Below are 253,891 nucleotides of genomic sequence, written 5' to 3' on the forward strand. Positions count from 1 at the left end.
AATAATAATAATAATAATAATAATAATAATAATAATAATAATAATAATAATAATAATAATAATAATAATAATAATAATAATAATAATAATAATAATAATAATAATAATAATAATAATAATAATAATATAGACTATTCTATAACATCTACTTTTATATTATAATCTATCTAATTAGATTATTATAATTAGCTTCTTCTTTTAGCTTATAGCCTTATTAACTAATCTTTTCTTTTTTAAAGAGCTAAAATAAAGTGAAAATAAGGCTGTAAATAAGACTGGCTAAGCTTAATAGGCTTTAATTAATAGTGATTATAATAGTAGTAATAATCTTAATTTTAGTTAATTTATAGATCTATATACTAGTAGGCCTGATTTATAAAAATATTAAAAACCTACGGTTTAGCACTTAAGAGGATATAAGTAGGTTGACTAATTATCTATATCTCTATCTATAGGTTCTTATCTACATTCTTATTAGTAGGTAACTTATCTATTAGATCCCTATTATTAAAATCTCTACTAAAAAAACATTTTCTAGAAGTATTATTTAGTATCAGCCTAATTAAGCTCTTAAGCCTCTAGTAGGCCTCTAAAAAATCTAATCTACTACTAGCCCTATTAATATAATTAGTTAAAATAAATAATAATAATAATAATACTACTATTACTATAACTATTATTATTACTATGGTGAATTTAATACTAAAAAACTATTATTAACTACCTCTATCTATTAAATTTTATCTTTATTTTACTGTTATAGATAATCTATTAGTCTATTAATTTATTAATAGCTTAATTAAGCTTTTTAGAAGTTATTTAACTCTTTCTAAGAGTAATCTAGCTAGTAGTCCTTCTATTAATTCTATTATAATTAATTCTAATAATTCTAATAATTCTAATAATTCTAATCTTCTTAATACTTCTAATTCTAATTCTAATAGTGATTCTAATAATAGTAATAATAATAAGAATAAAGATATAAATAAGTATCTCTTCTAGGCTCTTTCTACTAATAAATATATATCTTATAATACTACTTTTCTTACTCTTAATTATTAGGATTATCTTATTAGTTATAGCTATATTAAATAGTAGTCTAGTAAAAAGCTATATAATAGAGAGTGAATTAACTATCTTTTTAAGTATAATTAAGAGTATATTTATAATTTAGAGATTAATATTAAAGAAGTCTTAAGCTCTAAACTTAGCTATTAATTTAAGATACTAATAGTTAATTATAAGGCCTATTAAAAGCTAGATCTTCTTTATATTAATTATAACTATAAGCTAATAAGTATTAAAGCCTATTTAATCTATTATAAATAGACTCTAGTAGTAGATAGTACTATTTATTATTCTCTAATAACTTTAGATTATCTCTAGATTATTCTTAATATATTAAAGGCTACTTATCTAAATATATTATTTATACTTAAGAATTTAAATAATAACTATTATTATTATTAATAATACTTAAATAGGCTCTATTTTAATATATAGGTATTAATTTAATTTTTATAAGATTATTCTACCTATTATAATATATAGTTAGATAATTAGTAGTAACTCTAATTAATATTTTAAACCTATATCTAGTATATAAATATATAGAAGATCTATTAGAAAATTATTATTATTAATAATATATATAATATAGATATAACCTTTCTCTCTTAAAGAGTTTATAATTATAATATAAATCTATAGTATTAAATTAATTAATTAATTAGAACCTTATATATAAGTTATTTAAATAACTTTTATTAACTCTATTTAATTTATAATTCTATTAAAATAACTATTAATATAATAAAATCACTATATAGTATAATACTAATCTTATTTCTTCTTTCTTCTCTAAAGATACTTAACTATCTTTTTTAGATATTCTAGCTATAATTAATATTTCTTAATATTAAAGAGTTAGTTAAGATTTAGATTATTAGATTTTATATCTATAAGAATAATTATACTTTTAAATAACTTTATAATATTAATAATCTTTAGTAAATTATATTTAAATCTTAAAAGACTATAGTTATTAGTATAATTAATTATTTTAATAGTCTTATATAATTTATCTAGATTAAGCTTAAAGAAGATAAACTTCTTAACTTTATTAAAGAATTATTTATTCTTCTTATTAAATATTATAGAAATAAGAAAGAATAATATCTTTTTAGTCTTAAATATATATATTAATATTATATAAGTATATATAGATATAGATTAGATTATTTAATAGAGAATATACTTAAGAGTCTTAATATAAATAAGTATAAGAGATAGACTTAAAAGAGTAGTAAGAGAATAGACTATTTTATATATATTTAAAACAATCTCTTAATAATAGTCTTAAAGTATATTATAACTTATAGAATAGATTACTTATTATTAAGAGACTATTTATTATAATAATTTAATTATATCTATTATTAAATAGCTTATATATTTAGACTTATAAACTTATATATATAAATATTTAAATAAGTTAACTTATTAGCTAGCTATAGGTGAAATTATAGTTAAGAGATTAAAAAGTCTAGAACTAATTCTAGACCTTAATTATAGTTAAGAGATTTAAAAGTCTAGAACTAATTCTAGATCTTAAACCTATATTAAAGATAATTAGTAGTTATTAGACTTAAGAGTCTTTATAATTAGAGGACTATACTTAATTAATCTATAATAATAATTATATTCTTATTATTAGATATTATTATAATATCTTTAAAATATAGATATTATATTTATTATATCTCTTTTAATTATATTATATTAATAATATAACTTAGCTTATATTTAATAAGTATATTAAAAATAAATAAAATAGATAGATAGATATAAGATCTTTTAATAATATTATAGGTATTAAAATCTAATAATATCTATCTATCTATCTATCTATTTTATTTTCTTTTAGTATACCTATTAGATATAAGCTAAGTTATACTATCAATATAATATAGTTAAAAGAGATATAATAAATACTATACCTATATTCTAGAGATACTATAATAATATCTAATAATAAGAACATAATTATTATTATAGATTAATTAAGTATAGTCCTCTAATTATAAAGGCTCTTAAGCCTAATAACTATTAACTGTCTCTAATATAGATCTAAAACCTAGAATTAGTTCTAGACTTTTAAACCTCTTAACTATAGTTAAGGCCTAGAATTAATCCTAGACTTTTTAATCTCTTAATTATAGTTTAGCCTATAGCTAGCTAATAAGTTAACTTATCTAGATATCTATATATATAAGTTTATAAGCCTAGATATATAAGCTATTTAATAATAATAGATATAATTAAATTATTATAATAAATAGTCTCTTAGTAATAAGTAATTTATTCTATAAGCTATAATAATATACTTTAAGACTACTACTAAGAGGTTGTCTTAAATATATATAAAATAGTCTATCCTTCTACTACTCTCTTAAGTCTATCTCTTATACTTATTTATATTAAGACTCTTAAGTACATTCTCTATTAAACAACCCTATATAATATCAATATATATATCTAAGACTAAAGAGATATTATTCTTTCTTATTTCTATAGTATCTAATAAGAGGAATAGACAACTCTTTAATAAAGTTAAGAAGTTTATCTTTTCTAAGTCTAATCTAGATAAACTATATAGAGCTACTAGAGGAATTAATAATATTAATAACTATAGCCTTCTAGGCTTTAGATATAGCCTACTAGAGACTATTAATATTATAGAGCTATTTAAAAGCCTAGTTATCCTTAAAGAGATATAATCTAATAACCTAAATCTTAATCACCTCTTTAGCATTAAGAAATACTAACTATAGCTAGAATATCTAAGGAAGATAGTTAAGCATCTTTAGAGAAGGAAGAAGGAATAGGACTAGTAGTAGTTTTATTATATTAATAGTTGTCCTAATAGAGTTATAAATTAAATAGAGTTAATAGAAGCCACTTAAATAACTTATATATAAGGTTCTAATTAATTAATTAATCTAATATTATAGAATTATATTATAGTTATAAACCCTCTAAGAGAGAAAATCTAATAATATATTTATAAGAGATTTCTAATTACTAATATCTTTAGTCTATTAAGTATAGGCTATAAGTATAGTTATAAAGCTATTAAATATCTTACTACTACTTTATATATTAAATAATACTATAGAAGATCTACCTATATATACTAAATATCCTTCTTTCTTTATTATAATAACTCTTATATAAAATTTACTAGAAAATATATTCTATCTATCTATAATTAATTAAATACTATTATCTTAATATTAAGATTAATAGGATACTTATATAGATATTATTAATTATTATATAATAAATCTATTTCTTAATTAAAAAGAAAAAGCTCTTTTAACTTTTTTAAATTTTATTATATTTTTAAGCTTTTTAAACCAGAAATATATTACTAGTAATTTTTAATAATTTAAATTAACTACTGTCTTCTATTGACCTGATGCAATACCTTTTCTTAACTTAGACATTCTCCCACACTAAAAATTGACTGGGCGACAATAGTGGGGCATTTTGGCTGATCCTATCCTGACTAGGCAGTTGCTAGCAAGGGTACAGACGGCTAGCCAACAGGGGTGCGGATGATTAGTCGACCTGGAGCTCATTGAGGCATGTATTTCGCCCTATCTGTGGAGTTTGCGCCGGAGGTTTTGGTCCTCGCCTTGGATATGCCAAGCGCCCCACGTTATAAACAGCACAACTCATGCTTACTTGTACAAGTATATTCCCAGTTCCAAGCCTCATGGACAACGTGCAGAAGGAGAGGAAGCTAGACCACTGACAGATTGTCCCGACGATGACGGGAATTGCTGTTTGTTGTGCAGGCATGAGCATACAGACACAGATATCCTCGTCAGGAGCTGGCACTGTCTTGTTTGCTGGCACCCATGTACTCGACAGTTGCGAATAGGGTACAGGGTGCATGTTGTCGAAGAGCGTCCACTACCTTTGATGTTACAAACACTGAAAGAAGCCACCAAATTATATCGTCGAACAACCGAGTCACTGCAGTAACTACCAAGGCCGTGAGAGGTCACAGAGGTCGCAGGGATGGTCAGGGTTGTGGATTAGTCCGAATTAGTTAGTCCTTGGCCTGACTAAGACTAACTCAGACCTACTTTGAGTTAGTCTTGAGTTAGTCCTTAAAACTAAGGACTAAGACTAGACTAAGACTAAAGGACTAAGACTAATTTAACTAAAGACTAGAACTAAAATAACCCTAACCCTAAAATAAAAAAGACACTTAAAATATTTTAAAAAATTCTATAAAAATTAATAATACTTTTAAAAATATTTTTAAAAAATCTATATAATTTAAAGTAAATTAAAAAGATAGTTAAATAAGTAATTAAATAAGTAGTTAAATAAGTAGTTAAATAAATAGTTAAATAAATAGTTAAATAAGTAATTAAATAAGTAGTTAAATAAGAGGTTAAATAAGAGGTTAAATAAGAGGTTAAATAAGAGGTTAAATAAAAGATTAAATAAGAAGCTAAATAAGAATTATTTTTTAAAAAAAAAGAAATTTAAAAAAAAATTTAAATTTAGACTAGCTAGAAATCAAACCTAGACACTTAAACAAACATAAACGCTATAGGCCATTACTAAATACTAGCTCTTAACTGCTATACTAAGATGCTAAGCTTTAATATTACTAATACTAAAGCTCTAAACTCTTATAAAGCTTATACTAAATTTTTAGTTAAATTTACTTTTAAAATACCCTTTAAAATACCCTTTAAAATATCCTTTAAAATACCCTTTAAAATACTCTTTAAAATATTCTTTAAAATACCCTTTAAAATATCCTTTAAAATACCCTTTAAAATAGCTTATAAATATTCTTTAAAATACCCTTTAAAATATCCTTTAAAATACTCTTTAAAATACTCTTTAAAATATTCTTTAAAATACCTTTTAAAATATCTTTTAAAATATTCTTTAAAATATTCTTTAAAATACTCTTTAAAATACCCTTTAAAATAGCTTTTAAAATACCTTTTAAAATAGCTTTTAAAATACTCTTTAAAATATTCTTTAAAATATTCTTTAAAATACCCTTTAAAATAGCTTTTAAAATACCCTTTAAAATACTCTTTAAAATATTCTTTAAAATACCCTTTAAAATATTCTTTAAAATACTTTTTAAAACACTCTTTAATAACTATTAAAGTAGCTATTAAAAATACTTTTTAAATATTTAAAAGAATTCTTTTAAAATTTAAAAGTATAAGATATAAAATAATTAAGAATAAATAAAATCATTTTAAAAAGAAAATATATTTAACTAATTAACTACTCTAATTCTAATTCCTCTTCTTCTAATTCTAATTCTATATCTTCTTCTAACTCTTTTAACCCTTTAAACTGCCAATTTTTAACTAATAATAACATTCTAACTGTTCTAAGATTAAGTCTAGAAATAGACTTAGTTATAATATTATTACTAGTTAAAAATATACTTTTAACTACAGCTGAAGTAGCTGGAATTACTAGATATCTTCTAGCTATAATACTTAAAATAGGAAACTTATAAGTATTATTCTTGTAATAATTTAAAGGATTAATCTAATAATTTATTAGTTAATAATAATTATAAAATAAAAGAGTTAAATAACTTACCTCTCTATTTTCAACCTCTTCTGATAAATATAGAACAAACTCCTCTCTTTTAAACTTATTAGATATAAATAATTCTAAATCAGAATTATTATTATCTAAATTAATACTATTAATAGAGTTATTAATAGTATTAGAGTTATAATTATTTAAAGAGTTAAAAACTCCTTCTTTTTCTTCTTTAACTCTATAAAATATTAATATATAATCTTAAATAAAAGAAGTTAAATAACTTACTTAAAATATTCTTCTTTAAGAAGATTTAAAGTATCTTATTCTATATTTAAATAGAATCTTAATAACCCACTTTCTTTAAAATGTCTTAATTTAAATCTAGGATCTAAAATAAGACCTAATAAGAAAGGCTTATAGTTATTAATATTAGAAGAAGTTAATCTTCTTTTAAAGTATTTTTCTAACTTTAAAATACTATATTTAATAGCATTTATAAAGTTAGGAAAAAGCTCTTCCTATAAAATAGTTAATATTTAAAACTCTTTAAAATATAAAGACTAACTTACTAATAAAGGGTTTTTTTCAATCTCTTTATTAAAGGTCTCTATTAACTCTTCTAACTTATTAAACATTTAATAAATATATAATAAGGCTGTAGATAAGGTAATATAGAGTTGACCTTATAATTTAATAAAGGGTTTAATAAATACTTTAAATATTTATTTTAAATAAGAGATAATTAACCACTCTTTAGGGTTAAAAAATATTCTTTTAAACTTCTTATTAGTAGTATTATTATTAATATAAGTTAAAGGCTCTTTTAACTCTAAAATGGTTTTCAATATATTAAATATTAAATTCCATCTAATAGAGTTATCTATAAGTTATTAGTTAAAGTCTTTAATAATTTAAAAGTTAACTAACCTAAAGGTATAATCTTAATACTAAAGCTTAAAGAGATTTTCTTATCTCTTTTAGCTTTATCTATACCATCTTTTAATAGAGATTAAATCTTATTAGTATATTTAGTTAAAATAACTATTCATCTTATTTAATTTATAAGACCTATAAATAGTTAGATTTTAAATTTAAATTTAAAAAGAATTAAATTAAATAACTTAAAAGACTTACTAATATTTATAGATGTTTTAGAGGTCTCTTTATTCTCTTTCTTAATAAGAGGTAAATCAATATTAGAATATTGACTTATAAATTCCTCTATTTTAGCTATATAGATATATTCTGATAATATATCTTAAGCTATTAGGTTAATAATATAAGCAATATATCTAATATCATTATTAAACTTCTTATTTAAAAGAGAAAAATAATTCTCTTTAAAGAAGTTAATAAAGATATTATTATTAGATGTATTATCTCTTGTAATACTATTAACTAATTAGTTAATATCTTTTAAATAAAGAAATTTAATAAATACCTAAAAATATTATTTAATGTTAAAGCTAGATAGCTTTAAAGAATTAAAGATAACTTCTAATAGATATAACTACTAATATGGCTATCAGTTAATTCATTAAAGCCTAAATTTAATTAGAATTTAGTTAGAATTATTAAAATATAACTTAAAAGAAATAAGAGTTAAATATACCTATTAATCGATAGTTTAACTTAAAATCCTTACTTATATAGGTAGTTATAATACTTAAATAAGCTATTTGAGAATTTAAAGTCTAAATATTAAAAACTAAGGAAAACCTTCTAAAGCTTTTAATATTTTTATTAAAATCATTATTTATAGTTACTAAGTAACTATAAAAGATTGATTCTAAAAGAGGTTTAATTTTCTATCTAGTAATAGAAGGAGATAATCTAATAATAAATTAGTTAAAAAGTTATAAATTAAATAGTCTTTAAACTTACTTATTATAATAAGATAATAAGTTATTAAAAGACTTAGAATTTAATATATTAAAAGATAGATTATTTTTAATAAGAAAGGCTAATATTTTCTTATAAGCCTCTTCTTTATTAAAAGAATTATTAGTTAAAGTATTAACTCTTTATCTTTTTCTTTGATTAAAGAAGTCAATAGAAGTTAACTCTATAGACTCTAAAGAAAGATTAATATTAGATTTAAATAAATAGTTAAATAAATAATTAAATAAATAGTTAAATAACTTACTCTTTTTTAAAGTTATTTCTAAAGCCTTATTATAAGCAATAGCTAGATGTTTATTCTTATAATATTAAATATAATTAGAACTTTAAAGGCCTTAAATAAAGTTGACTTTTTTAAAAGAACAACTATAAGATTTATTAGTTAATTATATTTAAAGATTTTATTTAAATAAAATAAATATAAGAATAACTTATCTAGTATATTATACTAATATTCTTCTCTTTCCTTCTTAAATAGGTAATAGAGTCTTTTTAAATAAAGAGTTTTTAAAAATATAACTTCTTTCTTCTTCTAAAGAAGGTAGATTATAATTAGAGTTATTATAATTAACTTTAAAAGTAGTTAAAGTAGTTAAAAGTTAAGAATTAAGTTGATTTAAAGAAGACTCTAATAAAGAAGACTCTTCTAAACCCTCTTCTTTAACTTTTAATTTAGAAGTATTATTAAAAGGATTTAGAAATTCTATATTTAAAAGAGTTAAAGAGGTTAAAAATAAGAATTATAAGAGTTATAAGATTATATAATATTAAATTATATAATAGTTATAGATTAAAAAAGATAAAGAGGTAAAGAGAAGACCTTTAACTCTTTATATAGATCTTTTAAGTCTATTAAATTCTTTAAATCCTTTAAATCTGTTAAATCCTTTAACTTCTTTAAAGGATTTAAGATTTTTAAGTCCTTTAAGTCTGTTAAATCTATTAAATCTATTAAATCTATTAAATCTATTAAATCTATTAAATATTTTAAAATATTAAAATAAGTTTAATAAGATTTATTAGCTTAAATTTTAAGCTATAATATTATTAAATAATAGAAATAACCTTTAAAAAATTAAATATAATTAAAGTAACTTTTAAATACTTAATATAATATAATTATAAATATTTTAATAAAGATTAAAATAATAGAAAATAACTTAAAATAAGTTTAAATATCTTTTATATATTTTAAAATAACCTTAAAACTTATTAAAATAATCTTAAATATCTTTAAGTACCTATAATACCTCTAAATATATTAATATATCTTTCCCTCTTAAAGGGTTTATAACTATAGTATAAATCTATAGTATCAGATTAATTAATTAATTAGAACCTTATATACAAGTTATTTAAGTAGCTTCTATCAACTCTATTTAATTTACAACCCCACTAAAACAACTATTAATATAGTAAAACCACCATACAGCATAGCACTAGTCCTATTCCTCCTTTCTTTCCTAAAGATACTTAACTATCTTTCTTAGATATTCTAGCTATAGCTAATATTTCTTAATATTAAAGAGTTAATTAAGATTTAGATTATTAGATTCTATATCTATAAGAATAGTCATACTCTTAAGTAGCTTTATAATATTAATAGTCTTTAATAGACTATATCTAAATCTTAAAAGGCTATAGTTATTAATATAATTAATTATCTTAATAGCCTTATATAGTTTATTTAGATTAAACTTAAAGAAGATAAACTTCTTAACTTTATTAAAGAGTTATCTATTCTTCTTATTAGATATTATAGGAATAAGAAAGAATAGTATCTCTTTAGTAGTCTTAGATATATATATTAATATTATATAAGTATATATAGATATAGATTAGATTATTTAATAAAGAATATACTTAAGAGTCTTAATATAAATAAGTATAAGAGATAGACTTAAGAGAGTAGAAGAACAGACTATTTTATATATATTTAAGATAACCTCTTAGTAATAGTCTTAAAGTATATTATTATTATATTAAGGCTTATAGGATAGATTACTTATTACTAAGAGACTATTTATTATAATAATTTAGTTATATCTATTATTAAATAGCTTATACATCTAGGCTTATAAACTTATATATATAGATATCTAGATAAGTTAACTTATTAGCTAGCTATAGGCTAAACTATAATTAAGAGGTTAAAAAGTCTAGAACTAATTCTAGGCCTTAACTATAGTTAAGAGATTTAAAAGTCTAGAATTAATTCTAGGCCTTAGACCTATATTAGAGATAGTTAGTAGCTATTAGATTTAAGAGCCTTTATAATTAGAGGATTATACTTAATCAATCTATAATAATAATTATATTCTTATTATTAGATATTGTTATAGTGTCTCTAGAATATAGGTATTATATTTATTATATCTCTTTTAACTATATTGTATTAATAGTATAACTTAGCTTATATCTAATAGGTATACTAAAAATAAATAAAATAGATAGATAGATTAATATATCTTTAAAACCTATTAAAGTATCTTTAAATATATCTCTTAAGTCTCTTAAAAAAAAACCCTTAATTCTACCTCTTAAATACCTTAAAAAATACCTTTAAAATACTTTAAAAAATTTAAAATTAAAATTAAAATTTAAATAATTATTTAAGAATTTTTTAAAATTAAGATTTAGTTAATTAGTCCTTTAAGTTAGTCCTTTAGTCCTTTGAGTTAGTCCTAGTTAGTCCGATAGTTGACTAAGACTAACTAAAGTGGGTCCAAGTTAGTCCTAAGGGTTGACTCGGACTAAAGGACTAGGACTAAAAAGACTAAGGACTAAGACTAGCGGACTAAAACCACAACCCTGGGGATGGTGGTGTCCAGGTTCTTCTCCGCTACAATAATTACACATGTACGGCTAGGTATGTATGGATGGCTTGGGGTGAGCATTTTCTATCCCCTCGATGAATGAGACGAGTGCTCGTATTGTCTTTTGATAGAGAATGGTACAGCCCCTGGCGGGAAATGATGATGGAGACTGTATGCAAGCACTTTAACGAAGACAGATGCCAAGCCAGGGCAAGCAAGGCTGTCTTGGGGGGAGTGGGGGCGGTGCTTGGGGGGAGGACCTAGGATTCTGACGGCAAGTCGAGGGATCTGAAACACGTTTGCGGCTCCTTGCCTGGCATGGATCTCTGCAACGGGGCCTGGGGGAGAGCAAGAGAGACTCTGGCGGTCGATGCTGGACGAGCCATTCCACGAGATTCCGGGATTGATGGCGGGCATTGATGGCGATAGTCGACATCAAGTTGTGCCGGTTTTTCCCAGCTCGAGCTGTCTTGGCTGATGGCCTGGCTAAAAAGAGGCAATGCGGGCCTTGACTGTTGGAATGCATTTGTTCTATTCTAGGAGGTATGCTGGTACTTTACTAGCCGACATGATGGAATGAATTCTCGAAGCTGACAAGATGGAGAGAGAGGCAGGCCATTGGGAAGCACCGCCGGTGCGCCGATTCGCGTCCCATCTGCGCACCGGCGGCCGGTGGGATCGCCATTCAATTCGTGTTGGGTCGTGTGCGCTGCAGGCCTGTTTTGCTGGTCGGGTCGCATGTGGTTGCGCAGCCAACCGTCCTGGTCCGTCCATCATCCCATCCATTGATGGGCCTTGATCCATCCCCCGAGAGGCGCCTTTGCCGATCCGCCTCCACCGGACTCAGCCCGCCTCAAGCTGTCTGTCTGTTGCTGGAGCGGCACTCCCTAAGGTACTTGTAGGTGGGTTTCTAGCATTTGATTCACGATTCGACGGCCCACCAAGAAGATATTCGCCGTCGAGGTGAACGAGACACCACGCACCATGGCCCGCCGGGGCACATTCCTATCCCCACGCAATCCGTGATCCTACATGCCAGCAGCAGCAAATTCCCTTGATGGGACAGAAATATGATGGGACAGAAATACCTACCCACAAGTAGTCCCGTCCTGTAGCGGCAGCCTAGGCGGTAGCGCTCCCGCACGAGCGCCGGCTCTCTACGAGAATACCTTAGGTAGACGGACGGGGAGGTACCGAGATACTTGTACACAGCCCCAGAGAGAACGAGACTGAGCAGCACTACTTGCATTGTAGTGCTGGAGTGAAACGGGTGACTAAAGTAGGAAGAAACAGTACTTGTAAAATAACAAGAAGAAGAATACGAGCTGGAGCTGGTAAAGTATGTACTTATGTAGGCATCTGATGTGTTTGGGTACAAGTAACTAACTACCGGAGTCGAGTACGGGACTGAATCAGCTAAAAATCCGGATACGAGCCACATTGATGGGGGAGACCATGCCTGAAATGAGCAAAACGACATGCTTCGGATCTCTGGCTTGCGCGTCCTCTCGTCGAAGGGATGGGATGGATGGGATGGATGGAAGAGCGGCGGCTGAGACAAGGAAAAATCAATGGTGCATCATCAGTCCGTAGTCATCAGTCACTTCAGCCAGTCCGGTCAGCCCACCGGCGGCATCATCGCACAAAGCACAAAGACAAGAGGACAGACAGAGCAAGCAGGACGGTGCGACAGCCGTGCTTCCATTTCATCGCTGCATCGGTCCCTTGTGGATTGGATTGACTTTCCGGCCTCACTGCTGGAGCACAGCCATTAGATGGCGACCAAGGCCAGACAGGTTGACAGGCAAGTGATGGTCAGGATTACCTACCTACTCCGTAGGTAGTTGACAGACTGCTAACAGAAGTACTTGGCTATCCATCAAGCCCATCGGATTTAGGTAGTGGGATAGCCCTTCTGAGTTCCAGGGCAAGGATGTGACAAGGATACTGATTGTTAAGATTGAGGTAGCTCCTGATGAACTTCCGTCAACTATTCTTGACAGGGATTGTGCACAAAAAGTACCTACAGAGTAGGTAGGTATGCAGCAAATACGACGGACTCCCCAGTAACCAAAATGTTGGTTAGCAATAACTACAAGTACCTCTTAACTACCTAAGTAGGTACCTACGGAACTGCGTGGTAGGTTAGGGTTAGGTACCTACCTTAATAGGTGCCTGTACAAGTACCTTTTGGAGGCTGTTCCCCTTTTAGGGCCACCGTCTAGCGTCTGCCTGCAGGCCACACAGCCCCCGCCCCAGCAACCGCGAAGCCCCACCACCCACCCCCGAAAAGGAAACAGGGTGTACCTCCCTGGACACTGGACCACTGGACAGAGAGAGACACGCAGCCCTGAGGACTGCTGCCGCCATTGTAAACTTGGAATCCTCCGTGCTCGTGCCTTGCTTTGCTCCCTCCTCTTCCCTGCCTGATTGAGATTACCACTCATCATCTCTCTCGCTTGCGAAACAAAAGAAGCCATCGACTGCCGGGGGGCGAGCGAGCATCTTTGGACTCTTTTTGATGACCAAAGACGAAAGACGACGACAGCGACGACGACCACGACGACCAATAACGAACGAGTTCCCCAGAGGACCACAGCATCATCGCAACAACAACCGGGCATAGGACATAGGTAGAATAGCCTGTCCCATTTGCTCTACCACGGGCCGTTCATCTCCTCCAGCCGCTCTCCTCCAAGAAAAGTCGGCCTTGGCAGACCAACTTCCCGTTCCTGCTTGCCTGCTTGCCTGCTTGCCTGCTTCATTTCCTTGTGCACCGCTCAAGTATTGCCCGACGCTGGACAAAACACCACCCATCCTCATCGCCATCCCCTGGCCCATCTAGCCTGAACTGCTCTCTTGCCCATCCGTCCGCGCCCGCGCCGCCACGGCAGGGCAGGCTCCACCCGAAGCCAGCTCTCGGAACTCTGCTGAGGCGGAAGCAGGTTTTCCCCTCCCTCCCCTCTCCCCTTGCCCGCTCCCCATCGCCTCCTACGCATACTCGAGCCCGACTTTCCCGGTTTCACGACACAATGCCTCGCTACTCCCTCGATTCGGAGCGCGCCGAGCAGGAGCCCCTCGACGGATACGGCTACAACCACAACCACAATCACAACCACAACCACGATCACGACCAGAGACAGTACTCGCGCTCCCGCTCGCGAGGTCACCAGCAGCCTTACTACGACCAGGACCAACAATACCAGCAGCAGCAACCGCCCTACCAAGACTATCAGTCTCCCCGCCAGCACTCGCAGCAATCCTCTCCCACCAGAAGCGCACACGGCCCGACCGCACATCCCGACTCGTCCTACAGGCGCCTACAGAGGGAAGCAGCTCACCCAGCGCCGCCGCCGTACATGGACACTGCCGCCGCCGCTGGTGCTGGTGTTGGTGCTACCACCGCCAGTTACAGCAACATCAACAACATTAATAACAACAGCTACAACCCTTCACGGCAACAACCCGACCTCGTCTCGCCTCTCTCCCCCCCGCAACCGCCCGCACATCGTGACAATCTCGACGGCGGCTACTGGGGCCAGCAGGACAGAGAGTACGCGCCTCCACCAGCTGCCCGCCCACCACCCCCGAGCAACATCACTCCCGGCGCCGACAATTTCGGCAGCGCCGCCGCCGGTGGCATGGCCGGTATCGCCTATTCCGTCGCCGACCGAAACCCGAGGGAGAGCGGGCTCGAGGCGACCAGAGGCATGGCGCCTGCGCCGGACCTAGGCTATCCCCAGCAATCCTACCAAGGCCAGAGCCAGAGGCAGAACCAGCCCTACCGGGGAGGCGATCCGTACGTCCAGCAACCTCAGGGCCTCCAGCCCTCCAATTCGTACGGCAACAGCAGCTACGCCGGCGACAGGGATTCTCACTCTAGTCTGCAGGGCCTTGGCGCAGCTGCCAACTCGCCAGGCTACGCATCGCCGGCCATGCGCACGCCCTCTAGGAGTCCGCACCGCTACGCCAGCGATGTCTACACCGACGATCCCTACCAGGGCTACACCAGAGGAGCCAACCCCAATCTCGGCGTCGTCAATCCTAATGATATCGAGGACGACGGCGACGACGGTCTCGTCTACGGGCGCTCCGGCCAGCGAGGGCCGCGGACCTCGATGCTCAGTCTAGGGGGCACCAGCAACCGAAGCGGGCGAAGCGGCAATACGGCCACGGCAGCCGCAGTCGGCTCGAGCGCCGCTGTGGGTGGAGTCATGGGCGCCGTCGGTGGTATCATGGCTCGCAACGCGCGCGGTAACAACAGCCCCCAGTACGACGCCGTTCACAAGGACGACCTGGCGGGATACTACGGAGGGGGGGCGGGAGGAGGCGGCGGCCGCGGTGGCAGTACGTATGACCTCGGCAACACTGGCGGCCGAGGGGGGCCGGAGAAGCCGTCGGCCTGGATGGCGAGCCAGAAGGGCAACGGCAAGAAGTGGAAGATAGCCATCATCGTCATCGTGGCGCTTCTCATCATCGCCGGTATCGTCCTCGGCGTGCTCTTTGGTGCCGTCTTCAAGGGCAGGAGTGACGGGTCGGGAAGCAGTGGCGAGTCGGCGGCGGACGACACGTCCAAGAATGGAGACCTCAACATCAACAGCCCCGAGATCAAGAAGCTCCTCAACAACAAGGACCTGCACAAGGTCTTCCCCGGCATCGACTACACACCCCTCAACACGCAGTACCCGGACTGCATCCACAACCCGCCCTCGCAGAACAACATCACGCGCGACGTGGCGGTGCTGTCCCAGCTGTCCAACACGATCCGGCTCTACGGCACCGACTGCAACCAGACGCAGATGGTGCTGCACGCCATCAGCCAGCTCAAGATGGGCGACACGATCAAGGTCTGGCTGGGCGTGTGGCAGGACAACAACTCGACCACCAACGAGCGGCAGCTGGACCAGATGTGGGACATCTTGGAGCAGTACGGCGACAAGCCCTTCAAGGGCGTCATCGTGGCCAACGAGATCCTCTTCCGGAAGCAGATGACGACGACGGAGCTCGGCACCCTGCTGAGCAAGGTGCGCACAAAGCTCGGCGACATGAAGCTGTCGCTGCCCGTGGCGACGTCGGACCTGGGCGACAAGTGGGACGCGTCGCTGGCGCAGGTCTCGGACTACATCATGGCCAACATCCACCCCTTCTTCGGCGGCATCAACGCCAGCAAGGCGGCCATGTGGACGTCGTGGTTCTGGCAGGACCACACGAGCAGCTTCTTCAAGTCGGACAAGTCGAAAAACATCATCTCCGAGACGGGCTGGCCGTCGCAGGGCGGCACCGACTGCGGCCAGCAGGGCGTCACGAGCTGTCCCAACGGCGCCGTGGCCGGCATCGACCAGCTGAACCAGTTCATGGCCGACTGGGTGTGCGACGCGCTCAAGAACGGCACCGAGTACTTTTGGTTCGAGGCCTTTGACGAGCCCTGGAAGGTGAGGTTCAACACTGCCAACCAGAACTGGGAGGACCACTGGGGCCTGATGGATGTCGACCGGAGCCTGAAGGCCGGCGTCAAGATCCCAGACTGTGGCGGCCAGACGATTGGACCCGCCTGACCGATCGCCACGCCTACCTATAGGAAGCAAAAGGAGATCGGGGGGCACATAGTGGTGGATTGTAAAGTATGGCATCTTTTATTTTCTTTCTTATTGTCCTCAAGGATACAGGAGTTGGTCAAAAGGGTTTTGATTACTTACAGCCAGGGATTCCCAAGATAATGTGCCAGCGTGCGACGCGCTCGTGAGTCTTTTCCAGCGTTCACTCCTGGGAAAAAGGGGAGACGAGGGCCCAACATCGTTTATTGTCTATATCATTGTTTGGCATGAGGGATGCAGAAGGGAAAGGGGGGCTATATATAACGTACTTATGCAGTATATAGAAGGACCCGAAATGGAGAAAGAACAGTGACATCACCCATTTTGTTCAATCGAGGCCAAGCTTTTGAGTTGCATATAGGTAGCCCGGGAGAGAGCCGTAGATGAGAGTGAGAATGACTACTCCGGCACCCCCAGATGGCTACTCCGGCACCCCCATTAGCGCCTTGGCAAACAACATTTCTCAAAACTCAAAACAAACCAAGGCACATCTCTCAATAAAATTAATACCATTAGAAAGCTCAGCTTTCAAGCTTTAAGATGATCTATTTTTTATTAAGATACCTTAGGGTTAGTAGTTAGGAGGTTAGGGTTAGTGGTTAGTATTAGGGTTATAGGTCGGTTTGGGTTATCTGGGATGTAGATCTGAATTGATAAGGCCCTAGTTTAGTGACTTTTGAAATGGTGGAGATTTTGGTGGTAAAAAAGGTATTTTTCTCAGGGGTGCCGGAGTAGCCATCTGGGGGTGCCGGAGTAGTCATTCTCGATGAGAGTGGTCCATGGATCCCATCTGGTTTGCAGGGAGATTTGAGGCCTCGAACGCTCCGGGGCTTCCAAAGCCCAGCCCAGCGGCCCCATCTCCGCCGTTCCTGCGTTCCTGCGCTAGGGCAGCTGGAGTCACGATCCCCACTAAAGCTAGGCATCCGTGGGGGCTTCCCGTGGTGGGTTTGGCGGGTTTTGTAGGGCCCTGTCTCACTAACACGACATCCATGCATCAGCAATACGTATCGATGACATCAGGAAAGAACGCCGACGTCCAGTCCAGCTGCACTTCCGCTCAAGGATCAAGGGAAGAAACCTACAGCGCGGCTTTGATCACTTTTATTTTACCTACCTACATAGGTAGGTGTGTCACTTTGCGCTGAGCAGAGCCAGTTGATCTACAAGCATCTAAAAAACCATGGCCGACGCCGCACAGCAACGTCACGAGACCGACGAGGCCTCCCCGGCCTCCGAGGCGGCCCCAGGAACCAAGCACAAGACCGAAGCAGGCCAGTTGCCGCACACGGCCAAGCGTGCTAAGAAGGGAGATGATGATGATGATGGCAAGGAGCAAGAGACGATCGAGGAGGCGCTGGGGGTCGGCAAGCGCGGGAACAACAGTGCAGCAGATGAGAAGAATGGACGAGAGGAGGGCGGGCAAGATCAAGGGGGCAATGACACACGAGAGGCCGCGGAAGAGGACAGCACCGTCCCCTCAAGGAACGGCACCGCGGAGCAGGGTGGCAGCCGAGAAGGCGGCAGTCCCTCATCCAATATCCTCGAAAAGGGCATCATCTACTTCTTCTTTCGTGGGCGCGTCGGAATAGACGACCCCAAGGCCGTCGACGACATCGCCCGCAGCTACCTCGTCCTGCGGCCCCTCGCGCAGGACGCCAAGCTCGGCTCCGGCCCCATTGGCGACGCGGGCAACAGCCGCCTCTGCGCCCTGCCGAAGAAGGTTCTCCCCCGGAGCGGCAAGGACCGCTTCATGGCATTTGTGGAGAAGACGCACGCGTCGTTCAAGGAGCTCCGAGACGACTTCCTAAGCGCGAGCGACTACGAGACCAAGACGGCGGGCACCAGACACACGCCGGCGGCGACGCCCGTGGGCGAGGGGGTGTATGCCATCACCAGCACGGGGAGGACGAGCCACCTGGTGTATCTGCTGACTCTGCCCGCGGAGCTGGGCGAGGTGCAGAAGAAAATGGGCATCGGGCAGAGGGCGAGCTTCATCATAAGTACCAAGAATCCCGATTATCCCGGTCCTGCATATGCGCGGTTGCCGGAAGCTCCCCATTACCCCGAAGAGTAAGTTTGCTGCTTGGCTCCTTGGCTGTTTTGTGGTGAAGCATGTGGACTGACTGTCGGGGGGAAACAGGCTGAAGGAGACATTCCGCAGCCTTCGCTGGCCGCCCACCGAGCCTCGCCATCTTGATTATGTCAATGCCCAGTTCTTGCTGGTAGGCGAGTCTTCCGGCCTTGACAAGGCAAGCGAGGTGGCCGAGGGAGAGGAGGAGGAGCCCCTCGAAGAGATGGAGAAGCTGGAAGAAGAGGACGAGAAGAGGATGAAGGGTCTCGGCAAGGACGAGTCCGAGGCCATCTTTGCCGATCTGCAGGTTCGGGCTAGGGACTATCCCAAGCTGCAGACCACCTTCTAGATGACCCCCTGTAATGTGGGTTCGCTCTGGCAATAGCCTGCTTGCAGAGCTAGACGTCACGCACGTCTTGCAAAGTTAGTTCTCGTATCACCTATTCTAGTGGCCTCGAGGTTCTATAGTCAAGATACTTCTTATAGGTCGGCCACTTCAAGATAGAGATCTGGCCGATTTCAGAGGGCCAAGGTTCGCAATGTCGACTATGCGGTCGAATCACTTCAGCTTGCTGTAGTGATGAGGATCCTCGCTGGATATGCTCCCAAAATTCAGAGAGCCGCCACTGACGACATCTCCAATAGCACCAACAGCACAGGTCTTGGCACCTTCTTTCATGTTGTTCGGACAAGAGCAGTAGTCCTGCTAGCCTATGACCATCAACCGCGGTGCCTTTCATGTACATGTGTGTATTTCACTGAATAATACCCAACTGGGACGAACAACTGATGACGCCCTGCTCACCCGGCATGGGCTGACTAATCATTGATGCTGCAAGAGCTGAATACGGCTACATGTAGTCATGCATCTCTGCTTGTGAGATGATGCGGCATGCCCAATCACACTGCTGATGTGGCTGTGCAGCTGAGAGCAAAGCAGGTGAGTGCCGGCAGGAAACCTCCCCGCTCTTACTTCTCCAACTCAGCTTTCCGTCTGTACCATCGGCCCAAGCTGGATGATATATTGCCATACTCTCCAAGTTCCTTCGATCTCTGTTTTTATTTCCCAACAGAAACTCAAAGCTAGGAGACAACGCTCTTTCAATTGCCATGAGGCTATTGAATACCAGCACGCTGAAATTGCAAGACTTCCCAGGGGAAGTTCCCGCCTACGCCATCCTGTCCCATACCTGGAACGGGGATGAAGTCACGTTTGAAGACCTGAGGGCTTGTGGCAAAGCCGGCGCCGCTGTCTGGCTGTCTTCGCAGCCACTCGACGTGCGGCAGAGATGGAAAAAGGTCGTTTGCAGCTCGCGCGTGGCGCGCAACGAGGGCTTCGAGTGGATCTGGGTCGACTCTGTTTGCATCGATAAGAGCAGCAGCGCAGAGTTGTCTGAAGCCATCAACTCCATGTTCACGTGGTATGAGCACTCCAAGGTTTGCTTCGCCTTTCTGGCCGATGTTATGGACGCCGAGGAACTCGAGAAGAGCGCATGGTTCACGCGCGGCTTCACCCTGCAAGAACTCCTCGCTCCTAGAGAAATGGTGTTTTACGCCATGGACTGGCATCCCATAGGCTCGCGGACTGATCTGTCGAGCCGCATTAGGTCTGCCACAAACATCAGTGATGCTGTGTTGTGGCGCAGCCCCGGCCTCGATGCGCGGACCTCGCTGGATCGGATATCTGTGAGCACCCGAATGTCCTGGGCGGCAGGGCGGAAAACCACTCGCCCAGAAGACCGCTCATACTGCCTTCTGGGACTGTTCGGGATCCAGATGCCCCTGCTCTATGGCGAGGGCTCTGAAAGAGCGTTCCTGAGGCTTCAGGAAGAGATCTTGAAGCTTTCGGAGGATGACACCATCTTCGCGTGGAGGATGACCGCGGATGAAGCCAACAAGAAGCCGTATTGGGGGCTCCTGGCGACAGACCCGGACCACTTTGCCAGACGTGATGGCATGGAGTTCCGGGTGCCACGAGTAACCACCCGTACTCGGCGGGCGACTGTTCTTGTCCACCAGGGTGTCCAGAAGGACATGTCTCTGATCCCCATGAAGGCTGATCCGTCAGGCACCATCTACTTTGCCTTGATCCACGCAGTCGATAGCCAGAGCGATGACAACAGACTGACTACGATCATTCTGCAGAGGGTGTCGGATATGAGGCGCCACTATGTCCGCATCTGTCCCCAAGCTCTAGTCTTCTTCGCCCACGGCCGGACGACTAAGGCGTTGGAGATGCCTCCAGGCCTCTTTACTGACGGTGTCCAGGTCTCGGAGCAATCGTCCGAGTGGCAAGGTGCAATCCAGCACTATGTCTTTGCAAGACAGGTTAACAAGGACTCCACACTCACCAGCGGTTTCTATTTCTACTCTCCACACCGCATCGTGTGCGACAAGGCCGAGCTACCCAATCTGGTTGTACTTTGCTCACCCACACAATACTCTATGGGAGGCGAAGTATCTGAGGGGTTCCATGTGCGACATGAATCTTCGACTGACCAGCCCTGGTTTTCATTCACACTCAGTCTGGGTGCGCACACGCCGGACTGGCAGAGGAAGTACGAAGCCAAGAATGTACAGACCCGGGTCTTCCTAGGATGTCTCAGCCTTCGCATCGAGTGGGGGCTTGGCAGAGAACTCCGCTCGGCGAATGTGTGTCTCGCTGTCGGTCTCGAGCCGCTCCCGGACAACCCCTTTGGAACGCCTGCTGGCTTTGTCAGGCCGTGGTACGCTTTTATTCCAAGATTTGTAGACCACTGGTCCTCAGATATCGAGACCATAGATCGTTATCTTCTCACCGAAGCCGGAGACTACCTGGTGGTGTCTTTTCCGAAAATCGAGCTGGCAGATAGGCGCTTTTACAATATTTGCTTCGAGGTGCGATCAGTGGAAAGTACATGAGAAGTCGCACCACCAAAATTACCAGGTTCACAAATGTCGCGCATCGCCCGGTCCTTGGGCTGCGATCTGATCCAATACTCTTAAGAGCTAAGAGCTTGGCTTGCACACCCAGGTGGTACACAATGGCGTGTGAATCCTCGCCAACTTCACGGAGTCGAACCTCGTACGTTTGGAGATTCAAGTGAGATACATCTCAAGTGGCACCAAGAGAGAAGAAGAAGCCTCTATAACTGGATCGTGAACACCAAGACGCCAACCACCACCATTTTCGGATATAAGACCACCGCCAGAAACTTTTCATCAAGAAAAGTCTGCCGAATGGCGCATTTGACTCTACTAACGCCTCGCTATCTCTAGTAAACTATCATTACATATCGGGCTCCCCTCCTCTTGACCATTCTCTGACAAGAGTACCGCTTTACGGGGCGGCACGAGGAGCCGCGGCCCTGGCGTTATTTGCAGCCACTGCAAGTGCCAAAACGTTCTCCTGGCCGAGCTTGTTTTGCGGGAAGCGCGCGTTGAAGCCGATGACGGAGCGGGCGGCATCAAAGGTCTGCAGAGAGATGGTCTGCTTCTGAGTCGAGACGAACCACCGGACACCCTCAGAGCAGGGAGGAGTCGTCAGCGAACCGGAGTAACTAGAAGAAAAGCCAGACTCAAGTGTTAGTAGATGGACTCAGCGTCGCCAAGGTCTGGTGCGTGAACACGTACGTTTGCAGCTGTCCAGCCTTCAAGCTGTCGGCCAGGCCGGCCATGGACAAGGGCCCGATCTTGGTCTTGCTCCCCGGGGTGGTGATCTTTCCGACCGAGGCCATGACAGTATCGATCAGGCTCGAGCCGCCCGTCGTGGCACCGACGGTGGCGCCCTGGCCGACGTTGATGACGTTGCCGACATTGCCGACGGAGCCACCGGTGGTCGCGCCGCCGCTCACACCCATGGCGGCCAGGATGGCGTCGATGATGGACTGCGTGCTGGAGCTGGGCGTGCCGCCGCTGATCACCTGGACCTGGCGCTTGCTCTCGGGCGACTCGACGTCACGGGCGTGTCGGCGACTCTTGGACTTGGGTTTGGCCTCGGCAGCGGCGGGGGCGGCGGGAGCGGGGGCGGCGGCAGCACCGGCGCCATTGGCGGTGTCGAGGTAGACACCGAGGACCGCAATCTGCTTGGCATCGGACTCGAAAACCATGTGCATTTCCACTGCTCCAACAATCAGCACGCCGAACCTAGGCTCAAGGCAATCAGGGCGTAGATCACGACCGGGTCCAGGGGAACCTACTAGCAAAGCTGCGGCCCTGGTCAAGATGCTCGCTGGGCAGGTGGAAATGGAACTGCTTCAGGTTGAAGGTCGTGCCGTTGGCAACCATGCTGCCGCCTGGCGGAGCGATGACCTCGACGGTGGTGCCCAGGTTCTCAAACTCGGTCTCCGCAATGTCCGGTAGGTTGAGCTGCACGTCGGCAGCCTGGATGAGCGAGAACTGGCCCTGGGTCATGTCGATGGGGCTCTGGGTCCGGCCGGTGGCGCAAGCAGCGTTGGCGGCCGGGTCGAGAGACAGCCAGTTCAAGGGACTCTATGGGGGCGGGTACGCCATCCCGTGTCAGCCCTAAGGATTCTCTCGAGTTTCTGTGACTAAGATCTTCCCGAGGGAGAAATAATGGGGAAGGACAGGGAAGACGGAGACATGGCCAAGCAAGCAAGAAGCCAAGCAGGCCAAACATGAACTTACGATCGTGCCGGTATACCCAAAAGTATTTACTTTAACTGCCCCATCTTCGGCGCGGGCGTGGAGATGCGTGCCGTAGGCGCAGGACGCTCGCGCGGTGGAGGCACAGAGCAGCAGCAGTGCCGTGAGGGATTGGGGAGAAGGCATTGTCACGTCGGGACCAGCAACAAGTGCGAGAATACGCCGGAAGAAAGGCTAGAGAAAGACGAAGGGAAGAAAGAAAAGCAAAGAATACAACGAAGGAAACGCACCGGGCGTAGTGAAGAGAATGGGAATGAGAAAGGGCTGGAGGGAGAGAAAGGAATGGCAAATGAAGCAGAGAAAGAGAAATGAAGCTCGACAACCGAGACTTCCTCAAGCGGATGCAAGCCCAGGTGGCCAGCAATAGGTTCTTATCCAGCTTACGACGACGATCACCTAGCCTACGATCTCACGCAGCCTCCAATAAGCAAACGGGGACGTTGCCACCGAGGAACAGGCAGAGCCCCGGAGTCCTGTTCCTCTTCGTGGAAACAAGCCTTGCATGCATGCCGCGACGCTCCCAGGAGACTGGCAAGGGGCATTGCCGCCAAGTGACGAGGCGGTTTGAGACCAAAGATAGCTCACAGAGGCCGACCGCCAAGAAGAGAAAGCCCGTCACGGTGGTCCAGCGTGGACCCTTACGGGGGAGGGAGAGTGGAAGGCGGCTCGACCCGGGACGGTCGGGGTGGTGATGAGAGGGGGCCAAGAGAGGCTCAGAGAGAGATAACTAGACAGGGAAAGAGAGAGACAGACGGACAGGGTGCGTGTGCATGTGAGGAAGCCCAGACGCGCCAAGAGGAATGCGTTTTGCTCGGCCTACTTTCAAGCTTCGGTGCCTTTCTTGGGCCTGGGTTCACGGCTTGGCCTGCCTCGGGAAGTTGTAGCGAGGGCTTGGCTGAAGGGCAACAGGGGCTGGGCAGGAGAAGATTCCCCACAGACGATGGCCACGAGCGAAATGAGATACGTCTTCACCCAGACAGACTTGTTACCGACTCCTGGGTGATGACAAAGGTCGGAAAAAGGAGGGAGAGAAGGGAGGGAGAGATAGGCATGTCTGCTGCCCTTTGAACTGCTCTCGAGATAGAGCACAGATTTAAATTAACATGCTCTCTCAGCACACTGCCTATTATCCACTTCCACTAGAGAGTGCTTTGTACGCTCGACCTACGGAGTACTGTCGATGGATGTGGGCGGCACTATTGTACAAGTATGTAGGCAATTGCTGAAACAAAGCCTGCCAGCAGGGACTTGGTGGTAACTCCGTACAAACTGTGGATTCTTTTGGTCTACCCAACGTCCGAATTCGTCTCGAGTGCCCAAAAGTGAGCTGATGATTTGCGCCAAGACGTCTAGACTGAGACCCCTGGCGACGTCAAAATCACACGCTTTGGCTACCCCGGCTGCCCCGGGCCTTCTGAGCTGCCAGATACGCCTGGGGAAGCGCCATTGGACAAGAGAGGACCTCTGTAGGCCTAGCCGGCGTGCCAAGCGAGGCTCCGTTTGACGATCCCTTTCTCTCGAGTCGCCGCGCATCATACAGGTTTGCTGTAGATCTTGGCGGTTTGACCTCACCTGGGTTGCGACAAGACTATTTTTAGGGCTGCTACGTCTTGGCCTCCACGGACAATTTCCCATGGCAATGTTTGTCCGTTGGGAGGATCCCGGAGAATGGCGTTTGTCAAAAACAATTGTCAAGATAAAAGGACGGCAGCGGGAGCTTGGGGGCTGATGAAGGGCCTGAGCGGCAGTTGGTCGCGTTTCGAAACGGGCCTCCCCCGACATTGCATGGATCCGGCAGGCGAGCCACTTGACCAGGAGCTGACTGATCAAGGACACAAAGCAGGCAAGCAGACCAGCCTCGGGGGACAGGCGGCGTTCTGCTGGCTGACGATATTAGTGTGCGACATCGTGACACGCATGCGGATGCCCCGACATGATGCAACATTGCTTGCTGCACTATGAAGAAACAACCGAGCCCAGAATGTTTCAGTGGCCGACGGCAAACCAGACGGGCGCACACTGCCGAGCAGGCGCCCACTCGATAACTACTCGAGCCCTGAATGACCCATGCCATTCCAGAGTTCCATCACATGCACTTCCAAGCGAGTACAAGCGTCTCCCGCCGCCCGAGACATCGGCCGGCCGGCGCGGGCCTTTCGGTGCTTGGCCAGAGTGAGGGAAAGGGGACAAGCATGGCGGGGAATGGCGCGCGGCGTGCAAAAGAGGCTTCACGTCAAACTGCAAAGAGCGCATGTCTGTCTGGCTCACTTTGTGGGCGCCACGCAGAGGGCTGGAGTCGAGAGCACGCCGCGCGAATGTCGGCAATGCCTGCTGGGCAGCGAGCGCTCACTGTCTAGGTGCAGACAGAAAGGAAAACATCAATGCTAGTCCCAAGTGCTGCTCTTGTGTCAAAACCGTGGCCCGTTCTTCCAGCCAGTCAGGGCTTCGTTCGACGGAGTGCATCATCAAATAGAGGCACGATCACTGGCTGTACTGTCACCAGGGTGCTCTGTGAGAGACTCTGCCCAGTCTCCACCCACGTGGTGATCGTCACCGCTTGCGAGTGAGAAAGAGTGTGTGCTTCGTGGTCGTGGTCACTGGTGGTGCAGGGCACGCGCCCGGGCTTGGCCTTTTGACTGGTCCGGGCAGTCCCCGAAGACAGCACGCCGGCCAGTGCCAGTCCAGTTCAAGTGCTGATGATCCACCCAGAGATGGACCCGACCGCCCTGGAGTGAGTGGCGCCCGCGTCAGCATTAGTCACGACTCAACGACCAGACGGGACAAGACCCTCCAGGGCTGCACAAGCTTTACCAAGCCCGTCCCGACAACGACAACGGCGCCCTCCCAACGGCGCCGATCCGGCCTTGCAAGACTGCTGCAGGTATAACTACTTGTAGTCATCCGTGTGTATCTAATCGGCCGGTTCTGACTGGCTCTCGCGTCTTGCAGACCTTGACCCAGACAGGCAAAGCCGCTCGAGAAATTGGCACTCGCATCTCAGCCCGCCTCTCGTCCCGCACTGTCCGCCCGCCCCTTCTCTTGGCACGGCAGCCATTGAGAGGGCGTCGTGACAGACATGTGGTGCCGCCGTGGCACTCGTCACTCAAGGCTTGGCTGTGGACGATCTCGTGCCTGTCGATAGTTGCCCCTTTTAGACTCGGGAGCTTGAAGCTATTGCACACCCTGAGCAAGGATGCCCTTCGTTGACTGCTTCTGGAAGCTCATGACGGGATTCCACACCTGCAAATCGCGCTCAACACTGTGTGCCCTGGCTCTTATCAGTAGGTAGCGTACACTCTTTGCACCGGGTTTTTCTCCGCCAGCAAGCACGCACACACGGCCAGGCATGCCGCCCTTCTCGGCCATTGCGCCTACACGTGGGCTCTCAATGCCACTCCCACACTCCCACCACCCCGCTCCCAGCTCGGTGGGAAGCCCTCGCTCGCGGTCCAGCATCCCGGCTCCCTGTCCGATGGGTCGTCGAGCGGGGTAAGGAACTCTCTACTAGTACAGTAGTACCAAGATGCGATGAGCAGGGCCTGGGGAGGTCGGCGTGCAGGCTGGACTTTAGATCTGGGAATCAGCTGCTTGTACATAAGGTGGCTCGCCGATCCCGTCGGCGTGCGACATTGGGGCTCTTCTCTTTCTTTGCCCAGCTCACCCAAGCCACCCGCTCGACAGTCGCTGCCTTGCCCGCGTCGACAGAACCATGGTCCACCTCAAGCTGACCGGCGTCGTCGCCCTCTCCGGCCTGGCCGCCGCTGCCGCTCCCGCCTGGAAGGAGGGCATCAAGAACGTCGTCGTCCTCGTCCAGGAGAACCGATCCTTTGACACCATCGCCGGTGGCCTCAACTATACCAAGGACATTGACGGCCTGCTGCACACCAACTACTGCAATGCCATGTGGGTGGCCCTTGGGCTTTGCTACCTTGGCCGATTCGACACTGACTAGTTACTTCCGTCTACCAATACAGGAACGTCTCGGACCCCAATTCGGTTGCTGATGTCTGCGCCGGGCCTCTCGCCGCCGACGTTGCCGCCGATGATCCCAACCACTCTATCAGCGGCGTCAACATGCAGCGTATGTGCTTGGGCCTGCCTTGTTCTTGCATTTCAGGTCGCCGTGCAGACCAAGAAGACTGACTGACCTCGGCCTCAGTGTTCAGCACCTTCCACCCCGACGAGGCCGCCGTCAGCCATAACCCGGCCTGGAAGTTCCAGAACATGCGAGGGTGAGTCTCGATAGCTCTGTTTAGCTCTAGATATTGCGGCACAGCCGCTGACCTCTTGGACCTTGGGCGCCAATCAGTTTCGTTACCGAGCAGTCAATCAGCTACAAGACACAGGATAAGAGCCGTGTGGCTGAGGCCATCAACTACTATCCTCCGGAGCACATCCCTGTCTTGGCCAGCTTGGCCAAGAACTTTCTTCTTTTCGACCGCTGGTTCTGTAAGTTCCTTTTTTCCCACTCTTTCTTGTCTATATTGAAATCCTATGGTGAAACCCGCTGTATGGACAGAAGCTGACAAAGACGAAAGGCGCTGTTCCCGGGCCTACCAACCCCAACCGTGCCTACATCACGTCTGGCACCAGCGCTGGTCACGGCAGGAACGATGCCGCCTTCACTGTCTACAACCTGACCCAGAAATCAGTCTTTGAGCAGCTCTCTGAGAAGGGTATTTCCTGGACCAACTATCAGAACTCCACCACCGGTCCTGGGTAAGCAGCAGTAGACCCAAGCCCTTGTTGTAACAAAAATCCACCCGTACGTACCACGTGCTGACTCTGCTCTTGCAGCAAGGGCTTCAACCCCGACGCCGCTTTCTACAAGTGGACCAAGGACAGCGGTGCTGCCGACACCAACATCAAGCCCTTGGCTCAGTTTTACCAGGACGCCGCCGCCGGTGCTCTTCCCTCCTTCACCTACATCAACCCCGAGTGCTGCAACTACCAGTCCATGCACCCCCCTTCCCCCATCTCCATGGGCGAGGACTTCATCAAGGGCATCTACGAGGCCCTCCGCAACTCTCCGCAGTGGAACTCGACTCTGTTCATCCTGACCTTTGACGAGCACGGAGGTTTCGGCGACCACGTCCCTCCTCCAGGTACGTAGTATTATCACCCCCCGCACAGTTGCGAAGTTGGAGCGTGCCTGCTGATGAGGAATCCACACCAGTCGGCGTCCCTGCCGGTGACGACCTCACCTACATCGAGAAGGCCAAGGACGGTGGCAACATCAGCTTTGATTTCACCCGTCTCGGGCCCCGTGTCCCAACCTTCCTCATCAGCCCGTGGGTTGCCAAGGGTCAGGTCGAGCACGCAGGCCGCAACTTTGGCGGCGAGTATACACACACCTCCATCCTGGCCACCCTCTCTGAGCTCTGGGGCATCGAGAAGCTCACCCCGCGCACCCAGTGGTCCGCCACCTTTGAGCATCTCTTCCTCAACAAGCCGCGCCGCGAGTGCAGCTCTCCCAGGAAGCTGCCCAATCCTGTGCCCTGGTAAATCTGCGACGGTGATTGCACAGTTGGGGGACAGGGGGGCCATGTAGGGAAAGAAGGGTACCGGAGAAGACTATGTGCCGAGCATGATAGAATAGAATCACAATACACCTGCACTCAGTGCGTGGCTTGGCACCCCGTTCAAGACAACACTGAGCGATCCTGCCGTCTATCTCTGACACAATCTTGCCTATGGTGAGTGGAGGTCTAGAGGCCCAAAATGCCCGGGCCTGGCGCCTTTGATATGTCCGTCATGTTAGTCCCCACAACTTTGAACTCATTGTCAACTGGCCTTGACCACCAGGCGTACGCGCCATTGACTAGGATCTGGTAAAGCGTGGTGTCCGACGACAAAACTTGTGTCTTGGTCTCCATCAGTGGCAGAGATGGGTGCATGTGTGCAACGAGACCCGGAGGGAACAGCGCCAAATGTTGTGTTGACAAAAGACGATATATAATACCCGCCAAGCCAGGTGACAACTCTTCCACTCTCAAAGATCCACTGGCGAGGCTCGCGTCTTCTTCTGTAGGCGCGAAGCAGACCCCCATCTTGCCCCCATCTGAGGCCGTGATGACGAGCCAGTTGCTACGCTCGAGGTTCTGGAGATTGGCGTCGGGTTCGCCTCGAGGCGTAACCGTAAGCCACCCGTCATCCCCGAAATCCTTGATAGTGGCTTCAGGATCAGCACGAATAGCTTCTAGGCATGCCGCAGGCAGTTGCATCTGGAACTTCTGAGCTTGGCTGACGCCGGGTTTTGCGTGCGAGAAGTCGTAAGCTGGAAATGTAGCTCTCGTGTCGCTGCAGAAGAATCTGCTAGGCCAAGAGGAACCTGCAAGTTTCGACCTGCGCGAAGACTGCAAGTCGAAGGAGCACAAGCCCAGCGCAAGACTTCACGAATGACCTGCACACCATGGTCCCGATTGCCGTGAACATGAACCGCGAGAGAGTTATCAACATCGACAAATGTGCCGTCTTCCTGTCTCCTTGCCCTAGAGCCCGTCCACTGTGCCCAGCCGAGATCTAGATCACTGAGGATCCTGTTGAGAGGAGCGGTCACACGTGCTGGTACCTCTTTTCCCAGCGGCCGGGACCCTTCCTGAACTGGCACACGCAAATCCAGAGTATGCTGGGGTCGTAGGGTATAGTGTGGCGCCGAGGGGCGCTCAGAGGGGAGCACTCCATCCTGAGTCAAGTCGCCATTCGCTGATCTGAGAACTGTTTGCTGAGCTCGATCGAGCATGGATCCCAATTGGTGATGGGGGAATGAATTGCAACTCTTTTCACTCTCTCCGTACTCGCTATGCTCCTCGTGTCCCTCGTCATCTTCGCAATCAAGGTCATCCGAGGGTTCAGAAGGCTGGGAGCGGAGAGTGTACAGCGCTCGCTGTGACGAGTTTTCGCACCCGTCAGTGATTTCCTCCTGATCAAGAAACCAAACTCCTTGAGTTCCATTCTGACGCCAGATGAAGCCAGCGTCTCGAGCATCGCTTCTCTCGATTAGCCTCTGAACTTCTCGATCTGAAAAGATGCCGAGACTCCGCCAGGCAGCATCGAGGAGGGCGGATGCAAATGGAGCGTCATCGTCATCACCACCACGCCTACCGCATATTGGGGCGAAGCGGTGCAGTAGGAGTAGCGGCAGGCCTGGATGAGGCAGGTCAGGATTGAGGCGAGCAACGGCGCGGCAGACGAGGTCGAGCTCGTCCCAGCGGAGGACATGTGGGTGCCAGTGCGCTCCATCATCCCAGCCTAGCTGCTGAGAATGGACGCCATTCTTGAGCTGTAATTCAAAGAAGCCTAGGTCGTTAGAGAACTCGAGGGACAGAAAGGAGCCCTCGCTTCCCAGGCTGATAGGTAAGTCGATGCAGACTGTGTCCTCTAATTCCGAATACGCGTCATCTTCAGCTTCGGTGATCCAAAAGAAGTCGGTCCAAAACCGCCTAGTTCCGAGTAGTTCTCTGAGCTCACGGGGAAGCTGCATGGCGGCGATCTTCGGCACGGCTCCGATCTAGGGTCCTTGCGAGATGGCTGTCTGCTGTTGCCAGAATATACTTTTTATGAAACGAGGGAATTTCGCTTTGGGCAACATCATGGGGTGTGGTGGCCTTCAATAGCGCAGAAGGGAGCCTATCAAACTTGAATGCCAAGCCGTGCGGCTGAAGAACCTCCACATGAGCGCCAACTCGGGGTTGACTGCTCGATTCGTGATCTAAGGTGAGTACATATGTGAGTGCCCATACGATAATGTGTGGGAATACAAGGCGGTAACACGGGCGATCTAGGCAGGCGCATTAAAGAGCTGTCATAGATCGCGAAAACGACAGACATGAGACTCGCTAGTCTCCGGAGAGCACCGAATTGGTGTTCTGCCAGACGCACACGGTTTCCTCAAGCTGCCGCCGTACCAATCCGCTGCCATGCTACGAATTGAGTGAACCTCAGGGGCGGGACTACCGCATCCTCGTGGCTAAATTGACCAGCCGACAAACTACCAACGAAACTCCCGAACTTTCCCTCCCGGATCAATCATCCCGTGGCGAACCCTCACGTGGCTGGCAAGACTATCATACCTTTGAGCCTCTACTCTCGTTGGCGAGTTGAGTGGGATTGCCCCTGTGAACTTTGACTGGCTTCCTACACCATAACCCGGCGCTATCTCTGTTGGAAACACAGTGTTTTATCTTAGAACGCCACACTTTTCAAAGGGGGCACTGAGAGCGTCACTGAGACACTACCCTCGCTCTGGCTAGGTCAACATCACATAATCCGGCGCCGTGGCCTCCACCAACAAGACAACTTCTGACGGTTTACCACGCCAGCGTTGACCTGACGGTGAATGCTCTAGACCAAAGACGATCTCTACGTTGGATGGCGTTGAGTGGCGATGCCATCTACGTGAGAAATTGAGTTGGCGAGATTCACAGATTGCCGAGTGACAGGGAATGGGAACTGGCAGTCAAGGTGCGCCGAAACAATCTAGAACATTGTGTCCTTATTACTTAAATTACAGACGTCATCATGTCCCACCTGGATACGGCGAGCTCAAAGGGACGATATGCAGCAGCTATCACCTCCCGATATACAGCTACTTGACCAGCAGGATACCCTACGCCTAGGCATATTTTGATGTCAGAATACTGGGCATCAGAAAATCCAATTCGCCGTAGCTCGAACATCTACTGCCATCCACGAGGCAACTTACTGTCGGGTAGCATCTTTCTCAAAATAGGTCATCTCACTTTTGAGATTGGAGGAGCCAGTCGGATGGTGTGCTTTCTTGCATCCCGGCAACCTTTGTAGAGTCTACATGGAAGCGCAAGGGTATCAACAAGGTAGGATCCGCATGGTCCGCTGACCGAGCAGACACTTCGTCGCCAAGCATTTTAACTTTGCGTTCGCCCATGTCCGTGGCCGGTAATTTAGCCCAATCTGTCGGCAGATCACGCTCGGTGTTGATTTGCAAAGAATTCTCGTCGTTGGAATCGGGCCTTCGGCAATTCGCCCGTCACCAGAGATTGGCATCCCAACTATGACTTGATAGGCATGGGCGAACATGAATATTCCGGGCCTGGGCGTAGTCCTTCTTCTTGGCCAGTCAACTGGCCAATAGCGGCCCGCGGGGATATTGTTGTGATATCTATTTTGCCATCTGTATATCTGGGGATATTGCGCTGCTGCGGGGCGACCTTAAACGCCGGTCTTTATTGGATCTCATTTGCCATCGGGTAAACGAGCTCCTGGAAAAGCAAGGCAAAATAACACGGCAGTGTGCTTTGCAGCCCAAGCCAAGAGGGACAGAGTTTTCAGGATATAACCTGGGCAGAGGACTGATCACCTCTTCAACTCTCTCAGTAAGTGACTATTCCCTACCAGAACCAGGACCAGGTAACCATTTGTTGATCTCGTCCCATCGATCCAAGATGAAGTGGCTTTCCCTCGCTCTCGTCCTTCCCGGGCTCTCTGAGGCCGCACTTCGATTCGGATGCTCGACTGTGAGTATTCAGCGCCTTGATCCCCTGGTCGAGCCAGGACGCGCACCGTCGTCGCACCTGCACCAGATTGTCGGCGGCGATGCCTTCAACGTCACGATGACGGGGGACATCTCCGAGAAGGCGACCTGCACCACTTGCACCTTCAGCGAGGACTTCAGCAACTACTGGACTGCCGTCATGTTCTTCAAGCACGAGAATGGCTCCTACAAACGCGTTCCGATCATGCAGAACACTGCTCTGCCCGCGTAAGAGAATCTCAAACCCCGAATCTCAAAAAGCGCAAAAGCGTCAGGCCCCGCTAACCCAACAACTAGCCCTATCAACGGTGGCATGACTGTGTACTACACACAGCAGGATTTTAACTCCAACGGCAACCAGAAGATTACCGCTTTCAAGCCGGTAAGCGGCCTCGCCTCCCTAACTTGCATGTGACCTTGGTCGAAGTATGTAAAGACGGCTGACGAGACCAGGGTTTCCGCATGACTGTTGGCAGCCCCACGACCGACAACCTGAATGCTGCCAAGGGTCACGTCGGTCTTCGCTTCGTCTGTCTCCAGAACAAGGGTACTCGCTTCCCTGAGCTTCCCGACTTCCCTAAACAGCCCTGCAGGGGTGGCATTATGACCGTCCACCATTTCCCCGCGTGAGTGTGATAAAGCTCCCATGCCGCTGCCTCTCTTGATACTTACACCAACTCAGATGCTGGGACGGCAAGAACTTGGACAGCCCCGACCACCAATCGCACATGTACGCCACGACCAAGGAGGCATTCCAACCCGCCGGTGAGTTATTCCAGAACCAGGAACCCACGTCAAAGCGATCTTTGCTGACTCACATATGATCATAGGTCCGTGCCCTGCGTCCCACCCTGTCCGCATGCCTCAGCTCGCGTATGAGACCCTCTGGGATACTGCCCAGTTTGCCAACATGTGGCCCAAGGACGGTTCCAACCCATTCGTCCTCAGCTACGGCGATAAGAATGGTTATGGAACCCACGCCGACTACGTCTTTGGATGGAAGGGCGACTCCCTTCAGAAGGCCATGGACTCGAACTGCATGTTCCAAGCATGCGAGAACGGAAGGCCTCTAAAGTCCCAGGGTGTCGCTGCAATGAACAAGTGTGCCGCTAGGCAGCAAGTCCACGAAGACATTGATGGATGTAAGTCAGCTCGCAGCGCATTCTACCAAAAGACCACGGTGACTAACCGATCTCGGTAGGGCTCACCGAGCTTCCTGGCATGTCATCCATGCCAATGAAGCAGAAGAAGGAGGTCAAGTTCCAGGCCTAGTGGTTCGTTCGTTATATACCAGACTTGCGAGTTCGTAAACCTACAGTCCCTTCAAGTAAACCAGTTCTCATTCGACCAACTATCTAAATTCCAATAGTCTTTTTGTTGATTACTGAATAAAGGATTGGAGAAGTACCCCGACTAGAAGTGGAATCTTAATATTGGTCAAACCGTTTAGCAGCTAGTGATGGTTTGATTTTGAATATTTCTTGCCCAAGTACAAACGTCAAACCGCGGCGTATTGCCTGCTCCTCATATGGTTCGTTTTACGACATAGCCCTTGAATTATTTGACGGTATTGGCGTTGACAGCCCTCTGGGAAGAAAACCGACACCGTAGCATCAGTAGTCTGAACTGTCCTTTACGTCTCACTACATGCGTGCTGCGTAGGTGTCTGGTTCGAGTTACCCACCGAATGCATGAGATTTGTAGTGATCTGGCATAGATGACCAATAAGTCATATAGGCTTGCGGCGGGGAGATAGCCAGCGGGGTGCTTAACCAACACTCTGCCAAATGTCCAGTTCCTTTATTATCTCGCCCTAAAATTTACAAGTGTGGTATACAGTGGCGGAGTTTTCATTGGCTATTTTCAGCTTGTTTCCATATTCTGCCATTATGTGACTGGGCATTCACCACTCTATCCTATCATCGCAGACCAGACGGACGTCACACTGCGTCTCTCCTTTCCAGACTCTACCGCCATTGTTCTTGGCAGCGACTGCTCCACGCAGGTGCTGAATCATACTCATCGGACCGCTGGCAAAGACGACAGTAGGCCCAGATTCAACAGAAGACACGAATCGATCAACCTCCTCTCGTAGGTCTGGACGACGGCTTTGGGGCGTTTGCGTAGTGACAGGATGAGAGATGGAGAGACGGGGCTCGTCAGCTCCATCCGAGGATGGAGCTGATGCATTCGATGAAGCCGAAATGTCCACAGGGGTCGACTTAACATCTGTACTTGCTCTGCTATTGAACTTTCCGCTCACCATCTTCTCGACCACAGGCTCCCGAGTGACAAAAACGTGAAGTTTGACGCCGCGCTGTTGGCCCAGAGTATCTCGCAATTTACCAAGCTCCGCCCCGATCCAGCCAATATCCGACTCTCTGCGCACGGCCCAGATCAGTTCGATCTTCGTGTTGCTCCGTGGAGCTTGTTTCGCGAGTCGCAGAAGTACGGGCAGCACGAACGTAATGCCTGTTCCTCCAGCGACGCAGAGAACATTGTCTGTGGGGGATAGATCCTCACTGATGCCCTGCCCATACGCTCCGCTGAGGATAACAGGAGTGGTAACAGGGGCTGGCTGTTGCTCAACCGAAGTGCCGCCGCCGAGAGCCTTTGCCAGGACAAGATCGGCAATCTTTCGTGTTTCTCCAGTCTTTGCTCTGAAGATGTATGAGTGCGAGACGGTACCGTGGGTGACTGTGGGATCATTCAAAGGCGTGAATGGATGTGACTGCCATATACTGCTCTCGGCAAAGCAAAGGTAGTAGTGTTGACCGATCCTCCATGGCCTTTGATACTGGGAGAAGTCAAGTCGAATGACATCGCCGCTCTCCTTATCTTCATAGATCGTCACGGCGGCGTCTGCAGCCGCGAATCCCATGCGTCGCTTCTTCGGCAAGTACTGATAATGCAGCATCGCGGTACGAACCAGGCGGACGGTCCTATCAATGAACCACAGGGCTAGACCTGGGATGAGGTAACACTGCAGCGCCTGCCAATGGCCAATGACAGCTCCTATGTACACCATGGCCAGCACGTAGTGAGCTTTGCGGAAGAACTCGTAGCCGAGCGTGCGAATAGCCCAGGGAAGCGTGAGTAGCCACAGCAGGAGGAGCAGCCCTAGCCCGACCCATCCCCAGATGATGTAAAGTTGAGAGACAAACTCGTTCCATACCTTTGGCTGCGGCTGATATAGGCGTGCCTCAACGATAGTCCAGCCGATCGTGTGCAGAACAGATTGGGTCAGGATGATGTAGCCCGTCCAACGGTGAAGGAAAAGAAACGACTGATAGGGGACGCCGGTGATGAGCGACAAGATCGACTCTCGGCTAGAGAGAAGAATCGATAGAGGCGTGAGGGCATAAGCGAGGACTCCAACGCGATCGGCCCACGGCCCAAGGCTAGTCCGAGTGTTATGGACGTTGGGCAAGTTTTTGACCGGGGTGATCCACGTCTTGTACACGATGCCGACGAAAGTCCACACCGTTAGATAGGCCACCAATGTTGCCAGGATGACGACCTGTAGACGGGTTGTGTGCCCAAAGAGAGAGACAAGGCATTCTGGTAGGAGATATCGTCGGGTCCAGGCCGCTATTGAGCTCCTTAATCTGACTAGGCTGGGCTGTCGGGAAGCACCGTGAGACTCCTCCACGCAAAGGTCATATTTGACCGCAGAGGAAGCCGGTGAAGGGGGGAAGAGCCTAGTGAGACCCCAAAGAAGCAAGATGGCGGCGATTGTCAGCCAGAATATGCCGGTGTAGATGAGACCGAGGTCGTGGGAGTGGTACACTACATCGAGGTACTCGCAGGATCCACGATCGTTCGTACACGGCACTACACGGCTCGGGTACCCCCAGTGCAATTCAAAAGAGGAGGCCGTGCTGGGGTCCTGAATGTGTCGAACTTCCATTTTTCTTTCGGCCACACGACGGCTTGGCTATTCAGCTGAGGCAGTCTGATTGGGCGCGCCACGGTGTCCTCCAAGTAAGTGATGAGTTCTTGTTGCGGCGTCAGGGAGCACAACACACAAGCACAAATGCAAAGAACGAGCCTCTCTGATGCTAAACGGGGAGGCCTGTTTTAAATAAATAAAAAGACCATTGCAAAGCCCAATCATGTTGACTGTCGCATCATGGCAAGCTAAGTCGACTGGCCCCGATAGAGCTCCATAACTGTGCAACAGAAACAACAAGGAGCAGTCTTGGCGCGGCTCCTGAGTGCAAGGCGTTTGGGTCATGGAAGGAATGAACAAGAGACATGTTGAGAACCGGGCTTGTTTGGGCGTGTCTTGCTGCTCGGGTTTAGGTGCGGCAACGCTTCTGCCAAGCTGGGTAAATTGGGTATCGTGCCAAATGCGCACAATTGAGCACGTTTTTCTGGGTAGTGGAGCAGGATTAGCACGGCTTTTCTGCATGGCGACGGGGCCATCTATTGACATGGATCGTTTCGAGGAGAGGACCGGCCGGACAGGCTCCGCCCCCAGTTGTATTGTCTGTTCCTAGATTGTCCGGACTCGAGATATCGGCGTCCCCTTACTCGGGCGCAAGCTGCCGCGTGCCGAGATATGGGCGTTGACCCAAGACCTCATCCTCGGAGAACCAGGCTCCATGTAAGCCATAAGGTACTCTCTGGGGCAAATGTATCCTAGCGACGGTCTCCTTCATGGTCCTGGCGTCAATGATCCACAGCTCACTCGTCGCACTCTCCGGGCATTGTCCGTCGCCGTCTAGCTGGCTCTCATCAAAGGCGTACGTCAAGAGCCAGCCATCATCTTCCAACTGTGCATCCTTCCGCGGCACAAAGCGTGGCTCCTGTGCATACCAACCCTCTGGCATCCGAAATAACTTTATCGGGTCATCCGGGTCACAACTGTCGCTAACTTCTTGGACAGTTCGTGCATCGACGCATCCTTTGACCTGTTGTGGAGGATGTGCAGTCCCCCGCGCTATGAGAGTGCGCACATCGATCTTGGCAAGGTAATCAATCTTGGCAGCCTTCCCTAAGGCCACAGTGTATGACCCAGAGCCTGTGGTGCAGCCATAGATATATCTGGCGTCCTCCATAGAGTGACTGGTCGACATGGTCGGAAACTCAAATGAGATTGCAGAAAGAGCCCATTGGTGTTGAATACAATGCTCCCGCTCGGGACCGGCAAGCCGGAACTGGTAGTAATACAGCCGGCACTGCTCCTCCTCGGCATACTCTGGTGGGATGGCCTCGAGTGCAGGTGTGGCGAGATTTCCCGCACTGAAGACCAGTGACGCCGAGGTAAGCCGACATACCAGCAGATCCACGCATGCCTGTGAGATATCCAGTTCAGGACTGAGCTCCGAAGTCCAGCAGTTCGCCGTGTGAAAGATGACACACGGCGAGGTTTCAAACCATTGCACCTCCTGGGGCCTGTACCGAGGGAAAACCCCGAACCTCGAAACGCCAGCCGCATCATATGAAAGGACCGGAAGGCCCCGAAGCAGGTTTCTTGGATCCAACGAGAGAGGTATATCGATGATAACTGTATGTTCTCGTGACACACCAAAGTCATGCATCATCTTGGGCTTCGTCACCCCCGGCACGGGCAAGTGGAGTTTTGGTGGTGGAACTGAGTGTTCCTTTTGCCTCTCGGGCGGCATGATAGAGTAGAAGACGAATGGCTTGATGAATACAGCATGGAAGGCGATCATCTCTTTCGTCACCGGATCTACTCGAGGATGCGCCGTAGTCCACTCGAGCATTGATGAAAGTGGACCGCTGCCGCCAAAGCTGTCTCCCATGACGCCGTGTGAGCCGTCCTTGATGAGTTCGTTCTGGGCGATCTTCCCGTTGAACCAGCCTATGGTTTTGAGGTCTGGGAGGGAGAGTCGCAAAGGCGGGCCGCTCTCACAAGTCGCAAGCGCTCTCCCATCGTGGTAGACGAGCCCCGTGTTGGCCACGCTGATCTTCTTGATCGGGTATGTTCTGGGTGTCATGTGCGACAACAAGACCAACAAAATGGTTCGTAAAAGGTGGTATATGATGGCCATGATTGAGGATAACGGGTTGACAAGCGTGGCGATGCTTGGCAGCAACGGCCTGCCTGAAACCCATAGGCCACTTGCCTTGGAGTAGCAATAGGCATCTGTGACCAAGTATTGGTTGACAAATTCGGGGATGAGGATATCTTCTTGCGACGCACTTCTCCCAACCCCTCGAGGCGTTGGCTTCTTCCTGCGGCGAAAGAGAACGCCAGATACCATGCCATCGCCGTCAAACCAATGAAAGTCTCGCGTCTTGTCGCTGTTGGCAACTGGGTTGCCACCATTTCGGACATACTGGCCCCCGGCCAAATCCACTGGTACCCGTCCCGTGAAAGTGCAAGGTCTCAGAGAGACAGTCTTTTCGATCGGAGCAAAATTGCCAGACAAATACCTGACCACCAACATCAGCAACTACACTTGTGAGATGAAGTTACTCATATAACCTACGGGTGTATTTGTTTGACGCCCGTGCCTTGCTTGGCGGAAGCCTCAGACATTGCTGATCCTGTAGATACTCCTTATGCGCGGTTGGAGCCACGTATCGCATGCAACAATGTGGTTATTATTATACACACGAGCGCTATGTCGGGTGTACACTCGGCTACTCCTCTGGTTTGGTTTCATGGCTTGGCCTTGGAAGCCGAGATGCTTTGCTGTTCACTTTGTGCCTCGTACTCGGCAGCAATACAGGTAGTATTGTAATTAATCGCTCGGGCTTAGCAAAAGCTTGGTACTCGGCTACTGCATGATACCGTTGTACTGGCGCGCTCGCTGATCATCAAAGGCAGTTAGTTCACCAAGCACATCCAGGTTAGGAAAAGGTACAACATAGTTTAGTGATGAGGGTGGTGAAACCTTACTAAGATTCACAATAGCATATCCGATGCGCAGTGCTCGATTTGAATAACCTGTCCATGTGACCCTGTCCGGGCCTGTCGGAGGCATCGCGATCATATGTCCATAGCCCTTTGCAAGCATATACCAAGACACCTTCGCCACAGCATGCTTCAGATCGGAACGAGCAAGCTTCTTGACTTCAACGACAAGACAGCTGGCCGCACTAACTGGGGGCGGGAAGTTCCACAGAGCCTTGCAAGTTCCACTGGAACGCTAAGAACGGTGATGATCTCACCACTCAACGCTAGCATTCAACTGCCGCAGATGTATTCTTCACATCGCTATCAATACGGAAGTGCCGGCAACGAAATCTATATGCAACGTAGAGAGTTGTCTTCAAAATCTATGTCATCATCATCCGGCGGGTAGTTAGACTTCACCAGGCTCTTCGTCGTGGTGTCGCGGTACTTTTGAGGACGGCCTGTTGGTACCTTGTCTCAGAAGTTGAATAGGCGACCTTGAAGGTGAAGGGCAGGTACACAGCAATCCCGAGATCTCACACATTGAAGCCCACTATGGCATTTGAATTGCCAATTCTCCCTTGGATGCTATGACTCAGCCCTTGTACATGCAGTCGCTGGACTGTCTGTCTCAGTCGACATGCGGATCTCTACACAGAAGATAGACGTCATTGTAAGTGACTATCATCGTCACATATGTACAAGAAGTACAGATGGGCGAAGTACAGCTTTTTGAAAGGCACAGTATAACAATCAGTCTTCAAAAACCTTGGCATCCCTCACCACAACATCGCCTTGATCCCAATCCTTACATCTGGCAGTCCTTTAATATCAGAACCTGTTGAATACCAATCTATCAGTCCCTTGCCCCACACTCCTCTCAAGATGGCCTACGGCAACCAAGCTCTAAACATCAACCATGTGGTTGGGCCTCAGGCAGACCTCGCCATCACCACCCACGGATCAGACTGGTATTGGGCAGTTTGCGCCGTCATGTCGGTCACGACCCTGATCTTTATGGGAATGAGCTTCATGAGGCCCCGTGCCGACCGTTTGTTTCACTATATTACTGCTGGAATCACCCTTGTCGCTGCTATTGCCTACTTTTCCATGGGCGCTGGCCTTGGCCAAGTCCCGATCCAGGCAGAGTTTGTCCGTGGTGGCAGTAAACAGGTGGCCGCTGCCGGGACTCGCGAGATTTTCTATGCGCGATACATAGACTGGGTCATTACGACACCCCTTCTGCTACTTGATTTGATGCTCACGGCGGCCATGCCGACCCCGACTATCTTGGTGACCTTACTCGCCGACGAGGTCATGATAGTGTGTGGTCTTATTGGTGCCTTGACTCAAACCAGTTACAAATGGGGATACTGGACGTTTGGCACTGTCGCCCTCTTCTTCGTGGCCTACCAAATTGTCATCGTCGGCTTGAGGCACGCAAACGTCCTCGGCGGTGCACCGAAGCGGACGTTTCTCATGTGTGGAGTGTGGACACTCTTCCTCTGGTTCCTGTATCCGATTGCCTGGGGTCTTTCGGAGGGTGGCAATGTTATCCATCCTGATTCCGAGGCAGTCTTCTACGGTGTTCTTGATCTGATGGCCAAACCGGTTTTCGGATTCATGCTCATCATTGGGCATATGAAGATCAGCGCTGCGGATCTGGGGCTGAGTATCCGCGAGACCAGCCCTCGTCGGGCTGCTGTCGAAAAACAAGGGGGATCTCTGGACAATCGCAATGGGCATAATGAAGCAGGCGCAGGTGTCGGCGCGGCTGCAGGTGGCACTACAAATGGACACAGCCCTGCGACAGGAAACGTCGCACAGCCTACCGTTAGTGTTTAAGTGACATTCCACAAACATTGGAATCGATCTACGCAAATATCATATTCAACTTTTCGAGCAAGATTTATCACTTAGTGTCTTCTTGAAAGAAGGGTTTGTCAGATATGGAACTCGTGCATCCTTTCTATTGATTCTGATCAAGACTCCGAATAGCCGGTATCGACCCCCGGGCTATAGCCTTTTCTATGTCCTCTTTTCTTTTTATTCTTCTTTCTGGCAAATCACTCCAGTCTTAACTTTGGTATATTTATTCTGTTCATGGATAGATGGATATTTTTGAACTATAACCTGCTCTTCGACCTCGACTGGCAAAATTGAACTCATAGTGTCAAGATGCAGGGAGGAAAAACAAGTAGATAACCAGCAAGAAAATCAAATACACAAGCATTATCCTATAGTATTGGCAACATACTGAACCTCCGGCACAATCATGACAAGGGCACCTCAGACTCCGCATAATCATCCATCGCCTCGTCCCTTTCACTCACCCGGGCCCTGTTAATGCTCCCCACAAGCATGGCACACACATTGCCATCGCAAGGTTGTGTATCAACAACATCCCTTTACGTTGTCAGTCGCTACTAGGTGCGTGTGGGTAGTTGAGGGGGGCCTTACATGCTATTTGACCGTGCGAAATCAACCAGGTGTCGGGTGAATCTAATACCAGACTCATCGTTGCCAAACATAATGAACTGGATCATGAGATCTGTTCGACGAGCTTTAAATCCTTCCAAGGTCTTTATAAGCTCATTGATATGGTGCTCAACTCCCGCAGCACCTTTTTCATCGTGCCCCCAGCAGCCATCCGTAAACACTATGACGCTGACTGGATTTCGCGTCGGTGCTTTCGGACCGAAGATCTTGATGGGTGCTTTGGACCCGGTCCGATCAGGCAGTCGGGCCTTGACAAAATTGTCTACTAGCCAGTAGAAGGTGTTCTCCATGGAGTGGCCGAATTGGTCAAAAGGGCAGTCGTTCAACACATCCACCAACGGCTCAGTGTTCGCAAAGCTGTGGATCTTTGTTTTGATGGTTGATGCCAATGCGAGGGACATCTTTTTTGGATCCCCCTTCTTGGCAATGTATCCCAGATTCCTGACTGTATCAATAACCGCTTCCTTGTATGGCCTCATTGTCGAGGAATCGTCGACCAAGAAAAGGTGCTCGCGGTCAGAAAGATTCCCTCGGAGATATGCCACCATTCTATCTGTCAGAAACTCGGGTCGCTCGCTGCTCTTGGAGCTCCTTCGCCATTCGCGTGCTTCGTCCATGGTCAAATTCAGCTCTGCACTGTTCGACGCAAGACTAGCATTCGAGGTGGAACGTTTACGAGAGGGAATTGACAGTCTATCTGGGCGTTCGACTCTAAGAGAAACAGGTGGTTCTTCGTTGTCATCCGGAATGGGATTGACACCGAGGTCCGACATCGATTTTGCCATCTCCGTGCTCACACTTCGACTGGGTTGTCGTCGATTGATTATGGGGGAGGATGTACTCGAAGGCTCCGCATCTGGTGACACAGGGGGTGTAAGAGTCTCACCGGAAAGTCTTCGAGACGATGCTTCTGAATCGGTTTGTAAGGTCGCCCGTGAGATCCGGCTTTGAACTATACCCTTTGCGGTGACCACACTTTTCCGGACCTTCTGAGCTTTATCAGAAGCAGCCAGATCTTTGAAGACCTTGATGGTGTTCTTCTTGAGCTCAGTCGCCGAGCTAGCTCGAGAGTGGAGTGAGGAGGTTCGCTCCGGCCCTGTAGTAGCCTGCGGCTCGTCGGACTCGACAATGATTGGAGGACCCATCTCCTGTACAAATGTATCGTAGATTGCTGACGCACTGTATCGATCGTTTGCAAGATCCCTCAGCATAAAGTCGTCCACTAGCTTTAGAACCTTTGGCGTGAAGATGTCTCCCACTTGCTCTGCGGCTTCTCGAACGCGACGGTGAAATTCTTCCACTGTTTTGAGGCGCTTGACGGTGTCGTGGAAACAATTTTGTGGGCCACAGTCTCGGATCCCAGAAAGAAGCGCCATTTCTTGCTGACGAGCAACATCATACTCGACATAGCCCTCATGCCCGAGGGTTAGCCATACAGCAGCTTCACTGATGACACAACCGAGTGACCATATGTCCGCCAATGAGGTGATGTTGTTAGGAAGTCCTTTTCGCCATAGAGAAATCTTATTGCCCTCGGGAGATACTATTCACCAGTCAGGATGATGTAATACTGCCAAGAGGGTTAGAAGAGAGCCCACCATAAGTCGGATTGCCTCCATGATCAATCCCGTGTCTGCTTGGGTCTTCAGCACTTGTTGATACGAAATCACTTCGGTCAAAATCCGCAACCATCGGGATGAAGTCATATGGAGAACCGGTGTCCCCTTGACTCAAAAGAATGTTGTCTGGTTTGACATCTTCATGAATACTATAGTGTTGATCAGTTGGCCGTCTCGGGAAATGGACCAGCCGGACAACTTACCCACGGAAGACAAGACTATGATCTCTGTTCAACATGAGATGATGTAGCACAGTAAACCCCTTGAATATTTGGAACAAGCTTCTCCAAAATTGCTCTTTGCCATCGAGACCATCTGGAGGAGGGCCCTTCAGCACCTCTGTCAGAGTTCCTTTGTCGGCAAATTGTAGGATTAGATGCCGGCGGTCGTTCTGTTGGAATGAACCATAGTAACCTATAACATTCTTGCTTTTTGCTTGTTGGAGTGTCCTCAGTGCAAGGGCCTCGTCACGGGATGTTGTGAGAGTTGTGTCGTAAGTCTTGATCACATAAATCTGATTCTCATCTTTGCTCTGCATCGATGAAGAAGGCTGGGGTTAGCCAGGTTCTGTATCTGTCACATGAATCTAGTTTCTGAAAGATGTACCTCGGTCATCTTATCGCACGACCTGAGCACCGTAACCTTGTACACCTCGGATGAGAGGTGATTACTCAGCTGTTCCACATGCTGGAAAGGTAGGATATGATCTTCCTGGAGACATAGATCGTTGAGCCTCGTTCGATCTAGGACAAGCGGGAAGAACATCCATTGATACTGGAGCAAGTCCTTGACCAAGTCTCGACACCGCGGTGGCGACAGAAAGCTTGGCGCCGTCGAGTATGGTAGGTGATCATCGGTTACATCGTTCTGGCTGAATAGGTCTAAGAACTGAGCCTTGTCAACGTAGACAAGCAGGGAGAAGAGACGTATGGAGTGTGACTTGATGGTATCTATCCCGGTGTGTAGCGCTGGGCGATATGAATGGCAAACCTCTCGGATCCGGCCATTGTTCCAGTATCCCTTCAGCTCATGAAGAGGCAGAAAGTGAGCAGTCTCCCGACGATCCAGAGACCCGAACTTGTCTTGGTCGGGGAGCGACACCTCTTCCTCACCTGATTGCCTGAGCCTGCCCGTAATCCCCGTGTAGTGTTGGAGTTTAGAGGAGACAAACTTCGTAAATTCTTCACCGACCCTCGCGTCCCTATTGGCAGCAATCTTATCAGCAAAGAAGTCCACGACTTTTGCCATACTGGGGACTAGGGAGATAGGGCGGAGTGGCTCATAGGGACAGACACGCCGCTGTGGTGCCAGACGAACAACTCTAGAGAAGCATTATGTTTGTTATCAGAGAATGGGTTTGAAATATACTGTTGAAGCAGAAGCCGCGAAGTTAGAAAAATTGGAAGAAGGAAGAGGGCGAGCCTCAGTGCTGGCTTGGGATGTGAAGGGACAAGGGTGACTGCTGGAATGCCTGATGATGACAAGGCTGCAAGCCTGGGCACATCCGTTTATTAGACGAACCCTCCATTCCCCTTGAACGAGAAGGGGAGGGACACACCAAGGCAGACTCACTATGTGTGATGATCCTGGTTGCTGGCGCATTGAGCTACCCTATGAAAATGCCGTGTCAGGCTGAAATATGCTGCTGTTCGGGCTGCTAGGCATAACCGGCTTGCATAATGGAGGGTGGGTGTTACCACACCTCTACAAAAGCTGAAAATTACTGCAGTCAGCCTAAGTAGCAGGGCGCATCACAATCCTGGTGCCTCTATTGGTGTAAATCAGATAGCGCAGTTGGCGTGCTGACTCTGCATTTAATTGGTCATAGGACTTCATGAAACCAATGATCTCTGGCATTATGGCTTCGGGGAAAACAGGAATATCACAAGTATTCTACATGTACAAGGGTGATGTTACGAGCTGTACTGTAATACTCATTTGTATCGTACAATTTCATTGCAGTGAGATGCACTCAATAGTTTGTATTTTAAAATGTAATATTCTCCCTTTCGAAATCGTAATCTGCCCTAGGTCTTTCACGTTATATCTATTGTACGCATTCTACTTTGAGCCAACTGGTCCTTTCTTCTTCTTGCTTCTGGTGTAGAAGAACCACCAGCATAAGCTGGTAAGAAGCATGACAGGAAAGCAAAGTAGTAAAAAGAGCTTCAGAGCAGGCCAGTTCACTGTCCAATCACCCAGGTTTCCAGAGCGTGGATGGGGATCAAAGATGATCACCTGGCTACTGAAAAGTGTCTGGAAGAGGCCCAGATTAGCTAAAGCGAGACTATGCAAGGAGGAGTCGAGAGCTCACAGAGATGAAAGTCCCAGGGAGAAAGATCATGGTGAGGAACGTGATGATATGCATGCTGGTTGTTTCCTCCTTTGTCTTCTGGGCCACACTCTGTGCCGACCGGGCAAAGAACTCGCCCAGTTTCATGTTCTGGTATTCGATAGAGGTTTTGATCTGTAAATTACATCATAAGGAGAATGTTCGTAACCAATATGTATTCCTGACTATGGTACGTACCAGCTCCTCTCTCCTCTCAACTTTATGCGAGAGGTCCTTCACACGGGACAGGTTGCTTTTCAAATCATTTGAAATGATTTCTAGTTGCTGTATAAATTGCGTGATGTGGATCTGCACTGAATCGAAATGTGGAGTCTCTGACAGTCTCACATATCTCTTGCTCAACTCTGTGATAATTGCGGCATTTTGTTCAATCACGAGTATCAGGTTTTGTAGAGCCTCTGTCAGCTCGTGTGTACGCTGAAGACTGACAAACTTGAACGGATCCTCGAGCTCTGTGTCATCGTCTCCCGGGAAAGTGTTGGGTGTCGCCACCACCTCAGTCAGCTCTGCTGGCTCTGCATTCGGCCGGGACTGTGTGGCTCGACGAAACAGCCGGCCGGAGAGACTGCTCATGCCACGCTGTATGGGCTTGATGATCGACATGGTGCTTTCTCTGCGGAGTGGCTTGGGCATGTACCGCAAGGGGCGGGGAACGACGGGTTCTTTGTGTTCCATGCGCCTTGCAGACTCTTCTGCGATTTCGTCGACTGGAAAATAGATGAGATCAACATTTTCGGCTTCCTTTGATAGATAGTCGTAGTGTTCTTCCCATGACTCTGTACAAGATTCGATTATCTGGAGATGGGTCATGAGAGTGGACAGAAACACATCTTCCTGTTTGGTTTTAGTACGGTTGCCGTTGATGGCATTGTGTGGCTCAGATTTCCCAGCGACGCGTTTTCGAATCGAGCCATTCCCTTTGATGATTATCCACACAGCGTTCTGTTGATGCACATCGTATGAATGGTAAACAGTCGTGCGTCTTAGAGACCATGTTATGGCTTGCTCCTCCGAGTCCTGTGCATCACTGCTGCGTCCCAGCAAACTGCGTTCAACCTTCTTCTCAAAGGCAAGAAAATCAAATGAATGTTGTACCCGAGTGCCGCGGCTGGAGACATGACTTGGCAGGAACAGGTCGTCCAACCGGAAGTGATTTGCAATAGATGGCTTGCGCATCCCGCCGAGTTTGAAGCAGAGATCCAGGAACCCGGGCATCACTTCAAAACACGACAGTACCGAGAGGAACTGCTCACGAGTACAACACAGAGCACCGCGCGAAGAGGCAGTTTGGAGGAAGCTGGTAACCAATGAGTGAATGGCAAGGTAGTAGCTTGGGGGCCAGGAGATTGTCGTACATAAACTTGCTTTCTTTGCTACCCATGGGAGAGCTCAATGCGTCTTTCAGCTCTATTAAGTCTGGCAATCTGCGAGCTGATGATAAGACAGTGAGTGAAGGTGTTTGGTTGTAGAGTGACATGATAGGTACGGGCATGTGTTCTTCGCGATATGCTCACCTTCTTGGTCCTGGGACATGTTCCATAGCCACACCATCTGATGCTCCCGGTTCTTCCCAAAAAGGTAGTCCTTATCTGTCGATAACCGATTCGAGTATGCGTGGAGGGCATGATCGGACTTGAGGGTGGCCTTGGTATTCGTGGGATAGGTATCTGCATATTTTGTCCACTGCTCTAACGAGTAATCCTGGATGTTATGTGATGCCATTGCGATTGATATTGACTGAGGGCACGAAGAGTTCGAGTCACTAGGTCACGCAGGAAGATAGATGTAAGATGCAGCGGTATCAAAGGCTCTCCGGCACCTTTAAGTCACCGGTAATCAGGATCAGATCTCGAGAGTTGCTGGATTGGGCATTCACTCGACAAATGTGCAATGCCGTGCCGAGGATCAATTGGGTCCAGGATCTATCGACGTGTCTGCGTACTGTGGGCGATAGATAGCATGGACATGCCAGGAGGCTGAGGCTCTCTCCACCGATAGCCTGGCATAAGCTCTGCCGTCGGCTAGAAGTGCCGGTTGTTGGGCTTTTGGAGGAGAAGAGAAAATGCCTCGCGCCTCGCCGGCACCTCGGAGAAGCGGTGAGACCATGGCTGTCCGCAGCAGGCCCGTCAAAAGTGTGCAATTGGGTGGCAACAGCCCAGTTTGAAATGAGTGGAGGCGCAGCCCCCAGACCACCACCATGTAATAAATGTTCGACCTACATTTCATGGCACGCAGGGTCTAGGTCTGTAGGAAACCAACCAGTAATTTGCAAAAGCAAGCAGTACTTAATGAGCTTCGTTAATCCATTCTTTGAGAAAAAGCGACAATCTGTCCATGCTTTGGTATTGTTGCAAAATTGAAAAGCGCCTACGAAAATGCCAGCATCGAAACCCAGCCTGAGACGCTTCGAAAATGCATATCTCCTGACATGTGGCACGTACATAACACGACCGCGTGTGCATCTCACACATCAATCGCGAAGATGCAAATATTCGGTGGATATCAAAAAGCGCCCCCCGACGCCCAGGCCATACAAGGAACCCACGCTGAGCTGCTCTGCCAACGCCTGATTGCATAGTATCCCTCTTGAAATCTTGCCCTCTCTTGGGGTCGACATGCAGTTACCGAAACCCGGAGGTCAAAAGTTATCATCATACGTCTCATATCTGAAATGCAGATCGATGTGCCTTTTCTCAGCCTATAGCGGCACGCCGATGTGCGGGGTTAGTAGTCAGGTGCAAAGACGTGGGAGGGATGCGAGACGAGAGGATAGGAGAGGAGACGGGAACGAGCAACTGACGGTGAGGCAAACAGGAAGCCCCAGGCCGGCATCAACAAGATTAATCTCGAAGCACATGAGAATGGAGGCTCAGTAGGACCGTAGAGAACCGCAATGGCTCACCTCTCGCAATCTCCGGGGCACTTTGATCCAATAGTTGCTCGAGCGCTTCTGGTCGGCTCGGTAAACCAGAGTCAGTCGGCCAGGTCATTGACTGATGAGCAACCCCAAGGGTCTCTTCAAAATCAGGGATCTTGGGCAGGTAATGGACGGACCTCGATCTCAATCTTGTGTTTCGGAAATAGCGATCGAATGTACTTGGCAAACTCGCTGTAAATGATGTTGTAGTCCTCGACATGATCATATGTCATGGGCATTTTGGAGGAAAAGAGAACGCCTGGCCCGCCAGACTGGGAAAAAGGCCCACCTGGCCAGGCACGCGCCGCTGTCGATTTACCAAGACGTTTGAGGAGGTAGGTGTCCAGGCCGACTGTACGACTGCCGATCGATCCCCTCTGATCTCGACCTTGAACGTCGAACTCGAGGGACACGTTCGCCGCTCACACTAACATTTCACAAGTGGCGAAGTTGAATCAGAGCGAAAGGGATTGCTTGAGTGTAGTGGCACACAGTCTGGCTAGTTTCTAGGTTCATGGGTTTGCGAGATGGTGTGCCCTTCTCGACCCGGCGACATCCCATCGGTGGAAGATCAGCGACGGCCTCATGAGGGGTGGGGGGGGATCCCAGAGTCCGGAATCAGAAATGGAACTCCTTCAAGAGCCGCATTCGAAGATCCCTTCTCCAAACCAGAGCTCGGGGTGGAAGTCTTTGGCCAGTGTGTCATTAATCTATCATCGACTCGGCAGCTCCCTCCCGTTGGCTTTTCAATCAATCACAAGGGGGATGGAGCAGAGGGTGGGGTGGTGCTGACTGCAGCAAGTGTTGATGCACGACAATGAAAGGTTAGCGAATCAGCAGACCCCAGTCGCCAGACATCCCGCTATCCTTTATTGCCATGACCACTCTGCGAGAGAAAGTGGCTGAAGCCAAGTGCACATTCGATTGGTCAAGGAGATGAGCATCGAACAGGTTGCAACCACTACGCCAGGCTCAACCACGAGGTTGCATGATCAATACCGGAACCGAGGAAAGCGCAGCTAAACGATGCTACGTGTTGGATAACTTTGGGAAAGCTTAGCCACCCATCGTTCTTGTATCGAGGTTCACGACCGCAATTGCAGGCTCGCCATTTCCAGAGGCCACATCATCTGGCCTCGCCACTGGTCAGGGATGATGGAGTTAATGGCACCGATCTCTCTCTGTGGTATGGTATGGCTGCCCCTACTGTCATTTTCCAGCCACCAGACTCCCTTGACCTGGGCCGCCATGGCAAAGTAGTGCGCCAGGATGACCAGGGCCCGCGGCCGCTTTTCTGCGACAAAGTCGATAAACTTGGGCGGCATCACCATAGGAAACCCGTGAAGCCGGCGACAGATAACATAGGTGGGTTCTCCGTGGTCGATGGCGCTCTGGATGGAGCCAACATAGCTGAGCGTCCGTTCATATGCGTCGCGGGTCTCATCGTCCCAATGATCTCCTGACGGCAGCTGCTGGGTCAGGATGCCGACAAAGTTGGCGCGGAAGCTCGCGTCAAAGTAGGATTCATCTGTACCGAGTTTTGGAAAAGACATTGATATGGTTATGAGGTCTGACTTTTCCGGATTGCCAGACTTCATGATCTTCTGGACGCTCATCCAGATGACTGTGGCAGCTCCTCTGCCCATTTGCAGCCAGGCCACAGGCGGTGCATACGGCTCTAGCTCGCGCTCCTGCAGCATTGCAAACGCGGTTACGAGAACAATCACGGCTGCGTAGCATACAGCATCGGCGGACTGCGGCGTCATTGTCTCGACCATCTTCCTCTGATCCCGGAACGAGGCTACCATGTACCGCTGACGCGCGGCAAAGAGGTGAGAATTGTCCGGCTCGCTGCGGAGAAGGTGTGTTGCCGAGCTGGCCATGACCGCGTTGAGCAGATTATCGTACTCGAGAGCCAATTGAGGGATGCGCCTGGTCCACAGATCTTTCCACTCCGGCCCCGGCGGGACTGGAAAAGGCTGAGAAAGATTGAATAGGTAATTCTGCATGAGCCTATGCTCTAGGAGACGCCTTTCCTTGGACTCTGGGATGTCCTCATCTTTGTCCATAGTAGTATCAGATTGAGGATACCATCGGCTAAGGGACTCGGGGGTTCCAGGAGGGCGCAGCCTGAACCATCCGAAGTCATGGTGGGAAACATCTGCTTGAGGTTGGTCAATCGAGACCGTAGGAGACGCATGCGAGGATTGCGTGCGAGGGGACTTGTCAACAGAGGTGGACGAGGTCGGCCCCCGGGAGGCCATGTCGGCCCAGATGCACTCCAGCCCTAGCCGTTGGCAGTTTGCACAGAGAGGACGCGTCTCATCACACTTATCCAGGACCACCGGGTCAGTCCCACCACCAATTCGAATACAATACGGGACACATGTGGAAGGGCAGACATGCACGTACCTTGACACGGCGGCTCTTACACTTTTGACAGCCATTACGGGACTTTTTGTGGCCCAGCTTGGCGGCTTTGTGGGCAGGTAATCTGCCAGCCATGGTCGCGCTGGTTGGTTCGAGACGGGTTGAGTAGTTATGTCACCCTGCACCTCTGCGCTGAGCCGGGCAGTCAGCAGTCGCTGTATGTAGATATGGAGTACTGAAGGGTCGTTTGAGCGGTAAGCTGCAATATACTGGGATCAGGGACTTCACGGTTGTGGAAAGACTCCTAGGCCAGCCGCTGTCAGAGAATGCTCGTCGCGACATTTTGGATGCGACGTAGTCTACCGAAATAAGAGTTAGGTGACATAGAGAGGTCACAGCTCGGGACGAAGGGACTTGGTAAGTACAACGCTAACACGTTCACCTCTCGCTACCGGCCACAGATGCTAGTTGAGTACGTTGGCCGATCTTGGATGGGTGGGGCTGCCTCCGCACCGATATATCCGGAGCGCCCGGCACTGACTGTGACCTCGACTGTGACAGCCACGGGTCATCTGAAACCTCAGCCAGCCACGTCTCGATCCCGTGTCCGGCTTGTGGCGGAGGCTTGCTGTGTCGGAAGGCAGCAGGACTAGACCGTGCTGTCTACTAAGGAGTCACGTTTGACGACCATCATGGCATTATCAACTGTTGCCATGTTGGGAGCTCTTGGCAGCTTTGTCAGCCATCTCACAGAATCCCCTCTCCGCGCAGGAGTCTCCCTCGTCTTGTTGTGCCTGTCCGTATATCTCTTTCATGTCAACCGCTTGTTGAGCGGGACCCCCGAAGAGGTACGGAGGTTGTCCCCACACCGATGGACACGGAATCAGATCCGAGCTGCGTACAGGACGCTGGAGCAGCGCCCTATCACAACGGAGTCTTTTGTAGGACAGGTGCCTCCAAAATTGGAACGGCGTTACATCGTCACAGGAGGCTCTGGTAGGTCTATCGCATGCCATGAAACTCTATGGGGATCCAATCCAACTTAAGTAACCTCCACCAGGTCTGGTCGGTGGCTATATCGTGCTGCAGCTCCTTGCTCGTGGCCAAGATCCCTCGGCGATTCGCATTGTCGACTTCCAAGCACCACATAGGCGTGACATGCTCTCTGGGCCTGCGTCTAGAGTCGGCTTTGTCAAAGCAGATATTACTTCAGAAGAAGCCGTGGAAAGTGCCTTCTCCAAGACTTGGCCAACGGGGATCAAGCAGCTGCCCGTCACCGTGTTTCACACCGCCGCTGTGATTGTACCATCTGATCGCTCACGGCTTGTCTACGGATTCTGCGAAGCAGTCAACGTGGGCGGGACCATCAATGTATTGGAGGCAGCGAAGAGAGTCGGGGCAGACGTCCTGATAATGACCTCCTCAGCCTCCATTTCCATCCGACCGGTCGAACCATGGGTGCGGCCGTGGCAGTGGAAGGAGTGGCCAAAGCACTACTGGCAGCTGCTGGACGAGGCAGACTTCTTCGAGCTACCAAGAGAGCACGAGGGCTACTTCGCTAATTATCCAGCCTCCAAAGCCCGGGCTGAGAGGATAGTCTGTGCGGCGAACGGAAGAGCCATGCGAACTGGCTGCATTCGCCCAGCAAACGGTGTCTATGGACACCCGACCGATAACACTGTTGGCGGCCCGCTTAACATGCAAACTTACCCAGCGTTAGCAGCCTCCCCTTCCCCGTGCATCCGAGGTTGCCTACTTTGAAACGCTGACACTATACCAGGTGGAGTGGCCACATCGTACAGTCTTTTGTGCATGGTGCAAACTGTGCCATTGCTCATCTTCAGATGGAAGCTGTCCTGGCCAAACCGGATTCAGCGTCTGCTCCCCAGGCGGGCCGGCCTTTCACAATCACGGATCCCAATCCGCCCATCGCATACGCGGATCTTTGGTTGCTTGTCGAAACTCTCAGTGTCACTCCTTTCCGGACAATACCACTCCTGCCAGTTCCCATGCTCCTCCTCTCGCACGTCATTGAGGTTTATTCTCTCCTTCCGATTCGATTTCCATGTCTGAGATGGTTCATGCCTCCGATACCGGGCAATGCAAAACACCTCAAGCCGGCCCTTTTCTCAATCACTACCCACCTCTTTGCAAACAACCAGGCTGCAAGGAAGCCAGTCCAAGAAGGTGGCTTGGGCTACACAGGAGTGCTTGGAACCTTGGATGGAATGAGTCAAGAGCTGCTCGAATGGAACCACGAGCATCTAGAAACTTCCCCATTGACCAAGACAAAGTACACGAGTAGCGTTTCTCTCGCAGAGGAGATTGAGAGAATTCGCTCGGCCGCGGCCAAGATTCGCCTTCCAAGCTCGAGTGGCTGATGAGTGTGTCATGTCTTTGGAGCCCTGCTGTTGTCCATTAGGTTAAGTTGTGAATATAGGGATTGGCTACAGCCGATTCTGCCTGATGTCCGGAATTATAAGTTCTGTTAGCCTGTGCTGCCACAATGAAAAGGCAGGCTCTTCATGCTCAGATTGAGTAGGAAAGGGTCAGGGTGATGCTGCTGGGTCACTACTCTCCTACTGTGATTGATTCATATTCACGAACATTGATCTCATTCACACGTACTATCCTGAGCCAAATTGAGCCACGTAAAGTCACAGCTATACAAATGTTCCATCTAATTTCAGATCCGCGTCATTCATGCTGCGGCACACATTGCCACCTCGTAACTTTTGCATCTGCCCGTATGTTGCTACGATGAGATGATGTAGTCAAACTCCTTTGGGGCTACACTAAACGCGCGCACATTCGCTCATGGGCCTTTCATGCTCTGACGATAGCGCTGATCTTCTCGGCAGCTCTGTCAAGACACTTCTGAAACTGGTCCATTTTCCCAGATGAGCCTACAACTGAGAAGGAGAGCCTAGAAAGAAATTAGCATCGTTCTTCAGTGGCTGAATACCAGGGTGTCTCACTCCTCATCTTTGATGCAGTAGCTGATCCAGAGCGAGTCTGCTGGCATCAGAGCGATAGCGGAGTCTGCAACCTCATCACCATTGATGGTCTGCAGAATGAGACCTGGGAAAGCTTTGAAGACAGTTTCGTTGGCGAACAATGATGGCCTCTCCTGGTTGGCTAGCACCATACCGTTCAGGACATCAAAGAATCGCAGATATCCTTTGCCCTCGCTTGCGTGCTGTACATTCTGTTCCCACTCCTTAGCGGCTCGCATCAACATGCTCATCTTGTCAGGCATGAGAATATTGTCATCGCAAGCCGCTTCGCAGAATCGCAGAACATTCTCGGTGACGACCTGAATTAGGTCCGGTCGGCCGCGATGGAAGCGTGCCGTAGACACAGGCTCCCAGCTACCCGGGTTGTATCCAAAATACAGGCGACTTGCAAGCTGAATGGTCAGATCGGCAGCAGCCTTAGCTGGCACCCTAGATCCTTGTAGAAGTTTTGTCCCAAGGCCCCGGGTCGTGTGATAGAGGTAGCTCTTGGCTGAGGTTGCGGAGGAGTATCGTGACCTGAGCTTCAGGATGTGGGCCTCAATCTCCTCATCCGTTTCCAGGGAGTACTCCTCGAGAGGGATTCCGGCTCGAGCATGGCCGTTGGGGCCATCGATCTGCTTCTCAGCCTCACTGTCCTCTGGTACATGAGAATATATGGCTTGGTGGATTCTATCATTCAACCGCTTGATCGTCACGCCGTCCAGCGCCGTATGTTCAAAGATTTGAGCCGAGCGACCATTGCCCGAAATGACAAATTGGGTGCTTTTGTCGTGCCAACGATTGAATCCATCCCCTATGTAGCCTTGCCTTACGCGCTCTTCACGGGTTTCTGGACTTCCATCGTCGAGGCAAACAACAAAGGCGGCCTCTTCTATGGCTTGGAAGTAGTCTGCGTTTCCGGGACGAAGAGATATCAGTCTTTCACGGATCTATGCCTTGTCAGTCTCCTATCCAAGTCCAGAAGATGTTTTAATGACAGGCCGACTTACAAATCCCCAGGAATCCCGATCGTCGGTGGTTAGTATGCCTGTCCAGCAAGCATCATCCTGAACTTCGGCTAGGATCCATTCAAAAGTGGCCTTGAGTGTACGATAAGAGACGTCATTGTCACGGCCGCGGAGGTCGACCTTGAACAAGTGCCCTCTCCTTAGCACAGCGCAGTAATAGCTAGTTGCATAACGTTGCAACTCATCGCAGCCCACACGAGGCTCACGGACTGTGTTGAACAGCCACTTCCATGAGTAGGTACAGAGTGGCCGCAAACCCAGCCACTCGGGCTCGAGTGTGCCCGCCTCCAAGTCATGCATGTACTGCAATGCGGTTAAAGAGACTATGGCAGCCCTCTCCGATTGGCTATGCGGGATCTCACTGTCGTGATGGGTGTTGAGGAAATTGCCCCATGGCGCAATGGGATGACGGCGCGAAAGGTACAAACCTCGAAGATGCAAGTCGGCAATCCAGCTGTCGACTGTAGGATCCTGGGTCAGTGTTACAAGTTTGTCGTAGAGTTGACGCCCTGAGCTGTCTTTATCACCAAACTCCACGACCGCCGCTTGCAGGCGTGACAGCTCTTCACGTGTGCTGGCGAAGAGGGAGAAGTTCTTGAGAAGCTCCTGAAGCACATCGTTAAGATCAGGTAGAGGGTACTTGGGGAGCTCTAGAGAAGCCTTGCAGCATTCAAAGCCATGAGATGGGACTTCAATGCCCGGTATCGGCGGCAGGTTCTGCTCATCGCGGCCCGTTTCTCCCCTGCAGTTCCGCGCCTCGTCGCTGACCAATTTCGACCTGGAGCCTACACTGGCAGCCAAGGCAAAGATGCTGGCGGACTGAGCAATTTCAGACGTTTGAAGAGTTATTTGGAAGGTGCGAACCATCCAGTTCTTGAGCTCGATGGACACAAGAGAGTCCAACCCAATGTTTGCGAGCGACTGCGTGGCTGGGACCTCATCAATTGGCCGATCAAGGAACACGGCGCATTTGGCCTTGATAGCTTCGGCAATGACATCCTCGGCCTCCTTTAGAGTCTTTGCATCCCGTATTGCTTGCTCTACATCAAATTTGTCGGTGGAGTTGCTGACACCTCCCGATTGCTTGGGATATGGAAGCAGGCTGAACAAGGGATTCGTCAGAAGAACAACATCATCGGCATTGACAATAGACTGTCTGGTGAAACCGAGAATCGACTGTTCGCAACCATCATCACGCGCCTGCTGGCTCATGGCGTACTCAATGCTGGTGAAGAACTCGTCGAAAGACATCAGGGCGACACTGTTGCGCATTAGCCAGGCCTTGTTGTTCTGCATAGTATTGACAACCGAGTCGGACCCTTCGATGCCGCTGACATTAATTGAGATGTACTTCGTGTGCGGGTGATCAGCCTGGACGTGTGCGTATGTGTCTTGGAATGCGTTGCCTGTGGCGTAGTTGGCTTGACTCCCATTGCCGATGACGGTGGTCACTGATGAGAGCATGACGAAGAAGCTGAGATCTGGAGAAGAGAATGCCCGGTCAAGGTTGATTGTGCCGTAGACCTTAGGCCCAAGCGGCGTGGTGAAGTCTTCGTATGTCATATGGGTGAAGGGGCGATCCTATGAAACTTGTGTTAGACATACTAATGGATCTCACCTCACGTACAATGCGGTTTCCCTCACCTTGAGTACCATGCCGCCGTGGATAATGCCTCTGACTGGAGGCAGACTCTTGCAATAGTCCGCAGCGTGGGCGATATCCTCTTCTTTCGTGATGTCGCACTTGACAACATGGAGCATGCCACCGCCCTGGTGAACCGCTTCCTCGAGTTTCTGTCGCGCTTCATGATCAAGGGTACGGCGCGACAGCAAGACGACATGACCAGCTCCCTTCGCACTCAGGAAGACACCCAACCGTCTACCCAAGTCACCCAAGCCCCCCGCAACGATGTATGTGCCGCCTTTGAACAGTCGGAGAGCTGGAGCCTTGGGAGTTGTGGCTTTGACTAGACCGTTGTCATCTGCCTCAAGAACAACCTTCCCAAGATGTTTTCTGGTCGCAATCATTCGGAAGCCTTCCTCAATATTTCCGATAGGCAGAACGTTGATTGGAGTGAGGGCGTACAAAGCTCCCTGTTCGAAGAGGTCGATAACAGCGCCCAGGATTCCATGCAACTTTTCAGGGCATTCTTCTCCAAGCAAGACGAGATCGACGGCGACAAATGAGATGCTTCGGTCAAAGGCACTCATATTCAGGTGGTTGCTCTTGTATATGTCGGTCTTACCGATCTCAATGAATGTGCCGAGTTTGGCGATACACTGAACTCCCTCAGCGAGCATGTCTCCTGAGAGTGAGTTCAACACCACATCGACTCCACGACCACGGGTGAGACGCAGCACCCCGGATTTGAAAGACACTCCTCGGGTCGAAAAGATGTGAGTCTCAGGGATGCCGTATCTCTCCATAACGAGCTTCCGCTTGGTGGCACTTCCTACGGTCGCGAATATCTGTGCACCAATATGCTGACAGAGCTGTATCGCGGCCTGACCCACACCGCCTGATGCGGCATGAATGAGGATAGACTGTCCCTTTTGCAAGTGAGCAACTTCAAAGATGCAGTAGTATGCAGTGGCGTAAATGGCAGGGATTGTTGCGCCGACAACGAACGGCATCCAGTTGGGAAGCCGGCGCGCGTGATTGCCATTGATGCGTGGGGAGCTTGCAAAGGGGTTGGAGCCAAAGCCAGCAACACTGTCACCAATCTGGTACTGAGACTTCATCTCCTCGCCAACTTCAGTAACAATCCCGGCGACCTCACCCACCATGTCGACACCAGTGCGCATCTGGCCCAGCGCAACAAACACATCCTTGAAGTTCACGCCGTGGGCGCGAGAGGTGATTTGGATCTCTCGTGGCTGTATGGGACTTGCAAGGCTATGGTCATCGACAAAGCGCAGACTACTAAGCAAGCCCGGTGTTTCTACCTCGAGCTTCAGTGGCCGTGACTCGTTATGATATGATACCTCCTCCAAGCTGGTAGCACTTCCGGCAACGCGGTCAACCCAGTTCAGGAATTTGATATCCGTCTCGACGCGAGGGATGAGGACTTGACCTTGACTGTACGTGTACTCATTCTCGCAGGACTCATCTGATCCAGATTCCATCGCGAATGACGTGTTTGCGATTTGGACGACATGACGCACGAGGTCCGGGATGATGCCTGGAGTTGTCACCACGTCTGCGACACTTAGGGTGACAAATCTGCACGTCCCGGAATTCTCACGACGCAGGACTCTGGCAGTTCCTTGAATCATGGCTTTGAAAGATGCCGCTGTCTTACTGTCAGACTCCTGGATGGAGATCCAGAGAATGTGCACACCAGCAGTGAAGAGGGCCTTCAGGTCATGGAACACGTCGGTACTCTTGGTCAGCAACAATGAATGTTCTGCTGTATCGAGGACAATATGTATGGTGTTCTCGTCGATAATTGAGCCACCGAGGTTGTTAATCAGGCACGAATGGCCGCTCGTGGTCAACGCTGTGGACAGATCTGCCACAAGCTCTTCAGTGACTGACGATCTCCAAGCATTAATCAGGCGGAAGCTGAGGGGGGGCCTCATCGTATCTTTGTGCTCAGGTGCAATCGCGTGGGAGACCATCATAGATGATCGAGCGCTGGCGGTTCGTGTGTCCTGGGAGATGATATCGAGACCACTAAAGGATGTGCGGCGGAGCAGATCATCCCACTGACCAGGCGACAGAAGAGGACAGTCGGAACGTCCATCCTCAAAGGACCACCATCCGGGGAGGGTCCCAAAGATGAGGTTTGAAGTAGCCATCAGTCGAGTCAACTCGATCAGTAGTAATTTACCGCCGGGCTTAAGAAGCTTTCTTGTATTCTTCATGGTCAAGTTCATGTTCTTAGTGGCATGGAGGACATTGACAGCCACAATAATATCGTAGCTGGCCTCTTCGAAGCCCTGCTCGACCGGATCGCGCTCGACATCGAGCACCCGAAAGTTGATGTAGTCAAGCCACTGCTTGAATGTGTCCTTTGCCTGCTCGAAGAAACCGGCAGAGATATCTGTGTAGTCATATCGATCGAGTCTGACACCATCGCAATGCGTTAGAGACCGGAGCAGAGGCAAGGTCGCGCCTCCAGTGCCGGCCCCAATTTCCAAGAATCTCATGTGCGGGTGTTTGAAAGCGAGCATGCTGAGGTACGCGACCATCTGCGCGTAGTTTGCGTGCACCAAACCGTTCGCGTATAGCTTGTAGAGCAAGTTCTCCTCGAGCATGAGCGAGAGAGCGTCGGTCTTTCCTGTGAGAATATCCGGCATGTTCAGGCCAATCCGCGAAAGCATCTGTCCCTCATACCCAGAGTCCTCAGCTGCATTAATGCTTTGGTCTTCTTCTTCTGCCGTCAGATTGCTCGTGTATCTCTGTGATTCGTTCGAGATGCAGTACTTCTCCATCCAAGCAAAGAGCTTTGTGAGATGCGGCAATGCAAGCTTTGATGCGTCGACTCGGCGGCACGCTCGGTTGAGCAAGATTGACGATGCTTTCTCGATGCAGTGTACGAAGACATCTGTTTCCTCATCATTCTTCCCGGCAGTGACAATTCCATTCCTCTCAAGCTCTGAGGGGTCTATGCCAGCTAGGATTTCCTGGAATCTCGGGTTTGTGAGGTGATCAACATCGACGTCCCAAGTCAATTTGTATGCCATCTTGACACTGTACGGTTTTCTCGAGTCCTCCTGCCGTGCCTGGCCATATGCACGCAGAACGGACGTGGCGCTCAACACAGGCAGCAGTTTTCCATCTGAACCCTGCTGAAAGACGCAAACATCAGAGCTGGACGAGCGTACATCCTGTGCATCGATTGATGCCGCCACAAGCAGTTCGCTGCCTGGCGAAAGGCTGACACTAGCTGAGATGGATAGGTCTCCACTTTCACCGAGGACTACAGGAGCTGTAGAGCAGTGCCGCTTAAAAAGTGTCGGCCCTAGTTGGAGGACTGCATCAAGAGTCGTAGGATGTATGAGGTGTGGTTGCATGTGATGGCCTGGCATCTTCTCCGAATAGTCGGGAACCACAAGGTTTGTGACTGCTTTGTTCCCACCAATAGAGACAGAGTCCAGCAGCGCAAAGTTAGGGCCGTAGTGATTCCCGGTAGCTTCCAGATCTCGATAGAAGGCTTCCGAGTCAAGCTGCTCTGTCGCCTCCCTCTGAGTTTGACAGAGTCTCTCCAGCTTCTCGGATAAGGCAAACTCTTCCTCTCGTCCGCCCTCAACTTCATCATCCTTCGCGGCCTTCATATCAACGCCAATCTGGCCGGTGCAATTTTCATGCCATATGCCATCTTGGCCACAAGACAAGATACGAAAAGATTCCCACGCGTTGCCATCTAAGACTTGAGACGGAGTCATGACCAATTGAAGCTCAATAGACGAGTCTTCTTCGTCGAGAGCAAAGGAGATTGGCTTGGTAAATGCGACGCTTCTGAGTCTGAAGTCCTTGATGGTTCCAGGTGTGCTCCTCATCTGCACCAACTGTCTCATGGCTTCAATCACCATACAGATATAGCCAGTACCGGGGAATACGATACATCCATCAACCACATGATCTGTGATCCATGGCACGACATCGATGTTTAGCCAATGTCTCCAACGTGGCTCGTGAATGCTACTCAAGGGGTCGAAAAGCCCACACAGATCGTGGTACGGAAACTGTCGGAAGCGATGGGCTTTGCTCACACGAGATTCGTGCCAGAAACTCGACTCATCCCAAGGATATGGTTTCAGATCCGTGACCACCTTGGGCTCGTATGTAGGATCGCCCATCCGCACCACCTTGTCGAGGTCAATTGGATATCCACGCTCGGCTAGGCGGGCAAATAGCGATAGCGTTGTGATTGCTGCATTTGTTTTCCGAAGTAGAACGGACAGATAGGAATGTCTGAATCCCTTCCCGGCAATCTCTTGCGACAGGGTTTGCTTCACTGGACCAGCTAGTGCAGAATGCGGCCCAATTTCGACAAATGTGTATGCGGATTCGTTACCTCCGGAGCTTTTGGTCATATGCTCGCGCACCATATCGAGGCCTTTGGAGAACTGAACCTGGGAAATAAGATTCTGTGTCCAGTACTCCGGGCCAAATTTGTCAACCTTGCGCTGACCGGTGACTGTGGAGAAGAATTCCACCTCTTCGCCGCCTTCGAAAAAGTTGGGCTTAATGTTTGCTAGTGACTCCAGGTAGTGACCAGCAATCTTCTTCATATGATGTGAATGATAAGCCGTATCCACGATAAGCTTTCTGGCGAAGATGCCGTCCGCGTCTAGCTTGGACTTGAGCTCGTCAATCGCAGCTTCGTCGCCAGAAATGGTCGTGCTCTTGGGACTGTTGACGCAAGCGACGGTTACTAACCCTGATGTCATGTCTGTCATATACGATGACACCTCGACTTCGCCAAGGCCGACGGCGAGCATTGATCCAGAAGTGGCATTGCTCCTCTTGGCAAGGGCGGAACACGTGCCTCGTTTATATGCGCTGGGTATCGCGTCAATAACGGGAATGCGCGACGACAGGCTGTCAAGTGACAAACTCACATCGTCAAAGCAGCCTCATGGCTGAGCGCTCCGGCGGCATAGGCGGCTGCAATCTCTCCAGAGCTATGACCGATCACGGCCTTTGGTGCCACTCCAACGCTTCGGAGTAGATCCACGAGAGCAATCTGCAGAGCTGTAGTAGCCGGTTGAGCAATCTCAGCTGTTCCAAGCTTGGAAGAATCTTCGTCGTTGCATATCTCATCAATCAAGCTCCAGGGACAACCAAGTCCGACAAGCAGCCGATCGGACTTGAGCATAGAATGATGAAAGCATTCGGAATATTCCAGCAGCTCGTAACCCATGGAAGCCCACTGAGCACCTTGTCCCGTGAACACAAAACACAAGGGAGTCAAGGTAGCTGCTCTGACGGGCTTAGTATCCAGTTGCCTGAGCTTCTCCTCTAGGTCCTGCTCATCACAGGCAACAATAGCTTGTCTCCAGGGAAGAAGTGAGCGCCGACAGGCCAAGGTGTAAGAGAGATCCATGAGGTCCGATGCAGAAGATTGACGGGAAGAAGCCCTCTCTTGCAAATTCTTCGTCATTTCAACAAGCGAATGCTCTGAAGCCGCACTTAGCATGTAGAGATGCGGCCTGTGGTGATTTCCATTTACGCCGTTAGTATGGCTCATTGATCCGTCAGTCACCCCGTTGGGTGGTAGGCTCATGGCTTTGGCTTCAGCCTTTGCCGACATTACCGCAGTGCAAAGGTTGCCATGGCTAAGGTCGGTATCAGCGTGACGGCAAGGCTCACCGTTGCTCACCACACCATTCTGCTGTGCTCTAACAATAGCCGGAAAGGCTTCGAGGATAACCTGCGCAAAGGGCATTAGTAAAATAATCACTATGCTTCGCTAGAAGCAATAGCTCTTTTAAATATGATGCGGACCGCTATGGCGGATCCAATGAACCTTTAAGACCTACATGAACATTTGTTCCGCCATAGCCAAAGCTATTTACCGATACTCGTCGCGGTTTACCGTCCATGAAAAGAGGCGTCAGCTTCTGGGCGATCTAACCATGTGAGTTAGTCGCATATCTCAAAGGGATGTTGTCTGTGGATTACCTTGATATTTCGCTGCGCAAGCCGCAATGAGGGTTTGGGCTCTTCTAGGTCTAGATGGGGCGGAATACGTCCTCTCTTCAAGATCATGAGGGATTTGATAAGTCCTGCAATGCCACTTGAGGCTTCGAGATGACCGATATTGGCCTTGATAGACCCAATGAACAGATCCCGAGAGCGCTTCCCTGATTGACAGAATACTTCATCGATAGAGTTTACCTCTTCCTTGTCGCCTGATGATGGTCAGTGCTGTTACTGAATATGAGCTGAAGCGGAAAGAAAAGGAAATTGAAAAGCCGTCATACCGACTTGAGTTCCCTAGCATGCGTAGTTAGCAACTCGTCTCTAGCTATTTGGCGCGGTCTGAAGAGGCTTACCGTGCCATGGGCCTCAACATACTCCGTCTCGGCTGGGTCCAGTCCTGCAGCAGCGTAGACAGACTTCATGAGGCTGGCTTGCGATCTACCACTTGGGACAGAAATGCCTGCCGTTTTGCCATCTTGGTTGGCGCCGGAGTTGACGATGACACCGTGGATGGGATCATTGTCTGCAATAGCATGTTCAAGGGGCTTGAGAATAACTGTTGCGACCCCCTCTCCTCGTGCATAGCCACTGCCGCGCGAGTCGAACACGTAACAACGTCCATCAGGGTTAACCATACTTGTGCCGTGTATCAGTAAGTCCCACCTGGTACACTGCCTGCCGTCAAACTGAACGCGGGAACACTTACCCGACTGCACTCATGTTGATAGATTGGTCCGGGTGGAGGAGGAGCTGTGCACCACCCACGACAGCCATTGTCGATTCTCCAAGACGCAGACTCTGACAGGCTTGATGCAAAGCCACAAGACTGCCTGACTGTTACTTTGGGTTAGTAAGAGCATCTCTCCTCGCGATGATATATTGAACGTACGCAGCCGGTATCGAGCGTGAACGATACACCCTTGAGGTCAAAAGCATACGAGATTCGATTAGAAAGAATGGCGTCGCCCGTCCCGGTAAGATGCGATTTGCTCATCTGGGGAATGTCCTTGTAGCCCATGCGATCGTAGTCGCGCGCGAAGATAGAAACGAAAACGGATGTGTTGCTTCCTCGAACCTTGTGTAACGGTATTCCCGCATTCTCGAAGGCCTCATAAGTTGTGGCAAGGATCATTCGCTGTTGAGGATCCATGGCGTGTGCCTCAAGTGGCGGGATGTGGAAGAAGCGGGCGTCGAATTTGGAAACGTCTTCGTCGAGAAAGTATCCACTACGAGAGACCAGAGCTTCTTTGGCTTCCTGACGCGGACTGTAGAAGGCATCCCGATTCCATCGGTCTGCAGGAACTTCCATCCAGCCGCTTCTACCATCCGCCAGCATCTCTTCAAGCTGATCTGGGCTGCGGATACCCCCCGGGAGCCGGCATCCGATCCCTATGACAGCGATAGGAGCCGGGGAAGTGACAACTGACGTAGCCATGATGATAAAGGAAAATGAAAACAACGGTACTGATTACCCAGAGAGGAGATGCGAGGATAAAAGAAAAGGATACTAATTGAGGCAAGATAGTTGGAATAAATAGGTGGGAAAATTTTGAACGCTATAGAGAGACTTGGCTTAAGCCTTCGATTTGTTCAAGTACAGTTCTTAGGGACATGGATATGTTTCACAAGACATGATGATGAAAAGAGGCTGACTTTTATATACGGAGAACCTTCACTTGCTCGATCCGTCCACACTCCAAATTACCATCGCAACAAAAGCCACCTGCCCTCTGGTTCTTTAGCAGTGACATGGCAAGTTCACTTACGTAAATACAACGTGTTTGCCACTGGAGGTAGATTTGGCCCCCGAAAGAGGAAGAGATAGTGAAGCTCAGGGCTGACGATGTAGGTTGACCATCCTCTACCATATCATTGGTCCCTTTAGCAGAGGGCCCTCTATAACGGTTACGAGCTTCTGAATTTTACCCCCTGCGAATGATATTGGGGGTAAGCACCCTTGAGGAGTTGCGTGGTGGTTACTCCGGCACACCTTCATCAACGTAGCCAAGACATTTCCGCCATTCTCTCCAGATTCTGCCAATTAGGTATCTTACTGCTCCTGCATCCACTATTAGAGAATGTTTCCTCAGCACACTTCTTCTCCCGGCCTCTCATTGGCATTGCTATTACTGATCTGTGCGAGGCTGGTGTCGTACATGCAGTGTCTCAGTCAATATCTGCGGATGACACTCAGATTAAGTTGTTATCTGCAGGATTGATGGTGTGCTGGCGGCGTCTACGAAAGTGACAATACGACGCCATCTGGGGTAATCGTGTCGGTTTCTCGATGCTATCAGTGCCAATGTGATGATCAGTACCAATTTCATCGACGGCTTGACATGACACCTTGTCTTGATGGGACCCTGAACCTTGGCAGTAATCTGGCCTATCTTGAACCCGAGGCATATCACTACCGACCTTGGAGGTAGTAATCGGGTAGGACCACCCGAGGTCCAAGCTTGTATTCATGTCGGGTTGTACAATACCCAGTCTTGACCCAACACTACCCGGAGACGGACCATTGCGGCCTTTCGGCCGAAGCTGTCGCACATATCGAAGCCTAGGTACCCAGATGTTCTTCGGCTGGGTTTGGTGGTTGCTAATCGTGGCCTTAGTCGGCAACCAACTGCGCCTCAAGCCAGTTCTTGAGATAGACGCAATTATTGCTCAAATGAGGAGCCAGAATGTGCTCTTGAGTCACACACGAAAGAGCTATTGAATTCCTGCAGCCGTTTGCATTGGCATTGTGGCAGCCTAAGTGGATTACTCCTATTGAAAGCAGAAGGTAGTCAGAATGCAAGCCTTGTAAAATCTTTCATTGGCCATCATTGGCCATTATTGCCACCGACTGAGACAGAGGCTGCTTAGCCAGTGCATATCCTTATCCCTCATGACCTGGATAAGCCAGGTTCAGCCAGGATATTCTGGCTTATTTCCTACTAAGAGATATCCGTAGAAGCCTCACACTGACTCGGGTACTCTCTCACCAGCATGGGTTACATCATTTCCTGCCAATATCCTGCTTGTAATAGTGGTAAGGGTGTGCCGGCTTTTCAAAATCCATGGGAAGAGGTACTATCCAGTCATGTCTCTACACACACATGTTTATTCACTCTATTCGAGCGCAGTGTGGTTGCTTCCCAAAGAAATGATGTAGTGGTGTGCTGTTCCACTCTATGACCAGAGTGGCCACCAACTTTCTATTACGTTTCCCGATTGCGCACCTGCGAGTGAGGTTGACGTCTTCTGCATAGAAAACCGTAATCTCTTCTGAGTCGATCCCAGCCCATGGATACAGTCCATACCCATATCCCTCTTGCACGGTATCCCACACCACTAGGCTTGCAGGCAACTATGCAAGTACAATATCGGCATAAGAGAAGAGTCTATGAGATCCGTTCTAATGGTCAACGTTTATAAAAGCCGTCTCTATTGCCTCCCCCCAGCTGCGAAATCTGTTCACTCGACCAGAGGCTTGCGGAGCTGGGTCTTCTGAGAACATGTGTTGCTGACTAGGTCTACGGCATACTAGACAAATGTACAAGTACGAGGCGAGGTGGTGGGATCAGTGTAGGCGCAGTGCAATCAGGCTCGGCAGTCGTACTGGCACAGGTCAAATGTACCTACTTCACAGGATGGCGGCACAGGTGGTGTCCATCTGGTCTGAGCGCTAGCAGGCCGCGGGCCGCAACCTGCAGGTGTCATGCATGCAAGAAGAGACGCCTCAATCACAAAATAAAACAAAGAAACCCCCACATTACTCATGCACAGGGTCTGGAGCCAGAGCTGAGGTGCAACCAGGGTAGCCCGGCCTTGTGCAAGCCCTCCATTCGCTGGATATGATGATCAGCCAAGCTAGGAATCGCTGGGGCAGTCCGAATTAGGTAGGTAGCGTGGCTTGCGCTGACATACAGAAAACTGGTCAAGTACAGAACGTAACAGCACAGTAGAGGTAGAGCGGTCACACAGCAGTCCAATGGATGCTCCAGGGCTGGGTTGGAGCGCTCCCGATGCAGGGCCAGTCTCTCCATCAGTTGCGCCCGACTTACGTAGGCGATCGCCGAGGCGTCGTTCATAACATAGCATAGCACTGTGATCAGCACCCTTGGCTAGCTTTCGCACTGCAATAGATCTTCCTGATTCGCGACATAGAGCCGGGGTTCATACCAAGTTGTCTATCTACTACGTAAGAGGCTTACCATGCTGTTCTAATTTCTCTTCTTGACCTCTGCAGACCCGCCTATTCAGCAGCAACAGCCCACATCCAAAAGCCCAAAGGCAAGAAGTTGTTAAATAATACCTCTCATCCCGCGATATGTATGCAAGGCACAGAGGATAGCTTTCGGGACGCGAAAGTGTGTTTCTTCTACAGCAATACTTTTTTCGGTCGACCAAGAATTATTAAGATGTTTTGTGACAGATCCGGCCTTGGGGGATGACATCTCGTTTTCCTGCTCGATGAGAAGAGTTCACGTCAGAAAACTGGGGATTCTGATTCGTAATTGGGGAGCCCACAGGTTGTGTGCATTCCCTGTGCGCAACACATCTTTCAGCTTTGCTCCAACCTGTCCTGGATGAACGGGAGAGTCTCCTTTTGGTAAGATCAACCTTGAGGCCCACCTTTTCACAACCTACTGTTAATGGAAACTTGGTCTTGGTGGAATTAAGCCTGGATTGTCATTGTCTATTTCTTCTAGAAAAGGTCAGAGTCCGGTACCGAAAGTCGAGCAGGCTGACTGGCACAGCCAGGCTGCTGTGATGGAGGCCCTAACGTTAACGTGAACACGGCGATCTTCAAGGAATCGAGCCTCAAGCTCCGAATGTGCGCCTTTTTGGCCTCAGTTTCGTGCTCCGTGGAAGACAGGGTTGCAGAACAGAAGCAAGTGTCGGTTCGCCAAGGGAGACAAAAGCAACCACCACTGGGGTCTCGAAGTCTGTGGAAGCAACACAGAAATTGGCCGATCCAGTACAAGTATGCTCGACTTTGGGGGTTGATAAGCGACCCTGTCATGCTTTGAAACGAATCCATCGGCGGTATGAAATCTCTTGCCGTGGCCAATTGATTCACAGGCCCTAGGTCAACCTTGACCCCCACGTCTACGTATTGACCAGAGCATTTTTTCTGCGGCCGATTGGGGACAGGGCAAGCCACCAAGTGGTTGCTGTCGGCCAGTTGTCGCATCTGGTTATTCCTGCAGCAAAGGCATGTCCTTCTAGCCCTGGCCGTATGCATGGGACAATGCAAGTTTGCGTTGTTTGCAGATTGCAGGACTTGGCGCTGAGGATCCTCGAGTTCCACGAGAACACCACCACCACCAAGCCTCGGTTTGTTGCTTACAATGGCAGATTAGCTGTTGGCTACAATGAGCACAGAGGATAACAGCGAGCCAACCTGCCCGCTGCACTGTAAGCATCCTGCAGGGGGGCGCTTGCAAGTTTTACCCCGGGCTCAAGCACCGACAACTCGAGAACAATGGCGATGGGCATCCTATCATGCCAAGAACGCACTTCTCATCGGTTCGCATGCCGACTACTTGGTTCTAGACCTTACAGATAACGATGACCTGACTTGCAATATTAACCACCAACCCTTCATCTGTTGTCAGTACTGGGGAGCATGGCTGAGCGGCGATGAGGGGGGTGAAAGGATGTGTTTGAAAATCCATGTAGAGTGTGGTCATTTAGTTGGGCACCGGTGTGGTTTGGGGTGGGGGACTTGGGTCAACAATCAGGTCAGAGGCGATTAGACCATACTGCCGAGAGAAGACCGTTTGGAGAAATTGAAGTTGACTTGTTGATATCATGGGATCTGAGATGTACTCTTCCTTCAGGGCAGAGTAGGTAGGGAAAAATCTGGAGCTTTGCCAGTCTAGGTATCTCGTCTTAGAATCCTTGATAACACCTATCGACATCTCGCGGCGTCGAGGCATGGCGCTTAACTCGATTCGTCTCGAGATCCGGTTTGGCTGGCAAGGGTAGGTATTGGCGGCTCTCCACTCAAAGATCAATCTTGCTTGGCGGTGAAGCGCGCGCGGGGTATCATGTGAAAATTCCCTCATCCCCGAAGATCCTTGTTGTGTGCGTGGTGTGACCTCGATCGTGCAACACCACCAGCCAAGTTCGACGTATCGATTTTGATCTCCAGGGTTCCGTTTCAGGCCTTTGGCAACCACTAAGGCGATCTGACACAGGTTCTGTAGCACTGCCATAGTAGCAATGTCCGATAAAGCACCGCCTAGTGCACCCACGACGGCGCCAGCGCCGGCGCCAACGGAAACACCAGCGCCGGCGCCGGCACCAGCCGAACTTGTTTCAGCTGGTGCGTCCGCGCCGTCAGCCACTTCTGGCATTCTAGAGCCTGAGCCGGCAAATGAAGGGGTAAGTCCATAGCTCCAAGAGAGCTTGAGGTTAGACTCGCTCTGGATCAAGACACAATTGACTGACAGGTTCACCACCTGCACCGCGACTAGCATGACGTTGACCAAGATAGTGCTTTCGGTGACAAACAGGAGTCTACCGCCTCACTGAGCGAGTCGATTCTAGAGTATCGTACCATACAGGGGAGAACATTTCATAGCAACAAGACGAACGCATCGTACTGGTGAGCAAGCAAGTCCTCATGGTGTCCCGGCCTTCCACACGCTGACTCTTGTGCCGGCATAAAAAGGGGGCCGAATGATGAGAGACAGAATGATTCCATGGACATCAAGTAGGTTTCGGTCAACGGCACACCGGGATGATCCTATTCTATGAATCATTTACTTATATCTTTTGTAATAAGCAATCACTTGTTGTCTTTGGCATTGGACGGGAGACTGTTTCTGGCTCCGATCAGCGACACGGTCCAGGTATGTGCACCATGTCAAGACTTGCCTTGTACTCACACAAGAAACCGCTAAAGCCCTCATAGAAAGTACTTGATGTCGGTACGGGCACGGGGATTTGGGCCATGTCAGTTACCTGGAACGAGATCCCCTCACCGCCCTCACACCCTCGGAACCACTGACTCTGACCAAGAGCGACTTGGATGTAGTGATTTCGCTGATGAGTATCCTAATGCCGAGGTAATCGGCACCGACATTTCACCCATCCAGCCGTCCTGGATTCCACCAAATCTGCGCTTTGAGATCGACGATGCCACACTGGTGAGTGATATCTGTGCTGGCCTATATGCCAGCCACCAGAGATCGGAGCGCTAATGAACACCTTTGTCTCTGACAGCCTTGGACTTTTGGCTCCAATGTCTTCGACTATATTCATATGCGCTACCTGTTTGGCTCCATTTCTGATTGGCAGGCTTTGTTCGATCAGGCATATGCTGCGTGCAAGCCTGACGGCTGGGTTGAGAGTTTTGAGATGTCTTCCGTTGCCCGGTCGGATGACGACAGTGTCAAGGAAGGCTCGGCTCTGGAGACCTGGAGCGAGGCATTCGTCCAAGGTGGTAAGAAGTTTGGCAGGAGCTTCACCATCGTTGATGAAGACGTCCAGCAGAAGTGCATGGAGAAATCTGGTTTCACCGATATCGCTGTCAAAGACATCAAGGTACGTTTTGTGGCCTGCTAGATGGGACCTCGGCCCTAACTACTGACTCGTGTTAGTGCCCTATTGGTCCCTGGGCGAGAGAAAAGAAGTACAAGGAGATGGGGATGTACAGCCGCGCAGCACTGGAGGCTGACATTGAAGGTGCGCACCTCTGATGATCGGTAGGCACCGTAACCGAGCTAATATCGCCATCAATAGGCTACGTCTTGATGATGTTCAGCACCGTGTTTGGATGGGAGAAGGAGCAGATTCAGGCATACATTGCGCTCTTGCGCCGGCAGATTCGCGACCCCAATGTTCATTGCTATTATCGGATGCGTATAGTGTGTGGACGGAAGCCGGCGGCTTGAAACTACTGGAGTCGCAAAGTTTGACAATTCATCAGTCGAACATGGTGTACCCTCCTAGCTTAGTACTCAAGTAGTAAAATAGTCATTTCCTTGGAAAGCCATGCTTCAAACCCTACCGGAAAGCAGAGAGGATACCTCTATCTACGATCCCAAAGCTGCTCCCGGGCCTCCTGGGCATGGGACCCTGAGAATGGTTGGGTCCAGATCAATCTATCCCACTCAACTTGGTAGTGCCCACAACCTATCAAGACCGGGTATGATGGGTACCACGGAGCTGGCAGACAAGGCTATCAAGATGCCCATGGCAAAGCTCACCAGAACCAAGGCAAGGGTTTCGAGCGCTGATCCCCGGACCCGGGACCGAGAGTATTGGTTTCGAGGAGTTCTGGGCCCGACCATTTTCTTCATGGGCTGAATCTTTTCTCGGCGACCAACCTCGACGCCTCTCTTCATGGCTTCGAGTCCATCCATGCTAAATTGACTTTTCAGAGCCCAGTATCTATCCATCCAAGGGTTAACGGAGTTCTGGGGAGAAGGACAGGGCCCGCCTACTCACCTATCCATGCTTTCCTTTTCGTTACCTTGCTTATATTTACGTTCCTTGGCCTTGAAGTAGTCGTTGAGGACTTCCCTTTGCGACTTGAACTCGTAGACTGGGACGGAGAAACCGCAGGAGGATCCGGCCTGGTGAACGTCGACAATGATGATTGACCTCGTTCCAGGAATTGTCTCTATGTTGAAATTGGAAACAAAATCATTGAACTCGGGCGACTCGCTTTCCAGCACGCGACCTGTTGATAGTCCTTGTCAATACGAGATGGTCTGGACAGACTTTTGAGCAGGCCGCAGAGGGACCTCCGGTGATTACCTTTCCCCCAAAGTCGAACTATCTTTGGCGGACCTTCAAAAGCACAGAGCATGATGGTGATTCTCCCGTTACCTCTCTCGTAGAGATGCGCCAGGGTCTCGCAGCCACTGCCCGTCAGTTCCATGTACCAGAAGGTCTTTTCATCGATAAGGCCAAAGTATTCGCCTCCCTTAGGAGACACGTTGACGTGGCCAGAGCCTGACAGCGGGGCCGTTGCGACCCAGAACATCTTCTGTTCCAGTATCCATGACTGCACCGACTGCGGGATTGTCTCGTAGAAGGCTCCCATGGCGTTAGTTGCCCGGTGTTCTGGAAGGCGACTGATGAAGTATTGCAGGGTTGTGACACAGGACCTCCTCCGCACTCGCCCCGCGCGGACTCAGCGATAACGGAGGCAGGGTGCTATGAGCAATCCGGGACCTGGAGGTGTGGGCCAGGCGTGCACACACACCATTGGCTTACAATAGAGCCAGGTGGGCCGATATTTGGCCCTCTTACCAAGGATCCGTCTCGTGCATTTACCAGGAAGATGAATGATAGTACCTGTTAAACATGTTGAAACTAAGGCCCTCTCCTCCACATGGCCAGTATTGCTGAAGAATGCATTCCTAGGTAGGCACAAAACTAAAAGCTCCCAATGTTGTTCTATTCCTGTCCGAGTTATCGACTTTCATTGCAATGCATTTGAGTAGAAGCTGAACTAACTCAATCATGAAGTAGCGACCTCAAAATGCATCGAAAATCCTGGATAGATACACGTAACTTACAGCGTCATACTATGTTCAACAACGCGACGACCTTCTCATAGACGGTGAAAACAATACCACCACTAAATACGAGCCGACCGAGCCTCATGGTGGACCCAGACCAGAAGCCTTTGATACCGCTGTCGATAATAATCATTCGGAATGCTTCAGAGATACTTGCACCGCGTGCGCTCTGTGACCGAGTTTTGACAGTGTCAAAAGGCTGGGTCGCGTAGACCGTGATGATGCCGGCCATTGCGCCGATCCCAAAGGTCACAACACTGCTTTTTGGAAGACCTCTACTCGCACAATACTCTTTGAGCACATTATACGAGCCCATACGCACCGCCGAGGTCGCCGACTGCTTCATTGTCGTTGACAACAGCCCGCGGTAGAGCTCCGAAACACCAGCCTCGCGGAAGATGCTGGCCGTGGCGTGCAGGCCTCCGCGATATCTCCTAGCGGCGGAATTTGCATCGTCGATCCTTACTCGGGTCGTTAGTTGGATATCACTGGACAACTAGCTGAGCTCTTATGTATCTCACAAAGCGGTCTTGATTCTTTCTGTTGGGGTCACCGCCACAACCGACTCGACACAACCCGCAGTCATACCAGCCAGAATCCCGCGAGCAGGAGTCAGGCGGCCTTTGTCATCAGCCATTGCGTTCCTTATCGAGTCAAATGACAAGAATCGAACACCAGCTTTGAACGTGGTGCCCTGGTGTATGAGTTTGTCAGTCAGAAAGGTGCTGCTCGTGAGTCTATCTGGTCTTGCCCGGCAACTCACGAGGATCAAAGTCGAGCATCCAGTATAGACCGAGCGGATGCCGTCATTTCTCAATGCTTGTGAGATAACGGTGAGCGGGTTTGCCCGGCCTGTGCTCCTAGCTTCACGACCAAGCTGGACTCGCGTTTTGGCGTACTCAAACGGGTACTTTTCAAGAATCAGCCCTTACTATCTTCAACATCACGTTGCATTCAGGGGAGTAGACTTACTGTCACAGTCGCCTCGACGCCTCCAGCAATACCCCCTGCTAGCAGCGAGATCCCCGGCGGTATGGGAGCCTTTTTTGTAAGTGGAGAGGAATTTGAAGCCGCGGTGTGCAAGGCGACCTCAGGGCCATCGCTGGTGATTTCGGCGGTTGACATGATCTCAATCGATTATCCGCGGTGATGCTTTGAATCTGCAAGGCCCACAATCACCATTTGCAAAGGCCCAGACCAGTGCGAAGCGGTTACAACCGACCGGCCACAAGGATGTCATATGGCTTCGTCAACGCGTTGAGTCTGCATTGGACGGAGCCAGGCTCGGCCGATGCCTGGACCGGCACTTCTTGGATCCGCAAATGTGCCGCGGGTGTGCTGTCGGAGTTTTTGCCGGCAAAGCCAGCCCACGGAAATCTCCACTATCCCTTATTGGGGTGACGCGGATCCTGCCCGGCGCTCGCTTCCGCGGGAGGATGCCCAACATCGAAACACTGGGGCAGGCTCCACAAGGGATCTTTTGACTTTGCCTACGGATGAATTGGCGAGGGGGTGGTTCGCTTTGACGAGATCAACCTATCCGTGGCCACGTATTGAGTGTCGCGAGACTGCAAATGGACGATTCTATCCGTTCGAAAAGGCCCAGGAAACGGGCCGTGGAGGCTTGCACTTTTTGCCGGCGACGAAAGGTATGTCGGGCCCTGAGCGCGTTATGCACGTGCATTGGACTGTTGGGCTCTCTCCCGCGGGAGGGAAATCCGTTGACGAAACCGGGCCAGATCAAGTGCAACAATGAGCAACCAGCGTGCGCAAACTGCAGGACCTATGGCAAAGACTGCGTCTATGAGCCCATAAACGAGCCGTCGCAATCGCCCACGAAACCCCAGCGCAGTCGGCCCAGCCACCGCTGCAGAGATGAACCCCGAAGACGCTTGTCTCCCAAGCCGCCCGCAGATCAGAGCACAGGTCCGGATATCTGCAGTCTTACCGGCAATGAGGAAGACCAAAGCGGCCTAGCAAGCGCCGTGGCAATTCCGGACGGGAATCAACAAGAAGGCAGTCTACCACGCGATGCTGGAAGCCTCACTACCACTCCAGTCTCGCGTCTTGTACTCTCCGCCAACGGCCTTCCAAGTTACCATGGCCGCACCAGTGCCCTTTTTGAGGAGAATCCCCAAGAGAGGCAGCACGGTGATCCGCGGCCTCGCATGTCAGACGAGTGGATCGAAAAGGGGCTCGTAGCTGAAGCCGCAAAACAGCGTAAGCCAATATTTATCGCGAAGGCGCAACAAGGCCGCAGGCTGAAATCACTGCTTTAGGTCAACTTGAAGAGCTCAACTTTCGTTCAGGAAAGCTAGACTTTGATTCCGTTGATCCAGACCTGGGCATGCATCTCCTCTCTCTCCATTGGAATAGGCAACACCATTCATTCCTCATCACATATCGACCAGCATTCATGCGGGACATGGCCTGTGGAGGGCCCTACTTCAGCAAGCTCCTACTTAATGCTATCTACTTTGGGTCTGCAAAATTCAGTCCGCGATTGGAGGTCAGGAAAGACCCGAATGATCCTCGAACCGCTGGTTGGAAGTTTCGCGAGCGAGTGCGCGAACTGCTCGGCGGGTCACTAGACCGCAGTGATATCACAACCATACAAGCGCTGTTAGTTATGACCAACTCGCTCTTCGCACTCGGAGATGAGCGCAATGCTGCCTGGCTCTACTCAGGTCTGGCATTTCGGATGATCATCGACCTGGGAATGCATATTGATGTGGCCAGCGCTGCTGGGGTACGAAGATTCTCTGACGAGGACATCGAGATCCGGAGGCGGGTCTTCTGGGGGGCTTTTGTTGTTGACAAGATCCAAAGCCTCTACCAAGGTCGGCCTGCGAGTCTTCGCGAGTCAGATGCGCTCGTCCCGATGGACTTCTTTGACACTTACGAGGAGTTTGAGTACTGGGCGCCGTTTGCGCACCCAGACCAGCCCAAACGCTACTCCGGGTCTCCGGCTTATAGTGTCTCAACCTTCAAGCATTTATGCAAGCTTTCTGTGGCGATGGCTGACATCCTGAGCAATATCTATACAGAGCGCAGTTTCAATGGGAGTCCATCAGAGCTCTCATCCATGCTACAGAGCCTACACTCAAAGCTCTTGGGCTGGAAGAAGGCGTTGCCGCAGCACCTTTTGGTCGATGCTAGTACTGAAGAGAGGCTTTGCCCTCCACCTCATATTCTCAGTTTACAGTAGGTCTAGATCCACTCTGCGGCTTGACTAGGCTGATGAGTGAATTGCAGCGCGATGTTTCACGTACTCATCATACTGCTTCATCGCCCATTCGTTGCGGATGGGCACTTGTTCAATATAGCCCGATCGGTAGCGGTCAACTCGTTTATTGAGTGTGCGTCGGCTGCATCGGACATTGTCTCGCTTCTTCGCACTTACGATGGCGCATTCTCGGTTCGACGAGCCCCATATCTCATCTCTTATGCTACATATGTCGCCGCAACCATTCATGCTCGCATTGCGTCGAAACGCGAAAACGCGTCAGAGGCGCATCGGAGCCTTGAGACATGCCTTGCTGTTTTTCGCGAGAACCAGGAAACAAATTGGGCCGTCCGGAAAGCAAATCTTGTCATTCGAAATCTGATGAAACGCCTCGGTGTTTCAATAGCAGGACCTGACGAGGAGCTCAACATTCATGTCGAAAAGACTTCTGCCAATGCTGTTCCGAGTGCAGACTCTACAACCCCCTTCGCATCTAGGGCCGGCCAGGGAACAGCAACAAGCCGGGAAGACCTGCCCTCTGAATCGCCGAGCAACGACTGGCTACACATTGACGAGATCATCCAAAGCTTTGTTCGAGCCGCTGGGGAGCAATATGGACAATCAAATCCAACCAGTCAGCGTCAGGGACTCCCTACGTTGCAGCAAAATGATTCTTTGGTCCAAGGCCCAGGTGAATCCGGTCTTCTAAGAGCGCAGCCCTTGCAGTATGGCTCCGAGCTGATGCCCCAAGATTATTACGCCTCTCAAATGCCAACCTGGCAGGATCCGGACACGGCCATGACGGTGGAACCAGCCTCGGTGGACGATTTGCTTTTTGGATTCAATGGACTGGAGAGTTTTCAACCTCTCAACTGGCAATCGATGTAATGCGTAGGTTGTCGAGAGGGAGCCAGAGATTTGCACTCCATGTTGTCTCAGCCAAATCAGAAGCCGACAGTCAGCTGCGCCGAAGATCTCCAGCACCATTTCCACCTGAAGCATCGCAGAAATGATCAAACAGGTGGGTTATTCTCCTATCATGCGTCGCAAGATCCAAGGGAGATGTTCGAACACCAGTGACAACTCGGTCCTTCGCATACCGTTTGCCATACCACCAGGAGAGACTCACCGCCCCGTAGCCATTTTATCAGAATACAACTAAGTCATCTTCAATAAGAATCTGGCTTTGTCTTTCGGGTTCCTGACGATTGGGGTTTGCTTCAAAAACGCCATGTTGAGGGCAGACGTTATCACCAGCGAGCGCCTGTTTCTGGACATGTGGGCTCCTACAACGGAAATGCAAACTTCTTTCTAAGCCCTGGATTTAATATCATGATGAGTGGAGTTTGGTTCGTATAACGGTCCTCTGTATGACTGCTTCGGTGCTCCAACCACACGACTGGCCCCCAGGTCAATCGGGACCTGTTGCAGTCGATGCACCAAACCATCTGCATGCTCGAAGCAAGAGACCATTGCCGCACACCATACGGGATACTGCACAATACGACCACAGTTGAGGTTCCTAGCTACATCCTGCCAAGCTTCCAAACAGCAATACTGATGTTAACCATCACTTTTCAGACCGTCGCAGTCATGTAGCCATTCCTCTTCGACGGGCTCTCCTTGCGCTGGCCTCCTCAGTCGAGAACACGTTGTGAAAATAGCGTTGGTGTTCTTAGCAAGTGTCCAATCGGAAGTGTAAATTCTCTTCTTTTATATAATGTGTACGGATTTGGCGGTTTTAACAGGGCCCTTTAAATTGAAAAGCCCCATTAGTAGTTAAGAGCATAAGAGCTGTTGATTCCGCGGGAAGCGAGGCTGGCTATCCGTCCACGGCTTCCCGCGGGAGCGAGTTCGGTTCATAAACTGCGCAGGAAGGGAGTTTCATCGGTTCCACTGTCAGTCATTCCGGACAATCTTGACAACTCGGCCACATTCCGACACGGACCACAACTAAATTCGGTACCAGAGGGATGACGGTGGTGCCGTGGGTACTATCCAAGATAGGTCCTATATCGAGCATTCCCGTCGATCTAGTCGCAGGCCACGGCATCACGCCACATCCTTCGGACGAATCCCTGAGATGGTCTGCAGCAAGGATAATTCGATGTTGTAGAAGGGAGGGATACTTTAATCTATCTAGGAACAATATACAAAAGACGCATTGAGAGAAATGCTACACTTTCTGCTCTCTGCACTATCCATGCTTCAGTCGCAGAAAACATCCGATTGAATGCCCTACGGTACTCAACATGGCCAAGCAAAAACTACCAGCGGTCTGGATGCGTGCAGGCACTTCCAAAGGCCTTTTTATACAGCGGGAGCACTTACCGAAAGATCTTTCACAATGGGCCCAGCCTCTTATTGCTGCCATGGGAGCCGATCCTCGGCAGCTCAATGGTGTTGGGGGTGCCACCTCTACAACATCCAAAGTCGCAGTAGTTGGTATCTCAGAAAGAGACGGCATCGATGTGGACTACACTTTTGTTCAAGTATCTGTCGGTGGAGGCAAGGTAGACGTCACTGGAAACTGTGGGAACATGGCGTCAGGTGTTGGCCCGTTCGCACTTCAGCAAGGACTTGTCAAGCGGCCCCGCAAAGGCGAAAAGACGGTAAGCTTTTTTAGCCTGTCTATGTCGTATCGATAGCCAAGCTCACTGTCGAGTTTAGGTCGATATTCGGGTTTTCAACACAAACACAAATAGAGTCATCGTCGAAACCCTACAAGTTGACGAGAGTGGCGATTTCCGAGAGGACGGCGACTACGCCATGCCAGGGCTGCAGGGGATCACAGGCAGCGAAGTCAAGGTCGCATTCGTAGATCCTGCTGGCAGCATGACCGATCAACTGCTCCCGACAGGCAACGGGTGGGACACTCTGGCGGTGAGAGGCCTTGTCGGCGACAGTACGGCACAGTCGATGGTGAAAGCTACCATGCTAGACGTGGCGAACCCGTTCATCCTGGTCGACGCATCATCTCTACCTTCGGAGATGCAGGAACCGGCTCGTGACGACATTTCGTTCCTAGCAGCAGTCGAGTCTATCCGCTGTGAGGGCGCCGTGCGCATGGGTCTCGCAAACTCGCTCAGTGCTGCGGCCCTGGTTCGCGGGACCCCTAAGATCGCCTTTATATGGGGGAATGGGGAGGCCAAGCATGCAGACTCCAGTACCGATATCACAGTTCGTTCATTCAGCATGGGCAAACCTCACCCCTCGCTGCAGCTCACGGGTGCTGTCTGTATCAGCGCTGGCGTCTGCCTTCCCGGCACGATTCCCTACAGCTTGGCTAGACATGGCTATGTCCTTGGCAAACAAGAACTGCCTCCGACGCCATCTCGGACCCCTAGTCCAGTGTGGGCAGGCGAAGCTGGGTCGACGGCATCAGATTTCCGAATTGACTCCGCTCATACAACTTATACAGTCAAAATCAAGCATCCCGCCGGTATGTTGAATGTAGAGGTTCTGACAAGGACGCAAACTGAAGCTAGCGGACCAAGGGTGGAAATAGAGAGGTGTACTATATCTAGAACAGCAAGACGCTTGTTTGCAGGAGATGTGTACTTCTAGGCATTGAGTACTTTCAATTTTGTCAGTTTGTTCAGAAGCACATACAGAAAAAGACTCAGGAGTGTGTGTGCCTTGAATGTAACTTCAAGGTTGACACTCCTGCGAAGTTGTCCAACTTGGCGTCTGCATGAACACCAGCTTCATTCATCTATACCAAGAATTTACTTGGTAAGAGACCACTGTCTGTCAAAGGTATTGACATATCTGCCTGACATTGGCCTCGCTAGTGATTTTAAGTTCAAAATACTATTAAAGTCGTGCTTATTTTGGCATAGATCTCTGAAATTAAGGGGAAACACAAGGCCTTTCTACATGGTCCACTCCAGACGTCTCTCTGTCCATAGTTTCTCCCTTGCTCTCATTGTACAAGTGGTCCACTGGTTGGCCACCGAACAATTCATCCATGTCCTCCAGGCTGATATTCCGAGTTTCTGGGACAAAGAAATAGACCCAAGGAATAGCGACCGTCATGAATGCGGCGAAGAGAAAGTATGTGCCAAAGGTAATGTTCGTGATCATGTAGGGAACACTGCGTGCGATAACGAAGTTCATGATCCAGTGAATGGCCACGCAAAACGAAACACAAGCCGACCTTATACGCGTTGGGAAGATCTCTGCCGCGTAGATCCAAGGGATGCCCGCCCATGAGAAGCACCAGCCAACTGCGTAAATGTATATATGTACTACAGCAGCGTAGCCGCCGGGTGTGATGCTTGTAGCTCCCTTGGTGGGCGGATTTGCAACTTTGGCGTAGGCTCCAATGAACCACATTGCGTAGCCCTGAGGTTGTCACGGTCAGAATTTGAAAGGTTCATAGTACATTGGTGGCAGAAAGACATACCATGATCGCACTTCCCGCCATTAGAGTCCTTGTCCGACCAAAGCGATCGACCACAATTAACATCGAGACTAAGATAGCAACGAATCGAACCAGACCGTACACGCCGGTCGCAAATAATGCCGTGTTGCCACCAGTGAGACCGATACTGCGAAATATAGCTGGGGAATAGTAGTTAATAGCATTAGAGCCCGCCTTTGAGTGAATGCCGATGTTAGTAAGTTTGATCAACGTGAGAGCACAGGGGTTTGGTTCCTAACCATTTGCATGAATATGAACATTAAAGAACCGATACCCAATCGTTTCCTATTACCTGGCCCGAACATCTCTTTAAGAATGGATTTGACCCCGTTCCCTTCCGTGAGGGCCTCTTCATGCTCAAGTTGCTGGAAGATACTGTGAACCTCTTCCACCAGATATGGATGATCGGCCGCGATGTTTCGAACCCGCTGAAGAACCTCGACACACGCCTCGCGGCCCTTCTTTCTTGCAAGCCATCTTGAACTCGGTTAGTGGAACCATGAGAACTCTGCACTTTGTGGCATTTGATGTGCGAGTAAATACCTTGGTGACTCTGGAATCAGGAAGATGCCAATCATCAACAGGCCTCCAGGAACCAATTGGACTGCAAAGCTAATCATCCACTGGGCCGAGTTCGATGGTAGATTTCTGTCAAGCCCATAGTTGATCCAGAACCCAATCATGGTCCCCATGGACACTCCAACCTCATAAATTCCCACGAGACGACCGCGAATGTTTGGCGGGGATGCCTCTGCAACATATAGGGGAACAAGCATGCTAGCAGCGCCAACGCCAATGCCGCCAATGCCGCGTCCAACAAGCATGAGAGCCTCGGACCCATGAGCAGCGGTTTGGATGGCAGAGCCGACATTGTAGAAGAGGGCTGTCAAAAAAAGGCTGAGAAGACGACCAAACTTATCACTGAACGGGCCAGCCGCCAGAGAGCCGACAATACATCCAGCTTGAAGGAGAGATACGACATTGGAGGAGAAGGCTGACTTTCTCGAAGGGCTGGCGCGGAGAAGCCCAAAGTCTCTTTGCGTGGCGAAGGGTCAGCTTCTGTCCAACCAGGGAAGACAGGCCACTACATACTCTTTGAATGATTCAAGCTCGATAGCTGTCCCAATAAAGCCGAGGTCATACCCAAACATAACTGCGCCCATGCTGCTGACCAATGCCAGAGCATAGACCCGCCAGTTGTAGACAGCACGAGGGGCCTCAACCCCGAGCTCAATGTTTAGACGTGAGGATCGCATTATAACAGCAGGTTTCTGGAGACAGGACAAGACCCTGCTGCTCTGAAGTTTGCGCTTGAGTGGCTTCTTACAACGAGGTAAGTTTGGAAGCCATGGACATCCCAGGAACCGACTTTTGCGCGTCTTTATCTCATTTACAGAAATGGATTCCTGACCATGGATTGCGGGGAGTCATCTCCAAAGGTTGCGGGGATTTAAGATGATGTGTGGGGAGGAGACTAGCTCAAGACTAACTCTCGAGCTTTTGGGAAGACTTCTCCGTCACTCATTGCCGCGGGTAGCTTGCCCTTCCGCGGGAACTAGATCACACAAGCAAACACAGGCTGGGGGGTTCTCTGCCCGACCAAGGGAGGGTCAGATTAGTTGACGGACTGCTAACAGAAGGACTTGTCTACCCATCAAGCCCATCGGATTTAGGTAGTGGGATAGCCCTTCCGACTTCCAGGGCAAGGATGTGACAAGGATACTGATTGTTAAGATCGAGGTAGCTCCTGATGAACTTCCGTCAACTATTAGACGCCCACTTGCCGACCAATGGCGGATCCGGGTGCTGACTGAGTACGGCAAGTTGCTGAGTACGCACCATGGGACACGTTTAGTAATGATATCTGGCACCATCCCGAGATATGCGTGATTGCCTCTGAGGGTCTTGCGACGGACAACTTGTGATGGTCAGGGTTTTTCTGCTTCTCAAACTTCCCACTAGCGCTTTCTCAACGCGGATACTTCTTTTTGATTGTGGTCGTGGACTGAAAAACAGATATCAAGTTGTGCCTAATGGGGAGGTCTAGATATCAAAAATCATCGTTTCTGCGCAGCACAAGGAGTATGCGTTAAGCGATCGCCCAAATACACTGGTGAAATGAACAAGATTTCATGCAAAGCCATACAATGTCCCCCGTATTCGTCAACTCGGCTATAATCTCTCCCAGAGCCTTCGCTCTCTCTGAACCCAGAGTTCCCTAACAGACTAATTACCTGCATCGTTCTTATCGTCAGTCCAGCACACATTGTAAAAATCACAGCTATTTACTGTCCTGGTAGAGGTGCTCTTTTCTCCAGCGCTGCAAGACTTAGTACGCTGACGATCGTTGACAGATACATGTATGGGACGATGGAGACTGGATGATAAGCTCGCGTGTGTTGCAAGTGTCCCGAGGAGGTAAGGATGACCCTAGCTCCTCACAGGACACCTCCTCATTCGAACACTTGAACCAACCTTCTAAGGCTTGGTACTCACTCCTATCCACAGGTGATGCGGGCTATCCCGCGAGCTGTTCCGGACAAGTTTGGAGAGTGTCACTACTTCAGTAGCTGCAAAAGGCTTGTATGTAATGTGGGGTCTGAGTCCCGAACTTTCCAGCCTGAGCCTCAGAATTCAAGCTCGTGATACTCCTATTGTCGTCTGTCATGTACGACACAACAAAACCGCCATGCCTCCTGCCGGGATAGGACCTCCACAGGGCTCTTAAGAGAAACCTCAGAAGGTTGTAGAAGCTTGATCCTCGTCCTCATGGCTTGTTATTGGTACTCTCCAAGCCTTGGCTCTGGCGTCCCTTTTGTATCTTGTTCGCTATAGCCTCGATTGGGCATACGACCAAACACGCTCAACTTCGCTAGTCCACATCCTTGATGTTTGCTCTTGGCTCCTTGGGTTCGTCAATATGGAAACTCCTAGGGGACTTTGTACGCTACAGCCGAGCTCCCCAGCTGGGCAGATTGCACTTGTCCAGTAATATCAATACGGCGATCCTGGTCGGCTTCTAAGAAAGACCATGTACTATGTCTAAATAGTGACATTGCATACAGCTGAGCTCGTGCTGAACACTCGGACTTTGGGACAAGTTGTTTCATTGACCCGGTAGCCAACCTTAGTGGGCGAGATCTTGGACTGTATCACACCGAATCTCGTTAATAGTACAGTCTGCCTACAGGGATGCTCGCCAGATTTCTGTACGCCATGATTAGATTTGACTTGTGATGGCGGTGCAACGGGCCGCCTTCCGGCGAAGATCCCCGCATCATAACTCGTTGATTGACCAACAGCAACCGCCTTGCTCCCAGCGATGACATTTCCCCACGTACCGTTCGATGTACGATGATGATATACCCGACGGGTGAATACCGTCATTTGACATCCCTGCCGATGCGACTGTCAACCACCATCGGCACTCGGAGTGATCGACCCCGCAGCAGCTAACCAAAGTACCAACCTGCATCACGTACATTTTCCACGAGTAGAATTGGCCGCAGCCCCTGGCATCACCAATTTCCAATGTTCTATGCACAGAAGAACTCTGAACCTAACGGAAACGCCCGCCACAATTCCGTTGGAGCTGCAGATTGTCTTCGGGCCTATTTGGTGTGCTCACGTCGGCATTCCCAGGAACCTGGTAACTCGACTCGACTTGAAATTGCATCTCCTGCGGAGAAGCACTTCGCATGATGGGGCACCCTCATGGGGAACCAGACCCCAACCGGGGAAGCCGGGTAGCAGTGCCCTGGAGAGCTCTATTCAAATAGCCGTCATGTCTTTCACACGACTGCTCCGAGATCACAATGCCGTTCTAGAGCTTCCCTTGCTAGCAGCAAAACTCGACCTAATCATGAGGAGCGTGCACAGGACAGTCGCGTCTCTGGCGTTGGCAAGCGTCGCCATCGCGGCTGGAGCAGACTGCGTCCCCATGTACAAGAACCCTGATGCCACAGTCGACGAAAGGATCGCGGACCTGATGCGGCGCATGACCATCGAAGACAAGACTGCGCAGTTGATCCAGGGCGACATCGCGAACTGGATCAACACCACCGACGGCACCTTCAATGCGACAGGCCTCAAGTGGAACATGAAGTACCGGGCGAGCATGTTCTACGTCGGCTATCCGACAAACTGGAGCACCATCAGCAACGGCGTCAAGATCGCGCAGGACTACCTTGTGCACAACACCACGCTCGGCATCCCGGCGCTCGTGCAGAGCGAGGGCATTCACGGCTTCCTGATCCCCAACGCGACCATCTTCAATTCCCCTATCGCACAGGCGTGCTCCTGGAACCCCGGCCTCATCGAGAAGATGGGCAGGGCGATTGCGCAAGAAGCCCTCGCCCTGGGCGTGAACAACCTCTTCGCGCCGCTGGGGGACCTGGCGCGAGAGCTGCGCTTCGGGCGAGTCGAGGAGACGTACGGGGAGGATGGATACCTGAGCGGCGAGATGGGCTACTCTTACGTCAAGGGCTTACAATCCGGCAACGTTGCTGCCATGGTCAAGCATTTTGCTGCATTCGCGACCCCCGAGCAGGGCATCAACACCGCTCCCGTGCACGGAGGCGAACGAGAACTGCTTACCACGTACCTCCCGCCTTACAAGCGGTCCATCATCGATGCTGGCGCGTACACCATCATGTCCGCGTACCACTGCTACGATGGCGTGCCTGCAGTAGCAGACTACCACACGCTGACGGAGATCCTGAGAGACAGTTGGGGCTACAAGTACTTCGTCATGTCAGACGCCGGTGGTACTGACCGTCTCTGCAAGTCATTCGGCATGTGCGAGGCTGACCCAATCGATTCTGAAGCGGTCACGTCCATGGCCCTCCCGGCCGGCAATGATGTTGAGATGGGCGGTGGATCGTACAACTTTCAGAAGATCCCCGACATGATCCAAGCTGGCAAGCTGGATCAGAAGACCGTCGACCAAGCTGTATCTCGGGTTCTGCGGGTCAAGTTTGAGATGGGCCTCTTTGAGAAGCCGTACCGAGGGGTGCCGGATGACGAAGCATCCAAGTACATCAACACCAAGGAGACTCAAGAACTTGCTCGCCAGCTAGATGCCGAGTCCATCGTGCTCCTCGAGAACCATCAGGATGTTCTACCCTTGAAGAAGTCGGCCAAAATCGCTGTCATCGGCCCCATGGCTCATGGATATATGAACGCAAGCACACCCGTCCACATGTGATACATAGATAGATACCTGTACTGACAGCCTCAATCAGTACGGTGACTACGTCCCGTTCCGCTCGCAATACCGCGGTGTGACACCGCTTGATGGTATTCGCGCAGCCGTGGATAAACAAGGCAGCGTCGCCTATGCCCAGGGTTGCGAACGCTGGTCCAATGACGAGTCTGGATTTCCCGAAGCCATCGCCGCTGCCGAGGGAGCTGATGTTGCCGTCGTAGTCGTCGGCACCTGGTCGCGTGACCAGGGCGAGCTGTGGAAGAATATGAATGCGACGACGGGCGAGCACATCGATGTGGCATCGCTAAATCTAGTCGGGGCCATGCCCTGGCTCGTGTCGGCCATCATCAACACGGGCAAGCCGACGGTCGTTGTGTTCAGCAGCGGCAAGCCCATCACCGAGTCGTGGATCAGCACCAACGCCAGCGCTCTGGTGCAGCAGTTCTATCCATCCGAGCAGGGCGGCAATGCACTTGCAGACGTGCTCTTTGGCGATCACAACCCGAGCGGGAAGCTGAGCGTCAGCTTCCCATACGATGTCGGCACCTTGCCTATTTACTACGACTACCTTAATTCGGCTCGCGCCTGGCCTAACCCTGGCCATGCTTACCCGAATGGCACTCTGGTCTTTGGCACCACCTATGTTCTCAACACACCATTGCCGCTTTATGAAGTAAGTAGATGCTTTCGGCAATGTATTTGGTTGAAAGAAGTGCTAAGCATTGCTCAGTTTGGATACGGCAAGTCCTACAGCACCTTTTCCTACTCCAAAGTGACCCTCTCCAAGAGCACTGCTTCGACCTCGGACACGGTAACGGTGTCCGTCGACGTGACAAATAACTCAACCCGGGACGGCACCGAAGTCATCCAGCTGTACGTCAAGGACATGGTCAGCAGCGTTGTCGTGCCCAACAAGCAGCTCAAGGGCTTCGCCAAGACCCCCATCAGGGCTGGCGCCACCGAGACGGTTAAGCTGGATCTCAAGGTCGCAAATCTCGGCTTGTGGGATATCAAGTACAACTACGTGGTTGAGCCTGGGAACTTCACCATCTTTGTGGGCAGCTCGAGTGCCGACTTGAGAGCCAATGCTACATTGACGGTTGCCTGATTATCAGAGAATTCTAATTGAATCAGAGTGGACCATAGTACTTCAGAACCATAATTCCATAATAGCGGGCAACAGTAACCTTTGGCGGAGCTCCAGTGTGAAGAGATTGGATCAACTGTTTGACATTGGTGCAATAATTACCGCCTGATTGCTTAGCACTAGACATTTCTATGGGCGAGTGACAGCCACTTCTAAATAAAACACTGGGGATAGCCTCAAGTACCTGTCCTTCGTACGCATAGGTGTGCCTGCAGTACCTCCAACTTCAGCATCACCAACGCCCAGATTTCATCATCCCTCCCCTTTGGAGCTCTCCTGTGACGGATCTTGTCTGCCGGACCGAGTCCTCCGCTATCTTCCAGATCCGAGCCATCTGCGTCAGTGCTCCGATGTTCAGACCGAGCTGCTGTCGTGTACGGTCTATATCGAACGGAATTCCCGATAGAATCTTCCCTACATGCACGATCGACGAGAGAGTGACTATACAGCTGAACAGCGGGCTGTGCGTCTGTAACGGCACCGGATAAGTGACCATCGTGCTGATCTCGTTTGCGGAATGAAGAGCGTGCTGCGTGTGGGCATTGTGTATCCCGTCGGCATGCACCTCGATCTGTGCCGCGCAAGACGTAATGCTATGCGCCGGCGTGAACGTGATTTGCGAGTGGGGCAGGTGTAGCAGGATAGAAGTCATGTGCACTATCATGAACGCCTGGAACATCATCTCGTCCGGGCTCCCGTCTTGTTGCAGGCAGTCTCGCTTATGGGGAGGTAGGTGAAGCTGCCAGTTGGTGAGGAGAGACTGGACCTGGTTTGTGTTTGTGTTCTTGGTCTCGCGGAGTCGTACCAGATTTCCGAGGATTCGGATGGCAGATATCCGGTACGCATAGGACGACAGGGGCTGGCTTTCGTCGGCAAATTCAGGCGCCATCAAGTTGTCTATACTTGTCGGCGGTGGAATCCACTGCAAGAAGATACTGTCAGGACATAACTCAGGTCTCGTGATGGTCAGAAAGAGGTGCTTGCTTACCCCAGCGAGATACTCGAACTCCTCACACGGGAGGTCGACGTTGCATGGTACGTCGAAGAGCGGAAAGCTGGTGCACCGATGCACACCGGCGATCAGGCCATCAATTACATATAGATCCCACCATGTCCTTCTCCAACTTTCCTCCAGTACCGGCGTGCTCTCCCCATGCGAGACCGCATATGCCCTTGTGTTCATTCCAATCTCCAAAGCGATTGCCTGGGCGTCGCTGAGTACCTTCCTTGCCTCTTCCTGTCGTCCGCTCCCGCCCAAGCCGAGAACCAGGAGCATCATTGCTTGTACCGTGAAGCCGTCTTTTGTCTTGGTAGTATCGTATATCATTCCGTGCGCCTTATCGAACAAGTTGAGCTGGGCAGAGAGAGACTTCAAGTACAGGGATCCCACCCAGCGAACTGCTGTGAGAAGAGGCTCCATATCGTGCGTCCTGGCCCTTGCGGCCAAATCGGGTTTCGGCAAGAGGAAAGGATGGGAGAGGTGAAAGTTGGAGTAGAAGGAGTCGAGGCAAACATCTCCCGACGCATGCCAATCCAGTCGAAGTATTTCGCCCGAATCGGCGCGTGTCTCGCTGCTGCGCGTACTGGCCTGCTCCAAAGTCAGTGGTAAGTTAAGTCCGGCCATGCGCAATTGTACTTACGGGGCTCAGCAAGATATCCGTAATCATGAAATCGTCCTCGGGAGGAGTGATCATCTCTGTGCATTGCTTCATCGGGTCGCACTGGCAGTCCGTCCGTTTCGATGTCCGAAACGTGCGACGGCGCCTAGTCAAGTAGACGCAGTCGGAAGGGTTGTGCTTGCAGCGTGAACAGGGGTTCTGCCCGTCGCACTTGACATGTTTCCTTCTCTACATTGAGTCCCAGTCAGAACACAAACCAGAGTCGAGTTCGAAGGTAGGTAAACGGCATTAACAAGAGGATGGTTGCGGGGGGTGCACTTACACATGGCCAACACGTTCGGAGAGTCGTTTGAGTAGTCTCGCAGTCGGCTACCGCAGACTCGGGAGTTGGAAGTTGGGTAGCCGGACTAGACATCAGGCTGCTAGGATTCACGAAATATTCTGGCAGCATTCTGAGAGTTGAATTAGCCCATTCAAGGGAAAATTGTAGTTGCGATTCAAAGTATTGCAGGGTCTCAATTTCCCAGCAAGAGGATTTCGCTCCACCAGGCGTCGAGATGACCAAGACGCCCTACATATCAAGGTGGACTCGGCGACCTCCTGGGCACGACTCAGGTCAGCTGGCGGGCTGCCACTGGTCTAATGTGTGCACAAAACCGGCAGTGACTAATCCGAGGGATGCACTAGCTTATTCCACGAACGGAACGCCGAACTCCACCATAAATACCATCAAGGTGGCCGCGGCTGCGTGTTGCCCGACCTCACCGAGGAAGCCAAGCTCATCGTTACGTATGTTTTCAGCGCGTCAACACCATGGGCCGCCTTCTGACAGTAGATCCAAGTTCTAGTCTGCCACAAGAGTTCTAGATCAGTGGAGTCCGGGGCATCTGGAAACCACCCCAGGATTCGGAAATGTCCTGATGTGTTTTGGAAAGTGTTCAGATACCACCATTGTTCAGGCGACGAATGAGAGCAGCATGGCATGATCATTATGAACGGCGACTATTGTTCATTTTCTGGTTGGATTTGGTCTAGCACTGACCTGACTCTGTGAGGTGAGACCGGACACCGTCTCGGGGCCATTGCCATCCTACTGTTGGAAAATCGCAGACCGGTTCCCTCTCTCCTCTCTGGGGAAAGGCATGAAGACGATGACATAACACAGCCCTACGGAAATTGGACAAGACGTGGGATTACCACGCTGTCGGGATCTACGACGTCTGCACCCCGACGAGATCTGACGAAGATTCGCCCTGCTCCACACTGGCTGTAACTTGATGGCCGGCAGCCGGCTCCAATCACAAGTCAGTCTGCTCGGCGACCAGGGGTGAATTGCGGGTCCTTCAATCCCCGATGCCCCGGGCCTTAAACTACTCCCATTCTTAGTAATCCCGACATCCGGCATTGCCGCCACCGTCACTGAGTAGTGTGTCCGCGGCTGATTAGCTAGGGGAACTTGACTTGAATTCAAGGCTCGGGGTCGGAAATTCAATGTTGCTGTGCGTGGCTCGTGGTTAGGCCTAGCGCTCGCTCCGGGACTTGGATCTTTCTTCTCGGCGACTTGAGCCACAGAGATAAGTGCGGCCATATGACACAGGTCCGGTCCCCAAATCTCCGCGATCTAAGCTTTCGGGCTCTCTTCATTCTTGGTAATCCAAACATGGCTAGAATTTGTAAACAAAAGATCTCTGGATCTTTTAAAAGGAGGCTTCTTGTTCCAATGCTATTTTTGACCTCTCCCAAACAAATGAGCTCAATTGCATCATCACATAGTTCAACAATAACATTGATCCAAACATTTGCCTAGCCCACTTACTATTTTCTGAAACCATCCAATTCTAAGCTCGCTCGCGTCCGGGTTTAAACACAATGGACAGCAGTACAGACAACGACATCGAAATGGCCCCAGTGCCAACGGCGCATCTCGCCAACGACATCGTCACAGACTTCGCCTGGAGACAGATGCAAGTCACCGTCAAGGATCGACAGTCTGGAAAACCAAAGAACATCTTGTCTGATGTCGCCGGGCTGGTGGAAGCCGGAGACATGCTGGCCATCATGGGGCCCAGCGGCTCTGGCAAGACGACTTTGCTCAACGCTCTGGCACATCGCGTTGCCGCGGCTGGAGCCCACACTACTGGACAGATCTTGACCAATGGCCAAAAGTCCAACATGACCATGATCCGAGATCTCTCTGCTTACGTTGAGCAAGACGATGCCTTGATTGGCAGCATCACTGTCAAGGAAACCATGATGTTCGCCGCACGACTTTCTCTGCCTAGGTGAGCACCTCCCTTCGCCAGCAAATCATGATAACTTTGGTCTGACAATAACTAGTAATGTGACGAGGAAAGAGGCCATGAGGCGCGTTGACGACTTGATTTCAAGCTTTGGTCTACAAGAGCAAGCACATACTGTCGTGGGTACGCCTATCAAGAAGGGACTCAGTGGTGGCCAGAAGAAGCGTCTCGGAGTTGCCAGCCGGCTTGTCACAAACCCCAAGATTCTGTTCTTGGATGAGCCTACCAGCGGTCTAGACTCTGCACTCAGTGCGGAGGTCATCAGATATATCAAGGATATTGCAAAGAGGAACAAGGTATGTTGCACAACTCCTACAACTCAAGACCGACCAAAGCTAACTCGGCATTTTGTAGCTTGTTGTCATCTCTTCCATCCACCAGCCCTCTACGACAACCTACCAGCTCTTCGACAAGCTCGCCCTCCTCTCGATGGGTGAAACCTGCTACTTTGGCCCTGTCAACGATGCGCCAGATTACTTCCACCGCATTGGCTACCACATGCCAGCCGCTACCAACCCTGCCGAGTTCTTCCTCGACCTCATCAACATCGACCTGGACAAGAACGGCGAGGTCAGAGAGCGCACCAGGGACGTCATCGAACAATGGAAGAAGTCGCCCGAGCGGGCCGCCCTCGACGCGGAAATAGAGAAGGCCGTGACGACGCCATCCAAGACGGACTTGAGCAAGCTCAAGCTGCCCAAGCCGAGCCCCTGGATGGTCCCCGTCACCCTGCTCCACCGCTCCTGGATCAAGGCTTACCGCGACGTTGTGGCCTACGAGATCCGTATCGTCATGTACCTCGGCCTCGCCATCCTCATGGGCACCGTGTTCCTCCGACTCAAGTCGTCACAAGAGTACATCCAGCCCTTCATCAACGCCATCTTCTTCGGCGGCGCCTTCATGTCCTTTATGGCCGTCGCCTACGTTCCGGCCTTCCTCGAGGACCTGCAGACCTTCCATATGGAGCGGGCCAACGGCCTTGTCGGGCCTCTAGCGTTCAACGTCTCAAACTTCCTCATCGGCCTCCCGTTCCTCTTCCTGATCACCGTCATCTTCTCCGTCGTCGAGTACTGGCTCACCGGGTTCCGCGCCAACGGGTCCGCCTTCATGATGTACCTCCTCTGGCTGTTCCTGGACCTATTGGCCGCCGAGTCTCTCGTTGTGCTGGTGACAAGCATCTTCCCCATCTTTGTCGTTGCGTTGGCCATCACTGCCTTCGCCAATGGCCTTTGGATGGTCGTCGACGGGTTCCTTGTCCCCATGAACATCCTCAACGCGTTCTGGAAGTACGTCTTCCACTACATCGACTACCAGGCCTACGTCTTCCAGGGCATGATGGTCAACGAGCTTAAGGACCGCGACTACACGTGCCCGCAGACCCCTGGTGGTGGGTACCAGTGCATGTATGCCGGCCCTCTGAACTCAGAGGGCAAGATGCGGGGCGTCGATATCCTCAAGCAGTTCAATATCGAAACTGGTCTCGAGGGCACTTGGGTTGGCATCATGATCGGAATCATCTTTGGATACAGACTTCTCGCATACCTTGCATTGCGGTTGAAGAAGTAGTCTAGCATTTTCCTTTGTATTTGTTGACTTTAATATTTCGTGTTAGATATAGAGTGATAGACTGTAATATTTAATTTTTTCTAGTCATGCAACCAATGGATCCGCATTTGATCTGACCATCTTACGAGTTCACGAACGTGACTGCTGGGCTGAGTCTGCCTTATCTCTTACTGGGCGGTGGCTTTTCTCTGCTATGTGGACAAGCCTCATGCACATTTTCATGCTGCCTCGGGCGTGGATACTCTGTGAGTGTACTTACCACTGTTTCCCACATAGAGTGTTGGTCAGAAGGAAGAGCGGAGAAAAAGTGAGATTCAGTCTAGCCTTTTCATGCTCGCTACAAGGGTACTGGCTGGCTGCATCCTCTGCCCTGCACCCCGGACAATGACCAGGCTCTGGTGCTTCTGTTGGGCATGATTTGGGGGCTAAAACCGCAGCATGGCTGCAGGGTTCCGCAAACTTCGCCCCGATTAGCGTTGTTTGAAGTGCACTTTGTCTGCCCAACATCCATTTCCAGTTTTCAAATTGGCATTTCTATTTAAATATGCATTGGGGAAAGGCTGCCAATGTTCCCTTGAAGAACCTTCCAGAGTCATTTCCTTGGGGAATTTGATCGCAGCTATGCCTGGTTCTCGTGCGGCCACGAAAGGCACGCAGCAGCGCCCCCCTTTTTCTTCGCCTGATCCGCAACTCAGTAAGCACACGGGCCTTTCTCGAGATAGACTAGGCAAACGCACGTTTCGTTTCTTGTCGTTGGGACAAGGGTACTGCAGGTATCTGCCCCCAAACGCACCCACGACTTAGCCCCCAATGCTCGAACCGTGCTCCAATGCAACCATAAGCACCAACACCCATGTTATCGTCCTCGAAGGAGCTTCAGGAGCTCCAGGAGCTGAAGCACAAGGGCATTCCTGATCCTAGGGGCTGCCTGCATAAGAGCACAATAAGCTGCCCAGCGTCGTTTCGAAAACACCCAGGTCTCTGCAGAGCCAGGCAAATTATAAGAAGGATGGGTCGTCATTGAACCTCGAGGACAAGACGAGAGAATCCCAAAGCACTAGCAATATAGATCAGTCTTCCCACCATTCGGCAACATGGTGTGCTTTCGCGGCAAGACGGTTCTAGCCTGGGCACTGGCCATCAGCAGTGCTTGTGCCGGTCCGCTTCAGCCGGTGGTGGTTCGCACACGCCCTGCGCCTGACAGTATGGATGCGGATACCCTGAGGGTAGTCAGTCGAGCACTTGCTTCGGCCAGATTACATGAAAGAGCCACGCCGCTCAACACGAGCATCAGCCTCGATAAGAGCTGGGAGGGGGCCACGCTCTTCAGCTTGTGCGTCTTGGTCATTCTCTGCGTCCTCTCGCAAGGCTCATGCAGCTTACATATCCCGCAGTGAAGCTTCAAAGGCTAGCAACACCAAGAATAGTAATTCATCCACCTCAACCAAGGTGGAGATTGTCTGTTCGACATGCTACGTCAAAGGCAAGGCGACGACAAGGTTCACCGTCGAGCCGGGCTTCAACGCTAGCAACGACTTCAATAACTTCACCAGGGAGGTTAAGGGAGAGGTTGCCAACCTCACCTCCAATGTGATAGACTACGTCCAGAACTCCACCGGCACTATTCTCAGCAACCTGGCCGACGGCTTCGATCCGGACGACTTTGACCTACCACCCATCGACCTGGACTTTGACGTCAAGCTCCCGACCATGCCCGAGGCCTCGCTGAGTTTCACATTTGACGGCATGGAGATCTTCATGAAGCTCGACACCGTGCTGTCGGGTAGCGCGACCTACACCCTGCGCCTCTTCACGTCCAACACCCCGGTTGGGTTCGGCGTCGGCTCTGACCTCACGCTCGGCATCATATTTACCGTCGACCTCATCCTCAGCGTCGACGCGGCCATCGACATCAGCACCGGAGTCCACATCAAGCTCGAAGACGGCGTCGGCATCAACATCCCCATGTTCTCCAAGAACGTGTCCAAGATTGCCTTGTTTGTCGCCCTTTCATCCTAGAGCAACATCCCATTCCTTGTCTGTTCGCCATACTGACGCTCGTTCACTGTAGTCCCGGAGGACGGTTTGAGTTCCTTCCCGTCACCGTCGAGTCGGCGGGCGCCGTGATGCAGGCCGTACTGCGCCTCGGCGTGCACGCGGGCCTCGACGTGTCGGAACCCAAGCTCGGCATCGGTGCGGGTGTCGAGGTCAGTGTCTGGGCTAACGTCGTTGAGTTCACCACCAACGTCACAGCCGTCAACGAAGAGAAGGGATGCGACCTGCGCGTCGTCGAGGCGTACCAGTTCGCCATCGGCGCGGCAGCCGGCGCCACCGCCGCCCTTGGCGCCCGCACCTGGGGCCCCACGCCGCAAACGCAGGTCCCCATCTTCTACACGACACTGGCGGCCGCGTGCCTCACGGCCGGGCACCGCCGCTCGTCGTCGGCGCTGCCGCCGACGACAGCTACCGTCAAGGGCCGGGCGGATCTCACGACGACAACCATCAGCACGAAGGTCACGCACACCGGCGTGGCGTGCATCTCGATCGGACTCATCAACTGCCCGGCGTCGCTGCAGTCGACGACAAAGTTCACGGAGACGGTCACGCTGGTCACGTCTGTGCCGTCGGGCTCGCAGGCGACGTTCCCTCTTACGACGCTGGCCTCAGTGCCGACTACCGTGCCGTTCGGGAAGGAGGCCATCAAGCTCATTTCTTCGACGGGCAGCCCCGTCTCATTTGTGCCGCCTCCGTCACCGACAGCGTCTGGCAAGTCCAGCACGAATGATAAGCCCAGCGATGGTGGCTCCAAAGACGAACCCAACCTCTTCAAAGGTGAGACGGGAGGTGTTAGCAACAAAGTTATCATTGGTGTTAGCGTGGGTGTCGGCTTGCCCGTCCTGATGGCTATTGGAGTTGGATTATAGTAAGTTATAATGCTGTCTCCATATTGTAATTTGCGGTGTCAGTACCTAACAAGACTCTTAGTATTTACGTTCGCAAGCGGAGCGGATACTCTCCTGCATCTCAGGATACTGGTCCTCAGGCCAACGACCAACTGCTCGGTTTGGAGAGGGATATGGCCGAGCAAAGCAAGAAGGCTCCTCAGGTGTCGGTTTCAGAAAGATCTTCATGATGCTATGATTTATGACTTGTGTGTTCTGCTCAATTTTCATATCCGATTGTTATCAAGCCTTTGTTGTAAGGAAGAAATGCCGTAACTTTCCGTGCCAAGTACCACACACAGCCACAACATAGAATAGGCTCTAGCACAAAGTGACCTATCTCTCAACAAAAAGGCCTCTGACCCACCATATCACTCAAGAGTGATCCAATGAATGACACAGCTCCGAAACGCGACTTGTTTGTCTTGCCCCCCGCGTCAGAAGGGCTGTTGTTGTATTCGTTATGCAGCCACTCGCGCACCATCTCAAGGATCTTTGGCGTAGATCCCATGTTCTTCTGGATGGTCTTATATGTGTCTAGAGTGGTGTAAGAACCTCCTCCCCACTCATTCTCCTCGTTCACCGTCTCAATGGTGATTCCGTAGCTGTTCTTGGAGTTCCAATCCCTGAGTCGCCTGAGGCGCGGTGTAGCTAGGTCCTGGATGCGGCAGGCCAGGACCCCCTGCATGGCCTGGATGGCTTTATCCATGATCTTGTCCATGGGGCTGCCATCATCCCATACTGATACCGTTACAGGGTTCCCCTTTTCGTCTTTGATGACGTTGCCCTCGCTGTCCTTGTTTTCGATGTTCTTTGAGACGCGACGCTGCTTTCGGGCCGGGGTGAGAATCTGGCCGCTGATGTAGTCAAAGGGTATGGCGACGCCGTGGTTCTCACCCATTTTGTACCTGCCAGGCAACAGCCTGGATTGAGGTGGGTTGGTAAGAGCTACAAAGGCATTGGAGAACAAGGAATAAAGTCATAGGACTACTAACCTTCCAAGCTCCATGCCTCCACGGTATCCCTTGTCTTTGAGCTCGCCCGCGACCTTCTTCACGTCCATGTTTCCAATGTCTGATAGACCTTTAGGTCCTGAAGTCGAGCCCGAGTACCTTCCGCCTTTCCCGTTGGTGTCTAACTCGTGGACCATCTCGTCCAAAGTCATTTCTCGCCCAATGACGCCGCCATTCTTAGGAAACATCTGTCTGTTTCCATTCTCGCCCACACTCTGCCACTCTGCTAGGTAGACACAATAAACCCATATTCCTTGATATGATCCCGTCATGTCATGTGCCAGGACGACGCCTGCCATAAAGGCGAATAGAGCAAAAAGAGTCTTCATGATGCCAATTCAGCAATTGCAAAGGTAGTTCAGAGGGTGAGCTTAATCGCTCCAATGAGTTGCTGGTTGTAAATGGAAGCGTAAGGGGACGATTAAAAGTTCCAGCTATGATCACAGCTTCGTGCCACGCTACTGAGGCAGAGTCATCAGGAGTGTGGCCAATGAAAATGTCAATCCTTTGGCATCACCATGATGACAAGGCTTGTGCGCCACCAGACCGCCTGACTGGTCACTCCGTAATCACATGTCCTGATTTGGGTGGTGTTGAATACTGCCCGGCGATAAACTGAGCCTGATGCAGGCATGTGACCCGAGATTGGATAGATGCCAAGCCTTACATGTTGCATTCTAACATCACTGTTTGTCCAGGTGGGCCTTATGCGAGGTGAAGAACCAGACCTTGTTAAGTAATTTGCGATCGCTCGACAATTGGTAACCTTGATTAACGTATCTTAGAACAATGCTGCTGACAGTTGTTACCGTTGGGCATGGTCTAGGTGCTCCGCGGCCACAGTTGATTGGGCTGCTCACAATTCTACCGTAACCTGCCGAGATGTGGCCGCTTATGCCATCCTTAAATGACAGGTTCTACGGATGAAGTTAGCTTTCGTCTCGATAGACCTTGTGAAATGTGATTTGATATCATTCTAAAGGAGATAAACCTAAATTGAAAGAGAAGATAGAGCGGGTCACCGCCATTGCCTGATGATGTGCCTGCCGTCACAAAGGAGATAACAACTTTGCCACAAGGGGAATGAAGCAGCCCAGATTTGGCTGAATTCCCGTGTTACAAGGCTCTAGCCCAAGCAAGACCCCTGCAGTCTCTTTCTCGTCCATGACTCACAAACTTGACGAGGGTAACTAGAATACCTTGAGGATGTGCCATTGATCACCTCGATCCCATCGTCTCGAATTGAAGGTGTGGTTCATGTCATCAACAACGTTGCAGCGCATGGGTTAGATTCATTTTCTAAAGAATGCGCCCCTCGTGACTTTTCTCCAATGCTGCCTACAGTAAACTGAATAGCATCACACGCTTGGACGTCTCACCGGAACGTGGGCCGGGTATCCAAGGCCATGGCTACAGTCCCATGATCCGGGTCCAGAATTCTCTCTGGGTGACAGGAATGGGACCACCGAATATGTGTAGATTCGTGTGCAGATCGTGCGCTCTTGGGATTCTCGGGGTTTAAATATCAACATTGAAGGTCGCCCATCAGTGTCAGATTTCTGCGAATATGCACCTGCTAGTAACTACTATCGCGCATTCGCTAAATCGGTAGTCGTTCTTTCGAATCATACCTGAGGCAGCGTTCCCATTCGTCGTACCAATGAAAGTTGTGACGAACGCCGCCATCGCCCTTGTGGCCTTCGGTGGAAGCATCGCCGTTCATGGCCAAGAATTTGACCCGTCTCGCAATCTCTGCCCTCTGCCCTGTAGTGTCTCGGGGCGCAATCCAGCCAACTGGACTTACTATCACAAGGCCAATGAGCTGAAGTTGTGTAATCAGTCTTCACTTTTTGATATTGCCAGCTTCAACACTCCTATCGACCAACCGGGCACCGATGTTACCATTCGCGCCTGCGCTCTTCAAAGCTGGGATCCAGTCAATGCTCTCCCTACTACCAAGCACCACAGGGCCTCAGGTCTTCGTTCACGCGAGTCTTTTACCAGCGAGGCAGGTCCAACCTTCAGTAATGCCACCATCTCTTCCTCCGACTCCACGTCTCTCACCAACTCCACGGGGACTTGTTCCCACGGCACTCCTAGCGAAGTTACTGCCGAGCTGCAACAAGTATCTTGGACAAGCAATGCAAACTCTAGTGTTGCTGTTGGACCAGTGATCGCCGCGGCTGAAGCGCTAGTCTCGTATCTGAACGACGAGGCGAACTGTCAGCCTACTATCGTGCTGTCACAGTCTGGATCCGCTGTCGTGGGGCTATATGTTGGCAGCCAGCTGAACAAAAAGAGTGCGGCGAGCCTGGCCAAACGGTTTATTGATAACACTCAGTCACTCCAGATACTCGATCGTGCCGCTTCAGAGGTATGCGGTACCAACACGAGCAGTACGCAAGTTTTTGGAGTCTTCGCCTCGGCCAGAGGTGAGCTTGGAGAGGCGCATCGAGTCCTTCGCGAGTGGCACAGCGGACATTGCCTCTCTGGCTTTGACGAACAGAAGGCTGTGTCGCATGAGTCACTAAGTGTTCACAGCGCCATTCTCGATGCTGCGGACTCTTCTTCATCTGGGGTAAAGCGCTTGGCCAAGTCGCTCTTCAAGCGAGCCACGTGCAAGTATATCCAGGCCGCCGACGGAGACGGCTGCTGGGCGGCGGCCGACAAGTGCAAGATCTCCCAGGATGACCTCAAAAAGTACAACCCGCTCAAAAACGGGGCCGACCTCTGCGACAACAACATCCTCAGGGGCATGTACCTCTGCTGCGGGCCCGGCGACCCGCCCGACTTCTCGCCACAGCCCAACCCGGACGGCACCTGCGTGGGCTACTCGGTCAAAAGGGGGGAAGGGTGCGGCGTCATCGCCAACGCGCACAGCATGACGATCGAGCAGATCGAGGAGCGCAACAAGAAGTCGTGGGGCTTCGCAGGCTGCGGCCAGCTCCAGGAGAACCAGATGATCTGCCTGAGCACTGGCGACCCGCAGTTCCCGAACCCGGTATCGACCTACGTCTGCGGCCCGCAGAAGATGGGCACAACGAAGCCCGCCGATGGCACCGACTGGGGTTCCCTCAATCCGTGCCCCTTGAACGCCTGCTGCAACAAGTGGGGTAGCTGCGGCATCACGCCCGAGTTCTGCACGGAGGGCAAGGCAGACACGGGCGCCCCAGGGACGTCGCCGCCGGGTACAAACGGCTGCATCTCCAACTGCGGCACCGAGATCAAGATCGGAGACTCACCCTCAGACCTTACTCTCGTTGGGTACTTTGAGTCCTGGAACTTCAACCGCCCGTGCATGCACATGGATGTGTCTCGCATGACGGACACGCGCCCCAACACCGGCTCGCCGTACACGCATATCCACTGGGCTTTCGCCAACATCACGTCGGACCTCAAGATCGACGTTTCAGGCGCCCAAGACCAGTTCGACGGGTTAAAGAAACTGAATGGCATCAAAAAGATTGTGTCCTTTGGCGGCTGGGACTTCTCGACCAGCCCTAGCACTTATATGATCCTTCGGCAAGCTACTGCACCAGTGAATCGACAGGCATTTGCGCAGAGGGTTGCAGACTTTGTAAAAGACAATGAGCTAGACGGGGTTGATTTTGGTATGACATCGTCACTCTGTTAGATACGTTTGACGTATCAGATTGATACTGATACGAGGACAGACTGGGAATACCCTGGAGAGCCCGATATTCGCGGCATCCCTCCAGGAGCTGCCGACGAAGGACAAAACTATCTAAGATTTCTGACAACTCTTCGTGGGATCCTCCCCAAAGAGAAGAGTCTCTCCATCGCCGCTCCAGCATCGTATTGGTACCTGAAACAGTTTCCGATCAAGCAGATCGCCCAGGTCGTCGACTACATCATCTACATGACTTATGATCTGCACGGCCAGTGGGACTACGACAACAAAAATGTTAAGTGAGTTTACGCGACGATGAGAATCATCTTCCGTATCACTATCAATAAGACTCGGCACTGACAAGGAACTGCAGCGAGGGGTGCTTTAACTGTGCTCGGCACCACGTGAACACCACTGAAATAGACTACTCTCTGGCCATGATCACCAAGGCAGGCGTAAACACCAACAAGATTGTAGTTGGTATGGCTCTGTACGGACGAAGCTTTCAGTTGGCGCAAAAGGGCTGCAAAGGCTCCGAGTGCAAGTTTACTGGGCCAGAGTCAGGTGCACTAAAGGGACGCTGCACTGACACGTAAGGAACAGTACAAATCTCCCAGCCTTGTCTTGAATTATGCTAATCCCAGAATCTCAGGGCGGGATACATCTCCAACTACGAGATAGAGGAGATCCGCTCGCAGTCCGAGAACCCCGACATCGGCACGTTTTGGAACGTCGCCGAGACCAAGGACTTTGGCGACACCATCTACTACAACGACGATCAATACATCTCATGGATGAGCCCCAAGTCGTATTTTGCCCTGGCCGCAAACATGATCTTCAAGAACATGGCCGGCCTGTCTGACTGGGCGACCGACCTCGACGGTGACTGGGGCGACGACGGCAAGGGCGACCTTGTCCAAACCGGAGACGGCTTCGACGACATGAACATGGTGTGCGACTACAGCAAGAAGTACACCACCCTTGATGAGGTCAAGAACGACTCCTCAGGCAAGAGGGCCGAGTGCATCGTGTGGATGACGATGCAGGCCCTGACGGACATGCTCGAGAAGGCGGTCGCTGACTACAATGACGCGAACAATGGGTATGACGAGAAGTTTGCTGCGTATACGCGCTACGTCAAGAGCATGATTCCCATCGCTGTCGACCACTTCATGTTGAGCAGCTCGGGGACTGCGGGCAAAGGATTCGATTGTAAGTCTAAGATCCCTCTGTTATGATTTCGCTCGCCCGTATCGAAGAGCCGAGGAGAATGCATCTTTGCTGACCATTTGCCTCTCCGCGGGTAGACTTCGACTGCGAATTTACCGAGGTGTTCCACGACCCGGTGATGAAGCCGTGCAGGGAGTTCACGTCGCTGGAAGAGCTCACCACCAGCAGCTACGACCTGACCTTCATCCTCAAGGACAAGGACGGCTTCCACAAGGCCCTCGCCGAGGACAGCGGCCTCCCGAGCGACTGGATCGACATGCACGGGTCCCGCGAGGACATCGAGGGGTGCGCCGTCCCCAACGGCGGCATATGCCCGCCGCAGGCCGGCATCCGCAAGTGGCACGACTACCCGGACGCGGTCAAGGACATCGAGATCACCAACCCTAAAGACGCGATATCCAAGGCGATAGGCGGTATAGACGAGTTCCGCGCCAAGACCGCCGCGGGAGCTCTGCAGCTGCTCATGGTCGAGTGGGAAGGCAAGGGCAACTACGACGACGTGATCGAGTCGGTGGCTACATCCATCTCGATGCTCCAAGACACGGTCGAGTACATGAAGCAGGCCAAGAAGCTGGGCGAGGAGGAGGAGAAGATTGAGAAGAAGAAGAAGCTGGATCTGATCCTCAATATCGTCAGCGCGGTCCTGCTCGTCGTCCCCTTTGCGGGCGAGGTCGGCCTCTCGCTGCTCGGTGCGACCAAGTACGCCTCCATGATCGCCAAGCTGAGCTGGCTGGGGCAATTCTCCGGCATCGGGTTCAGCGTTTACGAATTCAAACAGGACCAGACGAACATCAGCGCCCTATTCGGCTTCCTCATAGGGCCTATTGGCGGTGGGGTGGGTGCTATCGCAAACAAGCTAGACATAGGTCTGTTTAGAGAGATCGCCCTCAAGGCCCGGTTTGTCTACGTGGACCTGGCTTCAAGGGCTCCTGGGTATGTCCGCGACAACAGGGTCACGCTTGAGGCACTCAAGCAGATCCGGGGCTACTGTAAAGCCTAGGGTGTCAAAGGAACTGATGTCGTACATGTGCATCACGCGCAGTCACCCCACGACGATTGGAAGGTTTACTTCTCCGACCATTGCAAATGTTGGGTTACGCAAAAGCCCTGACCTTTTACAAGTCTGGAAGAAGATAAAGCATGAACGTCTCTTTACAACCATGTCTAGACTCTGTCCTCATTACTGAGCCACGTGTATAATAATGGAGCAACCATGGCTGAAGCCTCGCAGGTATCGTCTTGGCAAAATTGTCCGGAAGGATAATAATGGTAGCACCTCTGAGTCAGTTCCTGTGAGACGCCAGCTATATGGTTGCTGATCGTGATCTAGCCAACGGATAGTGCATATCAAACAGTGTAGTTTGGAGCATCACCATTGCTGTCTTATCCATAGAGCCATGGTAATCGAGGTTTGCCAAGTCATTTCGTGACAATGTCGAAGACGGTAGTGGGTTTGCACCGCAAAATCCACAACTAAGCACAGACATCGCCCACTGAAGCGATTGCAAAACACCATTAAAGCAGCCAATGTCCGGATTAATGATCTGCACACATGCAGTTCCTGCATTAGCCGGGAAACCCATTTGTTCCGCTCATCAATCACCGACGGATCCTTCAAGTAGCATGTTGGCTGCACACTTCGGCGACAGATGCGCGCCCATGTTGCGCCAGGCGAAGGCCGATCGCTCGTCACACAACCTCGTCACTCGTCCAAGAGGCCCTGACGTCGTTGGTCATATGGCGCTGTGCAACCCGACTGCCTCCGATTGAAATAATCATCAAGAGGTCTGGTGCCGTCTTCTTCTTACTTATTTAGCAGACATTCCATATGTTTAATGGACAAATGCGTCCCCCTGGCGCTCGATGGAGGTTGACCACAAACGTCGCGTCATAAATACCACATCCAGGGCAGCGATCGGAAGAAACGGGGCTCACGCGCATAGACCATTGTAGCATCCTATCTGGTCCAGCACATGGCAAATCGCGAAAGGGGCCGCCGCGTTTCTGGTCTGGAGCGGCTGGGGTTGATGCGAGCCATGGATGTGTGTGTGTGTGTGTGTGTGTGTGCGTGTGTGATGGCTGGATCTGAGGCCCGAGCGAACGAACCCCCGTCGACCCTGGTCGCACCGTTGTCCTTAATTTTAACAGCTATACGATGTTCCAGGATGTACATGCCCCGGCAAACCCTGCTCAATCGGACGAGAGAGGTGCTCTCTGTTGCTCTCGAGCTCAATTGACCCCCCGGGACAAGCTTGTTTCGCCGCACGGGAATATCCAGGGAAGCTGGCCAAGAAGGAATACGGCGACTGTTTCAGGGCGTCTCTCTCCGTGCCTGCGCTGAATAAGGCGCCGCTGTGGAAGGCAACATTGGATGCCTCCAATCAGAGATGTCCATCGCAGTCAGCTCCGACACTCCTGTATGCCTCAGCTGCTCTGTTCGAGAAGCATCTCCGAGGCAGGCGAGGCCAAACTCTTCCATTCCACAGGCGACAGCAACGGAGGAGGGGCGGATTCGGTAAGAAAAGGGGCAGGAAAATGCCCCGAGGTGGGTGTGCAAGCACCCTCCCGCCTAACCCGTTCGCCATTTACATGGACACACTTCCTTGCTTCACAGACCACAATCCACAATCGCCCCAAAGGGGCCGATCAGCCCTGGGATGTGCAACCGGGATCGCCCAGTGATCAGAGGTTCGTTCCACGCTTGCCAAATCCCAGGCTGAAAATAGAGCAAGCAAGTCCAGCTCGTGATCAACCTTGCTCCTTCAACAACACAGCCTGGCACACCATCAAGCACGAAACACCAAGAGGACACTTGCATTAGCGGATGGCCCAGCCCGCTTCGGGCAACGTCTTCAGGCTGCGCCGGGCCTGCGATTGGCCGGCAGTGGCAGGGGACCGCCCTGGGCCGTTTCGAAACATCACCGCCCGCCCCGCATGTGGTCGCGCTGCACGACCTCCTGGCCTCGTTTCAGGTGGCCCAACGCACACCACACCATGTCCACGCCACAGCTGCTCGCTGGCTCCCCGGTTGTCATCCTGTTTCTGCCCCTCTGGCACCAGTGCAGAAGCTTGGCCAGCCTGCTGCATCTTTGCCAAAAAGATGCGGTCAGTGTGCTGTCCCTACCGCATCCCGTCTGCTGCTCGTCAATGGCGGGAATGATCCCTCGACCAGGATCATGCCCATGACGGTGTTTGCTTGTTGGCTTGCTTCCCTGCCCGCCGCCCGTCTGCACCCTGGCTAGTGCACTACTTTATTACCCGGAGGCTGTTTCCTGGACCTGGTAAAGCCGTTTTGAAACCATTTTACACTGCTTTACTCGAAGAGTCTGGTCATTCTGGGACGGCCCGTGGGATTAGCTTGCACACGTCGCGCATTTACACCTAACCGAACTTTCTTGCTCGACTCTACTCCTTAATCAATTTACACGTAGGAAGCTTGGTTTTGTTTAGAAACGAAACATTGTCATCTCATTGCCGCCATATCGCACCGTGTTATCGTCTTGTCTGGTTTGGGATCTAGCGCACGACACGAGGGCACAGCGCACATATCAGCAATAGGGGTTGGAACCAAGTTTGGTCCTCACCGGCGAGAACCAAACACTCGTCTGTCGATACGTCTTCGTCCATCGACGACCTGAAAGCCCAACTATTCACACGTTCGTTACCCTCGGCCGCGAGCTCCATGGAGGAGCACTACGGCACGCCGGTCGACCCGGTCGCGGCCGAGAACCTGGCCGCAGCTCGGCTTCATGTGCAGGCCTTGACGGCGTGTGGTCTGTCGCGAGAAGCTCTGCTACAAGCTCTACTGGAGAGTCAAGTATCTCCTGGGCCCGACCCGGCTCTCGCAGGCATTCAACGTGAGTTTCGCCGCTGATAGCATTCCACAGCTGTGACGGACCCGTTATGTAACCGCTGCACAGCTCTCCCACACACGGGCCTCAATCGTGACCTGCCTCCCATGCCTCTAGCATTGAAGCACAAGTCCTCGATGCACGCATCACATCATCAGAGCGCCCACATCGCCCAAGCCCACGCCTCAATACCCTTGATGACCTACCAGCACCAGAGCATGGCACCGCACCCTTCACAGCAGCAGCAACCACAGCCAATTCGCCAGCCCTCAAAGTCCAAATGGTCCAAGCTCACCAGATCCAAGTCCGTCAGCGGCCTCCGCCACACCAGCAGCGTCAGCAGCACCAGCAGCACGAGCAACGGCGCCGGCAGCACGCGCGCCTACTGGTGCACCGCCTGCGACACCAAGCTCGCGCGCAAGTTCGACTGGAAGCGGCACATGGACGAGTTCCACGAGCGGTACAAAAAGTACCCTTGCCCGGACTGCAACCGCGTCTTCTGGGGCGCCAACACGTTCAACCAGCACCACCGCGCCGCCCACGGCTGCACCACCTGCCCGCACGCCGACCGCGTCGTGCGCTACGTCCGCCGCAAGCGCGCCTGGGGCTGCGGCTTCTGCGCCGCCCTCGCCCCCTCCCTCGACCGCTACCTCGAGCACGTCGCCCTGCACTACGAGTCCGGCAAGACGCGCGCCCACTGGTCCCACGCCCGCGTCATCTACGGCCTCCTGCACCAGCCCGGCGTGCACGAAGCCTGGCGTGAGGTCGTGCGCCGGCGCCACGGCGACCTGCCCCGCGACCAGGCGCCGCAGTTCAGCTGGGAGGCCGCGACGACGGGCAGCGAGCAGGGGTTCCTGGAGAAGGAGGCGCCCGGCAGGCTGCAGGACTTCCTCGAGTTCTTCGACCCGCTAACCGGCGACGCGGAGCAGCTGGCCGAGCTGGCGTACACGCAGGCCATCGTCTTGGCCTCGTCTCCGTCTGCGGTTTCGCCGCCACAACTTCAGCAGCCGCTGCCACAGCAGTATGAACCGCAGGCAGTAGTGCCCAAGAGCACGCCGGCGATAGCGCGCATGTCGCTGCCCAGCACGCCGCAGTCCAAGTGGGTGGATGCCGCCGCGGCCGCCGCGCGGCAGACGGTTTCGGTGCCGCAGGTCCCCGCCGACGAGAGAGACATGCTCCAGCAGGCCCTGCAGCCCATTCAGGAGGAGTCCATGTTCGAGGTGCCGATAGGGCTGGTCAAAATCGATGCGACGGCGCCGCCGCCAACGACGAATTACCTGGGATGCGACTTTCCAGACCCGCTGCTGTCAGGGCTGGACATGTCGTTCAACGACTGGAGCAGCATGGTGAGCACGGTGGTGGACGACTCGTACAATTTGGATATGTGCGCCAACAGCGGCGCTGGCTGCGGCGGCGCGCAGGACTGGCCGGATGCCATGTGCATCGATCCGCCGGGGCATCTTGAGCAGTATTACGCGACAGTCAAGGATCAGTACTCGTAATCTTTTACAAGGGGAGCACTCTGGAGTTATCATTACATGGCATATACGACCGGAATACTGGAAATGCATGGGAAAAGCATAATGTTTATTAGTAGTCAAATTCAAATACGGCGGCGCAAGGCCACGGGGCCAATGCATGTAATAGAGGTTTACCAGGCGATATCCGGTCCTCAACGGGGCCATTTAATACACTTGAAACAATTAAAAGCACTGAAAATGGCTAGATTCGAAAAAAGTGATATGCTGTCGTCTTGTCTTCTGAGACAAACGACAGCCAGAACGCGGTTTCGGGCGGAGTTCCGAATATCAACACAGTGCTTGCACTCTTTACCCGACTTGTGAATCCTTTTTGTCTGACTGTATCGACTTCTTTGCTACTTCACCGGCAAATAATCCTTCTCCATGCTATTCACTGCAACTACTGTGAGCTTTAGAGCTTCGCTAATATGATGACTGTCATCATCCTAGAGTTACAAGCCATTCGCGACTCCCTTAATCGCAATACTTCACTCCCTCGCAACGCCTTTCTCTGCCGACATTTTGCTACTCCCTTCTTGATTACCTCGTGAATAGTTGACACACTAGTTTTCTATTCCCCAAAGCCAAGACCTCACCTCTTGACGAGCACAAATCTGACCCTCAGTTCAGGCTTGACAAAGAATCCGTAGTGCACCAGATCTCGATCCACATCGCTAAAATCGGGCTGCCCAGGCGTCTTGATCAAGTCAAAAGTCCACAGTACTTTGGCCATGATAAGTTTGCCCTCCACCCATGCCATCTCGCGGCCCATGCAGATCCGAGGTCCCAGACTAAAGGGATGATATCCTTTCAGATCGTCGTTCGCAAATGCCGCGTCGTAAAGGGGATGGCCGGGCCGTAGATATCTCTGCGGCCTGTACTGCCGCGCCTCGTGAAAGAAGCGAGGGCTGCGCCCGAGAGTAAAAGTGCTTGCTTGTACGGTGTACTAGACTCCGGCGGTCAGTGGAAGCAGACGGGGAGGGGTGACGGTATGTGCATGAGGCCTACCCCTTTTGGAATGTAGTGTCCATCAACAGTCGCACCGGGACTATAGCGAGGCAAGCCTGTGTTGTTAGACGGGAAAAGACGCAGTGACTCTTCCAGACATGCATGTAGATACGGCAGCGATGCAAGAGCTACCGGTGTGATGTCGTCGTACGTCTCGAAAGCGTCCCTAATCTCTTCAACAAGCGCTCTATAGCACTGCGGCTCCTCGAGGAGGCACAAGATCGCTGCATACAGCCAGTCTGCGAGGGGACCAAAATTTGCAAACATGACCTGGATGGACAGCGAGCCGATATGCAAGAGCTCCCCTTGGTCAGAGGGGAGCGACTGGCCTCTGGGCAGGATGAAGTCAAAGTAGTCCAAGTGCTTGATGTCAGTCCTCCCTTCTACGCGCTTCATGACGCCATCATTAACGGCTTTCTGCATTTTTGATAGACTTGACAACTTTGCCATGGGGGCGAGGAGATACTGGAGGGGTGAGAGGAGGGGGAACCGCTTGAACACCTGTATGACGGTAGTGAAAGCGTTGAAAGCCATAAGAACCTCGAGAAACACGGCATCTTTCACTGTCAAGCCAGGCGGGTTAGTGTCTGAATGTGTTCGACAGACGTAACGCGACCGGGAAGTTCATACTGTCTCGCATCTCGTTAAGCTGCTCGTTCCATGAAAGATCAGCGGAGATGTCCATCGCAAGCCAATGGGTCCAGTCAACGATATTGATGCCCTCGGGTGCTGATCCAAGTTCTTTTATCCGAGAGACGAAGTAGTCAATATGCTGGTGTACTACAGGCTCCATGGCCCGAATGGTACGAGTGCTGAACGCTGGTGAGAGCTGCTTCGCCACAGCGCGATGCCGCACCGGGTCTTCTTCCCAGACGATGCCGCCGAGATTCTTTCCACGGTCATTGAAAGTTGTCTTGACAAAGGTCTCGATGCTCCTCTGATGTGGCGAGTAGATATCTTACAGCGGAATTAGCAATTTCGTTCCATGGAAGGGTGCGCATCTGCAAACCTTGAAACGCCTTGGGGGTGAAGAAGACCAGCTCGTTGGGCGCGATCCGGACAACGTCACCGTACTCGCGCAAGACGCTCTCCATGACCCATGGCCATCTCCCTGTCAGCCTGTAAGATATGTCAACTTCGCAGTTCCCGGGTCAAAACAGAAAGCGAGCTGAACCTACCAATGATAGCCATACCAGAGATTAGAGACGGCCGCAAGTCGAGGGCCGGGAAACTTGGATAGTGGATGAAAATACAGGCAATAGGTGATGCGCAGAGCCGCGTAGGCCATGCACTGCACAAATTAGCTTCCTGCCAAAGGTCCGTCGATGCGTGAGCCAACGTACAGTACCAATCACAAATGCGACGATGGTCGGCCCTGACGCGATCGCAGTTGGTGAGGTTCCTGAGTTAAACATTGTGGCTTGGTCCTCACGGAGAAGATGTCAAATTCGGATATCTCAAAGTAGCAATGACGCACGGCATCCAACCTGTGGTATTTTGCAATGGATTTCATGTGTTGCAAGCGAAGATCATGTGGAAAATGGCTCGACCATCAGTGAAGACGCCCCTTCTGGTCAGCCGCCAAGGAGTGTGGCGCCCGTCTCAAGGCATAAGTAAGCAGTAATAGTCTGTCAACGAGAAATACATAATAAAACGTACCCAGTCCTCCATACCAGTGTGGGGCCCCCTTTTCCATCTGACATCATTCTAGGGCTGACTGAGATATGGAGAGAAGACAGGACTCCGAAGTCTGGCAGGCCAGAGTACTGATCCTCCTGTGTCTCGCGGAAGAGGGCCGTTTCACATTGTTACCATCGATTTATATTAACGCCGCTTACATAGAGAAACACAATCTAGTGGAATTAGATGTAGAAGGTCTACCTTGAACAAACGCAGAGCCAGACTAGCCCTTGTCGACCTGTTTCTGCCGTACCATATCATTTAGATAAATCCTCAGGATCGGAGCCCCTGCAATCCCACTCTTTTGGGACACTTGGGATCAGACACGCCATCCAATTAGATTCGATCCATAGGGACTCTTGGTTGAGAAGTTACTTGTATCCTCTACCTATCCTCGTTGGCCATGACCAGAGCTTTATCCTTTTCAGAAGAGCGAAATTTGTAGGAGAACTCGAGGTACTCGTCCACCAATTTGCCACTGCCTTCGAGATTATAGGTTTTGTCGCCATTCATGACGAAAAGCGTCCCAAAGCCCATATGCCACCTCACAGCCGCCACGAGCCCTTCTCATTGAACACTGGAACTGAACTTCCTATCTGTCGGCAGTTAGCTGCAGAAGCGGGCTCCATCACCTTTCCGCTGATAGTAGGGAATCCATACTTGTATGACAGCAAGGATGGAGGCCAGGATGCCAAAGAGCGCTGCGGCGACGAAAGCAAGGAAAGTCAGCCAAAACGTGTGCCTTGCTGCTCGTCTCCTCTCCGCCCACCGCCCAAACCAAGACACCGGGGTAGGATGCTCGGCTTCGGTGTACAGAATATGCAGTCTCACCGCCCAATGTGTGTATCTCTCAAACAGCTCTCGACGTGTGGTGAGTGGCCTGGTGTAAATCGTTTGGCCATGGTGGCACTTAAAAGGCATCGAGATCCTTTGATCTATCGGCTTTGTATTTTTTTTTTTTTCGCAGATGATACCATGTGAACTTGGTGCTGATCTTTTTGTCTAGCCATTGGCGATCTTGGGGCGGAATGAGCAAAAGGATTATATGCAGTGTTTCGTACAGGAAGGATGGACTGTAGTAACCACTTCAATAGCTCGTTCTATTAGTCATGCCCTAGTCATATGGACACCGTGCGATACTTACTGATGCAAGCTTTCATAAAGAGCAAGCTGCCATGGCTCTTCTTTTTGTGCTTCATAGGTCATCTCTAGCAACGAAACTAAGTCGAATATGCGAAGGATCTTGGTTCGTGGGCCCAGATCAAGTTTCAAGTGATCTGGGAGATGATGGGTGAATTCGATTCTTATATCTGCGTACGCCTCCACATAGCGGGCACGCAACTTGTTAGGTTTGATAGGCGTATGGGGTTCCTCGGCATACCCATAAGAAGGAAATATCTCATGAAAGAATTCCTCAAGCGAATGGTGCTCCTACCATTCAAGACCAGACTGGCCCACCAGGATCCTCCCCGGGCTGGTACTCAGGTTAATGGCAAACATGATCCGAATAATCGTGGCCAAGGCTAGCTCAGCGCCCTGATCCCTGCCGGGTACATCTTCCAGATCTGCCACTGTCCCATACGAACGTCTGATATCTCGTGTGGCCAATACGCGTCTGGCAGCAAGATCCAAAGCTTCTCTAAATTCGGCCTTTGGAATATGAGAGCTTTGTTTGATAGTGCGAACACACCTCTTTGTCGAAACGGAAGTTTCGGAACGAGTATTACCCCCCTCTCCGCATATTATGCTATGTCATTAAGCAAGTTCAGTCTTTGGCTCGTGCGGGTGACGATTTCACATTACTACAACTGAACGGAAATTCCCAACTTGCCTTCATTGAAAGTAGAGGGAGGCGTCAACTTGTCACCATCGGGGGCATGGTGGAGGATCGAGGGCGGTTCTATGCTCTGACTACTGGCCATCAGGGCCGTGAGTCGGCCCCAGCTCTAGATGACGTCTTTTCGTCTCTTGACATCAATGAAGACGACTACGATGCTGATATAGATTCATCTCTGGTGATTAGCACACGCGGAGGGCAGACGAGCATGGCAGGCTCTTCTGCCAGTGGTGGAGAGTAAATCCCTTATGTGGATGCCTTCGGAACAGGAATGGCACAAGGCGAGGTAGTATCCACTGGGATAGACTGGGCCTTGTTACAGATTGACCATTGGTGGTATTCCCTTCCAAATTCTACTGAGCAGTCTGCTGCTTCGGATGGAAATCACCAGGAGAACCTATCAAGCCCGAGCTACTTTAACAAGGTATCTTCTGAAGCGCGATCGTGTTTCCTGTGCGTCATCGGCGGCAGAAGCGGGTCCAAAGCGATCTCACTCATGAGCAAACCAGCCAATCTGCGTCACCCCTCGGGAGCGTGGATACGCACATGGAAGGCAAGACTAGGCCATAGTCCCGATGCAAGTAAGGCTACTTCACTCCCTCCGATAGGCTCAGGGTCTAACAGAGCTTTGAGAGTTGAAACCTGGAGACTCTGGTGCTTGGGTGGTGGACCCAAGCTCGGGCACTGTATACGGCCACATCATGGCAGCGACCGACGAGCATGCGTATATCCAACCTCTTACAGATATCTTCAAGGCAATATCAGAGCAAGCAAGCAAAAGGATGGGGGGCATTCAATCATCCATACCCGTTGAGGTGAAACTAGCGTCGCCGTTTGGCCAACTTGCTGAGCTCGCCAGGGCTTACTACCCAGGAGTTCTGGAGCTGGCCGTTGAGTGCGCGAGACAAGCCCTTCAACCGGAAGTTCTGTCGCGGTCTTCAGAGACTTCTGGCATCTCTACAATTCTGGAATATATCCAGAAGGACCATATGCTCGACCTTGATATAATTGTTCAACTTCTGATCAGGACCGGGCGGCAATTGGATATAGGGGTTTCGCGACTCTGGAACGAGGCTCGGGAGGGGCAATTGGGAGATCCTCAAAGGGCTCTGGCACTTCTTTGTAATATTAGTGAGGTCGCCGGTATCGCCGTACCAGATCGATTTGTCAAGGGTAAGCAAAAACTTGCACCTGACAACGCCGAGCAGGAGAAGCCGCAATACGATAAAGAAGAGAGGTTAAGCAGGGAGCCTATGATGACCCCTGCAGGGGCTGCCTTGTTATCGGAAAGGAAAATAAGGCACTAGGACACCCTGAAGAGTAATTCCCACTGGGAAGAGTGCAAAGAGCCAGCCGAGCAGCAGCATCCCGTGTCACCAAGCTGTACTCCATGACCACACAGTTCAGGAATCTTGAAAAAGGCTTCGATCGGTTCTTCAGCATATCTCAGTAGACAAGCTGGCCGAGGGTCTAGACTTCCAATCGAAAAAGGCCGGTGATGTTACCATAGCAGTATCAGGGAGGTGACAAACTTGGACGCTGTAGTGTAGTAGTTTGTCAAGTGGGCTAACAAATGAGATTGCTGAGTATTTCTATTGATCTTGCAGAAAGTAACTATGACTCTATTATTTTCTATGCATAATCGTAGCAGCAGCTTGGTGGTTGGGGAAGACCAAGGTATCCGCAACGACTACGTTTTCCCTCCTACCGGCGGTAAAGACAATCACTTCGGCAATGTCATCTGGTGTCAACGGCTCGCAACCTCTGTTGTACATACGCATTACGTCAGACCTCACACCCTCGAGCGTGTAGGAGCTTAAGAAACTTACGCATAGACGGCATCAGCCTTGGCCTTATCGCCGCCGAACCTCACGACCGAGAACTCGGTCTCGACCTGGCCCGGGTCAACGCTGATGACGCGGATCCGCTTAGAGATGAGCTCCTTGCGCAGCGACTCGGTGAAGGAGCGCACGGCGGCCTTGGTGGCGCAGTAGATGCCGCCGCCGACGTAGGGCTCGCGGCCGGCGATGGAGCCGATGTTGATGATGTCGCCGGCGCCCTCGCCGCCGTTGCGCCGCAGCATGATGGGCAGGACGGCCTGGGTCATGTTGATGAGGCCGAGCACGTTGGTGTTGAACATGACGTTCATGTCATCCTCTGCGATCTCCGGGGCCTTGGCGACACCCTTGACCAGGCCGCTTTGTAACCAAGATTGTCAGTCCCATGACGTGCTCGGTGTCCCTTTCAGATGGACACTGGGAGTAGGGGAGAGCAAGTACTCACGCATTGTTCAGCAGAACGTCGATCTCCTGGAACTCAGCCGGTAGCGAAGCCACAAACTGCCTCACCTGGTCCGCATTGCTGACATCGAGCTGCACAGGCAGGACCTTGACGCCCGACCCGACCTCCTTGGCGATGTCAGCGGCGATCTGCTTGAGGCTGTCGATGCGCCGCGCCGTGAGGATGAGCTTGAGGTCCGTCGGGGAGGCGCGGGCAAACTCAAAGGCCGTGGACCGGCCGATGCCCGACGAAGCGCCGGTGATGAGGATAGTCTTGCCCTGAAGGCGCTTAGCTACGGCGGATGCCATGGGTGCGGCTTTTGTGCGGTGTTTCAGTCTCTGGGATTGGGTTGGTGCGTTGGACTGCCCGTACTCAAGAGGGGTTGAGATGGCGTTGGGTGAGAGCTAGGCTTGTTTCGGATTGTATAGATTATGCAGTTCGCAACAGCTCTGGCGTGAGGAACGGCAATAAAGGGTGCTTGGTAGATATGCAAAGCAGTCAGAGTACCGGGTGGCTATCTTCTCCCGAAGTTGGGATTGATGACTGTGGTGTGGAGACGAACCCCGCCATGGCTTTTCCGTCGGAGCGGATCGGGGCGGGGGCGACGGGAGCACTCGTGTGCTTGTCGGCTCTACTCAACTAGATCAGAGCGGCGCAGATCACTCCATCCGTCACAGTGGCGGGAGCAGCTCGAATGCATAATTATTGGGTAGTTGGTGGAATTAACTTCAAGCTTCCCTTCGGGACTACTCGAGCCTTCAAAACCTAAACCCGTCATCTTCGAGGAACAGATCCAGGTTGCCCAACCCCGATGAGACCATCGAAGCAAAGTGGCCCCAGTCTGGCGAGTCGGACATGGTTGAGCTCGGGATGTTGTTAAAATCTATGTTGGTGCCGTCTCCCAGCAGGTCGGCGTAGTTACCAACGTCGTTGACATCTCCACCCCCATTCATTGGCATTGACGTTGCTACTGTTGCGAATCCACCAAGGACATTACTGTGGTCTGTTCCATCCAAAGCTGCAAGCGATGGGTTCATCCGCCTGGCCTGCCGCAGCGCCTCGATGCGTAGCTCCTCCAAGACAAGACAATAGCGCTCTGGCAAGGATCCTTTCTCGGCCATGACCGAGATGCGAGACTGGCACTGGGTGGCTGCTGCGAAATATGCACTGTAGACTTCAGGGGGTGAAGCTCGCTTTTGGATCACGTATATGTACAGCACAATGGTTGCGGTGAAGGCAAAGTATGCTGTGATCTGTAGCAGCATTAGCCAGCGAGCAAGCTCCAGAGCCAGAATTCGTGAGGACCTACCCAGAAAGCGCGGTACATCTTCTGTGTTTCTGAAATCTCGTCAATCGTCTTCACCGTATTCATAGCCGCGCCAAGACATTGCCGGACACACTCCTCGGTGTCAATATTCTCACTACTGGCGCTACCACCGCTGTTGCGCCGTGAACTCCGTGCAAAGTTACTGAGGAGAAATGGCCGATAGGTGAGGATTATGGCATGCCAGTATGTAAAGTTCAAGACGTTCCGTTGTCTTTGATAAAGAGGAATGCACAGTGGTGCTTTAGAAAAGTCCGCGTCCAAGAAGCGTGAGAGCTCAACCCGCCAGTCGCTCAGATCTTTGGATACCCTCTCCGTAAGCAGTGACCGCCGACTGGATGAGATTGGCTTAATGGAGTAGAGATCGCGGACAATTCTCCCAATGATACGGGCAAGTCTGCATCGTCAGCGACTTATCCATGTGAAGTCCCAGGTAGGTCTTACTTTATATGCGCCAGCGGAGCAAGCATTGTCGAGAAGCCTTTGTGAGAGCTTGCTGTGGAGACGAGGTCGGCAGTAAGTTCGTGGTCATCAATGCAGGCCGGGTATTCCACATCGATGTCATCGTCGTGGAACGACCTGGGCCGACCAAGAGTAACACTGAGATAAGCGTCCAGAGTGTAGGCACACCAGAATGTTCGACGTCGAGATTCGGATTCCACGATGCCGGAGCCGCTTGCCGCATCGGCACGTCGACTCCTGTTGAGACCAAGGGCCAGCGCCAGACGTGACACAGTTCCAAATAGGCTCCAGCAATGGTTGATACGGGATTGTGTAAGTAGGTAACAGCATTGAGTCAGCCGGACTTGAACGCTGGTCAGGCGGATCGATCCTCGTTCCCTTGTAAGCTGTTGGTCTGCTGCAAGGAAGTACCGTGTACTGCGAGTTGCAAGTTTTAGCACTTGGACGTTGGGCAGTCGGGTATGAAGTTGGCTCACCTCAAGTCTGGCGGTCCTGGCCTATCGTTCTCGGGCATGTACACCCTAGCCAGAGCGAACACAGTAAACAGCAAAGCAATTTTTGCCGGAGCGTTTTGTGTGTCGCACATGATACCGAGGGTATCGTAGAACTCGTCAAACCACTCCTGTACCGTCGGCCGGTGGAGAAAACGGTATGTTGGCATGGCGAAGTCGAAGTAACGGTCGACCAGATGTTGTGCGTCATCCCTCGGCAGCATCATGCAGAAGCTTGGGTCGAACGTCGGGACTTGCAAGGGAGCATCGCCGAATGTGAAGATGTTGCCATCGTCCGAGAACGAGATTGCCTGATGGAGGCGCTTCTGCACCCTCAGCAAGAACGAGACGCCAGACGTAGGCCCAACATAGTGGCCCTGCAAGTCGGTTTGCGCAGGCTCCGGGGAACTCTGTGATGACGGCGCATCGCCGCCGAACCCTGAGTTAGGCCCAGCATGATAATCTGGAGAGGTGACGCTGGTGTGACAGACTGCAGCTGCATGTGCGCCGGCATCAGGGATCCCATTCCCCACCGTGATCGAGTTGCTGCCGCCAGCAGCCAGGGGAAGGCTGGTGGAGGGACGTCGACCTCTGGAGTAGGCCGCGTCGAAGGTGCAGCTGACTTTGACGCGCTTGCAGTAATCGCAAGGCTGCTCGCCGTTGCATTTGATTTTCCTCCTTGTAGCTGTTCAGCACATGCATGTTAACGAGGGTTGGTGAGCAAGTGTCGTTACTTCTTGCATCTGTCACAGGCCCGAGTGACGCGGACTCTCTCTCCGCCTCTTTTCCGCTTGGCGGGCACGGCGGGGTACCCTTGGCCGACGGATGCCAGTAATGAGTGCCCGGTTGAAGCCATGAGATAGGCTGTTCCCTGGCCCCGGAAGTGCGGATTGAAGATCTGCGTGTTGAGACAGCCTCGCGGAGCATGTACGGCTGTCAGTCTGATCAAAGTCTCGGAAGAAGAAGGTCTTCCGTCGGCACTTGAGATGGATGGCGTTGGAGCTGGTGGATCACTTGCATCCTCATCCTGGTCAGGTAGTGGTGGAGACATGGTTTATCCGTCGGAAACTACCATCAGACTACATATCCGTCAGACCATCCTCGGCCAAGATAGGGGCGCTGGGCGACATGTTTCTTCGAATCAATCCTTCTATTTAGAATTCATAGCTGACAAAGGGAAACAGCGGGTTGGAGAATATTTTGGAGTAAGGGTCAAAATTTGCCGACGCTGCAAGGCCCTAGCAAAGAAATACCTTGGCTCAAGGATACGCATCTTTACACAACCTCGTCCTTGTCTTCCATACTCTTCATGAGATCCTTCCTCACAATCATTGCCATCTTTCCGCAAGAGTAAAGCCAATATGCCCTTGCCCAAGGTACCGCCCAGCGGGGTTTGGGCTCCGACTATTACCTTCTTCGACCACAGCACAGACACCCTCGACACCGAATCACAAGCGAAGTACTTCTCGTATCTATCCAAAACCGGCCTCGCTGGCCTGGTAGTCTTGGGAACAAATGCCGAAACTTTTCTGTTGACACGCGAGGAGCGCAAGACGCTCCTGGAGACGGCGAGGAAAGCATGCGGGCCGGATTACCCCATCATGGCTGGCGTGGGCGGCCACTCGACCAAGCAAGTACTCGAATTTGTCGCCGATGCTGTCGATGCCGGAGCCAACTATGTCCTACTCCTTCCACCAGCTTATTTTGGAAAACAAACTACGCCGGCAGTCATCAAGAACTTCTTCGACGATGTGGCCCCGGAGTGCCCGCTGCCTATCGTCATCTACAACTTCCCGGTCGTCTGCAACGGCATCGACCTTGACTCGGCGACCATAGCCAGCCTGGCCAGGGCGCACAGCAACATTGTGGGTGTGAAGCTGACGTGCGGCGCCGTGGCCAAGATCACGCGTCTCGCGGCCGAGCTTCCAGCAGATCAATTTATTACGTACGGAGGCCAGTCGGACTTTTTGATCGGCGGGCTGGCCGCTGGCTCCGGGGGCACGATTGCCGGCTTCGCTAACGTGTTCCCAAAGACCATTGTCCAGATCTACAATCTTTACCAGGCAGGCAAGTTCCAAGAAGCAATGGACCTGCACAAGAAGGCGGCGCTGGCGGAGCAGCCTTGCAAGGCGGGCATTGCCTATGTCAAGTATGCCGCGGCACTCAACACCGCGAAAGCGGCCGGCATCGAGGGAGCGTTGGAAAAGCTGAAGCCTAGGCGGCCCTACGTTGAGCCCACGGATGCCGAGAAGAAGTCCATAGAGTCGCAGACCGCGCCCTTGGTTAGCATTGAGGCGAGTCTATGATAGGGAATAAGATGCTAGTTTCTGGACCGTATTTTTTGCTCCGACGATCAACGTTAGTCCGGAAACAGAAATCCTGACGGGTGCCTCTAAGCATCACACAAGGGATTGCGCTGTAATTAAGTAACTGAAGGCCGAAATAGGGCAACGGATCAGTATTAGATTACCTGCCTCCGATGCCGCTGCAATAGCAACCATCTCCATATCCGTAGCGTCCCCACCCCCGCACCTTGGGGGTCTTGGGAGCGTGGGGGTCGTGGGGGTCACAGTCACCATTCAGATCGTCCTGGTTCCAGCCCGAAGACGGAGAGCCATCTGATCGAAAAGGAAATTTCAGAATCCTGTGCATAGCTCTTGTATTATTGGCATACACACGACTTCTTGCAGCAGTGCTTCCTAAACGCCGGGGTTAATCCTGTTCACGGAAAGGTGAATCACCATCAGCAATGAGCGGCAAGCCAGTCGAAGTGCTTGTCTACGGACTGGGAGCGTACGTAGGCCTCTTACCGCAAGGATATCTCAGGACAACGCTGACTGTCGTTTATTTCACAGAATAGGTTCATTCTATGCCTTTGTTCTACGCCGTACTGGTAAAATTCGGTTGACGGTCGTTGCTCGATCTAATTACGATGCTGTCAAGGCGAACGGCATCAAAATTACAAGCGAAAATCATGGCGAACATCATGTCCGGGTAGATCGAGGTAAGCTCCCACTACACAAACCTCATCGATGGACGATCATGGTAGCACTAACGTTCTACTATTGCAGTGGTGAGGACTGTCGCCGAAGCCGGGCAAAAGTTCGACTACATCGTGTGTGCGCATAAAGCCATAGATCAAGCCAGTGTCCCCTCGCAGATCGAGCCTGGTGTCGACGAAAAGAGCACGACGATCGTCATCATACAAAATGGAGCTGGCAACGAGGAGCCCTTCCGTGTCACATTTCCTACTGCAACTATCATATCATGTGTGGTATGTGTTTACCACCCCTGGCGTTGGATCATGCAGACCTAGTTGACTGACAACCTGCAAAACAGACATGGACCGGAGCCAGACAACCGCAGCCAGGAGTTGTGATGCATACGAAGTCTGAGGATATGCAAATCGGACTGTTCCCCAACAAGAACGGTTGTCCTGCTCAGGAAGAAGAACGCCTCCAGCGATTCGCTTCGTTGCTGACGGCTGGGCAGACAGTCTTTCAGGTTGTTCCCGATATCCAGGTGCAGCGGTGGGAAAAGGTGGTTTGGAATGCTGCATGGAACTCGTTGACTACCCTAACTCTACTTGACACACACGCCTGGCTCAACTCATCCGACAACGCAACCCCACTGACGAGAAAGCTGATGGGCGAGGTCATTGCCGTCGCCGAAGCTTTGGGCGTCGCGCTTGACGACGAGCTGATCGACCGGCTAATCACTAAGATCAAAGCGATGCCGCCAATAGGGAGCAGCATGCGGACAGACTATGAAAACGGCAAGCCTATGGAGGTTGACATAATCCTTGGATATCCTGTGAGAAAGGGGAGGGAGCTCGAGATTAACGTGTCGACCATTGAGACCATTTATGTAATCTTGACGGCGATCAACAAGAGACTCATGGCTGCATCAACATAGAGCATAGTTGACCCGCAATAGAATTGTTCATTTAAACAATTTCGGCACATCCCTCCATAATGGTGAGTGCATAAATTTTGCTTTAAGATGTTTGCTTTCGGGTAACAACAGCACATCCATGCATGGGTGATTTGGCTTTTCCGTCCCCTCATCCGATGGCGGCCGACCCCGCTACAGTTTGGCACTTCCGCATCACTTGCCGAAGCAATGCAACCTGAAAAGTATTACCCAATATGCTGATCCTGCCAAGTGATGGCAGCTACCGCTAGCTATGTACTAGAAAGCTTGTCCATGCCTTCGATACTGCGCTTTGCCCATCGACCCGAGGGATCACAAGCTGTTGCAGGACCGGTGCAGGTCGCAGATGCTCGTTCAGAAAGACTTGCCCGATACGAAACTTCAATTCTGTTTCAGGTTTATCGAAGAATTGACCTCTAGCAAGCCATATCATACAGAATAAGCAAGCAGAGAGAGAAAGCCATGCCTCCACGCAGCACCATCAAGGATGTCATCATCACCCCAGTCGCGTTCCACGACATGCCCCTGCTCAACAGCGTAGGCGTGCACGAACCATGGGCCCTGCGCAGCGTCATCGAGATAGTGACCGACAAGACATACGGCCTTGGGGAGTCATACGGAGACTCGATCCACCTCGACCGCCTTCAAAAAGTGGCGGACAAGCTCAAGGGCCGCTCGGTCTACGACACAAACGCCGTCTACCAGCTCTGTCTCGACTCGCTGGAAGGCGACACGAGCACGGGAGGCGATGGCATGGCCGGCATGGTCACCACGGCATTTGTAGCAGATAAGGTCTTCTCCCCGTTCGAGGTCGCGTGCCTCGACATCCAGGGCAAGCTGGCCGGCGTGCCAGTGAGCGACCTGCTCGGCGGTCGCGTTAGGGACAACGTTCAGTATTCAGCCTACCTCTTCTACAAGTGGGCTGGCCACCCCGGCCAGCCCGATGACGAGTACGGCGCCGCGCTAGACCCGGCAGGCTTGGTAGCACAGGCGCGCAAGATGATCGACGAGTACGGCTTCCAGGCCATCAAGCTCAAGGGCGGCGTCTTCCCTCCTGCGGAAGAAGTCGCCGCGATCAAAGCCCTGCACACCGCGTTCCCCGACCTACCACTCAGAATCGACCCCAACGCCGCGTGGACCGTTGACACGTCGATATGGGTGGCCAAGGAGCTCGAAGGCATCTTACAATACCTCGAGGACCCGGCCGGCGAGATCGAGGGGATGGCCGCCGTGGCGACGCAAGCGCCGATGCCGCTAGCGACCAACATGGCGGTCGTGGCCTTCTCGCACCTCCCGCCGGCGATCCTGCAGAAGGCTGTGCAGGTCGTCCTCTCGGACCACCACTTCTGGGGCGGGCTGCGCAAGTCGCAGACCCTGGCGGCCATCTGCGCGACGTGGGGGATGCGCCTGTCAATGCACTCCAACAGTCACCTAGGCATCTCGCTAGCGGCCATGACGCACCTCGCGGCGGCGACGACAAACGTTGACTACGCCTGCGACACGCACTGGCCGTGGAAGCAGCGCGACGAGGATGTCGTTGTGGACGGGGCGCTGAAGTGGGACAAGGGCGGTGTTGTGGTCCCGACGGCGCCGGGGCTAGGTGTCGAGCTGGACAGGGAGAGGCTGGCTCGGCTGCACCAGCAGTATCTTGACTGCGGGCTGCGGAAGAGGGATGACACCACGTACATGAGGAAGTTTCAGCCAGACTTTTCGGACAAGATACCGAAATGGTAGACGGCCCAGGGACGAATGGGGAGGTCATTGGACATGTAATGGAATTCTCAACAAGTAACTTGTTAGCCTGAGGGAATGGGGTTGTATGAACTCTGCTCTTTCAAGGTTTCTCGTATTACAGTATAGCAGTTATACAGCAATGACTGCCAGTTTCATCCACTGCCTTTACCCAACTTACCAGCTACACAGCACCAATAATTCGCTTCAACTTATTTTCCACATCACACAGGGCCGGTGCCGTTGCGCGTTTGAAAATCACTAGACGTACAATGTTCTCGGCGGTGCAGCCTTCCCGCCCTCGAAGAAGACCACCGAAACCGATGTAGAGGAGACGAGGGAACTCTGTCTGCTCATGTGGTTCGATCTTCTGAACTAGTCGAATCCTGTAGACCGTGAGTCTCCAGAATCAGGCTCCACAACGAACGGATGAGCCACGGAAAAGACATCGGATCTACTAGGTTACCCCGCAAGACGACAGCCGAATGGTTTGTCGAGCCCCTGAAGTCAGCATTTTCCCCATGGGGACCCAGCTCGAGACTTGGGTATGGCAAGGAAGCCCTCATCCCCAATCATTCGGCATTCAATCTGACTCGCAGATATACCGACAAATTCGGCTGGAAACTCCCTGTTCAACGCACGGGGATTAGTCATGCCCCCTTGGTGTTCCCCAGCTACCCAGATTTGAGAGATTTCTAGCCTGAATGCCATGTTATAAATACTCAATCTTACAACCACCCACAACTCCTCGAAGGGCTAAGCCATTTCCTTCGGAACCTTCCATACTCTTCTCTCTCCAACGGGCGACTTTCAGAAAAGTCGTCAAGTCTCGCATCATGGACAAGAAACATACTGGCCATCGTGGCAACTCAGCCAGGTCAATCCTCATCGGTCTTGCAATCAGTCTTGCCGGGTGAGTCCTCTCCATGCATGCCAAGGTGGCACAGCCTTTCCTCCTCACAGCCTCTTCAGACCCAAGCCTTGACTGATGTTTGGACCTCCTTCAGTTTCATCTACGGCATCGACACCGGCATTATCGCTTCCACCATTGCACAGTCCACCTTCAAGACATACATGTATGGCGGCCTCAAGGCCAACGCTTCAATCACAGGCGGCATCGTCTCGGGCTACTACGCCGGCTCTGCCTTTGGCAGCGGTGGTGCAGCGTACTGCATGGACAAGCTATCTCGTCGCTGGACACTACTCTTCGGGTGTTGTGTGAGCATCATCGGCGCCATTCTCCAGACTGCCGCCCAGGGCCCAGCCATGATGATCGTTGGTCGGGCCTTCTCAGGCTTCTCAACGGGCATGGTCTACCCTACCGCTCCCGTCTACTTGGCGGAGTTGTCACCTCCCGAGAACCGTGGCTTTCTTGTCGGCTTGAAGGGACTGATGAACACACTTGGCTTCTTCGCCTCCGGATGGATCGGGTATGCCGGCTCGTTTGCCGTCGGCGAGGCACAGTGGCGTATCCCTCTCGCGACTCAGGCGCCACCTGCACTGCTTCTGGCTGTCCTTACAGTTTTCTTGCCATACTCTCCCCGTTGGCGTAAGTGTCCACCGCTATCTCCACTTCACACCGCATCCTGGAGCATCGACTAACTTACTTCACCTCATTCCAGTTGCCAAACGTGAGCGTTACGACGAGGCTAAGAAGGTCATGTACGACCTGCACGGCCACCGCGGGTCCGAGTTCATCGAGGCTGAGTTCGCCGAAATGTGCAGCCAGATCCAGCTCGAGGGCAGCTCTAGCAAAAGCGCCAACTTCAGGAAGCTCTTCAAGAGGCAGTACATCCGCCGCACACTGCTGGCCTGCATGACCGTTAATATGATGAAGCTGTCGGGCTCCAACGTCATCCAGAGCTACCAGTCGGTTATGTACAACGCGCTGGGCTACAAGGGCCAGACGGTCCTGCTCATCGGCGCGCTCAACGGCTTCATGGCCGTCATTGGGCAGATCATCAACGTCTTCTTCGTAGCCGACCACTGGACCCGCCGCATCACCGTCATCACCGGCAGCTACTCGCTTGCCGTCATCCTCGCCATCCTCACCGCGCTCTCCAAGTTCAGCGAGGGCGGCGGCGCTGATATGTCGCGCGCGGGTGTCGCCTTCGTCTTCCTCTTTGCCTTTGCCTACTCGTTCTTCTTCAACAGCGTCAACTGGGTCCTCGTCGCCGAGATCTTCCCCTTGGACCTGCGCGGCGTCGGCGTCGGCTTCGCCGTCTTCACGCAGGCGTGCACGGCCATCTGGCTGTCGTACTCGGCGTCGGTGGCGTTTGACCGCATCTCATGGAAGTTCTACTTTGTGTTTATCGGGTGCAACATCTTTGCCGGGACCATCTACTTCTTCTTCCTGCCCGAGACGCGGTTCCTGACTCTCGAGGAGGTCGCGGCCAAGTTTGGCGACGAGGTCATCATCCCGCCGTCGACGAAGGAGCTGGAGGCGGAGGGGAGCGGAGAGATAACGGCGCCGGCTGATAAGAATGAGGTTTCCTCAAACCATGTTGAGGCGTCCCGGAACTAGATACCTGTACAGCTATCAAGCAGTTTTCCAGCCAGTTCTTGGCATACTCATAGGCTGCAAGTTACACATCAAAGCTATTTAGTGAAGAAAATCACAATATTCTTGAACTCTGTTCTCTGACGTGGCATTTAAATCTGCACTCACTTTTTGCCAGGTGCTGTGATACCTTTCTTCAGCTCTAGGGTAAGTTTATGTAGGCAAAAGCAAGAGTTACTGTCAGAAGGGGCTGGTCTACTAAGGACAACCCCAGGGTAAATTTAGTATGTGGAGCTGTCTCTGCCTAACCATACCGCCCTTTAGGGCCACCCTAAAGGGCCGGTAGCCCTCTGGCGGCCTTCCCCTTTTCTCCCTTAGGATTAGACACCTTAATAAATAGAATTTAATTGATCTGATCCTTAGTTGATAGTTATAAGTCTGGTTAATATCTGATTGAGTAGATTAAAGTAGGCCTATCTATCTAGAGTAAATATTATAAGATTTAGACTATAAAGTTATAGATTCCTATAGCTAAATTTAATAAGGAGTAGCTAGAGCCCTTTAGAATATAATAATAATCTAATTGATCTTCTGTCTAAGCTAGAGTATTATTTAATCAATCTTCTTAATTATTTAATTATAATATTATAGCTAAGAAGGATCTAGATAATAATTAGGTAGTAATTCTTACTAATAAAGTAGATTAGAATATATAGTATTTATATATCTATCTTAAAGCTATAGATAATAAAATCTAGAAGTATATTAATCTAGATAGAGATTAGATTTTAAAGCCTCTTAGAGATTGTCTAAGACCTTCTTTTATTCTCTTAATAATACTCTAAGAGGAATAATTAGTAATAATATATTTAGAGTTTAAGATAAGAAAGGACTTCTTTAATATAGAGTTAGATAAATAGAAGGTTTTAAATATAGTATATAAGAAGAAGAATAAAAAGCTAATTAAGATAAATAAGCTTATCTATTAAATAGCTAAGTAATATATAGCCTTATTTAATAAGTTATTAGAAGAATTATAGTAAGTAATTATATAGATCTCTAATAGGATAAAAGTAATTAGGTAACTACTAAAAGTTAGATCAGTATAGGTAAGACTAATAGTATTAAAGAAATATCTTAAGCTATTAGGCTTTAAAGTAAGAGTATAAGCTTAAGCTTAATATTAATAAGCTAGATAACTATCTAGATCTATTAGTCTATTAGTATAGATTAAATAGTAGGAATAGGCCTTATAATATACTAAGGATATTAATATTAATAATATTTAAGACAACTAATCTATAAAGGACTTTCTTATTATTATTAGTAATATTAATAAAGTTAGTAGTATCTTTATCTAGATCTATATAAATACTCTTAACTAAGAAGGATTAATTCTAGATAGCTATATACTTACTTACTAACTTTAATAATAGCTTATAATAATAATAATAGTTAAGAGATTAACTAAGGGATTATTTAATATAGTAATAGAGCCTATCTAAAGGTTAATAGAGTAACTAACACTTTAAAGTAAGGCTTCTAATAATAAGAGACCTACTTACTCTTATAGGATAAAGTATAATAAGAATTAGTATTAGATCCTCTATCTAAAGAAGAAGCCAGTCTATATACTATCCTTTATTTAGAGAAAGCTAGAAAGGGTGTTATAGAAGATTATAGAGATAGATTAGCTGTAGAAGTAATACTAGAACTTAATTAAAGTGATTAAGGAGTTACTAGTAAAGCTATTACTAGCTGATTAGAGGTCTAGTAAGATTAGATAAATTAGAAGTACCTATATCTAGACTATTTTAGTTAAGAAGACCTCTTAAAGAGTCTTCTTAAATATTATAATAAGCTTCTTTATTATTATAGCATATCTATTAAAGGATAACTTTATCTATAATACTGATACTACTTATTATATTATTAACTTAAAGGAGAAGCTTATTAAGAGTATATATTAATTAGCAACTAGTATTATTAATATAGATAATATTATAATACTATACTATAGTATAGAAGAGATAATAATAAAGATTAATACCTCTACTAACCTAGCCCTCTTTAAGCTAAAGAATGTTATTATTACTAAAGGCTTCTATATTAATCTAGTCTTTTATAGAGTAATAAGAGAGGTAGGATACTGATAGAATAATAATAATTATAGTATTACTAAGGGTTCTATATTAGAATTAATAGTCTTTTTAACTAAATAAATTAAGAGCCATACTATAATTAACTTCTATTAAAGTTAAGAATAGGCTAATAAATAGTAATTAGATAAAGCTACTAATATAGCCTTATTATAAAAGCCTAGCCTAGAAAGTAAGATGAGATATAATACTTAGTATAGAAGAATAGGGCATCTTAATAATAAAGCTTTAGGCTACTTATCTACTAATACTAAAGAAGTTATAATTACTAGTAAGTCTAATCAGCCTTACTAAGTATGTATTAAAGCTAAGATAAAGTAATAAGTCTTAAGAAGGCTAAGTAGTTAACTAATAGAATACCTATTTAGTTAAATCTATCTAGACCTCTTTATAATACTAGACTGCCTTAATAGTTTAATAGTAGCTCTAATTATTAAAGATAAATTCTTAGGCTTAAAAGTTATATATCCTCTACTAGATAAGAAGAAGTATACTCTTCTTAAAACTCTTTATAACTATTACAGCCTAATAGACTAGTAATAAGATCTCTAGATCTAATAAGATCATAATAACAATAAACTAGCTCTTAATACTAATACTATTAAGAAGTAGAAATAATATAAAGGAATTATATAGAAACTATTACTAATATATATATATTAATCTAATAGCTATACTAAGTAATCTAGGGGGATGATATAGATAAAGGCTAATATAATACTGTTTAATATCAGTCTACTAACTAACCTAGCTAGTAAGGCCTATAAAGCAGCGACCTATCTTTATAATAGATCTTCTTATTAAGCTAATGGCTAGAAGTCATTAGAAGAGACTATTAGATAGTAGTATTAGAAGAATAGGCACTAGATCCTAGGCAGCTTAAACTAGCTAGACCTTAGTTATATTAAAGAGTATAGTTTAAAGGTATATTGCCTTAAAGATAAATACTATAATATTATAATATCAACTAAGGCTAAATATCAATCCTATATTAAGATTAAATATCTTATTAGCTATAAAGATATAAATATTTAGTGGATCTAGATCTTTAAGAAGAGGAAGGTTGTCTTATTAAGGGATATAACCTTTAAAGAAGAATCATTCTTTAAAAAGGAGAATTATAATAAATCTAGAGAGAGATTAGCTATATTCATACTATTAATAGAGGTCTATAAGCTACTAAAATTAATAGAGAGAGAGCTAGAGCCTAAAGAGACTGATAATAAGATCACTAGCCTCTCTAATCTAATAAATAGACTGTTTAAAGCTATTAGGGAGAGAGATTAGTTCTAATAGGCTAAAGCAATTAAAAAGGCCAGCCTAGTATAAGAGAGGCTTAAAGAGATTATTATTATCTACCTAACTTCTTATTAAAGTAAAGAGCCAGTCTAAGAACTAGCTATAATAGGACTAATAGAGGGCTTGACCTCTAGTCTGATAACTTTAGAAACTTTATTAGAGGGAGAGAATAATATTCTAAAGGTACTAGAAAATTTTTAGGAAGATTTCTTAAGTTCTATACTAATTAGGCAATTAGCTTAAAATTATAAGCTAATAGACTATAGATAGTAGTTAAAAGAGTAAGAGAAGCTCTTTAGAAAATAATAGTAAGTAGTTAATAGGATAATCCTAAGGGATTACTACAGTATTAATATAGTCTATACCAGCTTTTAAGCTAAAGTAGTCCCTATTAAATAAGAGCCTTAATAGCTACTTTAACTATACTAAAATAACTTACTACTAGAGCTAAGAAATATTAAGAAGGCTATTAATAGCCTCTATAGCTAATACTAACTTAAGGCTATATAGAAGAAGGTTAAGAATATCTAAGATAATAAGATATTAGAGATAGTAAACTATTATAAAGCTAAGAGCTAGATAGTTATATTATTAAAGTAGGTATTTACCTATAAGTTTAATAGTAAAGGATATATTAAGAGATTTAAGACTAGGATTTATATTTAAGAAGATTAATAGCTATTAAATAATTAGAACATCTATACTGCTATATTAGTAAGAAGGTCTTTCTAAATCCTTATAGCTATTACTATAAGATTTAAGCTTAAGATAAAGTAGTTAGATATAATTAATATCTTTACTAATATCTATCTTAATAAGAAGATATTTATAGAACTCCTACTGCACTTTAAATAGACTAGTAAGATTGCTTATTTAATTAGAGTATTATATAGCCTATAGATATTACTACTACTATAATAGAAGTTTCTCTTAATAGTCCTTATTAAAATAGGATTTATCTAATTAACTAAAGAGCCATACCTCTTCTATAATAACTTTATCCTAATATTCTTCTATATTAATAATATTATCTATCTTTATTATAAGAAGGATAAAGCTAAAGAAGAGGCCTTTAAAGAGGCCTTAACCTACTAATTTAAAATAAGAGATCTAAAGGATATTAAGTAGTTCTTAAAAATAAGAGTTATTTAAAGTACTAATTAGAGCTAGATTTAGATCTTATAAGAAGATAAGATTATTAATCTTACTATTAGATATAAGCTTAATAATATAGCTAGAGGGCTAGCTATCTCTATATTAATTAAGAAGATTATAAAGCTAGATAAGCAAGTAATCTTATTAGAGATTTATATCTATTAATAAAAGATAAGATCTTTAATCTATCTTAATATTACTATAAGACTAGATATTATTAAAGTAATTATTAATCTTACCTACTTTCTTATAAACCCTCTACCTAAAGTAATAAAGAAGGTAGATAGAGTCATCTACTATCTCTTAAGGATAAAGAAGCTAGATATTTTATTTAATAGAAATAACCTAGATCTCTTACTTAAAGTCTATACTAATACTTTATTTAAAGATAACCTAAAGAACTAGAAGTTCTTCTAAGGATATCTTATAATACTATTTAGAAGTATTATTAATTAGAAAGTAGTTAAGTAAAATACTATTATTATCTTATCTACTAAAGTAGAGTTGCTTACTCTTATAAGCTCTCTTTAAGAGATTATTACTATTATATAGTTCTTTAAGAAGATAATACTTTAATTACTAGGCTAGTTTATTATCTACTATAATAACTATTAAATTATTTACTTAGTTAAAAGCAAGAACCTATAGCTTAAGATAGCTCTAAGATATATTAATATCTATTATTATTAGGTCTAGTAAGAGGTCTAAAAGAAGATAATAGAGATAGAATATCTAGCTATTAATTAGATATTAGCTAATAGGCTAACTAAGATCCTTCTAATTAATAAGTACTAGAAGTTTATTAAGTAATTAGATCTTTACTTCTATCTTATTATTATCTTAAAGAGTAATTAAAACTAGTAAAAAGATAAAAATAATAAACTTCTTAGACCTAAAGATACTAAGAACTTTATTAAAGAATCTAACTAGAAGTTAAATCTAGGCCTTCTATTAAAGAAGATAGATATTCTACTACTAGACCACTAAAACTACTTATAGAAAGCACTATATTATTATTTCCTATATATCTCTTTCTATTATTATTTAAGAGAAGGACAAAAAGATTAATATCCTCTATAAGGATTAAACCTATAGAATCTTCTAGTCTAGCCAACCTAAATAAGAAGCTAATAAATCTAAGAAACATCCTAATTAAGACTTAATCTAAGTTTATAAAGATATAATAAGCTAATATCTTTACTAACTAGGTAGATCTAACTAGGGTTTAAATCTAAGTCTTCTACCTTAGAAGATAGATATTATAACTATTAAACTATTAGATTAGTTATTAGAAAGAGTAGAAGTTGTTTAGAGCTATATAGAATATACTAAGATATATAAGAAAGATATAAAAGTTAATAATAAAAAGAAATAATCTCTATAGAACCTTCTATCTAGTATATATCTATACTGATATCTAATATATAGTTAAAAAGACTAGAAGTAACTAATTAGTCTTTAATATTAAGTTAAATTATTAATTTCCTATTTAGGATATAGAAATAGCTTTAGATCTCCTAGAATCCTAGATTCTAGAGATCTAGAGGGGTGTGTCAGAAGGGGCTGGTCCACTAAGGACAACCCCAGGGCAAATTTAGTATGTGGAGCTGTCTCTGCTCAACCATACCGCCCTTTAGGGCCATCCTAAAGGGCCGGTGGCCCCCTGGCGGCCTTCCCCTTTTCTCCCTTAGGATTAGACACCTCAATGAATAGAATTCGATTGATCCGACCCTTAGTTGACAGTTACAGCCAAGTGGGAAGTGCAGAAAAATGCCCAGTAAGGCTTCCCACTCATGCTGACTAACACAGCGCTTGGCATTGCCCTGTCTTGTCTCGGCTGAACTCCAGGCAGCAGAATGACCTCCAAACCTCTGCTGGGTGTGATCGCAACTCCTCAGGTCCCGTCCGCCGGGGAGATGAACAATGTGGTTACTCAACACCGACACGGTACGACTGGAAGAATTCTTCGAGTCCCAAGTACCTCGCTATGCGATCCTTTCACACACCTGGGAGGCAGGACAGGAAGTCTCCTTCCAAGACATGAAAGCGCCTCAACCACCGACGCACTTGTCCGGGTATCACAAAATCAAACACACCTGCGTTCTGGCAGCAACGGAAGGGATTAGACATGCATGGGTCGACACTTGCTGCATCGACAAGTCGAGTAGCGCGGAGCTGACCGAGAGCATCAACTCCATGTACAGGTGGTACCAAGAGTCGGCTGTTTGCTACGTCTACCTTTCCGATCTAGTTTCAGAGGAACATGCAATGGATGAAGACCATGGGTTTTCAAGTTGTCGGTGGTTCACCAGGGGTTGGACGCTCCAAGAGCTCATTGCGCCGCGCAACGTAATCTTCTTTGACGCGTCGTGGGCATGCCTCGGAAACCTTGCTCAGTTCATGAACGTTGTCTGCCGGATAACCAAGATCGAGCAGGACGTTTTATCGCATCGCTTACGACTGGAACAGATCTCTGTCGCCGAGCGCATGTCCTGGGCGTCAGGGCGACAGACGACGCGGCTGGAAGACATGGCGTACTGCCTACTCGGGATCTTTGAAGTCAACATGCCGCTCATATACGGCGAGGGAATCAAGGCGTTCCGCCGCCTGCAAGAGGAGATTATCAAACACCGCAATGACCTGACGATCTTTGCGTGGGAAGCCACGCCGCCACCGCCACCGGCAGAGGCAGAGGCATCGGTAGAAGCAAGGGTCAGCCTCGCATCGGGTGATTTCCGCCTGGCGAACAAAGAAACTGCCCGGTTCAGGAGCGACATTTCGTGGCTGGGTGCACTACCGGTAGAGCCCGTCGAGGTACAACACTGCGACCTGTTCGCGCCAGAGCCCGCTTCCTTTGCCCGCTCCGGCGACATCGACCGCTACGGTCGGAGCGCCTTGAACCCAGACTTCTCCATCACGAACAAGGGCCTGCGCATAGAGATTCAGCTATACATGACCGCTGATGGTAATCATCGGCCGCGGTACTTCCTGCCCCTAGGGCAGAGGACAGGAGCTGCGCAGAGATGCGAACTCGGCATCATAGTGGACCTCGTTGGACCAAACCTGCTAGTCCGGAATGGATACTCACTCAAGGCGCGCTTGTCGCTAGGTGGAGGGAAGAGGATGCTCACCCAGGTGTATTACATTCTCCTCTACCCCAACGACGTCGGTTGGAGGAGCTGGGTGCGCGGCGTGTATTTGCCGCACGCGCCTACGGCGGCCGTGAGCGCCATACCGCAGGCTCACTTTGACGTTGCACGGCGTATGTTATTGATACCGCTCGATCCTGGGCTGGTTTCCATCGCGACAGTTCCCATACAGCTGAAAGGGCTGGAAGTCAGACTTGGCGTCGTGCTGACCATGGGTGGCGGCAACGAGCTCGCGGTGCGAATCTTCGACGAGAACAATCAGTCCCTTCCCGACTGGGTCTTCAGAAGACCTCACAGGTTGGAGGGTGTGCGGCTCTCGGACCTCAAAAACGGCGACAAACTCCTATTGCCTCCCGGCAATATCCTCAAGATGGCTACCGACGATAATGAATATGTCGCTGTTGCCTCGGTCAAACCAATACAGACAAGTCACATGCACGAATCGCCGAAGTGGAAAGGTGCAAAGTATATGCTCGATATAGACGTCCAGGAGATCAGTCCTTAAAGACTATTATCCATTCAGCAGCTTGGCGCATAATATCCATGATTCTATGGTGTTTAAAATCAATATTGAACATCACTCATACGCTCATGGAACCTGGGAGCACGTATCCGTGCACGTGCCTATATTCATTTTCGATTGTTGCCTGACAGCATTATCGACTCGCCAATCATTCAGAACTTCCTGCTGCGCCGCCAAGATACGACCACCACCTCGCCGGAATGAGTCAGAAACCTTGCCTATCGGTCGACAGTATATCATGAAATCACAACGTCCTCCAAAACGCTTGCAGTGAACTAACTTCATAGATACACGCTGAGTTAAAATGTCTTCAAACCGTGAAGTATCAAACGAGAATGCGGGGGCCTCGACAGCAAGTACAGCCCTTGGCCGATCACCAGGTCACGAGGTGGAACGACAGAGACCGCGAGATGTACAGCGTCCGATGCCCCAAGAAGCACATGCACCGCATTCGCCACCATTCGCCTTTCCGCCCGAGGTTTGGGGATTGATTTTTTCCTTTCTCGCGCGCGACACGCCTGCGTCATGGGTCTACGAGGAGAGCCGAAGGGTAGATGCCAGCGATCCTAGCCAGATGCACAAGCGGTACGCCGAACTCGACGATGTCCGGAAGTCGCAGCACGCACTCCTTAATCTCTACCGCTGTTCAAGGGTGATGCATGATCTGGTCGAGTCGTGGCTGTACGAGAGGGTCTTTATCGCCAGAGGCCGGGACCTCAGCAGCCTGATCACGCTGCTCAAGAGGAAGCCAGGCTTGAACAAGCACGTGCGGGCTCTGTATATCCTGGTGCAGGTCGATCACAGCGACTTTATGGAAGAATGCTACTATCACCTAAAAGAGCAGGAGCTTGGGAAAGGAGTGGTCGGAGCGATCAGGCGGAGCGACTTGGCCGGTCCGCCCTGTGCTCCGGCACTGATGGTCAACACGAGCTCTAAATCTTTGTCGACGGCAGCTCAGCCAGCCACGACAGACACTCAGAAAAAGAAGCGACAGAAGAAGAAGGGCAAGCATCGTGCGCAGGTACCTTCCAGGCCGGTAGCCACTCAATCGTGGGAAGGCCGCCGAAGCCGTGACAGCACTTACGGTATCCACCTGTTGGCCGAGCTTCTCGCCAGACTGGAAATCACCACACTCTTTTGCTCTTGGCCTTGCATTCAGAAGTTCGTATTCGATGTGCCAGATACATTTCCATCCACTCGAATCCCCCGCGCGCTGCAGCCCTACGTATACAATGACGATGGGTACCCAATACCACCCACCCAGTACGACCTCAGCAGAGAGCCTATGCCAGTCATGCTGGCGGCGAGAAGGACGCTGCGAAGAGTGAGACACGTCCGCCTCAGGGGCGAACTCTCCTGTTATGCGGCACGCCCGGTCCCCTTGATGGCCGCGATCGACTTCTTCACAGATATAGTGTCGTTCGAGACGAGCAACTCCTCGCCGCTGGAGCCCTGGTCGCCAGTCTATGGCAGATTTGGGCCCTCCGGCAACTTGAAACACCTGCGCCTGCACCTGACGCGAATCAAGGGCATGAACCTGGCCAGGCTCATCCAGGGCTGCCCCATCCTGGAGAGCCTATATGTTGGACTGAAATCTATACATGCGCCGTTCGGGCGTGGCTATGGATCAAGCACCGGCAGGGGCGGTTCGGCACTTGACGATGCCCTGCGAGAGCGAGCTCGAACGTTACAGGATTTAGTGATCTTTGATGAATGGATTGATGAGTGGACAGAGGCCACAGATCCCTCCTTGGGCTGGGGTCGACTGACCTGCCTACCTGAGCTAACACATGTCGAACACCTTATGGTACGATCGTCAGTAATCTTTGGGAGGCATCACGAGGGGTACGACGCCCATCTTCTGGAGGATGCGCTCGACAACCTGCCACCAAGACTTGAGACACTAACTATTCTAAGCCAATGGCTCTCGGGCGGATGGCAATATCAAACGCAAGAGGAGATGAGGGCACGACTGACGAGAAGCGAGCTTCAGCCAGGGAATAAGGCAGCTGATATTGTCCTGCTGATCAACGCCTTGCAGAGGCATCATAGCTTAGGCTTGCTGCCGAGGAATATCAAACACCTGACCGTTGTGCTCCCTGCCAAGCAGAATATGAACGAGTATTATGGGTTGACCGAGGCCAGGCTGGAGGCGGGCTCGTACTTCTCTGGGGTTGGGGTAGTGTTTACTTTATTCAAGGGATACCCGGGAGGGAGTGCAACCCGACATTCCCTACTTCATTATTGAGGTATTGCCCATCTCGCGGCTTGATTGGGGGCAGGCTGATGCATTCTATAACCTTGGGACACTGTATCATATAGTTTCTTCGTTCCTCTGACACAGTAGATCTGAAGCTAATAGGCAGAACTTTGCCCGTATACTGGAGTCTGTCGTTTAAGGCACGAAAGTTCTAGTCAGTATGAGTCTTGCTGTGCGTCACGTTGGGACCAGCTGTTCACCGACAGATGTATGAACAAGAAGTGTCATTACTATTTAAGCGTAGAAAGCCTTATGAACACTAAAAAAGGGCATTCAACGAAGTAAAGTCGTCGATTCTTCCTTGATTTCGAAGAAGATGAGGGACCAATGCCTGCCGAGGGACGATCGAAAAGCAGACGCATTGTCACGAAAAACAGCTCTTGTGGAGACGGGAACGGAAGCCCACATACAGCTCGGAAGCGCCTCGCACAGGCCAGGGCTTTAAAATAGCGTATCTGCGGAGTTGATGGGCTTTCAGAGAATCGATGCTCCGGAAGTCGGGAAATACGACGGGCGTTGTCATGACGCAACTTGGCCGTGCAGCCAGGGTGGAGGTCGAGCCTTGGCTCGGTTGCCTCCCCCGGATTTTGTCACCCGAATCCATGACCCACACTAGCCGGGTGGCAGCTTCAGCTTCCACCCCGCAATCCCGAGGGTCCGGGATGGAGAGTTGCTTCAAATGAGGGGAGCCGAGATATTTAAAAGGGTTTGCTGGGTATCTGGATAGGCACATGCATCTCCAGCGACGGAAACAAGGTACTTACTCACTAACCTAGGTCTGAATATACAGCCAAACTCACCTAGTTGTTATCATGGACGCCAATAACCTCCCGCAATGGAAAGACATGCCGGCCGTTGAGGGCATGCCGTGAGTACTCCGAGCACTCTTCTACCACAGATATAGACGCCGATGCTGACCGCATTCATAAGCCATGGCTGTGCCTGGGGGCTCTTCGACAAGGACGGCAAGAAGGACGAGCTGGGCACTCTGAACCTTCTCACTCCCGAGGTCGTGATGCGTGCGCGTGAGGAGATCAAGACCGGCAAGAGTGTAGCTCTGAACTGGGGCCTGGACAGGCTGAGTGATGTCCAGATGGGCCGTTCCGTCCTCAAGCACAGTCACGTCGACTGGAGGGATAAGGGGTACGATTTCTGGTGCTATGACGACGAGATTAGTATCAATACGCAAACCGGTGAGGCTTCGTGCTGTGGGGGTGCGTTTATGCAATGTAACTCTGCTAACAGTCTTTCGTAGGAAGCCAATGGGATGGACTGCGTAAGGTCCATTGGAGAATTGCCGTTGCCAATGACTCCGCAGTATGCTGACCACGACCAGGCCACTGGGGACACTCCAAGACCGGATATTACTATAACGGTATCAAGCACGATGACCTCTTGAAGAGTGGCCGGCTCGGCGTCGAAAGTATGTGTAGTCCCCAGCCGTCCCGACGTCGAAAGGCGTAGTTCTTCGAGACTTTCCTTGACCGTTCCGTGTAGACTGGACCAAGCGAGGTGGCATCGTCGGCCGTGGCGTCCTCCTCGACTACGTCGCCTATGCCAAACGGAAGGGTATCGAGTACAGCCCCATGTCGTCCCACCCGATCCCCGTGGTGCAGCTCGAGGAGATGGCGCGCGAGAGCAACGTCGAGTTCCGGCCCGGCGACATCCCCATCATCCGCACCGGCTGGACGAAGTGGTACGACGAGGCCGGCTTCGCGGACCGCAAGAAGTATGTGATCGACGGGTACGACTGGGTCGGCATCGAGGGCTGCGAGGAGATGATGGAGTGGCTGTGGAACCACCACTTCGCCGCCATCGCGACAGACGCCAACGGCGTCGAGCGTGTCCCGTTCAACCCCGAGTGGAGTGAGTGTTTATTCCCGGGTTGGCCCCGTTTTTCAAGCAATTCCCGGCTGGAGAAGTGTCGACTGACAGGTGTATCATGACGTCTCCAGCGCTCCACGATTATGCGTTGGCGTTCTGGGGTATGCCGCTGGGCGAGATGTGGGATCTGGAGGCGTTGGCAGCTGAGTGCGAGACCCAGCAGAGGTGGACGTTCTTTCTGACAAGCTCGCCCCTGAATCTTCCAGGTGGCGCCGCAAGTCCGCCGAATGCCATTGCCATTTTCTAAAGTCGATATCGTAGATTCGGATGGCCTGATTGCGGGGGTTTGGAGTCGATTGAGTTGCAAAGTTTTATCGATGATCTTCGTCGAAGACGTACATGCCGTGGCTCAATGTCGGAGTAAGGAGTGGAGGGAGGCGTTCGTCGATACAGTTGGAGATGGAGCTATTAGAGTTGAACCATGGACGTGATCAAGGTCTAGATTGGATCGATAGCATTGTCCGAAATCGAAGACGACAGTTGTAGCAGTTGTGTTTGTCTTCGCCAACAAAGGAAAGTAATTAAGTGTCGCTGATTAGAAACCAACCTGCTCGAAGGATCATCAGCTTGGCAGAACCATCAATCCGCGCCTCCCCCAACGGTTGGACCGTGTATGACACCCCTTTTAGGCTTTTTAGGAGAAATCCGTTATAGTCTCAAAATAAGAATCGTCTTGGTTTTCACGGATCGCTACAAGCAGGATCGTAGTGGCAAGCGATCTAACATCTATTCACATCACCTACTGAGACCATTTCCCGGTACATTCACCATACCCTACACCACTGGAGGACTACCACTACACTACAGTACGACTACAACTACAGTGACCGTGCCGTGGCCACGCAAGGTGAGTCACCGCTCGCCATACAGTAACCACCACAACGCTGGCCAGCACAACGTGGCCTGGCCCTGATCTCTAGGCTCGTCGCATTTCGTCGTTGCCTGCTGGTCTGTTTGGCAGGGACGACGATCCAGACGACGATCTGGTACCAATTGCTGCCCAATATTCCTGAAATGGCAGGTGTTCCCACCACCTTTCAACGCGACACAGCCTCCACATCGTGTAGGAACTGTCATTCTCGGGCATGCCAAAACCTTAGTGAATTGCGGCACGGGGCCACACACACAAGACACAAGACACACAACACAAGCAAAACACGAGCAATCGAAATGAGGGCGCCCAGCCATGCCAACCCGCCGACCAGTCCAATTGCTGCACAGGCGGCCGGCTAGCTGAACTAAAGTCGACCGACTGCATGGATGTGACAAGCTGCAGCAGTAGCCAGACCGGTCGACGCGGATAAGTCTTTCTCCAGTCTCACAGTCTCAGACCATATGTGCCGCTAGGAGCGTTGGACATGAGCTGAAGTCTCGCAGAGACCTTGTTGGGCCATTAATGTCGACACCATCAAACAGAAAGAGCGGGGTCTCCGGCTCGTGTTTGTGACGGTGTGAAGTAGGGGTCCCAGGACGGACATGTTGGACAACGCCAAGCGGCTACGATCGACAGAGGCTGTTAGGGTGCAGTCTTGAACAAAAGGAATCCGGCCCAGGGGGCGGCAGGCTACCAGAATTTGGCGCGGCTCCTGACCACTGGCGGATGGGGGCTGTGACTTCGAAAGGGGGACCGAGCGATATCATGTCAAGCGACTAGTATCAGGGGCTAAAAGAGAGACTATGTTCCCTTGTGCCTACCTGCCACCTTGATCTCAATAGACTCTACGCTATCCCGCCTCTTGTAACTGCCGACTTGCTCATCCTCCAATGGGCTCCAAGCCGTCGACCCAGCACAAGGTTTCAGCTTCTCGTAGTCTACTTGTACAAGTACGTTCGAGAATTGTGTCGATCAGTTCATTCTCCTCAATGGGGGCTCAACTGTCAGCTTGTGGAGTAGAGTCAAGGGACAGGGGCTAACAATCGTGGACTGATTCAGACTTCACACGTGCCGAAACAGAACGGTGTAATGAAGCTATTGGCTGGCCTGCAAATGAGGGCCAACGAAACCTTATCGTCCATTACCACCACATCTGAAGCTCATAGGTGGAATTATCCGAGAGAACCTCAGCTCCTAGCGGAAGCTAAGGGTCCCGAAATTCAATGCACAAAGCTAGGGCAGAACTGTTTCTTCTCGAGGGCTAGGGACAAGCTGTTCACGAGCATGGCCCATGGCGAGCTACGAGCTCTCTCTGGCTCTCGTAATGAGAAAGTGTAATTAACATTGACTTTCGAACTCACCCTCCTTCAGCAACTTGCATGCCAACTTTTACAAGTACCTACGATGCGTCGGAGATGACGTTGGAGCCGTGGACCCAGCTTTACCGCGCTGGCCCTACAAAGTACGGTTGGTTTTACGGTACACGCTCGGTAGATGTGGGGAGGCGTGATCTCCGTGGACTCCGTGGACTCGGTGAGCTGCACCCCTGAGGAAGCTAAAGGCTAGAACACAGGTAATTGTGGAGGAGGCAAGGACAAAGATTGATAGCAATTCGCCGACCAGATAATACCGCATGGCGTCGTCAAGTCGATCCATGTTGTTCTATCACAGGAAATCTGTCGACATCAGAACCTGTTTTTTCCAGGACCAAGTTATCGGCCCGGCAAGTCGACCAGGCACGCTCGAACGATCTCATGCACTCCACACACCAGGCATGCGAACTGGGCGGTGCCGCCGAGAAACGGGGACTAAGGCCAGGCATTCCTTTTTTTCGTTTTCCCCCTCGAAGGTCTGGACCCCTCGTGAGAGGCTCCTTCGTACAGTTATGGCATGCATGCCAGTGCATTGGTTCAGCCGAATGCTGATCGCTGACCCTCAGACACGGTTGGCACATTCCGCTAACTTAGCGAGAATAAATGCACCGTCACTAAAAATGCACAGGGACATGCACGCTAGTCGCTCGCATTGTGTAGGGTGCGAGACAAAACGAACGCGGCGCAGGCGGGACCTGCAGTGCACGAACAAGCCAAGAGACTGCATCGGCGTGGCATCCCGGCTCCGATCAACGGTATGGGTGTCAGTGCCGCCAGGGTCCCAGGGTCCTGCTTCGGTCTTCCTTACCACCCTCCCAAAGGGGGTTTGCCGGGCGACGGCAGAAGCCAGGATCAGGTACCAAAGTACAAGTAGTCAAGCTGCTTCCCGCCAATCTCGTTTGGAGAAGAGCAACCTTGGGAAGTGTGAGTCGGATAATTCGTCGGCTCTTTACCGCGCAAAGCCCCCTCCCCATGCCGCAGGGACGACAGCGCTGTGTGCCCTTTTTGAGCGTTGGGCATCGACTGAACCTTCGGGGATGGCGTAGCCGGAAGACGCACCTTTACGGAGGACACAATTTCGAGCAGTCTGGACCCCGGCAACGTAATGGGTTGCCGAACGGATCGAGCAAAGATGGGAGCGCCGTTGGCCAAAAACCTGGACGGACTCAACGCACGAAGGCAGGCCAAGTGGGTACAAGCGCCTCGGTCTGCCCTTTCGAGTATGGCCATCTGTGAGGGTGTGAGGAGACCCTTTAGTGCCCACTATTAGGGCACCATTGGTGGAGGCATATGCCCCTAGAATCAGCAATTCATTCTTCTTCGCCTTCTAGTGCCCAGCGCTTGCTCGAGCCAGCGTTACTCTCGGGGGCCGTCCCGGGACAGCGCCCAAGCAAGGCGAGTGGGAGGTGCGAGTGGATATGGCGCAGGGCATGGCTGGCCACACCAGTCCAACCTACGGGGTGACCTGCCGAAGGGATGGATTGTGGGAAGGGCAGAGGTGAGGTAAGGGCAGGCCGGCATGTCATGCCCAGGGCCGTGACATGGCGTAGTGTTATGCAGGGACCACTGTGGCTGGCTGACTAGTCTGGTATTTCTCCACGGAGACTTGTGACAGATCAGAATTAGAGAGATTCGACGATGAGGTTAGTGACAGCATCCTGTGCCTCCCGTGCCTGCAACCCACACCCCCTTCCTTCTCCTTGTCTTCCTCCGCCTCTTCTTGACTGTTGACTGGTCTACTCGTAGCTAGGTAGAAGGTTCTGGGACTTGAAAGTCAAGAGAGGAGCGTGTCTCTATGTGCGTCTGTTGCAACGCAGCGACCACCAGCCTCGTAGCTTTAAGGAAGTACCATGCTTTCTACAGGTATAGGGAATCCCTCGCCTGGCGCTTTGCTTTGTGTCCCCCCGACCAGGGTCCTCTGCCACATGGCTTTGACCGTACGCCATTGCGGGTCTCAGGGCTGGTCTTGGACGGAAAGTGTACCCCTTTCCAGAAGGACAGAAGCTTGCATGCCGGGCGCGACGCAGGGCTAGCACGATGAAATGCCGAGACAGACATCTGGGGAATGCCACGAGCAAACGTAGCAAGGACCATCCCACGACCCTCAAATGCCTCGTCGAATCATTTGCCGAGATCGGCTGCGACTAGACAGTATGGCACCAGGCCACTGCACGGCCTTGCACCTATCGAGGCAGGATGTCCGCTGCGCGGTGGAGGCGCGCCTGAAGATCTGGTCCAGGGCCAGCAATCAGGATCAGCAAACGAAACGGCGGCCAGGGCTGAGCATGGCTGAACAGTGGTCTAAATTGCCTCACCTCCAGTCCATCCACCATCCACCTTCGGGTTCGATTGAGACGCCAGCGCAGACCAAAAGCAGCAGGAGGAGTATCAGCTGCAGGCCAGCGCAGGGCGAAGCACGCGATACCACGCACACACCGACAGCGGACAGATGCTCTGAAGAGCAAGGCGCCGGCCGGCTACAGTGCCTACTCTGGGCGGCAGAGCCGGCTGCCAGACGCGCGAGTCAAGAAAAAGACGCCGCCGCGAGGTGTTCTACAGCGAAAGAATGAGCCAGGGGCCGGCGCTGGAACGGCGCACTCTGGCTAGCTTTCGGCCTACCCTGCTAGCACTTGAGGTATGTACAAGGTAGGTTGGGCTCCCTGATTAGCATTGCTCGAAAACGCTCGGCGCCATGCAGGGTCAACCAGAGTTTTTGCGAGCAAAACGTCACCCGAACAGAATCGTCATCCGGTTAACGGGAACGGCAGTGCAAAACCAAAACCAAACGCAGTCCACGTACCTCTATGCGGTACGTGCCATTTCCCATATTGCCATCGTCTGCTTCGATGAAACCTACATGCTTTCAGCACACTCTGCACACCTTTTCACACGCTGCAAACGCCACTCACAAGGGGCGCCCTCGCTCATAGTGACAGAGCTTGGTTTTGGACCTGTAAGGCATCTCGGAAACCAAACCAGAAGCAGGGAGGGCGTTGGCAGGAGGAGCTCATTGGCGGGCGGATAATCTCCCGTCTGGTCAAAATCGCCACCCAATGGCACATCATCTTCCCTTTTGGGAATCACTTACAGCTTCACCTGATAAAGCCATCCCCAATCCGTGCAACGCAAAGCACAACACAGCCACTATATCCAACGGCAGGCTCTTGCATTGCAGGGCGGGCATTGCTCTCACAGGCCGGAAGACAGGAAGCAGCAGCCACAGCAGCCAGCCAACCGTCTTAATGAAGAGTCAAAAAAACGCTCGAAGACTGACTGTCAAATGGGGTGTTTAGAGTTTACGCTAGCGCACATCGCTTCCCACTCTCTCAATATTCTGCAGTGCAGTTGCGGACCTGTCCCCGTCTCGAGACACATCCCCCCTGGACACACCCTCTTGGCCCCCCCGCTGGTCCATTCGCTGCTTGACGGCCCTGTTCTCTTCACCCTTGGTCCCTGTAGCTCCTTGGTAACGGCGAACGGTTGTTTGAGCCAGGCCCAAGGCGCGATGGTACTGTTGCAGGAGGCCGATCCCTGGATGCCGGCACAACCTGCCCCCCTCCCCAGCAGGAGACTACCGCTCTTCCGCCCTGTGCTGCAGCACGTCCGTCTGCTTCGTGACCATACACCTGCCTGTGTGCAACGAAAATCACTCGCCCCTCCTCCCGCACTGGCGGGAACGGGAGCCCTAACAGGGAATCCTACGCCATGGACGTGAGATTTCTTGGCACGATGGAAATCTCGTCGCCTGGCCTGTGTGGGTTCAAGACCCGTTTCCCGGATCCGTTCTTTGGGCGGCAGAAGCCTGTCAACACGGGGAAATGCCCCAAAATATCTCTGTCGATCATGCTTCTCTTTTTCGTGCCGGTAGCGTTGTTGAGTAAAAAGACATTAGCTTCCCTCTGTCTCTCGCCGTCCCCGTCCGATTACCTACCCATGATCCTGTAACTCTCCATCCCTCTCACCATTCCGGGCACCACCCATCTTTCCGCCCAGTTCCGGGACAAGGGCCCGGGGACCTAAAAGAGACACCGGTGGCAGAGGGAAGAAAACTCGAAACCCTGTACCTGTGTACAAGTAGAAGAGGGTACACCTGGCACGGACTACGCCGGGGAGAGACGGGCTACTTCTCCATCCATCCCACGCACTCAATCACGCAAGCTCGCACACACCTTCTGATGATCTCTCCGGACCCTCATAAGCTACCAGTTCACGCGTCAATTCTCTTCGTGCTAAACGAAATGACAAGCTGATTGCCGAAAGAGCTTAAAGGCCAAGCGTCTGGCACAGCACCCCCCTCCACCATCCCCCGGCACGCGCCATCTGTACCAAGGGTTTTGCTCTCCCGTCTTGCAGAACCGATCTGAACCCTTTCTTCCTTTCCTTGCACAATCAAAGACCCTGAAAAGCTGCTGTCCATTCCGCAACCAGCAAGCTACTCATCCGCTGCACCAGCCCAGGAGAGGCCCAGCGAGCCGCGGCGTCCACTTCCCGGAGTTGCGCCCCTCTCTCCCACCACCCCCCAAGACCCCAAGGCCCAAGGACCCTCCATCCTCTCCATCCATACGCCAGTCCCCAACCCTGGCCGAGGGCGGGACGGTGCTTGCTTGGACCACGTCACGAACACAAAACCACCATACTAACCTTTTTACCTACGCCGCATTACCCGTGACGGATTCACTACGGTCCACACCCTAATCAACATGCGTTGACTGGACTGTCAAGCAAGCCGCGCTTCGGTGACATTCGAGTGAGACGATCAATCATCAGCAATGGAGGCTGACCAAACGCCCCCGAAGCCGGCCAAGAAGCGAGTGCGGAAGCCCCGTGGCCGTGGGCTACGAACCAAGACTGGCTGGTAAGTGGTGCTGCTGCTGCTGCTGCTGTTGTTGTTGTTGTTTTGTTGTTGGGCCTCTCTCTGTTCATGATATCACACCTGACATCACGGCGGGCGCAACGCAGCGCAGCGCTTCGCTTGCCGCTTGCTAACCCCGAGGAGATCTTCCTCCTCGTGGTATTGCAAATCAGTCCTCTTGCCATCTTGGCAGGCAACTGATTTGCGCCGCCTTCATCTTGTCCTTCGCTTTGGTTGTTGCGTCGTTCCGTAAGCGAAGCTAGGATGTTTTTGCTGACGCAAGGATCCCCAGCCTCACTTGCCGCAAGAGGCATAAGAAATGTGATGAACGCAGTCAGTACACCTCACCCAACATTCCAAGATCTCCCATGTCTTTTGAAAGTAGCACATCCCATTGACATAGACGTCCGTCTCTTTACACTTCTTGCAGTGCCCATCTGTGGACCGTGTATCGTTTCAAATCGCGAGTGCACGTATCCCGAAGATGTCGAGGCGTTGCGCGCTCAGCCCTCAACAGCGAGCGCGAGCCCTTCACATCCAGAGGCTGAGGCCTCAAATAGCAACCAACCTAATCACCATCCTCAACATCATCCTCAAGCCCAACTGGCGCATCATCCGCAGCAACACCACCTGCTCAACCAGGTTCTCCATCATGGCGGCATCCCGACCCTGGAAGATGGCGCGGGGCCTCGCCTTCCCGCTGCCTCCATGGCACCGGGGATGAGCTATACGCCCAATGCGCCCTCCAACCCACAGGCACGCGACATCGTCGACCCGGCCCTCGTGGGCATGTACCCGGACGCCAGGTTCAAAACAGCCGCGCCTCCGCAGGCGCAGTACCACCTGCAAGGATCCTATGCCGCAGGTCCTGCTGATCATTCCCAGTACGCGCCTTCTCCCGATACGGCCGCGTCGAGCGACCTCGTTGACCTTGCGAGTTTCAGATGGTTCGACCTGCTTGCCACAGATGCGGCGCAGCAGGGCCCTGACGGCCGCTTTAGCCTCTCCCAGGGCGCCCCGAGCGACGGCGATACCAGCAGCCTGCACCTCCCGGACGGGCTGGGCTCGGCATCGAGGCCGTACGAAGATCACCCTTCTGCCCGGCTCGCGGCGAATCTCGTCGACCTGTCGATACCCGACCGAAACAGCTATCCACCCGCTGCCGAGATCAAGCTGAGTGCGCACGAAGCAGCGCTCTTGAGGAACTTCGCCGAGAAGACTGCATCCATGGTGAGCAAACCCCAATCTCCGTTCTTACCATACTGGATCTAGCAGTGGCTCAAGATGGGGGTTTCCCTTCTTGAACTCCTCCGGCGACAGTCCTCATGCTGACCTACCGTGGAGCTCGACGTCTTTGACCCCCAGAAGCACTTCTCCACATACGTGACGCGCCTCGCCATGCGCAACCAGGGCCTCATGCAGGCCATCCTCGCCTTCTCGGCGCGCTACTCGCAGATCGCGGCCACGACGAGGGCCGGGTCCAACCCAGCGCTTGGCCTCGAGCCGCTGGCCGACCCCAGCGAGGCGATCCAGCACTACAACGAAGGGCTGAACCACCTGCACACGGCGCTGCGGCTCGGCTCGACCAAGAGCGAGGAGCTGCTGTCGATGGCGCTCGTCATCAGCACCTACGAGATGCTCGAGACGGGCATCAACCACAACCCCAACTCGAACTGGCAGCGGCACCTCGAGGGCGTCTTCTCGCTGCAGCACGCGCGCAACGTCAACGGCGAGTCGGGCGGCCTGCGCGGCGCCGCCTGGTGGGCCTGGCTGCGGCAGGACCTCTGGGCCGCGTTCCGCGAGCGGCGCAAGTGCTTCAGCACCTGGCGGCCCACGGTCGACTACCCGGACCTGCGGCAGAGCGACATGCCGGACCGCGCCATCTACCTGCTCAGCCTGGCCGTCGACTACTGCGCGGAGCCGAGCCCGAACCCGCAGGTCGAGCCCGACAAGGCAGCCAAGTCGGCGCGCCGCGCTGCCGAGCTCATGGACATGCTCGAGCGGTGGAAGAGCTTCCTCGGTGACGCGTACAAGGCGCTGCCCACGGCCAACCGCGCCGCCATCCACGGCTGGACCCCGACCTGGGTGCACCCGCCGGAATACGGCGTTGCGCTGCAGGTGTACAGCTTCGCTAAGATCCTGATCTGCATGCGCCGGCCGGTCGTCAACGAGTTTAATGACTACGTGAGTGCATGTTGTGATTTTCGTGCCCGCTTTCTGGGAACTCTGGCGAAAGTTGGGATTTTACACAAGATGTACTTCTGGCTCCGGCGTCGGGGGCTACTTGACAATATCTTGCATGATTATCCGTTCGGTTCAGGCTAACTCTTACGTGTTGCGGACTTTTAGATAATCGCCGAAGCTGTCGCCACGATTTGCGGCATTGCTATGGAGCTCACCGACCTGAGCTGCCAGGTCATATCCTCGCAATGCCTGTTCGCGGCCGGACTGTGTGTCCAGGACCCCCGACAACAACACACGATCATGGGCCTCATCGACGCGTGCGAGGCGCGGACCGGCTGGCCGATGGACAACTTGCGGACCTGCCTGTTCAAGCAGTGGAAGGGCCCCAAAGAATAGAGAATGGCAGAGACGACAAACAGCAGGGTGACGACGAGATTGTTCCTACAGTTTCCTAAGGATTTATGTTTTGCGATTCGCAGGGAACTACGACCAGGCTTTTTTTTCACACGAAATTTTAGAGAATGTCCCTAGAACGACGAGTTCTCGACAAGGCGCAGCGGCGCGGGAAACACCTCGAGGATCTGGAGGAATGGGCTTATTATGGGCACGGCGGAACCAATCTTGTTATATGTACAAAACGGGGTACTAGCCCCAGCCACGACTGACAGTTGTATTCTTGTGTCGTGAGAAAGAGCTTTTTTTTTTTAAAAGGGCATGGCGAAGGAGCCAGGCTGGATTATACGAACGAACGAACGGACGGACGGACGGACGGACGGACGACGGGTTTGAAATTTAGCAGGCGAATTTGAAAGCATCTCTGCGATCGATCGAAGACCCAGCTCGCAAACGTATCGTGTCGAGGCAAACCAGCGAGGCCAGTGTATGTATGCCCACCCAAAGACATGCCGTTCGAGTCGTGGGATCGGCGAGACCGTGTCGGAGAGGACGTCGAGTGCAGGCGGTATTACGCTCGGAATTGGCGCGATCGAGGGAGGTTCGGAGACGACGGAGAAGGCATGAGTCTTGTTTCAAGTCCCGGGTGAGCTATCACGCTCAAGGGAAAGGATCATGTCGCGATTCGGCCATCGGTAGGAGGTGTTTCGAGTCAAGGGCTTGTCCACGACTGCGTTTCGTCCAGGTGAAACACGATGAGCTGGGGGAATGTCAAAGCAGACGATGCAAGTCGCCGCACACACTGACATAGAAACTTGACAATAGAAAGCAATTTCTAACTATGGTTCAACGGAAACCCCGTAATGGTTGGTGGTGGTGGTGGTGCCGAAGCATCATGGTGTGCCAGGACAAAAGACGACAAAGCTCGTGCTGGCCGAACGCGCGACCGATCCCTCCGCTAATCCTCTGATCGACCGGCCGACCCTTCCCTAGCTAGTAACTACTTTAATTATCTGACCGATCTAGTTATGCAGCTTCTTGCCCTCTCGGGGATGGTATCCGTGCTAGATCACAATTCCTGACATCCGCCAAGAGGCGCGTCTCGAGGGCCCTTCAGCTCCAGCTCTGCGCCCTTTTCGCCTCTGGAGAACGCCCTGTAGCAAATCGTTGTCCTGTACAAACAACACGAACACGAACATGCAGCTGGATAGCGTCTGCCGTAAAAGGAATCTGTTGGGGAATGCCCGCCTAGCCCCCAATCTGCACATGCAGCCACAATTCTACTCTGTGTCTGTTTGTGTGCCTCAATGCGCATTCGGCCGAGACCGACATCGATGCCCTCCTTACCCCAGATTCCCAGCTCTGGTTTACCCGACCGGTTATTACCACGAGCTGAGGCTTGGCGATCTCAAGACCGACACGCAAAACTCTGCCATGACGAGTTACCCGATCATTTAGGCGGTCGAGAGTTGTAAGAGCTATACTGCCAAGGCTACGATTCCACGTGAAACGTTATGTGGCCAGAATGACGTGAACCGTTGACTGGACTTCATGGGACGGACTTCCTGCGAGCGGCCCTGGGATGAGCCTTCGATGCTGTTGCTATGCAGTCACGATGTTCTAGCTTCTGGTTGGGTCACCGACAAAGCCCTAATGAGATAACTAGCCCAGCGCCGACTCCACGCGATGACGCCGACACCAGCCCTCCTTCGCCACGCCCTCCTGCTCGGGGCGCTCCTCTCCACTCCGCGACCGACACTCCAAGACAGCTCTGGGCCTAGCATCAACGACGACGCAGTCTGCAAATGGAATCTCCGCAGCGGAGGCGCCTTCCCGCGCCTCCTTCCGATCCGCGACTCCTGCCCTAAGCCCATCGACACGCGCCGCAGTGGTAGCCATGACGCATCTCGGTCTCGGTTCTACCCATGGTCATACAAGCCGTATTGTCTCCGGCCGGCCGACGTGCCCAAGGGCAGCTCGCCGAAGCTATGCGTCTACACCTCGACACACTTCCGCGGCGGCCACGGCCTGTCCCTGCTCACGACGCCCGACCTCGCGGCCAGCCTGGCTGACTCGCTCGACGACTCCCTGGTCGACGCCAAGCTGCGTGACCACCCGGGCAGCTCGATGGCGGCACCCGCTGTCCGGACGCACAGGTCTTACATCGTGCGGGAGCTCCCTGGCCGAGGCAAGGGTGTGGTGGCGACACGCGACATCGCAAAACTCGAGGTCATCCACATCGGGTACCCGGCCATCGTGGCGCAGATGGACTACACGCACCTTCTGAGCAAGGAGCAGGCGGCGGTGATGCTGGAGAAAGCCGTGGGGCAGCTGCCTGCCGAACGGCAAGAAGAGATCTGGGCGCTGGCGAGGAGCACGGGTGCGGCGGACCCGATGACGGATATACTCAAGACGAATATCTTTGGGCTCGAGGTGGACGGTGTGTCACACATGGGACTATACCCGGAGGGCTCGGTAGGTGTACCCGGGCGATGAGGCTCAGTGGCCACAGGTGTACAAAATGGTGTGCTGTCTCGGGTATGCTAACCGGTGCCAATTGCGTATCCTGCAGAGGGTGAACCACAACTGCAGACCAAAGTAAGGCATACGGCTGAACCAGCCCAGGAGGCTGTGGCACACGTACTAAATGGAACGGGCAGCACGTTTTGGCGCTCGTCGCCACGCACCCTCACCATGGAGGTTGTCGCTATGCGGGACATCAAGGCCGGGGAAGAGATCGTCCATTCGTGTAGGTTCTCACCGGTCCGAACAAGCTTTTGTGCCCCATTGAACCCACTCCACCTTTACCCTCTTTTTCCAGCTTTCTTCCTATCCTTCAGGGCTAACTTGATTCATCACACCGAAAACAGACGCCCCTCTTGGCAGCCCTTACGAAGAGCGCAAGATGGTCCTGCACCAGTGGGGCTTCACCTGCTCCTGCGCCCTCTGCTCGCTGCCGCCGTCGGAGCGCGCCCGCTCGGACGACCGCCGCAACCGCATCTGGGAGGTGTACGCGGACCTGACCAACTCGGCCGCGGCCTTGGGTAGGAAGGTCGTCGACGAGCGTGTCGATGAGCTCATGTACCTGGTGGACCGGGAGGGGCTCTGGCCGCAGCTCGTCGAATACTACCAGGTCGCGGCGCGGGCCTACACCGCCCTGCGGGAGTATGATGTCGCGAGGGAGTATGCGGAGAAGGCCGAGGCCACGTGGATCGAGTATGGGGGTGTGGACCATGACGGTGCGGAGGACATCCGGCAGCTATGGGAAGATCTACGGAGGGCCGAGAGAGGGGAAGCGTCCCAGGACGATGTTTCCGATGTCGATCTCGATGATTTGGTGGATTGAGGCTCAGTCATTGAAGAATATGGTGGATTAGGTACGTCGAATCACGCCCACGGGTGAGTCGTCACCTTTTCTTTGACCGACGCGGGGCAACTTCACATCACTACTCGGCTGTGTATTCAACAGATTACATCGATTGTAAAATCCAAACTTTCTCACCAAAAGCCCAAGTCATTCCTCCCTCTAAGAAAACAGGTGCACTGCCCAAGACCGTCGAGGCAGTGACAACACTGCGCACTTCCGTATCCTGAGTCTGATAACTCGGCATTTGCAAGACGATCCAAACTTGTGTCAGGACCATCAAATGCGGCGTAATCTCCGTCTAGAGCTGGCGGTACATTGGTGATCCTATCTAAGAACGCGCTTGAAGACTGCTGAAAGCCCTCTTGATCAACGTCTACAAACGTCTGGCCTCCTGTCATCATAATCCCTCGACCTCGATCTGGTTCGCTCATATTGGCGTGGTTGGCCAACACCAGGTCTGGTAGAGCGTTGAGGAGTTCCTCGTCAATCGCCGGGTCACCTAGATGCTGAGAGTCGGTGTGTCGGGACTTTCTGAACTGCAGACAGGCCTGCTCGATGCAGTCTTTGGTCACCTGGTGAAGCATGCTAAGTAATTGGGCCTGGATCAATTGTCTGTCCCGCCTAGCTGCCTCAGTCAAAGTACTTTGCACGAGGCTCGGGACTTGCTGGCGAAGATAACCTTCAAGTTCCTCCAGCTCATGCGAGTCTGGAGATTGGCGACGACCATCATCAATAGGCTCAAAGTCTAGGATTTCAAGTTAACAAAGACGATACTTGATATCATCGATCGCGCGTTTTGGGAGTCTTACATGGTGAAGGGGCTGCCTCATTGGGAAATATTATGTTGTAGATTCCGCACCACTTGGAAACCTCGGACTGGTTTCGCGTGGATTTCTTTCGAGATCTCAAGTCTTGTTCCTGCTCAGGGCTCAAGCCTTCAGGTGGTGGACCTGGCTTCGCATCGCAGATATTTTCGCGAGCCACAGAGACATGTGCGTCCAGTCCAGGTTTCGACTTGAAAATCTGCTTGCATCGTTGGCAATAGATAGGTCTGTGGCAACGATACAGATGCTCCCTGAATGTGTGTCAGTTGGCTGCTATGGGGCAAGTGGTGGAACAGAACATACTTTAGTCGTGCGGTGGTCTGCCAACCTGACGCTGCGCAGATTTTGTGTGTAGCCAAGCAATACCTGGTAGGATCGTGCTTACGGAATGGACAAGCGAACTTTTTGCCAGCAGCACCCAGCGTTCTTGAGGCCCGATCTGGTGGAGGCGGGCTTCCTTCGCCATCACCGTCGTCGTTGGCATCATCTTCGCTCCGACGCCTCTTGCTGTTCTCATGTGCCCTAGCGAGAGCCGAAGAGTTGTTTGGCTGGGTCTTGCCGAGATCCTGTTCCTGTATTTGTCCAGCTGGTGAAGAGCGCCCGCCAGCAATCTCTCGCGTCAAACCTTGCCAGTTCTGGCTCCACATAAGCCAGAACTCCTCCATGACTTGCGAAATCATATCTTCGATAGAACTGTCGGTGACTTGGCTCACGATAGACTCGTAGATGTGGTTCGAGAGGGTCTCCGAAGACGGCTGCAAAGCATCAACCTTGCTTCCCAGTACTTTTTTGAGTGAAGATCTTGTCCTGGCCAGGGCAGAAGACGGACCTGGAATCGGTTCCTCTTGATTCGATTTAAGATGTTGCGCAGGTTTTGATGCAGTGGTGTTGCACTGTCCATCAGGCGTTCCGTTCCAGAGGGGCTCAGTCCGTTCCAAAGGCGCCTTCCCCATAGTTGCATCCAGTTTTACTAGCTTCCCCTCAACCGTATGGCAATCTGACTCGACTTCCAACTGGCAGAGGTGACCGTAGACCTCGTGAAGCGGGACAAGAACTTGGTCAAGGTATTGGAAGTTTGTATGGAAAGTGTCGGACTCGGCAAGGGCTACATGAGCGATGCGCTTTGCATCTTCACGAGACCCATCGAAGAGCTCAAGGGCGTCTTGAAGGTGCTCAACGTTGCCATACAGGATGGCGAACCTGGGTATTCTCCCAGTCCTGCATCTTCGCCACTTGATCTGCTCTATCGGAGTATTGGCCAGAACAGGGTGTGCCGCTTTGCATTCGTCCCATGCATCGCATATGACGGGCTGGCGCAACAAGCCTTGGATGACTCGAGAATGTGACCAGTCCTCTGGGTCACTTCGGTTCCAGTAGTGGTATGCAAGATGATACAAATGAGCGTCCACGTCATCGTGCAAACACGAACAGAACCCACAGGCGAGATGCTGCCGCCTGACTCGGCCAATGCGTGCCTGTGCAGATTTGACCAATGAAGAGCTGATGGTAAGTATCGGACCCCTGTCGAAACAGCTCAAGGATTGGGTCAAAAGCTCCTCAGTCTCTTCAAATAAGAGAAATGCCTTCTCATGGGCCTCCCATTTTTCGGGATCTACGAATGACTGTGCACAGGTAGTACAACAGTATTGAGTGTGTCCGTGTTCCAAATCAATCGCGTTGGTCTGACCCTCGCTATCCGGTTGCTTCAGGATAGTAGGAGATGGGTTTGTGTCAACATTGTTGGGAGCCACCGGACGAAGTCTATCGTGTGGTAACTCCGAAGTAGATTCGTGGATGTGTGCATCACTGTGCAAGCTGCTTCTTTGACTGGGCGAAGAAAAGAAGGACGAGACCCTAGATTTGGCGAGGCTGGAGCGAGAGAATAAACTGTTGGCCAGGGAGCTAGAGGTGGTCCGTGAACTTCTCGAGGCAAAAGAAAGCAAGCTGCTGCCATAGGATGAGGCATAGGATGAACGGGGAGATTTATTGTTCGTGGCATCCGGGCCTTGCGAGCCGTAAGCGTGGGCAGCTGTAGCCCCTCGTGGCAAGAGTTCTTTCGCCCCACTTTGGTCGTGACTCTGAGGGCCCCCTGAGAGTTGATGATCAAGTTCGGATGGCTATTGTCTGTTAATACGCTATGCATGCAGTGCAAGTCCGCCGGACTGACCTCCTCGCCCTTTGAAGATCCCACGAGTCGGGCTGTCCGTGTATGCCTGGTCAACCTTGGTGTACCTTTGGTGCTAAGTTGATCGCGGCTCATCTGCAACCATGGATCTGCTTCGACTGAGGTTTGGAGGTAGGATTCTACTCTCCGAGCCATTGTTGGGCCAAGAGAAGGTTCTGCCTTTGGCGCTGGTCGATAAGGTATGCTTCGCTGTTGCTGCTCCATGTTTGCTTATCTTTACCTCTTAAGAAATACCATGCGCTTGGCATATAACTTCACCAGCTAGGAAACGGCATCGTCGTGGAGGTTCCTGGTGTGGTGCGTATCGTGTTTTTCTATCAATACTGCACAGGCCGCCGCAGGCCGGGGTTTTCAACACAAGGGCATGCCTGTGCGCAGCTGCGCGTAAACCATGCTCAACTCAGCCTCGCAAATTCGGCATGGGTGGTGGTTACCAATTGTGATTGGACCAAAATGAAACAAAATTCGAAACAACCCTGGTGACATAATCTCGGTGACTCCTGTGCATGAAAAGCTCATGCGGGCACTGCCCATCATCCAGTGAATTGTAACCTTGAATGCTCAGAGGCCGCCGCCATCGCCAAACAGCAGCTATTAGCAACCCCGGTAGGCTCCTTCCCTATCGCAGATCAAGACAACTTTATAGAATGAGTGTAGGGCTGAGGTAGCACCAAGAGCTTCTGGATTCTCAAGTTCTGGAACACCATTTGGAGGACTTCTCTTCATTCAAAATCAGAACCTGATGAAGCAAAGCATCTTAACTAGCGAACTCCCAACACAACATTTTCAGAGTTTCAACTACATTATTGCCAGGAAACAGAGGATATTCACTGGAATATAGGAGTAGTTTTAGCCACCGATAGCACAGAGCTTGCAACAGCGATCAGCCAATACCTCTGAGGTATGAATTTCCACTGCATTTAGGAGATAATACAACGTGACTATGATTCTCTACAAACCTGTTCAAGTATACTCGTCTTTTTCCTTAGGTGGATAGCCCGTCACCCCAGTCGTCCTCGATGTCAAGACTCAACCTTTGTAATCCATATCTCAGTGAAACAGAGTCCAGTAAAGCAGAATTTGATTTATTAGAAACTGTGACATCTATATTCTATGAGAAGTAGTTTATCTTGGTGTGATTGGTGAGGGATGATTCTTCGTGCCTGGACATGCAGCATGCAATAGTGACAGTTCGTGAGAGAGAAATCATCCCAGTTCGAATGCTCCCGTGGTTAGTGTCATGCTTTGGCAGACGAAGTCTCTGAGGCTCAATAGCACAGAAGAACTTGGAGTTACTGCTGCATCACTTGAGGGTGAGCAGCCCAGGCTGCAGTGCAATAACTCACATCCGAACGCACGTGAACGTGCATTGTCACAATTGACAGTCTCAGGCGCGCGCATCTCTCGGCCTGGGCAGTCTTGGCCTCCGCATTCGTTACGGACAAGATTGACCTGCTGCATGAAGACAACGGTAGAACAGCACAGGGTATTACGTACGGCGGTGGAGCCGCGTGGGTCGCTCAACCAGAAGATTTCACCGGCCCGTGTCTTGTCCTGGGGCCGAACTTCCGGGTGTGCTCATTAGGCCCGGGGCGACGCGCAAAGCCAGAATGCGGTTCGAAGGCTTTCCGGACACCTGGTCTCTCGGGCCTTGAACTACTCCCTCTGCGTAGATTAAGTATGACACATGCGCGCCCTGTGAGGCTCTTGGCCTGCAATCTCAGGTGAGCGCGGATGAGGCGACTGGGAATAGCGTCAAGCCGGTTAATTGGGTCTTGGAGGCTCTTGGCCCCAGCACCAAGAGGCGGCTCATAATCACCTTGAAACTGTGCAAGGCAAACCATCGCTGCGGATCCACAATCCTGTCAGATCCAGATCTGTGATCCTTTTGATATTTGGTCTGCTCGTGGTAGCGTTGTTGTGGCTTCTCCTTGTCATGGCTCGTTTCTTGGACTCTGTTGCTTCTGTACGATATTCAAGTGACACCGATAGAAACAAACGAGATGACTTTCTTAGCAGCTTCAAGATGGATTGCCCTCGCGGCATTGTTCTGTTACATCGATGCACACCGCGCCTCTGATATATCTGGACTAGCCGCACAATGTGGCTTAGGCCAGGCACTCTCAGTCCAAGACCAGGGACATTCTTGTCCGATGTCCCTCAGCTCTACGGCATCCTCCAACTCCACGAGATGGGATCCATGGACCCATCCTCCATTCTGTGCAGAGACTGAATACTGTGTCTTCACCAACTCAGCTTTCCAAAACAACCGTGGCGTCAGTATGATCACTACTCGCCAGGCAGCCGAGAGCGCACTTCCGGTCTTCCGAAGTGCCTTTGCAGCTCCTCCACTATTCACATCCGATAGGCTCGGAGACAGGCCAGTATGGGAGGTCAGGGATATTGAAGGCAAGGGAAAGGGCGTAGTGGCGATACGCAAGATCGCCCGGGGTGAGGTCTTCATGGTCGACTACGCAAGCGTGCTCGCCGATGTCAAGTTTCCGATGAAGATCAACCGCAAGATCGGCCGGAAGCTACTCGACTCGGCCGTCGACAGACTGCCCGATCCGCAGAAGATCCTGGCGCTGGGCAAGAGCTCAAACAGCAAGGCACCGGCCTCAGAGGATGTTTTGCGGACCAACACATTTAGCACGACAGTGGATGGAATCGAGTATATGGTGTTGTTTCCTACAGTTTCGGTAAGCAATATTTCCCGACTTCTGTCCTGATTGTCTACAGCATTAACAGATTGGCAGAGGATAAACCATGCGTGTAACCCCAGGTAAGAATTCATCTCCATGTGCCGGAAGGTTGAGTCGCTTACCACGTCCAAATAGTGCTTTCACCCGGATCATTGGTAAGACGTTGAGCACAAGGGTCGTCGCATTCCGCGATATTGAACCAGGCGAGGAAATCACTATCAGCTGTACGAAATATCTACTTGACTCCTGATATCATAATATGCTGACACCGTGATGTACCGATGTAGACACCGAGTTCGGTCTCCTCTACAAGGAGCGCCAGAAGACACTCCTCCGCCGCTGGGGCTTCAAGTGCAGCTGCGACCTCTGCAGCGCCTCCCGGGACGAGATAGCCGCTTCCGACTCCCGCCGGACGCGGATCACCGAGATACGCGAGGAAGTCTTCCAGGCCATCGGCAAAAAAGACTTCATCGAAGCGATCGACCTGTACAAGGAGCTCATGGACCTGGTCAAAAAGGAGCAGCTGGTATCGCACTGGGGCGAGCACTACGAAGTTCTCGCGCGTCTGCACGCGGCTGTGGGAGACAAGGCCGGTGCGATCAACTATGCCAAGCTAGCCGTCGAGACGTTGACCAAGTATGGTGGAATGGAGATTTACGAGTCGATTACGGAGCTGGAGGAGCTCTTGGCTGGGTATGAGAGTGCATAATGAGGGAGCTTGTAGAGCCTTTCCTTATAGCATCATTGTCCCTAGAACAAACATGCTCTTCCACTTCATCTTACCGACGGGGAAACTTAGTCTGTGCTCAGAGTGGCCATCCATCCATCTATTGGCTCAAGCGCCTCTGACAATGTCAGCAGTAGCGGCAACAGCATCAATCTCGTACTTCTTGAACTGACGCGCCGAGACCTTCCGGTCGAACAGCAGGTCCAGCTCCTCGTACGTCCGCCCCATCGTCTCCGGGACCCTAAAGTACGCCCAAACAAAGCACAGCGCCGCCAGCCCGCCGAAGAAGAAACCCAGCTTTCCTTGCATGTTGGCCTGGTCCGGGTTGATCATGTACGGGATCGCCACCGTCATGATGATGCCGAGGATGCCTTGCGCGGCGGTGCACACGGCGATGCTCTTGGAGCGCACGCGCGTGGCAGAGCACTCGGAGATAAGCACGAAGCAGACCGGTCCGATGGAGAGATCGTAGCAAAAGTTCCAGACCAGCATAAGCGAGGACTCTGCCCAGGTGACTCCGGCTGGGCGCCCGGGAATGCAGTCTAGGATGCCGATGAGGAGCTGGAGGAAGACCAGGCTGGCGAGGCCGGTGACGTAGATGGTGCGACGGCCGAAGCGGACGAGGAGGAACCAGGAGATAATGGTGCCGACGAAGCCCACAGCTGCACAGACAGTTAGTTGTCTATTATTCCGATTCAAGAAGGACGATATCGTGGAAAGAACTTACCCAGAAACCCAACACCCATGTCGAAAGCCTTATCACTGGGGAGACCAGCAAGCTGGAAGAAGTAGGTGCCGTAGTTGATGAGGTAAATCCCGCTCAGGACCTGCGTGCAGTACACCCCGACCGAGATCTCCGTCCGCCGCAGGTTGACGCCCCTGAAGCAGTCCATGTACGTGCTGCCGGCCTCGAGCTCCTGCTCCAGGCGGTCCGTCTCGACGATGACGGCGAGCGTGGCCCCGACGTTGACCTCCTTGGACGCCAGGCGGCGCAGCATACTCTCGGCGTCCTGCAGCCGGTCCTGCCGCACGAGCCACCAGGGGCTCTCGGGGACGAAGAACATGCCCGGGATGATGACGAGGACCCAGAACCACTGCAGCGCAAAGGGGATGGAGTAGGCCCAGTGGTCGCCGAGCTGGCTGGTGCCGGCCGTGACGCCGTTGGCCAGGAGCTGGCCCATGACGAAGCACAGGTTGACGTAGCTGGTGAGGTGCCCTCGTAGGGCCAGGGGGCAGACCTCGGAGGCGTAAGCCGGGGCGATGACGACGTAGCAGCCGAGGACGAGGCCGCCGAGGAGCTCGCCGACGAGCAGCACGGAGAGGGAGCGGGCGAAGAACTGGATGAAGACAAGGCAGGCGGTCAGGGTGACGCAGACGCCAAAGGTCAGCTTACGGCCGAACATGTCCATCGGGTAGCCGGCGACGAGGGCGCCGATGACCTGACCGACGGGGTTGCCCATCGAGAGGCCCGTCTGCCACGGGGCGCCTGGAGGGAAGCTAGTTAGTGATGCTGTTCTACTACACTGCGCGACCAGACATTCTTGACGAGCCGAGATTGGGTCTTTGCATACTGATGATGTACTGCGAATCACTACCTCGTCAGCCATTTCCATCATCGAATAGAACGAGTGAATAACATGCAACCTACGGAGCCTTTGTACAGATACCCGAAATCACGCTGGAATTGGTCCGTCGCATAGAGGTTCCCCAAAAGCTGGGGGTCGAAAGCGAGCATGATCACGCCGATCGAGACAAATGCCGACCAGCCAATTGCCGAGGGGTACAGCCGGACGGCCTCACGAAAGGTGAGATTGTGCTCATGCTGGATGGCTTCGGCCAGCGCAGCATCAGTGTCGTTGACAAGACCGGGTTTGGTATCGTGCTCGGAAGCCATCGTGTGTCGTCGAATTCCACTCTTGTCCAGCGACGTCAACATAGGTGACAGTCAGGAAGCTGAGCGTCCCGCAACAGAACAGTCGAGAGAGAAAACGATCAAAGCCCATTTTAATTTAACCTATCTGCAGGGTCGCACGAGGAGGTGTGAGGGAAGGATCGCCGCCATATTGAAGGGCACCCATGTCCATGCCTGATGGGCTCCACGGCATTTCTTATCTGGCCAATGATGGTGGATGTAACCATAAGCCATACTTGATTCCCAGGCAAAGGGTTCCTGCGGGGATGGAGAAGCGGTTGTTCGGCGACAAACATGATTTGCCCCCTCGGACACTGCTGGCACTACCTTCCCGTCTTTTCCAGTTATCAGCGCAAGCTTGTCAAGAGCTATTTCCCGAGAGAAATGGGACTGCTCGACGGCCTTGGCCTATCTGAGATGAGCGATCATCACCCACGCGACCAGTTTGGAGGAAGAGTGGATCTTGCTAACAAGATATTGCTGCCCCAGGTCTTGTCCTGAAGAGGAAGCTCCTGTAGGACCGAAGCTTGGCTATCCGCGGGGAATTCATCCAGACCTTACCTAAACATACGTTACATAAGGGAATGCGGCGAGCTAAGACTTGCTCGGCAGTCACTGTGGGAAGAACTGGTGGGCGCAGAAAATGTAGAGACTTGCCTTTCAACACCGGGAACTACAATGTTACTGAACGAACAGAGGAACACCAGTCTGGCGGGTTGGTTGCCTCAATGCCTTCATTATCGGCTGCTCACAGGCATAGTAATCTAGTACTATTACTGCCACGATGCATTTAAATCATGCGCGAGAACAAGAGTAGGCCGTCTCTGCCTCTGTCCCCGCTCTTGAACAGCATCCACTTTGTCCAAGTTCTGGAGCTCCAAGCTCCAAGTTCCTGAATGCCTCCCCGGAGCTCCCCGAAGCAGCCCCAGGCCACCTCGGGTCACACAGCCCGGACCGGAGCCGCCCAAATCTTGCCCAAACCACTTTGCAGCATGAAAGCACTGACCCACGGACCGTTTGACACGTTTTGCGGATCCTCTGCAAAGAGCATCGGGTCTGGCGCAGCGTAGAAGGTAAGCAGGGGGGATGGGGTGGGTGTGGAGAACCGGGCGCAGCCCCCTAGGCCTCCCAACTCCAGATCTGGACACGAACTCGAACTGGGTGGACACAAACTGGGCCATGGTGAGTTTAAAACGTCGATAGTAACGTCAGACGGGCAAGGCATAGTTGCGGGATTATTATTCGCGAGATATGATAGTAGATGAGATGCTCCGCTGGTTGGCATCGATACGAGCTTGCAGACAAGCGCTCACCGCGGCTGTGTAACATGAGATATTGAGTAGGCACTTTTAATCGATATTATGAACCTTGTGAGCCCCTTGTTTGGGTTTGAAATCCCAGTAACTTGGGTAGAGAACCCCTCTGAAGACCTTATGTAACCTAGGCGTCTTCTCCAGGTCAACCGGTCAAGTCGACGCACGCTAACAAGCCCTCGCAAAACACGGCAGATGTGAACAAGAGTGCTGCCTGCTAGAATATTCGATGAAGCTTCACGAGAGGGGCGGGGTTCGAATTCTTGAATAGTTGGGAAATTCAGCCTAGTGAAAAAGTGTCGGCAACAACGGCTTCGAGATAGCTGCCGAGATCATTGATGTCAGCTCGGGCACATAGGGTTGTCTGCCATTGGTTTACCTTCCAACGATCCCCTTTTGGAAAAAGAAGTTGAGTGATTCAGTTCAATGTTGAGTTCTGTTGTAAATTGAAAATACCTATGTCAGAGACATTTTCGGTCTCTATATCTTCACACTTGAAGCTCGATGAAGAACGGATTGGGAGAAGTTGAATCAGGTCTGTACCACATTCTCCAGAGTGCAATGCTATGAGTAACTATCTGAGACTTTACTACCTGTTGTACCCGTCTCGTCTGCAAGGCACATCGGTCAGGCGTCGTGTCAGGCGTCGTGGAAAAAGGGGCAGTAGCAGCAGGCGAGAATGTGTCGAATGACACCCCTAGCGGAATGACCGACCATCCGTCGTCAGATGATAACAAATGCGGAGATTAAGTGACATAGCCACATGATCATCATGACTTCGTTGAAAAGAGGGTGTGAGATGTGCTTGTCCAAGGGCGACACAACCAAGGCGAACCAGACTTGAATCCAGTATCTTCAATGCCACCTCCTTGCTCGGATGGAGTGCGGGATAAACGTTAGGATCAAACTAAATACCAAGCAGGTATTGTTTTTACCGAAAAGAAGGGTCTTGGAAAAGACCAGCGGTCAGAAAAGACCCTTCGGACATGCCCAAACCTACCAAACTCGATCACCCGTGCCCCTATTTTAGCAGAGCGGTCCTAGCGGATAAGTCGCCCATCAGTGAACCCAGGCCCTATGAAGATTGGGATAGTCGAAGTTCTAGGGTACCCAGGTAGGTACTGTAGTCTGGTTCAGTCCTTCCTGAGTCAAGGCCAGGCCTACAGGAGCTGGCACTCGCGCACATGCATGGCCTTGTTTGGCCATCTAGGTTGGGAGAGCAGCCACAACACAGTAAGAAGCGGTGTAAGACGCAGGGTCGCCAGATCAAGAGGTCTTGGTGATGCCCGGTGTGGAATTGGGCATTCTTCCAGGCGTACATCAGTCTAGTGAAGCACAGGATGATTTCTGCGTGAGGGGGAAGGGCGGCATGGGCAAGGGATGGGGTATCACCAGGATACGATGCACATGCAACCTACTGCTCGATAAAGAAGGAGACAGCACTTGCAGACACGAGCAAAGCTTGTCGATCACGAACCGGCGGTGTCTCAAGATGCGAAGATGGTTCCGAGCAGCTGCTGAGTAGCATCGGGTCTCGACGCTATCGTCGCTGGCGGTGACAGCACATCGAAGCTATGCAAGGAGGTCCAAGCCCACCGGAGTATTACCCTTCTCGTATTAGCAGGGCATGATGGTCGCTTGCAAAGCTGTCAGTCGAAAGGCGATGGTTACACAAGCCAAGTCCACCTCGCTGGGACTTTGAACAGTCGCACATGCAACTGGGGATGCCGACAGCCCGGTGGACAAGAAGCCTGCAGGGTTGTCGTGTCAGTGACACTACTTCCAGGCAGTTACACAGCCGAGACGGAATAGTTCGTTCCGTCTACGACGATGAGAAGTCCGAGGCGGGCACTCGACGGTGGATCACTGTGGTGGAGGTAGGTGTGAGGACGATGGATGCCATGTTTCCCTGCACCAAGGAGCTCTACAGCCACAGAATCTAGTTCCAGTAGCTTGCTAGTTTGTGGACAAGCTTGCTACCTGGATGTCAAGTGGGTGTGGCCCATGTAGAGTGTTCGGTCCAAGACCTTAGAAAGGGCCAAGGCCAGAGGCGCAAGCGGTCGCCCGGGGGCAGAAAGGTGAGGCAGCAACTAGCTATGGTGTTAGTGGTACAATTATCTTTGCCGGGAAGTCTTGGAAAAGCTGGCTGATCCCTAGGGCTGAATTTGAACCTCTGTTCTACCTCCTTGGGTGCACCGGCCGCGGTTGTGGCACAGCAAGAATGGGGACTCTGCTCCACTCCCTTATTAGGCAGAGGCAGAAGGGTGGCAATGGGCATTGCTTCGTTCCCATTTCGAGAACTAGCAACCATATTTTCTGGGTCTTGAGCGAGTTTCCGTGAGTTTTGTAGGGAAGCCAGCTCGGGTTTTCTGGTGTTCATCTCGTCGGTTGGTGTTGGGGAGCAGGGGCAGGGTGCCTGTTTGTTGGCCAATCCCTGCATGGCGGTGCTGGCCACGTTTTGGGCCCGCGGTTAAGAGATGAGACAACTTTTGTCCAAAAGGCCGCACATATACAACAAAGAGAAGACGAATTGTTCAACCACTTTGTGGGTAATGTGGCTGTCAAGTCAGTCTTGGTACCCCGGCCAAAGCATAAGACCCTAGCATGAGCACCACTAATGCATCCATCCCGGTGACAAGGGCCAGGGTAGCAAGATTGTCTTCTTTGTCGAGAAGACGCAGGAACTGAGGGAACGGGAATCATGACAGGGAGCGGTGAATGACTTGCTCTCTTCTTTGTCCTGTGCGGCACAAGCACAATGATAGGGGCTGAGTTTGCTGGACAGCAAAGGATATGAGAACATTGAATGACCCCACCGGCTGAGCTTGGTACACCTGTCTGCTGATTGAGTCAGTTCCGGGTAGTTCTGCGCATGTATAAATATCACCCGACGCTTGTCTCATATTTCAAGTTCGCGGTCGCTGACCTGCGATCACGCTTTCCCACCACCACCACTGTCGCCGCTTGGACCAACATCTGTCTGCTTTTGAATTTAGTTATTATCAGCGCATCCACTTAGACTCCCTCACATCATACTCCAACTTCATCTAGAGGTAGCCGCGAGCGCTCCACTGCAATCTCCAACATCATCGCAAGTCAGCGCTTCCGCTTACGGGAAATCCAGACCAGTCCTGAGGCTGACTCAAGGGCAGACCTGTTGTTCCTGTCGAGAAGGAGCATCGGAAGTGGGGGTTGCCAAGTGCGCACCTGATTGGACAGCGCCAACAACACAGCCCTGGGAGGAACTCGTTAGGGTGGTGCTGTGGATGCTGTAGGAGGTGAGTAGGTACCTAGCGTGTTGCCCCGCCCACTAGGCACGTGCCTCCAGCCTGAGCGACACGGAATCGGTCCCTCACTCAATATTTTGGGAGCTGACACCCTCTTCAGGCTGCCTCGAGAGACTCGCGACTCATCAATCCTTCAAAAGGCGCATCATTCCCCAGCGTCGCGCCACGTCGGTTTCATCGCCATCTCATTCGCCGCGAGCGCCATCACGGCTTGCTTCGGGTCGCCGCCGCCATCGTCACCCATGAACATCCAGCTGTTTCAGAGCGTGTGGAACATATTGATGCGGATCCGTCGCGGGTGGAGGGACCAGGCCCCGAACCAGAACCAGAACCAGAACCACCAGCAGCAGAACGGCGTGGCCCGCGCCGGCAGCGATATGATGGGCTCGGGATCGTCCCAGCCCGACGTGGTCGTGGTCACCAATGATTTGACCGACTCGGACAACTGGACCGCGGCCAGGTTACTGCAGCAGCTGCGGCGCGAGGGCAAGCTCAACTGCAAGATAGTGTGGATCGTCGAGCCGCGACAGGTGCTCTTGGGTGTTGCCATCTCGGAGGCGGATCAGTTAACATGTCGAGGCCTTATCGAAAAGTATTTCCTGCAAAACATGGAGAAGAGCTCTAGACCAAAGGAATCTCTCAAAAGACTCCTTCGGGGATCACTCACGAGAGACGAGATCGACAACACTGTTGATGATCTAGACGATCGAAAAATGGTAAGTTTCTTGTGTCAAATTCTAGCGACCGTATTACGGCATGAGGTTAACGTGTGTGTACAGCTCTACAACGCCATCAGGCCGGATCCCGGAACCAAGGAAGATGCTCTGCTTCATGCGAGACTAATGGCGTATGACTTCTTGGAGTTTTTACGCTCTAGCCCCGGTGGTTTTAAGGATGATGGGGTCGATGTCTTCGTATATGAGGACACGCTGGATACGACCGAGCCGGCAGTGAATCTGAAGATGCATAATCTGCACACGTTGGATAAGATTCAGATGCCAGTAAATCTGAAAGTGCACCATCCCGAAGAGTTGATCAGCCGCAGCCGGGAGGAGTTGGAAGAGCACAAGGCAATTATGCAGGAGGAATCCCTCGACACACGGACTACCCTGCTCCGCAAATGGTACCGGCAATGTATCGACACGCAGCGCGAGGTGTGCGATCGAAAAGAAATCAGGACTCTCAGGCTAGTCCTGCTACGCCAGACCATTAGACAAGCAGATCGACCGCTCTATCTTGGGGGTTCTTCCATGCGGCTCCTCCAGCAACTTCTGGAGAAGCGGAATGTAACCAACAAGCTGACATGCTGTTTTCAAGCGGTAAGGACTTTGATCATAACTGAAGTTCGACATCTTCTTAGAAATCGCTAATCATCTCCATCTAGGGTACATTCAATCTTGCCAACAACCTATTCTCAAATCAGTTCAACATTGCGATGAACCCGAACGCCGCAAAGCAGGTCTTCGAGAGAGTAGATCAATTTCGGAAGTTCTATGTTGTCCCCACAGACACCACCCTCGACGTCAAGTACTCGCTTAAAGGGCTTGGCGAGAGAGACAGAGCGCTGGAGAGGAGATGTCTGGGTTTCAACTACCACGTTGACCCCGAATCACTGGCGCAAGACGATATTCGCCTAGCCAAGTGCCAGCCGAAGGATGTTGTCATGGCTGATCTGACAGCCTTCCTCTGTGCGATTCAGTCATTCTTATCACTACCTCACGGGATTCCTCGAGAGAAGGCAATCCATAAACCAGCAGCTTTCACGCCCAAGCAGGTTCTCCAGTTTGAGCCTGACGGCAAGATCGAGGCTTACCAGATCGAAGGTGCGAAGCCTCTGGTCCTGGATCTCGTCAAATTACTTTTCGGAGAGAATGAGAGTGGGAAGGGATGAGCTGTATGGCCTGCGAGCGCTTCCGGACAACAACTTAGGCTGCGGAATTCCAAGACCGAAGCTTTCCCGCACCGGACGGCTAGAGGGGTTCAAGACCCACTGCTGAAGCAGATATCTGCTCTGGCAGACGGAACACCAGAGAGCCGGCGGGAAAGAAAAGCCAGATTTCAATGGTCAGGTATCCGAGCCTACAACATAGCCCATACCGGAGTCACGAGCGGGCGTAAGAACAGCGTCACGAAGGAATCAACATGACAGTTGACCGAGTGTTGATGGACCCAGAGTTCCATACCGGAATCACCGGGCCCAATTTCTGGGGGTTAGTTGGAAGGGTCTGGGGATGTGTATCAAAGCGATGACTTTAGCGAACATCGTTTGCTATGATGTTGCTTCGATGGGTGGGTGGCTGAGCCGATTCTTTGTTTGGTTGTCTTTTTTTCTTGGAAGCGTAGGTTGGAGGGATATGAGCAGGGGAACCGGCGTAAAGAGGCGTACAGAGAGACGAAGCCTATTCCTAGCACGGGGACAACGTTGTCCTGTTGTGCAGTAGGCGTACATCACGAAAAGTAGTAGACATGCGGAAATGAAGAGCGGTACGGGGTGTTAGCCCGCGATAGCGAGAACAGCGTCACTTGTGCTGATGGGAACTGTCTAGTGTCCAGGGCTGTCTCTGGGATTGATGACGGGAGGCTCTTTGCCCAACCCACAATGCTGTTTCATGGTTCTCTGCAGGATGCAGAATCGGATCTCTTGAGGTGTTTGAGCTGGCACAAGAGCTTCATGACGGACGATAGCCTCTGCGGATGATTGTTTTGACTCCGACTCTCCTGTGCGGAGCGGTCGCCAGTTGCAACACGTTTGCTACCTGCCCGTGACGAACCATCACCACGTTTCAGGATTGTTTTGTCAACGTTAAGTAGGAGTAAATAAATTACTCTAGGACCAGGACGCAGCACTCAATTTCACCTTTAACACACTACAGAGCTGCTCAGTGAACAACCCGTCACCTGTACAGACTATATTCAGAGTTTTGACTGGGTCCATGAGCAGCTCGTCTTTCTTTCACCTGGTAGGAATACTCTTAGGGATACTGGGATCCCGTTCCGCAAAGGAGCTCGAATCCGTGGCGATTTCTAGGTTGCGTGCGCTGCCGTGGCTGGGTAAAAGATGCTGCCGTGTATGTGAGTAAGCACTACTGATGAATGGTGTGATTCACCGCTGCTGCGTCGCCGTTGGAAGGATCCGGGCTAATCCCTGTCGGGAGAGAGCTCGGGCAGCATACCTCATGCGAAGGAGCTGCCTTTCCAAGTTGCTTACCAACCTTGGCCAGCGGAGCCATGCAGCTGCCTGTCCTTCATTGACGCTCTTGTCGAGATGAACATCATACATACTTGTGCCCCACCATCACCTCCAACAACTTACAATTGACAGACAACATTGGTTCTACGACTTTTCTCGATTCATAGGAGACATCAAGTCTAAACTACGGCTCGGGACACATTTGCTACTCACGATGACGTCAAAGACATCTCCCAAGATCACATTCTACTCCAACGTGATATGCCCTGGTACGTCTTACCTTGCTTCATCTTCCGTCTTCCATCATTGCTCTGGCATCTCCAGAATGAACACGTCCGACTAATCAAGCATAACTGCGCGACTCAGCCTCGCACAAGATCAAGATCGCCCTGCGTGAGCTGGGCCTGGAGTGGGAGGAGATAGAGGTCGACGTCAGCAAGCCCCGCTCGCCCGAGTTCCTGGCCATCAACCCGCGCGGCCTCGTGCCGACGCTCGTCTACGAGGGGCACGCGCTGCGCGAGTCGGTCACCATCGCGACCTTCCTTGCCGAGGCGCACGGCAACGGCAGGTTCGCCCCGGTCCCGGGCGCGGACGTCGTGGAGGGCGCTCTGTGGCGGCAGCGCGTGGCCTTCTTCCAGGACACGTGGGCCAAGTACGTGCACAACCTGTACACCCGGAGCTGGACGCGCGACACGGACGAGGAGGGGCTGCCGCTGGCGGAGAAGGCGTGCGCCAACGTCGTCGCGCAGCTGGACCCGCTGCTGGCGGACGCGGCGCCGTATTTTGGCGGCGCCGACGGGCTCACTCTGGCCGAGGCGCTGGTGGGGCCGACGCTGCTCGTCTTCTACGCGCACGCGCGGCACGGCGTGTTCCCGGCGCGCCTGGTGGCGGACTACGAGCGCACGGCGCCCAACTTCCACCGGTGGGCCACGGCGGTCATGGCGAACCCGGCGGTGGCGAGGGACTTCCGCGAGGACGAGTACATGGCCGGGCTGAGGGCAGCGCAGGCGTTCCGGCGGAGCGGGGCGAGCTTCGAGGGGACTGTGCTGGAGCGGGTGGAGGATGGGACGGCTTGAGAAGGGGATGCATTGAGGTGATGATGGTAATGATGGCTATTAAATAGCACCGTGGTGTTGGTGTCTTTGAGAGCTTCTGCACATTGTTGTTGAGTGTTTGCCAATTTGGGGGCCGAAAATGAGAGTGGTGATATTCCACGGGATCCGATCTGCTTACATAAGGCAGATCTGTCCCTCAGTCTAGATTCCAAACCCCAGCCCACCCATTTTCCAGGAACGTCATTTCAGCGGCCAGCCTTTAAGTTACATGTTAATGCCCAGCAGCCAATTTATTAGGCCGAGGCACGAGTCGACACGCGCCCAGCAGCCGAGCTAATTAGAACGGACGCCGGGACGACTCCATAGGGCTGTCACTGACCTGACGGACGGCTCCCTGGCAGACAGACCAAGTCCTGTTCCTCTCCATCGACATTTGACGTTGGGTGATTCATCTCGACATTCGCATACGCTGTCCAACTGGGTGGCTTACCCTTATCGCATGGTCGATGAAGTGAAGAGGGACTCTCTGCAATCACTCACTCAATCAATCAATCAATCCACCGATCAAACATACACCAGGAGAAGACGGACTCTCCCCGCGACGACCATGGGGCCGTCCGCCCTGCTCTCCCTGCCGCCGCAGTGGGTGCGCAAATACGACACGTTCATCACCAAGAATGTCCATCAGGTATCACAGATTGAATCGGCGCTGCGGTCGCTGACCTATATCATACCTGGTAAGAAAAGGAACCCCTCTGGCCATCTTCCACTCTGCCATGTAGCTAAACACCATCACTCGTCTCCCAACAGGCCGCTTCCGCGACGCCGAAATCGCCTCCGAAACCATCCACTCGGGCGTCCAGCTCCTCTCCCTCTACCACGACCTCCTCCTCCTCCGCGCCCTCTCCTCGCCGCCGTCACCGCCATCCTCATCACAAGCCACCGACAATGGCAGCAGCAAACAGTCACCACCCCCTCCTCCTCTGCACTCTCCTTCCCTACACAGCAGGTACACCCGCTTCTGGATGCAAAAGAGCCCGCTCTACCGCCGCCTCGCCGTCATGCTCCAGGTCGTCGAGTACACGCAGCTGCTGTGTGAGATGGTCGCCAAGCGCCGGGGCGCCCGCCGCGACGGCGACGAGCGCCTGCGCTGGCGCGTCGTCGTGGTGATCGAGGCGGTCAAGGCCCTCTGCCGCCTGCTCCTGCTGCGCATCACGCGGTCGCGCGTGCTCGTCTCGCCGCCCCTGCCGGAGCGCCAGCCCGTGCCGGACGCCGCCGCCGCCGACGCAGAGGAGGAGGACGACGGGGCCGCGCTGGCGGAGCTGATGGGCGAGGAGGACGGACAGCCCAACGGGCACGCCGCAGCCAACGGCCATGCCAACGGCTCTGCTGCCGGTGCTGGTGCGAAAGCAGCGGTGTCCAAGGACGGCAGCTGGACCATGCCCCGCACGGGCATGACGCTGCCGGGCCTGCCGCACGAGGGCGACATCAGCAACTACCTACTCTCGCGCGTCCTGACGGCCGACGACATCAAGCCCGCGCCCAAGCTCGCTAACCGCCTGCGCGGCGCCGCCCTCGCCGCCGAGGTCCTGCACATCCTCGCCCCGCTCGCCTTCGCCGCCGCCCTGGCGCGCAGCTACGGCAGCCGCGGCGGCGCAACGGCGACCCCGACGCCACGGTACAACGGGTACAGCAGCAGCCCCATACCGAGCAGCAGCAGCGCGAGGAGCAGCCGGGGCTCGGCACTGGCGGCCTGGGCGCCCTGGCTCGTGGGCGTGGGCTTCGAGATGGCGGCGCGGCAGCTGCGCGACAGGGGCCTGCGCACGACGGCGCTCGAGAGGGAGGAGTGGTCCAAGAGGGCGTGGGGCATGGGCTGGTGGGCCATGAGGGGCGCCGCGTACGAGGGGGTCACCAGGGGCGTCGTCGAGGGCGTGCGGGCCCGGCTGCCGAGCTTCGTGGGCGGGATACTCGAGGACTACGAGTACCTTTGGGAGAATTACTATTTCAGCACGAGTCCCTGAGCATGAATTGAGGCGGGGGTGGGGGAGAGCCCGGGTTGTATCAATATCGGCTTTTTTCCTTCTTCAAATAATACCATTGCCATTGCGGACGAGATCTACCGACGACGAGAGTGATCTGCTTATTCCTCTGTTGTTTGGATTCGAGTGACAAGCATGCATTCGGAGGGAACTCAGTTCTTTCTTGTGTCCCAACTAGCCACTTTCAGCATCCTATTCTCATCAACCATAGACTTGTAGGTATGGTAAGGTAGTCTATAGTTCATTATGATTAGCATCAAACTAGGACAAAATGAACCCCGCAATACGGCGTGCACGCATTTGTGGACACAGAGGCGGCTCCCAACTATTTAGTTTCTCGCGTGCATCCTCGTCAACTTACCTGTCCAGATGCTATCGAGGAGGCAGCCTCTTGCCGAATTAGCATGGCGCCTGTACTTCCAGACGAACTATGGCTTCTCATCTTTGCGTACCTGGTCAGTGTCCATCCCTGTCTGGTATCAATCTCGTTCCTACAACACTCGATATCGATAGTGGACGGACTCAAGGCTGATGTGTGTGTGTGTGTGTGTGTGTGTGTGTCCGGCTTCTACTAGACCAAAACGCCTGACTTGCTGAACGCTTCTCTCGTCTGCAAGTCCTTCAACGAACTGACCACCAGACGGCTTTGGCGGGTTGTGCGCCAGGCCCTACACTACCGACGAGATGACCCCAAGGCGATGCCTTCAGTCCCCTTGCCAAAGTCGAAGCTCCGGCACACGAAAGACCTCCAATTCTTGATTGGGTTTCCTGGCGCTGCTACGTGCCGTCACAACCTGTAAGGAGAGCTTCTCTTGATTTGCTTTCCAGTCATGACGAAATTTCGTTGACAGCTTTCAAAGGACCGACGAGTCCCAAGAGCAATTGGACGTTCGCCTAAGCGAGACTGTCAATACTATACTGGACGCCTTTGAAGACGGCCAAATAGAGGAATTTAGGTAACACCTCTTTAACAGATGATATTCATTCTTCCTAGCAGCACTAACGAGTCGCCGTAGCTGGCACGTCGAAGATTGCATCCCCCAATGCGCCATCGGATCACAGGGTATTCTGTCAACAAGGCACCCCGGTCTGCAGCTCCTGGCCATGTCATCGGACACATCCTGTCAGGGTCCGGATCCTGCCGACTTGGCAAAAGGCCTGGATGCCTTCCGGCAGCTGCGGACCATCTCCTGGATGCTGCCCAGCGCCGCCAACGTCCGCCACTTGGCCCTGCTCTTTAAGAACAACGCGGAGCACCTGCGGGACGTCGAGCTGATCACGTCCCCAGGCGACATCGTCTACGGGATGTCGACCGGCCTGCGCGCCGAGGACGACGAGCTTTCTTCCGAGGAGGGCCTTCGGGAGTTCATGATCGGGCAGGTCCTGTGCGCAGGCGTGCCGGCCCCGCTGGAGGCGCCCGTCTTCCCGGCCATACGCAAGCTCTGCCTGGACGAGGTAGGCGTCGACGAGAGGCTGGGGCTGGCCCTCAACTTTGAGACGCTCGAAGTGCTGGTGCTGCACGGCTGCCCCGGCTGGGGCCTGGCCGTGGAGAGCGCCGCCCGCCACGGCGGCAAGATCCGGCTGCGCGAGTTCGAGCTCTACGCGATGTATTCCGTCGCAGTGACCGATTTTGAGCGGCTGTGCGGCTTCATAACGGCCTTCTCGGGCCTGCGGTCCTTTTGTGCTAGCATGGACGGTTCTCTACGATCCGCACCCATGTGGGAATGTCTCGCGGGGCACCACGCGGCCACCCTGAAGAGATTCGTCCACTGCCAGCAGCGCATCCCCGAGACGGACGACTGGCCTAATCTTATGGAATGTCTATGGCCTGCTGCAGCCTCGTCTAACGAGGCGCGTATTGACTCCGACATGGCTCCACTCCAGCTTGGACCGCAAGGCAGCATGCTGAAAGAGTGCGATCTAGAGTTTCTGGGCTTCGAGGCCACTCAAAGCCACATGGTGAATATGATCTTGGGACGAAATTCAAGGACACGGAGTCCTTCTAGCTAACGTTTGTTTATCTCTACCAGCATGCCTTACGAGACGTTCTCCCCTCGAAAACGTCTCTACGAGCCTTACACCTCCGCGGCCCGAGCCTCGAGCACACGGATTCTGGGGATGTTGTCCCCCCGGACGGCCTTTTGCAGTTTGCGCGGTGGATGTTCGGGTCCGGAGGGGTACAGTCGCTCCAGTACCTGCGCTTCGGAGACGTGGCGTTCCGGAACACGGAAGGGACTCGTCAGGTGTGCTACTGCCGGTGTATGAATACTACGGATGGGTTCCGGATGCTTGATCAGGATGAGGATGCCTGGGAGAGGATGTCTGAGGAGTTTGGCGGCTCATTCGCTGCTTGTACGATGCCGTATTGGGGATAGAACTTTCTTTTCTTGGAGTGCTGGGCTTCAATTAGAATGGTAGTTGTCGCATCGCACTTTGACATCTTCATGCAGTGTGCGAACGTGAAACTGGGATAGGAATGGATGGCTTAACATCTTGATTGCCCGATCGGTATCAAACCCCAGGGACGAGAATGCCGGAATGCTACATCTAGTACGTAGAATGCATTTAAAAAGCGTGCAGGACTCTGTGGATGATAGATTTCTTCTCCCTCCCACCCTCTGCCTCTAGCACTTCCTGTTCCTCCCGCATCGAAGTGAATTCGCTCTGGAGATCCATGTCCGAGAGCGGAATGACCTTGGATCTCAGGAAGAACTTGAAAAAGATGTAAAGCGCTGTCGATGTGTTAGCCATTTCTAGTTTAATACTCGCGTAGTCAAACAGGCTTGCTTACCAGCGAAGATGGCAACGTTGAGGTAGCAGGTTAGAAACCCTTCTGCGGTAAAATGTCCCTTGACGAAGACATCGAAGCCTGAACAGAAAGTCAGTGAGTGTCGTAATGGGCTCTCAAAAAGACAGACTCACCAGAGAATATGATAATCAGCAAGATCAAAATCAGTGTTGCCCACGCGGTATAAGGCTGGAGGGGGCTCCTGTATGGAAGGTCTTCGCGAGTGTTAGTATGGTGTCTACTATAACATGCGGAACACAGAGAAGGCTTACCACGCCGACTGTATCCCTGCTTCTTCAGTGCAGCGAAGAATCTAAGGTAGGTGAACTCGATGACAGCCCAGCCAATGAGCCCTGCCACCGTGGTGATGTTGACGAACCAGCCGAAGACGACCGACGTATTGTTGGCGACGTTCAAGTAGACAAGCGGCAGCAGGATGCAAGTAACCCCGACAGCATAATGAGGGGTCCCAAACCGGTTGCATCGCATCAACAGTTTTGGGGCATGACCGTCGGCGCTGAGACCGTACATAGTTCTCGAGGCGATGAATATGCACGCCGAAGCGCTGCTGATGGCCGATGTGCAAACCACGGCGTTAATGATTGATGGTACAACTGCGACACCGGAGCGCTGGAAGGCGATCACGAAGGGCGACTGTTGGGCAGTGCCGGTGGACAGGGAGAGAGACGGGTCGTTGTAGGGTCTAAGCAGAGTTAGTCAGTCAAAAGCGCTTTGCCGTTCGTGAGATAGCCAGTGTCTGCTTACACAAGCATGCCGACGATCAATATGCTAAGAACGTAGAAGAACAGCACGCGGTAGAATGTCTTCTTGGTCGCTCCCGGCACAGTTCTCCTTGGGTCACGAGTCTCGGATCCGGAGATGGCAACAACTTGGATGTTGCCGTAGCTGAAGGCTGCAGACAGCATGACTTTCCAAAAGGCTAGAAAGTTACCAGTCGCGCCGGTCTTGATGTACGAATTGAAGGCGCCGGGGTCCTGCCAGTACCGAAACCCGATACGTTCGTGATTGGGCCCTCCGCCGAGGTTGATGACCAGCCCTCCAATGATGAGGCCGATGATGAGCATGATCTTGAGTGACGCGAAGACGACTTCGGACTATTCGCTGGGGGTAAGATACCGCATGGCAGGGGCAGGATTGAATGTACATACCTCTCCGTACAAGCGAACGCCACAAAGGTTGATGGCAACAATGACAACCAAGAAAATCGTGATCCAGACCCCGGGATTGACAGACGTATTCCAGAACTGAATGACCGTGGCCGCGGCACTGATCTCGGCAGGAACAGAGATAGACATGGTGTACCCTTCTTACGTATCAGCTTCACGGCTAAATCGTACGCACTGGAAAAGATGGCCTCGCCGACTCACAGAAGTTCCATCCAGTCGCCGCTCCAAGAGCCGGCTCAACAAATTTGGTCGCATGCCTAACGAACCCTCCGGTATGGGGCATGAAGGCGGTGATCTCGCCCGTCGTGTACGCCACGCCGGCAGTCACGAGGCCCATGAGCGTGTAGGCCAGGAGAGCGCCGGCGGGGCCCGCAATGGCGATGACCTTGCCGGAGCCGAGGAAGAGACCGGTTCCCTGTTGCCGACATCAGCTTTGGTATCGCAGCAGGTCCTCATTCGCGTGCCGAGAAGCGAACTTACAATCATACCTGCCAAGGCGATCATGTTGATGTGGCGCGCCTGCATGTCCCGCTTCAGCCCGCCCGTGGGCACAATCTCGCCGGCTCGGGCATCTGGGGCCTTGAGGTCCTGGGGCCTGCTGCCCGAGGCATCGGTTTGCTTCTCAGCGTCCTCCATCATGTGCATTGAGTATCACCAGTGGTCCTGGTCAGCTTTTGGGTTACAGGAGCTTGAGAGAAGATGCATTCCGGTCGCCACTCGGCTCACAGCATGGGGAGCGAGCTTGTACTTATCTTTCTTCTTCCCTATCATCGAGGAGTGAGTGACACATCTGCACTTATCAGCTTGCAGAGTTCCTCGTCGGCAATGGTAGTCATATCTGTGGGATTCGATGGTGGGTGGTGCCATCCGGTGGAGCTCTTTTTTGAAATGCCGGTGCGGAGATAGATACCGGCCCGGCGATCAAAGTCGAGGATGGACACCGGTATGCGCGGGGCAACAAAGCACCTTGTTCCTTTGGGCATTCACTCGGGTATATCTGCCTCAGCCTCGAGTGCTTTGAGAGCAATCCGTACCTTTTCATTGGCACTCTTTCCGCTTATCCCAACTCTTTGCAGCACATGATGTCTTCTGCAAATGACGATTCATTTACGCTCTACGACCTGCGAGTCGAGGTAGTCTGTCCGCCAGGCAAGAGAATCCTCTGCGGAGCCAAGGAAGGAGACTACTTTGAGCTCAAGGGCGAGATGCTGTATCTGCCTCCCGGCCAAGGGATGAGCATATATAGCATAGGTATGCAGACCTTATATACATATACAGAATTTGGATTCATACTGAGCCCCATAGCTTCTGTCCTGCCACTCCTCGCGGCCAGGCAACGACAGACGCACCCCAATGACTGGATTACAACCGACGCCAACGTGGCTTGCCCTGACCCGAACTGCCCATCTCTGCTAAGGATCACCAGGCAGGGGACAAGGACGTTTTCACATGCCGAGACAACAGTAGTCCCGCTGGGATGAGGAGGTTGTACGAGTATTACCGCGGTGTAGATTCCGATCAAGCTAGGAATACACCATCTTGCGTGCTGAAACCGGCGCTTGCGAAGAGGTGCTCCCAGGTCTCGTCGCTGACGAACTGGAAGTCCAAGGTACCCTGCTGTGATGCGGGATCTACGCTGTCTAGAATGGCCCAGTCGCGACTCTGGGCTGGAGTTCTCGTTGAAGACGGCCTGTTCCCCTGAATCGGTGTCTGAGCGGCGACCGCAACGACTTGGTTGGCGGCGGCGGACCGGCTCTCGGTCCGCCACCTTGTGGCTAGATTGGAAGTAACCTTGTTGAGGAACCCGGCCTGAAGTGCACAGCTTGAACCAGGCTGGGCGGCCTGTTGCGAGAATGCTATTGCTGCATTGCGGATTATTTCCAGCGTGCTGGGTTCGATTTCCTTAGTCATTGATTCCGGAGCCAATACAAGCAGCTGTGTAATTTCGTTAGACAAGTTTCAGGACCCGTGAGAGATACAGGACTAACCTTGATCAGAAATGCCGCGCTGTAAGCGATCATGATATGTACGGAGTCTTGCGCAAAGAAGAGTCGGGAAGAGTTCTGGGGTATCATCCGGAGCATGTCCGTGGCACTGGAATAGGCTACCCATAGCATCTCCAGGCTAGGTGATGACTCTGGATCGCAGGCTCTCAGCAGCTCTTGGAGAGGCAGCGAAAAGACTTGTAGGCGGAGATGAGTTCCGTAGAACCGAATCAAGAAGGGATGGCAACTCTCCTCATCAGGGGGGCCTTGCTGTTCTGCCAGTTGAACCCAGCGGTTCTGCCACTCCATGATACGTCGGTTGATGAGTGTAAGTAGAGATTCGATATTATTCAGTGACAATCCGTCTCGGCCAAATCGCTTGGGACCAATGAGGTTGAAAATCACCGAAGTCTCCAGACGTAATCTTACAAGAGCACCGAGGAAGAAGTCGTTCGCGATGGATATCGAGTTGTTGCACCAGGTATCAACCGACTCGATGAAGTCGTTCCGCTCGATCATGTAGGGCTTGCCTGTCTGAAGGCTTATGCTGTTTGAGGTCAGAATTAGCACGTCACTGAAAGACACGAGTCGATAATTACCTTCGATCATAAACGAATAGAACCAACCACGTCCTCTCCACGTTTCGTACTTCTCTTCTCTCTAGCTCACTTTTATCATCATAGCTGCCGCCTAACGAGGCTGCAAGCTTGTGCCAGTCTAGGTCAATGCACATGCGGATGACCCAGCCTACGAGAGTCCAAGCGCGAGTATCTTGAGGCTCTTTCCAGTAGGTCAAGATAAGGGCACCCTGAGCAATCTCGGCTGACTTTGATCCCTCGCGGAAACATCTACTGAGTAGCTCTTCTGCGTGCTCATGGAGTTGCTTGTGTATACTTGTATTAAAGAGCTTGGCTGCCATGGCAAGCATGGCGGTAAAGAGGAAAGATGACCGTTGTCGAACGTAGGGATAGGTGTGTAGAACTGGGTCCATCTGGCAGATGTATGGGTTGAGGACGGTCATGAAGCTGCAAGTTCGTACATCAGCTCAATACAGATAAATAAACTGACTAATATCATCACAAACTTCTCAAAAAGACTCTTTGCTATCGTAGAGTTGACAAGACCCAGGTCGACAGGGTCGTCTCGGGGCAGAGATACAGTCATTCCTGATGGCTCGCCAGCGTCGCCATCTCCCGTACTGAGGATGGCCCTGAGCGAGAATTTGCCGGTCATAGCCTCGCGGCTCAGAAGTCCCGAAGGTTGCAAGCTGCTTGGCTCGGCATTTGAGTCCCGGCGCATTTGAGAGGCCGCCGGTGTGTGCGCGTCAGCCATGGGCCGACGCTCCTCAGAACCCCCATTCCCCGCGTGTGGTGGGGGGACCGAAGATATCGGCGTGGCTCGTACCCTCGATATTCTAGCAGCAGTGTGATTAGGCTTCAATCTCTCCAAGGTAGGGCTATCCAATCTCACCGAGTCCCGGGTTTTCTTCCCCGTCGGTGCTCCTGAAAGATGCAGTCGAGGGACTTCCGGCTGCATCGTTCACACTTCGCCCCCGCTGTCCCAGAGCCGGGCGGCCGGCACTTCATTTTGACCTTCCGACATGGCAGGCAGGCGTTCATGGTACATCCGATGAGACAGGGCTCGGTGTTGAAAGATCAGGGAGATTCTGGAGATGGACGTTCACCTGCATCCATCTGTAGGTGCCGTGTCCAGGTGAATTGCTCAGACAGCGCGTCGCGGGGCTGTATTCACTCACTAACGCTGTCCCCAAACAGCGCTAGTAGCCTCACCTGGGCAAGCTCTCAGCGGGCTAGCGCAGATTGCGGGGTGTTTCTACAGGGGGAGGGATTGATGGCGGAAAGTTCACTAGGCTCCTAACGTGCTACCTACCTAAGGTAGGTATGTAGACGGACAGAGATTTGTAACAGACTCACTTGCTCCCGAAAGTCGGAAGTACTCAAAGTTGAATCCTACCCAGGTAACGATGGTGCAGCTTCCGAAGGGCGGCTGGCAAATCCCTTCTGAAACCCCAAGATAACTAACGACACTGTTATCTCGGCCATCACTGTTGGCCTATTGGTGGGTGACGATGAACACCGGCGATGTGGAGGCCGGCGATCTAGCCCCCTTCAGTTGCTGAATCACCGGCATGCGGGACTTGCGCTGAGATGCCGGGTGTGATCGGGTAAGCCTCTCCTCAACTCTACCCCCTCTGACTATATTAGATCAACGTTTAGTTATCTAAGTATCGTCTCGGTTGCGAGCTGGGACCCGACAGATAGCTTGCATGTCCCCTCTCTCCACGATGGCCGTCACGCAGCGCGGCCGAGCCAACGTGGCCCACGTCAACATGATGACGGACACCATCATCGCCAACCTGCCCACAGACGGCTTGCGTGCCGTCCTGCGCTCGCTTCTGGCATCGCACCCGGAGATCACCAGCTCCTTGGAGGAAGAGGCCAGGAGATACGCTCTGCAGAGCGCGTCGACAAAGCTCAGCGCAGAGCAACCGGCCACCGACATCCCGGCCCTCAAAGAGACCGAGAACCTGGTCCGCTGCATGGCCGGGTCCGGGCTGTGCTTCGAGAGCCTTCCGCTCTTGGGCCAACTAGTCACGCAAGCGACGCATGCCACGGCCGACGACGAGCATTTTCTTGCCTCTGTCGATGGAGACATTGTCCAGGTCATGACGGCAGTGCAGAAGAGTCTCTTCGTCCCGACGGGAACGCGTGGCATGACTGTCGACGAGCAGACCCATCTGCAGCGGTTTAACAAGACTCTCCGTGAGTGTGAGGAGGCTAACCAGAGGGCGAGAGGAACGCACTGCTTCTCCAGAGGCGCTGCTGCTACTGCGAGTGCTCTGGGTGTTCCAGATGCAACTGCCAAGGAGATGAACGAGTCATCCAAGCAGTCCCTGCAAAACGCGCGGCCGCCGCCCGAGGCCAAAGAGACATTCGAATTGGGAAACAAGACATTGCCACGGATCTTCTCCGGACTCTGGCAGATGTCCAGTCCCGCATGGGGCGCAGCACCGACGGCAAAGATCCTTGACCAGTTCTACAAGCACGTGCAAGGCGGCTTCAATGCCTTTGACATGGCGGATCACTACGGCGATGCCGAGATCATCTTTGTGAGCTCTCACTCCACGGGAGAAGCCCTCGCAAAGTCTAACAAGATTACAGGGACGCTTCTGGTCATCCTACCCATACCGAGACTCGGTATTCACCGCCACAAAGTACTGCGTGTTTCACCAGATGACCGACGTGACTCGTGAAGGTGTCCGAGCGAGCGTAACTGAGAGATGCAAAAGGTTGCAGCAGGACAAAGTAGACTTGCTTCAGTTCCACTGGCAATTCGTACGTCGTTGTGTCGATCTGGTGAATCTCGATATAGACTTACCAAAGTGCAGTATGAGAACCCCCGATACCTCGACGTCCTCAGGTTCCTAGCAGAAGACGATCGTGTTGGCATGATTGGGCTGTGCAATTTCGATACCGAGCACATGGAAAGGGTCCTGGATGCGGGTATTGTCTTTCACGCCAACCAAGTACAGGTTTGTCACCCGCGACAGACTTTGCAGAAGAGTGTTGCTAACACAGCTAAGTTCTCACTGATCGATTCCCGCCCAGTCTTCAAGATGGGCGAGTTCTGCGAAACGCACAAAATCAAGCTGTTGACATACGGTACATTGGTGAGTCTGATCGCGGTCTACCTCACTCGTCCATCGTCTCATTGATGTGAATACAGTGCGGCGGGTTTCTATCGGACAAATGGCTTGGTAAGCCTGAGCCGGATCTCTATGATCAAGCCATCACACCGAGTCAGCGAAAGGTAAAACCCATCCTCTTCAGCCATGGCACTAGAGACTCTCTAATTGATCGTGCTAGTATCATACCATGATCCGTGGCTGGGGCGACTGGACCCTGTTCCAAGACCTGCTCCAGACTCTACACCGCATCGCCACTAAGCACGGCGTCAGCGTCTCCAACGTCGCCACACGTTGGGTGCTGGACTTTCCCTACGTAGGCGCCGTCATCGTCGGGGCCCGGATGGGAATCAGCGAGCACACCGACTCGAACCTGGCCAGTTTCGGGTGGTCACTCGACAAGCAGGACCAGGAAGCGATCGAAGAGGTGTTGTCTAGGAGCAGGCGCAGTGAGTTGTTCGAGAGCGTGGGAGACTGTGGGCAGGAATACAGGGTGTGAATACGTCCACTTCGACATGTATCTACAAACTTCGATGGCACGATAAGCCTTCGCATTGCCCGCTCTTCCAGTGAATGGCTACTGCATTCAGGGTCCCTGCTAGTCATAGCAATTCCACATGTTACATCACGTAGCTGGCTCTCAAGTTCGCTCCAGGAGAGAGATCAAGCTTGCGGAGCTCTTTGCGCGTTCACATCGAGGTTAAATCATGAATGGGGAGCATTCGCCTGGATGGCAACTACACACTGCAGAGGGGTAATTAACTTCGGAGTTCACTACGTTCTCATTCAAGGCTGCCCTTCCTCGCCGTCAGACCCATCCTCCGGCCCCGCGATCACGGCACGGGAAGAACCTTGTAGTACAAGTTCATCATCTTGACGTCCTTCATCCACCACTCGTCCCCGATCCTGACCCAGGTCTCGTGGTAGTGGCCCCCGCCCGCGACGTGCACGCCGCCCGTGGAGCCCTTGGGCCCGGCAAAGAACATGACGCCAAAGATGGCCTTGACCTCGTCGGCGCCGACCTGCTCGAGCTCGCCGGGCCCCGTCATGTGCATCGTCTGCTGCTCGGCGAAGTGCGCCTTGAAGTAGGCGACCCACTCGGCGCGCGACTTCCACTTGTAGGCGACGTCGAAGAGCACGACGTCCTTGCCCGCCTCGTCGACCGTGTCAAAGGTGAACTCGGGGACCATGAGGCCGTCAAACTTGTCCCAGTCGTTTGTGTCGGCCCAGCGGCAGTACTGCGACTTGCGGTAGCGGATGCGCTCGGCGGCTTGGGGGTCGACGGGCGCCATTGTGTGTGTAGTGGCAAGGGGTGACTTGTTTGAGGAGAGCAGAGGAGGCGAGGCAAGATAGAAGAGTAGGTACTAAGTGCCAAGCCACTATTTCTCTGTTGAAGCCTTTGACTGGCAGGATATGTGAGATACATGTATTTCTACTCGGGTCCAGAATGCGTATATATGTAGTTCTGCGACTTTCCCAACTTTCTTGTCCCCGCTCGTTCTAGACCACGCCCCATAGCGAGTGACATGTCGTCCCTACCGAGTCTCATTGCAGGCAGGAGAGGGGAAGAAGAAGGTGTGATTGCGTGCGGCGGCCGCATCGCACCCCTGAGGGTGTCCTCGTCTAGCTTGCCTGGTTGTGGAATCGTGCCCTCCCTGTACGCTGCCTGCTGCAGATGCTGTAAATTGGCAGGGTTCAAGAGGTCCGCACCCTGTGCAGGCTGTGGAGCAGACACTCCAGAGATCATGAATGTGGGATGAGCCAAGAAACTCCGACCGCCTTTCACCGCTTGATATGGCGCATGTCGGTAATTTCGCACAGCACATTGTTTCCGGCGGTCTGCAACTTGGCGACATGGACGCATGTAGCTACCTGGGTAATTTGTCCGAGAGAATGAATCTGCGTTATGGGCTAAAGTCCGGAGACGACGCCCTCCCCTTCCGGCTATTAGGCCTTTCCGATCGGTACAGCGGAGTGGGCGGCGTCGGAGATCCGGATCGTGGCGGAGCTCACTGCGGTGGTGTCCTTCGTCTTCGTCTCCGCCCAATTGCAAGTTGGACTAGGCACGAATGTGCTCTGTCTGCATTGCTACCTCATTCGTCGATGGTCTATGTAGAATGGCCGAGCAGGTTATTGGCTGCCTGAGTGTGATGATACGGCATGATTACCAGCCTCTCTTGCAAGTCCTCTCCAACTCTGGTGCTGTTCGATGCCAGCGCCGTAATGATGATCCAGGGCCAGTCCCACCTTACATCAAGAGACCCGCGCGCTGTTTGATACCGGCAATGATCGCGTCATAGTCGACATACTTGATTTCCAACTTCAAGCCCTTGGTGCGCTGTAGGTGGCTCTCCATCTCTAGTCCGATCTCGTAAGCATTTTCCATTGCCTGGTACCAGTACTCGGCCTGGGGGTCGCTTTGGAGGTTATCGTCGTCATGCTCAAACACGTATCCATTCGCAGCGATGCGTGGGCTGATCACCACCTCAGTGCTGTCCGGGCTGGTGGTGTGGTTTTGGCTCTCCGGGATGTCGATGCTGTCGATGCTCTCCATGACTCCCATAATCTCCATGATCTCGATACTCTCGGTGTGCTTGTGGCTCTCCATGCCGTTTGCAGGGTCGTCTTTGATCTTGTTGTTCTCGTCGACATCGTCCTTGCCGACGCTCTCATAGTTACCGGTAATCTCAATGCTGCCAGGATTGGGGTTGGGGACGCTCTCAATGCTCTCGCCACTATTAGTGTTGTCGGTGTTGGCAATGCTCACGGTGCTGACAGTACAGTAAGCGCCTGAGCTTGACCTCGAGCCTGGCTCCTTGTCCTGGGCGATCGCAAAGTCCTCAAAGCCGTGAATGATCTGACTACCATCAAGGTCTTTGGTGGTCTCATTGTCCATGCCCTGAATCTGAATATCCTCCATGATGTAAGTGGTCTCGCCATTCGTGGCCTCCTCACCATCGTCAACGTCACCAGTCTTCTCAACGTCCTGGGAGTCGTCGATACTGTGAGGATTCTCAAAGCTTTGGGTGTCAGGTAAGCCTGCAGGCTCAGTCTGCATCGCCATCTTTGCCTTGCGGGACTCGTATGAATCTAGTCGCCGCTTCATCTCTTGCTCCCAGTCCGCGACCACCTCTTCCTGCAGGGCGCACTGAGCAAAGTCGATGAAGTAGGGCGCCTGCGTCTCCGCCATTACGACCACGTTAGCTGGACGGCCGTCGATTAGGAGGACGCCGAGTTCTGCGATCTGGTGCGCGAGGTCAACGGCAGATTGCAAGATGCCGTGCATGAGCTCGGTTTGCTTGGGCGGGCGGGGCGAGGACGCCAGGTCCATCAGGCTGTAGCCGTCGATGTATTGCATGAGAATGCCCTTGACCTCCTTGTAGGGTGCGAGCTCGGCCTTGACGGTGTCCTCAAGTTGGACGCGCACGTGAGCGTACATCTGCGGGATTGACTTGCCCTGGAGATCATGCAGATGTGAATACATGCGGGTCTCTGTGTCGAAGAGTTGCAGTGGATCCACAAAGCGGCCTCGAACTTTCCGACCTCATGTTCGAAATCGAAGGCCGACAGCGGCCAGTGGATGATGCCATCCTCGCCCACGACCTCCTCCGTCACTTCACGGTTGAGAGCGACCATCTGATCCGAGCGGAGCACGAACGACTCAAAAGCCTCTTCGGATTCGAGGGTGTGATGTTGATCCTTTCGGAATCCTGTGCCGAACCGCCGATCGTAGAGCTTGAGCACTGCGTGAAACTCCTTTCCATTCTCATCCTTGACAGTGACTTGCAGTGCGAAAGACATGGTGAAGTCGAGAATCTTGTCGATGACGAACGAGACAAGTCGTGGTAAGGGCGGGGAGCGAAAGTTCTCAAGAACGTCCAGCTGCAAGACCATTCCCGGCTCGTAGGGGTGCTGAGTGGCTGTCTTGGCCCTGTAGAACTTCGTAAGCGGGTGGAGCACTACCGGAGATACCTGAAGCTTTACTCACATCGTTACCTACTTTCAGAGACCCAGGGACGTGCGCGATTGCAGTTGTGGGCAATGAATAGACCTGCTCCCGGAAGTGTGAAAGTGGTCAAAGTGATGAATGCGAAATGCTGGGGGGCCTGATAGGTTTGTGATGAGAGCCGAGGAGAGGGGGAGAGGAGGCAATAGCCCTGAAGGGCAGCTGGTTAATGCCCTGGCGCTATTTTACCTTCTATTCACTATTGAATAGCTGGAGAACTGTCCAGGCGCGTCCATGGACTTCACTTGAAAGCGACACCTGTGTGACAGCTGGGGAAGAGTAGGTATTGTTTGGTACTGCACAATGCCTCACTCATTCCACTATGCTGATGTACTCCATCATAAAAGAAGCCCAACTGCTATTCTGGGAGGTTCTCCAAGGAGAACCAAACTTCCAATGAAATCCTCCAATAATAAGGGCAACACAATACCAAAGAAAAAGGATAGAATGCATTGTCATAGCTATTGTTGCTTATATAATTGGAGGACGGGAATACTTCTAAGAGGCTATAAAAGATATAGAACTTTACTTCTCCCTATCAGGGAATATCTCGACGTTTTGGACTTGAAATCTCAATCTTCAACTGGGATATTCTGTTTATTCCAGGACGCAGCGCACCTCATGTCTGTCGATTCAACGACCAAATTTATCTACATGACCAAAAAGCTGAAGACGGAACTCCAAGCCTACTTGACGAATACCAATCCGAACAATGCCACCAATTCGGGCTAGTCGACCAACTGGTCGGCCATTCACGGAGAAGGGCGAGCGACTGCGAGCAAGTTCGTTTGCCATATTGGAGTTCGCCTGGTGAACGATAGGTATGAGTTGTGCGTCCTCGTTGCACAGAGAGAGGGAAAGAAGAAGAAGAAGGGTACGCCGCTGAAGGATACCACCTACAACTGGGGCAACAAGCCGCCCATCCTCCTTTAACACTACCAGAGACAATTCAACATCGACCCCAAGCATCTCTTGAAGGAGCCAACTGAGCCCACCGTTGAGGATCCGGTCCCTCACGGCCCCCCGGCTGGCTGGACCAAGGAGGTCCAGCAATGCCCCGAGGGTGGGCATTACTACATCGATCACCACGAAGACACCGTATACTGTGACGAGCAGGGCATCGCCTGGGGTTGAATCTTTTATCAGATGGGATGGTTACGGTCCGGTCCCAAGGAGACCTAGTGTAGTTCTTGAATGGTTTGGGAAGCTGGAGTTACCGTTGCCGTCTTTTGTTTTCGGAAATTCAATTCTTTGATCGGATCGCTGAGCCGAGTTGACTGAAATGGGTTGTCCCTTTATCTTCAATGTTGAAATAGTGCAAAGTTTCTTGTTATATTAGGTCTTGGACTCTCTCAAGATAGGTGAGATAACGCCTCATCTAAAGACATCGCTGGGAAGAGCTCGAAATACCAGTCCTTGTGTACCTGCGGTACCGATTCTGGCATAAAACGTACGCGCAGAGTCTCTAGCAATGCTTGGAAACATTGTGAAACATTCTGAACTCCATAACAGGCAACTTGGCTTCTTACAATTTCCAAGTAGTCTCATCGAAAAGCCAGTCTATCGGCTCGGCCGAACCAAAATTGAATTCCGCATCCGCCATCTATAATAGCCATTCTCGTTAGCCACTTTCTCCCCATGCACTAGATCGCAAGGTGGAACGTACCATAAAATCCCAGTCTTCACCCATAGTCGTCGAGGGGTCTACAACGGCCGGAATGACTGCATCCGATGGCGCCATAGACTCAACGAGAGCGGAATCCGTCCTCGGCAACGGCTGGACGTTGGCAGCAGCCTTCTCCAGCACAGCCAGGCACTTCTCCAAGGCTTCCTCCGCAGTGTACACCAAGTATTGGGTGACTTTGTCCTTGTCGAGGCTCTGCATGTACGCTTCGATAGGCCCCGCAACGATCCGCATCAGGAGGTAGCCCTTGACATTGGTGTTCCATATCTCGATGCAACGGAAGAACCAGACTTTCGCCTGCTCCACGATGGTAACCCAGTCGGACCTGAGCGGCACAGGGCCGAGGCTATCCTCTTCTTCGCGCAGTTGGGCGCCGAGCTCAGTGCAGATGGCGAGGGGCACCTGGCGAAGGAGGGTGTGGAAGAAGGACCACGGCGATGTGGTCAGGCGCGTTATGTCGTCGTATCCCTGATCCGTCGCAGCCGCGGCAGTGGTGACGGGTAGCTGGAATAGACTGCGCCATATCTTGATTGAGACATCGCTCACGACCTTGCGCGAGAAGGCGTACCCAGCATTGGTGAGGGACGGGATGTGAAATGGCAGATGGAGAGCCAGCAGGTAGCGATTGACGAGGACTTCGACAAAGGTGCTGGCGAAATGGGAGGCTGACTCGCCAGTGGCCGCAAGTGAGCCATCTGGAAGGAATCTCTTGCGCGCGTCTTTATAAGCAGCTCGCAACTGCGAGTCAAGGCGGAGTGTCTCCTCATAAGAGTCGCCGGCGTTGACACTATTCAAAACCTTTGCGATGGCCAGCCGCTCCGAGAAGGTGCGCGCGAGAAGCCTTGCCATGCTCGATTGTGTGAAGTGCTTGTCTACCTTCGGTGAAGGGTTTTCTTCCATAAGCTGTTCGTCATCAAAGTTTCCGGGCCCTTCTGTATCGAATTCCTCGGGGTAAATGAAAGGTGGTCCGCCAGAGAGGATGCTCGACTGCAGAGCCAGTTCAAGAATGGTGTTGAAAAGCCTCTTGCGCATCTCCGAGGCGAAGACAGAGCCCTTGGCCAGCTTGGCGGGGTCGCGATGGAGGCCCATCTGCACGGCCTTGCGCATGATCAGACTGATAGACACCCAAGTTGCGCTGCTGTCGACGCCAACCATCTCCCGGGCGAGGATGAGAAGGATCTCTGTTTGAAGTGTCTGGAGATTCAGCTGCGCTTTGAACCGCGGCCTCAGCAGCCAGGTTTGAACTTCGAAAATCCATCGTACCGCCTCGTTTCGGAGACTAAAGCTATCGTCGAACATCGTCGCACCGATGGCCAAGACCATTTTGAACTGCGCTACGACGTTCAGGTCCGGAGGGCCCGACGATGTCCAGAGGCTTTCGTAGCTTCTTTTGAAGCTCGGTATGTGTACGATTCGGTAGACCGTCTCCACAGTCCGCAAGTAACAGCCCACGAGCTTGTCTGAGATGTGCCTGTCAGGTACCGAGGCGTTCAAGAGAGTGGGCCACGGCGGCTCGCGGCAAGTCTTGATCGTTCGGGCCAGAGACTTGCATCGTTGGAGTTTTGCCGCCACGGCTGACTGCCCATCTCGCATATAAGGTTCCAGAACTTCCAGGAGATTCCATACCTATGGCAATGCGTGAGTATTGAGGATAGATGAGGAAGAACAGAAGAGATTATTTACCAGGGCCACTCCGTTCATCCAATGGCTTTGCCCAAAGAGCCGCGTCTTGTGCATAAGCCCGTGGCCAATCTCCTGAACCTGGCCGTGGAAACGGCACTCGTGCCGGATCTGAATGCCACCACCCAGGAATGACGACGTGAACTCGCTGTTTGATCGTGGAGTCGGCACCGAGGGCCCGCTCAAACGCGAAGTCACAGTCGCAAGCTCGTCTTCCAATTGCTTGATTCGGCTCTTCATAGACAGAATGTCTTCTCTAGGTGAGCTCTGATTGGTCGCCGACGCCGACGGTGCGTTAACCTGTGTATATAGAAGTGTCGCGGAAACATCGGCAAGGCCGCTGGTCTCTTGTTGGCTAGGTGGCCGAGACAGTCGTCGGCAGAGTGGAGGGTAGCCATCATAGACACAAGGCTCTTTCTGGAAAGCCACGCAGTTGCTGCATGGCATCTCCCTGTTGCATTTGACCTTACGCCTCCTGCAGTTGGTACATGACCTATTGGCAGGCACAGTGCTGTGTCAGCCAGCCAGAACGGAGAGAGAGGCCGGGGAAAGGGTAGGGACATGGAAAATAGGGGGGGGGATAGAGTGGCACTGACACGGCAGGGCGCCGGCGCCGGCGAGCTGGTTCGCTCACCGGAGGGACTGGTGAGTGCTGCCCATCTCGACCAGCAGGGGTAGAGTCTTCGAGCCGCATCTTTTCGCGTCCTAAGTCCGTGGATTCCGACACCATGTCGTCTGCTGATTGATACAATTCGGATGAAATCAAGCAAGTCCGGTGGTGAGGGAAGGTATCACATTTAGAGACGAACTACTCCACGGGAATTACGCATTTGGTCTAACCAGCCCGCCGTTGTCCGCGGTAAACTCAACTTTGAGCGCTAACATTTTTGTTGCGACCAAGTGGGATCCTCACACCAATAAGCAGCGGTTTCTGTTAGCAGGCCAAGTAATGTGTTATCTGATTGTCTAAACTCCGGAGATCTGGTCGCTTACACTCCCGGGCCTGACCAAGCATTTGGTACTGACCACTTTTCAGCACGGTTATAAAGGAGAGACTGTTACTTGTCCTCAAGGCCGAGATCATGACCTAATTCTTCCCACTCTAGTTGTTTTTTATTCATACAAAAACCCTAGTTTTCTTTGTTTTGGGTAGTCCTCACACGTCCCCGTAATCATGTCAACTTCGAGAGAGCGCGGCAGCACGGCCAACGACAGCAGCAGCACCGACGTCGAGGTCAACCAGGCGCAACTCCCGCAAATCAGCGAGAAGCAGATACAGAGTCCTCCAGATGGCGGCCTGACGTCTTGGCTTGCTGTGCTTGGGGGTGCTTGTATCTATTTCAGCACTCTAGGCTACGCCAACTCCTTTGGGGTGTTTCAGCAATACTATGAGACTCATCAACTCGCGGGTGATACTCCAGATAATATTGCTTGGATTGGATCGCTGGCGAACTTTTTGCAGTTTGGATTTGGAGCCTTCACTGGTGCCTTGTTCGATCGCCTGGGACCATGGGTGAGTAATAGCTTGCATTTTCTCTTTGTCTCGCCCCAAGGTCAGTAAATGGATTCAGTGCCGACTAATTGAATTTCCATTCGCCAGATAATCTACCCCGCCGCAGTGGTCCACGTCTTCACCTTCATGATGATTAGTCTCTGCAAGACATACTGGCAGTTCATGCTGGCCCAAGGTGTCCTGCTCGGCATCACGCAGGGAGCAATGGTGGTGCCTGCCACCGCTGCCGTGTCACAACACTTTGCCAAGAAGCGAGGTCTGGCGATGGGCCTCACCGTGGCCGGCTCCTCGGTCGGGGGCATCGTCTTACCGATCAGTCTGTCAAAGATGCTCAACGGCTCGACGCTGGGCTTTGGCTGGTCCGTCCGAGTCATCGGTTTCATCCTCGTCGTGCCTATGGGCATCGCATGCCTGACCGTTCGGTCCCACCAAGTATCCCAGAAGCTCCCTTTTCATCCCCGAGAAGTCATCAAAAACAAGAGCTATCTCATACTCACGGGCTCGTTGTTTATCGTCCTCCTGGGCATGTACACGCCTCTCTACTACCTGCCGTCCTACGCCGTCGCGCACGGCATGGATCCCACTCTGTCTTCCTACCTTCTGGCCGTCTTCAACGCCGCGTCCACCATTGGCCGTATAATCCCGGGCATCGCGGCAGATAAGATAGGCCACTTCAACGTCTACGCCTCTGCAGGCGTGGCCACGGGCATCGTCACGCTCTGTTGGAGCAAGGCTACCAGCAGTGCCGGCATCATTGTCTGTACTGCTTTTATCGGCTTCACGTCCGGGACTATCTTGTCTGCTGTCGCCTCCACCTTTCCGCTTTGCCTCAAGGACCCGCGGCAGACCGGCATCTACATGGGTATTGGCTTGGCTTTCGCCTCGCTGGCGTCGCTGATTGGCCCTCCCATCAGTGGTGTGCTGCTTCGCGAGTATGGTGGATTCGGTCCGCTGACGTACTTCAGTGGTGTGGCGTGTCTGGTTGGAGGTGTCGTGGGTGCGTTGTGCAAGTTGACTTTTCCTCAGGGCCTGCTCGGGAAACTATGAGATGGTTCCGAACTCCCTGGCACGTCTTTGTACGTTTTCTTACGCATCAATGCGTGTGTCCCAGAGCGAGCCCTGTTCCACTTCACTTGTCTCCTCTCCTCCACCGACTTATGTTCTTTCCACATTCCCTGATTATTTTTGGTTTCCACCTTTGATCTTATAGAACTGTTTTCCTGGAATAATTTAGAAAGAAATAGAGCAACTTTAGATTTTTGGCAACCCAGAGAGAATCTCACAATGCCCAAACTTCATTACAGGGAATGGGAGTTGAGTCAGCTAGAGCTTCCCGTATCAAAATGCTGGTAAAAAGGAAGACGCGCCCCAATCCCGGGCCTCGGAGATAGTTGTGAATGAGATAGCCGACACGGACTCGAAACTCACGTTTCTTGTCATACCATAAGCTAAACTGCGATATGCTCGAGCTTTGACGATGCCGGAGGAAATCCTATGGCGCATTGAGAAGCTATTATTGTAGGGCCCCTTCGTCAGTCTTTTTCTCTTTGGAGCACATCCTTGAAAGTTAACAGCACCAGCCCACTGTTAGGCGGTAGTATAAGTCTTGTAGCATCATAGGCTTCTCGGCTACCACTGAATTGTTAATATCATAACCTAAGTACGCACAGTCGAGACGATGAAGGTATTCCACATTTATATGATTACCGCCAACGAAAGCATGCAACCATCATGACTTAGACTAGGCGTACTTCAAAGGCACAACCTCCCCTGGCAAACCAAGTGGGTGGCTTTCGACGTCGAATAATGCCTGTGCGACCATCTTCGCGCCTTTGACTACAAGGTCCTCTTCAATGTTGAGAGGCGGGCAGAGCCTGATTCGCCCCCCTTTGATGGCGTTCGCGAGGAGCCCCCGCTGTGTCAACAGAGCCACTACCCGCCGGCTGGTCACCATGGGCGGCTTCTCTTCAATCACAACTGCCCATAAGAGACCGCAACCCATATACTCTTTGACGTGTGGAGGGTTTAGAGACTTGATTGTGTCAATCAAGACCTGGCCCATCCCAGTCGCTCTTGCCGCGAGGTTTTCCTCCTCGAGGACATCGAGTGCTGCCAGTGCCGCAGCACACCCTGGCGGGTTCGCCGCCATTGTTGATCCGACCCTATGTACGCGTCTTGCTTAGCATCTCCCATGGATACATGAAGCTCTCCCACTTACTCGTATGGATCAAGAAGCTCCATCACAGAATTGTTTCCCAAGACTCCGGAGATTGGGTGAAGTCCTGAACTCCCCAGTCAGTGTCCGTATTCCAAGTTCTTCGAGTTCATCGGACCTACCTCCTCCTAAGCCTTTACCAAGGATGACGAGATCTGGCTTTATGTTGAACTTCATGTGGTAGAGAGGGAATCCACAACGGCCGAGTCCGGTTTGAATCTCATCTGTGATAAGCAAGATGTTGTGTTCTCGGCACAATCCGGCAAGGCCTGGAAGGTAATCTTCTGGTGGAACGAAAACACTATCCCGAGTACACGTCAGCCTCGTGCATCTCGTACTGTTGAGTGAAGCAAAGCCCACCCGGAAGCGCCTTGAATCGGCTCCAGAATGAATGCCGCGATGCGGTCGCCATCGGCCTCGAAGGCCCGTCTAACATCGTCGAGGTTTCCGAACCGTATTATCTGGCCCGAAGGCGACACTGTCCCTGCGTTGGATAGCAGTGAACCAAAGACTTCGAGGCGTCAGAATCTTCAAGTCTGCATCTTGCTTGAGGACGAAGACTTACGCGGACTCTTCTTGCTGGCAAGAGAAAGTGGAGAGAGACCCACGCCATGGTAGCACGCAGTGGTACTCATAATGAAACATTGGTCTGGTGCGATACCCTTGGTGAGGCATCCCCACTTCCGGGCGATTTTGAGCGCAGCGTCAACAGCCTCGCCTCCGCTTGTCAGGGCCACGAAGCGGTCATACTTGAACATCTAAAATTGTGCTTCAGATTAGTTCTGGATAATTGACTGAACTCATGCTGGCCAAGGACAACCGGACCTTGGTTATGCGCTTAGCGAGATCGGCGTAGTATGGGCTCTGGAATGCCAGATTCACGGTGCCTCCAGCATTGAGAGCTTTGATCGTTGCTTCAAGAATCTTTGGGTGACCATGGCCCATGTTATTCACAGCGATCATGCTCAAAAAGTCGAGGTATTCCCTCCGTCCACATCATAGGCTATGGAGCCCTTGGCTCTCTCGAGTGCGATCTTTTGCCCGTTAATTTCAGTCAAGCTGCACCAGTAGAGAATACGGTCAATGGAAGCTTACAGGCAAGGGGGCAAACCCACCCGCAATGTAGGTATCATAGTCATGATTGACCTCTGCGGTCTTGGTGGGAAATGGCAAGGAACCCATGTTGACGACGTAGAAGGGCATGGGCTTCAAATTGCATATTGACCTTAGCACACCTCACTTCTCTTCATTATCTATTCAATGACTGCACCCTCCTTACTGTCTGGGAAGGACTTCCCGTCACTGCGCGAAAGAGCCAATGTCAAGTGATCAGACCGCAATCGCCGTAACGTCGTATACGCGGCCGATGGTGAACAGGCCCGTTCGGGGCGGGGGAAGCGCCGGTGGCACCCGACCACTGGCCGTTGATGTAGAGTGGGTGCATCGGACGAACCCGACGGATTTCGTGAATTCAATGCGAGATGCCTACAGAGCAAACCTCGGCCCCACCCAAGTAGAATATCACAGGAGGCACATACATTTCAGATCCATCCAATATGAGCATTCCATCCTGTTTATTGGGAGCAAGTTAAGATAACATTCTACATGGTTGTCTACACAGAGGAATCGCAATCTGCATCAATATCCTTGTTTCGGAACCATGCAGCTCCCAGCCGATAGCGTTCCCCTGTGGGAAGGTGTCCCCGAGGTCGTGGCCAAAGGTTCAGCTTGGGACATTGGCTTTCAGCATGGAAGCTCAATACCGAACCGCATAGCTGTCTGCATCGAGAATTACAAGAAGCTGTTCCTGGAGACCGCCGAGGCAGATTGGACCGAGTCAAAGGCCAGAGCCGAGTCTTACCTGCCGGCCCTGGAGCAAAACGAACCCGACCTGGTGGAGGAGATGAGAGGCATCGCCGCGGGGTCAAAGCGCGACTTCTTGGATATCCTGGCCCTCAACCTCCGAAGCGAGATCTCCCTCACGAATTATTCCGACGGATGCACGTCCATCGTGTCCACGGGGGCCACGGACGGCGAGGTGTACATTGCCCAAAACTGGGACTGGGTCGGAGAAGCGGGCAAGTCCACTTGCTTCTTTGACATCCACAAGACGGGCAAGCCGCGCATCCGCATCATGGGCGAGGCCGGCATTGTCTGCAAGTTTGGCTTCAACGACGCCGGTGTCGGTATCTGCATGAATGCCATCCGGTCCGGAACCGTGAGCAAGACGCAGCTCCCCGTGCACTTGGCCATGAGGCGCGTTCTCGAATGCAGGTCGTTTGACGAGGCGTTCGAGATGCTCACCAAGAAGGGCCTCGCCTCGTGTGTCAACCTCATGATCGCCGACAAGAGCGGCAAGCTTGCCACGATAGAGTGCACGCCGAAAGGCCTTGCGCCGATATACCCTGCGCCGGGATGCACGGCCACATACCACACGAACCACCTGTGGTCTCCCAATGTCCCCATAGGCATCAAGGACCACCCATCGCAGAACTCTTTCTCGAGGCTCGAGAGGATCAAGGAGCTGAGCGACGGACAAGCTGTCAGTGTCGACAGCATCCGCACATGGCTGTCCGACGAGAAGGGAACTCCCGTGTCGATATGCAGATCGACGCCGCCGGGGACGAAGGGCATCGAAAGGATGGAGACACTGTCTACGGTGATCATGGATTTGAAGAATCTCCGTGCAGAGGTGTCGTTTGGGAAGCCGTCCTTGTCACCTCCAGTGCGTGTGATAGCGATGGAGTAACGGGTAGCGAATAGCAAGTAGTGATAATGGCAGAGTGCCCTAAGCTCCAATCTGGACAAAGCGGACTATGAGCTAAGGCTTGCTGTTACATTTGTCAAGACCGAGTGACGTCCAGTATCTGCACTATCGTTCTCCAGACGTAGAGGTAATTGTGACCTCCTTGCCAATGGGGCGCGAAGAGGGTCAAGATCTCAGTGCAAGCGGCCAAGGTCTTGAGATGTGCGTTGGAAGGAATCCATCGCTTGAAAAGAGCCACAGCTAGGGAGCAGCCGGCGACAAAGGCGCGAGTACTCGCTATCAGGGGCGGGATAAAGATATCACCTGCCACCACTCGATGCGTTGCAGCAATCAGCTCTGTGGCAGCATTGATGACCCTTGCTCTGAGAGCGATCATGCCTCGGCCATCTACGTCGTCCGCTTCCTGGAAGCAATGGACACATTGCTTGTGCCTGACGCAAATAGGAAGCATGATAAGCCACGTCTCTTTGACAATCATGTCATCAAAGTTGCTGTCTTGGACGCTTTGCAGAAGGCGATCAACATCGCCGACGAATGGACAACCGCGGGTATCGTAGAGACGGCCGGTATCGTATACCTCGCGAAACAAGCTGACATAGTTTTGCAGATAGATGCAGTGTTCGCCTGCAGTTGGGAGACGTTCGCGGCTAAACGAACTAGGTGGATTGTATATCGTTTGCAAGGACCTAGAGCTGTTCAGCAGCAACTCGTTTCAAATAGAATACTTGCACATACCCTTCTATGTCACGGAGAGCCGACAACAAGCGAGCTTCGCCAGAACCGGAGATACTAAATTGTCTTGAGTCAACAGACCCTACCGATCCGATAGTATTGATGGACATGGTGGGGGCCCTGTGCCACCCAAGCTGTATGCATAATCGTACAGCTAGGTCAAGCAGCTCCCAGGTCATGCCTCGGCTTGGCTCGGCCAGCTCGTGAATAAGCAAGAGGAGAACAGCAGTAAGTGAGCTTTCGTCCCCAGCCGAGAGTATGGGGGCGATGAGCTCGCTTGCCCAATTGCGACAAACATGTGAGAAGACTTTCCAGTTGGGGTTTCTGTAGCTCTCGAAGGCGGCAGCTATTCCGCATGCCATCAGTGTTTGGAACTTCTGGTTGCCTTCGATTTTCTTCAAGTTGTCTCCGCCATAAATCGAAAGGTCCGAGGCAAGTATGTCATAGCGTGGCTTAATGATCAAGTTATATCTGTTCAATAGATATCTTACAGCGCTTGGTGACAGTATGGCCCTGTCGACTTGCGGGATATTGGACAGGTCAGGGTTAAAATCACTGTTGGTCGGCGGATCGGGAGCCGTATGACTCGGTGGAAGCACTTCGAATGTAAACTTCGTGATGCGGGAAGGGAGGCATGGATCTAGGAACGTATCTTGGCGAGTGCCGTATATCAGGACATATGATGGTTGAGGTGGTTCGGCGAGACTGGGATCGAAACTTTCCGTCTGCGTGGGACTTCCCAATGAGTTAGTTCCCTTGTATGGAGAGGCCGCTGTGCCAGTGATCTTCGACCTTTCGGAGTGATGTGGCATCAGCACCGACTGAGATGTCAGTTGTGTGATATGGTCATTGAGCGTCTTTATGTAGCTGGGTTGGGCACCACTGGTCAGCGGAAGGGATCTAGAAGGATGGAATTGGGCCGATGTCTACACAGTACCTGCGCGGGATGCTTTCCTCCAGAGCATCATCGTGAAAGGTGCACTCGCTATCCGACTTCGCACAGTTGGCGCATGCTGGCAAGAGTGAATCACACTGCTCACATGCGGTCAGTCAACTTTTTGACGCTCGATGTTGCGCAGATTTGTAGTATTTACCTTGATTCGCCTGTCGCGACATCTGGTGCAAGTCGGAAGCATCATCTCGCACCACAAGATGGGGGTTTTAGTAAAATGTCCATGTAGGCAGGCAGATTCTGCCAGCCACAAACCGATGCACCCCTTGTCTGCCGAGATTGGTATTCACTAGAGGTGATCGAGTTCTAGGCTGAAGCAAAAACGTTGATTCGACATGCACCGATGATCGCTCAAGTGAATCAAGAGAATGCTGGTCTGGTGTTGATGACCCATCGGCCTACCTCTCCACAGAAACTCCCCGCAGATAAGCTCGGGCGATTTCGTCCTGTTAGTAGAGTTGGAGTAGAACCATGAGAACTGCTAGTAGATTATGCTGTGTCGTTAACAACCCCGCTCGGAGTTCCCCGACGACTCCACTTGATGATGACGCAAATCGCCGATCTAGGCCCTTCTTTGAAAGGACTACTGCATGGAACGGCCGTTCTATTGCTTCGACCCAAGGAAGGAAAGGAAAAGAATAGGATCGATAGAGAGATCTACGGTAGTACGGCAGTAAGGCTGCCACCAGCAACCACCATAGGCCTCATTTCCGAGAAGACATATCGGGATGCAACGATCACATCGCCGCTCGACCAAGGTCTGCACCCGCTGCCGGAAGCGAAAGACAAAGGTACAAGAATAGAGCCGGCTCTTTTCTGAATCCGTGCTTCAATCAGTCAAATTTACTCAGAAACAGTGGTGCTGATGTATGAGCCAGTGTGACTTCAAGTTCCCGTCATGCACGCCGTGTAAACTGGCGAAAACGGAATGTTTGGGCTTTGACCCAACTACCCGAGAAGCTGTGCCGAGAAGGTTGCGTCCTTTATGCTCTCCCTTTCGGTAACTGATGTTCTAACACTGTTTACTTCCGCAGTTTAGTCAAGTCTCTGGAACGACGCGCCGCGGAGCTCGAAGCCCAAGTCCTCGCCTTCCGAGCCGCTCCCCAAAATGTCCCGAATTCGATGGCATCCATCATTGGACAAGCGACAATATCATACGGCGTTCCTTCTACTCCACTCTACCTTCGGTCTCTTATATCTTCGAGCCTGATATTCCGACCTTCATGCCCCCCGTTAGCCATTCTCCGCGAACTGCCGCGAAGCCGACGAGACGAAAGAGAGGCGCAAAACGAGACTGCTGTTTCCCCGCAAGCAAGGAAACCGAAGACACCTTCCTCTATGATACCACATAGCCGCGCCAACTCGAACACGATCATAGATCTCAGCAGCGTGCCGTCTTCAGCCATCCGTCGCATGGTCCAGAACTACGCAGAGAACCACCTGCCACAGTATCCCTGCATCCCAGAAACAAAGCTGGCGGACATTGTCGATAAGACCCTGAGCAAGGACTTCCAGATGGAGGGATCTTCGCTGGCGTACGGCAGTGCTGAAACTGCTGGGCTAGGCCATTTCGAGTACTTTGTTCTCTTCATCGTTCTCGCCATTTCTACCATGACCTTGACGTGGACGGCCGATAACCAGGCTCGCAGTGCGTCAGAGTCGTTCTACAACTCTGCCCTGGTACATCTGCAGTCGCTCGAGGTCGATAGCGAGATGATGTCGCTCCAGGTCTCGCTGCTGTTGGCGCACTATGCCCAAATGCGTCCGGAAAGGGTAGACAACTGGCCTTGTATAGCGAATGCTGTGCGGACGGCCCTTGCACTAGGCCTCTTCAAGGAACCTCCTCCCCAAATGGACACAGAACAGGCTCTGCAACGCGCTAAGCTGTTTTGGGTGACATATGGTATGGAGCGGTCGTTGTGTACGATCCTTCGTCTTCCTTTGTCATTTCCGGAGGAGATAATCACAGTAAGAGTGAGTAACCTCATCTGTAGTTCCAGAGACTGGGTTCTAACATTTACCCAGGCTAAAGTACTAGCCAACGAGCAAGACGCCTTTGCCATGTCCACAAATGATGTCGACAAGAGATCATCAGCCAATCAGATACGCAAGTATCGAGCCCTGGAAACAGAGGTTCATCGCGTCATGCATCTCGGAGAGGACGTCGCCAAGTTCGGAAGTCCGACGCTGGAGGGATGGGTACACGATCTGGACGGCAGACTACATGAATGGTACATGGAAGCGAAGAAATTCACCAAGCATGGCATGCTCGAATTTAAGCATATCCAGTTCTATCACCTGCGTATCCGTCTTTACCGCCCGACTCCTCGCATGAAGACGAGAACGGCGGAGGACCGCAGGATAGTTCTGGAGTCTGCGAGGTGCGTGATCGAAGATTACCTGGGACAAGAAGGTCGGCGCCGGCTATTCTACCCATGGCACGCGCTGCATATTCTGTTTGAGACAGTTGTCGTCGGGCTAGAGGCGTGCTGGACGTCTTTGGACTGGCAGCCGTTGAACAACCAGATCTTGTTCATGGTGCAGGTGCTAGTACCCCAGTGCCTACAAATCATTCGAAATATTGGCCAAGGATGGTCTGGAGCCGCGGCGTGTGTTGAACGATTAAAGCCGCTGGCTGACAAGATCGCAACGGCTGTCGTGGCTTGGAACAACAACCAATTCCTGGATGGCGACATGTCCATCACAGAGGAGATCAACGGGCTATTATTCTCTGAGGGTGCCCTGACCGGCAATGTTGTTGACGACAGCTTATTCGGATTTGATGATATTTCGACGCTACTTGGAGGGAGCATGGCTGAGGATCTGGAGTTCTTCCAGTGGGATCCGAGCTGGGGAGTATTGCCAGCTGACCCGACTTATGAGAATGAGTTTCAGGGGGGTGATAATACCTTCATGACACCCGATCAACTTGGCGCCTCCATATTGGCAGACCTTGCGTCAATGACAGAGCAGCTCAAGTAAAGATAAAGTTGATTGATGGTTTGAAAAGGAAATCACCATTCGAGATTCTGTCTCTTGAATATCTAATTGGTAATCGGACGGCCCATGAAGGCCCCCTTCCAACTTGTTAGATATGACCCGTTTACATAGAGTATACGAAGCGAGCCTGTTGCTTATCCGTGAGATCGAAGAACTCTTCATTCTCTACGGGCACGTTGATGTCATCGGACAGAGCCAGCTTCTTGGCTTTGCGCTTGTTCTCCCAGATCATGAACAGGTAGTACAGGCCTGGTGCGAAGGCGGCAATGGCAAACATGACGATCATGGTCTTGAAGCCCGTTGCATATCCAGGGGCCTCGCTCTGGAGGAAGAACTGCGGGCCAATGATGAACGCGATGGAGTAGCCAACGAAGAGAATCGCGCTGGCGACGGCTCGCTTCGTGTGGCCGGCGATGTTGGTGGTCGTGAGAGCAAACATCATCGGCAGGGACCCGTTGGTGAAGTTGGTGCAGTAGAATGCAATAAGCCGGCCGACCTTGTTCTGAGCCGGAAGGGCGTACACAAGAACCGACCCTATGATGGCGGGGACATTGCAGAGGAACTGCACCAAACAGCGCGTGTTGGGGTAGTAGTATGTGAGAAGCCCTGAGGCGATGAGGCCGATGTTCTCGGTCAGACCAAGCGGTGTGTTAAGCAGCGATGTTTCAAAGCTGCCGTAGCCAAACCCTAGATATCACATAAAGATTAGGCTGTTGGCTCCAGGACGTTGCCACGTCATGGATGACTTACCCTTGATGATGAGACCTCCAAAGTTGGCTACTGCCGTTGCGGGGACGACACAGGCAATGCTGTAGAAGAAACCATACCAAACCTTGATGTCCAGCAGAGCTTCCCAAAGTTGATCCTTCTTGAACTCTTGATTGCTGATGCCAGTGCGGTTTTCCCGGAGTCTCTCAATGGCAATAGCCTTCTCACGCTCGTTCAAGAACGACGCAGTCAAAGGGGTATCGGGCATGAAGAACCAGAGAACAGCAGCCCAGACAAGGCCTACTAGTCCGAAGATGATAAAGAACCATCTCCAGACCGGAACCCCATTCACGTGGATGTGTCCTACACCGTACGCGATAAACGACTGCAGTATAATGGCAAAGCCATTGCCGCAATACCACAGCGTGATGCGCAGTGGGATCTCATCCTTCTTGTACCAAGTACCCGTGATCAGCACATAGGCTGGGGAGATACCAGCTTCGGACATGCCCAAGAAGAAGCGCAGAGCCATGAGGCCTTGGAAGTTGCTCGCTCCAGCGGTGCAAAACAGGATGATCGCCCAGACCAGTGAGGTGTACGCAACGAATCGTCCCAGCGGCAGATAAGACAGAAGCCGTGCGGCAAATGGTTGAAACGCCAGGTACCCGAAGTAGAAGATAGATCTATATTGCAACTCGCACGTTTAGTGATACTGGCGGGATGATTCAAGACAGAGGAATGACGTACGAGCACCATGAGTATTGCTGACCAACCAATTTCAGATCAGTGAGCAAGTCGTAGACAGCGGCTTGAGCCATGACACTCTTGTCCATGAATTGAATGGTGTAGGAGATGATCATCTATTCCATACAAGTCAGTCGCTACGTGCCCCTGTTTGCTCGCGCTGTGATGATGAGTCTTACCAGGGGCATCAACACCTTGTCAATCTTTCGGATGACTCCTTTCTCCTCCTCGGCTGTGTATGCCACAGCTTCGTGGTGTTCAAGAAAGTCGAGAGCTGCATCGCCATGATCATGCAAAACAGCCGTCTTGGGATTCGTGGAGGGGATCGGGGAGACTGGCGCCATCTCCACCGCTCTGTCTTCGCCAGTGGTAGCCATTGCAAATGTTTGTTGAACGTCCAGACTCCAGAGGCAAATCTCGGAGACTCGACACAGATGAGGTGAAGAGAACGACGTAGTACCAGATGTGGAGATAAGGTAGGAGGGGCGATCTTTTCTATAATCTGATCAGAACTAGCGATGCATCAAGTGTGAGACTTGTGCGCTGGCCATGTCGAGATAAAAGGTCACGAGTGCAACTCTCGACTGACTGCTCTGATCCGAGGATGTGGGACTTTATCCCGGACTGATCCGATATATCCCTTTCATTGCCCCGGTATTGATAGAAAGATGCACCCCGGGAAATGCGGGGAGACTTTTGCGGGGGATAATGACTTGAACAGCCACGATGAGAAATCCTGACGAGGTGGTTGTGAACGGCGGTGATCATCCGAAATTGATAGCATACAAAACACTAACTGCTCCTCCTAGGCCGATGAAAGACTAGTGGATCCGGGCCAGCATTTCCAACTCGTGTGAGCATCGGCGGATAGCGTCATATCCAAGTGGAACTCGCGCGTTCCGGCGAGCGGTCGTCTAGAGCCAAGAGTTCGCCAAGCACCGTAATGAAGCCTAAGCTGAGATATCAATCAACTAGACATACAATTGAAGAGAGGCCTCAATCTTCGGGGCTAGCCCTTGCTGTTCAATGGATTGTCTTGCGTAATCTCTTGCCAAGCAGTCTCGATTCGACAACAGTCATGGCTCAATTCACCGTGCACACTTCGTGGTTGTTCGATCCAAAGCTCAAGCGGGCTCGAACAAACGCATCGATCACTGTTGATGCTGCTAGCGGCCTCATCGTTGAAGTCTTCGACCGAGAAGACGCGGCCAAGCCCTTCGACACTGTCTTCCGGGATGGAGACATTGACTTGCGCGGCAAGTATGTGATGCCCGGCTTTGTAGACGCACACACGCATGTGTTTCTGCATTCCTACGAGTAAGTTCAAAACATATAGAAACTATTCTAGTCATTCAGCTAACACTAGTCACTTAGTGAAGCCGCTGCTATCAAGCAAAAGCGAGACGAGAGCATGACGGAAAGAGTGGTGCGAGGTGTCAACCACTGCCGAACTGCTCTGCTGGCTGGATACACAACATATAGGTAAATAACGACGACGAGTGGAAGCCAAGCTTAGAGAACACTAACACTGATGCTCAAAAGGGATCTCGGTTCGGAAGGCATGCAAGAGTCCGACGCGAATCTGCGAGACGCAATCGCCCGAGGCCTGACGCCTGGCCCACGACTGTTCGTAGCGACAAAGGTGCTCGCGAGCACGGGGTCTTTTGAATGCCGGACGGAGAACAGCGCCGGCGGTCACTGCCTGCCTGCAGGTGCTGACGCCGTAGACGGGGTTGAGCAGTGTCGACAAGCAGTGCGACGTCGCATAGCGGCCGGTGCCGATATCATCAAGTTCTTCGCCGACTACCGCCGCAGGATCATGAGATCACCTCCGGCACAGCAACATCCCTATATCCCCAGCGTGCTGCACCCGCCCGCGGACCCGAACCCCGACTACATGGTTTTCTCCCAGGCCGAGATGGACGTTATCGTGTCGGAGGCAGCCCTGGCACGCTGTCCCGTCTCTGCGCACTGCTGTACTCTCGAGGGGGCTCTGGCAGCTATCAGAGCTGGTGTCAATTCGATCGAGCACGCGTACTTCTCCACCGACGAGATGTTCCACGAGATGGTTCGGAAGAAGGTCATCTTCGTCCCGACGTTGGCTATCGCAGAGAAGCTACACGCCAAGCGTTTCAAGGAAATCCTGGCGCAGGTCAAGCGTGCCTACGACCTGGGCGTGAGGATCGCGTGCGGCGGAGACACGGGAACTTATCCTCACGGAGACAACGTCAGGGAACTCGAGCTTATGGTTGAGGCCGGCATACCCGTTGCGGATGTCCTCGAATCGTGTACTGTTGGTGGCTGGGAGTCGTGTGGTGGGGATCTCTCCGGACGACGGTTCGGTTGGTTTGACACCGGCCTCCAAGCTGATATCATTGCACTGGACGAAAATCCGGAAGAATCGCCAAGCGCTATGAGAAAGGTTGACTTTGTCATGAAGGATGCACAGGTGTGGAAGAGGGGCGGTCGTCCGGTAGGGATGTGCTGAACAGTATACACGTATGCATAAGTGGGCAGAGCAACAGTTAGAGATAATTAGTTCCCACAGGAACAGTTGAAATCTCCAAAGCCATACCTAATATGAACTAGAACACACTCGAGTAGGCAAACCAGAGGCTTGGCTTGTTTGTTATACATGTTCTATCTAGTAACGCTGGGTACTCTATTTCTTGACTGGCCCTCCATCACCTCAAGAGTGCCTCAGCAGCCCCACCTGTCGCCAGAGCCGCGACGTTCTGCTCGGATTGAGCCAGGCACTTCTCGAGAGTGTCCTTATTCCGCGGGTTCAGCTTGACCTTGAAGTCGGATGGGATAGCATTTGACTCGGACGGATCTCTCTTATATCCGATATAGTCCGTGTTTGCTGGCATCGATTTGCTTTCCGTGAGCTTGAACGAGACAATGAGACGGAGAAAGATAGCGTAGAGCACCCGGTTACCAAAGTTTACGGCAGTGCACATGCGCGACCCAGCGCCGTACGCATAATGGTACGGAGGGGGGATCTCCCTCGAGGTGTCGAGCCATCGCTCGGGTCGGAACTTGTCGGCATCTTCACCAAAGATCTCCGGATCTGTGTTGTTATGAATATTAGTTGTGACATTCGAGTATGAGTCTCCCAGTGACGACCGTGATCTTACCTCGATTGGCAGCCTGTGCATTAATGTAGACAAGCACACCTTTCGGAATGGTAGCGCCGTTGTACTCAAACTCTTTGTAGGTTTGCCGAGCCGGGAGCAGCTTTAGCGGAGGGAAGAATCTCAGGGACTCCTTCACCAAGGCCATGATGTAAGGTGATCTCTCTTCTGTGAGACAGCGCTCAAACGCATCCTCGGGCGTGTCATAGACGCTCATTATATCGTCGTATGCCTGCTGTTGAATAGCCTGTCCTGCTGGCGATGCTAAAACACCTATGGCAATGATGGCAGTGGAGAAGATTGTCTCGAAGCCGCCAGACATGAGCCCACCCAAGATAGTCTTGACATCAACTGTATGGCTAGTTAGCGGACATGCTCGAGAATCGGAATTTTTCAACATCTTGTCTCAGAACTTACGAATAGTCAACCCCTCCTGGGCCCCTTCAGTCAGCAGCATCTCCGCTACACTCTTCCGAGTCGCTCCCTCTACAGGCCCTCTCGACCGGGCTTCTTCGAGCATTCGCTTCAGCCATTCGTCACGGCGGGCGCGAACAGTGACAGCCTCATCGTTCCGAGAATTACTTGAGAGGTATCGCAAATGCGGGATGAAGTCTTGAGGGTTAGCAACAGTGGACCGGAAACTGTGACACGATGTCAGTATACGATACCCATGAGTGCTGAAAGGTGCTTAGTTACCTCGCAATAGTTGTAGCATCTTCAAGAATCTGAAGCAACATTGGGTCGTCGACAGAAGTGAACCTCGTGCTGTAGCAGAACATGGTCATGACGTTCAGTGAGACGCGCTTCTCATACACATGCGGCATGATTTCCTTCTCTCCTTTCTCGCTATCGTAATAAAGGCCAGAGATCATGGCCGCAGTTTCAAGGTCTAGTAATGATCGCATCTTCTGGATCGAGGGCCCAGTGGTGAAGGAGCCAACGACTCGTCTCTGCTTCTTTGTGCGCTCATTCCATGGACTCGTACCAATAGTAGCAGCTGAAAGGGGGTTAACAGGTTTCAACCACCTGCAAAATCTGCTATTTTACATACCTGAGGTAGCGGAAACAACCCCGTGAAAGGTATGAAACCACGGCCGGTCCACCGTTGCCGTCTGGTTCTTGACCATCCATTCGCGAGAGCTATTGAAAGAGTTGAGAATTACGGCACGCCGCCTTCCCATTCGTATCTGGAAGACGGGCCAATTGTTCTCCTTCGACCACCTCTCCGCCGTCACGGCATGGTCGGCTCCCAATTGGTAGAAATGACCAGCAAGCAGGTCCCCGCCATGAGCTTCGGGAATGCCTTTGATCTTGGGATAGTCGACATAGAAGAAGTACAAGTATACCAATGCTGCGATAGCCAAGGCGGCACTGGCCACGCCTACCAGAGCAAACAAAGATGGCATGGCGAACACAAGCTGGACCTGACAATACGTGTCGGCTAGCTGAAAATGTCCAAAAAGGAGAGGCGGCTTTGGCGAGGCAAGTCCTTGGCAGCAAGTGGACGATTGGATTTGCCAATGCAGTGATAGGCAATCCTCTTAGCCTTTTCTTTATGTGTAGAGGGCAAGTTATTTCCATGCTTAGTGCCAGCATAAGCTTAATCGCTGACGAGTGCGAGTGGGATGATGGCTGGCCGAAGCATTGAGACCCCCACTCTGCGGAGGGCGAACCGGCGGGCGTCGAGGCTCGGAGATTCCCGTCGGTTCTGGCCATCTTGTCGGCCTCCAGCCAGTGGGCCGGACCTCCCCCGCAATCCCGCCGCTCTATCGTATCTGTATTCTAGGCGGAAGAGACCTTTGAAATGGGGGGTAGGTATGGGGATTGGTCGATTTCATTGAAGTACGCAAATGCAGTCAGGCGATTGCCAAGCCGTATCAGCATATTCAGTCGAGCGAGACTCGAGCCCTTGATCCCAACTTTCAGAGCAGCGCCTCTTAATCGACCAAGCAAGATGGCCGAGCAATTACTCACGAGTGCACTCTTCGACGTCTCAGGACGTTCGATTGCCATTACAGGCGCAGGTAAGTACACGCTGTCTTTACTCTTTAAGCTGGTCAATTGATCAATTGGGTTGCTGATCTGGGCAACCAGCAAGCGGCATTGGCCGTATGCTAGCGCGCGGGTTCTTTGTCAACAAAGCGTCTGTCATCTTGATCGATGTCAACGAAAAGTCTTTGAAAGAAACACAAGAAGAGTTGAAACAACTTGCAGAAACGACCGGAAGCACCGCCAGTATCGAATTGTACGTGCTTTTCATTGCTATTCAACATCCGTCAGCTGACACCATCATTGATCCAGATTTGCTGGAGATCTCTCAACCGAGGAGGGGGTACAGAAGGTGATAGCTGCAGTCAAGGCAGGTCGGCAATCACTAGACGCGTTAGTCCACTGTGCCGGCATACGATACATGAACGAAATCACCTACAGACCAGGAGACAGTCTCGAGCAACTTGAAAAGGCGACGCTCTCTGCGCCGTATGCGGGATGGGAACAGGTGTTCCGAGTAAACGTACTCGCTCCATACTACCTCACAGCGGGCCTGGTGACGCTTTTGGGTGCGGCTGCAGCCAAGGGCGAAGGACGAGGTTCAGTGATCATGTTCAGCAGCCCCGCCAGCGTGCACAACCACCAGTTCGTCCCTTGCTATCAAACATCCAAGGCTGCTGTGGACCACCTTGTCAGAATCATGGCAATGGAATTTGCCGACTACTACAGTGAGTATTGGCGGTCTACCCGACTTTGTAGTGATCAGTGACTAATAAGCCCCAGTACGAGTCAATGCCATTTCGCCTGGCATTGTTCCGTCGGGCATGACCACCAACGACGCCAACTCGAACCTTCACTTGGCTGGTGAGACTCCAGCTAAGCGGGCGGGGACGGAGGAGGACATGGTCGGAACTGCGTTATGGCTCTCAAGCAAGGCAGGGTCTTTCATGGATGGTAAAGTGGTCCGAGTCGAAGGCGGCCGTCTCTTAATTCTCAAGGGCGTCACGTCAAATTCCGATTAAATCAATAAATAGAGATATGTAATGTAATGCATCTACTCAAATGTGGCCAATACTTTATCCGAACATCAAAGGAATACAGTCATGGGAATGTCTGCTTCACAGCTGTGTTGATTAAAACGGTTAGTTCCAAGTTTCAGCGTGAAGCTTGCGAATCAGGCCGTAGTGCTGGAAGTCTCTCGCGTGAATGTATCATGGATTCATGGGCATTGAACGTGGAAGGGAGGGTACTTACCGACGGTTTAAGCCCTTTTCGTTCGGGCTTCCGCGACGGACCTACAATCTCTTGTTTATAGCAATGCGGAGAACACCGATGAATGTCCGACTGGGTGGCTTTCCCCACTCTGACGCCTCGGCATTCTCGGCAGCTGTATAGCTACCATCGACATTTCCTTTAGTAGACCAACAATAAGATGTGTAAAGACAAGTCGTGATAAAGTTACCTTTTTATCAATCTATTTGGAGAAAAAGCTACCTGCTACATTTTCTTTGGTAAATTACCTTGTGAAACTCACAAAGGCTCACAGTCGTTACCCTTTAGGCGAATAGAACATGGCGACCAAAGCGTTTCCCGCGGGCGTCTACGCTGCGTCACTGACTTGGTTCAGTGACGATCCTCAGCAAGAAATTGACTACGATCTCCAGTCAAAACATTTGTCCTACCTCATCAAGGGCGGCCTCACGGGTGGTAAGTGAGTGCGTTGGTAGGAATGATGCGACGAACTAACAACGTGGAAATCAGTTGTCATTGCAGGATCAAATGGAGAGGCGGTCGCCCTACGAGCGGTGGAGCGGATGAAGCTCATCTCGCTGACTCGGGAGATCGCTATTCAATGTGGTCGCAAAGACCTACCCATCATCATCGGCACGGTCGGTCAGACTACGCGAGAGATAATCGAGCAGTTGAGGGCCGCGAAAGAAGTTGGAGCAGACTACGGGCTGGTACTGACACCAAGTTACTTCCACTTTGCCATGGACCCTGCTGCGATCACGAAATTCTTCCAAGAGGTATTTCACAGACCAAATTGAGTCATCCTGGAACACCTTCTGACAGCGCCCTAGGTCGCTGATGCAAGCCCTATTCCCATCTTGATCTACAGCTGGCCGCTAGTGACTTCGGGCATTGAGGTATCCTCGGACATCATGTCAGTCCTCGGACGGCATCCCAACATCGTCGGTACCAAGCTCACTTGCGGCGGCGTTGGAAAAGCGGTGCGCGTCACGGCCGACTTCGATGCTAAGGAGTTCTGTGTCCTATCCGGTTTTGCCGACTGGATGATACCGGCGCTCAGTGTCGGCGGCGCCGGGTGTATTGCTGGCTTTGCTAATTTGTGCCCGAGGGTGCGTATGGTCTCAAATTCATGTTCAACAGCCCTTGGATTCTTACTGACATTTTTCATCTAGGCATGCGTAAAGGTTTATCAAGATTATCAAGCAGGCAAAGTAAAAGAGGCCCTCGCACTCCAACACAAGCTGGCCAAAGCAGAGTGGGAGCTTACAAAGGCGGGCATTAATGGGACCAAGTGGGCGGTAGCTAAATTGCTTGGCTATGACATGTCCAAGTGCTACACTCGCAAGCCTTACCCTAAATACGAGGACACTGCTGCGCAAACGGCGGTGTTGTCTATCTTGGAGTCTTTCATGGAGGTCGAGAACGGCCTCGGAAAATAAATAGGTTTTGAGTGGTTAAGAGACGAACGTATGCAAATCGAGACCCGCAATGATAAACCGATGATTGTGTTAATCAGGTTGCATTTTATGTATTATCCTTGTGCTCATGTCTTACTCTGGCAAGGCAATGACAATTCTACCAGGAATGTCCCATTTGCGTAACCTGTCTATTGCTAGACCTACTTGAGCCAGCTTCAAGACTTCCACCGATGGTTTGACGATCCCATCCACAGCGTACTGGAGAACCTCTCGCATCTGTTCTTCAGAGCCAACAAGCACGCCTTTGATAGTGAGCCCTACATATTTCATGTTAGCTTAACGAAAATGGGGCCGACAATGTACAGTCTCTACCTACCCTTGCGTATAGACATCATCACTGAGATAGGTAAGTCCAAACTCTCGGGCGGTAGTCCGACGAGAAGGATAGTCCCTAACGGCCTGGCAATATGCGCTGACAGCCTGAATCCTTGCTCTGAGTCTGACACAACAATCACAGCTGCCGCGCCTTCACCGGTGAGGTTCTTGACTTCGGCTGCAACATCCTGGGTGGCGTAGTCGACAAACGCCGTGGCCCCAGAGTCGAGCGAGATAGATCTCTTGGACGCGCCAGTGTCCACTGCAATGACTTTGAATCCCTTTGCCTTGGCAGCGATTTGAACCCCGATGTGTCCCAGACCGCCTCCAGACCCGATAATGACCAACCAGTCGCCCGCGACCACGTCCTCGGGTAGCTGGCCGATGGCACCCATCATAGTGAGACCGGCGCATAGCAGCGGCGCCGCAATTTCTCCTGTCAAAGTGTCTGGTATCTCGGTCAGATGCCTGCTGTCAGCAACCACGAACTGCTGCAGGGTGCCGGGACAAGAACGACCCGTGTTCATCTGTTGGGGGCAAATGTGGACGAATCCGCGCTGGCAGGTAGCACATTCGCCACAACTTCGATAGAGCCATTTCACCCCGACGCGTTTTCCGAGCATGCCGGTCGGGACACCATCGCCCAGTTTGACAATGCTCCCAACGCCTTCATGGCCGATAATTTCATCGTACTTGCCCCAGCCGTGCAGTGCCCGGAGCTCCGAACCGCTGAGTTGGTGAGTTGTGCGTCAGTTCTTGGATGTTTCCCACGCGGCTCTGTGGGAAAGAAGTCTTACCATATCCCGCTGTGGGTCAATTTGACGAGGACTTCTCCGGGTCCTGGGTATGCGACGGGATGGTCCTGGACTGTGAGCTGAGCTGATGGCCCTGGGTTCTGGAGAAGTGCTGCTTGTTGCAGCTGGGTGGCTGGAGAAGATTCTTGCATTGCGACTCAAGGCAGCGAGAGATTGTGTTTTAGGATGTAGTGCGCCGCATTACAGACCGGGCTTCACTGCAATTTCATTCCGCAGCAAGGAAAGCATGCTTGCATGTCAAATCCATGTTGATCAACGAATCCTCTTACATTAGCCGGATGGTAACCGGTTGCCCCACTCACAGCTCCAAGCATCTCTATTCGGCAGAGCATATCGGGATTGGGAACGTGCCGCCCCAGTAAAGCTCATTGCTGTGGGTCCGCTCAATACTGTCTCTTGAGTCTTGACCAACTATTGCTCCCAGGCACGCAACTCAACACAGAGCCTTATCTTACCCTGTGTCTTCCTCCATCAACAGGACGGAACTGATGGGTGCCTAGCATCTTGGGTATCTACCCACTGCCTTCTGTATTGACTGATTTACACTGGCATTGAACAATGACATCTATTCAAGAAGCTCGCTGCTCAGTCAGCCTGCCAGCGACAAGCCGGGTTACACTGCCAATTAGACACGGTTGAACAAATCAATGGACATAATACCTATGTTTCAATTATTCTATGACAGTTCGCAATCAAAAGGCTACAAATGGTATCTTGGATTGATCTAAGAATCCCCCCATCGCAAGACCTTCCACCTTGTTGACGGCTGCCACCTCGTCCCTGATGTAGATCCGAAGACCGCGATCAGTCCCGGACTTTTTAAACTCTAGAACATGGCTCGAGAGGCTTCTATCACGTGGTCGGTGAACCACTGGCCCGATGCACAAGATAGCGAGGCCGTCTGCGCGAGGTATTCATAAAATAGTATACAACCATAGGAAGTTGCTTGAACAGCGAGGTAGGAAATAACAGTTTTCTCTTTGAGTAGGACTTGCTTTGCATCTGGAGCTTATTCAAAATTGCCTAGGCCGACGATTGATATGACCGCTATATTACCAGGGTCGGGAATCGAAAGCCTCAATGAGTTGCCAGCATCGTAGAATCAAACTCGCTTGGCTAGGTTGGGAGTGAGCGGGTATGGAATAGCCAGTACCATGGTAGCATGGAAGGGGTCACACGTATAACAAATATCGACACTGCAGGTGCATAAAGACCTGTGTTGTTTCCTCTTGCCCTGGGATCTTTCCTCTCATCTACAAGATTTATTCGACAAGATTCACCCGACAATTGAGATTCACTCCAGCCATTTCCATCATCCGAGCACCACTGCGCAGACCAGAACATAGACCACATTATGGCGATACCTACTCCAGACAATATCTATGTCTAAGCACCGGCTGTTCCATCGTACGGCGGCGGTGGCGGCTGCGGTGGCGGCCTCAGTGCGTTTGCTCCCTGCGTTTGCAAGCGATGCCGCCACTGCCCAAGTATGCCCGACGGGGTCAATGGCTGCTGTAGCTACTGTGCGCAAGGCCTTTGCGGCGGAAGTCCACTCTGTGCATGCGAAAACTGCCCAAGTGAGACTCGCTGCAAGGCCCCCGAAACCAAGTGTCGACTCTGCAAAATAGGCCAGTGCATGAACAAGCGCCAGAGGCCGAGATTCCCCAACGAGGCCAAGCAAAAGTGCGTGTGCAACAAGTGCGACTGCCAGACGCCGACCACGGGCTCGCACAGGAAGATCTGCTCCAACTGCCAACAAGGCGGGCACTACAGTGGGAGATCTCGGCAGACCTACCCTCGATGGGAGGGCGAGTTCCCGGAGAGATCCTTCGGCGGAGGCAGCTTGCACAGCCATACCCATCGCTACGGGGATTTCCGGTGCGCGTGCTCCCTCTGCGAATGCAGGGGTATGATGCCTGGACCATTTGGATTCTGCCATATTTGTCTGCAAGGCCAACTCGAGCCGCGGTGAAGGAGGTACCTGGTTTGGATACTTTTCTCGTCAGCACCCTAATTGCATCTCTAAGAGGCTTGGTTGCCTCGAGCAGGACTTGAGATTTAGGGCGGGAACAACACTCTTGGAATGTTATGAACACTGCCGTTGAAATAACTGGTCATTTGGGAGATCAAGGAGCTAGAGCTGAGGTAGTGATGCTATTTGAAATGCATCTGTGCATCAGACAGCAGGGCCTGGTGACTGTTCCATGAAGCAATCAATGGTCCTCTTGGAGATATGGCCTAGACCAGAGCAATGAATCAAAGTCAGTGAAACATGACCAGTTCTGCTACAGCTTGCCTTGGTCAACCCCGAGTAACTTGACAGTGCTAAGGCGTGAATTGATTCCCATTGTCGTTTGCTGCAAGCTTCTTTGTCATGAATGTTTTCCAGGGCTACTGATTCACGCTGGGGGGCTTCCAATGATTGATTCCATTGTTACCTCTATGAAACACAGCAGAATCCTTCTAGACAAGAGGTATGATACCATACCTAAGCCTTGCTCTTTGTTTCATACCCTAAAGTTACAGCGTTTTTGCGCTTCTCCTAAACAATAATATATAGTGATCCTTGGAATGAACTTTGGAAAACAACCTTGGTGAATAGAAACGTGTTGAACATTTTCTGCCCTGAATCCCTATATAAACCCAGTTCAGATCGCCTTTAATTTTTCTTGGAGATCTCGACAACATCCTCACATCCAGAGTCAGCAAGAACTGTTAAGCCCTTGCTTGACATTCTCAAGCACATCGAACCAAGCAAAGCACGATCACTACTTCGACCTACACACACAACGACAGCCCACCATGTCTTACCCCATGTATCCCATGGGCCCGTCAATGGGACCACCTATGCCTGGTTACCCTTCATCTTTTGGAGGTGGCTCAGGTGGTGGTGGTGGTGGTGGATACAAGCCGGGCAGTGTCTGCAAGTGCGCGCGTTGCAACTGCACCAAGCCAGCTACCACCAGCGATGGCTTCTGCGATGCTTGCTCACAGGGCCTCTGCAGGCGCCCGAACCCCCTTCGGCCCTGCTCATGCGAGCGCTGTCATTGCCGGCAACGCGTCGCCAAACAAGACTCCACATTGTGTTCTGAGTGCAAGCGGGGAGGCTGCGCCGGCAAACTCAAGGCAGGCCACAATCGGACAGATCGCACTCAAGCCAACTGCCGCTGCCAGAATTGCTACTGCACTGCCACGGCGAGGCTCCAGCCTGGCAATATCTGTCCAGACTGCCGACAGGGCCGGTGCATGCCCGCCGCGCCTCAGCTGTTGGATAGCGCATACGGTCCGCCGTTTGACATGACGCCTCGGCGGAACGTTATGGCACCCCCTCCATACCCGGGAGGGAGCTATACGAGCAGCATCCCCGGAGCCGGACCGCCTAGCATGTGCCGGTGCCGCCATTGCCCTTGCAGGAACGTGGTCAATTATCCTGTGTGGGTATGCGGACTCTGCCAAGGTGGCATTCATGCCAGCTACTAGGATATAAGATCAGCATCAGATCGAGACCCCAGCTGCTGGAGTACGAGTCTCCCAGAGTAGAATGGGTCACTTCGACGGAGGGTAGTGCCTAACATGCCACTTGATTGGCGCATGATGGGCCACAACGGAGGGACAAGCATTGGTATTGCCAACTCACGGCAAGGTATTGGAAGGGAACGAGAACTGTCTCGACGCTTTGGGAGTATGGAGTCTGGAATGAGAGAGCACTCGTCAAGCAACAAGGAGAATTAGATAGATAAATAGATAGATAGATAAACAAAAAGCCTTTGTAAAATGGGCGATGACTCGGTGACTAACAATATGTCCAATCTTCAAGAATACATAGGATAAATTGCAGAGTGATGGAATGACCAAAGCATTCGCGCCTGTCACATGCGATTCGGCTCCGGTCGCTGCAAAAGCGGGCCGCTTCGTCGATGTCAATGCTTGACCCCTCAGCCAAGGTGAGGAGACAGCAGCAGCAAGATGATAGGCCATGGCCCTCAACTCCATGGCTTGGCATGAAGTGATTGGTGGCGATCACAAAGGGGAGAAGGTTAAATACTACCACAAGTGCTATCAGCGATGTCCAACGCAATCAAACCCTTCCCCCCTCTTCTACGTTTGGTGACAAATAACACAGAGATTATGGAAGAGAAGCAGAACGAGCAGTCTCCAATGGCAGACACCAAGCGCGAAGACGCCGAGCCAACGTTTGAGCATGCAGAGGCGGTGACATCCAATGAGCTTCCGCTGTGGCAGGCGCTCAGGAAATGGCGTCGCGTGACCATATACTGCATTGGGCTGACCTCGGCCATCCTCATGTATGGCTATGACTATGTCATTGTCGGCACCACTTCTTCGATGCCCAGCTTCCAGTATGGGGTTCGCTTCCCTTCCAGAGCGAGCACTGAAGTTAGCTAACACGGTGCAAAAGGGAGGACTTTGGTGAGAAGTACAACGGGAAATGGATCCTGCCGTCTCTCTGGCTAGGCCTCTGGAACTTTGCGAGTCCCGGAGCGTCGATGATCGGTGCAGTCATCGGCGGCTCCTTTCAGGACTGGGTGGGCCGCCGTTCGTCACTCGCTGTCGGGTCCTTTCTATCGGCCATTGGCGTCGCCATTCTGTTCGTGTCAAACAAGTCCGACGACATCCACGTCAGGCGCGTCATATTCTTGGTTGGCAAAGCATTCCAAGGCGGCGCGATCGGCATAGTTATGGCAACTACGCAAACCTACATGTCTGAGGTCCTCCCTCCCGTGCTCCGAGGTTCCATCCTTGCCTTCTTCTCGGTCTTCACTCTCTTGGGTCAGCTCATCGGTGCGGGCGTAATCTATGCCTGCCTTGGTATCAGCGACGGCTACACTATCTGTTTTGCTACGCAGTGGCCCCTGTCCGTGGTTCCCTTTGTTGTCGCGCTCATCATACCTGAGAGTCCGACATATCTCATCCGCAAAGGGCGACTTGTCGAAGCTCTCAAGGCCCAGCGCCGGCTAGATTCTCCGGGCATGGACAGCGAGAAGAATGTCGAGTTGATTCGGCGGAATATCGAAAGCGAACGGGAACGCACACGGGCGACTTATCGGGACTGCTTCCAGGGAACAAACCTCCGAAGGACCCTGATCGTGATCTTTGCGAATCTCTTACCCAACATATTTGGCCTGACACTGCTGGCGAAGGCGAGCTACTTTGCACAAGTGGTAGGCATGCGAGCAAATCTGAGTCTAATGATCCTTGTGATCGGGATCTTCTGTGGATTCTTGGCCAACCTGGCCAGCATATGGATCCTGTCCAGAGTCGGCCGTCGCCCTCTGATTATAGTTACGCTGTCCATCCTGTCTCTATTATGGCTCTCTATGGGCATCTCGGGTTTCTGGTCTGGACAGCCTACTGTGTGGTAAGCACGCTCCCTGGCCTCACCAAAAGTGGTTTCTTTTGCCTCTGTCTGCTATTCTCTACTCTCTGGAGATGTTCAATATCTACTTGGAATACTGACACCATGCCATCGTAGGTACACTGCCATAGTCTTGATTTTCATCATCATGGTGGCCGGTCTGGGCGTTTGGCCGTGCTCCTACGCGATTAGCGGCGAAACATCCTCGTTGGAACTCCGTGCCAAGACGCAAGGCATTGGGTGGCTCGTTGCAGGCGCCGCTACCTCTCTCTTTGGATTCGTGCTACCGTACATCTTCAACACGGACCAGGGCAACCTCGGCGCCAAGACCGGTTTCGTTTACACGGGTCTGTGCACAATCGGGCTTGTTGTCTCGTTCTTCTACATACCGGAAATGAAGGGCAGAGCAATATCGGAGATTGATCAGATGTTCGAGGAACGGATTGACGCAAGGCAGTTCAAGTCTTGGAGGTCGCCTACTACTTGAAATGAGGAGAGCAAGGATCTAGGGTCAACTATCATAGTAGGGATATCTGTGATAGTGTTGAATAACTTTTGAACAGTGCCTCTATTTGATTTCTCAATCCGGCGGCTATTCATCGAGCGGATCAGACTTGAGCAAGTGCCTCGTCAAATTGGGAAGTTTTCTTCGAACAAAAGCATAAAGTGGAGATTAACACGAGATGTGATAAACATAGTGCGTGAGTTGGTATTCACTCCGTATTACTTGTACGTTGGCGTGGTCTACGGCTGGACTTGCCTGAAGTGGTTATGGGGCTCCTAAAGCTTATCAGAGGCCATAACCGGACGCGGGACCGGGCCGATATAGCTTGCGTCTTACGCGCTTAAAGTGCTTATATAGGGTCCGTCGGCATCAAGTCTGAACGTCAACCTACCAAGTTCTCCCGATCATTTGAATGCGGTCTCATCAACAATGGCTGAGCTCGATGCTATCCTGGAAGCTTGCACGAGTCCTGACACTGGATTTCTCCACGGTGCTACTTTTGTAGCAGTGGGCAGGCAAGGTAACTGTTTGACTTATCACTCGCGGATCCCCATAGAATCCTTTAGCTGACACACCTCTGCGTCGGTTAGGCAATGACATCTATCGAAAGTCATTTGGCCGCCGCAAGGTCGATGCCAAGGCCTTGTCGCCTTTGACTTCAGACACTGTGACATGGATAGCTAGTCAGACAAAGCTAGTCACCTCCGTCGCCGCAATGCAGATTGTTGAGCGAGGTCTCATCGGTCTGGACGACGATGTCCGTGAAACCCTTCCGCAACTCAAAGAGTTGAAGGTCATTACGGGCTTTGAAGATCCATCTACCGAAAACTTCTCGGGGCGACCAATTCTCGAGGATGTCAAAGGTCCACTTACCCTGAGGTCAGTATACCCTGTACAGCTGCGACCAAGCCCCGAATCCATGGCGATGGCCTTCTGACTCTGAACATGGCCCCAGACACCTCCTAACACACACCTCGGGATTCGCATACGATCAACGCCATCCTCTCTTGGTGAAGTACTCGACCTGGGCAAACAGGCGAGACCATATGTTCTCAGGCACCATCGAGGGCTCATTCCATCCCCTGATCTTCCAGCCAGGAGCATCATGGCGCTATGGCCCGGGGCTTGATTGGGCTGGCCACGTTATTGCAAAGCTCACCGGCATGAACTTTGACCAGTACGAGCAGCAGAACATCTGGGAGCCGCTCGGAGCAAAGAACACAACGTTCTTCCCCGCCAAGCGAGGTCTTACTCCGGACGATATCCACGAATCGGCGCACCGTGATCCTAATAAGGGGGACAACCCGCAAAACCTTGAGCCGGGCCAGTCTCCTTGGAAATTTGATCCCCGGGATGCCCTTGGTGGTGCGGGCCTCTTCTCCACCGCAAACGATTACAGCAAACTCTTGGCAGCCTTGTTGTCGGGCGGCGGCCCGCTTCTGAGCACCAAGTCTGTCGATGAGCTGTTCCGCCCCCAAATAGGTGCTGAGTCGATGGCTGCCTTGCGGGAGATCCTCGTCGTCGGTACGGGCCCGGACGAGTCCCAGTCGTTCCTCTGGAGACAGTCACCTCAGCAGTGGAAGGATGTCATGGAAGTCGGGCATTGCCTCTGCGGCGTTGTCAACAGCGAGGACGTCGAGGGGCGAAGGAGACAGAACACTGTCAGTTGGGACGGCCTGCCAAACTTGTTCTGGTTTATAGACTGCGAGAGTGGAGTGGCGGCTACCTTCTTCACGCAGGTGCTTCCCTCGGATGACCTGTCAATCAGACGGCTCTTGGTGGATCTGGAGAAGGCACTTTACAAGGTTGTAAACGATAAATGAGTCATCTTGCATATTCTTATCCCACATTCTTTGCTGTTGAGGTTCCTGCTCACAGTATGCCCACACATCATGAGCTACTGTCCTCCTAGCTGTCCCTGTTCCATCCCGCATATGACAAGGATAATAGAGCCCCTCCGCTCAGTCTGACACCTCTATAATCCCCATAGAATTTTCAAGATGATTGGCCAATAATAGAGGCATGGCCCTGAGGCCTTGCTGTACCCCGCCCGATATGCGCCTTGCCCCTCTCCTTGGCTTCAAAAAGGTTCTCTCCATGCTCCCCGAAAGTGACGATGGTATACTCAACAACCGAGGAGGATTACAATGAAGAACATATTCAGAAAATGGCGCAAGTCAAGCCCAGATGCCCCAGATACTGCTTCGGAAGAAGATGAAAGGCCTCGCCGCGAAGGCTCGGCGCTCGGGCGTAGCCAACAGCCCAGCCAACCCCGGGCGAGACATACAAAACAGACATTTCGAGTACAAGGCATACCAACTCACTGGAAGCTCGTGCCTACCATGCTCAAGAGGGCACTACAAGGTCACTTTGGAATCAGAGACATTCTCGCGGTACACGTGAACTCGATAGCTGCAGAGAGCCATCACCGTTCATGTACCGCCACTATCACATTTGATAACGTTCCCAGCCAGCTGGAGGCACTCAAAAATGGAAGCGCTTGGGTAGCTCCTCCGGGAGCCATCCCATCTTATAGTAGGCGACCCACACTCACTATTGATAAAGACTTTTGGGGTATCACAACCCTCGCAGCCCCTACTGACTCCTTGGTCGAGTAAGTCCCTTTCCTGTCGCACTCAGGCAAGCGTTGACTATGAATAGTATCATCGCAATCTCTGGACTCGGAGGGCACGCATTCGGCTCGTTCAAGGAGAGAGGAGGAGAGCATATGTGGCTCAGAGATGCACTTCCTCGCGACCTCAACGGCCGCCGTTCAATGGGAGTTGCGAGTGTGATGGTCTACGGCTACGACTCAAGCCTCCCATTAAGCAACAGCTTCCAGGGACTGGATGATCTTGCCAGGTCGTTTTACAACAGCCTACAGAACAACCAGGGTGACGGCTCGGCCACCAGACCTATAATATTTGTCGCCCACAGTCTGGGAGGACTGATCGTCAAAGAAGTAGGACCGGTGATGGAAACACGCTGTGATAGAGGCTAATGACTTGCTAGCTTCTGATATTGCTGTCAAAGTCGGGTCCCGGCTTTGGGCAGAATCTCTTTCGCGCGATAGACAGTATCGTTTTCTTCGGCGTGCCGAATCATGGCATGGACATCACTTCACTTATGCCCATAGTTCAGGACGGCCCCAATCGCGCATTAGTTGAGTCTCTGGCAAACGACTCGCAAGCTCTGAGAGAACAGGACGAGGTCTTCTCGGATATCGTGGGGGACGATGTTGAGATCGTCTGTTTCTATGAGACATTGCAGTCGCCGACAGCCATCCAGGTACGCTCCATTCAGCCGGCCCAGCCGCTTTAACTGAAAATGCTGAAAACGGGAAGACTCAGAGCGGGCAGTGGAAGATGGAGGGTCCTCCAGCCGTCCTCGTGTCGAAAGAGTCGGCTCTTCATTGCAAGCCATGGCAACTTGGGGTGGATCAGATCGTTCCTCTGAACCGGACTCACTCCGACCTGGTCAAATTCAGGGCTAATGATCATGAGTACGAGAAGGTTCTCGGAAGACTGAAAACACTTGTCCAACGAGCAATATCAAGGGGTGATCGAATGGGTGCGTACAGAATTCTGCTCGACGGTACAAAGAAATTGAATTGATAAAGTATGTTAACATTTTAATAAGGTACCATGTCGGATTTTAGTCGCTTCCGAAGATGACTCAATGCTGGTGGGCGGTGGACAGATGTGGCTCATTGGATTGCGCATCAGAGACCATACATTGGATATCCTATTTCGATTCTAATTAATTAACAATAATTGCATACACTTGGTTGGAAGTAACACGAAAGCTGATCAATCAACAGTTCAAGACCTATTGCGTTGTCTACAAAAGCGAGCACCACAAGCAACGTAGCGCTTGTATTTGGCTCTTGTGAGAGCAGACTACAAGCCTGGAATTATCTCGCATGTCACATTCCAAAATCCTCAATACAGATACGCGAGCAGTTGAAGAACTAGCAAGAGGATACGAGCAGAGAAATGGCGGGTAAATAAGAATAACTAAGGCCTATGGGCTCATAAACCTAACCAACATCCCTCAGTTGATTAATACGACTCTTCTATTTCACAGTCAGTTGAGTCGAAATTCGAGCATGGTCATTTATGGTTGGTTGACTGATTACCAACCAACTGATTATCAACCAACTGCAACAACTCGCGACACACAAATATGCAACTCAACTGAACCAAAAACCAAGTGCTGGAACTAATGAGGGGCCAAAAGACGGACTCGAAAAGGACCCGAAGAACCGAGGGGGCATAAAGAGTGACCAAGCGCTAGTCCTCTTGAAAAGAGAGACAGATGATAGAAGACGTGATGCGACTCAGCCAGCCCGGATCGGATCGTGGCGGCGGGGCGTGTTTTGATAGGGTGGCGTGGCGGGCTCCCAAGGGTTCCCATCTTTTGCGACCCCCCTGGCTAACCGCTTTAGCGGGATCCGTGGGTGCCACTGCCACTGGGTGGTGGTGGTGGTGGTGGTGGTGTGCTGACCCCGCGGCGCTGTTTTGGCTTACACAATTAACTAGGTACCTAACCCGGTGTCGGCCATGCTGCGCCAGAGGAGCCGAGGAAGTGGTATGGTACCCGACCCTTAGTAGTAAGATGGCGTCATGCGATGCGAGTGTGGTTACTGGGTAAGGTACTGCAGCCCTCGTTGCACATGAAAAGCCCCGACGTCCGACATCTGGCCCTCTTACATGCAGGGAGGCGCATTGTCACGATCAGTCAGCCTCTCACCTCTCACACACTCGAGTAGAGCGAGTTCTGAGCCAGTTGTTTTCTTTTCTTGGTCCGCTCCGGCACCCCAAAACATTACTGAGGCTCTCACACCACGAGACTGTTTTCTTTGTCTCCTCACAAGCTGTCTTCTTCCTTAAAAACCAACACCTCTTCAACAAAAATTACCCGTCACAGCCCGTCTCAACACATCTCACCGCCCATCTCCATACAGTGCTCACTCATCACGATATCCCACGATGGCAACAACTCCCAGGCCCGACCCGCCGCTCCCCTCCCCGCCCTTCATCCACATCGAGGGCCTCCCCAACTTCCGCGACATCGGCGGCTACCCCATCACCACCACCACCTCCGGAGGCCCTGGCCCGGCCAAGAAGATGGTCCGCCGCGGCCTCGTCTACCGCTCCTCGGAGCCCTCGCGCCTGACGGACCAGGGCGTCGCCAAGCTGCAGCAGCTCGGCGTCGCCAAGGTCTACGACCTGCGCTCCGAGGTCGAGGTCTCCAAGGCCGCCGCCGCCGCCGAGGCCGCCGAAGCCGAGCAGCAACAGCAACAGCAACAGCAGCAAGCAGCAGACCGCGCCGGGACCGAGCAGAAGCAGTTCCACCACGCGGGCACCTACAAGGTGAAAGAGTGGGAGGGCGCCGAGCGCGTCTTCGTCCCCGTCTTCCTCGACGAGGACTACAGCCCCGAGGCCATGGCCGTGCGCTTCAAGAACTTTGCCCACGAGGGCGCCGAGGGCTTCGTCCGCGCCTACACCCGCATCCTCGACCTCGGCGCCCAGGAGTCCCACCCGCACCAGCCCTTCCGCACCATCCTGTCCCACCTCGCCCAGCCACCTTCACCACCACCACCACCACCACCCACAACATCCTCATCCTCCCCTTCTGCTGCCACCGCCGCCCCGCCCCCGATCCTGATCCACTGCACAGCAGGCAAGGACCGCACAGGCGTGATAATAGCCCTGCTGCTCTCCCTCGCCGGCGTGCCCGACGAGGCCGTGGCGCACGAGTACTCCCTCACCGACGCCGGGCTCGCCGACCGCAAGGAAGAATTCGTCGCGGGCCTGCTGCGCTCGGCGGCGCTGCAGGGCGACCGCGAGGGCGCCAGCCGCATGGTCAGCTCCCGCCGCGAGAACATGCTCGCGACGCTGGCGCTCATCCGCGAAAAGTACGGCAGCGTCGAGCAGTACGTCGAGAGGGAGTGCGGGCTCAGCGCAGACCAGGTCGCCCAGCTGCGGCGCAACCTGACCGTCGACGCCGACGAGCACGTCCTCGACTGGGAGGGCCACGCCGAGGCGCATCAAAAGTTTGTCGCGGCGGACAAGTTGTAGTCTTTCAGTAGATGGGAGCTGACATGGTGGTGTTTTTTTTTGGATGAAATGATGCTTTGCTACATTCCACGTCCGAGCAAGTATCTCTCACGAACTATGCATGATGGTAGTAGTACATTGATTCACTGTCAGATGATGACAGTCTACGGCAGGGAAGGCTAGATGTCGGAAAACGTAATGTACAGCATCGTACAGGAAGAACGCGGGGGTTTGATATGGTACAGATTCCGGAAACCACCGTCTCCCGAGTTATACAACATTTAGACAAAAGACGAAGAATAAAACTCTCCTTCTCCATCTTTTTCTTTCTTTCTTTCCTCCTTTCTCCTCTTCACTCCACGCTGAGCGGGATCTTGACCTGCCCCTTCTTCCGATCGTTCAGCGGAACGCCGTACCGCCACCCGACGCCCCGGTGCGACTTGCCGTCCTTGCCCACGAGCTCCGAGTTGACGTCCCGGAACCGGAACTCGAACCGGCCCCGGTCGACCTTGCGCGTCGCTGCCTCCTCAGCGGCGCTCCTTCGCGCCTCCCGCTCCGCCACTTTGCGTTCCGACCTCTCGGCCGCAGCCTTGAAGTCGGCAAACGCCTGCGCGGGGGTCGTCTTCTTGCCGCCCTCGGCCCCGCCTACGATGGCGCGCTCCATCTCGATGAGTTCCGGGTGCGGCACGCGCTTGTCCGGCGAGAGCATGCCGCTGTGGAAGGCCTTGGCGGCGTCGTGCCGCGTGAAGTACCGCGTCTCGGGCACGGGCAGGAAGAGCTGCTGCATCGTGAGGCCGTGGACGTGGATCTCGTTGATGGGCTCGTGCGGACGCATCTCGTCGCTGCCCTCGCGGAACGACGTCTTGGGCAGCATGGCCAGGACGGCCTTGGCGTAGGGTTTGGCGAGCGGTTTGCCCTGTTGTGAAGAATGGGAGGTTCCCTCTTGTCAGTCTCCGCCCTTGCTTTCTGCTAAGAATCTAGGGTTTCTCGCAAGCAAGAAGAGAGGGAGAGGGAGGAAAGGGAAAAGTTCTGAATCAGAGAGGCTCGCAAAGCTATTTTGTAACCATGTGTTGCTGTCTTCAAGACTAATCGAATTTTTGAATTGTGTTCATCACGTAGAGAACTTTCCCCCATTCCTCCAACACATAAGAAGCAACAGAAATAAGGAGAGCTTGCTTACCTGTGCGATCCACCCCTTCTCAACCTCCTTGAGCCTCACCACGGCCGCCACGCGCCGCATGTCGATGCCCAGCTCGGCCGAGACGGCCTTGATCGACTCGCCCCTCTCGACGATCTTGCTCCAGACCAGCTCGCGGGCCTCCTCGTCCAGGACGGGCTCGCTGCGGAACGTCGGGTTCAGCGGGAAGACGGCGCCGTTGCCGCGGCCCAGGTACGTCGGCCCGGAGCTCGGGTCGTGGTTCCTGAACCTGGACCCGGGGCCCTGGAGCCAGAGGCGCATGAGCCGCCGCTCCCTCTTGCCCTGCGCCGCGGGCGTGCAGGAGAACGCGCGTTGTGACGAGCGGGCGGAGGACAGGAGGGAGGCTGATACGGCGGAAGAGGTTGAGGAAGAGGAGGATGAGCAGGAGGTCGGTCGGAGGGGAGCCCCCAGGCATTGGGGTGATATCCTGGGCGGCATGGCTGGCTGTGTGATGGGTATATGTGGGGAGAAATTAAATGAGAAAGAGAGGGAAAAAATACACTAGGAAGAAAGGAACGTGGTCATGACAGCCGATCGAGAAGGGGAGAGAGGGCTGCTGGTCGTCGTGTCTTGGGTCAGTTGGTATCACGCGAGAGCTTTGAAAATTGTATGGGAAAACAAGGTGAAGAAATTTGGAGCTGACCTGCCTGCATGTGGCTGGATCAGGGTCGGATAGCTGGAATGGAAAAACGTGTGTGCCGGCAATTGAACTCAGCACCAGACAGACGGGATCCACCAGACTCATCTCGACTAATAATTACATGTACATCCACCGCACGTGATCACCGAGTCGAACATCATCCTCGCGTCCTCGCGCTCTCGACTTTGAGCATCACAAACAAAAGCTGCCGCTGCATCGGTCCGATTTACAACAACTCACAGCTCTGATTCTCATGCTCAAGGGGGTATTAAATTGTACATTACTACCAATCTACCCGACCATGCCCACTCGGCATCCATCACTCCCTCAACCTGTCCTCCTCCCCTGGTCATGTATCTTCCTCTCCTTGCCCCCTCTCCCAGTTCTGTACAGGAATTACTCTCAGAAAGATAACAATAATAAACATCAAAAGGGAATTCCGCCCCTCCGTTCTCACTGCGCCGTTGCTATGCATGTATGTGCCCCTCATGCTCTCACGGTTCATGATCTCAAAATCCCGCCCAACAACACCACACCACACCCCCCATCTCCCCGCCAAAACACTGGTCTTTAACCTTTCTGTCTGTCTGTCTGATGTCTGCATGTATACGTATGTGTGTGTGTGTGCGTGAGTGCGTGTATTCGTGTGATGTATTTGTTGCTTTCCCTCCCCCGGGTTAAAAACGCCCAGATGCATATTCGCTTCGTTCGGACTAAAGAGATAAAGAGAAGAAGTGTGAAGAAGGGAAGGATGGCGACAATAGCGCAGAGGAAAAAGAAGAAGAAGAAGAAGAATGCGTAACCCGGACGCGGCCGTGGAATCCATCCTGGGAGGTAGGAGTAACAATGATAACAGTAAGGCGAACAAGGGACCGGCTCGGGGTCATTCCTCAGAATCGAAGGCGATACCGGATCGTGGTTCATCGCAGCAAGTCGTGTTGCATGGCAGCAAGGCCATGCTAGTCCGAGTCCGACTCATGCCATCCAAATCGAGGATACGCCCGGCAGAACCGCAGGTATTCCGTCGACAGTCTCCAAAACCCACCCCCCTCACCATCTATCCATCTCACTACTACGCATCGCCCCCAGCGGTAATAGCCTGCTGCTGCGGCTGCGCGTTGAGCGACTGCCTCTTCTTCGCCTTGGCCTTGGCCTTGGCGTCCGCCGCCGCCGTGGCCGCCGACGAAGACGACGACGTACCACCGCCGGCGCCCGACCCTCCGCCGGCCGTCCCAGACGCTGCCGCCGACCCGGAGGCGTCGCCGGCCTTCTGGAAGTCCTTCCACTTGCGCCACCCGTCAAAGTCGATGAGCGCCTGCATGCACCCCCACTCCATGACCTTGCGCTCAAGCCAGACGAAGTTAACGGGCTGTTTCATTTCAATTCTCGTTAGCACACATCTTCTCCCCTAGCAAAACAGACATACACACACAGAGAGAAAAAGAAGAAAAAAGACGTACCTTTGTCAAAAAGTCGTTGCACCCCGCCGCGAGCGCCTCGTGCCTGTCGCTCTGAAGCGAGCTCGCCGTCAGCGCGACGATGATGACAGGGCTCTTGAACATGTCAGTGTTGGGCAGCCTGTCGTCTCTGCCATCCCCCCCTGCTCCTCCTCCTCCTCCAGCCTTCTTCCCCGCAGCAGCAGCAGCACCATCCTTCCCCTTCCCATGCTCATCCTTCCCGTCGGGCGTCGAGCTCGCCGAGCTGGGCAGGCTGCTAAACACCCCGATCCCGTTGACTCGCTCCAGCCGGCGGATCTCCCTCGTCGCGTCGAGCCCGGACATGACGGGCAGCTGGATGTCCATCAGCACGAGATGGAACCCGCCCGTGCGCCACTTGGTCACGGCGTCGCGCCCGTTCATGGCCGTCTGCCACCTAACTTTGAGCCTCTTGACGAACGCCTCGAGCAGCTTGAGGTTGATGATGTTGTCCTCGACGATGAGCACGTTGATCGGCGGCACCGACCCGCCCAGCGTCATCACCCCGCCGGCCCCCCCTCCTCCTCCTCCTCCCAAGCTCGAGGATTGCTGCTGCGCCTCGAGGCTCTTCTTGCTCTTCTTGGTGCGCTGGGGCGTCGGCCGCGGCGACCCCACGCGCTGCGGGTTGCTCGGCGTCGGGTTCACGGCCTGCGCGGCCTGCTGCTGCGAGGGGGGCGGCGTGGCGGTCCGCTGTATCGACGTGGCCTCGGGCGCCGGCGGTGTAGGTAGCGGGGGAGCTGCGGGAGCTGCGTTCGATTGCTGGTCTGTAGAAAACGGAAATCCCCGAAAGGCGTTTGTGTAAGCGATGTGATCATCTCTCTCTCTCTCAATTTTTCATCAATCAATGCCCCTCACGGGGGGCCATCCATGCGTCATCCTGCTCCTCTCTCTGTCTCAACGGAATTCACCATCGTAATAGTGATGACGCTGAGAAGGAGCAGGAGAGGGAGGCGGGTAACAAGCAACATAGGAAGGAGAAGAAGCATGCATACCCTGGTGGCCGTGGCCGCCGGCCGCGGCGGCGGACGCGGGCACGACGCCCACGACGCCGTGGTGCGGCCCGTTGACAACGTTGATGATGGTCGGCGACGAGGTATGCTGCCTGCCCAGGCGCGGCCTCTCGGGCCTCTCGCGGTACGTGCGCGCCCTCGCGCTGCCCGGGGAGGGTATCTGCGGTATCTGGCCCGTGCTGAGCACGCTGATGGTGTGCGGGTGGCCGGAGCCGCCGCCGCTGCCGCCCGTCGAGGGCGCCGTGACCGTGACGGGCAGGTGGTGCGCCGAGACGGCGGCGGCGACGGCGGAGGGGCCAAAATAGTCCGTGCCCGCCTCGGAGGGGCGCAGGTCCTCGCCGACGTAGTATGCCGCCGCAGCCGAGCCGAGATGCGGCGCGTGCGGCGGTCCCGCCCTGGGCGACGCCCGCGGCGTGATGCGCGTCCGCACGAGCGGCACGTCGATGATGAGCGCCTCGTCGACCGACTGGCCGCCGGGGAAGTAGGCGTCGAGCGTGCGGCCGACGGGCTCCTCGGGCCCCAGGGTCCTCTCGGCGCGCTGCTCCCGCGGCACGATGCGCAGCGAGAGGTCGGGCGAGTCGAACTGGCGGCCGAGCGAGTTGCCGTACTTGCGCAGGATGAGGTCGCGCACGTCGTCGATGACGTCGTCCTCGCCGACGGTGACCAGGGTGGCCGAGGCGCCGGGCCTGCGGACCCAGACCTTGCGGGTCATCATGGCCGCGGCGAGGTGCTGCTGGTAGACTGCTCCTCCGAGTCCTCCGACGCTGCTGGCGCCGCCCGGGGTGATGGGCGAGTGCTCGAGGGCGGAGCCGTCGACGTCGGCCTGGGCCTGGCTGAGCAGGGTCCGGATGAGGGTCGTCTGGCGGGCCGGGATGAGGCTCTGCCGGCGGGGCACGGCGTCGGGACGAACGGGGGCGGTGCCAGCGGCGGCGGTGGTGGTGCTGACGGGCGAGGAGGGCAGCAGGCCGTGCTGGTAGTGTTGCTGGTGGTGGTGGCGGGAGGCGGCGGCCGCGGCAGCGGGCGTCTGGGGCGTGGAAAACCTGCTGCTGGCGGTGTTGGTGTCGTGGTAGTGGTGGAGCGAGGGCGAGGAAAAGCCGTACGGCGGTGCACCAGGAGTGGAACCAGCGACAGAAGACGAGGCGACGGCGGGTCGGGGCGTGGGCGTGCCGAGGTCGTGGCTCAGCAAGAGGTCATCGTCGTCGGTGGTGGAGTCGATCGCGCCGGTGTCGGTCGAGTCGTCGATGACGGGAGATGCGTCTCTGTTCTGGGGATTGTTTTCGCTGATGATTGAGGTCGAGGACGGGAGTTCGTTGATGGAGGTGAGTTTGCTGGCGGCTGTTGTGGATTCTGCGCTTGTTGTGGAGGCAGCACCAGCTCCAGCTCCAGCACCAACAGCTGGAGTCGTCTGGCTCTGGCTCTGGCGCTGATCGTTGCCAGTCATGGGGTCACCGCTCCCGCCAGTAGCCCGAGCGACAGCGCTAGCTGAGCCTGTTGCAACCGCCGCCTCGTCATCGGGATGCGCATTCTGCTTGGCCATCGCTTGTCTTCTCTCGTCGTCTTTAATTTCGTCGCCGTCGCGTTCTCGTTCGCGCGCTCGTGCCGTCGCAGGACTGGGAGATTGCTCGCCGTCGCTGTGCGGACCTCCCGCCGCCTTCATATCGTCTCCGTCCTCCTCCTCCTCCACTTCCTCCTCCCGCTGTGCCCCGTTATCGCCCGCCTTCCCCTTTCCGCTGCTGAGATCCTTTTCTGTTTGATCGGCATGGTCCGGCGACGGTCCAGGCGACGGCTGTTGCGACAATCGCCTCTGCTGCAGCAGTTTGCTGTCGCGCAGGCTGCTAGCGTTGGAGCACGGTCGGCGCTGCTGGCCGTCTCCTGGCGTCAGGGTAGCGCTGGTGCCGGCCGTCTTTGTCGACGAGGCGACCGAGGGAGTCGTCGAGTTCCTCCGCGTAAACTTGGCCTTGATGCGCGCCTTTAGGTCGCCCATCTCGCTGGTTGCAGCCGCATGGGCGGAGGAAAGAAAGGGCCCAGACGGTTTCCCCTCTCTTTCGAGGCTACAGTGAAGATTCGATTCGTAGTTTTTTTTCCCCCTCGCTCGTTGGGTGGTGGTGCTTCTTCTGATCCAATCCCTCTCTGCTCGCGGAGCTTAGGTGCTTCTGGCAGCTCCTCCCCCCCCAGTGAGTGCCTTTGCGGAGTGTTTGATCCGGGTGCTGTAGCCCGCTGGAGAGCTTTTTTAATGGAGCCTCCAGGTGCTTAAATGGGGGCTGCCAAATAGGAGGAACAGCGCTGGAGCTCCTTTGTCGTATCTCCTCAAAGCTCTCCGGATTTCTTTGCCAACCTAACACAAAAGGATGGCAGGAATCAGACGTTGGAGATTGTCTGTCTGGTGTTTGCAATGCTAATCGGGGGATTTCTTTCCAGCACGCCCGCAACGAAATTGCCTTTGTTTTTTTCCCCTTCTTCCGCCCAATGCGAGCAGGCCTCAACACACACATGCCACACACACACACACACGCACACAAACACAAACATGCACCCACGAGCAAATTACGGACCGCCGGCAGGGTAAGGCGAGATGCCAAAAAAACGGCCCTACTTGGACAAGCGTGACAGGGTCTCCCCCTGCTTGTCGTCGAAAACGAGCGATTGATATGACTTTTCTCGATCGATCGGGACGGAAGAGGCCACGCACGAGAATACACGTAGGACTCTTCAGGAGGTGGGTTTTCCAGGGGGGGGACACAGCATTAGCTTTTTTGGGAGGAGATCCATGGATTGATTCTGCCATTGGAGGTTGGCTCTTCTTCCTAATGTACCTAACTCGACCTCTAGTACGATGCACGTCGACAGCACTCATTGTCGGACCGCGTTGACCAAGCCTGGTTGTGGTGAAACACACCTAGTAAAGTGACAGCAGTGCAGTAGCAACATCAACAAATCAGCCATGAAGAGCGTTACCATTGGTTTCCAATCAAGGTTCTTGCATCCCTGCATTTCTGACGGCACTTCTGGTCTGGCCCGTCCCGGTCCTACTCTTGGTTTTTTTTTGAGTTCCATTCCATTCCAATGCCAGCCCAACAAATGCCGGTACAAGGATGCTTGCTCGATGAGGATGAGGACATAGGTAGCATCATGGTTCCGTGTGCGCCAGGGACACTCGAAACCTTACAAGTACAAACACCAGCAAGTATCATGTACCAAAAACAAGAAAGAAATCGTCACACCATGATCCTCGCCATACAATGCACGCACCGCATCACAGATTCACCACCATCACAAAAGACTCATGTCATGTCTATGTAATTTGTTTTGTATTTGTCGTTACTCAGTGGGTATCGTAGCATGAGTTAACCAAAAGCGAAAGAATTTTTTGTAAGACCCAAAATGCAAAATGAAGAATGAAAACAACAAAAAGACCCGCCACCCTGTTTGAAAAACGCTTGCCCATATTGCTGTTGTCGTGTGTATCTGATCCGATACGATCTGCTGTTGTAGACGAAGAGAAGTTGTTGCTGATGCTGTCGCTGTAGCTTGTCGTGAGACGTCTAGAGAAATCTTTGGTCGTTGTTTTCTTCGTTCACACTTCACCCGATGCAAAGCGCTGTGCAAGTCAGCCCGTCACACCCAATGTCGCGTCGCAGCAGTAGCAGCAGTATCACGGCAGGCAGGCAAAGCAGAAGAAACGTCCTCTTCTTCAGTCACTTCAGTGCGCAAAAACGATGACCCTGGTGTCAGCTTTTCCCGCAACGAGCTCCTGTTCCCCCTGCCCTTCTTCGGTAATAGCATCCTCCTATATCAAGACACACATGAAACAATGAGAAAAAATGTTTCTGGCTTGTCCGGGCTTGTCGCTTGGCAAAAGTTGGGTTCGTTATCGTCGACGTGTTGGATCTGTAGTTTGTCGTGTCCGGCAGGCAGAAGTAGATAGGCAATGCAGTAATCCGGGCCTCAATCCAGTCCAAGTCGTGGGCTTTCGAAACGTCGCGCAAACATTCCTCATGTCACGACTCTCCCGAATCAGCCCTCTTTACGCCAAGGCGCGACGAGTGCTTACCTCGCGCCACCGCTGTGCATCGAAAATGCATCTAGCTGAAGACCCAGTTAAAAGCCTTGATGAACTTGTTCCTAAGAGGAGGGTGCGACACCGCGTAAGCAAAACTAAAAACTTCATCTCACAAGGGGGGGAGGGGATTACGCACTTGGGCTCCTCAGGAACATAATGCTTCTCGTACTCGAGGATCTCGGCAATCTCGCCGTCCAGGTTGACCTCGTGCGGCTTGTGCAGCTTGGTCCGGTGGATGAGCTTCCAGACCAGGTACAGCACGGGGAAGATCATGACGGCCAGGTATGAGAACAAGAAGTTGGTCACCTTCCACTGGCCGGGAAGGAACACCTCGTACCCGGACATGAAGGTCATCCAGAAGGTGCCGATGGCGCCGTAGATGGCCGTCCAGGGCTGCCACCAGCCGATGAAGGGCAGGCGGCCGCGGTCCGTCTTGGGGTCGCGCGTGCGGCCCTGCGCCTTCCACGCGCGGTAGAAGCCGATGTAGGTGACGCACATGACCAGGAAGTTGATGAGCTGTGAGGCCGTGACCAGCGAGACGAACCAGTTGAGCACGACGGCGGCGTTGTTGTTGGTCTGCAGGAAGGACAGCAGCGTGATGGACAGGCAGAAGAGCACCGAGTAGACGGGCACGCCGCCCTTGGTCACCTTGGTGAAGATCTTGGGCGCCTTGCCCTCGAGGGCCATGCCGTAGAGCGAGCGGGACGAGCAGTAGACATACGAGTTACCTGTTGGAGAGAGAGAAAAGCAGCCCGCATTAGTCACATGTGTCATTTCAATGGAGGACAGACAAAATTGCACCGAGGGGAGAGAAAAACTCACCAGCAGAGAAAGCCGACGACAGCATCAGCGCGTTGACAATGTGTGGCAGGACCGGGATACCAAGGCGGTTCATAGCAACCACAAAGGGAGAGGCGGCAGCGCCGGCCTTGCCCTCGCCCAGGGCGGCCTTGAGCTCGGGGTCGTTGTACGGGACCAGGATGCCGACGGCCAGGGAGCCGAAGACGAAGAAGACGGCCAGACGGTAGAAGACGGTGCTGTAGGCGCGGGGCATGCTGACGCGGGGGTTCTCGGCCTCACCGGCCGCCATGGAGACGTAGTCGGGGCCGGCAATGGTGAAGGCAGCCACGATGAGAGCGCCCAGGAAGCCCTGGAAGCGGCCCAGGTCACCCGTGGTGAACTTCTCGTTGAAGGCGCCAGGGTTCTGCCAGTAGCGGAAGCCGAAGCGGTCGTGCTGCGGGTTGCCGCCCAGCATGACGATGAAGGTGAAGATGATCAGGCCCGTGATGAGCATCATCTTGCCGAGCGCGGCCCAGAACTCGGTCTCGCCGTAGTACTCGACAGCCAGCAGGTTGATCAGGGCATACAGGATAATGACAATGGCGATCATGGCCCCGGCAGGGACGACATCGCTCCAGAAGTGGATGATGACGTTGCAAGCCGTGACCTCAAAAGTAGCCAGGGCGACCTCCTGTTTGTATTCTGTTAGCAAAAGCGCACTATCACTTGAGCATCTGTCAACATACGTAGATCCAGAAATTCCACCCGGCGGCAAACCCCAGAGCCTCATCGACGTAACGGCCGGCGAAACGGATGAAGGGCGAGGAGATGGGCAGGTGGGAGACCATCTCGGCCATGGAGACGGTCGTCGCGAGAATGAAAGTACACCAGATGACGAAGGCAAGGAACAAACTGGCCGGTCCACCGGCCATCAGACCGTTACCGATCTGGATGAAGAGAGCAGTCGCAATGGTACCACCGATACCGATGAGCTGGATGTGGCGGGGCTTCAGGTTGCGGTGAGTCCAGTCGGACTTGCCAATGGTCGTCATGGAGCCCTCGCGGTCTCCGATGAGGGAGCCGGCCGGGGTCACCTTCTCCTCGTCGTTACGAGGGGAGGGGGAGACGGAGCTCTTGGACGAGCTCCGCTCGATATCGTTGCCGCTAGACAGCGCCATGGTGAGAAGACTGATGTTTGGTGTTTTGGGTCGCTCGAGTAGCAGACAGGATCTCGAGTCCTGCGGCTTTATATGTTCAGGTTGAGAGACCTCTTATCTTACCCGCACAATCGAATGCGTGGGGTGGGGGACAATCAATGGATGTTGGGCGAATGTCCAGATTCGTCGCGTGCTACGATGCACCACACGGGAGTCGAGCTCCGTGTTTATCAAAACATGCAAGGAGGGAAAGGAAAGGCAGATAAGACTACCAAAGTACCATCGATAATCTGGCAAGAGTCGTCAAGATTCTTTCCAGATAAGAGGGGGTAGAGAAACGAGGTAAAATTCTGAAAAGTGTGACCAAATAACGGGGATGCCGTCAATTATAAACAGAAAATGCAACATTGGCATCGAGGCCGGGGATCGCCTGAGAGACAGAGAGAGAGTGTGTGTGTACTCGGTATTGGTACTAACTTTTTGGTCAGTGACCTATGCAGAAACAACATGCTCTTGAGTCGTGCTCCGCCACCGGGTGGAGAGACAGGTACATACGGTTGGCTCACGGCACGGCGGGGAGAGGACCACAAATGCAGGACATCATCAGTACCTTCGATAGGTTCGAACATGCAATGGTGCGCTTTTACGGGGGCTTGGCGTGGGCAAAGAAAAACAAGAGTTTGCCAGTAGAGCTGAAGAGTCTGAGATGAAAATGGGCCATGTCCGACCGCCTATTGCCTAGTCGGGTAGGTCACTGTGGGCTGCAGAGGCGTGGAGAGGTACCTGCAACGCCGAGGCCGTAGTGCCGGGCAGCCGTGCGAATGGTGCGGGCCTGGCGTCCCCGACTGGCAGGGGGTTTGGGTGTGTGGTGTGGAGCCGAGCCCTCCAAGGGTGAGCGCGCTGTGCAGCAAGTCGACAGGCATCGGGTAGATCGAAGATGCCGGGCACATGAGCGGCCACCCAAGGACAATACTCCGGCACCACGCTCGAGGGCTGCCACACCGTCGATAGTGCGCCTCCAAGGTGAGGATGGCCGGCTAGGCGATAATCTGTCTGGTCCTAGCAACAAAACCACTGCGGCACTAGGTCCGCTCACATGACATCGAGCAGCGGTACTTCAGGCTCAACGTAGGCGCGCTGCTAGGTTTGATTTCCCACTTTGCCGCTCGGACTCTCTCCTCAAGGCTGAAGAGGCACAAAACGGCTGCCCCTCCCCGAGAGCGTTCCGTGTCGGCGTGCCGTGGCTACGGCGCCGTGAGCCAAGGTCTGGGGAAGCATCGTAACGCGTCCCAATGCATTCAACTAGGCGCCTCTTATCGGTTCTGTTGTCCAGAGTCAGTCTGAGGCAAGAGCGAGATTTCAAAAACCTAGATCACCATTTGCCAGGGAGAACACAGGTGGAGCACATCGGCGTAGCAGCGTCTTTCGTCCGGCCGCTGCAACCGCATATCCAGGAACCCGTATGCGTAGCTGTGGCCACATCGACAGCGGTGGACAGGCGGGAGACAAGTGGTTTGAGTGAGTGTACGGAGTACCTAACGTATGTGTTGCCCCTTGTTCATTGTTTGCGGTGGCTCTTCTGGTGGAGTGATATCCACATGGACTTGGATTTCCAGGGGATCCTCATCTGACGTAGTTGTTGGTGGTTACAGCACACGACGATGCAGGGTGCGAGGTGGGGTGGTCCAGGGCTCAATGTGTGTTCCCCTGTCATATCTCCGGCCTCTGAGTGGTAAAGATCGGAATAGGCCCGTAAGTCTGAGATACAGTGGTCCGCGAGCGTCGAAAGAAGAACCCTGCACCGAGTCCACGGATCTTGGCGGGTTCGATTGAAGAAGAGCCAGAGCACAGAGTACGTAAAGTAGGTAGCATGAGGTTGGGAGAAGTGGTGTGCTCTGTAGCTAATCTAGATTCGTTCGCTGGCACAGATTGAGGCACAGCTGGCCGACGGGCTGATCGTTCATCATACTCTGCGATCGCCAGATTAGAATGTAGGTACCAACTGCCGTCCGTGTACCCGCCTCATATTGGTCGGTCCAGCCCCGTCGAGGCTGGCCGAAGCCGAAGAACAGACGGCGTGAGGCTACGAAGCGGGCATGGTCCGATTTGGTTGGCTGGCTTGAGGCTGGCTGGCTGATGGATGCGAAGAGATGTCGGCTTAAATTTCGATCCCCTCTGTAGGCAGTACCTATTTCTCCCAAAGAGAAGTGATCCCACCAAGGTAAGGGAAAATCGGAGGCCCTCGGAAGCGGAGGCAAAGAAATTGGACTAGGCAGACTGGACGAATGGACTGACGAGCTTCGTTCCGCAAAACACACTGGGCAGACTGGGCATGTAACGATCATGACGACTGGAGCGACTGGCAAAATCCAGAGTTTGCATCCACCGCGCGAGAAATGGTGAGGGAAACGAGGGAAACCGATCAGAATTTTCGCCCATTTTCTCAGTGGCTGCCTTCGCTGAGGGCCCCAACGCGGCCTAGCGCGGTGAAAGTGCAGTGGAAAGAGCGACGCGGGTAAGGAGATATGACGTCGGCCCAGGCGCTAGGCGAGTCCGTCTTTTTCGAGGGAAGGCGCCACTGCTATGGCGCACAGGTGCTTGATAGGCGAGAAGTGGGCCCATTCTGCGGATTTTTTGGCTTCTTCGGGGGAAGATTGGCTATCTTCAGGGCTTCCTGGCTGGGGTTCTGCTGGGGCGCGCAGGGGGGCCCGTAGGGGGGGGTCGCAGGGGGGGCCATGGGGGTTGCATCGCTGGGGCGGCCCCTCCAGGGCTTCTGCGCAGTGTGTCAGCCTCGGTAAGCAGTCCAAGTTACAGCGGCTGAAGCTGCGGGAGGTACATCCCATGGATGGACTGATCCTGCAGTGCTGGGCGCGCGAGCCTGCGCCGGGGATTTGCGCTATGCCATCTGATTTGCGCGCTATCAGGGCCTTGTCAGTGTCGTATGCCCATTTCCCGTGTTTTTACTTTTCTTTATCTACAAAGGGGGTCGTCTCGCGGGCATGCATAAAGTACGTGCCACGATGATGATCTGGGGAACGATAAAACAAGGGTGCCTAGATTGTTTCTACTTGTACCGTTGCTCTTTGCCGAGACTGGGGTTATCAACTCTTTTCGATTTGCAGAAGTACAAGTTAGGTAGGTCAGTTGATGGTATGTCTTTTGCTGGCGCATCTGACGAGACCCCCTTGACCCCGAAGCACCCTTGCTACTGAAATTGAGAATCAGTTAACTAATACGAGGCAGAGAAAATTCAGACATTTCATGACAAGCATTTTTGCCCAGAAGCGACGCTGATTGGCAGGCTGAGCCTCACACAGTCCGCTTCTTAGCGGCCCGGCTTTGAGTGGTTTGTTTCGACGGGTCCTTGGCTTAAGCCGCGCCATTTGTGAGTACCTAAATTTGCAGGACATAAGAATCGATCTCTACTTGACTCGGCCGACCGGCCAAGGCCAGGGCGGCGGGCACACATGCCTCTCTGCCCTGTAAGGTACAGACAGTGCATCCCGCAGAAGGGCTTGGGGGTCACATGCCATGCAGTGTGCTGTACGTAATGGGCATACAACGCCGGCGTGGCAGGCTCTGGCAGGCTAGATCCCGGGCATGCGCCGCTCCATGGACTGTGCTGGTCTGATTTCACGGCGCTCCTGTTCCGATCGCTATCGCTTGCGTTTTGCGTGACTTGACCGTGGCAATTTGGATCCATGGCATCTTGCTCCCTGCCTGTCACGCGGCAGTCCGCGGCGGCCGTACGATCGATCCAGTTGATTCCAGAAGGTCTATGTCGGTGCCAAGTCCACAGAGATTGCGTGAGCAAGCCACCAAGGACACTGGCATCTAGATCAGCTCGAAGACGCTTAGCCTGGCATTCCTGCTGACCTGGCCTGGCTTTCGTAAGCGCGCATTCAGATGATGCCTTTCTATCCTCTGTCCTTGTAGAAAGTATCCAAGATGCACTAGTTTCCTTCCATGATTCATCCCGTCCCCGGCACGGCTGTCGCTCTGCCGCCGCCATGTGGTCGGTCTCTGGAGGATCGGTCGATCCTACTGCGGCGCATGCCGTGATCACCCGTCCCGACTGGCACTTCTGCAACGGCGATCCCAGACTACAGGCTGGAAATAGAATCTGTATCTGTTTCTGGAAACAAAGATGCCAAGTTTAGATAGGGTTGCAGGCTCTGACCCGGATAGGGCAATGATTTTCCTCCCGAGTTGAACCCGTAGAAACAGTACCTTCGCACTCATTAATACCTGCAATTATGTACGACATGACTCCTTGAAATAGGTAGGTATCACATCAGACCTATCCCAGACCTAGTAAGCAATCCTCGCCCTCCAGACCCGTCTACCCCTCCCCCGCCGCCGCCGCCGCCGCCGCCCTTCTCCCCAACCCAGACGTCCCGTTCAGCCCGCACCCGGCCGCCTCGCAGGGTGCTGGCCCTGTGCAGGTATCTGATCCTCCCCCGCTCCCCGCGGAAGAAGTGGCTGTCCGGCATCTGGTCTCGGCCCCGTGACCTGTCCAGGCTGGGGAAACCCGACAAACCACGTCCACGGCGTCCATCTCCTCGTCCACCAAGTACCGTCGGTAGGGCACGTAGGTCGTGCTCGGACCGCACCATTACGCAATCTTCTCCATCGAGGGTGCACCGCGGCGCCGACGGCACCGAACCGGTCAAAGTACGCGTCGCTGAGGGTCTGGACCGCGACGATGATCCCGATGAAAGATGGCGCACTGGTCGTGGATGTTGCGGGAAGGGTCAACCTCGATTGGCGATTGCGTCACGGTGCTGCTGGCCGAGGAGATTGCAGGGGTCGTTCAAGGACGCCACGCCGGCTTCTCGGGACTTATTCTTGGCAATACCGGTCTATTCCGCATGGGCGGCAGTTGTGCGAGCCGCAAAGTATAATACGACCTCTTGCCCGAGAGCAGCTGGGCTCCCATCGTTCATCGAGTGGAGGGACTTGTTTAGCCGATGTGGGAAAGTCTGGCTCGCATCGGCTAGCAGTTTGTCCATGTTCGGTTCTCGAAATGAGACATAATGGTCTACATGTTAGAGACTGGTCCTCCGAACATGAGCGACTTGTCGAACAATTTGATCCAGATCTGGGCTGTTGAGTTGACATAGAAAGGAGAAGAAAAGAAAGACGGACTACAACGATGTTGGTTGACAAAGTCTCTTAGCCGCTGTCTTAAGAGACATAATGGGTGTCCATGAGAATTGATTTCACACCGACCGTGATGTCCGGGTCGTATCGTCATTTGTAGGTCGCTACATACGGCAGTACTCTACAGTTCAGGATACATACATGCCGTGATTTTGGAAGAAGCAATGCGCCAGCCTTGACATGTTACCTTTTTCTTTTAGCACAGACTGACCGATCTGCTACAAGAAAAAAAGAGAGAGTCTGCCAAGTTCTCAAGCCAGTATCGTGACCTGGCATCCGTCGCGAACCAGCTCTTGAGCGGCGCGATAAGCATTTTTTGAACGAGCTGCCTGGCTAAGGAGAGATGAAATACGCGAAGAGATCGCGAAGAGCGAAGACGGGAATACAATACTGTCGATTCTGCCCATCATTTTCGCATATCACTAGATGTGATCACGAAGAAAGTCTGCTGTATCGTGACGGATACCAAGAACTATATTCAAGTCTCGATGATGCATTCTCAAGTTCAAACGGTGGTGGTGTTTTTTTTTTTTGGTCTCTCCCCTTTTACCCCTGAGTATGTCCATAAAAAAAATGTACTCTGAGGTATCATAACCACAAGAGGAAAGTGTTTTTTTGTTTAAAAAAAAGCAAAAAGAATAAAAACGGGTTCATTGTTTGATTTCTCCTAGGGAAATCGTCGTCATTCCCGTCGTCCGCTATGCAGCGCCACGATCCGGTATCTGGCCTTGAAGCTGAGGAACCGCCGCCCGGACTCCTCGGGATCTTCATCCTTGCTGGGCTTCTGGACCAGGAGCTCCCTCCCTCGGTCGAGGTACGCCATCTCCAAGGTGGCGGCGCTCAGCGCTGGGAGTCAAAAGATGGATTGATCGGGGTGGTTCTCCTTAACCCAGTATGCGCGCTGCTGGGCTACTTGAGTTATGCCGACGCCGCCCAAGCCAACAAGCGCTCTTTCGTCCGACGAAGTTTCGGTTCCTTCGGAATGGTATGTGATATCACGAACCTGCGATGAGATGAGGAGCAAGATCATGAATTATATAGCAAGTTTAGTTGTCTCTGTCGTGTCTGGCACCCCTAGGACAACTGCAGCTTTGCTCCACGAGCCAGTAGTGCTGAGTACAGGGTGTGTGAAGTTTGCGCATCGCCACCGTGGATTGAGTCATTCAAATTGTCCACAAATTCCAGTGTTGAGTAGGTATTGTTGTTTCGATAGTTCTGGGTGTGTGCCGAGACGGTGCTCGTACTGTTCCTGCCGGTTAGTATGACACCTTGCAGACCCTGGTCGACATTGAATGTGAAATACTGACGGCTCTGACCAAATCCGCTCTCAAGCCTCACCACAGACAGCCTTCTAGGACGACCTAGCCAGCTTGGTAAGCGCAGTGATGATAGTCCTCCGCGTCTGGCCAAGCTAGACGGGTGTCACCGCGCCCAGTGCCAATGCTCAGGACCCTCTTGCCTCGACGCTCGGGAAACTGTCACCGGGCTTCCCCAAATTGGGATACCGTCACGGCCGACCCGGATTGGCTTGAGGGAACATCGTCGCCGCCGGGTTTGCTCGGGCGGGCCTCCCAGATCGTACAACCATGGAACACGGTGGACTTGTCATACGTCGTGAAGAGCGCCGGTCGCGCATGAGCACTGTCTTCTTTTACCTAGCTAGAATTGCACTTTTGAAAAGTGGTCCGCAGGCGATTTTCCGGCTCCGTCGCGGATCTCCTCCATGATGCGCTCTTAAATGAGGTGTCCGCCTATCAGTAGTCTGTCTAAATGGTTACCAGAAGGACGACATTCAGGATTTGACGAGACTACGGCTAAGAAAGCGAAGGTGCTGGAGGGCGGTCTGTTTCACGTTTGCCCGCTGCATCCTGACCTGCCTCAAGCTGAGAGTCGATCCCAGCGAATCGCACCGCAAAGCGCGTCGTGCCACCGACGAGGGGGGACCGAGACGGCTCTCCCGGGGGTCGATTCTCGACCAGGATGATTTGCATTTGACTGCCATATGTAACACATCAATATGCGCTGGCTGGGGGCTGGACCCGAAGGGTTTGTGGCTGTCGCTCGCGGCCTGGATGTTCGTTGGTCTATTGTGAAGCTGAGCAGATGAAGTGCGGGAAGTGGAGACAAATGCGGCTCATGACACGGCCTGAACGGGGAGTAAAGGTTACGTGAACTAGCTCTCTCTAGTCTGGCACCAGACGTTGTTCTGGGAACGGCCCGGCAATCTAATCAATCGGCCGAAGCCCGATCAGTGGGGCCGGGCCACGCGCCCCGACTCACTCACACAGAAAGAGTACGTCTACTGCACAGCGGCATGTGAAAACGCACATCGTACCTAGGTAGACTGGGAGGTAAGATACGGAGACCCCCTTTCTGTCCTTGGTCTGGCTACCCTCGGGGCAAGCTACAGGCCAAGCATCGAAGGGAAAGCAGACCGACTGGGCGGGCGAAGCATACATGGGCCCAAGCAATATGTGGCGAGGCTAGCGGCGGCATCATTATCGGGTGCGATATCGCTGGCCATCCACACTCTCCTCCGCCGCACTCTCGCTCGATACCAGGCATTCTCTGCGTAAGAAGCCATTCGTAGCCGAGCAGGGTTGTCAGCGGAGCGGTTGCCTTGGGCCTGCGCCGCGGAGATGGCGGTGTAGTTGGCCACAATGGAGGGTTGCGACTCGGGGTCTCGGTATATTGTAGCAGGGAGAAATAGGAAGGGAGGCGTGGAGGGTAGGCTCGCGCTGGGGAGCAAGGGCCTTGTCGACAAGTAGGAGGAGCTGGTTTCATGTGCCCTGGGGCAGAGAGCGTGGCTTCAACGCCGTCAAATGGCTACCTCCAGCAGTGTGGTAATGGGCTCTGCGTCGGTACAGACACCAGTATTGCGTGGTCTGAATAGCAGCGACTGTCAAGGGGCCAGAACCACTCCGACACTGTGTTTTTCTGGATATTCTTGAAGCCATTCAGTCTCTGGGAGCACCGCAAGCGTTGGCCACCCATAGCATCTTGTCTTGTTGGAGCCTCGTCACAACGTCATCCTGTAGAGGGCCTTATTCCAACAGGAGCAGCGGTCGGGTGTATGGCTCTGGGAGCTACGGCAGCAGTCGTGGACAGGTCGGTGGGGATTTGTTTCGTTTATCTAGTCTATCGCGTCTTGGGGTCGCGGCTTCGTGGCGAACCTGCGCCTTGGGTTCTCTTGTCTTGACCCTTCTCGTCCTTGGGTCTGTGAGGGACAATGCATGTGTTGTCAGCTCTGAGTCTTGGGCACGAAAACATGAGAAGTGGTCGATTTCTACCAAGAAACCCCAAGCCTTTGTCAACACCCAGGTGGCGGCTGTCACTCTGCACTGGCGATGCGGTGGCAAGAGGCTTGATGACGGAGTGTGCAAACGCCGCCGCGAGCGGTCAGCTCATGTACGCCCCCGATGAGCTGGGCCGGCCAGCGCATCTGGGAGAAGTCACCGACCAGGACGGTGGTCACTGATGAGGAGGAGGATGGATCACAGCAGATGGAGGATGGGTCTCCCAGTCTGGTTCGCTTTGAGGAGGATGGAAGACGGATGAGGCAGGGGTGGGTGGATTGGATGGAGGTGTGAGGCTGACTGAAGTTTGTGCCAGGACAGTTGGACCATGCATTGACTCAGGCTTTGAGCCACCTGGAGGTCTTGTGTCACAGCCAATTTGCATCCCCTCCGGACTTTTTGGAGAGTCTCCCCGGTGCAGGCAGGCCAGCCGATGAGCGAAAGCAGCCATGGCTCTGGAGCCGTGGCAATCCATCATCTCATCACACAAATTCCTCGTCGTTTTTCAGCTTACAGCCTGGCCACCTTGGAACATCCGACTCTTCTAGTTAGATGGCCATTCACAACATTCGCGTGACAAGCATGTGTTCATGTTTCGCCCGACCCTCTGTGGCATTGATCGGCATTCGGCCTAAGAACGGCTGCGTGATCCTACAATGCACCTAGGTAGAATCTATCAAGAGACGAGAAAAGACCATACTCATTGAGGAGCAATAGGACCGCCAACGTATATACATGCAGATATATAGCCAGTCAGGAAGCAGAGAACCTCCTACAATGTATCCAAATGGCCGATCTGTTCCATTTCTATGTGCACAGGGCTAGATATGCACCAGACTTCAGGGGCAGGGAGTTGAGCACCTCCCTGCCTGGGGTAGGTCGCACCCTCAGGTATCCACGACTCCAACTTCTGAGTTATCCCGACCTTCTCCCGACCTTCTCCCGACGCCCTCGGCAACCTTTTTCCTGTCGCGTGGTGCCTTGCACCCGAAGTTCTCCCGAATCTTAGCCGCGCGCGCGCGGGCTCGAGCGCCAAGCGTGCCTCTATAAAAGCCTCCCTCCTACACTCGCCCCCCCTCTTTCCTCCCAGGTTCAGCGTGCAGACAAGACAATTGCCTCGCAGCGACAGTCGTAGCAAGCCACCTCATACATTTCTCTCATATAAGGCACTTGATCTGGCCTGGTCATTCTTGTCTCTTCGTCCTTGTCCCACCCCACGGGCAGATACTGCATCACAAAACTCACAACTTCCAACCCGTCTGCGCATCTCACGTCCTCACGTCCTCACGTCCTCACGTCCTCACGTCCTCACGTCCTCACGTCCTCACGTCCTCACGTCCTCACGTCCTCACGTCCTCGTGTGCGCACTGGCCTCTCATTTCCGACGCCCCAACATATCGCACGCCCTAGCATCGCTAGCATGCCTCCTTCCAACACAATGGTTGGCCTCGATGAGGACCCGAGCCCATCCCTTGGCCAGGTAAGCCGAGAGAGTCGAGCCAGAACAAAGTGAGAATAATCTGAACAAGATTTTGTTTTGACTAACGCCTCAAAAACCCCTCGCCTCAAGGTCACTCTCCTCGACTGGCCTCCCGAGTTGCGCTCGACCATCGAGTCCTTGTCGATCCCGCCCGAGCTGCCCCAAGGTAACGTACCCATCCTCCCCTCCGCAAAAAAAACAGAACGCGAACACCGCTGACGGCGACGCGTGCCCCCGCTCCGCAGGTTCTGAGAGCGAGTACAAAGACCTGTTCATGCTGCGAGCTCCCAGCAGCGACGTCGCCCAGACCATCCTCGACATCGTGAAAAACTTCAAGCCCGCCAACTTCTACGGCCGGCTCGCGTTTTACAACGTCACGCTTGCCAAGTACAAAAAGTTCGACAAGCTCACCGAGAGAGATCACCTCCGCAAGACGTACACGGTCTCGGAGCTGGGCGGACTGCTCTCCTTCAAGATGCCGGCAGACAAGCACAACGCGGCCGTTGAGCCCTTGGTCATGGAGCTGCGACGCCAGGCCGGAAAGATGCTCCGTGACGGTCACCATGACGGTCACCGTGACGGTCTCCTCCTTAGCGACTTTATGTGGCTTGGCGACGCAACAGTCAAGGCAACAGATGGTGCCTCCGCCAAGGAAGCCGACGAGTGTCTGTGCCCCTGCTTAACATTCGTTCCGAGTCTCACCATTGAGTGTGGCAACTCTGAATCTATGCCGGCCCTGATTCGGGATAAGGACTAGTGGTTCAAGAATACCGAGTCAGTTCAGATCGTCATCACGATCAAAGAACGCCGCAACAAACACCGCACCGTCCAGGTCGACTTCTGGCGCCGAGGACACGACGAAGCGACCCACACTGTCACCGTCCAGTTGACCCAGCCCCTCACCGAGACGAGTGTGCTGGAGGATCGTGCCGCATGGCACGTCGAGGGTGCGCCAGTGCAGCTTAGATTCGAGGACGTGTTTCGACGCCCCAGGGAGGTGGCCTTCGGCTTCGACACCGATTTCACTCTCCAGGAGAGCCTATTCGTCACCATGGGCGCCGCTGTCGTTCTTTCTTGCGACCGCACGCCCGAGTCGGTCAAGCAGCGGTTTTTCGAACAGCAAGAGAAGGTTTGCCGAGAGTGGCGGGAGCAGGAAGCTCGAGAGCGCGAGGAGAAGCGTCAGGAGTTAGAGCGCCTGCGTGAAGAGGTACGTCAGAAGGAGGAGCATATCCGCCAGCACGAGGAGAAGTTGCGTCAGAAGGAGGAGCATATCCGCCAGCACGAGGAGAAGCTGCGTCAGAATGAGGAGCATATCCGTCAGGAAGATGAAGAGGTGCGTCAGAAGGAAGAGCATATCCGCCAGCATGAGGAGAAGCTGCGTCAGAAGGAGGAGCACTTGCTTTAGAAGGACGAGCAGGCATGCGAGAAGCAGGAGTGTCAGAAGAACGAGGCTAACCAGGACCAGAACGAGCAGTTGCGTCAGGAGGTACGTCAGATGAAAGAGCTCGGCTAGAAGAATAAGCTCCGCCAGAAGAAACAGTTCTTCCAGAAGAAAAAAGGTCTTCCAGAAGAACAAGCGCCGTCAGGAGGATGTGGCTGACTAGGAGCAGATGCGCTGGGGCTTTCCCTCTTGTATTCTTTTCCTTTTCATTTTCCTTTTCCTTTTTTGGGCAGGCAGGCAGGGATGGAGGGAGCGGACTGAGGTCTGAGTGAGGCCTTGACACGGAGCGGTCCTGTATTCTATCTATCTTTTTTGTCATTCTTCAGGCATGTCCAAGGGCGCCGAGCTTGATGGCTTGGACGGCCCCCAGCAGCATGCGATCGTATCCTCCACTTACCGGAGCAGTACGAACTAGTCAGAACACCAGCATAATAATGTCTAATGTTTAATGTTTAATTCTGTAATCCGGCATCCCTTGCCAGTGACAGCGGGCGAAACCCACAGCGGGGAGATGTCGGGGAGTTGACGACGAATCGTCGGTGTAACTACATCCAGCAGAGGAGGCTGCGCGATCTCGTCTCGAGTCTTTGGACAGTGGTGCTGTGTGTGATCCTCGGGGTCATCCTTTGCCGACTGAAGGCCGGGCGGGTTCAATGTTACAGGGTTGGCTGCCCGAGTAGATTCGGGTGAAGAGACATGGCCGTCCGTACGGTCACCGCTGTCATGTATATACCTACCTGCCTAGGTAGGTAGGCATATACAAGTAATACGCTGCGGCTTGCCCTGACAAATGAAAATGGAGTGCCTCTCGGCCACTGAAGAAGGGTGGACTCCGTACGATGAATTCCCGGCGCGAGCCCCCGTCACCCGCGTCGTCGCCAGGCCACACCCGAGGAGCCTTGTGATTCTGGGAGGCCCTGATGCCCCCGGATGCGTCAGATGAGCAGAATGCTAGCCGCAAGCCCGTCCAGCTCTCTCTCTCTCTCTCTCTTCGTTGTCCAATGCGGCCATCAAGACTCATAACCTCGTCCGGGGGGCATGGCATCGCAGGCTTTTGGGACAAGTCTCTCTCTCTCTCTGGTATTTCCATTTTCACCAGCTACTCTTTCGCTGTCTCGGTGTCTTCTCTCCATTTCGGCCCTTTTCTATGGTTTCGTTTTGGGGGCGTGAGATCGCAAGTGAAATCGAATTCGAGACTCTTTCGGCTGCCAGTGTGGGGCACCAGCCGCCCGCCGCCCGCCGCCAGCCGCCCGCCCCCTCCAGGCGATCGGCCCCAGAGCGGGCTGTCAAATCGTCGTCGGGCTGCGACTCTCAAGTCCGGATGAACCATAGCTGCGCTTCAATAAGTCTCGATTTTCTCTTGGCCTCTTCTTAGCTATCGACGGCGCGCGATCCCAAGCAGCAACTGGCAGGGCGCAGATTTGGGCCTCGAACTGCTGCCACCGATCGATCCACCACTCCCCCCAGCTTTGGGCACCGGTCAGTTCCAAGACCTGACAGCACAGCACGCATCGGGATCGGATGGATGCCCAACCCAGACGCAATCGAATCCGAGGCATGCCCGCCCAAAGGAATCCCCCAAATTCCAGGTTAAAAAAAAAACGCACAATCGATTTACTCGATCGCTCAAGGCACATGCCTTGAGCTCTCTGCGCGACATCGCAGGGATCCCTGTCTGGCAGAGGTATTCGCCGTCGCCGAGTCGCACGAGATTGATGTGCTCCGTCTGAACATGCACAAAGGCGAAGAGAGAACGAACGACCCCCAAGCACCCAGCACTGCCGCCCTGGGAGGGAGTCCTGCCCCAATGATTGGACAATCCCATGTTTGAGCCGCACTCGGGGGGTGTAGCCTTTGGTAGACGCCAATCCCCACGTTGCATTGCTCACCGTCCTTCTTTCTACCGCCAGCTCTGCTCTGCATCAATAGACTGCTGCAGCTCGTTTGGAAAAGTAGCCATGCATGGGGGGTAGACTCTCGTCGCCTCTTTTTTTCTCCCTCGCAGAGCTAGCGTCTCAGGCAACCAGGCTGACGGTTGCCTTTCGGTCTATTGCATGCATTGCGCCTGGTTTGTCTCGGCTGCTTGCTTCTGCTCCAGAGTGCCCTTCCATCTCTGCTCTGCCTCTCGCTCTACCCCCCAACAAGTTTGCCCACCGCGTGCCTCACTATCTGGAACAACAACCTGTCTGGCAACCCGACGGTATGCCTCTTAAGAAGCCCACACACGTCCCCTAGCCTCTCCCGCCTCTCACTCCTCCCCGGACTTCCATTTTCTGATCTAGAAGCCACCCCAGCAAGGCTTGTCAGTGTCAACGGCGACGCCATGGTGTCACTGAGGTTGTCTTCGAGGCTTCCTCTCTCTCTCGCCCATTCTGCTGTCTGCACCTTTCTTCCCACCCCTGCTCCACTGCCACCTTTCCCGTCCTCTCTCTCTCTCTTACTCCTCTCCACCACCCAGTGGCTAGCCTACAAAGAAGCCTTGTAGACCGCCATCTCGTCCTGCCAGACCTGCCCGTGCCCGGATACGAGACCCTTCGATCCACCCTCACCAGTCTGGCTAGCGCTTCTCTCTCTCTGTTCCGTCTCGTCTCGTCCACCCGTCAGGAACGGGCACAGCCATGGGCTGAGTGCTCTTCTTTTGCCTTGCCTTCCGAGGGCCTCGCCTTGCCTCGCCTCGCCTGGTCTTTCTCTGCCCTTCTTGCCCCGAGGCCAGCTCCGCTCGGGTGCCGCTCTGCTCCTGGCTCCCCAAGTTGATGCCTCACTCGTCTATAAAGGAGCCTCAGGAGCGGCCTCCTCCCCCCTCTCTTCCTTTCTCCTCTCTCAGGCCACATGCGACCTACCTCTCTCAACAAAAGTTCACCCATCCCCCTCCCCTCCAATCACCGCCTCCCGAGTCCGCCTCTGCTCCTCTTTTTCCTCTTCACGTCTGCCGCAGGCAGGGTGGCTGCGCTGCTCGCCTGCTCGCCTGCTCGACCAGGCCATGGTCACGCTCCAGTCACGGGCGCGCCCAGGTATGTATGTACGTATGTATGTGGAAGCCAAGAACCCCTCGGTACCTTTCCCTATTCTTCAATACTCCTCCTGTCTCTCCATCTCCTGTCGTCCAATCCCCGTTCCCCTTTCCCATTCCCCTCCTCCCCCCTCCCTCCCAATCCTAACTGCCGAGCCCTTAGCTCATATTGCCCCCCTACCTGTTGCTGTGCGCGCGCCAGCCACGTGCGGAATCTGCCCTTCCTCAAAGCATGATTGACGCCGGTCGTGTATCCCCTTTGCGCGTAGTGGTCGTGAGTGAGACATCTGATCTCTATCAGCCCAGTGAACGGCGGGGCCTGGGCTATGCAAGTAGATAGGATAACTCCCCGGGAGGCGGCTTTGGTGTAGCCCCAGCTGCGGACCCCCCCTTACCCTCCCTTGAACGCCTCAAGCTATCCCCGACCCGTGGCTGTGAGACATGCGTCGATGTGTGCATTGCCGCTGCCCTCACGTGCGAGCCTGGAAGGCTTGTCAGTTTTCTGGATTCCCCTCCGCGCATTCGACGAGACCGGTCCTGTCGATATCGCCAGTAAAGCGGACTCAGCCACTTGTGGCCAGATCACTCTTGCAAGGTAAAAGATGCTCACGATCAAAATAGCATGTGCACCGAGAGTCATAAACAAAGCAAAAGGTACAAATGTGCAAGAAAAGCGCCGTTATCTATTCCTGAGAACATGAAACTGAAACTAGGGGGATGTCCCGCGGGGATGCATCGTGAGATGGAGACTCCTGATCTAAGACCGACAAAGGAAAAGAAACCACGGGGGGACAAAAGCCAGGTGCCACAACGGAGAAACGGGGGGAGGAAGGAAAGAGAGAAAGATGTGCATATGTACAGAGGTGCGAAGAGAGAAAAAAACGTGACCCAATTTTAGCAACACCCTTCGGTCCAGACCGATTCCACCGTCGCGCCGATGACAAGAAAAGCCTCATAAACGTCAAAATGTGCGTAGAAGTTGAACGCCAGAAAGGACACCAAAGCCTCCATCATGAAAGTTGAGTGTCAGGCCGTGGTGTCGACCAGCATCCCCTCAAAGAGTAGATTTTCGGGATCATGCGCATCAATACCCGTTGGTGAGGTATTGGTCCTGTGACTTAGAATGTATCAGAGAACGGGGCTTGCTCGCAAAGGACTCGAGCCTTCTTTGCAGTCTGTGCAATGGAAAGTAAGCTCTACTCACACCAGAGAGATCAAGTTTTTCCTTTCTCTGCTCGCACTGTCCGCAAGGGCGATGAAGGCAGTCCACATTGCTACACTTGACATCATAAGTGGCATAGTTGAAGTTGCCGCACTGGCAGCACGTCCAAGTAGCCATGCGCTGCTGTTTGCGGCTCGGGGTCGACGGTGGTGCTGTATGTCCGTGAGAAGAGCCGTTTCCGTGGCCGCTTCCGCTTCCACCGCCGGAGCTGCGCTTGCTCTTCTTTTTGTGCGAAGACGACGAAGACTGGTGCGGAGCCATGGCGTTGAGATGACAGACTACACTGCTTCAAACAGGGTAGCAAACTTCAAGGTAGTGACGATCGAGGTATGCTTGAGAAAGAGCGTGGGTTAAGCTGCAGTCAGACACTCTCCTTTGATCCCACACGTTGGGAGATGGGGGGGAATGATAATTAAGATATACTCGTCCTGCCAACCCAGCTGTTCGTTTTCAGACCAGTTTCACGCATCGGACCCGCCTGCGTCTTCCAAGCTTCCAAGACAGACTCGCAGAACGCCTGATGTTGCGTCTTCGTTGCAGCAAACACTGGCAAGAGCCAGCTTCGCCCTCTGACTGGACGTCGGCAGCTTCTAAAGAACCATTTGACCGAATGCGCCACCCCCCGTGGGACCTCGAAGCCATCAAACTTTGCACGGACACCACTCAGAGCAACGCGTCCGTGGCTTAAGGAACCACTTCCAGGCGGACTTGAAGTTGTTCTCTCGGTAGGCGACATCAACAGGGCATAGAACGGCCCACAGCACCTAGCACAAAGCTTGGATATTGACATCGGCTGATCAATCGCACATGCCTCAAGGGCAGCGCGTGGAACACCTTGACGGGGCTTGGAGGGCTTCGCCGGTGGTCTATTGAATGCGCCACGGGCATTCGTGAGCATCCGCAATCTCGCCATATCAATCAGACCAACGAGGCCGTAGCTGGTGCGGGTAGCCGCACGCCATCTCGGGAGTGGGACTGGTAATTCGTCAAGTAGAACAGGGCAAACTGGCCTGGCTGTGCTGTCAACTGTCATTGGCAAGTCCGCGGGTCAAGACTTCTGATGAATCCCGCTGTGGCCTGGAGCCAAAGTACCAGACCGAAAAGTCCCACCGAAAAATAACACTCTTTGTGGCACGAAATCCGAGTTGAATTATTTGCAAGTAAACGCAAGGAAATTCGTGCGAAAACAAGTAGTCGAAATTCGAAAACCGGACCAATAAGGCTGAACACGGCGCACCACTGCCGGGACTGTGCAGCACTTGAGTAGCACGCTCAAAGAACCACATTGTAACGTCGCTTGGGCGTGCTCGATCTGACCAATGGTTCTCTTGGTAATAAATCGCTCCTTTAGTGCGTAAATCGACCTCGACGATTCTCCTTTTGGCGTGTGTGCCACTTGTCAATCCCCCCCTGGCTCGAGAGTGCCCTGCTGAAGGGCGTCCTCAGTCATCGATGTACGATGTCGTTTGCTCCTGGGCAGTTGAAACAGTGATATTTGTCGCCATGGTAGACGCACTGCGCCCGATCCCAGCCCGGGCCATGCTTCGCCCATGTTCAGGGTGCCGAGGTTCGTGCACGAACTCCCCAGACCAGCCAAGCAGTCTCGATGGAACCGTCTCTAATACAAGCACAGACACTCGTCTAGCGGCGCCAATCAAGAAAGGGAAAAGAGAGAGAAAAGGGAAATCTCGCACGCAGAGCGAATGACAGGCCTCCCGGTATAGGGCAACAGCATCTCGAGGAAGGGCACAGTAGATGGGCTCGATGGCAACATCCAGGGTGAGGCGGCCCTAGCGAACCATTGTCAACGAGTCAATGACCCTAGTGCATCTGTTCTAGGGTGTGCATCTCCCGGAATCAGGAAGGAGTGGCCTCCTTATACCCTCGCTTCGCGGCTCTGCCGGACTTGTTGGGCATCGATTGAGCAAAGAGCCTCTTGCAGCCAAGGCTCTCGAGTGTCCCAGACACGGCGTCAAGATAAGTCACGACCCAATGACGACATCCTCAAGAAGGTACAAAGGTGGTGAAGTAGGGGAGGACAACTCTGACCTGCGTTCCAGGTGCTTCCATCGTTGCCCGATAATATGTGGCTCGAAATGAAAATGCGGCTCAAAATGATGCCAAGCCAGCCCTTGTGCAGGGCTGGACAAGACATTTGCGCCCGTACGCCACTACGCCAGGTGCCTGCCCTAGGACGAGAAACCCCATGGCGACAGAATGAGCGGCCTCCTGCTGTTTGATTCCGGGCAAAAGGAACGATAGATACGTTGAAGCCATGGTTGAGCAGTCAATGCAACATCGACGATGTTTCCCAAGACCCAGGTGAGGGGTAAAACCCCTCAGCCGCCGGCCGGTTCACCGACGGTCTAGATCCAAGGTTGGGCCTCACCTGATGGCGAGCACTGCAGTCGGGCGTGTAAGATTGCGGGCAATTTGTGCACATCTGCGCGTGTACACGGCAGAATGCGAGATTGAAGTCGAGGACGCGAGCGAAAGAGACATAGCGCGGGAAGCCATCGTGTGTCTCGGGCGCTAGCTCGAGACCAACGCCATGTTGGCAGGAACGTCGTTATCGAGCATCGCGTCTCCAATCGGAAAGCCCGAACGGCGTGCTAACGTCTGTTGTGTTGGACGGCATATCAAAGGCGTCAGGCATAAAAGCTCAGTCGACAGCGAGAAGATCACAGAGACCAAGCGTGAGATGCAGGGGATTCAGCCGAATGTATATTCTCAGTTTGGAAAAGGAGAAAGAAGAAAGAAAGAAAGAATTAATGACACACGGAGAAAGGAGAGAAAGGAGAGGCTGACAGCACTCCGCGACGAACCTGCTTTGGGATGTCGTCATCAGAACACGTGTTGAGTACCTAGGTAGGCTGCACACAGCAAAGGCTTGGTCATTGGGATTCGTCAATTGAACAGACGAACCCGTGCGCCAGTGAAGCCAGATAAGGAGCGAGCTCTGACATTGGCGACGAACCGATTGCCGCATTGTTGTTGTTGGATGATGCTGACGTGTGAAGGGAGCTCCCGCGATCGCTGCTGGTTTGGGGGCTGTTTTGGCTGCCCCGGTGGTTTGATTTGCCCTAAGCTTCGAGCTTGGGCCAATGGCACCACCCCTAGCGCTATCTCGCTCAGGGTGTGCTTTGGCCACCTGCTGACCTGTTCAGAAGCTCCAAGCCCGAGCCGTTGACCCAACTGGCCCCTGCCAATCCAGCTGGCTGGAGGAGCTAACTGGAGTTCGACATGAACCGTCCTGCCAAGGAAGCAGCAGCGCCAGCCAGCCAGCCAGTGAGGTCATCGGTCATCTGGCACTTCTTGCGTCGACTGCCCGCAATGGCGATGGTTTCATCTGCAATCCTGGAAATGGCCAATAGAACCGGCCAGGGTAGCCTGTCTATATTTTAATAAAGCCATGTCTACTCCAGCTATTTTCTCTCCCCAAGTCTGCGACTGAGACTACGACTTTCTGGCATCTTGTGGCACGCACGTTGACGCCCGAGTCAATCCAAGCAAGCAAGTCTTGCGACGGTCAAGCAGCGCCCGAGACGCGTCCCGTCGAGCTGAAACCTCAATAGGGATCACCAAATCATTCCACCCCATGCCAAAAGGCTAATTTAGCCATCCGGCACATAAAGAGTGGACTGCCCAGAGACGTCATTTAGACTTTTTTTTTTCTTCCCTGTTCCTGGATCCCTGTGCTGTTGCTTCTTCTTTGTGAGTTTGCCACTTTTCGCATCACGACGGCCATCCTTCCTTTGCAAACCTGTCTGATAAATTAACAGCCCACCGCAGAGTACCTAATCGAAAGCCAGCAAAAGTCGAGAACCTGCTGTAGCGATCGCGAAACAAAACCCTCGTCGCACCGTCCGTCCTACACGGGCCCACGTCCCCAACTACCACAAACCGTTCGAGCAGCTGTTCACCGGTGTCGCACAACCGCCCCCCCACCCCAAAGTCAAGATGGGCGTCTTCGGCATGGCGGCCTCGTACCTCGCCTTCGCGACGCTGCACTTCTTCCAGTTCGTGCTGGCCATCACCGTCTGCGGCCTCTACGGCGTCGACCTCTCGCGCGCCTCCAAGGCCGGCGTGCGCTCCGACTCGCGCTGGGTCTACGCCGAGGTCGTCGGCGCCCTCTCGGCGCTGACGGCCCTGCTGCTCATGGTGCCCTTCTTCCTGCGCTTCGCCGCCGTCTGGGTCTGGAACGTCGTGCTCTTCATCCTGTGGATCGCGCTCTTCGGCGTCTTCGCCAGCCTCTTCATCCACGAGGACCCCGAGGGCAACGGCGACATCCAGCGCATGAAGAACGCCGTCTGGGTCGACCTCGTCAACGCGCTGCTGTGGCTGTTCACCGCCCTCGGCCACTTTGTGTACTGGTTCCGCCACAGGGAGCGCGTGTCGCGGTTCACGGGCCGCGCTCGGGTCTAGGAGCTCGGGGTCCTGTGAAGCGGGGGCCGTGTGCGACGGCGAGAGCGGTGCGGGGGACAGCGAGAGAGGGGAATGGAGTTGCCTTGGGCTAGGAGAGGCGATCGTGACAGGCTAGCGAATAAGTGTTGGAGGCACGAGTGAACTACGAGGTTCCAGGCGTCAAGGGTGTTGTAGGAAGCGGCTTGGGCTTGGTTGTTGCGCATCTTCGTGCTATATGGTTATACCCACGTCCTTTGCTTTTAGTCATCGGACTGCATTAATTACTTGGATTTGTTTGTTCTTCTTGAAATTTGATCGCGGCGAGATCATCTGGAGAGTGTTTCTGTGCTCGCGAGTGACGCCATGGGACATCGTCAGACACCCCGACGAGCACGACACAATAGAATGCCATGCGAGACTTCCGAACGACTGGTTCATCATTTGCAACCCAAGTCTGACAGTGGGTGTGAAGCACTCCAAGGTTCTGACAGGCCCAAGCCTTCTGCGACAGAATCGACTGTGCGAGGTACACAGGTTCACATGCGAGATTACAGAGCTCAAAATGCACCCTGTCGCTACAAGGTTCGATCTTCTGGATCATTCGCCGAAGCCAAACCCTGAGCGGTTTGGTTGCCACGGGTGCTCCCTTCCCCTTCCCACTCCAAAGGATGCTGTTTGTCAGCGTTGGAGATGCCAATCTGTCTCTTGTAGGCAGGAGACAGCCCTGCAGCCCACTTGAAACTGAAACTGTGTTTCCCAATACCGTGGGGCAGACAGCACGTACGTACGTACAAGTGCGTGCCGGCAGTTGGGCCAGTGGTGAATCATTGCCCTTTTGCTCGCATTGAATGCCAGGCTGGCAGCAAAATGTCGGCGCGGGTGTCAATCTCATGCGGGACGGACTGGATCCGCAGTTTTTGCAACAGCAATTTGAATGACGTCAGGCTCCTCTTCTGGCTTGACAAGAGCCACAACGTTACTACAGTGGGGAACAACAACATGATTGCTTGGATGGTTTGGGCAATTCAAAGAAATGCAAAGCCCACCAAACCCAGTTTCAAATGCGGGCCGTCGCTACGATGTTAGTGGCAGGACCGGATCCGTGATCCTGGCTCGAGGACAGCCAATCAGCGATCTGGCCACGGAGGTTTCCTCCGGGTGGCCCATCTGCCAAATCCGCGATGCGCACAAATGCTCGCTGCTGTGCAACCGCTGCTCTCTCCGCCACAGCCTCTGTCCTCCCTTCGCCAGGTTCTTTCACATCTGAGAGCAAAGTCTTATCATCGACGGAAAGCCACGTGTAATACGATCTCCGAGTGGTAGATAGGTTCGACAACAAATCGATCGCAAGCGTCGATCCAGGGTGTCCACAGGGGTCTGCTTTCCTCGATCGCGGAGGGACCCTTGGAAAAGGCAAAAAAGAAGGGTTCAAGGGTTTCGTCATCCCATGCTGACGTACTAGCACCCGTTCTCTGGCATTTGCTTTGCTCCGTCCTTGCAGACCTGTCCCCCGTCCCGTCGCGCCGGAACCGCAGAAGGAAGAATGAATTTGCAGTGCACAAGCTGTGTTGTTGATCCATGAACCAAGAAAAAAAGCGGGAGCGTGGACAAGGGGCCCCGATCTTGCCAGCTGCACGAGCCCGGCGCAACTTGCTCTCTGCGGTCAGAGATCATCGCGATCGGCGTCGGGCCCTCTCCTCCTTTCTCTCAATGTGCTCTTTTAGCGACCATGAGCTTGAAGTAGTCCGGTTCGGTGTTGTCGGTGCATTCCTGCCGGCCAATGCCAAAGAACGGTATCTTGCTTGACTGGAGAAGAGCATCCCACTCCTTGCATCAAGCCGGCGGAGAGCGAGCAGCCCTCCGGGGAGCAGTACCTGCCTCTGCAGTCTGGTGTTTCTCCTCGTCAGTGGTCAGTGGTCATACGAAGACCAGCGCTTCGCGTGGCTTGGCGGCGCCCTAGTAATGGACGTTTGCGTGACATGTTGTCTCAGCCGCAAGGCCTGGGAGGAATGATCATATCTCAATACGAAGTTCGATAAGGTCAGGCCCGGCCAGTCGCGGTCTATTCCTCGCCCGCCCATCCAACATAGCAGAAAACGGAAAGGATAAGCGGGATTGATCCGCTGCACCATATCTCTCTCTCTCTCTCTCTCTTCTTGTTTGCCTGGCGGAATGCGACTAGCTGATTGCCCTACTCAGCTTTCTGCCTATCGCTCTTGGAAGAGGAACTATTATTTACTTCTGTCCACATTTGGGTCGTGACAAGGAGGGGAAGTAAATGAGACGCCAAGCTGCATGCGATCATGGCCCATCTAGGGATGGCGACTTTGCGGGGTCGCGGACATGGGGTGCTGTTTTCCAAGTTCTTCCCTTAACAAGCTTGACAAGGAAGGTCGACACACATATGGCGGTGGGCGTCAAGAACACGCGGTGTGATTGAGTTTCACAATTCGTGGCTTGAACGGGCTGCTGGGATGCGTGGTTGATGGAGCACAGGACCCAATGACGGGGCAATGACGGTTGGAGCAAAGGCAATCCGCGGCTTCGGCTTGCCACAGCAGACCGTCTCTTCCTGGATTGCGACCTGCGGTTCAGGGTCCCATGGGAATGAAGTAGCTACCGTTCTTAGACGGGTGCATGGTTAAGAGGGGGTGCGGCTAGTCTGAAAGTCTTGAATGTTCTCTTGGTGTGGTTGTGTGTGTGTGTGTGTGTGTGTGCACGGCGTGCCGAATTATCCAGGTGAATCAGTACAAGTAGGAGGACAGCGCTTAATAAGCTCCGGGGGGATCTGCTACCTCTCAGATCACGGTACCTGCCTGCGTGTAAGGATTGTGGCCTGGACGTCCGTATCTGCCGATGCGAGGCGCTGCGCTGCAGTGCGTCTCGGAACCCGGCAGTGATGACTTTTGTTGAGGACTTGCATATCTATGTGAACCGACTTTATGCAACGTACGGCCAGAGAGTTTTCGCCAACCGCTTCTTTTTTTCACTTCTTTTCTTCTGTCTCACAAGGTAAAAACACCACGGGGCGTGTGCTACATTGGCAACCGATCGTAAATAGCAAATCACAAGAGAAAACAAGTCCCTGAAGATTGCAGCGGCCGATCAGCGTGTCTCCGACTGGCTTGCGCGGGCTTAGAGAGAGAGATCTGCCATCCCGTGGGCCAGAAAAGATTGCCGAGCAGGAAGTTGGTACTTGGTGCCTCTTAGTGTCGTAGCACCAGATGTGCCGGGCCGCTTTCTCGATGTCGATCCTCCTTGGAAGACCACTCACAGAGTGACAGGATGATGCCTTTGGGCGGTGGTGATGAATGGATCATTCTTTTGATGGTCGTTGATTTTTGCCCTGCCAGGGTGTCTGCAACATGTGCTCCTAATCGCAAAAGTCCCCGCTTGGCCGCTTGGGGGGCCTTTCTGTAGCAGCCGCAAATGGTCGACCGCATGGCGCCAGACGCCCGCAGATCGCCCCAACGAACGCCACACGCATGTCCGTTCCCGTTCTGAGGGGCAGAAATGAGCAAATGCGGGCGGCGCCACGATGCCGCTACCGACTGGATGATGGATGGTGGTCGGAGCCTATCATCTGGGAGATCTGGAGGGAAGATCACACGCCACATGCTATCCTCACTTCTTCCACGGCAGGAAATGCAACACGGGAGCCTTGCCGTGTGGCTTCGGGCCCCAAAGGGATGGCTCCAAACTCTGTTGGTTGTTGCATTCAGCAGCAGACACCAGACAGACGGTAGGCAGTAGTGATCGCTTCATCAGACCAGGTCCGTAGCCATGTGGCTGGTGAGAGAACCAAACTTGATCACGGCCAGTACCTTGGCCATCCGTCGTAATGGCGCAGCGGGAATAAGACCACTGCGGAGGGTTGAGATGCAAGTCGGCGGGACCCCTGCCCTCGAGCGACCCAAGACCCTGCTCCTCCTCTCCCTCAACCCACTGATAGCCATGTGAGATGCATGATGGCTGCAGCGATTAGCTTGAAAAGCTCCGCCTGGTCTGTTACCGGAAGTTAGTGGCCGGGGGCACTGGGGTAACGGACGGACAAGAAGAGGTGAGGCAAATTGAGTGCAGCACTTTTGGCTCTGTTATTCTGCTCACGTCTCCAGGGCTCCCTTATTTGGCCATTTCTGGGGAGAGATGGAGGACAGCGATCCACCTCCGCAGACTCGACCCTCGGCGACTCGCCATTTCAACCACTGGGCCATTCCCTCTGCTCAGGGCGACTTGGCACTCTTTGGCGATCATCACCTTATACGCACACCCCATCCAAAACCACCCATTCATGTGTCTCGCTCCTCTTCCCCCCCCCCCCCCCCCCCCCCCCCCCCCCCCCCCCCCCCCTC

The 253,891-nt window shown here is 52.2% G+C and overlaps 74 protein-coding genes across 74 annotated transcripts; 44 read left to right on the top strand and 30 right to left on the bottom strand.

Annotated features, from left to right (window-relative positions):
• Positions 1-14,359: 14,359 nt before the first annotated feature.
• On the top strand, positions 14,360-16,882 carry E0L32_009030 (uncharacterized protein; the record flags this gene model as incomplete). The annotated part of the gene is made up of 1 exon (XM_031143951.1): positions 14,360-16,882. The coding sequence occupies one exon, from the start codon at positions 14,360-14,362 to the stop codon at positions 16,880-16,882; it is 2,523 nt and encodes an 840-aa protein (XP_030991402.1).
• A 1,219-nt stretch (positions 16,883-18,101) lies between these two features.
• Positions 18,102-19,341, top strand: E0L32_009031 (uncharacterized protein; the record flags this gene model as incomplete). Its single annotated transcript, XM_031143952.1, has 2 exons — positions 18,102-18,991; positions 19,062-19,341. 2 exons carry the CDS (start codon positions 18,102-18,104, stop codon positions 19,339-19,341), a joined length of 1,170 nt encoding a protein of 389 aa, XP_030991403.1.
• A 761-nt stretch (positions 19,342-20,102) lies between these two features.
• Positions 20,103-21,893, top strand: E0L32_009032 (uncharacterized protein; the record flags this gene model as incomplete). Its single annotated transcript, XM_031143953.1, has 1 exon — positions 20,103-21,893. The coding sequence occupies one exon, from the start codon at positions 20,103-20,105 to the stop codon at positions 21,891-21,893; it is 1,791 nt and encodes a 596-aa protein (XP_030991404.1).
• A 418-nt stretch (positions 21,894-22,311) lies between these two features.
• E0L32_009033 (uncharacterized protein) lies at positions 22,312-23,762 on the bottom strand (the record flags this gene model as incomplete). The annotated part of the gene is made up of 4 exons (XM_031143954.1): positions 22,312-22,531; positions 22,605-23,091; positions 23,171-23,462; positions 23,619-23,762. The coding sequence occupies 4 exons, from the start codon at positions 23,760-23,762 to the stop codon at positions 22,312-22,314; spliced, it is 1,143 nt and encodes a 380-aa protein (XP_030991405.1).
• A 3,583-nt stretch (positions 23,763-27,345) lies between these two features.
• E0L32_009034 (uncharacterized protein) lies at positions 27,346-29,316 on the top strand (the record flags this gene model as incomplete). The annotated part of the gene is made up of 8 exons (XM_031143955.1): positions 27,346-27,539; positions 27,611-27,717; positions 27,796-27,868; positions 27,946-28,085; positions 28,175-28,355; positions 28,434-28,741; positions 28,813-29,137; positions 29,259-29,316. 8 exons carry the CDS (start codon positions 27,346-27,348, stop codon positions 29,314-29,316), a joined length of 1,386 nt encoding a protein of 461 aa, XP_030991406.1.
• Positions 29,317-29,344: 28 nt separating this feature from the next.
• Positions 29,345-31,119, bottom strand: E0L32_009035 (uncharacterized protein; the record flags this gene model as incomplete). The annotated part of the gene is made up of 2 exons (XM_031143957.1): positions 29,345-29,992; positions 30,040-31,119. 2 exons carry the CDS (start codon positions 31,117-31,119, stop codon positions 29,345-29,347), a joined length of 1,728 nt encoding a protein of 575 aa, XP_030991407.1.
• A 1,939-nt stretch (positions 31,120-33,058) lies between these two features.
• Positions 33,059-34,419, top strand: E0L32_009036 (uncharacterized protein; the record flags this gene model as incomplete). The annotated part of the gene is made up of 6 exons (XM_031143958.1): positions 33,059-33,375; positions 33,445-33,529; positions 33,601-33,773; positions 33,830-33,912; positions 33,978-34,289; positions 34,349-34,419. 6 exons carry the CDS (start codon positions 33,059-33,061, stop codon positions 34,417-34,419), a joined length of 1,041 nt encoding a protein of 346 aa, XP_030991408.1.
• A 631-nt stretch (positions 34,420-35,050) lies between these two features.
• E0L32_009037 (uncharacterized protein) lies at positions 35,051-37,057 on the bottom strand (the record flags this gene model as incomplete). Its single annotated transcript, XM_031143959.1, has 1 exon — positions 35,051-37,057. The coding sequence occupies one exon, from the start codon at positions 37,055-37,057 to the stop codon at positions 35,051-35,053; it is 2,007 nt and encodes a 668-aa protein (XP_030991409.1).
• Positions 37,058-37,679: 622 nt separating this feature from the next.
• Positions 37,680-39,658, bottom strand: E0L32_009038 (uncharacterized protein; the record flags this gene model as incomplete). The annotated part of the gene is made up of 2 exons (XM_031143960.1): positions 37,680-39,552; positions 39,609-39,658. 2 exons carry the CDS (start codon positions 39,656-39,658, stop codon positions 37,680-37,682), a joined length of 1,923 nt encoding a protein of 640 aa, XP_030991410.1.
• A 1,245-nt stretch (positions 39,659-40,903) lies between these two features.
• E0L32_009039 (uncharacterized protein) lies at positions 40,904-41,863 on the top strand (the record flags this gene model as incomplete). Its single annotated transcript, XM_031143961.1, has 1 exon — positions 40,904-41,863. The coding sequence occupies one exon, from the start codon at positions 40,904-40,906 to the stop codon at positions 41,861-41,863; it is 960 nt and encodes a 319-aa protein (XP_030991411.1).
• Positions 41,864-42,474: 611 nt separating this feature from the next.
• On the bottom strand, positions 42,475-45,384 carry E0L32_009040 (uncharacterized protein; the record flags this gene model as incomplete). The annotated part of the gene is made up of 4 exons (XM_031143962.1): positions 42,475-44,060; positions 44,116-44,285; positions 44,340-44,686; positions 44,743-45,384. The coding sequence occupies 4 exons, from the start codon at positions 45,382-45,384 to the stop codon at positions 42,475-42,477; spliced, it is 2,745 nt and encodes a 914-aa protein (XP_030991412.1).
• Positions 45,385-46,197: 813 nt separating this feature from the next.
• E0L32_009041 (uncharacterized protein) lies at positions 46,198-48,211 on the bottom strand (the record flags this gene model as incomplete). Its single annotated transcript, XM_031143963.1, has 5 exons — positions 46,198-46,392; positions 46,451-46,603; positions 46,667-47,786; positions 47,845-47,896; positions 48,004-48,211. 5 exons carry the CDS (start codon positions 48,209-48,211, stop codon positions 46,198-46,200), a joined length of 1,728 nt encoding a protein of 575 aa, XP_030991413.1.
• A 2,280-nt stretch (positions 48,212-50,491) lies between these two features.
• On the bottom strand, positions 50,492-51,911 carry E0L32_009042 (uncharacterized protein; the record flags this gene model as incomplete). The annotated part of the gene is made up of 2 exons (XM_031143964.1): positions 50,492-51,693; positions 51,839-51,911. 2 exons carry the CDS (start codon positions 51,909-51,911, stop codon positions 50,492-50,494), a joined length of 1,275 nt encoding a protein of 424 aa, XP_030991414.1.
• Positions 51,912-52,468: 557 nt separating this feature from the next.
• Positions 52,469-54,157, top strand: E0L32_009043 (uncharacterized protein; the record flags this gene model as incomplete). The annotated part of the gene is made up of 3 exons (XM_031143965.1): positions 52,469-52,772; positions 52,837-53,491; positions 53,557-54,157. The coding sequence occupies 3 exons, from the start codon at positions 52,469-52,471 to the stop codon at positions 54,155-54,157; spliced, it is 1,560 nt and encodes a 519-aa protein (XP_030991415.1).
• A 445-nt stretch (positions 54,158-54,602) lies between these two features.
• E0L32_009044 (uncharacterized protein) lies at positions 54,603-64,889 on the bottom strand (the record flags this gene model as incomplete). Its single annotated transcript, XM_031143966.1, has 11 exons — positions 54,603-54,702; positions 54,755-55,722; positions 55,783-57,381; positions 57,445-62,311; positions 62,371-63,182; positions 63,292-63,381; positions 63,434-63,663; positions 63,736-63,748; positions 63,808-64,090; positions 64,161-64,288; positions 64,344-64,889. 11 exons carry the CDS (start codon positions 64,887-64,889, stop codon positions 54,603-54,605), a joined length of 9,636 nt encoding a protein of 3,211 aa, XP_030991416.1.
• A 4,781-nt stretch (positions 64,890-69,670) lies between these two features.
• On the top strand, positions 69,671-71,420 carry E0L32_009045 (uncharacterized protein; the record flags this gene model as incomplete). The annotated part of the gene is made up of 7 exons (XM_031143968.1): positions 69,671-69,832; positions 70,236-70,302; positions 70,472-70,599; positions 70,676-70,996; positions 71,053-71,137; positions 71,195-71,319; positions 71,382-71,420. 7 exons carry the CDS (start codon positions 69,671-69,673, stop codon positions 71,418-71,420), a joined length of 927 nt encoding a protein of 308 aa, XP_030991417.1.
• Positions 71,421-71,565: 145 nt separating this feature from the next.
• On the bottom strand, positions 71,566-72,503 carry E0L32_009046 (uncharacterized protein; the record flags this gene model as incomplete). The annotated part of the gene is made up of 3 exons (XM_031143969.1): positions 71,566-71,845; positions 71,903-72,137; positions 72,215-72,503. 3 exons carry the CDS (start codon positions 72,501-72,503, stop codon positions 71,566-71,568), a joined length of 804 nt encoding a protein of 267 aa, XP_030991418.1.
• A 482-nt stretch (positions 72,504-72,985) lies between these two features.
• E0L32_009047 (uncharacterized protein) lies at positions 72,986-74,109 on the bottom strand (the record flags this gene model as incomplete). The annotated part of the gene is made up of 4 exons (XM_031143970.1): positions 72,986-73,449; positions 73,573-73,678; positions 73,748-73,894; positions 73,957-74,109. The coding sequence occupies 4 exons, from the start codon at positions 74,107-74,109 to the stop codon at positions 72,986-72,988; spliced, it is 870 nt and encodes a 289-aa protein (XP_030991419.1).
• Positions 74,110-74,217: 108 nt separating this feature from the next.
• On the top strand, positions 74,218-77,098 carry E0L32_009048 (uncharacterized protein; the record flags this gene model as incomplete). The annotated part of the gene is made up of 4 exons (XM_031143971.1): positions 74,218-74,330; positions 74,765-75,204; positions 75,264-76,188; positions 76,240-77,098. 4 exons carry the CDS (start codon positions 74,218-74,220, stop codon positions 77,096-77,098), a joined length of 2,337 nt encoding a protein of 778 aa, XP_030991420.1.
• Positions 77,099-78,462: 1,364 nt separating this feature from the next.
• Positions 78,463-79,777, top strand: E0L32_009049 (uncharacterized protein; the record flags this gene model as incomplete). Its single annotated transcript, XM_031143972.1, has 3 exons — positions 78,463-78,822; positions 78,881-79,652; positions 79,761-79,777. The coding sequence occupies 3 exons, from the start codon at positions 78,463-78,465 to the stop codon at positions 79,775-79,777; spliced, it is 1,149 nt and encodes a 382-aa protein (XP_030991421.1).
• Positions 79,778-80,062: 285 nt separating this feature from the next.
• Positions 80,063-81,892, bottom strand: E0L32_009050 (uncharacterized protein; the record flags this gene model as incomplete). The annotated part of the gene is made up of 5 exons (XM_031143973.1): positions 80,063-80,557; positions 80,619-80,776; positions 80,929-81,113; positions 81,180-81,671; positions 81,729-81,892. The coding sequence occupies 5 exons, from the start codon at positions 81,890-81,892 to the stop codon at positions 80,063-80,065; spliced, it is 1,494 nt and encodes a 497-aa protein (XP_030991422.1).
• A 2,528-nt stretch (positions 81,893-84,420) lies between these two features.
• On the top strand, positions 84,421-86,950 carry E0L32_009051 (uncharacterized protein; the record flags this gene model as incomplete). Its single annotated transcript, XM_031143974.1, has 3 exons — positions 84,421-85,830; positions 85,880-86,515; positions 86,573-86,950. The coding sequence occupies 3 exons, from the start codon at positions 84,421-84,423 to the stop codon at positions 86,948-86,950; spliced, it is 2,424 nt and encodes an 807-aa protein (XP_030991423.1).
• A 271-nt stretch (positions 86,951-87,221) lies between these two features.
• Positions 87,222-88,683, bottom strand: E0L32_009052 (uncharacterized protein; the record flags this gene model as incomplete). Its single annotated transcript, XM_031143975.1, has 3 exons — positions 87,222-87,911; positions 87,978-88,577; positions 88,630-88,683. 3 exons carry the CDS (start codon positions 88,681-88,683, stop codon positions 87,222-87,224), a joined length of 1,344 nt encoding a protein of 447 aa, XP_030991424.1.
• A 1,794-nt stretch (positions 88,684-90,477) lies between these two features.
• Positions 90,478-92,474, top strand: E0L32_009053 (uncharacterized protein; the record flags this gene model as incomplete). Its single annotated transcript, XM_031143976.1, has 3 exons — positions 90,478-90,890; positions 90,946-91,204; positions 91,263-92,474. 3 exons carry the CDS (start codon positions 90,478-90,480, stop codon positions 92,472-92,474), a joined length of 1,884 nt encoding a protein of 627 aa, XP_030991425.1.
• A 1,094-nt stretch (positions 92,475-93,568) lies between these two features.
• On the top strand, positions 93,569-95,607 carry E0L32_009054 (uncharacterized protein; the record flags this gene model as incomplete). Its single annotated transcript, XM_031143977.1, has 4 exons — positions 93,569-93,807; positions 93,869-94,471; positions 94,546-95,397; positions 95,460-95,607. The coding sequence occupies 4 exons, from the start codon at positions 93,569-93,571 to the stop codon at positions 95,605-95,607; spliced, it is 1,842 nt and encodes a 613-aa protein (XP_030991426.1).
• Positions 95,608-95,759: 152 nt separating this feature from the next.
• Positions 95,760-96,758, bottom strand: E0L32_009055 (uncharacterized protein; the record flags this gene model as incomplete). Its single annotated transcript, XM_031143979.1, has 2 exons — positions 95,760-96,339; positions 96,412-96,758. The coding sequence occupies 2 exons, from the start codon at positions 96,756-96,758 to the stop codon at positions 95,760-95,762; spliced, it is 927 nt and encodes a 308-aa protein (XP_030991427.1).
• A 1,331-nt stretch (positions 96,759-98,089) lies between these two features.
• Positions 98,090-102,290, top strand: E0L32_009056 (uncharacterized protein; the record flags this gene model as incomplete). The annotated part of the gene is made up of 5 exons (XM_031143980.1): positions 98,090-100,040; positions 100,104-100,359; positions 100,434-100,652; positions 100,713-101,272; positions 101,368-102,290. 5 exons carry the CDS (start codon positions 98,090-98,092, stop codon positions 102,288-102,290), a joined length of 3,909 nt encoding a protein of 1,302 aa, XP_030991428.1.
• Positions 102,291-104,972: 2,682 nt separating this feature from the next.
• On the top strand, positions 104,973-106,643 carry E0L32_009057 (uncharacterized protein; the record flags this gene model as incomplete). Its single annotated transcript, XM_031143981.1, has 2 exons — positions 104,973-105,147; positions 105,211-106,643. The coding sequence occupies 2 exons, from the start codon at positions 104,973-104,975 to the stop codon at positions 106,641-106,643; spliced, it is 1,608 nt and encodes a 535-aa protein (XP_030991429.1).
• Positions 106,644-107,253: 610 nt separating this feature from the next.
• Positions 107,254-109,084, bottom strand: E0L32_009058 (uncharacterized protein; the record flags this gene model as incomplete). Its single annotated transcript, XM_031143982.1, has 6 exons — positions 107,254-107,607; positions 107,670-108,232; positions 108,300-108,626; positions 108,679-108,788; positions 108,848-108,960; positions 109,013-109,084. The coding sequence occupies 6 exons, from the start codon at positions 109,082-109,084 to the stop codon at positions 107,254-107,256; spliced, it is 1,539 nt and encodes a 512-aa protein (XP_030991430.1).
• Positions 109,085-111,887: 2,803 nt separating this feature from the next.
• E0L32_009059 (uncharacterized protein) lies at positions 111,888-112,493 on the top strand (the record flags this gene model as incomplete). The annotated part of the gene is made up of 1 exon (XM_031143983.1): positions 111,888-112,493. One exon carries the CDS (start codon positions 111,888-111,890, stop codon positions 112,491-112,493), a length of 606 nt encoding a protein of 201 aa, XP_030991431.1.
• A 318-nt stretch (positions 112,494-112,811) lies between these two features.
• Positions 112,812-113,774, bottom strand: E0L32_009060 (uncharacterized protein; the record flags this gene model as incomplete). Its single annotated transcript, XM_031143984.1, has 3 exons — positions 112,812-112,950; positions 113,016-113,384; positions 113,470-113,774. The coding sequence occupies 3 exons, from the start codon at positions 113,772-113,774 to the stop codon at positions 112,812-112,814; spliced, it is 813 nt and encodes a 270-aa protein (XP_030991432.1).
• A 450-nt stretch (positions 113,775-114,224) lies between these two features.
• Positions 114,225-116,794, bottom strand: E0L32_009061 (uncharacterized protein; the record flags this gene model as incomplete). Its single annotated transcript, XM_031143985.1, has 5 exons — positions 114,225-114,719; positions 114,776-115,187; positions 115,235-115,669; positions 115,729-116,421; positions 116,478-116,794. The coding sequence occupies 5 exons, from the start codon at positions 116,792-116,794 to the stop codon at positions 114,225-114,227; spliced, it is 2,352 nt and encodes a 783-aa protein (XP_030991433.1).
• A 310-nt stretch (positions 116,795-117,104) lies between these two features.
• Positions 117,105-118,049, top strand: E0L32_009062 (uncharacterized protein; the record flags this gene model as incomplete). Its single annotated transcript, XM_031143986.1, has 1 exon — positions 117,105-118,049. One exon carries the CDS (start codon positions 117,105-117,107, stop codon positions 118,047-118,049), a length of 945 nt encoding a protein of 314 aa, XP_030991434.1.
• A 443-nt stretch (positions 118,050-118,492) lies between these two features.
• Positions 118,493-119,658, top strand: E0L32_009063 (uncharacterized protein; the record flags this gene model as incomplete). Its single annotated transcript, XM_031143987.1, has 4 exons — positions 118,493-118,536; positions 118,599-118,747; positions 118,815-119,017; positions 119,083-119,658. The coding sequence occupies 4 exons, from the start codon at positions 118,493-118,495 to the stop codon at positions 119,656-119,658; spliced, it is 972 nt and encodes a 323-aa protein (XP_030991435.1).
• A 480-nt stretch (positions 119,659-120,138) lies between these two features.
• Positions 120,139-121,410, top strand: E0L32_009064 (uncharacterized protein; the record flags this gene model as incomplete). Its single annotated transcript, XM_031143988.1, has 1 exon — positions 120,139-121,410. One exon carries the CDS (start codon positions 120,139-120,141, stop codon positions 121,408-121,410), a length of 1,272 nt encoding a protein of 423 aa, XP_030991436.1.
• An 833-nt stretch (positions 121,411-122,243) lies between these two features.
• On the top strand, positions 122,244-123,931 carry E0L32_009065 (uncharacterized protein; the record flags this gene model as incomplete). The annotated part of the gene is made up of 3 exons (XM_031143990.1): positions 122,244-122,320; positions 122,415-122,956; positions 123,030-123,931. 3 exons carry the CDS (start codon positions 122,244-122,246, stop codon positions 123,929-123,931), a joined length of 1,521 nt encoding a protein of 506 aa, XP_030991437.1.
• A 6,512-nt stretch (positions 123,932-130,443) lies between these two features.
• Positions 130,444-132,174, top strand: E0L32_009066 (uncharacterized protein; the record flags this gene model as incomplete). Its single annotated transcript, XM_031143991.1, has 1 exon — positions 130,444-132,174. The coding sequence occupies one exon, from the start codon at positions 130,444-130,446 to the stop codon at positions 132,172-132,174; it is 1,731 nt and encodes a 576-aa protein (XP_030991438.1).
• Positions 132,175-132,496: 322 nt separating this feature from the next.
• Positions 132,497-134,196, top strand: E0L32_009067 (uncharacterized protein; the record flags this gene model as incomplete). The annotated part of the gene is made up of 2 exons (XM_031143992.1): positions 132,497-133,999; positions 134,110-134,196. 2 exons carry the CDS (start codon positions 132,497-132,499, stop codon positions 134,194-134,196), a joined length of 1,590 nt encoding a protein of 529 aa, XP_030991439.1.
• Positions 134,197-135,264: 1,068 nt separating this feature from the next.
• Positions 135,265-136,583, top strand: E0L32_009068 (uncharacterized protein; the record flags this gene model as incomplete). The annotated part of the gene is made up of 6 exons (XM_031143993.1): positions 135,265-135,320; positions 135,383-135,666; positions 135,708-135,728; positions 135,789-135,875; positions 135,950-136,318; positions 136,408-136,583. 6 exons carry the CDS (start codon positions 135,265-135,267, stop codon positions 136,581-136,583), a joined length of 993 nt encoding a protein of 330 aa, XP_030991440.1.
• Positions 136,584-143,352: 6,769 nt separating this feature from the next.
• Positions 143,353-146,015, top strand: E0L32_009069 (uncharacterized protein; the record flags this gene model as incomplete). The annotated part of the gene is made up of 4 exons (XM_031143994.1): positions 143,353-143,438; positions 143,774-144,665; positions 144,780-145,619; positions 145,785-146,015. The coding sequence occupies 4 exons, from the start codon at positions 143,353-143,355 to the stop codon at positions 146,013-146,015; spliced, it is 2,049 nt and encodes a 682-aa protein (XP_030991441.1).
• Positions 146,016-147,698: 1,683 nt separating this feature from the next.
• Positions 147,699-149,358, top strand: E0L32_009070 (uncharacterized protein; the record flags this gene model as incomplete). The annotated part of the gene is made up of 3 exons (XM_031143995.1): positions 147,699-148,487; positions 148,638-148,761; positions 148,883-149,358. 3 exons carry the CDS (start codon positions 147,699-147,701, stop codon positions 149,356-149,358), a joined length of 1,389 nt encoding a protein of 462 aa, XP_030991442.1.
• Positions 149,359-149,458: 100 nt separating this feature from the next.
• E0L32_009071 (uncharacterized protein) lies at positions 149,459-152,592 on the bottom strand (the record flags this gene model as incomplete). The annotated part of the gene is made up of 7 exons (XM_031143996.1): positions 149,459-149,466; positions 149,515-149,538; positions 149,594-150,124; positions 150,189-150,454; positions 150,507-150,537; positions 150,589-152,320; positions 152,371-152,592. 7 exons carry the CDS (start codon positions 152,590-152,592, stop codon positions 149,459-149,461), a joined length of 2,814 nt encoding a protein of 937 aa, XP_030991443.1.
• A 2,078-nt stretch (positions 152,593-154,670) lies between these two features.
• E0L32_009072 (uncharacterized protein) lies at positions 154,671-155,799 on the top strand (the record flags this gene model as incomplete). Its single annotated transcript, XM_031143997.1, has 4 exons — positions 154,671-155,087; positions 155,145-155,170; positions 155,226-155,314; positions 155,378-155,799. 4 exons carry the CDS (start codon positions 154,671-154,673, stop codon positions 155,797-155,799), a joined length of 954 nt encoding a protein of 317 aa, XP_030991444.1.
• A 126-nt stretch (positions 155,800-155,925) lies between these two features.
• On the bottom strand, positions 155,926-157,711 carry E0L32_009073 (uncharacterized protein; the record flags this gene model as incomplete). The annotated part of the gene is made up of 3 exons (XM_031143998.1): positions 155,926-156,479; positions 156,545-157,303; positions 157,462-157,711. 3 exons carry the CDS (start codon positions 157,709-157,711, stop codon positions 155,926-155,928), a joined length of 1,563 nt encoding a protein of 520 aa, XP_030991445.1.
• Positions 157,712-162,571: 4,860 nt separating this feature from the next.
• E0L32_009074 (uncharacterized protein) lies at positions 162,572-164,220 on the top strand (the record flags this gene model as incomplete). The annotated part of the gene is made up of 3 exons (XM_031143999.1): positions 162,572-163,045; positions 163,109-163,648; positions 163,714-164,220. 3 exons carry the CDS (start codon positions 162,572-162,574, stop codon positions 164,218-164,220), a joined length of 1,521 nt encoding a protein of 506 aa, XP_030991446.1.
• Positions 164,221-165,733: 1,513 nt separating this feature from the next.
• Positions 165,734-166,595, top strand: E0L32_009075 (uncharacterized protein; the record flags this gene model as incomplete). Its single annotated transcript, XM_031144001.1, has 2 exons — positions 165,734-165,788; positions 165,886-166,595. The coding sequence occupies 2 exons, from the start codon at positions 165,734-165,736 to the stop codon at positions 166,593-166,595; spliced, it is 765 nt and encodes a 254-aa protein (XP_030991447.1).
• Positions 166,596-167,181: 586 nt separating this feature from the next.
• Positions 167,182-168,595, top strand: E0L32_009076 (uncharacterized protein; the record flags this gene model as incomplete). Its single annotated transcript, XM_031144002.1, has 2 exons — positions 167,182-167,311; positions 167,385-168,595. The coding sequence occupies 2 exons, from the start codon at positions 167,182-167,184 to the stop codon at positions 168,593-168,595; spliced, it is 1,341 nt and encodes a 446-aa protein (XP_030991448.1).
• Positions 168,596-169,043: 448 nt separating this feature from the next.
• E0L32_009077 (uncharacterized protein) lies at positions 169,044-170,623 on the top strand (the record flags this gene model as incomplete). The annotated part of the gene is made up of 5 exons (XM_031144003.1): positions 169,044-169,068; positions 169,127-169,146; positions 169,189-169,409; positions 169,474-169,569; positions 169,630-170,623. The coding sequence occupies 5 exons, from the start codon at positions 169,044-169,046 to the stop codon at positions 170,621-170,623; spliced, it is 1,356 nt and encodes a 451-aa protein (XP_030991449.1).
• Positions 170,624-171,178: 555 nt separating this feature from the next.
• E0L32_009078 (uncharacterized protein) lies at positions 171,179-173,224 on the bottom strand (the record flags this gene model as incomplete). Its single annotated transcript, XM_031144004.1, has 8 exons — positions 171,179-171,345; positions 171,405-171,482; positions 171,536-171,616; positions 171,674-172,104; positions 172,167-172,516; positions 172,571-172,725; positions 172,790-173,003; positions 173,069-173,224. The coding sequence occupies 8 exons, from the start codon at positions 173,222-173,224 to the stop codon at positions 171,179-171,181; spliced, it is 1,632 nt and encodes a 543-aa protein (XP_030991450.1).
• An 882-nt stretch (positions 173,225-174,106) lies between these two features.
• E0L32_009079 (uncharacterized protein) lies at positions 174,107-175,872 on the bottom strand (the record flags this gene model as incomplete). Its single annotated transcript, XM_031144005.1, has 4 exons — positions 174,107-174,523; positions 174,577-175,120; positions 175,173-175,598; positions 175,658-175,872. The coding sequence occupies 4 exons, from the start codon at positions 175,870-175,872 to the stop codon at positions 174,107-174,109; spliced, it is 1,602 nt and encodes a 533-aa protein (XP_030991451.1).
• A 1,006-nt stretch (positions 175,873-176,878) lies between these two features.
• On the top strand, positions 176,879-178,778 carry E0L32_009080 (uncharacterized protein; the record flags this gene model as incomplete). The annotated part of the gene is made up of 5 exons (XM_031144006.1): positions 176,879-177,703; positions 177,756-177,929; positions 177,983-178,264; positions 178,321-178,404; positions 178,461-178,778. The coding sequence occupies 5 exons, from the start codon at positions 176,879-176,881 to the stop codon at positions 178,776-178,778; spliced, it is 1,683 nt and encodes a 560-aa protein (XP_030991452.1).
• Positions 178,779-179,112: 334 nt separating this feature from the next.
• On the bottom strand, positions 179,113-179,571 carry E0L32_009081 (uncharacterized protein; the record flags this gene model as incomplete). Its single annotated transcript, XM_031144007.1, has 1 exon — positions 179,113-179,571. The coding sequence occupies one exon, from the start codon at positions 179,569-179,571 to the stop codon at positions 179,113-179,115; it is 459 nt and encodes a 152-aa protein (XP_030991453.1).
• Positions 179,572-180,527: 956 nt separating this feature from the next.
• E0L32_009082 (uncharacterized protein) lies at positions 180,528-186,379 on the bottom strand (the record flags this gene model as incomplete). Its single annotated transcript, XM_031144008.1, has 9 exons — positions 180,528-181,736; positions 181,823-182,210; positions 182,276-182,385; positions 182,940-183,409; positions 183,740-183,759; positions 183,815-183,888; positions 183,952-185,595; positions 185,653-186,100; positions 186,246-186,379. The coding sequence occupies 9 exons, from the start codon at positions 186,377-186,379 to the stop codon at positions 180,528-180,530; spliced, it is 4,497 nt and encodes a 1,498-aa protein (XP_030991454.1).
• A 444-nt stretch (positions 186,380-186,823) lies between these two features.
• Positions 186,824-188,209, top strand: E0L32_009083 (uncharacterized protein; the record flags this gene model as incomplete). Its single annotated transcript, XM_031144009.1, has 2 exons — positions 186,824-187,162; positions 187,250-188,209. The coding sequence occupies 2 exons, from the start codon at positions 186,824-186,826 to the stop codon at positions 188,207-188,209; spliced, it is 1,299 nt and encodes a 432-aa protein (XP_030991455.1).
• A 694-nt stretch (positions 188,210-188,903) lies between these two features.
• Positions 188,904-190,559, bottom strand: E0L32_009084 (uncharacterized protein; the record flags this gene model as incomplete). The annotated part of the gene is made up of 6 exons (XM_031144010.1): positions 188,904-189,324; positions 189,381-189,444; positions 189,500-189,678; positions 189,738-189,861; positions 189,943-190,135; positions 190,473-190,559. 6 exons carry the CDS (start codon positions 190,557-190,559, stop codon positions 188,904-188,906), a joined length of 1,068 nt encoding a protein of 355 aa, XP_030991456.1.
• Positions 190,560-191,037: 478 nt separating this feature from the next.
• E0L32_009085 (uncharacterized protein) lies at positions 191,038-192,126 on the top strand (the record flags this gene model as incomplete). Its single annotated transcript, XM_031144012.1, has 1 exon — positions 191,038-192,126. The coding sequence occupies one exon, from the start codon at positions 191,038-191,040 to the stop codon at positions 192,124-192,126; it is 1,089 nt and encodes a 362-aa protein (XP_030991457.1).
• Positions 192,127-192,220: 94 nt separating this feature from the next.
• Positions 192,221-193,688, bottom strand: E0L32_009086 (uncharacterized protein; the record flags this gene model as incomplete). Its single annotated transcript, XM_031144013.1, has 3 exons — positions 192,221-192,830; positions 192,880-193,328; positions 193,368-193,688. The coding sequence occupies 3 exons, from the start codon at positions 193,686-193,688 to the stop codon at positions 192,221-192,223; spliced, it is 1,380 nt and encodes a 459-aa protein (XP_030991458.1).
• A 684-nt stretch (positions 193,689-194,372) lies between these two features.
• On the top strand, positions 194,373-196,810 carry E0L32_009087 (uncharacterized protein; the record flags this gene model as incomplete). The annotated part of the gene is made up of 3 exons (XM_031144014.1): positions 194,373-194,619; positions 194,868-195,802; positions 195,854-196,810. The coding sequence occupies 3 exons, from the start codon at positions 194,373-194,375 to the stop codon at positions 196,808-196,810; spliced, it is 2,139 nt and encodes a 712-aa protein (XP_030991459.1).
• Positions 196,811-196,931: 121 nt separating this feature from the next.
• On the bottom strand, positions 196,932-198,657 carry E0L32_009088 (uncharacterized protein; the record flags this gene model as incomplete). The annotated part of the gene is made up of 4 exons (XM_031144015.1): positions 196,932-197,515; positions 197,579-198,219; positions 198,284-198,396; positions 198,460-198,657. 4 exons carry the CDS (start codon positions 198,655-198,657, stop codon positions 196,932-196,934), a joined length of 1,536 nt encoding a protein of 511 aa, XP_030991460.1.
• A 701-nt stretch (positions 198,658-199,358) lies between these two features.
• On the top strand, positions 199,359-200,768 carry E0L32_009089 (uncharacterized protein; the record flags this gene model as incomplete). Its single annotated transcript, XM_031144016.1, has 3 exons — positions 199,359-199,597; positions 199,655-199,762; positions 199,823-200,768. 3 exons carry the CDS (start codon positions 199,359-199,361, stop codon positions 200,766-200,768), a joined length of 1,293 nt encoding a protein of 430 aa, XP_030991461.1.
• Positions 200,769-200,964: 196 nt separating this feature from the next.
• Positions 200,965-202,820, bottom strand: E0L32_009090 (uncharacterized protein; the record flags this gene model as incomplete). Its single annotated transcript, XM_031144017.1, has 5 exons — positions 200,965-201,350; positions 201,418-201,765; positions 201,832-202,055; positions 202,111-202,411; positions 202,466-202,820. 5 exons carry the CDS (start codon positions 202,818-202,820, stop codon positions 200,965-200,967), a joined length of 1,614 nt encoding a protein of 537 aa, XP_030991462.1.
• A 548-nt stretch (positions 202,821-203,368) lies between these two features.
• On the top strand, positions 203,369-204,425 carry E0L32_009091 (uncharacterized protein; the record flags this gene model as incomplete). Its single annotated transcript, XM_031144018.1, has 4 exons — positions 203,369-203,438; positions 203,509-203,659; positions 203,716-204,131; positions 204,187-204,425. The coding sequence occupies 4 exons, from the start codon at positions 203,369-203,371 to the stop codon at positions 204,423-204,425; spliced, it is 876 nt and encodes a 291-aa protein (XP_030991463.1).
• Positions 204,426-204,974: 549 nt separating this feature from the next.
• On the top strand, positions 204,975-206,093 carry E0L32_009092 (uncharacterized protein; the record flags this gene model as incomplete). The annotated part of the gene is made up of 4 exons (XM_031144019.1): positions 204,975-205,110; positions 205,165-205,430; positions 205,485-205,763; positions 205,827-206,093. The coding sequence occupies 4 exons, from the start codon at positions 204,975-204,977 to the stop codon at positions 206,091-206,093; spliced, it is 948 nt and encodes a 315-aa protein (XP_030991464.1).
• Positions 206,094-206,204: 111 nt separating this feature from the next.
• On the bottom strand, positions 206,205-207,393 carry E0L32_009093 (uncharacterized protein; the record flags this gene model as incomplete). The annotated part of the gene is made up of 3 exons (XM_031144020.1): positions 206,205-206,389; positions 206,449-207,176; positions 207,245-207,393. 3 exons carry the CDS (start codon positions 207,391-207,393, stop codon positions 206,205-206,207), a joined length of 1,062 nt encoding a protein of 353 aa, XP_030991465.1.
• A 3,934-nt stretch (positions 207,394-211,327) lies between these two features.
• E0L32_009094 (uncharacterized protein) lies at positions 211,328-213,123 on the top strand (the record flags this gene model as incomplete). Its single annotated transcript, XM_031144021.1, has 3 exons — positions 211,328-211,620; positions 211,680-212,639; positions 212,754-213,123. 3 exons carry the CDS (start codon positions 211,328-211,330, stop codon positions 213,121-213,123), a joined length of 1,623 nt encoding a protein of 540 aa, XP_030991466.1.
• A 447-nt stretch (positions 213,124-213,570) lies between these two features.
• E0L32_009095 (uncharacterized protein) lies at positions 213,571-214,964 on the top strand (the record flags this gene model as incomplete). Its single annotated transcript, XM_031144023.1, has 3 exons — positions 213,571-213,661; positions 213,732-214,020; positions 214,097-214,964. 3 exons carry the CDS (start codon positions 213,571-213,573, stop codon positions 214,962-214,964), a joined length of 1,248 nt encoding a protein of 415 aa, XP_030991467.1.
• A 324-nt stretch (positions 214,965-215,288) lies between these two features.
• On the top strand, positions 215,289-216,462 carry E0L32_009096 (uncharacterized protein; the record flags this gene model as incomplete). Its single annotated transcript, XM_031144024.1, has 3 exons — positions 215,289-215,755; positions 215,803-216,103; positions 216,154-216,462. 3 exons carry the CDS (start codon positions 215,289-215,291, stop codon positions 216,460-216,462), a joined length of 1,077 nt encoding a protein of 358 aa, XP_030991468.1.
• Positions 216,463-218,132: 1,670 nt separating this feature from the next.
• Positions 218,133-219,224, top strand: E0L32_009097 (uncharacterized protein; the record flags this gene model as incomplete). The annotated part of the gene is made up of 1 exon (XM_031144025.1): positions 218,133-219,224. One exon carries the CDS (start codon positions 218,133-218,135, stop codon positions 219,222-219,224), a length of 1,092 nt encoding a protein of 363 aa, XP_030991469.1.
• Positions 219,225-219,555: 331 nt separating this feature from the next.
• On the bottom strand, positions 219,556-220,816 carry E0L32_009098 (uncharacterized protein; the record flags this gene model as incomplete). Its single annotated transcript, XM_031144026.1, has 3 exons — positions 219,556-220,119; positions 220,384-220,539; positions 220,598-220,816. 3 exons carry the CDS (start codon positions 220,814-220,816, stop codon positions 219,556-219,558), a joined length of 939 nt encoding a protein of 312 aa, XP_030991470.1.
• Positions 220,817-222,113: 1,297 nt separating this feature from the next.
• E0L32_009099 (uncharacterized protein) lies at positions 222,114-225,510 on the bottom strand (the record flags this gene model as incomplete). Its single annotated transcript, XM_031144027.1, has 3 exons — positions 222,114-222,410; positions 222,502-223,280; positions 223,509-225,510. 3 exons carry the CDS (start codon positions 225,508-225,510, stop codon positions 222,114-222,116), a joined length of 3,078 nt encoding a protein of 1,025 aa, XP_030991471.1.
• A 2,098-nt stretch (positions 225,511-227,608) lies between these two features.
• On the bottom strand, positions 227,609-229,544 carry E0L32_009100 (uncharacterized protein; the record flags this gene model as incomplete). The annotated part of the gene is made up of 4 exons (XM_031144028.1): positions 227,609-227,648; positions 227,723-228,314; positions 228,409-229,057; positions 229,113-229,544. 4 exons carry the CDS (start codon positions 229,542-229,544, stop codon positions 227,609-227,611), a joined length of 1,713 nt encoding a protein of 570 aa, XP_030991472.1.
• Positions 229,545-235,386: 5,842 nt separating this feature from the next.
• Positions 235,387-235,736, top strand: E0L32_009101 (uncharacterized protein; the record flags this gene model as incomplete). The annotated part of the gene is made up of 2 exons (XM_031144029.1): positions 235,387-235,671; positions 235,728-235,736. 2 exons carry the CDS (start codon positions 235,387-235,389, stop codon positions 235,734-235,736), a joined length of 294 nt encoding a protein of 97 aa, XP_030991473.1.
• Positions 235,737-239,402: 3,666 nt separating this feature from the next.
• On the top strand, positions 239,403-240,867 carry E0L32_009102 (uncharacterized protein; the record flags this gene model as incomplete). Its single annotated transcript, XM_031144030.1, has 3 exons — positions 239,403-239,462; positions 239,665-240,127; positions 240,242-240,867. The coding sequence occupies 3 exons, from the start codon at positions 239,403-239,405 to the stop codon at positions 240,865-240,867; spliced, it is 1,149 nt and encodes a 382-aa protein (XP_030991474.1).
• An 8,228-nt stretch (positions 240,868-249,095) lies between these two features.
• On the top strand, positions 249,096-249,560 carry E0L32_009103 (uncharacterized protein; the record flags this gene model as incomplete). The annotated part of the gene is made up of 1 exon (XM_031144031.1): positions 249,096-249,560. One exon carries the CDS (start codon positions 249,096-249,098, stop codon positions 249,558-249,560), a length of 465 nt encoding a protein of 154 aa, XP_030991475.1.
• Between the last annotated feature and the right edge of the window lie 4,331 nt (positions 249,561-253,891).

This window comes from Thyridium curvatum, assembly GCF_004353045.1.
Source record: "Thyridium curvatum strain D216 chromosome Unknown NODE_63_length_253891_cov_75.696892, whole genome shotgun sequence".
NCBI lineage: Eukaryota > Fungi > Ascomycota > Sordariomycetes > Thyridiales > Thyridiaceae > Thyridium > Thyridium curvatum.